The sequence below is a fragment of the Haliotis rufescens genome, unplaced genomic scaffold, assembly GCF_023055435.1.
Source record: "Haliotis rufescens isolate VD_foot unplaced genomic scaffold, xgHalRufe1.0.p SCAF_22, whole genome shotgun sequence".
Lineage (NCBI taxonomy): Eukaryota > Metazoa > Mollusca > Gastropoda > Lepetellida > Haliotidae > Haliotis > Haliotis rufescens.
This window is the reverse complement of record NW_025963913.1, coordinates 5,564,932-5,853,289: the sequence shown is the minus strand read 5'-3', so window position 1 is coordinate 5,853,289 and position 288,358 is coordinate 5,564,932. Positions and strand designations below refer to the sequence as shown.

Sequence of the window (288,358 nt, the reverse complement as noted above, 5' to 3'; positions counted from 1 at the left end):
TGTGTCTGTGGTGTGAGGCAGGAGGTCATGTTGATGTGTGTGTGTGTGTGTGTGTGTGTGTGTGGTGTGAGGCAGGAGGTCTTGTTGATGTGTGTGTGTGTCTGTGATGTGAGGCAGGAGGTCATGTTGATGTGTGTCTGTGGTGTGAGGCAGGAGGTCTTGTTGATGTGTGTCTTTGGTGTGAGGCAGGAGGTCATGTTGATGTGTGTCTGTGATGTGAGGCAGGAGGTCTTGTTGATGTGTGTCTATGGTGTGAGGCAGGAGGTCATGTTGGTGTGTTTCTATGGTGTGAGGCAGGAGGTCATGTTGATGTGTGTCTGTGGTGTGAGGCAGGAGGTCTTGTTGATGTGTGTCTATGGTGTGAGGCAGGAGGTCATGTTGATGTGTGTCTATGGTGTGAGGCAGGAGGTCATGTTGATGTGTGTCTGTGGTGTGAGGCAGGAGGTCTTGTTGATGTGTGTGTGTGTGTGTGTGTGTGTGTGTGTGTGTGTGTGTGTGTGTGTGTGTGTGTGTGTGTGTGTGTGTGTGTGATGTGAGGCAGGAGGTCATGTTGATGTGTGTCTGTGCTGTGAGAAAGGAGGTCTTGTTGATGTATGTGTGTGTGTGTGTGTGATGTGAGGCAGGAGGTCATGTTGATGTGTGTCTGTGGTGTGAGGCAGGAGGTCTTGTTGATGTGTGTCTATGGTGTGAGGCAGGAGATCATGTTGATGTGTGTCTGTGGTGTGAGGCAGGAGGTCTTGTTGATGTGTGACTGTGATGTGAGACATTTGTGATGTGTGTATGTGTGGGGCGTGATGTCACGTTGACTCTTCGTGTCATATGTGCGCTGCAGGAGGTCATGCGTGTTCCCCGTGTCGCCTGTTATTGGTTTCATGGAACGTGTTAATGGCCCACACTGCCCTGGGCATCCTTCTAGTACATTATGTACCACGTATGTATTGAACGCATTCACGTGGCATCAATATGGCGACTACCGACATTTAACGATGAAGGGCAGTTACTGCGAACAATACAAGACTAAACTGCGTTGTCGTATTCAGCCCACCAATTAATTGAGAGAATATTGAAAATCCAGATGAATCATAGTCACTTGGATAATCGGACAGTTGTTTCTTTTGTAACTTGGTTATCGTAATGGCCACAGTCAACAATTGCATGGTAGTGTTGATGGGCTGAATCGATATCCGTACATATAATCGACATATAATTAGCCTGCAATTCTAGAAAAACTCTTCTTGCTTAGTTCATTCCAAATAATGTGTCATTGTCATACAGTAATTTAGTGAATAGTAAATATTTCTATTCCTAGTTCGAAATGCATATACATGTATTACGCGCAATCGTGTCAATAACGCCCAGGCCAATATAATAGTTCACTGGCTGATCTGGAGGGGTAGGGGTGCAGAGGGTCGAGACGAGTAAGCCGGGACGAGTTTGAAATGCCGATATTTGACCTAAATGCCAATAAAGATTCGAAATACAGGGCTAATGAAGATTCCTGGTATCCGGATTAAGTCACTGTAACATTCCTTTTGCATCAATCTTCAAAGGAAGATACGGGGGCACGGGTGGTCCAGTCGTCTAAGGCGCCGCAATTCGCTGTGCAGAGTTGCGTCCCTTGGGCACGAAAGAAACCTATGATCGTGGGTTCGAATCCCGGTTCATCCCGAATATATTACTGGGTTTGTCAGTACCATACCCGAACTCGTGAATTCACCGAAGTGCTAACCGTCTGAGACCTATATCACTTCGGACTTTCCTAACACATTAATCTGGAATACTGTTCAGAGCGGCGTTAAACACAACTCCCACGCACCCACTCACTCACTCACTTATATACTGAACAGCATTGAAAACGCACCAGCAATAAATCTTGAAATATTACAAAAACAACTTGAGCAATGACCGATTTTGATTAGAACAGACATAGACGGATTATTAAGAAAGACGACAAAGGAAACAGGAATACCACACAGTAATTACAATTACGTCATCAGTGTAAGGAAGACACATAGGGTTAAAATGAAAAGTCAATATCTGGTATGTCCGCCATTGACAGCAACACAGGCCATGCAACGTCTTCTCATTGATCGAATAAGTCTGCGAATAGTGTTCTGGGGCATTCCACTCTTGACGTAGTGTATCTTCAAGTTCTCTCAGGTTCTGTACTTGCGGACGACGTGAGAGGCGTTGACCTAGGTAATCCCATAGATGTTCAATTGGCGATAGATCGGGTGACAGGGCTGGCCATGGAAGCAGAGGCACATTATTGTTCGCTAGGTACTGTGTTGAAAACACGTGCTGTGTGCGCTCTTGCATTATCTTGCTGGAAGGTGTGCATATCCTGGTGCTGATGAAAGAATGGGATGACGTGATTTGCCAATATGTTATTCCTGTAGTAAAGGGCTTTAACTCTTCCACGACAAACATGGAGCTCTGTTCGATGGATATGACGCCTACCCCCCCCCCCCCCCCCCCCCCCCCCAATCGATCTGTCTGTACAACGCAGTCACTGTGGTAACATTCTCCACGTCGACGCCACTCTCGCAGTCGACCGTCAGCATTCCGTAAATGAAAACGGGACTCGTCAGAGAACAGCACACCATGCCACTGCCGCAATCTCTAATGACGATGCATTTTGGCCCAACGCAGACGTTCATTTCGATGTCGATCAGTGAGTATGGGTCCAACTTATGGACGTCGAGCACGTAGCCCTGCTGAGCGGAGACGTCGACGTACGGTGTCAGCACTGGTCAATTCCGTCGGCCTTGTACGGTTGCTGCAGTCCTGGTAGCCGGAAGTGTACGATCACGAAGATGCCGACGAACAATATGGCGATCCTGACGTGGTGTAGTTACACGACTTTGACCCGGACGTGGTCGATCTCTGGTGGTTTTTGTCTGCTGGTATCTGTCAGTAGCCTGAGGACTGTTGAATGATGGCATTGAAACCGTTGTGCAACGACTCTACTTGACGTACCAACTTGAAGCATGCCCAAGGCACGTTCACGTTCCTCTGCTGTTAATCTTGGCATTTCTTGTGTCAGTACCCTTTACGTCTGCAGCAACAAGTGATGTGGCTTTTAAAAGTCTGTCTTTTATAGCCCTATTCTGCATGCTTCCCGTGAAACAAAACACGTTTTCCATGATGTGCACGCAATGTGTTTTGACGAGCTGTTCTTCTTCATGCTTCGTCCAGAACGTCGTATATTACTCATTCACTTGTATATTTTCATATGACTTAAGCCCGGCTAAAAATACATCCATTTTCATGGTGGTGCGTTTTCAATGCTGTTCAGTATATCATGAGGCAATGGAGCCTCTTTTATCTGATGTAATTATGTGTTTATTTCTAATCTTGGTATCAGGCCTTTTCGTAAATATTCACTAAAAATGTACACTTCTTCATCTTTTAAAATCCGGGTAAGAATTTATCTTTAGCAATCCATGCTTGTCGTAAGGGGTGACTAACGGGATGGTCAGACTCGGTGAGCTGGTTGATTCATGTCATCGTGTCCAAATTGCCAATCACTGGATTGTTTGGTCCAGACTCGATTATTTACAGACCGACGTCTTATAGCTGGAATATTGCAGAGTGTGGTGTTAAACAACAAACAAAAAACAAACAACAGACAACTTATCAGTTATATTTTCAACGGAAGGCACTGTGCTATAATATGTTTTCTCTCGCTCGTCACCCCCCTTTCGAACTGAACATACACAACACATTATGGATGTCCTTCGGTCAATCTTCAGGTGGTAAGACGTCAAGATTTTCTGGAAACCTGTTTTATTTCTAAGCACAGGAAAAGATCGTCAACATGGGCGTTCGCGCCAGCAGTCTGCTCCACCTGTCGACACAACGTCACCTTTGTCTTGTCTGCTGGATACTTCCCGCTTGTGAATTGTAATTACAGTGTGTAATCTGTTAGCTGTCAGCACCAACACAAGATAACAGACTGCAGTGACCTCGAGGTCACTTCCGCTGCGTTACGTTGTTGGATGTTGCTGTGGAGGCTCTGTGTTGTAGAAATGCTTGTCTTCCACAGTATACGATTTGGGAATTTGGAACAGCATAGTGATAGTTCCTGTTCGAAGATGGTCGAGTTCAAATATCGACTTAAATACCACGTTGAAAAGATTTCATGGTAGAATTGGTTGTTCTGTAATAGTATCCGAATATTAATTCTCTGACTTATGTCAGACGCATTACAATTCTTATTTACTGTCTTTGTAAGGCGGAATGACACCATACTTATGTGACATCATGCGTTCTTTCTGTCCCATGATCCGATTGTCTGATACAAAGACAGTACTCTGAGTGAGTGAGTGAGTGAGTGAGTGAGTGAGTGAGCGAGCGAGTGAGAGTATGGTTTTACGCTTTTAGCAATTTTCCGGCAATATCACGGCAGGAGACACCAAAAATGGGCTTCACACATTTTACCAATGTTGGGAATCGAACCCGGGTCTTCGGCGTGACGAGCGACTGCTTTAACCACAAGGCTACCCCACCGTCCCACTTTGAGGGAGACACTACGGTCTGGTACCTGGTACCTGTGGCCAGTCTGGATCTAGACGTTGTAATGTGCATTGTACTGTTGATCAGAACAAATATATAAATTATGAATTACATTGTTTCTGTGCAATTAGAGTGCTAGTTTATTGACATGCATTATTAAATCTGAGGAAGCTTACCGACTTTCTGAGATTGCCAATTTGCCCGAGCCTAGTATCGCTTTATGATGTGAGTGTCGTCACAATGGTTTTGCACATGTTTCTATATAAACAACAGCTGTATACATGTTTTTATATAAACAATAGCTAGAAGTATCACAACGTCATTTCGCCAGGTCAGTGCAGAACTTTCACAGAAGATCGCCAAATGACGTCACGATTCAAACTCTTGGTCTGTGGACAGTAAAATGCAAGCTGGTTTACATTGGTAGATTATGAAGATCTAAATTACAACATTTCACCAAGATCTTGTTTTACTTCAGATTGACACACTACATGAGCAATAACACCCATCGTACATCGGTGATACATGAGCTACTTAACGTAGTCAAACAGTGTGTACTGTTTCATGTAATTGAAGCGTAATGACGGACATTTTCCTACAAAGGCGACACGGAGGAGAACTGTGAACAATACACCAGGAGGCTATAAAGCACGGAAACAGACAGAGAAAATATCAAGACGTCAGGATCTACAACGATTCTGAAAACATCATGAACGACTAGTTCCGCATTAACTAATGAACATATGTGAGATGTACAATGTGTATCATAGACGGATATATGCTATAGTTAAACTGATTCTCACAGCGCGGCGATGTATTCTGTATGAGAAACTGTTTGACCACTTGTCATTAAAACAGTACCTAAAAATAGAAGGCTGTGATGACCATGAAATCCAGATTGTGTCATTGCATGGTGGTATTACACCTCTTGTGGACGGGATGTCGCTTCATACGTGGGCACAATTTATTAACATCGTGGCACAGGAAATCAGTTCATGACAGCTGCAATCTATTCTGTATCTTAAACACATCATCGTGTAAAAAGTGCATGTAAATACTGACGTGCAATTCTTTCCTTGTACTCTCCGAAAATAATGGAGGAAAAAAAGATTATTCACTTATTCATCATAAACAACAGTTGTATGAATGTTTCTATATAAACAACAGCTGTGTACATGTTTCCGTTAAAAAATATTAGCATTAATGCATCGTTTCAAACAATTAGGAAGAGAACCGAGCTTCGAGACAATGACTAATTGAACTGACGCCCATGACGGCTATTATTGCCAGCATGAGTGTACATTACCATCACAACAACACTGACACTTCCGCCCCAGCCTCGTTATGGTATCAGCAACACAGCTGTGCAACATCTACCGCGCTCCTCCCCACAGTCCAGTAACCAGCCCGCAATGTATTAACTCCACACACCGAGCAATCTGACCATTAATGAGCAAGGTTCGATGTCCATGCTATTGTAATCGATGAACACACAGACACACCTGTCCCATTTCTTATGTAAAAGCCTTATGTTTTACCTTGAAATGTACATGTGTCCATTTCGTCATTAGCGACGTTCGAACGGATCTATTTCGAAGCAAAACTAAACGGAATGAAATAAACCACTCACCACGAAAAGGGGACACGAGAGAGTTCGCTTAGTACATAAAGGATACAATAGCAATATAGTTAGCAGTAGGCTCTGGTAATAAACATGCACGTGTTCATTTCAAACTACCTAATGTGCATGTGTATGTATGTAGCTGTGTGTACCAACCAGTGATCACGGCTTGGCAGCCAATTAGCTCCGTCTCTTCCATACATACTGTGGCAAAGGCTATCGATCACCTGTCTCCCATGTGCACAGGTGCGAAGAGGAAGCAAGAGATCGGTTGTTTGTCATAAACTATCTGACAATGTTTAGGATAGTACCGTTCATTGTTCTCTCTGCCGTAAGGTAAGTGTAATCTTGATCAATGTTTCTAACAAAACAACAAATGTTTACATCCTTCGCAAAATGTAAACATAGACCTCAATCACAAAATTTGATCACAACTTGATAAATCTTAATTGCTGTGCGATTATCAATAACTGTTAATAAGCAATGTTTTGTATACAGTTTGAATGTAAAATATCTGAAAGATTCGTGATCACAAACAAAAGCATAAAATCTCAGTGGCACGATCAATGGCAGTCTCAACAAGACGCAGGTGGAGTCATACGTTCCGTATGAATTATATATGATAATATTCCTAGATATGCTATAATAAACGCTTGTAAAATTGGGATATTTCAGTAAGGAAACATGTGCTTGTGCCGCGTATATCTCGATCAGGGTTAACGTGTTTGGGAACACTTAAGCCAACCTTAGGTCTATTCATGCGTGATGTATAAAATACATAATTGGCGCCGGGTCGTCCTCTACTTTTATATAGACCCGCTATGTATGGCGTCTGTCACATTCGGGCGCCGAGTACAGGCATCGTATACAATGAGGGATCATACACGAAACCCATGTAACTATACCCACACTGGCAATAAACTGTAAATAGAAGGGCTTTCTTTCGCTATTCTTAGCTGTATGATCCCCGAGCAGCTCTCCCCCCAGTCCAACACGACCAACCACTGGGCTAATGCTAGCGTTCACTTTGTTTGTGTGTATCGTTTTTCAGCTGTTGCTATTCAATGACCCGGACAAATCAGAACATGTGATCTTCATTTGAAATGTTATTTGTATGTTTTTACAAAACTATGTTTGTTTGGTAATGGAAAATTGTATAGTAAGATTACATGTCTGTACGAGAAGTGTCTTGAACAGCAGCGTAAAAGTGCTAGCGTTGTCGTTGACTGCTTAATATATATTCATGTCTTTCAATTCTTAATATATATGTATGAAAGTGCAAAAAATATAAAAAAACGTTTCATGTTTGGTTATACAGAGGGACAGCATATTTCATTTACTGTGGTTCAAACTTTGTTCCATGTGAACTTGCAAAACATCGAAAAAGACATTTGAAAAGAAAAACAGTAAAACAGTAAAACATTGAAGCAATTGCCAATCAAATAATCCTGGGACTCGACAGATCCGACCGATCTAAGGACCTTCCGAAATAAGATAATATCCGCCGCTTATTCAAGGATTTATTTAAATGTTTGGATGTGACGTTGGGTATATATGATATAGATTCTGTATTCGAGAAAGGGGTTCTTCTGGTATTGTTTCAGTTCAGTTATGAAATTTTGAAATGCACACTCCAGAACACATGTTGACTGAACATATATTCTGTCGTTAGATATTGTAATCCCCAAACCGTTTAGCTTCAGCCGACCCCCGTTATCCACACATTGAAGGGCCAGCTTTCTTTGAACAAATTAATGACTGTAGTTCTTTGTCAAAGTTTCCAGTCATTATTATACTGAACGTCCTAAAAAGTAAGCTCACTGTACATGTGCTGCTTGGAATGGCATCTCGTGTCAGAGGGGAATGAAGATGACCTGTATAATCGGAGCATCTGTAGTTGATGACTCGCGTGGATTTGAAATATCTTTAATATTTATAGTTGGGCAGGCTGTTGTTTATCAATGGTCACAGGCATGCCGATTTGCCCACCAGAACATCTATATGATTATTTATATTTGTAAAGTTGCTACACTACCAGAGTTCTCAATCTCCCTACCCCTTCCCTTCCACGACCTCCCCCCCCCCCCCCCCCCCCCCCCCCACGGACAACACTCCCCACCCACCCCACCCCCCACCCCCCCACCTCCCTGAGAGTAAATTCGCACTGCGGATTAAATCTAAGTCTAATCCTAATAGAGAGGAAGCATTGATTTTATTGAATCCCTTTACCGCATATATACTTTGTGTGTGGTTACACACTGCACATGCCAGTTTCGCCGTGGGTTCATCTTCTCCTTCATCACCACGTAACATCCACACCGTGTACCACATTTCGCTTCACATGCAAGTTATTATCTGAAGCTAGATTTATAATTCATGCAAATGTAACTAACACAAGTAAAACAAGAATCAAACTCAACAGAACAATCCCAATTTGATTTCCCACGATCCTGGGTTATACAATGAAACTCCGATAGTACGGACCGCGTTTATCGGGACACCCTACTTTCCGGACAATTACACATAGGAAGGTTTATATGTATGTATGTATGTATGTGTGTGTGTGTGTGTGTGTGTGTGTGTGTGTGTGTGTGTGTGTGTGTGTGTGTGTGTGTGTGTGTGTGTGTGTGTGTGTGTGTGTGTGTGTGTGTGTGTGTGTGTGTGTGTGTGTGTATGTATGTATGTATGTATGTATTCAAAGAATATGACTCTTTTACAGTGTTTCGTTTATCCGACAGCTCGTTAATCCGTACGATTTCTGTCCGAAAGCCATCTTCCGGAGTAACGAGGTGCTTGTATATACAACGAAAATTAACACAATGTGAAGTCACCCTTTGTTTGACCCCACAGAGATAATCACTTAAATAGCAGTGATAACACATTCCACCACTCTGTGAAGTGGATGCACGTTAACACAAGCAGTATGTCAAGAAGAATGTATCAAAGACTGGTATAGATGGCATACATTTCATCAAGGGAGTGATGGGGACCCTGTTTGCATGTCTAAACAACAGGAAAACAGCTGTTCCAGGGCGGATTCGGATCGTCAAAAATGAACACTGATCGCTATATCTGTATCAACACGCTTAAACCAGTTAGACCCTGAACGTGAAAGCATAACCAATATGTTTACTGCCCTAAAATGTTGTTAAAAAATAACAATTTTTACATTTAATTTACAAAATTACGAATTATTACAAAAGAAATTTTAAAAAACGTTTGTTAGACGACGTTTAGGAGGACAATGGCATATGAAGAGCTTAATGGTGTATGTTTGGTAGTACAACATGTGTGACCCTTAACATAAATATGGTTACTAAACACATTGTTGCCCGGAGCTATAAACACTGCTTTGAAGACTATAAACAAACAAACAACTATACATTCGAAATCCCGTCGCAAAGTTACCGTAACACACCGTTTGACCTGCAGCCGTGATTAGACTGTACAGTGTTAACGTTACGGGTTCAGAGGAATTCATCCTTGAAATCAACATCTCCCACAGGGGTGTTGATTACATAAACCTCCAGCTATGATTAACTGGGTTATGCTTGTAATTGTGCTATTGACAAGTACTGGGACTGAATAGGTGTTGAACATGTGTGTTGATTACAAATTCGATAGCGGGAACAGGTCATTGGTCACATGAATGACAGTTAGTCTGTATGACAAGGGGAAGGGATCACAAAGGGGAGACTCGTGCTGGAACATGTGGAAGGTTGAAATAACATGGTTATCATTTCACAGAATGTTGAAGCATTCATTTTAATCCCTTCTTCAAAGGAAGGCCCATTTGTATTGCTCAAGTGGATAACCCAAGATCCCCATGTCACTTATGCATGGTACATGGTGTGGCTAGCTTGTATGAACAAGGAAACAGCGTGATCACTATCCCCCGCCATGGACACATCAGAATTTTGTTTGTTCAAATGATAGTGAACAATATGGAAGTTAATGTTAACTATAAATATTAAGGGTCCAATAAAGCATTAAGAAGAGATTGGCACAAAGGTCGCTTTATGTGATCCGATTTTTCTTATTAAATGTGAAATTAATACAGGCCCCTTCTCTAGAAACAATAATTAATGGCACCGATTTTCGAACTCGGTCTTGTTAAGTGTCTCTTAGATAAGCATGCAATGTTACGTAAAATAACACGAATGAAGGTCGGTAACTGTGTTTCAAAATATTTTACGACACCAATTTTCGAACCCAGTCTTGCCAACTTTCATTCATGTAACTTCAATAGTTTCTGAGAAAACTTTCCCTTTTTCATGCCGTATGCGCAAAGTTGAAAAGCATTCTGTAAAAACTAAATTTAAGACACCTATTTTCAAACTCATTTAAGATCATTAATGTTAGTGTGTAAAATTCCATTTCTCTATTGTTGAGAAAATCTGTCCAGTGTCAGTTATTACCCGGCAGCATTCCTATGGCTGTTGTATTTTTGTCTCTGTGTAGTTGGGCATACTATGACCTGGAAGATTGATATATTTGAGTCAACAGACAAAGTTGTGTTTGAATTCTTTTATTACTGAGAGAGTCCGAACACCTTTAAACCGACATGTCGTTGCTACAAGCATATCTCGGACAGAAATAAAGGTCAGTCCCGCATTGTCACGAGGCTCCTACCACAGATGAATGGGGAGACAGGAAGATTATCCCAGAAGTTTGCGGTGGGTTCATCTTCTCCTTCATCACCACGTAACATCCACACCGTGTACCACATTTCGCTTCACATGCAAGTTATTATCTGAAGCTAGATTTATAATTCATGCAAATGTAACTAACACAAGTAAAACAAGAATCAAACTCAACAGAACAATCCCAATTTGATTTCCCACGATCCTGGGTTATACAATGAAACTCCGATAGTACGGACCGCGTTTATCGGGACACCCTACTTTCCGGACAATTACACATAGGAAGGTTTATATGTATGTATGTATGTATGTATGTATGTGTGTGTGTGTGTGTGTGTGTGTGTGTGTGTGTGTGTGTGTGTGTGTGTGTGTGTGTGTGTGTGTGTGTGTGTGTGTGTGTGTGTGTGTGTGTGTGTGTGTGTGTGTGTGTGTGTGTGTGTGTGTGTGTGTGTGTGTGTGTGTGTGTGTGTGTATGTATGTATGTATGTATGTATTCAAAGAATATGACTCTTTTACAGTGTTTCGTTTATCCGACAGCTCGTTAATCCGTACGATTTCTGTCCGAAAGCCATCTTCCGGAGTAACGAGGTGCTTGTATATACAACGAAAATTAACACAATGTGAAGTCACCCTTTGTTTGACCCCACAGAGATAATCACTTAAATAGCAGTGATAACACATTCCACCACTCTGTGAAGTGGATGCACGTTAACACAAGCAGTATGTCAAGAAGAATGTATCAAAGACTGGTATAGATGGCATACATTTCATCAAGGGAGTGATGGGGACCCTGTTTGCATGTCTAAACAACAGGAAAACAGCTGTTCCAGGGCGGATTCGGATCGTCAAAAATGAACACTGATCGCTATATCTGTATCAACACGCTTAAACCAGTTAGACCCTGAACGTGAAAGCATAACCAATATGTTTACTGCCCTAAAATGTTGTTAAAAAATAACAATTTTTACATTTAATTTACAAAATTACGAATTATTACAAAAGAAATTTTAAAAAACGTTTGTTAGACGACGTTTAGGAGGACAATGGCATATGAAGAGCTTAATGGTGTATGTTTGGTAGTACAACATGTGTGACCCTTAACATAAATATGGTTACTAAACACATTGTTGCCCGGAGCTATAAACACTGCTTTGAAGACTATAAACAAACAAACAACTATACATTCGAAATCCCGTCGCAAAGTTACCGTAACACACCGTTTGACCTGCAGCCGTGATTAGACTGTACAGTGTTAACGTTACGGGTTCAGAGGAATTCATCCTTGAAATCAACATCTCCCACAGGGGTGTTGATTACATAAACCTCCAGCTATGATTAACTGGGTTATGCTTGTAATTGTGCTATTGACAAGTACTGGGACTGAATAGGTGTTGAACATGTGTGTTGATTACAAATTCGATAGCGGGAACAGGTCATTGGTCACATGAATGACAGTTAGTCTGTATGACAAGGGGAAGGGATCACAAAGGGGAGACTCGTGCTGGAACATGTGGAAGGTTGAAATAACATGGTTATCATTTCACAGAATGTTGAAGCATTCATTTTAATCCCTTCTTCAAAGGAAGGCCCATTTGTATTGCTCAAGTGGATAACCCAAGATCCCCATGTCACTTATGCATGGTACATGGTGTGGCTAGCTTGTATGAACAAGGAAACAGCGTGATCACTATCCCCCGCCATGGACACATCAGAATTTTGTTTGTTCAAATGATAGTGAACAATATGGAAGTTAATGTTAACTATAAATATTAAGGGTCCAATAAAGCATTAAGAAGAGATTGGCACAAAGGTCGCTTTATGTGATCCGATTTTTCTTATTAAATGTGAAATTAATACAGGCCCCTTCTCTAGAAACAATAATTAATGGCACCGATTTTCGAACTCGGTCTTGTTAAGTGTCTCTTAGATAAGCATGCAATGTTACGTAAAATAACACGAATGAAGGTCGGTAACTGTGTTTCAAAATATTTTACGACACCAATTTTCGAACCCAGTCTTGCCAACTTTCATTCATGTAACTTCAATAGTTTCTGAGAAAACTTTCCCTTTTTCATGCCGTATGCGCAAAGTTGAAAAGCATTCTGTAAAAACTAAATTTAAGACACCTATTTTCAAACTCATTTAAGATCATTAATGTTAGTGTGTAAAATTCCATTTCTCTATTGTTGAGAAAATCTGTCCAGTGTCAGTTATTACCCGGCAGCATTCCTATGGCTGTTGTATTTTTGTCTCTGTGTAGTTGGGCATACTATGACCTGGAAGATTGATATATTTGAGTCAACAGACAAAGTTGTGTTTGAATTCTTTTATTACTGAGAGAGTCCGAACACCTTTAAACCGACATGTCGTTGCTACAAGCATATCTCGGACAGAAATAAAGGTCAGTCCCGCATTGTCACGAGGCTCCTACCACAGATGAATGGGGAGACAGGAAGATTATCCCAGAAGTTTGCGGTGGGTTCATCTTCTCCTTCATCACCACGTAACATCCACACCGTGTACCACATTTCGCTTCACATGCAAGTTATTATCTGAAGCTAGATTTATAATTCATGCAAATGTAACTAACACAAGTAAAACAAGAATCAAACTCAACAGAACAATCCCAATTTGATTTCCCACGATCCTGGGTTATACAATGAAACTCCGATAGTACGGACCGCGTTTATCGGGACACCCTACTTTCCGGACAATTACACATAGGAAGGTTTATATGTATGTATGTATGTATGTATGTATGTGTGTGTGTGTGTGTGTGTGTGTGTGTGTGTGTGTGTGTGTGTGTGTGTGTGTGTGTGTGTGTGTGTGTGTGTGTGTGTGTGTGTGTGTGTGTGTGTGTGTGTGTGTATGTATGTATGTATGTATTCAAAGAATATGACTCTTTTACAGTGTTTCGTTTATCCGACAGCTCGTTAATCCGTACGATTTCTGTCCGAAAGCCATCTTCCGGAGTAACGAGGTGCTTGTATATACAACGAAAATTAACACAATGTGAAGTCACCCTTTGTTTGACCCCACAGAGATAATCACTTAAATAGCAGTGATAACACATTCCACCACTCTGTGAAGTGGATGCACGTTAACACAAGCAGTATGTCAAGAAGAATGTATCAAAGACTGGTATAGATGGCATACATTTCATCAAGGGAGTGATGGGGACCCTGTTTGCATGTCTAAACAACAGGAAAACAGCTGTTCCAGGGCGGATTCGGATCGTCAAAAATGAACACTGATCGCTATATCTGTATCAACACGCTTAAACCAGTTAGACCCCGAACGTGAAAGCATAACCAATATGTTTACTGCCCTAAAATGTTGTTAAAAAATAACAATTTTTACATTTAATTTACAAAATTACGAATTATTACAAAAGAAATTTTAAAAAACGTTTGTTAGACGACGTTTAGGAGGACAATGGCATATGAAGAGCTTAATGGTGTATGTTTGGTAGTACAACATGTGTGACCCTTAACATAAATATGGTTACTAAACACATTGTTGCCCGGAGCTATAAACACTGCTTTGAAGACTATAAACAAACAACTATACATTCGAAATCCCGTCGCAAAGTTACCGTAACACACCGTTTGACCTGCAGCCGTGATTAGACTGTACAGTGTTAACGTTACGGGTTCAGAGGAATTCATCCTTGAAATCAACATCTCCCACAGGGGTGTTGATTACATAAACCTCCAGCTATGATTAACTGGGTTATGCTTGTAATTGTGCTATTGACAAGTACTGGGACTGAATAGGTGTTGAACATGTGTGTTGATTACAAATTCGATAGCGGGAACAGGTCATTGGTCACATGAATGACAGTTAGTCTGTATGACAAGGGGAAGGGATCACAAAGGGGAGACTCGTGCTGGAACATGTGGAAGGTTGAAATAACATGGTTATCATTTCACAGAATGTTGAAGCATTCATTTTAATCCCTTCTTCAAAGGAAGGCCCATTTGTATTGCTCAAGTGGATAACCCAAGATCCCCATGTCACTTATGCATGGTACATGGTGTGGCTAGCTTGTATGAACAAGGAAACAGCGTGATCACTATCCCCCGCCATGGACACATCAGAATTTTGTTTGTTCAAATGATAGTGAACAATATGGAAGTTAATGTTAACTATAAATATTAAGGGTCCAATAAAGCATTAAGAAGAGATTGGCACAAAGGTCGCTTTATGTGATCCGATTTTTCTTATTAAATGTGAAATTAATACAGGCCCCTTCTCTAGAAACAATAATTAATGGCACCGATTTTCGAACTCGGTCTTGTTAAGTGTCTCTTAGATAAGCATGCAATGTTACGTAAAATAACACGAATGAAGGTCGGTAACTGTGTTTCAAAATATTTTACGACACCAATTTTCGAACCCAGTCTTGCCAACTTTCATTCATGTAACTTCAATAGTTTCTGAGAAAACTTTCCCTTTTTCATGCCGTATGCGCAAAGTTGAAAAGCATTCTGTAAAAACTAAATTTAAGACACCTATTTTCAAACTCATTTAAGATCATTAATGTTAGTGTGTAAAATTCCATTTCTCTATTGTTGAGAAAATCTGTCCCCATTGAGAAGCGGAGGGGCGGAAAGACGGACGGAAGGACAGACGATTGGTGCAAACTACGGTATATAGCAGATCATAGTGCTAGCCCCGTGCTCATGTGAACATCGTACACAGTCTTACTAAATAATCTTTAACAATTCTTTGATCATACTCAGTCAAAAACGTTTTGTTGACTGACTTCTTTAAACTTATTCGACCCTAAAACCAAGATACAGTAAATACGTTTATAACGAACAGGCTTATAACGATCTGACGGATATAACATACTTATATTTTGGTTTCGGCCATTTGCTGTATATAGGCTTATAACGAACTACGGTTATAACGAAATAAACCTATTCGTGATAACCGTAGTTTACTGTATAGTACACAGAGTTGGTAACAACAAGACTCGAAGTAACCGTTGTCTTATAAACCTGGATTAATCAATACAAAATACTGTTTCGTTCCGTTATCTTTTTGTGATATTTCTTATCAATATTCAACTCACTAAATAATAAAGAAATCCCTACTAAAAGCAGAATCGATCGTACGATTCCGACTATATCATGAGCATGTGTTTATGAGTCACTATCAAACAGGGATTATACGAGGTGTTCACGAAATGGTAAGCGTACCCTTATCCACCTGTGGCACCCGTCACAAACACATGAAAAGGCATTCAACTGTTCACCAGAAAAAACACGGACACCTAAAATACAAGTCAAAATAGCGATTGCATCGGACATCATGTTTGTCACTGATGAGTCAAGTTTGGAAATGTGCAAGCTTTACTGAGGCCTTGAATATTATAACCCTGCTCAAACAAGTCTCACGACGCTCTTTCACAGAAGGAGCGTGCTCGATTGAACCTCAAAATATGATTGTGTCTTATAATAAACATCAAGATAAACAATCGACATACAAAAACAATTTGTTTCCATAGAAACAATTAAATTCTAGTTCAAATATATACCCAAGAGAGCAGTGTCAACGTTAACAAGCGTTTTTTGCAATTACGTGCTAATTTCTACAAACAGGAGACTGGAGGTATGGGTGTATTGTTCGTATACATGAAGCTTATTAGGCACCCTTTGATCGATACGTGTTACAAGGTAGCATTTCGTTCACACATGTTAAAAAAGCATCCACACATATCGAACCAACACGTTTTACCACAAACTGACGTTTCGTTAAATTTGCGAATTATCGATAAACAAATATTTGGAGAATACAAAGAAAAGCCAACCTTCGTGTCTTTTGATATCAAATCTAAACTCAAAATCGATACAAGTTTAGAACTTCGGCCTTGAACTTTTATCAACGAGTGTTGATATATTTGTTATCAGAAGACACACGGGTGAGATTCTTTTTATCAGCCAACATCACTGTTCCCAGTTTTTCAGCTTGTAAACAGTAATAAGTATTTACTGTGGGTAAAAAGTACAGTTATACGGCTTCAGGGGCAGATAGATTGGTGATATCATTTCTTTGTGATCTCACCTCAGCGATAATACACGCGGAAGCCAGTTTATGATGATAAAAAGATTTTAGCATGCACAATTTCTTATCACATCGTATCAATTTCCAGTGATTTTATATAGCAATAATAATTATAGTCGGAACAAGACTTTTTATTAGGGTATTGAAGTCAAATGGAAAATACGAAATGAAAACAAAACTTCTTTGCGCTTAACAAAACACGTCATCAGAGAACAAAAATAATCAGCAACACTATTTAAAAGGTCGGTTTATTACAGTGGGGCGGGTAGTTTTTTTTCGCTTGTTACAGGGCTCAGGTCTATTAAACTAGTTTATCAGTAGAAAGTATTTGAGGTTTCAAACGAAGAACTAAATCGATGTATCATGCTGTCACATTAGTTTATCTGTCGCGCCGCGTAGGTCATCCAGGACAGGAATGGTTCCCAGCTTTTAAAGCGTGGTTTAAGAGTCAACTATAATACGTATTGTGTAATAAGTGAGTAGTGGTTAAACCTGGTGGTTGAAGCGGTTTCGATGCGTGAAGGCCATGTCTTAAGTCCCCCGCCGTGATATTGCTGGTATATCGCTGAACGAGGCGTGACACCCGACCCATTCATTGATGAGTGACCGGAAGTAGATGGATCCCGTTAACGTGGGTAGTCGCTCACAAGTCGCTTGTTTGTCCAGTGTCAGTTATTACCCGGCAGCATTCCTATGGCTGTTGTATTTTTGTCTCTGTGTAGTTGGGCATACTATGACCTGGAAGATTGATATATTTGAGTCAACAGACAAAGTTGTGTTTGAATTCTTTTATTACTGAGAGAGTCCGAACACCTTTAAACCGACATGTCGTTGCTACAAGCATATCTCGGACAGAAATAAAGGTCAGTCCCGCATTGTCACGAGGCTCCTACCACAGATGAATGGGGAGACAGGAAGATTATCCCAGAAGTTTGCGGTGTTTGTTTGTTTGTTTGTTTGTTTGTTTACGACAAGCATATTCGCCTTTTAAGGTAAGCATGGGTTGATGAAGACCTGTTCTAACCCGGATGTTACGGGTACGATGTAGTAGTGAGTGGCCAATTTGGCATATCGCCGCTTTGAACAGTATTTTACTGAACTTTGTATACGAAGTTTACAACTTTGGTGAAACCAACGAACACGGGTTGCTTATGGTTAATCTTCAAATAAAACCAGCGCGACCGGAAATTCGTACCCACGATCATGGGTTTCTGGCACAACTAAGAGGGACGCGTTTCTGCAGCAAGGTATCGCTACCCTTGCGATGTCGTACTGTCTACGGCAGTGACAAATAGTCCGTCCGACGGCAGCTGGGTAACCGGCGTCCAGATGGATGCCTAAACCTCGAACTCCGACCCACGTCTCCCGTACCGATACTACTGGCATCAGCGATACATCATACCATTTGACCTTTTGATGATCTGGCAGCTAGTTGCCATGGTAACTTGTCTCTTTCATCATACATCGGTTACGTTTTATGGCAGTACGCATCCGACACTGGGTAATTAAACGTGTTTTGACATTACTTGTGCTGATCAACAGACGTAAGTTCACATGATAACCTATTGATTCTCTGTAACTTCAAAAGCGGCCATTTGCTAGACATCTTCCCAGAAGATATGTCATTACACAGAATACAGTTGTCAGCGCAGTCTACATCTACCTCACTTAAGGGAGGCATTTAGTGGATGTCAAACGCTATGCATGTCCAAACAGTACCCAACAAGCTTAGGTATTACCAATAGACCAATATATACATGGTCTGTGTCATACAGACCCTGAAACAAATATATCCAAAACAGCCCATGCAAGTCTATAACATTTGGCTCGTCTAGATTACTGCAGTTTCATGTCTCTGGGCTCTATGTTATTATATTTTATTAAATTTATAACTGTTTGTTTCTGTAAAAATGGTTCATTTTTATCAGTATTCCAGTTATATCACGGCGTGACAGCTTAATGTGGGATGAAAGCCCGAAGTAATGCCGGTCCCGGGCGTTTACCACTTCGGTGAAATCCACGAGCACGGGCATGGTGCTGAGAAACCCAGAAATATAATCGGGGTGAACCGGGATTCGAACCCACAATCATAGGATTCTGGCGTGTCCAAGGGACGCAACTCTGCACAGCGAATCGCGGCACTTTAAACGACTGGGCAACCCGTGCTCCCCGGTTCATTAAAGAGACTAGATGTTAGTGTAATATATACCCAACACGCCAGAGTAAACATTGGCGCAACTGTAGGAGGTGAGGTGAGGTGAAATGGCGTTTAACGTCGCGACCAAGATTATTGAACCCATATAGCATGCACTTGTGTGAATGTGGCTGTTTGTACTAGTCCGGACTAATACCGATTTAATCATGCTAGTCCACTGAGATACCATGCCGCAGTTTAACATGAATACCCAACTCGGACACAGTATACTGATTCCGAGACGACCAGTCCTCATTTTAGTCCCTTAATGCCGAGCGCCAGGCAGGGTGACTGTAGTGATGGAGCAGGCAGATGTTGCCACAATACTGCCAGCTTGTATTTGTTGCATCAGCAATCATCGCCTACGTTAATGGCACTACATGAAACGCAAATGTTTTGACACCAATGCTTGTTAGTACAATCTTGCAATAGGGATAAAAAAAAACCGTGAGGGTCTTCCTGTACAATCTTGGAATATTCTCACAGTCCATGATTGTACAAACAATCTTAAGATGTTAACGTCACTATATATGCCTTTGTAGCTGACGGTTCACGGCCTTGTTTGCTGCATTTCGTAGCGAGGCTACTGCTGTTTGACGGTGGGTGTGATTCCCCTCTACCGCTGGTGTTGGCAGTGTTTCAGCTCCTTGTCTACCGGGTATCAGCGGGTGTAGGGTGTGGTGGTGGCAGGTGACCCAGTCTACAAGGGTTGCAGGGTTGCCTCCCTTGGGAGTGCCAGAAACCTGTGATCGTGGGCTGGAATCCCTGATAGTTCCTGGTTATATTTCAAGTTTTGTCTGTACCAGACATCGTGGGTTCCAACAGAGGTAAACGCCCAAGACCTGCATTATTTTGGACTTTCCTCACAAACCTATCTGACAGTCAATGATATGACTGAAATGCTGTTCATAGTGGAGTTAAAACACTCTCTCACCGAGGGACTCGTGAAGATCCGGGTTAGAAGGGGTCTTCAGCAACCTGTACTTGCCGTAAGAGGCGACTAACAAAATCGGGTCAGGCTCGCTGATTTGGTTGATGCATGTCACAGTATCCCAATTGCGTAGATCGTTGCTCATGATATCAATCACTTTTTTCTGGTCGAGACTGGATTATAGTCAGACCGCCGTCATATAGCTGGAATATTGCTGAGTGCGAGCTTAAACAAACAAACAAATAAACACTCACTGAAGAAAAGAACGCAAACACTTTGGATCAGATACAGATTAAACGTTTTGCCCGAATAATTGCACATGACAAAGACTTTGGGAAGCAAACACTCCCTAAACAATGGCAGTAAAGTGTTGTATTTGAAACACCATCTATAATTCACAACACGTATGCGCTTTGAGTTACCCCATTAACAGACATTAAATTTGGATGTGATTTCTGTCACAAACCAATACGACCATGTTTCTCCTTGGAGTTCTAGGCTAGTTTCTTGAAGCATGTGCGTTCATCTTACATAAGTTATGCATGAAACGGTTGATTGAAGGATAACAAGTCATAAAGTCAGGGTTTGTTCCTGGCATTGTGATATTCCAGTCAAAACAGTTCGGTGGAACTTCTTGAATTCGTCTTTGACTGGTTTAAGAATTTGTCGGGTGAAAAAGGGGTCATTACTATGTTGACATTTGGATGTGTTGGTATGGCATTTACTGGAAATATTAATCAATGTTTCAAAATCATTTTCACACATTTCTGTAACATTATTATCTTTCAAAACGGAATGTTCTCCACAAGAGTTGGAACTTCACGAATTCAAACCGTCTGACTCATAAATCTAACATTAATCTTACTTGAAAAAATAACACTTTAGATACAAGAGTGAGTGAGTAAGTTTGGTTTTGCGCCGCTTTTAGCAATATCACTGCGGGGGACCCCAGAAATTGGCTTCACACATTGTACCCATGTCGGTAATCGAACCAGGGTCTTCGGCGTGACGGGCGAACGCTTTAACCACTAGGCTACATGACCGCCCCTATGGATGCAAGAATACTGGTGAATATTATATTGAAGGATCGAATGACTCAACATAAACAGAAATGCTATATGCTTGGTATTGTTATATGTTGGTAAACCTCTTTGTATTGAGACGAAAAACGAGTGCAGTTGAAAATGGAATGAGTATAATAATCGTCTAAAATTGATGCAGATCTTATTTCTTCATCATTGCTCTATTTCTCCGTGGAAAATAAGTTTAAATATATAAATGAATGATTCTGATTTAAGTTCCGATACAAACTTCTAGACTGTGAGCATCTGTCAAGTTTAATTAATCAAATAAGTATGTTATGAAAGCTATTGTTTTTTTGCAAAGTGTGTTACATGAATACATTATGTACACAATATGTGTGAGTCTGAAACATGAATGCATTATGTACACAACATGTGTGAGTCTGAGACATGAATGCATTATGTACACTATGTGTGTGTGTTACATGAATACATGATGTCCACAATATGTGTGTGTGCCAGATGAATACATTATATACACAAAATGTGTGTTACATGAATACATTATATACACAAAGTGTGTGTTACATGAATACATTATATACACAAAGTGTGTCTTACATGATTGCATTATGTACACAATGTGTGTGTGTGTAACATGAATGCATTATATACACAATATGTGTGTGTAACACGAATGCATTATGTACACAATGTGTGTGTGTGTGTAACATGAATGCATTATGTACACAATATGTGTGTGTAACATGAATGCATTATGTACACATTGCATTATGTACACAGTGTGTGTAACATGAATGCATTATGTACACAGTGTGTGTGTGTAACATGAATGCATTATGTACACAATATGTGTGTGTGTAACATGAATGAATTATGTGAGTGAGTGAGTGAGTGAGTGGGTTTTACGCCGCTTTTAACAGTATTCCAGTTGCGGCGTGTCAGCTTAATGTGGATGGAAAGCCCGAAGTGATGCAGGTCTTAGACGTTTACCATTTAGGTGAAACCCACGAGCAAGGGTATGGTGCTGACAAACCTAGAAACATAATCGGGGCGAACCGGGATTCGAACCCACAATCATAGGTTTCTGGCGTGCCAAAGGGACGCAACTCTGCACAGCGAATTGCGGCGCCCTAGACGACTGGGCCACCCGTGCCCCCGAATGCATTATGTACTCAATGTGTGTGTAACATGAATGCATTATGTACTCAATATGTGTGTGTGTGTCTTACATGATTGCATTATGTACACAATGTGTGTGTGTGTAACATGAATGCATTATGTACACAATGTATGTGAGTCTCAGACATAAATACATTATGTACACAATGTGTGTGAGTCTCAGACATAAATACATTATGTACACAATGTGTGTGTGTGTTACATGATTGCATTATATACACAATGTGTGTGTGTAACATGAATGCATTATGCACACAATGTGTGTGAGTCTCAGACGTGAATGCATTATGCACACAATGTGTGTGAGTCTCAGACATGAATGCATTATGTACACAATGTGTGTGAGTCTCAGACATGAATACATTATGCACAAATTGTGTGTGAGTCTCAGACATGAATGCATTATGCACACATTGTGAGTGAGTCTCAGACATGTATGCATCATGTACACAATGTGTGTGAGTCTCAGACGTGAATACATTATGCACACATTGTGTGTGAGTCTCAGACATGAATGCATTATGTACACGATGTGTGTGAGTCTCAGACATGAATGCATTATGTACACAATGTGTGTGATTCTCAGACATAAATGCATTATGTACACAATGTGTGTGATTCTCAGACATGAATGCATTATGTACACAATGTGTGTGAGTCTCAGACATGAATGCATTATGTACACAATGTGTGTGAGTCTCAGCCGTTGGAGTTTATCCTCCAATGCGTTCTCGGCATATGTTATTTCATAAGCCATTCGTGACAATGATTGAGTTGGGACAAGGAGTTCAGTTATTTCACGTCGTGTCAGTTTCACAAGGAAAGAAAAGCCCAAAGTGATGCAAGTCTTAGACATTTACCACTTTGGTGGAATCCCGCGAACTCGGTCTAGAGTGACCGATACAAATGATAAAGCGCTGTGAATATATCTTGGACATGTCGGTCTCATGATTGTGTGTCTGAATGGTGTCAATACAACGTCGTTGGCAGATGTTAGGGTGCCATCACATATGCTACGAGGCTTCTATATGTCCTATGCATAATGGAAAACCTAATGTTTATATTTTTTCTTTAAAAATCCGTCTAATGGATAGGTGAGATTGAATGGGATTGCGTGTGGATGTGGCTGCTTTAACATACCCGACTATGACACAATACACGATCTCCGAGCTGACCTGGCCTTGGTTTATCTCTTATACATACTGAGGTTGGGACGTCCTCGGATCTTTGTTTAGCGATAGCGAAACCAAGGATCTGATTTTAATGAGATTGAATTAATCATGCTTTTACAGAAAGACCATGAGCCCATAGTATTCCATTTCAATTGCGGTGGTTGATGAGTTCGAATTCCAAACATTTCAGGGCTCACAAAGAAGTATTGATCGATATATGAACGACAGGTGCGTATGTGATACGTTCATTTCCTATGTTTCAGAGTAAGCTATGCAGGCAACGACACCTCCGTTCGGTATCTGCTGACTCGCCTGCTAGATGAATCTGTGTATGATCCAACCATCAGACCACAAGTGACCCCTGGTCAGTTGCAAGGCCAGTCATGCCCTTAATCGACTCTGTTTTTGTTTAACTTACTACATTATTATTATTATTATTATTATTATTATTATTATTATTATTATTATTATTATACGCTTGTGAGAAATTGTACTGACTTGAGCCACTCACACGGGATTCTTGGAAATATTATATTAACAGTAAACCAGACAAGATTACTTCTCTCAGTACGTATACCATATGTTATACATGTCCTTAAGGCCTGGACAAAAACAAAATATATTGTCGGTTTGGTGATCTTTAAGATGCAGTGATTGGGGCGTGAACTCTTTAGTTATGATAACCGTTAATCACAGATAATGAAAGCTGCTGAGTGCATTCTGTCTACGTTCCGATAAGGTCAGATCTAAATAAATAATGTACAGGACAATCGTAATGGTCTGTCTCTTCTTGACAATATTTGTATCGATTGCTGTGGTGTCCATTTCTGACACTGTGCTTTGTTCTTCCTGCTATGTCAAATGCCAATCTACAGTAACTTACAAACACGGATATCTTCACTGTCATGTTGGTGCACGTGCATCAGACCTGGACCTTCAAACAATGGTAGTTTATTTATAGATAACGGTTCGGAAATGGTTAAGAAATCATGTTAATGACATCTGCAAATATGCATACCATCAGATGACATATATAAGACAAATCAGTAGGTAGGTGGACAAAGACTGGCCAATGCTTTGTCCTTGCATTTGTCAAATCAAGATTCAACTATTACATGGCATTCAGCACATTCATCTGGGCATATGCGTGTACAGAATACAGCTGCCAGGCTCATCACATGGTGTCGAATGCGCGATCACATAACACCGGTCCTCAAAGAACTGCATTGGCGACCAGTGAGACAGAGAATCGCGTTCAAGAAACTGGTAAAATGTCTACAAATCATTCCATCGTCTGGCTCCATTGTACCTACAAGAACGTTTACCAACCTGAACGGACATTGCGATCTGCAGGCCAACAACAGATGGTGGAGCCATCAGCTCAGACAGAACACATTTTTATATTATCATTATTATTATTAATTACAGATAAAACTAAATACCACAAAGAGGGTTCGCGTGATTCTGCTGTTTAGGCTCAACATCTACCCATGTCCATTGTACCCTCTACAGCGCAGACAGCGAATGGGGCTTCTCCCAGGAAGCTCTGCCAGGATACCATTCCTTAGTTTAACATGGATACCTCAATAATAACATTTCGGAGAACGTGAACATTTTCCAAATCGTTAGCCTTCTGCATAACCGAGAGCGTGAGTCGGGCAGCAAACCCAAATACTCTCCCAATGTCAGTCAACAGATTGGGAGGTACCAAACCTGAGGCACCGAGAACTACGGGGAGTCGGACAACGTGATACTTGGGATGCAAACGTGACATTTCGTAAGCGAAGTCCACATATTTGCCATGTTTTTCCTGAATGTTTGAATCATGTCAGTCACATCATGTCAAAAGGGACAGAGAATTTGATGATATAAATGATTTCCTTGGATTTATAAAAAAAACAAGGTCAGGTAGTAGTAGTATTAAATAATAGAAGGGTTTTTTAACATGCTCCAAGGAGAGGTTCAACTAGTGATCTATAATGAAAGTACGGACCAAATTGTGTACAAACCTTGTGTAAAATGGTTTCTCTTTAACTTGTTTTAATCTTCCAGATCCAGACCACGATTAATTAAAATTTTATATATTCTGGTGAGTTAACTCGATATGAACTCGCTGCAAATTACACATTGATAGACAGTTATGCATCACAATTTCAAAGTGGTAAAACACTCAAGTCTCACTTTATCCCTTTGGGTATTTCAATGTCGAGTTAACGAACATCTAGCTTAATTCTGTGACAGTCAAACGACTGATATTTTCACTTAAGCAATTTAAAAAAACGCCAAAACATTTCAGTCATTGTACAATTATGCTCCCGTCAGAATGACTAAAACTTATTAAGAAGTTGAAAAGCATGCTAGGATTAGAAGACCGAAAATGAAAAAAATATTATACATTGACTTTCGTTTTCTTTCTATCCTATCATTTTCAGTCACTGGGTGATCAAATAATATACTAAATGGGAAAAATTAATGTAAAATGACGTTGGCGTTTTGTAAATTGCCCAAGTGACAGTTTCGGTCATTTTACACATTGGTTGTAACAATGTAACATCCCAACAACAGTGTGCCCCCATATGTCTCTGTGTTGTGACTGATATGTCAACCTGTCCCTTCATGGTGTTGTATTCTACTACTGTTCATATGTTTACAGGGTCACCGACAAAGGTGAACGTCGACGTGTTGATGACGTCCCTAGGCCCGCTGAATGACTCCGACATGGTAGGCATAGGGACTACTGCTTTGGGCAAAAAGGGGTAGGAGTCAAATAAATCAGCTTGGTCGCACAGCTGTTTAATGCTGACAGGCTATTACTGAAGATTCATATCAGGTTTTGTGTGCAGTGCTAGAACATATAATTAACACACTCAGCAGGTAGTAGATATAAAAATGTATTTGTTATATTCAATGAATTCAAAGGCTGTATTTGTCGTAGTGGGTCCTAAATTACCTTTAAATTTCATGAAGCATTTTGCTTGTATTTTCTCAACGCCATTCTTATAAATCTGAACAATAGAGACTCGAGAGCTATTTGAGCTTATTCAAATGGAACCGTTCTGTGTGGTTGTCTTTCTTATTGATTCCTTTTCTATCGAAATCAGATTGAAAACATAACAGACATGCGTTCTTGACAGAACACGCCGAGGCTGTTTAAAGCCTCTTCAGGGAAAGGATAGGTCCCAAGTACCCCTTGCTAAGAGAAGTATTTCTAGATTCTTTAAAAAGTGTACTTGTATTTGAACATGGTTTTGTCATCAGGAAGCCTTTTTAGCAATATATGATGACTGTTTATCGCAAAAGGTGAGGTGAAATTGGGTTTAACGTCGCGTCCAAGATTATTGCACTTATGTGTGTGTGTCGCTGCTTGTACTGGTCCGGACTGATGCCGATTTATAGTGCTAGCTTACTGAGATACCATGTCGCAGTTTAACATGAATACCCCACTCAGACACAGTATACTGACTCCGAGCCGACCAGTCATTGTTTTAGCCCCTTAATGCTGAGCGCATTACCAGCGCAAGTACCATCTTTTAACGTCTTTTGGTATGGCGCGGCCGGGGATCGAACCCCGGACCTTCCGCTCCCCGGGCGGACCCTCTACCGCAAGATCACGGAGGCGGTCGCCTTGAAACAGATTCCAAAAGGGGCGTGATGTTGATAATGCAGACTTTCCTGGTTTGTTCCAGGATTTCTACACCACGTTATTCCTGCGCCAAGAGTGGAGGGACCCGCGTCTTTCCTTTGACAGTTTCAACACCAGCATCGTTGTCAGCCACAAACGTCTGTCTCAGTTGTGGGTGCCAGATCTGTTCTTCCCACAAACCAAGGAGGAACGCAGTCACGATCTGACGACACCCAATGTCCTCATACGCCTGTCTCCTGACGGCAGTTTACTGTACAGCCTTAGGTACTGTCACACCAAGTAGCTTACAAGCACGCAGTTAGGCTTATACATGTAATATATGTGTGTGGAGTTATCTGCATTTCGAGACAATCGGAATGCCTACATCAGACTATTGACCCGATATGGATTACACAACAACAATTAAACATAGCCATCGAGTCACACTCAAAGGCTGGAAGACCTAAACGTAGCACGTGGCCTAAATACGTCACGGTAATTTCGCTTTCTGCAAACGTCAGTAGTACACATATTTTGAGTAAACGTATCTCGCAAAACAAACTATTACTCGAGTTCACGTTGTATAGACGTAAGTGTGTTTGTTGCACAAAGCTTGCACCGCTGCTGTTTATGAAGTGGTCGCTTTCTTGCTACCTTTAAGTTATGTGTTCTTTATTCAGGTAACTGAGTTCGAATTACAAATAGAGATTTGAAAGGAACATAGCATGAATAAGATATATACCGCTTTACGCAGTGACAATCACTGTATTTCTACCCCTGGGAATTTCGAGTACGTCCTCATGGCAGTAACAGCCGACTGGAATGTAGACTGGGTGATGACCCTCTGATGCTTGGCTGATTAGGTGTCACTGTTTTGTGTGTATGTTGTTTAACGCCGCACCCAGCAATATTCAAGCTATATGGCGGCTGGGTGTAAATAATCGAGGATGGACCAGACAATCCTGTGATCGATATAATGAGCAACGTACCACGTCGCTTGGGTACGATGGCACGCAATCACGCAAATCAGCGAGCCCGACCACCCAATTCATTATATATGTCGCCTCTCGCGACCAACATAGGTTACTAACCCGGCGTCGTGATGCATGTGCGTCATTGTATCCCGACGGTGTTGAGTAGTACTCATGCTATCAATCAGTGGTTTGCATTGTTCAAAGTTGATTTTTATAGGCCGCGGTCATAGTATTACCGTATGCAACGGAAAACAAATACCAACCAGTATATTTCTCACTGGTATTCTCAAACTTATTTTCCATGATGTCTTCAGCAAACACTTAGGCACGCGGTGCGCGATCCCATGGGATTGTTACGTTAAGTAGGAATAAATATAAATTATTACCATGACAACGTTCCGTTTACTGTGCATCGATAAGAGTTTTTAATGTTTTGTGGGGCTTAACGCTCTTCCATGTGATGGAGCAAAGATAGAGGTAAACTACATGTGTGTTGCACTGAACAATGTTTCAAGTTAATATTGCCTAAGGATGTTATAATACTTCACATAAACGTTATTCGGTAACAAAAGCGCACCAAGTGTGTTGCAACCCTTCTCCGACACCAACCGATGTTGAATTATAATCGATGTGCTAAATAGAAGAGAATACCTGTTAGTGGCATACATGTCGCAGTAAGTAGGACGCTGTTGTTACAAGTGCGAGGTCTTTAACGTGATGCTACTGCTGTAAGGCTGTTCACGCCCTGTCCCCAGACATTACAGGGTGTGGTGTATAGGGCATGCTTCATGGTCATGTTCGATATGGATGTAATTGCAGGCTCACCCTTCGACTTCGATGTTTAATGGCTCTGGAGAACTTCCCCCTCGACGTCCAGACGTGCAAGATACAGATCGAGAGTTGTGAGTTGTCCTACTGTCAGAATACAGTATCTGAGGTTACAAGGTCGTAATGACGGGGCTCTGTGGAGAGTTGCACCCCTTTGTAGTGCAAGGATTCCCTGATCGTAGGTTCTCCAAGTATGTAATGGGCCTTGGTATGTGATCGCCAGGCCCTTGCTCGTGGGTTTCACCAATTCGTGACGAGTGTCTCTGACCTGTCGCACTTCGGACTTTCTACCCTCATGAATACGCCGTTATATAACTGATATATGTTTAAAGCGACGAAAGACCAAACTTACGCACTCACTATAATTGGAGCTAGTCCGCATTCTTTAGGTGAAAGGTGGTGTCATATTTAACGTTTGGACGAAGAAGCAACAGGTGGGTGGGTCGAGTTTCACCCCGTTACTGGACAGTATTTCACCCAAATGAGAGTATGAACAAGAGATTTTAGCCCGACTTAAAATAGGTCGCAGACGTTTACCACGTTTGTTGAACGGAGTGCGGAAGGTTGGTGGTTGGATTCCCGGCCGCGTCATCCCAACAGACGTTGAAAGATGGTACTTGTTGTTACCCTGTCTGGCGCTCGGCATTAAGGGGCTAAATCAAGGACTGGTCAGAGTGGGGTATTCATGTTAAACTACGGCATGGTGTCTGAGTGGGCTGGCATTATAAAGCACGCACGCACACACAGACAGACACGCGCACACACACGTACATGCACGTCCCTATATAAGTAAATAATCTTGAACTCGATATTAAACCCCATTTAACCCCACCTCCATGTTTAGGCAGTGATTCTCATTGATGTATGTCTGAGATTCCAACCTCCAATCAGCGGATCCAGTCAGGAGACAAAGACAAGAGTCAAGGGAAATAGCGGCGCCTTGGTATGCTGGGCTGTCGTGGACCCATGAAATACGAATTTATTTTAATTGTTGAATGACAGTTACAATTCTGTCAAAATGTCTCGTACATTGTGGCGTATAGTGACGTATCGAGTTCCCATCTCAATAATTCAAGTTAGTAATTAATATTTATAGTTATAGTAATGTTTGTTAATTGTTTAATTTTCGCCACAACCAGCAATATTCCAGGTATATGGCGGCCTATAAATGAACAGGTAACCATATGCTACGATGAACCGAGCTGTTCAGAGTTTCGTCCCTTGGTCACACCAGAAACCTATGCTCGTGAGTTCGAATCCCGGTTTGCCAAAATTATGTTCCAAGGTTTTTCAGCAACATACCCGTGCTTGTGGGTTTCACTAAGTGGTAAACATCTGAGACCTGCATCACTTCGGGCTTTCCTCTCACATTAATTTGGTCTGCGTGATATAACTGGTGCACTGTTCAAAACGACGTGAAACCAAGTCACTCACTCACTCACGCACGCGGGGTCGAGTACGATGAGGAATGAGGAGCATTCAGCCATGTCACCGACCTACAGCTGTCCACCCAATCCACGAAGTCGCCAGGTTACATTTAGGGTGCTGGGAACGTATTCTAACCCTGAAACCCAACGAGGTTAAAGTACTAATGCAATTTGTACGATACCAAATCCATTTATTAGAAGCAAAAATTGAAAAACAACACGAGGGGAGTGTCATCGGGTTCTTGTTGTTTTCATAGTTGTAGCAAGTTATAATGCAAAGAAATGACAATCCGCCATCAGATTTCAACAAACTGACAAGGCAGAATTGATCCCCGCCTTATGCATTAATCGGAAGAGTTGAGACAACATTTGATGAAGTCATGATCAGTGCTTCAAGAGCATATCCATAAGTCGATATTCAAGTAATGGCTTCCTGTCTGTTAGATACGTTGACATGTATATTTCGTGATCGTATTATATCCACGTGGCTGTTGGTTGTATGTTCACTAGACGCGCGAAAACAGGGCATCAACAGCTGGGCACGACAAAGGTGCGCCTATTGAAGACAAATGACATCAATGTTAAATAATAAGAGCTCCTCGTATAATCATTTCCAGCATAAACGTCTTAGTCTATAATGGTTGTTGTACAACAATACCTTAAGCCAAGCGGGTACACATGTTGGAACGTGTATGTTGTGTTTCCATTGTCTCAGACGGACACACGCTGGAGGATTTACAGCTCGAGTGGTCCACGTCACGTCAGACGGTTGATGTACTTCCGGAAGCGTATCTCCCAGACTTCCAAGTTGTAGGGGTGAACACCACTTCCTGCAGCACGGGATACGCCACAGGTATTGTGACCATGCTTTAGTTGTTTGATCTGAGTTACACCATGAAAGGCCCCAGTAAAACTTTCCAAAGGTTTTATGGGAGATCTTGGCATGTGTAGGATTCCAAATTTGAAGAATCAGTGACATAATGGCCGATGCTATTCCCTTTTTTGACACATATAATATATTCCCGTGATTGTTCAGGTGAACAGGACTTGCCCTTGTATGTGTTTGTGACGGGTCCAAGCGGTGGGGAAGAACGCTTTCACCTTTTTGCCTGTAGTGGTGGTGGTGCTAGTAGTTCTAGATGTGGTGGTAGTAGTGGGGAAAGTCGTTTGTTTGTTTCTTTCTTTCTTTTCCTCAGTGAGTGTTTGTTTGTTTGTTGTTGTTTAACGCTACACTCAGCAATATTCCAGCTATAAGACGGCGGTCTGTGTAAATGATCGAGTCTCGACCAGACAATCCAGTGATTGATATCATGAGCATCGATCCACGTAATTGGGATTGATGTGAAAGTCGTAGAAGTGGTAGTAGCAGTAGTGGTAGTAATCGTAGTTGCAGCAACAGTAGTAATAGTAGTAGTAGTAGAAGTAGTAGTAGTAGTAGTAGTAGTAGTAGTAGTAGTAGTAGTAGTAGTAGTAGTAGTAGTCATCCTAAGCGGTTGTTCCCACTCTCCTTACTTGCTGAATGTATGCAATATCGGTGCTCTCATTTTGTGGATGACGTTTAATTGCTTATACTATTCTGATAAAAAAGCATGTATGCACACTGATAAAATATATTCCTACATAAATTAATGTTTCAGGTGCATTCCCGTGCATTTACGCGGAACTTGTTCTGAGAAGGGAGATCGGCTTTTACATGATCCAAACATACATTCCCACAATGCTTATCGTCATGTTGTCGTGGGCCTCGTTTTGGATTGACCATGAAGCAGTTCCGGCACGAATATCTGTCGGCCTACTCACTGTACTGACGATCACTACGCAGAGTTCCGGCGCCCTGTCACAGCTCCCTAAAGTTCCATACGTCAAGTCCATCGACGTATGGATGTCCACGTGCCTTGTGTTCGTGTTCGCCTCCTACATGGAGTACGCTGTGGCGGCTGTCCTCACACGGAGATACAAGAAGGCCATGATACTCTTGCAAAACCATAAATCCGTACGTAAACGTTTTTCATCACACATCCCTTTGTATGCATAACCGCTGTATCATTGCCTATCTATATTGTAATTAGCATATATTGCACCACCGCGGGACGCACCACAATGGCCATCGAACCTGGATCACTAGCTTCGCGAGTTATCGCTGTAACCAATAGGCTACTCTCAACTGTCATCCACTTTTAAGGCTCTGAAAGTCACGCTGTGTGATGGTCTTGAGCGTACTAAAATCCTATGACTGTGCGTTCCCAGGTTTCCCCACATGATGATATATATCAGCGATGACACCGCGAAAAGGATACGCATGTCCTGCCCTACCGGTAGTTTCACATTAAAGTAGCACAAAACACCCTTCACAGTACTGAATACCCTCTACAGTGTGTTTTATACTCTTTGTTTCAGTATTCAGTTGTGTCCCTAGACTCTATGGTCGTGGTTCGAATCCCAGAAAGTCCTCATTATTGGTTTGTCAGAGCCATATGCGTGATTCACCAAAGTAGTACACGTGTACAACTAGCATTACTTGTGAATTTCCTCCCACATTAGGCTGATAACGATTTCAAGAGCCTGTAGCATTGTTGGCGTAATATCGGATGCGTCGTTGCCTTTGTTGACTTAGTAAACAGATCGCTGTTGACTTCGTATATACATTATCTTTGACCTTACATGCGACAGCCAATTATTGTTGACGCCATATTGACACTGTTAACTTCTGTTAAACACACCTTATCCATAACTTTCATATTCAATAGTTAAATGCATGTTTACCTTGTGTACGAAGTCGTGTTTCTGAAAGTCATTTAATAAAATCATATATATAATAATCTATACACAGGGCGTATGTTATTGTATGTGATGCCCGTCAGATCAAATGTTGTTAAAGTGTAAATCAGCTAGTTATGGGTTGCTTACAAAGACTTTGTTGACATTATTAAAAGGTTTATCATCCATGGCTTGACAACGAGCATATACTTGTGGGAAGCCTCGCACATGTATTTGTTGAACAGCGATCAGGAAATGGAATGAAAATTGGCGGCACGCACTTTTCACGTTTTAGAACACTTCTAAGAAATATGAACCATGTTGGTTGACGATATGTAATATAGGCTTGCCGCGTGTGCCTACAGATGGGAGAGATATGTTATGTGTGGAAGCCAGCAATTCATGTGAACATCTAAGGAGAGAAATTGATTTTCCCCCTCCCCCCAAGAATACACGACTAGACGTTCGATAAAGCTATTCAGGACTCCTTTTGTGGTGTATTGATGATGGCAGAATTAATCACATGTGAATTGCGTGTTAACAACAACTGATTAGAAAGTTGTGATTGAAAATTACATTGATTTAATTTTAACATTGATAAATCTTACCACCATAACAGGACACAATATCATTTAATGAGATCAGTATAATTTGCAACAGTAAGGAAGCGAACATTGAGCATGGGCTTCTGAAAAAATGTATTTACATATAAATGATTAAATAACTACTTGCGGGAATATTAGATGCTCAGAAAAATGTGTTCATCAAAATTATTGTTGGGCTCCCGTGGCAAATTCTCTACACACGTATATACATAAAATAACGTCTTCCAGTGTTTGTTTCAGAGTGTGCAGAGAGTCAGTACAGTATCTAGCAGAACAAGGTCCTCTGAAGTGAAGGAAAATGGCGTCAGCAACAATAAGCCGGATGCTGACAAGGATTCGACCGATGATTCACCCACGTCTAAGGACAGTGTTAGGTTACCATACCTGTGTCGGCAGGATTATGGCCGGAGATTGGAGAAAATATCAAGATTCCTTTTTCCAGTGTCCTTCATCATTTTCAACATTGGCTATTGGACATCATACATCATCATGTCAATACGCTCATGAAATCGACATCTTGCTTCATACACCAGCATCTATGGCAAAAGTCCCTGTACAAAAATCCAGTTAACCAGTCAAATTACCATGACCAAGAACTAAGCGATCGTTCCTTTGAACGTCGTATTATTGACATTTTCTTTATTTATGCTAAAGAAATGTTGTAACAAATATGATATTGGTTACAACACATCTTTAGATATGAGAAGGAAGGTCGGCAAGCAAGAATCGTGGGGTTAACAAGGAAGCTCTGTAAAGACATTACAGACTCAGTACATAATGTATGTCTTTACTATGATAAATGTTTATATACTTCACCCTTTTTACTGTCAGAGAATGCATTTACCCTTTCTACTGCCAGAGAATAACAACAGAGATAATTTGTATACTGTTTGAAGATCGTGCCCCGATATTTTGAAGAAAATAATTAATGAATGTTTTGTTCCTGTCTGAAATGTGCAATAGTGCTTGGCCTATTTGTCTTCGATCTCCTTTTATCTTGGCATCAAAGATTCGTTCCAGCTTTCAACTTTCCCTATGGAACAGAATTACCTGTACGTGCTTAAAACGCACGCAAAGCGTGTTTTATTCTCATCATTTGTAAAAACATGTAGCTTTCCAGTTTAATGTTTGTGAATGATAAACACAAGACACATGTTCGATTGTTCTACATTAACTGTACAGTGTAAATATTACAATGTCGTCTACCGGGTGCCGACAGAGCCCTTGCATTAATGTGTTAGCTATGAGATGGGATTATACAACCACGCACAGGAGCATCAGCTATACCAGCGACCGTACACCGGAATATGTTCACTGACCTTGTGAAGCAATTGTGGAAGTGGATCGAGTGATAATGGGTTTATAACAGTGCAGTCATGTATAGCAACGGTGCAGCGTGACATGGAGAAGGCGGGACATGAAGAAGACGCCTTGACATGAAGACGGCGTAACATGAAGACGGCGTGACATGAAGACGGCGTGACATGAAGACATCGTGACATGAAGACGGCGTAACATGAAGACAGCGTCACATGAAGACGGCGTGACGTCAAGACGGCGTCACATGAAGACGGCGTCACATGAAGACGGCGTAACATGAAGAAGGCGTGACATGAAGACGGCGTGAAATGAAGACATCGTGACATGAAGACGGCCATTTTTAACGTCTTTCGGTATGACGCTGCCAGGGATCGAACCCACGACCCTCCGCCCTCCTGGAAGATGCTCTACCACAAGACCAGGGAGGCGGTTGATGTGGAAATATAACCTAATAGGTTGGGTGTGGCACCTTTTGTGAGTTAAGTTAGAATTATGTGTTTTTAGTGCAACATACATGCTACTCTTTCGAAGGTGTGGCAATCAAATAAAAAAGAAGTCGTTTGTATGCATTAATTACATGACATTCACGGTGCCTGAGTGTATGATAAGTGTCCAGTATACCTCTTGGTGCTTACCCCGCCTTCATTTTCATCAGTCTCCTCTTCGTCCATTTTATTGCATTGTATTTGATTTGAATTCGTCCATTTTTTATGTGATTAATTCATATGCATTGTATTTTGTTTAATAAAAATGTTTTTTTAATCAGAGAATTTTGTAACATACACACACTGTGCTAGCTCGTGAAATGACGAACATTGGGTTACACTCATCACGTGATCAATGACATAGATGTGTAACATAACAATAAGCAATCTTTCGTCTAATTTAACATCATTAATGCGCATGTGTGATTTTAAGTTCGGAATGGTAGATGTTTCATTCTGATACGGGCAGCATGGTGGCGTTCTCTCGTCACGCCTAAAGTCCGGGTTCGATTTTCTCTTTTCCTGGTGACCCGGGCCCCCTGTAATACTTCTGCCATTGTGTTGAAAGCGACGTAAAACCATACTCACTCACTCACTAACGCACATACGTAAAGTCATCGTGTCTGTTATATTCTGCAGACAGTATTGTCCCCGACTATTTATGTGAAAGGGGATTAAAAAATTCGGGCATAAATATCGACTACACATGTTATAAGGAGTCCACCTGACTCGATAACGTTAATAGCAGAAAGAAAATAGATGATGCCATCGTCATTTACTTGCAATACATTGGAATATTTGGATCATACATATTTCTCGAAGTTATATAATGGTCGTACGGAGGCGACAAACGTTATTCAACAATAGACAATATTTTAATGTTAAGTTTACATGTTATACAGTTTTCCATTGAACGCGAGGCGGAGGAACTGACGTTCATAAGCGACTGACCGACGCATTTTGACGTTTACACGTTTTGCACGAGAATGTTTTTATTTAATGAAATTACGTACACACTGACAGAGTACTTCCACATCCCTGGGGAAACCCCTGGGAATTCTTTAGCATGATACCATGGTCGCATATCCTCGCTATCCCCCACTTTCCCCCACTATCCCCCGCTATCCCCCACCCTTGTTAACAAAACGAAGAAATGCATACCCACACTGCCGACTCGATCATGCCCCGACTAACAGCCTACAGCAACGTATGAAATTACGTACCTCATTAGCTATTTGACACATCTTTATAATCACATCTAAATTATCTAATATTTCCTTTAAATAAACTTTAAAAAAGCAAATTGAGCTTGCATATACACTTGTCATCTCTCTCGTTGGGGAACTATTTTATTCCGCGTTACAACTGGCTGTTGTTACACGTTCTAAATGAAATTGTATAGATCTATACATACTTCGGGGTACATAAAATAGTGACATCATAAATTTTAAAAATTGACATTCACTTTGGTTGAGGTCATTGGAGTATGAACCATCATATAGAGTCATCGCAAGCTCCGAGTTTAGCCCTTACTCTGTGAAAATCGATATGTACTCCAATGAATTCACACAAGGTGAAACTACAAAATGTCAACGCCAGAGAAGAACCACTCTCGACTATCCACCGAAACGGATTCCATTGGGCAATAGAGCGGTGATGAACATCAATGATGACACCAGTATCATGCTGATTTTGCACCGGCCTTTACACTAAGTTTTCGCAAATAGTGTAAGCATGTACCCCGCCACTCACACAATTTGCATAAAAGTGTAAGTGTTGTTGCCCGGTTCCGCACAGCAGTACTCCTGCCATGTGACGGCGGTCTGTATACAAGCCATTACAATTCTGCCGTGTCGTTATGGACATTAGCCTGCAGATTTCTTTTCGTGTAATGAATTTCCTGTTTGGTTTAGCACCATCAGCATTAAGATGATTGGCTACAACATCAAAGTGCTTTGACTCCATGTCCCAACTCTATAATTGAGCATGATATTAGCTGCCTTATTAAAAAATCCATTTTGCAGGATTTCATTGATAGAGCAACGATGATAGTGACAGCGAGTGCAGCTAATTTAACGATAAACAAGAACGGATTTCTCTGTACATGTATTTATCAATCAGCGCAGATCAGCGCAGTGGCGGGGTGACGTGGCGATTCTTATTCCCAATCCGGTAATTAGTTGTCCAACATTTACAGTGGTATTCGAAAGGAAGCCATTGCCATCTGAAAATTACGCATGGGTTTGTAATCCATTCTTTCCAAAAACGCTGAACATAATAAAAGTCTGATGTTGAAAATCAACAGTGAAAGCCGTTAATTCGAACTCGTTAGTGTGGAGACCAACGTGCTGATGAGAACGTATACGCGCACAGGAAGGTTCGTCTGCCAATGGTTCGGCAGTCTGGGATTTGGTTCAGTCGGGTGATTTCACTTGGAACTTTCGGGATATATTAACTAAAAAACTAACATTACCCCTTGTCAAACTATAACTCACTAATGAATTGGTTTCCAATTGGTTTTACCCGGCTCTTGCGTACAGCATCTTGGTGCCCCGTGGTATGCTGGAATATTGCTAAAGCGGCGTAAAATCATACTCACTCGCCGATAACACGCCTTCGTTAACATTTCATGCCCTAAGGTGTCTCTCAAAGATACCACAGTGCTATGTATTCTCTATAGTATTACGTTTGGCCATACCTCTGTGAACATATACAGCCTACTTCACCCTTTTCCACATGGGTTTCTGGGAGCCGTCACGACGTGAGTCAGTGGTTTTACGCCTCTTTTAGCAATATTCAAGCAATATCAAGCCTGGAGATACTAGAAATGGGCTTTACACATTGTACCCAAGTAGGGAATCGGACCCGGGTCTTCAGCGTGACGAGCGAACGCTTTAACCACTAAGCTACCCGGCCGCCCAGTTTCGACAAGAAGCACATTAATACAGCCGATGACAGTCTCACTGATTAAATTGTCTAAACAGTCTTGACTAATGGGTTCTTGCCGGGACAAATATTATTCTGTCCCCGGCCCTCCCTGGGCTGTACACAAGGAGGATGGTAATGTCTACCCAGTTCGTCAGTGGTTGTGTAATGTCGCCAATATAGATGCACTCCATGTTAACATACTCATTCACCATTAAGTAGAACCACTATATAATCAGTGCACGGAACAGAGCTGCTCGGGAAACAGAAGAACATACGGTATTTACTGGCATACCTGCTACTTTACCTGAAGGTCATATTTCCATCAGTCTAAACATCGATCAATAGTACCATATATAATACACGGTAATGTAAGGTTACAGAGATAACTGCAACGCCAAGAGTTACTTCCCTTTATATTGACAAGGTTAATAATTTAAAGACGCAAAATCGCATCTCAAAGATGCATATAATAATCTTTTCATGTGTTTCTATTATATTTTCATATCGTAACATTTAACTAAATAACATGCGAGGGTAACGGTAAAAAGTGACTTGTACATTGCGTTTTATAGATGATAGATGATTCATAGCACGTGCTAATGCATACTCACTCACCGGTCGGTAGGTGTCTTGTACATCAGGCGATCACCTAGCCAGATGTTGACTACTTGTTATCGATCGCCGCTGATTATAACTGGTCATTCTACCAGAAGAATCGATCCCTTCCTACTTACACTGCAATGTGGTCGATGTATGACCGGCTTGTGTAAACAACCATATTACTGTGATATAATTTACACAACCCTAAACACGATGAAGAAATCACGTGGCCTTGCTCCTGTATATTATTTGTAAATATATGAACATTCGTGTAAATATTGACGAAAGTGTTAATCCCAGTGCTATTCGTGGTCTTGTGATCGACTCGTCGCACTTTGTGTGAAGAGTGGAGTCCCGTAAGTGTGCCAAGCCTTTGGTTCGAATTCCAGATTAACCCAGATGATAACACTTTGTCTGTTAGAAGATAAGTTCTTTCATGGTAAAACGGTAAACGTATGTGACTTGTTTTAACTTGAGCCTACCTCCCACATGAAGCTGACAGATCATGGTGTAACCGAAATAATGTTCAAGCGTCCTTGAGACTGGTGTGTGAGTTATCATAGTTTTACGTTATATCATCAATTTTGCAGCTATTCGCGACGACTGAAGCCAGATGCGTCACACATTCTTCAGCAACCATTGCTTGCGACTAACGGGATCGGGTGGTCAGATTCAGTGACTTTAGTTGATACGTGTCATCGTATCCAAATTGCGTGGATTCATGCTCATGATGTCAATTACTTAATTGTCTGGTCCAGAATTGTTTACAGACCGCCGTCAAACAACAAACGTCACACAGTGATTCATACTTGAACAAGCACGACATGCCGGCTAAGCGAAGAGTCTGTAAAATGTCTAAAGACGGCATTGTATAACCCACACAGCGCAGATGCAGCTGTATCGCCGTCAATAGTGAGTGAGTATGGTTTTATGCCGCTTTTAACAATATTCCAGCAATACCACGGCGGGGGTCACCAGAAATGAGTTTCACACATGTCGGGAATCGAATCCGGGTCTTCGGAGTGAAAAGCGAACGCTTTAACCACTAGGCTACCCAACCGCCACCGCCGTCAATAAGGTGGAGTGAGTGTTGGGGCGGGGTGGGGTGTATGTCTTTTGAAAAAATACATATGGACCCCAATATTATGAAAATAACTCCTTCGCATTAGTGAAATACATTTGTCTTACCACCGTGTCAGAATGTTGAGATATCATTGGTACAATACTATGTATCCCGCCTGGAAGGGAAATGCATTTCTGAGCGGGACAAAAAATCCCTTATACCCCGCCACGAAGAAAACAGGCTGCACGTGGATTTCTGAACTGGAGAATAAATCCTTATACTCCTTATGCTTCGAAGCAAAAAGCCGCACAAGACACAGCACAGGTTAACCTCAGCTCAATCGGAAAGCCTTTTTCCATCAATTTTCAATTTGTTTTAATTTTTTCACAATGGCCGATTGAAACATGCTGTAGCAGTATCACCCGGGGAGAGTAAGTGAGTTTGATTTTACGCCGCTTTTAGTAATATTCCAGCAATATCAGGGCGGGGGCACCAGAAATGGGCTTCACACATCATCTTTGTCTATTGATCAAAGCCTTCTGTCGTCACGTTAAAGACCCGTGTTCGATTCCCACCACGGTAACAATGTGTGAAGCTCATTTCTGGTGTCCCCCGCCGTGATATTACTAGAATATAAGAGCTAAAAGCGGTGTAAAACCATACTCACTCACTCTAAAGTTTGTCTTGTCATTTAGAGAACCTCCAACCCTCCACACTATTTAGAATAGTTAATATTACTGAGTGCGGCGTTAAACAACGAAGAAGCAAACAAACATAAAGTAAATACAGGAGGTGAAAGGGCAAAGACGTCATTGTTTCGTTATTTCATTCACTATTTGTCCAAGGAGAGACTTGATGTGCGCCTAGATGTTATAATGTACGCCGCAGCTGATTGTGTCATCCTTGTTCACGTCACCAACCACGGGGCTACTTCGTGACTGTAATTACGTGGTACTATCGCTGTGATACTGTGTGGATTCCAGCCTCAAATAGGCTGGAAATGAGAGCAGACCAGACAAATCTGGCTTGCAATATCCTGAGATAATGATATAAGAATTCAGCCCCACCCGAATGATTTCGGCTTTATTTTATCAAACAAATGTTCAGTGATTGCTAAAAATGAAACAAACGGAAATGGAGAATGAAGAATTGTAATGAGTATACTTCCTATTACCCACCAATTTACATTATAAAGTTTGAACATGGAACAGGCAAACCGATATATTCCAACCTAAACATATTTATCTTTCGTAGAATTTCGTTGTCAGTACCAAGACATTTAATTTATAGTATTGTAAGTATTACTGCGTGTGAGTTCCTGGGCAATGATAAACTTTACACCCAATATGAGATCAATAAATGAGTTATCAAATGTGACTGTCTTTTTTTTTATATAAAACACTTGATTACTATTTGCATAATTGTGTTTGAGTAAACAACGCACATGACCTGGATGTATACTTGATGTGAACATGCGTCAAATATAATGTAATAAACTGAGGGTCAAAAGAAAGTATACCGAGTTTTTGTTTTTTGTGTAATTAAAATCGAAAGAACTGTTGTTATATTTGATGTATGTCTATTCAGCCAACACTTATTCCTTTGTTATTTTGTGCAAAAATGAAATGGTTCAATGGAGACCTGGGCAAGAAATGAATCTGCATCCACATGACCCCTACCATTCATGAAATGTTGTAAATTTGTGCCCCAAAAGGTACATTTATTTCTTTTTAACGATAAGATGTTTGAGATTCCCATCAGCAGTTGTGCATGTTGCGAATTATTTGGCTTTTTAATTTTGAAAAGTTTTAAATCAAATTATATTATGTAAAATGAAACCATGGAGAAGGGTTCTTTGAGTGCTGACTAAGAACCAGCACAGTTCGTTGTTTGGATATGATATCGCTAACTCAAACATGTGATAAAATCAACTAAGAGGTAAAATTTCTTTTGCCAGTCAGTTTATGTAACCGACAGTTTCACTGTCCCAGTTGGTGTTTGTTTAGACAGACCCTACAATTCCGATAACGAGGTCTTCCCGGACGATGTGAAATCATTTACATCGAGTGAGTGAGTTGGATTTAACTCCGCTTTGAACAGTATTCCAGTTATATCAAGGCGTGTCAGCTTAATGTGGGAGGAAAGCCCGAAGTGAGGCGGGTCTCTGACGCTTATCACGAGCATGGGTATGGTACTAACAAACCTTGGAGCATAATCGGTGCAAACCGGTATTCAAACCCACAATCATACGTTTCAAGGGACGTAACTCTGCACAGGGAATTGCGGCGCCTTAGACGACATGGCCGCCAGTGTCCCCCTCATTAACAAACGACACGTGACAATGGCGCTTTTTTCTGTATCTACCCATAATTTCACACCTCTGGAAAGCGAATCAAGGGACCGGAATTTGGCGCTTTGATATTTGTAAGCGGAGGAGTATCAACTGACCGATGTGGGAATCGAACCCGGGTCCGTAGCGCAACGAGTGAACACATAATCACAAGGCTACCACAACCCCGCACTCAGCAATATTCCAGATATATGACGGCGGCCTGTAAACAATCGGCCAGACAATCCAGTGATTGACATCATGAGCATCGATCCACGCAATTTGGATACGATGACATGTATCAACCAAGTCAGCGAGTCTGACCACCCGATCCCGTTAGTCGCCTTTTATGGCAAGCATGAGTTGCTGAAGACCTATTCTACCCCGGATCTTCTCATGGCTGGTATGCAGATGATTGTGTTATCGTGTTCCAAACGTGCATTTGTTCAAATATTTAAATACTGTCATGTTTTGATGATCAGTGTGGTGGAAGCCTGACCATGAAGTGTTGCCCGGACCTTCTTAGCATCATCCCATGCTCCTACCTATTCATAACGAGTACCTTGTTACCGGTTGCTCTTTGGTCGAACCAAGGTTGACAGCCATCATTAAATATACATAGACCATCCGCGTGAGATCTATCTAAAGAAAGAACTGGGTTAATTAGTTATTGATTACATGGCGGAAGTACATTGAGGAGACAGGTCTTATTCACAAATCTCCATATATTTACTTCCTCACAATATTATGAAACCCTTGCGACCTTGTCACATGGCAACGTGTTTATTCCATTTTATTATTTAAAATATAAACTTTGACTGTATTCAGGAAAAATATATTCTCAGAAAATCCTCCTCCCTATATAACAGCACTCATCTTCCTTGTCCCTAGGAATGTCAGTAATGTAACAGTACATATCATTATGAGGTCATCACAATCAATAGAGGTACATGAGCGAAAGAGTGAGTGAGTATGGTCTTACGTCGCTATTAGCAATATTCCAGCAATATCACGGCGGGGGACACCAGAAATTGGCTTCACACATTGTACCCATATCGGGAATCGAACCCGGGTCTTCGGCGTGACGAGCGAACGCTTTAACCACTGGGCTGCCCGGCCGCCCCCATGAGCGAGAGAATTGCTTCCAGTACCCATGTAAGGATCCGCAGATTGCGGGTTCCAATCTGATGTACACCATTTGGCTCTCCAAAGGGAGTACTAGTATATCTTACATTGTGAATCAAAACTAATCTTCCAATTTTTAGTAATGACATTTGCCAGTTATATTTTGATAGCTCTTCCCAGTCAAATTAAAATTGTGCTAACATAATACCAAAGGGCACATATAATATTGTTGATTACGTCATAATTGTGTTAAAAAACAAGAGCGTATAAAAAATATAATTTTTAAGTAAACAAGTAGAAATCATTACTTTATGTTTCCAAAGATTAAGGGGCGGACGGGTAGCCCAGTGGTTAAAGCGTTCGCTCGTCACGCCGAAGACCCGGGTTCGATTCCCGATATGGCTACAATGTGTGAAACCCATTTCTGGTGTCCCCCGCCTTGATATTGCTGGAATATTGCTAAAAACGGCGTAATACCATGCTCATTCATTCATTCCAAAGATTAAACCAGTATGATTACGTCACGGCATTGGTACTGCAGTTGGATTGTGAGCCAGGAATTCACTCGTCATTCTGAACGTACATTTTAACAAGTAAAACTGAAGCAACCATAGGTCATTATGCCAGGTTGTAGAGAAGTTATGTGTCCTCCGGGTTTGTTGATTCTACTTCGGGAATATATAGATTCTCGCGGGTAGGGAATACCTATTTCTTTGTACGGTATTGGCTCTTTTAATTTGCCGTGAGTCGATATGTCACGTTACGAAGTAGCTGGTATTCATGCTATAGTGAATTTGCAAATACATTATACGTTTTCTGTGAAATGTCTCTTTTTCTTATGAATCCCTATCATTCGTTCCCCCGTTTTTTTATATCGAAACCGAGTGTACCATGCAGTAAGTTTGGGGAACAGTGGCCCAAAATTATCAAGAAACACCCGAGATGGTCCGTCTGACAAGTTGTACCAAGTTTATATGTTACAATAATATGAAATGCAGTCTTAGTTTATACACGCAAAAGCAGAAACTCGACAATAATATGGTTTAAGTCACTATCAGATTGATAAGTTAGAATGAATCTCGATGAAATATGAATTAATTTACACGATAATAATCTGTGATTGTGAAACGGGTGTAAATTTTACCTATGATCTGTGAAAAGGTGATCTGATTACCTGTGAACAGTTATTGGGCATAGGCATTTCCTTCCCCCATTCTCGTGATTTCTCCATTATTGAATCAGAGGTAAACCTGTCACATTCTTGGTTAAACATGTGTACACAAGATAGTCACTTTACGACCTTGCCTAACTGCAAATCTTGTAAGTCAGCCGACGTCATAGCTACAGATACAGGTGAATTCCATACACAGATATTGCTGTCTAGACGCTGAACAGAGTTACATCCCTTTGGTGTACCAGGCACCTGTGATCGAAGGTCCAAAACCCAGATTATCCCTCATTACGTTGTCAGCACCATACCCCTGCTCATATGTTTCACCGAAGTGGTAAACGTCTAAGGCCTGCATCAATCGGGCTTTCCTCCTACATCACACTGAAACGCCGTGAAATAACTGGAATACTGTCAACAGTGGCATTAACCCAAACTCACTCTCTCACTCACTATATTGGTAGCAGGTAGATATTACCTAACTTCAACATCGTTCATGTCAAACCTTGGATAGGCATCAGGTTACAACGCTACTGAAATTATTCTCCTTACTTCAAACCATATTCAACAATGTAACGTGCGTCTGTATTGAGCTAAGGTTATGACGAAACCTGATCTACCTCAAGTCTAAGTTATGCAAGATCCTCTATCAGATCGCCTGTTACATCTGCATACAAGGTCGTATTCTGTCACCACTACACTGTTGATACTGTAGTACACTGAAACCTCGCTAGTCGGAAACTCCGCATTCGTGTCCAAAATGCATATATTCGTTAATCCGGAAATTTGTTAACCCGGCCTAGTTCACTGTAAAGGTTTATCCGGAATAATAATAATAATAATAATTTCGTCCTTATCTGAGAACAACCACAATTGTTGTTTTGTTTTGTATTTCATACAAATAAAGACGACAAACCCTAAGAGCAAGTACTCAGTGTGTCGTGGCCTGAGGTCAAAATCCTTTTGTGTTAGTATTTAACCAAATTTAACCAGATCCGGAGCAAGGCAGGTCTCTATCCTCAGCCATTGACACACAATGACAATGTACCTCGGAATGCCGTTAAGCGATCCGTGACTCGCCCAAAACCACTGCAATACAAGGCCTGAGCCTGTGTGTGTAACATGACACGACCGTGTGTCCCCGGCTGACTATCACAGGTGGGTAGTCATAGCACAGCCCTGTAAACACAGCCTACACCAGACTCGTTCCCCCGTCATCGTTGTTATATCTAAACTTGTTACATTTAATTCCGTACTTTCAAAAGAATCTGAACCAAAAACATAATACGTATTAATATGCAAGGCCAAGTATTTCTTTTATTCTTGTTTTTAATTAATTTGAAATTAAACATTATATTTATGCCTATGTAATCTATCTTATTTACAACATTCTTGTTAGTCAGATGGAAACGTGAGTGGGACGCAACTCCGCATAGCGATTTTTTGTCGAATAAACTGTACTGTTGTGTGTGTTCTTTACCACTCTTCTGTGTTTTCTGCTACTTGAACATGAGATATAGATTATCAGGGACACTCTGAGAACCCCAGATCCCAGCTTCCTGGCACGCCTAATTAAGGTACCGAACTCTGCACAGTAAATCGCGGCGCATTGCCCAATGCAACCCTCCATGTATGTTTTGTTTGTTTGCTTGTCTGTTTGTTTAACATCGCACGCGGAAATATTCCAGCTGTATAACGGCGATCTATAAATAATCGATACTGGACCAGATCACCCAGTGACTGACATCTTGAGCATCGATTAACGCAAAGTCAGCGAGCCTGACCACCCGACCCCGTTAGTCGCCTCTTACGACAAGCACGGGTGACTGAAGACCAATTCTCTACCAGGATGTTCACGGGTCCCTCCGTGTATGAAGCCTGGAGACAGAAATATGACTGCTTGTGTGGATGGATGAAGAAGTCTTTATTTGTACTAAGGCCACTGGCCCATATACAATACATACATTTGAAATAGTGTGGTACATGAAAAATAGGTAATGTCAGGTACAATTTACAGATTTACCGGCTTTTCATAATTACGTCTTCTTTCACAGCTGCAATACAGGTATTTACATAGTTTTCCAAGTAATTGTTTACATGAAGATTGCAGCAGCGTTTTAAATTTATGCATATTTGGATTATGGCAAAAAGTTGTTGGTAAATACAGTTGTCTAATATCGTTGTAATATTCACATTCTAAAGTAAAATGATATTCATTCTCTATACTTGTTTCACATATGGGGCAGAGCCGTAAACGTAAATCAATATCAGCCCATCTACCTTCGTTTACTTTAAGTCTCAGTAGCCCGGCTCTAAGCCTTATCATAACATTTCGATACTTTATTTCAGTAATAATGGAAAGGTATTTTTCTGGTTCCAGGAGAATTTTAAACTCTTTGTACAGGATGTACCTAGAACTAGCCTTGGTAGTATTATTTCATGAATGGTAGAACATATTTATCAAAACGTTTTTAAAACTATTCATGAATGATGGTTTGTGAGTAAGATGCTCTAGCCTGGGTGCAATCTCTGAAATAATAGCACAACAGTTTTATTGCATTGACGTTTGGAAATACCTTTTATTTGACCTTTATTTTGACTTAATCGATATTGTAAGCTTTCTAATGCTAAAAAGAAAAAAGAAATTGTCATATAAAATACCGCCAGTTGTGAATTTAAGCTTGGCTCAATCTATAAATTGTTTTGTTTTGTTCATTTTAAAAAGTGAAACCAGTAAAAATCTAACATTATAACGGAGGTATGCAAAGAGCAACGTCTGACACGCAATATATGTTCTCCTGATTAAAACATAAATTATTCAAGGAGCGGTTGCTGGGAGATACTTGTTTTGGATTGGGTTACTCGGTGCGTCAAACCCCCTTCAACTCTCATCATAACAATGAGGTTTTAAGATAGGGTTTAACCTATTAAATTCCGTTTACATATGTCGTAATAATTAACTTATGAAGGTCGCCTTGAAGGACATATAGCATGGCGATGGTTTTGATGCGTATTTAATATATGTACATAATTATTCAAAGTTTCAACGTAGCAGGGCAATTCGTTATCATGCATATGCGGATCTGTATACTGGTATCCCTTGCGGTGAATCAGCAGAAGCTCACAAGAAACTCATATTAAAATTCAAAGAACTGTAGCGTGTGAAAACGGATCAGTTATGAAATGACAGCACGCCATTTATGAATGTCACCAATAAAATGTTTTCATTCCGATGTTCAGTCCACGAGCAGAAGAGAAAATACCGTTATAAACTTAGGGTAAAACAGGGTTTTCCAATTATTGAAATGTAATTTATAATTGAAAGAACTGTTCAATTTGATTATTATGTCTATTTCACCATCACTCATTCCTGCAACAGCTTGGAAAAAGTAGTCTGGCTGGGTACATTTATACCGTTAGGAGCAAATGTATTGATTTCCAAGGACGAGATGTTTAAAATACCAATCAGCAGTTGTGTATTATGCGATTACCTTTTAAATTAAATTATATTTTAAAATATAAAACTAGGTAGAAGTATTCTTTGAGTGCTGACTAAGCGCCAAGACTGTTTATGTTTTGTATATAATATCGCTAATTTGAGATTTTTTCAATTTAAAATCAACGATGATAAAATCAACTGAGATCATTTCTTTTGTCCCTTAGTTTATGTTCGAACTAATTGACATTTATGTATACAGTAGGTGTACCACAGACTCAAACGTAAAGTTGACCATTTCCTATACACTGTATCAAAGTCATAAGTCTTTGACAATGTGAACATCCCACATATACATGTTGTATTTCAACACAGGGAGACGCTACTACTATGGTTTTACAAGGCCAACCATTGTTAACATTCCATTGTCTTTAACATTATTCAAGCCTCCCCTGGCTAGTGGACACGCCATGTTTTCGTGTTGCTATGTTGCTACCAGGGTAGGTTCGTTACACCTTTTCTTAGATTAAGGATACTAATCTATCCAATCAAGGTTGTCAAGAAAACACCGTGCGGCTATTCACCTGCTACTCACGAACAAACTAGGTCAGCTGATTAAGGGATTGTGCGTTTCCAGATATATGTACAAGGATAGCACTTGGTGACAACAGGTGACACAACGTGGAGCTGCATGACAGGGGATTCACAGGTTACTGCAAATACATTCAATCATACCATTTGCATTAACTCGCAATGTCACGGAAAAAACTATTTCAACGATTTCTGCGTTTCACAACAACAATTAAACTGAATGTGATTTTTAATATATAGATACGTTTATATATTCAAACAAACACGCAATATGTGTTTATTCTATCACTGGTGACATTGGTAGAGTGAGCTGGCATGACGATCGTCGTACTCATTTTATACTGGGATAAAAGATAGTCTAGTGGTTAAAGCGTTCGCCCAAGTTCCGGTTTCGATTCCTCACATGGGTAAAACGTGTGAAGCCCATTTATCCCTCTCTGTGATATACCTGGAATGATGTTGTCAGAGTTGTGAAACACATTACATCACATTGTCGCAGGAACAATCAAACATTATTTTTCATGTGTTGATGTAAGTTTATCACTAAACTTAACAAACATTCTTTAAACTAATCTTTGTAGCTTCTCGTACACGTTAAATCGGAGGCGAAAAATCAAATTTGATATAAATGAAAGTTGATTTAATATCATTCTTTAGTTGGAACCATTCATGCCTTCTGCTGGGGCGCCATTTTGCATGTGGTCATGCACATACTACATGTATTGTTCAATCCTAATATTTGCAGGGTCAAATGTCCGTGTTGCGTGTTTCACGTTTACACTTTGGCAAAATCACCGTGATATGGGTCCAGGACAAGCACGTGACTGCTTCAAAAATGTGTTTACATCGTTGTCAATAGCAACACAGATAAACATATCTCACAACACACCTTAAGGTATTATTGTTTTGAAGCAAATATTCTGTTTCAAAGTTTACAAGTATTCCACGGCGGCATATCAGAGCGTGAAATCTCCTCCGTCCACCTTTGGTTAGGTTCAGTAGGTAACCTAATTAATGAATTGGTAATGTGATGAGCGATGAAATGGGGTTTAACGTCGCGTCCAAAAATATTGCCTATATATAGCAACGTCCATGCATGTGTGTGTGTGTGTGTGTGTGTGTGTGTGTGTGTGTGTGTGTGTGTGTGTTTGTGTGTGTGTGTGTGTGTGTGTGTGTGTGTGTGTGTGTGTGGCTGCTTGTCATAGTCCGAACTAATGCCGTGGGATACCATGCCGCAGTTTAACATGAGTACCCCACTCAGACACAGTATACTGACTCAGAGCCGACCACTCCTAGTTTAAGCCCCTTAATGACTAGCGCCAGGCAGGGTAACATCAAGTACCATCTTTTAACGTTTGTTAGTATGACGCGCCACCGGGGATCGAACACCGGACGGTCTTCTCTCCTGGCAGACGCTCTACCACAAGACCACGGAGGCTATGATTTGCAGGGTAAACTTATGTATTTATCAAAATATGTGATCGTTTTTTATCGTGGATTCGTTGAATTGTCATTAAAAAAAAAAAGATGGAAAGAAATAAAAAGCTAATTCGGCGCAACTGTTTAATGTGATTATTAGGATTCAAGTCGAACCTGGTTTGTTACAAACAATTGCACTCTCTTCACAAGATATTTTAAAGACTTGTATTGTATGTAGTTATGTATGTATACATGTATACACGTTACTGATGTAAATGCGTTTGGAAGTGTCACCAATTTTGAATATATCAAGTCCAGATGTGGCACACTGTGTCAATGGGATAAAACAGAGAAACTTCCCCCAAAGATCCAGGTTAAAATTGGTCTTCACTAACCCATGCTTGCAGTCAAACACATAAATATGTCCGTTAATGTTTGAAATTGGTTGTGCTTGTATGATTTTACCGTATTAGCACAATTGGGATACGATGATGTGCATCAACCAAGTCAGCGAGCCTGACCACCCGATCCCGTTAGTCGCCTCTTACGACAAGCATAGTCGGATCTTCACGGGTCTAGGGTACAAAAGCAGACTGAGTGTAGATGTCTTCCATGGCACCCAAATCAGCGTAAAAACACAACGACCATGCCAAGGCTATCGAAAGAGGAGAAAGAAAGGCTAATAGGTATGATGCAGAGGGGAGCTTCACATGACCACGTTTTCGGTTGTACCCGCACTACAATAACTGGGTTGATGATACGTGACAGGCACCCTGGCAATACCGTGGAGTGGTAGAGCATTCGTCACAACCCCCAACGAAGACCGGCATCTACGCGTCATACAGTCGAGGAACGCATTCGTCACAGTGACGTCATCGTCATCAACTGTCCTTGGACATCCCGTCAGTCGAAAAACGGTATTGCAGGAGACGACGGCAACATGGTATTTGTGTCTTCAGGCCGTACCGCGGAATAGCCTTGTCGCCTCAACATTGACGTCAAAGACTGAGGTGGCCACGGACCGTGAGCCAATGACAGAAAAGAAACCAGGAGAGGTATTTTTTTCTGACAAAAGTCGATTCCAGCTCTTCAGTTCTGATGGCAGAGCTCGTATTCACCGTCGACGGGTAGAAGGAACGGCACGTTGTTGCGCTCTATTTCTTAAACTAATTGTTGAACATTGTTGAACATTGTTGAACATAATTATTTATATTCATGCAAAATGATGTTTACATCCATTATTTCATATATATAATTATATATTAATGCGCACTTCCAGGAAAACCTGCAATGTTTAGGTATCAATTGGGAGAGGTGAGAATAGGATCTTTACCACCTCAAAACTCACTCGCGTGATAACTTGTATTTATTATTGATTTATAGGTAGTCCTTTCCACACATTCAATTTCCGCAATCGTTATTTCTTATTGATTACAGTACACATGCACTGTTTGAAATGTTTATATTATTGCGTTATAACAAGCCAGGTGACGTTGCACTATATCCTGTAACAATAAGTCGTCATGTCTCGTTATACCAGGCCATTTTAAGTAATACTGCTTAATGTGAATTTATACCGTCATATTATGAACTAAAACTACATCAAGTAACGTTATTTTGTCATAAAATGTTACACTGTATAGTGTAACGTTATACCATCATATGACGTCATGCGGCATCATGTTACATTGAACATTCACTCTAAAGTTTCACTCTAACGTGTAACTTTAAATCATCATATGACGGTATACTGTATCATGTAACTTTACACTACTATATGACGTTACAATGTTACATATGACGTTATACCGCCAAAGGAGTTACACTGTTTTGGCTAATGTTATACTGCCATATGACGTAATACTGTTACATCTTACATTGAACCTTAAATAAGTTTTAGTCCAACGTGTAACGTTATACCGCCAAATGACGTTACATTGTATCCTGTAACGTAATACCACCATATTACGTTCCGCTGTATCCTATAATATTATACCATCATATGACGTTACGCTGTATCCTGTAACGTAATACCATCATATGACGTTACACTGTATCATGTAACGTTGTACCACCATTATTCAAGTTATATCGCGGCGTGTAAGCTTAATGTTGGAGGAAAGCCCGCAGGTCTCAGATGAGACCCACGAGCACGGGTATTGTTCTGACAAACCTAGAAACATAATCGGGGTTATCATAGGTTTCTGGCGTACCCAAGGGACGCAAATCTGCACAGCGAATCGCGGCGCCTTAGACGACTGAGCCACCCTTCCCCCCTACCAACATATAATGTTGCACTGTATTATATATAACGTTGTACTGTCATATAACGCTGCACTGTATAATATAACGTTGTTTTGTCATATGACGTTACACTGTATCATATAACGTTGTACTGCCATATGGTGGTACACTGTATCATGTAACGTTGTACTGTCATATGGCGTTACACTGTATAATATAACGTTGTACTGTCATATGGCATTACACTGTATCATATAACGTTGTACTGTCATATGGCATTACACTGTATCATATAACGTTGTACTGTCATATGGCGTTACACTGTATAATATAACGTTGTACTGTCATATGACGTTACACTGTATCATGTAACGCTGTACTGTCATATGGCGTTACACTGTATAATATAACGCTGTACTGTCATATGGCGTTACACTGTCTTATATAACGTTGTTCTGTCATATGGCGTTACACTGTATAATATAACGTTGTACTGTCATATGGCGTTACACTGTATCATGTAACGCTGTACTGTCATATGGCGTTACACTGTATAATATAACGCTGTACTGTCATATGGCGTTACACTGTCTTATATAACGTTGTACTGTCATATGGCGTTACACTGTATAATATAACGTTGTACTGTCATATGACGTTACACTGTATCATGTAACGTTGTACAGTCATATGGCGTTACACTGTATCATGTAACGTTGTACTGTCATATGACGTTACACTGTATCATGTAACGTTGTACTGTCATATGGCGTTACACTGTATCATGTAACTTCATACTACCATATAATTAAGTTTTCGTTGTGATCATTGTAAATCCTGCCTTCTGATTAGCTGAATTGGTCACGTGTTATAACATTCATTTCCTAAATGATTGTAAAAAACTATGCCACGCCCACCGAAGTGGACTTATCTTATTACTACGTAATGTCGGGGAATCCCAATATTACAGTCTATAGAATTCCCTTTTTGCTCACGTGTATTGTCATGCACAAAACTTTTAGCGAAATTCATGCATATTGATTGTCCAAACTAGTGAGTGAGTATGGTTTTATGTCGCTTTTAGCAACAGTCCAGCAATATCACAGCGGGGGCTTCTTGCCTTAATTGTCTGAGAGGTCCTATGAACATTGTTTTGATCCTACTCTCCGTTGATTAGCTACTGACTCTGTGGACGTGTAAAGTTATGTGCCTAAATCACACGGATTCATACAGTTTACACATCGGTTTTTCAAATCATACCTCAATGAACCGAAACTAATCACAGTCAATCCTTAAATGACGTTACACTGTATCATGTAAAGTTATACTACCATATGACCTTACAACGTAACATTTAACGTTTTTATACCGCCATATGGAGTTACACAGTATTGGCTAATGTTATACTGCCATATGACGTAAAACTGTATCATGTTGCATTGAACCTTAAAAAAGTTTCAGTCCAAGGTGCATCGTTATACCGCCATATGACGTTACATTGTATCATCTAACATTATACAGTCACATGGATTTACAATGTATCATATAATATTGCACCGACAAAAGATTTTACATTGTATTATCTAACGTTATACAGCCATATTGCATTACAATGTATCATGTAATGTTACAACTCCATAAGACGTTACACTGTATCATGTAACGTTATACCGCCATATGACTTTACTTTGAATCATCTAATATTATACAGTCACATGGCGTTCAATGTATCATATAACGTCATACAGCCATATGGCGTTACAATTTATCGTGTAACGTTATAACACCAAATGGCGTTACAATGTGACGTTATACCGCCATATGCATCACGTAACATTACGACGTTGCACAGTATCATGTAACATTAAACCTTAATATAAAGTGTTACTCTATCTTGTAACGTTATATGTTACTGCATTGTATCAGGTCACACAAACACCATCATCTGTAGTTATACTGTGTCATGTAACGTTATTCTGTCATTTGAAAGTACACTGTATCGTGTGACTTGAAACCGTTCGATGAACTTATTTTGAATCAGGTGAAGTTTTACCGCCTTGTAAGGTTACACTGTGCGCCAAGCTGAGCACTACGGTTTCGTTACACTGTGCGCCACGCGGAGCACTGAAGTGTCGTTACATTGTGCGCCATGTTGAGCACAACAGTGTCGTCACACTGTGCGCCATGTTGAGCACAACAGTGTCGTTACACTGTGCGCCATGTTGAGCAAACCGGTGTCGTTACACTGTGCGCCATGTTGAGCACAACAGTGTCGTTACACTGTGCGCTCTGTTGAGAACAACAGTGTCGTTACACTGTGCGCCATGTTGAGCAAACCAGTGTCGTTACACTGTGCGCCATGTTGAGCAAACTGGTGTCGTCACACTGTGTGCCATGTTGAGCACTAAGGTGTCGTTACACTGTGCCCCATGGTGAGCACAACAGTGTCGTTACACCGTGCGCCCTGTTGAGCACAACAGTGTCGTTACACTGTGCGCCATTTTGAGGAAACCGGTGTTGTTACACTGTGCGCCATGTTGAGCACAACGGTGTCGTTACACTGTGCGCCATGTTGAGCACAACGGTGTCGTTACACTGTGCGCCATGTTGAGCAAACCGGTGTCGTTACACTTTGCGCCGTGTTGAGCAAACCGGTGTCGTTACACTGTGCGCCATGTTGAGCACTACGGCTTCGTTATGCTGTGTACCATGTTGAGAACTAAGGTGTAATTACACTGTTCGCCATTTTGAGCACAACGGTATCGTTACACTGTGCGCCATGTTGATCACTACGGTGTTGTTACACTATGCGCCATGTTGAGCACTACGGTGTCGTTACACTGTGCGCCACGCTGAGCACTAAGATGAAGTTACAATGTGCGCCATGTTGAGCATACGGTGTCGTTACACTGTGCGCCATGTTGAGCATACGGTGTCGTTATACTGTGTGCCATGTTGAGCACTAAGGTGTCGTTACACTGTGCGTCACGCCGAGCACTAAGGTGTCGTTACACTGTGCGCCACGCTGAGCACTAAGGTGTAGTTACACTGTGCGCCATGCTGAGCACTACGGTGTCGTTACACTGTGCGCCATGTTGATCACTACGGTGCCGTAAATTGTGCGCCATGCTGCGCACTACGGTGTCGTTAATCTGTGTGCCACGCTGATCACTAAGGTGTCGTTACTCTGTGCGTCATGCTGAGCACTAAGGTGTCGTAAAACTGTGTGCCATGTTGAGCACTAAGGTGTCGTTAAGCTGTGTGCCACGCTGAGCACTAAGGTGTCGTTACACTGTGCGCCATGTTGAGCACTACGGTGGCGTTACGCTGTGCGTCACGCTGAGCACTGAGGTGTCGTTACACGGTGAGCCACGCTGAGCATTAAGGTGTCGTTACACTGTGCGCTATGTTGAGAACTACGGCGTCGTTACGCTTTGCGCCATGTTGAGCACTACGGTGTCGTTACACTATGCGCCATGTTGAGCACTGAGGTGTCGTTACACGGTGAGCCACGCTGAGCACTAAGGTGTCGTTACACTGTGCGCTATGTTGAGAACTACGGCGTCGTTACACTGTGCGCCATGTTGAGCACTACGGTGGCGTTACGCTGTGCGTCACGCTGAGCACTGAGGTGTCGTTACACGGTGAGCCACGCTGAGCACTAAGGTGTCGTTACACTGTGCGCCATGTTGAGAACTACGGCGTCGTTACGCTTTGCGCCATGTTGAGCACTACGATGTCGTTACACTGTGCGCCATGTTGAGCACTACGGTGTCGTTAAACTTTGCGCCACGCGGAGCACTACGGTGACGTTACACTGTGCGCCATGTTGAGCACTACGGTGTTGTTAAGCTGTGCGCCATGTTGAGCACTACGGTGTTGTTAAGCTGTGCACCATGTTGAGCACTACGGTGTTGTTAAGCTGTGCGCCATGTTGAGAGCTACGGCGTCGTTACATTGTGTGCCATGTTAAGAACTAAGGTGTCACGGTACGAATGCCGGAGAACGTTTCAGTCGTAGAAGTAGTAGTAGTAGAAGTAGTAGTAGTAGTAGTAGTAGTAGTAGTAGTAGTAGTAGTAGTAGTAGTAGTAGTAGTAGTGGTAGAAGTGGAAGTCGTAGTCGTAGTCGTTGTAGTAGTAGTGTAGTATATGAAGAGTCAGCAGTCTCGCAGTTGAATATTTTATTGACCATTGATCGTATGTACAATTATCTTCGTTGCAAGCTTGATGTATACATGTGAGACAGATACTCCCAGCGGTTAACCCTTTTCCGTCATCTCCATAACAAAGTAAACACAGACGATAAAAGAGGAATTCAGATACAATATAATGTGTTAATATTCACAAAGTAATACTTGTAGAAGACTGGTCACTCTTGTTATGGGGTGTTTAGTGTCACTCACATTCGTGTTCAGTCCACACCGGTTTATAACTGTAACACTAATCCAAACATAAGAAGCGACAAATGTGTCGGTTGCTTCAAGTGTTTTTAACTCTGACGTTATTGAAGAACATGCCACCCGCCTCACAGATAGGAGCCAGACAACAGTTCACGCATGTTCCGAAGAACTTCTGGGCGCAGCCAAGGTTGATCATCCAGATCCTCAAGCAAGGAGTAATCTGCCACACATGTTGGAAAGTGATCTCGGCGAACTCACACCCCCAACACATGGCCAGGGGACAGCCATAGAGGACGGAGTACATGGCATAGCAGCAGTTCCTCCACCCAGTGAAACAACTGTAGGACAGACTCCACACACAGTTAATGCTGTGAGCACCTTCTGGCTCAGCAAGCACGTCTTCAAAACAAACCTGGAAAAGAGTCGCATTTTAAAAATTAAATTCCCGAGACCTGAGTCTTCCAGACTATAAATGTGTCAATGAACTTGCTTTATATGCAGTCATTGTGGCATTTTTTCCGAAAAAGGTGTGTGTACTTTCCTTTCGCATGTTATGAAATATCGTATGTAAAATTATGGATCGTTAAAATACATTTCGAAAGCATTTGAGGGACTGACCATTTAGTATTCAGGACAGTGCCTGAGCTTTTTGTTGGAGAAAGAATATGTTTTCAATCACCACTTCAAAACAAACAATTGTTTGGGTTTCTTTGAAGAAAGAGCAAAATATTTCTTGGTGGCCCCACAATAGGACAGTGAATATTTAGAGGGGAATACATGTCAGTGTATTAGTATGTCGATATGCATGTCAAAAAAGGAAAAAGATATCACGGGTTAGTAACAATGGCTCGTGTGTTCAAAGGGCAATCTGGTCTCTACACCTATACAACCACAACATCAATCAAAATCATTTCATGGTGCTTTCCCTTTATTAAAGACCAGCCGTGTAACTGCTCCGGTCATTTGATTAAGTACTATCGATGTCTTCAATTGAAGAACTGATATGAAGTCATTTGAATTGCAATAGGTAAGCGTATATTGTTCAGACAACATTCTAAGTTATATTCACTCGCGTGTTCCTAGAGTTCTCATAATTATACAAGATCAACGGACACATTCTTTGGAAAAAGTACCGTATAAATCAATTGTTATTGTTCGTGAATTAAGTTGGTATGTTTACCTTATGCTAAGCATAATTCCTGCTGCTTACACTTGTATGTTGATCCATTCAGGCCCTTCTTCTCTTGCAATGTGCAGTTCTTTAATGTGCACATTGTGACATGTCATAATAATATTGAAGAATTTCAAGATTTTATTCAGATATGATGTATTTATACAATGACCTGTCCACGTTTGCATAGTTTATTTGTACATGATATATGAAACGCGTTTTCCATTTGGATCCATAATTGTTTTGCTTGTTTTTTTCACAACTGTACCAACAATACGAAATTACAAAAATAACAATTTAACGAAAATATGCAGTATTCCGTGTATCATGGGTTAGATTGGCATATTATTCTAATCATTGTTGAGGATATTTTTACATCACACGAGGGTAGTGTACGAGTTCCGTGAGTGCATCTCTCTTCATGTAGCAGGGGATACAAGCCGATCTCCATCTTTACATAACACAATAGGAAAACAGGTAAAAGAAAATATATAAATATATTATATACACTGCAGATACAGTTATCACAGAATCCACGAAACCGTACAGTGTCGAGATCACAATGATGAGGAGAGTTTACGAAAGTCCATAGAGAACTGGAGACAGAAAGTTATTTTGAGTCGTTCTGCATCTCTTTAGCCATTTTTGACTTGGATGTTGCTGAAGAACATGCCACACGCCTCACAGATAGGAGCCAGACAACAGTTCACGCATGTTCCGAAGAACTTCTGGGCGCAGCCAAGGTTGATCATCCAGATCCTCAAGCAGGGAGTAATCTGCCACACATGTTGGAAAGTGATGACGGCGAACTCACATCCCCAACACATGGCCAGGGGACAGCCACAGAAGATGGAGAGGACATTGTAGCAACAGCCCTTCCACAGGTTGAAGCATGTGTAGGACAACTTCCAGACGCAGTCAATACTATGGGCGCCTTCAGGCTCGGCGATCACATCCTCAAACAACACCTGAAAGGTAGAATCATGGGATTAAATGACCTACTTAATACTTTGATGTCTTGGGGATTTCACATTCATGATGGTATGTAGAAGTAGAATGAAGTACCATGTGTTCGTGGAACACTGTGGCACGTGCAAGAATCCCAACTCCTGAACCACACGGAGCCATCGTCAACTCACCAGAGCTGATATGCATAAGAGCTTTACGTTTAAGATTCACATTATATTAAAGGATGACATAATAATAGGTAATATTATATTATTATACATATTTTTTATGGATATATAAAGTTTTGAAATGGATAATACTTACAATGTGATTTACCCATTCAATCATGAGGTATTGTCTTGTCCAAGGTATTTTCTTATGCCAGCACACGATGATGCGTAAACTATAGTAATCATGGTGGCATTATTCTACAAAAACTGCTGTCATGTCATCAGTACTCGTTATCTACAGGGGTCGTGGGGAGGCCTAGGGCATCAAGCGTTCGCTCTTAACGTAAAGACCAAGGTTCGACATAGTGTAAACCCCATTTCTGGTGTCCCCCGCCCAGATATTGCTGAAATATTGCTGAAAGCGGCATAAAACCTAACTCACTCACTAACTCATTACCCATGAAATGATTAGAAAAGGTTCAGTTTTCTTATTCAACAAGCAATGCGTATTCGTGATAATCATGCTGTCATAGTGGGTTAAGTTACAATATATACCTACGTCAATCAACGCTCAGGGTCATCTAGACTCACATTCTGCTTTGTTTATGGGCTTCTATGGGGACGTATAACAATACTATTCATTATTCAGCAAACTTACACGAAGTCTTACCCTATTATACTCCAGCACGCAAGAGGTGCAAGATCTACATGGTGATTCCACGTTTGTGTTTAGCAGAGGGACGTTACTAAGGCTTTCTCGACGCAAGCGACAAGATCCTAATCATTTATTCATTCCATGAAGGATTTTAACTTAATTACGGTTTGTTTTACATCCTGGTAACCACTGATTGAAAAACTCAAATATGTCAATGCATAGGAATCACATATTCGCTTGAAAACTCAATGCTATATTTTCTCTGATATGTTCGTATGGACATGTGGATTATTTTCTTATCTGTAGTGAACTATTTAATCCACTGTATAATAAGAACTATTATACACATAACCCATTAAGAAAGAATGACTTTATCTTGCAAATCTATTAATGTTAAGAGGCATTATTTGTTACTTGATGAGACAAAAGATGTTACCAACATTTCATCATTCTAATGAAATGGTAAATGTAAATACTTTCGCTCATATTCTTCTAATTTGTACGTGAACTTTTGAAAGCATTCAACTTTGAATTTGAAAATATGATAAGACATTAATCGTTTATCGGTAATGTATCATTAAGTAAAGTACACATGAGTAGAGTTGATTGTGTCTTCAGATTTATCATCACTTCAAATTTCAACACTTAATTCAACCATACATATTCGTGAACCCAAGTATGTTGCCCCTTGAAACGAGCGGCTGTTAACACACAACAGAGACATACATCAAAGCACACTGTTTGATTGGAATTCTGGAGGTTGGTGAGTAAAAAGTGGTTATCCATAAAGATGTATGTTTTCTTTTATACATAAAAGCATTTCTTACCTTGACATGGTCATTCAAGTTGTTAGGGTCACGGTTGTCCATGTCAAGGGAGTCAGCCATCTTGAAGCCTTGTCGTTGAGATATCTCGAACCAGATCCGAACTGTGCCAAAAGGTTTGCCGAATGGCAGGTTGTTTCAGCAGTACAAATTTATATATTTGTTGGTATCTAAGCTGCAGAGAAACAACTTTGCATGACACGCTACCTGATTGGATAGATAGGACACGCCGCCATGGCGACGACCTCGCGTGCTCATCTCGACAAGAACAAGCGCCAACTCATTCCAGCGGATAATAAATCATGTAAATTGTATTCACAATAACAATGCCGAAATAAGTGTTTGGGCAACATTTTAGAACGTATTTGGGTGTGTAGTTACTGTGTAAGGTACAATAAGCTTCATTTTCAAAAGAGTAGATCTCGAGATGATAAGATTACACAATGAAGCCTAATGTCGTTAACGACTTCCCCTGTTTGGTATGAGTAACTGCTGGAACCACGCAACATCAACACAAGAGCTAAAAATACACTCCACACAGCTTTTCTTCTTTAAGCGTAACAATATGGTCAATATCGATATAAAGTTAGTTAGTAGCCATTGGGCGTTAAAGTGTAAAATATGAAATTGCCTTTCTGATATAAGATTTTAAGTGTTAAGGGACACTTTTCAGGTCAATCTGTTAAACATAAATACAACCTAATTAATTTCGAAAAAATACATTTTTGAAATGTAATGTGATTTTAAAAAGAAATTGTCTGGTACTGTTTAGATTATGTTTTGCGGACAAGATTTACTGCATTAAACTATTTCATAAATGATAAAATCAGGGATGTTTTCAATTACAATAACAGTTTGTTGCCGTAGACAACCAAAGGTCGGTAAATCAGTCAGCGGCCGACCCTCTCAAAGTCCCTGGTCATTGTAGTTAATAGAAGACTCATGGTTCGTTCTTTGTGGTAACGTACAGTCTGTTGAGGAGTTTATCCTCTTAATCGAGCTGCCCTGAGATGTGCCAATGATAACGTTTTTCCACATGGCCAGATACTGTGAAGATTAATATTTCCATACACACACCTACGCTGATACTCGGTGGGTGGATATTACACACAAGTGTAACGTTACACTCATGAGCTTAGGTCGGCCCTGGTCTACTTTGTGACTGAACGAACTTTGATTTCTCATAAAATGTATTATTACCTACAAACACGGACGGCGAAACGTTTGTAACTTTGGACAAAGTGATAATGGACGCCAAATGTACTGGCTGCTTGTAATTACAGCATTCTCATAAAATGCCCTTGGAGTTTCTCTGAAAAATAATGCGTGTCTTTCAGAAGGTGTACATCATATTGATCAGTTATGTTGCAAACAAACTGTATATTATTGCGTGAAACCTCGCTAGTGCGGACTCCGTTAATCTGGACACCTCACCCGACTTCTGGACGATTACATCTGGAAATGCTGACATGTATACAAAGGGACATTACTCCGTCACCATGATTCGTTAATCCGGAAATTTGTTAATCCGCATGGGATCCGTTATAATGCAGGTGACTAATATGATTAATTCCATCATTTAGTCACTAGCATTGAACGAGTTTGGTGCCAGACATTTATTTTGAGTTTGGTGTTTAGTCTGAAAGTTACATCCTTACAGGCATACTGCGGCTCGAGCGAGATACTGACGAAGTTCTACCAACTTATCAAATAAAGATTCATTTCATTGAAACATTCATTTTTTGGCTACAGTGAAACTTTGACCACACGAAATGTCTCGAATTATCTCATTTAAGTCGATTAAACTTTATGGTCCCGGCTGAATTGGTATCGGTACTATGCTTTCATATTGGTACTCATATTGTCTCGAACAGCGGATAGCTCGTCAGATAATTGACGGGACTTCAGTTGATGGGTTTTCACTGTCTGTTCATGAAATAGAGTTAGCCCCTATTTACCCTTATTCTAATTCTATATCATATATTGGCAGAGTCCTTCTGAACTTCAAAGGGGACACGAGTGACACGAGTGGTGTTGTGCGGTGTTGTGTCCCTTAGCCGTGCCAGGATGCACGGATACCCTAAGAAGTATTTCTCATTACGTGTCTAATAACAACCCAAACACACTAAATTAAGTCTTTCCTTTGAGAAAATTTATTTCTGTTAATATTTGAATATGCAAACGATCATATGGTATAACCAGAAATTATTAAGAATTTTAAGGATATGTTTAAGTGCATATCTAGTATATAAAAAAACACTGACCAGCTATCAAGTGCTTGATTTCATTCAAGAGAGACAACTCAGTTAATCCCATTTCATTAGTTTGTCAAGAGTTATTCCCCTTTGTTTACTTGCTAGCAGACGTCATTTTCAGTGATCCTCAGTATGGATGATTTAGAGAAGAGGGGGTTGATTTTAGAGTATTATAACAAGGACATCAGATCAGCTGAAGTGATTTCAAGTAGAACAGGCATCCCTTTGTCCACTGTTTATCGTGTTTTGAAAAATATTGAAAGTGAAGATGGCATTGAGCAAAAGAGAGGCGCAGGTTGGCCAAGAATAGTGACAGTCGGTGACAGGAGGGGTCTCGGTATTCTTGTTTCTAAAAACAAACGAAGGAGATAGGAAAACTTAAGACTGGATATGATTGATAGAGGAACTGTGGCTGTCTGTAAGGAGACAATTAGAACTGAGCTGCATGCACTAGGTTGGGAGAAAAGTCGAGGAATTCCATCACCGATCATGAAACCAGAACAAAAGGAGCGAAGGTTGAACTGGTGCTTAGAGCATAACTTTTAACTTAAATTTTAACTGGGACAGTGTGATTTTCTCAGATGAAAGTTCTATGTGGCTGTTTCCTAATACACTAAAATTCTGGACCAAACAAACTGAAAAACCTTTGTATCAGCGCCCAAAGTACAGTCCAAAATTCCACTGTGTGGTGGCATATCTGTGTTAGAGCAACGCCCCTGAGTGTATTTGAAGGGAATATGAACAGTGAGCGGTACACAGATATTCTCGAGGGACATTTTCTTCCATCTGCTCAAGTATTCTTGGATTTTCCAGCCAGACAACGACCCAAAACATCGTTCAAAGCATTCTCAGGCCTGGTTTCGGACCCAAAATATGACATTATTAGATTGGCCAAGCTACAGCCCTGACCTAAATCCAATAGAAAATGTTTGGGGGCTTATGAAGGAAAGTGTCAATTAAAAAAATCTGACAAATATTGCTGAAATGAAAGAAGAGTTGGTCCGATATTGGGACAGCATGAACCACGACTTTCTAACTACTTGGATCAGTAGTATGCCCCACCACCTTGAAGCCTGCATTGCTGCCCATGGTGACTTGACAAAATACTAAGTGTTCACCTGTCTTTGAAGCTGGAGTTATGTTGTACTAATATTCACATTTAATACGTGAGTAATGAGTGAATTTATTTTTTTTAAATTACAATCTTTTAATTCTCAATAATTTCTGGTCATTTTGTATCTTGTTAATTTTATAGCGATAATGCCTCGCCGAGCGGGACGAGTCAATCAGACGCCATCTTGTTACTGTCACGTGATTTCGAGCCCCTCCATTACAGTCAAGTTAAAAATAGATGCAGAACATGATCAGTCACAAGACATTTTAGACAGGAAGTTTACAACAGCCACAGGGGCTTGTAACGCGAAAAATAGCAGCTACAAGATCTGTGGTCACATCCAGTGTAAGTATACTATATACATGGAAAGGGGTGTAACGAGGTCAACTCACAAAGTTCGTTCGAGCACGAATTCAACAATGTCCACTGTAAATACACCTTTAAAATTTACACTCATTTCAAGCCAATACATTTAGCTACACAAAGAGGCATAGATGAAGAAAATCGAAGCCGTACGTTTGGAGTGAGTGAGTTGGGTTTAACGCGTGTCAGCTTAATGCGGGAGGAAAGCCCGAAGTGATGCAGGTCTTAGACGTTTACTACTTCGCTGAAACCCATGAGCACGGGTATGGTGCTGACAAACCTAGAAACATAATCCGGGCGAACCGGGATTCGAACCCACAATCATAGGTTTCTGGCGTGCCCAAGGGACGCAACTCTGCACAGCGAATCGGGTCGCCATAGACGACTGGGCCACCCTTGCCCACTCCGTACGTTTGGAGCTAGCGTCTTCAGAAGCTGAAAATATCGTGATTTTTCCCTGTTCAGAATTTGTACCGCTAACATACCTTTTTCTTGTTTATTGGATCGTGTACAGAAATACCACGGGCCAAAACATGTTCAATCGATAGCACCTGCCAGCCCGCCCATCGTCATTCTTTGCGCGACACATAAACCTGATGGTATAATGAGTTTACGTACATTTATTCGTCTAAACAAGCCTCTTGCCGTGCCCTGTCAACCATAGACGACATTGGCCTTAACATACCCCGCATTGAACAAAAGCCAGCGATCTGATTGGCTATAAATATTTTTTTCCTCTACATCGTCTGCTAAAATGAATGGTGCGACGTTTTTCAGTTTGTTTGATTGTTTACCAGCTTGAGAGGAATACCCGGGGTGATGCAGGTCTCAGAAGTTCACTTCTGTGAGGAAACCCAGGATGATGCTGACTAAACTATAATCAGAAAAAATTGAGATTTGAACCCATGGTCCTAGGATTCTGGCACACCCAAGGGACGTAAATCTACATAGTGAATATTTTGTAGTATAGACACTGTACTCTTGTGTGTGTTCTTTACCACTCTTCTGTGTATTCTGCTACTTCAACGTGAGATATAGATTATCAGGGTCACTCTGGGAAGCCAAGCCAGATTCCTGGCACGCCCACGGTACCGAACTTTGCACAGTGAAATGTGGCGCCTTAGACAACTGTGCCTACTGCAACTCTCCGAGTATGATTTGTTTGTTTGTTTGTCTGTTTGTTTAACGTCGCACATAGCAATATTCCAGCTATATGACGGCGGTCTGTAAATAATTGAAACAGTACAGTGATTGACATCATGAGCATCGATCTACGCATTTAGGATGCGATGACATCAACCAAGTCAGCAAGCCTGGCCACCCGATCCCGTTAGTCGCCTCTTACGATAAGTATGGTTGCTGAAGACCTATTCTAACCCGGATCGTCTAGGGTCTGGTTCATATGATGGAGTGGAGAGGTGGGGGGTACCTTGTGGTGAAAGGGTTCGCTTGTCACGCAGAGGGTTCCATTCCCAACATATTTACAATGCGTGAAGTCCACTTCTGGTTTCCGATGTCATCCGCAACAATATAACTTGAATATGGCTAAAAGTGGTTTAAAACCCAACTCATTCAATTTTATTCAATATGACGGACTATTTGCAACAAAGTCGTGCAGCTTTAGAAACAATAGGTTGCAGAGCCACACCTGCTAAATTCCATATTTCTTAATCAGCAACGATATGATCTCTTTTCCCTGTAATCAATAGACCAATTGCATAATATATACACAGACAATTAGAAGGCACGGCGGGCACTGCTGTATGGGATAAGGGCGGTAGACAACGCGAAGTACGTCGCGTGTCTTACTCTGGGGAAACAGCCAGATCAGCATACATCAGACAGGAGACTGTGGTCCAACTGTACATCCGTATTACCTGGGTAGGGACATGCCCTGGCGGCACCACGATAAGGTTTGGTTACATGTGAATGGCGTGTTGCTATCTATAGCAACGATATGTTATATTTATGAAGGACTTTTGATTCTATAGATGGCCTAAGGTATCTGCCATGGCATTAACCTTTTGTCAGATCTATTCTGTGAAATGCTGTCTTGTTGTATGGACTTCCAGGTTTGAGAAAATCTAAATCAACTCACGACATTCGTGAAGCCTGCGACGGATTTCAATCAAATGTTTCTTTACGAGAGTAATTAATGAACAAACATGCATATCAGAATAACTATTAGTATATTCATCTCTACATGTCTGTAGTTTCATCCAGTGTGATATACGGTCTTCTGTACAATCGGCACATTAAAACGTTTCTGTAACACAATTCACACTACAAGTAGTACATGTAGACGATTGTTTTGTGGTAACACAGGGAAATTAGGGAAACGATACTATATATAGCACGAGTTAACATAAGTCCCATGTGTAGGACGATATTTGTTTAGATGGCTTTAAGATACCAACATATGGTTCTGTTTGTTCACGACTGTGCAATTGAATATATAATTCAAGTACAAGTAACATAAAACAATATATTTATAGACTCTAGACTCAATGTTTTATACCTAACGGTAATGTACTTCATGTATAGACACATTTTGTTTAAAGATTATAATTAATGTTCATATAATGTATATTAATCAATACTTTTCTGAACCACCGGAATTAATAATGTAGAAAAAGAATTCCCGAACATTTCCGTCGCGTATTTAGGCATTATAACCTCGGATAATATCACCATGGAACGGCTGAGTAATGACGAATAAAACAGACAAGCGCACTGTGTGTGCACGCTAATCCCTTTTCAACAAAGAAAATCGAGATTAAGAACAAAATGACGATAAGTTATATTAACGTAAATTTGTTTGGTTTGTAACAGAGTTGAGGGTCCATTTGACCTGATTATATGGTGCTAGAGAGACCAACCAATACCCAACAAAAAACCTTACCAATATCCAACGAAATTTCTACGTTGTTTCATTATTGATGTTGATTCAACGTGGACATTTTGACATCATTTCAACATTCAAAAATCAATGCAATTTCAAAGACATTTATTCAACACTGATTTAACATTGTGCTGCTGGGATGCTGACAGGTTCCAACATTGATGTGACTGCTGGGATGCTGACAGGTTTCAACATTGATGTGACTGCTGGGATGCTGACAGCTTTCCACATTGATGTGGGATGCTGACAGGTTTCAACATTGATGTGAGATCCTGACAGGTTTCAATATTGATGTGGCCTGTTGGGATGCTGACATGTTTCAACATTGATGTGGGATGCTGACAGGTTTCAACATTGATGTGACTGCTGGGATGCTGACAGGTTTCAACATTGATGTGACTGCTGGGATGCTGACAGGTTTCAACATTGTTGTGACTACTGGGATGCTGACATGATTCAACATTGATGTGACTGCTGGGATGCTGACAGGTTTCAACATATGTGACTGCTGGGATGCTGACAGGTTTCAACATTGTTGTGACTGCTGGGATGTTGACATGATTCAACATTGATGTGACTACTGGGATGCTGGCATGATTCAACATTGATGTGGGATGCTGACAGGTTTGAACATTGATGTGACATGCTGACAGGTTTCAACATTGATGTGACTGCTGGGATGCTGACAGGTTTCAACATTGATGTGACTGCTGGGATGCTGACAGCTTTCCACATTGATGTGGGATGCTGACAGGTTTCAACATTGATGTGAGATCCTGACAGGTTTCAACATTGTTGTGCCTGCTGGTATGTTGACAGGTTTCAACATTGGTGTGCCTGCTGGGATGCTGACAGGTTTCAACATTGTTGTGCCTGCTGGGTGCTGACAGGTTTCAAATTGGTGTCCCTGCTGGGATATTGACAGGTTTCAACATTGATGTGACTACTGGGATGCTGACAGGTTTCAACACTGGTGTGACTACTGGGATGCTGACAGGTTTCAACATTGTTGTGCCTGCTGGGATGCTGACAGGTTTCAACATTGATGTGCCTGCTGGGTGCTGTGAAGTTTCAACATTGGTGTGACTACTGGGATGCTGACAGGTTTCAACATTGTTGTGCCTGCTGGGGTGCTGACAGGTTTCAACATTTATGTGACTGCTGGGATGCTGACATGTTTCAACATTGATGTGACTACTGGGATGCTGACAGGTTTCAACATTGTTGTGCCTGCTGGGATGCTGACAGGTTTCAACATTGTTGTGCCTGCTGGGGTGCTGACAGGTTTCAACATTTATGTGACTGCTGGGATGCTGACAGGTTTCAACATTGATGTGACTGCTGGGATGCTGACAGGTTTCAACATTGATGTGCCTGCTGGGATGCTGACAGGTTTCAACATTGATGTGCCTGCTGGGATGCTGACAGGTTTCAACATTGTTGCGCCTGCTCGGGTGCTGACAGGTTTCAATATTGATGTGCCTGCTGGGATGCTGACAGGTTTCATCGTTGATGTGCCTGCTGGGATGCTGACAGGTTTCAACATTGATGTGGGATGCTGACAGGTTTCAACATTGATGTTCCTGCTGGGTGCTGACAGGTTTCAACAAAGTGATACACGTCTGAGACCTGCATCACTTCGGGGGGTTTTCCACATTCACTTGACACGCCGTGATATAACTTTTATTACAGTTTTTCAAAGCGGCATTAAACCAAACTTGCTCACTCACGCATTCACTTTCTCGATATCTTCCTTATTTTTTATATGTAATTACATGAGATTTAATTATTGTATGAAGACAATTTATTAAGCTATGGTGACCTATTTGTATCCTGTTGCCATGACAATGGCATATTTTCCATTAATATAACCTGCTTTCCAGGGAATTTCTGCAGAATACCTGTTTCCTATACAAGCTGCAGCTAATGTCATCGTTTGTCTTCTGCTGTTCTAAAATCGATCAGCACTGGGGGCTACGATTATACTGACGCCGCTCATCTTTTGTCTGTTCAAGGACAGAGGAGAGATGGTGGAATTAGCAGCAGCTAAAGGAGGGGCCCGTACAGAAAAGGGGAAAAGAGAACAGTCTTCAATGGCCTCTGGTTTATACTGGTCAGAATGACGGACTTTGCTGTCCACTCTTAATGCACAACAATACTTTAGGTACAAATTATCATCAAGGTAAATATAATACGGATGGAAAAAATAAGGGAACTCATATTTCATGATGTCATGAATATAGGAACATCCCCACTATCGACGGCTAATTGCAAACACACCACTGCAGTTAGTGCGACCAAAGGCACAAGGAGACTCACATGCGCGTGTAAATCATGTGTCAACGACGTGGTACATAGAAAAACTGCACATGTGCATCGTCAACATCAGACATGGTGACCGCACGGTCCGAGATCGACTGAAATCGGCGGGCCTCAAGAGTCGTCGTCAAGCGGTCGGCATCAGAATGGCCAATGCGCACAGACGTTTACGTTTAGAGAGGGTATGGCGGTGTGGCGTCCGAGAATTACGTCATTGGCATCGTGCCATGTTCAGCAAGAGTACAGCTAGGTTCCTTCTGGACCATTCAGATGGTCGGCTCGCGTTTGTCGATGGGTCCATGAATGACACATGTCATCAAACCAGTTGGTGTGGGGTGTGTGATGCTGTTGGGATCAACAACAGGACTGACTCCATTCGCCTTGACGGTATGGTCACTGGTATCCGTTACCGTGACGAGGTGTTTGAGTGACTCCGTTTTCCAAGAGCTATCTTCAGAAGCCGAGACGTATCTAGCCAGTTGTGAAGAGTCTTGGGGATCACACGTTACCAACATTCAGTATTGTGACACCTCAGTTTCACTGTGTTTGTTTGTTGTTTAAACCCGCACTCAGCAATATTCCAGCGTTATGACTGCGGTCTGTAAATAATCTGGAGTCTGGACCAGACAATCTAGTGATCATGAGCATATATTGTGATTGACATTTCAGCTTTCCGTATTTGGCATTTCAATAATGATATTTCACTTATGGGGTGCGATACCGGATTTAAGATCCGGGGTAGAACATGTCTTCAGCAACCCATGCTTGCCGTAAAAGCCAACTATGCTTGTCGTAAGAGGCGACTTACGGGATCGGGTGGTCACGCTCGCTGACTTCGTTGATGCATGTTATCGAATCCCAATTGCGTGGAAAGATGCTCATGGTGTCAATCACTGGATTTTCTGGTCCAGACTCGATTATTTACAGACAGCCGCACTCAGATGGACTATTGCTGAGTGCGACGTTAAACAACAAACAAACAAGAAACAAATCAAAAGAATTCACTGCTGCACGGAATTTGAAAGCTATGTTAGAAACGATCATTTTACATGCGCTTCCCCAAACACCTATCAGAAGGCAGAAACAACGAGAAATTGTGTATGTGGCAGTGCATTTTGCATTTGTTATTATCTTCAATATGCATTGTTATTCAAAAACCGATTTATTGATTTTCAAAAACTTTTTAAAAAAGTCATGCCTTTCAAGCAAGACATCTGTGGACATAAAGTGTGGATGGTTGTGATTCCCGCGAAGAGTGGATTTTTGGTAGCACAAATTGTGCGGTGTGTCTCATTATGTGAAGAAAGAACGGGAACACACAGTTTACATTGTTTGTGGGTACTGGGGACAGTTGGGTAACCTGAGGCGTAATGTTTGGTAGTGATGTCAAACGTGGATGAAAGTATAATTGTTAATCATGATCTATTATGGCATAATAACAAACAAAGATATTAACGAAACATTTTGTGATAACATTTTGGTCAGCACAAGAACCTCATGAAACACGATTTGTAAGCAAACCAAGTTGTCACACATACTGTTTCTTTTCACTAACTGAACAAAGAATAAGCTGTATTCCAAGTTTATTATATTCCTAAATGTTTCTTAATAGTACCCGATACTGCATAATATTGAACTACTGAGTCGGGTGTGAATAACATATATCAACAAATATATGACTAATTTAAAAAAAGGATTTAAGAAACAATTTCTCTCGGAAAATACTGATAAAGCCTTTTGTCGAGGGATTACAAGAAAACAATTGTTTAATAAACATGCTGGAAACAAATTGTCGTGCCCCTAGTATTCAGTCTTTAATAAGAGTTCCAGGCCCCGGAATAATAAAGTGCCTTCCCCTAAGGATACACACGGACATGAAAACCAACACAGCGTTGACAGATGTCGAAGTTTATTGCACTAGTTCTCAGGTCTATCTCACAAAATGTCCAAGCGATGTCCGAAGTCACACCATTTGGGTCAGGAAACAACACATGACAACGATAGTAGCGATGGGGTGTCTTATTCATTGCCAGTGATGATATTCTGTTTCCGGGTCATAATTGGTCTCCAGCAACCCATGCTTGTCGTAAGAGGCGACTAACGGGATCGGGTGGTCAAACTCGCTAACATGGTTGATACATGTCATCGTATCATGTATTTACATCATTTAGATTATTTATAGACCGCAGTCATAAAGCTGGATTTTGTTGAGTGCAGGGTTAAACAACAAACACGAACAACCAAAACATATTGTGTTTAGTCTAAGTAAGAATGGTACTGCTATAAACTGTATGGTTGTATTAAGATGAGAGACCGATTGTTCAAGTCTTTTTTTAATAAAACCAATCTGTTTGCCTTTCTGTCTGCTAATAACCAGTGACGTGATCGGCATTCATCACCAATAATAGTTCAGACCTTGTTCCAAAACAATAGTAGTTTCAGAAGTTACCACAAAATAATTCCTGACAACAATTACTATTCAAAACTCGCTTATGGCGGAATATTGTTTTTTTCATATTTGGTCATCTCCCCGAGACAAGGGAGTTAACTGACTGTAAAAATCCCGTTTCCACTCTTGCCGAACTAGGCAGTAATTATATAGGTATATTTTGGCTGGACTAACGAGTCTCTGCAAAGCCCAATCAAAATCGCGATAAGAAATCAACATCCGGTTCGTAAACTGCCGTGCAGATTTCGGGACATTCAGACTTAGTTAGGCAAACGTGTAAATTATACTTATACAGTCAGCTAACTCCCCTGCCTCGGAAAGATGACATTTGGTTGGGTAAACTAAACATACATATAGAAAAACATGGTAGCAATCAGATAACAATAAAAAATATTGATAAGAAAATATGTATGTAGGGTAAAAGTGTAAATCCCAGTGAACTGTGCTATGTCCTTTATATGTGTTGCATTGCTGTAGTCCAAGATGACATGGTGTGATCAACATATTGCTAATATCAGAGTGACAATGTCGAGAAATGCCATTTCATAACCGTATTCAAATATCAGAGACGATGGTGTATGCAGGATGTCGTTGTTTTCGAGGTTGCCACTATGGTCTATTGTTTCCGAAATGCGTGGAATATCATGCCACAACCCTCACAACAGGGGTCCAAGACACAGTGGACGCACATCCCGTAGAATTTCTTGATACAGCCACAGTTTAGTTCCAGGAACTTGAACATTGGCGTGACGATCCAGACGTGTGCGAATGCGACGACGGCAAATTCACAACCCCATCGAGCAGCTATGCAGATTCCATAGAAAAACGCGAGAAGGTTGTAGATGCAACTCTTCCAGCAGTTGAAACACCTGAAGGAGTTGACCCACACACAGTCCAAGCTGTGGATGCCCTCTGGCTCAGCCAATATATCCTCGAAGGCGACCTGAAAAAGCACGGTGAAAGTGAATATCTTGGAATCAGGTAGGGTTGAATGTGTGTAGAAGTATTTATCAAATCGCACTCTATGAATATTTTCCCACACATTTAAGGATCATATTCTTCACCTTAATCAATGTTTTCTGAAATGGCATTTTTATACGTCTCTTATTCATAATATGTTTTGGTAATATATATGATAAAGACGTACATAAAGTGTATACGTCTGGGATCATTGCTTTTGTTTGGATTGCCACCAGTGGGGAGGATAAGCTCCCCTTTCCGCGAACACCTGGTATATTCACTGTTTGATAGTGATTCATAAACACATGCTTATGATATAGTCTGAATCCTACATTTTCTTATGATTAAGTTTTTTCGCTACTTTTTTAACAAAGTGTTCCAGAAAATGTATGAAAACGTATTTTGACACAGGCTTTCCCAAAAATGCTTTGAAGAAAACAAAGGGGGAAAAAATGTTCGGCACTTCCAGAGGAAAAGTCTTGATGCAGTGATTTAAAGAATATCATTTCTGTAACAATATTCCCATTATCCAGTATCATTAAATTTGTGTTTAGTTTTTAATTTCAAAAGCTTATCTCAAAATAAAAGGGTGCATCAAGGTGCAAGAAAATGTCGACGTGCACTTTGTTAATTCGACTGCAACTTTAATGATCTAGCCATTTAATATACGTGTGTGAGTCCTTTATGAGATCTCTTCCAACGTACATGTATAATGCAATAGCGTGTGGTCATAAATGATAAAACACCGAATCGAAGAAAAGGTCTATTTCTTGTCCAAAATACAACTTAATGACGTCATATTGTAGTATTGCATTACTATGACGTCATATAGCTACAACGCTAGATCACACGCTTACTCCTGTTCCCGGTTGCCAAAGGGTTTGATGTTTTGACTGTACATTCAGTGAAATTATTTATGAATGTTTTCAAAAGGGTTTGATTTAGGCACTGACACCTCATGCTAACACGTATGCCAGTCAGTGATCAGGAAGCACTCAGACAACCAATTCAAATTTAGACATGAAGGCTCTAACTGGAAAGAGCAAATATATCTTTTTTGTGTATATAGATAATCGCATTTGCAGTAAGAGTAGTGATGGCATTTCATGGTGACGTCAAGGGAAAAATCAATGAGACACCATGCCGCTGTATAAAAATACGCCACTCGGACACAGTATACTGATTCCGAGCCCACCAGTTCTTGTTTTACCCCATCAATGCCGAGTACCGGGCGAGGTAACACAAAGTGCCATCCTTTAACGTCTTTAACTTGATCTAGCCATGGGATAAAACAACCGACCTCGCTTTCTCCTGGCAAACGCCCTATCCACTACCCCCACACAGGCGGTTAACATTTGATAGTAAGTCAATTTGCATATTATCATGAGATGTTATACCAGAATGCCTTACCGTGATGTGATTATTAATTCCATTGGGGTCACGATCTTCCAGGTCTAATATATCGTCCATATCGTTTGTTCGAAAGTTCTGGTAATAGCCAATGCACTGAGATATCCATTAACTGGTCATTGTTGTGTTCGGACCTATTTATCAACAGCCTCCATGGCTACCACAAACAAAAACTCCGTCTCTTAGTGATTAACTTCTTGTGGAGTTGGTTAAGGGTATTTGGGATTAGCCCTTACGTAACAAGCCGGTTGTTTTCTATGCTAACGAAGTGGCACAAATGAATTCAGGATTATACAAAGGGACTGGTTTCACACTAATTGTCAGGTTTTAACATGTACGTGTTTGTCGACATAAACACCTCACACTTTCACGATATCCATATGGTCAGCTATTTATCCGTTGAATTTTCACAAATTTTCACTAATTTTCCATTCATATTATTTTCAGCACTTTTGTGCAGTCTGTTTCGGCAAATACTGTTTATTCTCTGTCTTTGACGTTATAAGTTAATTAGCATTAGTATAGCTGGTTAACGTTCTGTGAGGGGCGGCAGGGTAGCCGTAGTGTTGAAGCTTTGTCTTATCACGCCCGAAAGAGTTTCCATGGGTATAATTTGTGAAGCCTATGGATATTGATCTTGTTGGTCTACTGCCGAAGTCGGCGTAAAAATCTACTGTTTCCCTGATGTGGAGGCGTCCTAAATACTATCTGAATGCAATCCCTCAGACAGACGGGTTGTGGCAGTCTTCAATTGAATTTTATATGGTCCGTGACAAATCCTCATTGATAAGAAAGATCAAAGTTGTATGCTATAGAACTGTTCACGGGATTTTCATCCCAAATGGCCGCATTATGCTGCAGTGAGGGTGAATGGTGTTTAACGCCACGGACATCATTGGTCAGCCTATATCACGGCGGCCCGAAACAGTCGAATGTGGACTCGAGAAACCCGTGGTTGATATCGTGAACAACGATCCACGGGGGTAACGATCATTTAGGAGTTATATTACCAGGCGATGTTTGTTATGCCTAAATTTACATCTTTCAACACAGTAATCATGGTTCCATAGCTATAATAGTTACTGTAGGTGTACAATGTAATTTAATAAATTGAATTAAAATTAGGAAATATTCTTTAATGTGTTTATTCACGTGTTTAAAGTTTACTCCGCACTATCATCATGGAACTAACAGCACTTAAGGACAACTTTTGCGAGGAGGGCAAACTCGATATTTCGCAGAACAATCCTTCACATGGGTACATAGTATGTTTGTTTGGCACAGTTGTCTCCCGCGGTTGAAGACTATGCTACTTATATTTTAGGGAAACAATATTCTTTCTTAAACATTTGGAATATAAATCACAGACTTCACATCAGGTGTCTAAGCAACACCCTTCGCTGTACACCCTCTTCACGCAGCCACGGTACCACATCCACCACACCAGGAACATTGATACGTGACATCTTCAAGAGGCATGTAAGTAGATACAGATAAAGATTAAATGAACTTTGACAGCAATGTTTGAGACTGTGGTACATGTACATGTATATATTATCACATTTCGTGTTATGTACCCAACTCGTCATGTGAGTTTGGTTTAACCCAGCTCTCTCTCTCTCTCTCTCTCTCTCTCTCTCTCTCTCTCTCTCTCTCTCTCTCTCTCTCTCTCTCTGATGAAGGAGATGCCTGCTTTATTTCACGATAAATCATTGTTCAATCATGACGTCATTTCCTAAGATTCAAATATGCGCTCGCAACTTGATGACGTCATATATTGGATGACGGTTTTTTTTTAGAGGGAAGTGTCCACTACGTTGTTCCGCATAGATGTAGCTGGGCTACGCAGATAAACGCAGTGGCTGAATGATCGCATACAAACGTGGGAGACATATGACAATCGATTGTGAGAACACCTGTTCGTAAAAGGGACTTGTCCGAGTGTGTGAGTGAGTGAGTGAGTATGGTTTTACGCCGCTTTTAGCAATATTCCAGCAATATCACGGCGGGGGACACCAGAAATGGGCTTCACACAGTGTACCCATGTCGGGAATCGAACCCGGGTCTTCGGCGTGACGAGCGAACGCTTTAACCACAAGGCTACCCGACCGTCCCGGACTTGCCCGACATTTCCGAGGTCGGATTCTATTCAGGGAGTCATCATTTTTTACATTTGGGTAAATATTTTTAAAGCTTGTACATTTTATCAACCTCCTTAAAGAGGCTGTACATAATGTTGATATCACATACAAAAAATAAACGATAAAACAATGCTGCGCCCCTCATGGTTTATTGTCCCTACGGTGTTTTATTGTACGATAAACAACTCCCACTCGTCGTTTCTTAAATAATAGTTAAAAAAGAACTTATTACACCGTTTAGTAAAAACAGTGTGACACACAAGCTCGTATGATAATTTCTAAATGTAGCAACACACAAATAGAGCATTTGCTGTATGTGAGTACGTCTTTGACTAGGCTTTATACCGGTTTTTGTGACCAGACCCGCGAAAATCCGAAGTGGAAAAGGTCTTCAGCAACCCATGCTGGTCGTGAAAGGCGACTATGCTTGTCGAAATAGGCGACGAACGGGATCGGGATGTCAGGCTCGAAGACTTGGTTGAAGCATGTCATCTTATCCCAGTTGCGTGGATCGATGGTCATGATGTCAATCACTTGATTGTCTGGTTCAGACTCGATTATTTACAGACCGACGTCATAAAGCTGGAATATTGCTGAGTGCGGCTTTAAACAACAAACAAACAGCACATAAATGTCACAATAAGGGGATATCAACTATGGCTTCACGTGTTAAACGATCCCGGATCTTCGGCGTGATGAGCCAGTGCTTTTACCACCAGGCTACCCTACCACCCACTGTATCATGCATAATTCTGTGAATAGTAATTGCGAATTGAATTCTGTGTTGTTGGTATTGCATGAACATAAACCACCATTATCTAAATTTCGCTTAATGACTGGCAAAACAAGGTTGTCCTGCTAAACAGTCGTTGTGTGTATCAGGCACAAATGGCCACCAAGCAAGCTTCCAGGCACTGGTTACTGAGACCTGCGTCACGTTGGATCGGAGTGATAAAAGTGAAATAATGTTCAACGCAGATCTAAACTCACTCACTCACTCACTCACTCACATAATTGAAATAATGTTCAACGCAGATCTAATCCACCTCACTCACTTACTTAAACTTTAACCTTTGTTATTGCGCTATTGGGAAATCACCATCTTCGAGAAATGTTTTATATAAAAAACAAATACAGCAGAAAAAAGCATTCATTTTTTTAGAATTTATTTTCATATTTTATTCTTCCAGGTACCATGTCATCAGATAGCTTTATGTATATAGATTTGTTTAGATTTGTAAATACAGATATTATGATTACTAATTTTATTCAGTAATCAAAATTTTCTTTTAAATCTTCAGCTGTTTACATGCATGAATGGTATGCCACAGCCTTCACAGCAGAAACTAAAGTGTTTTTATGTGTACTTAATGTAAGGGAAAACATAGGGATATTCCAAATGGCAATACGACCATGTCGAAAATACCAGCTCAGAACCATTTTCAAATATCAGAGATGGTCGTTTATGTACGTTATTGTTGTTTTCAAGGTTGCCACTATGGTCTATTGTTTCTGAAATGCATGGAATATCATGCCACAACCCTCACAGCATGGGTCCAAGACACAGTGGACGCACATTCCGTAGAACTTCTTGATACAGCCACAGTTTAGTTCCATGTACTTGAACATTGGCGTGACGATCCAGACGTGTGCGAATGCGACGACGGCAAATTCACAACCCCATCGAGCAGCTATGCAGATTCCATAGAAAAACGCGAGAAGGTTGTAGATGCAACTCTTCCAGCAGTTGAAACACCTGAAGGAGTTGACCCACACACAGTCCAAGCTGTGGATGCCCTCTGGCTCAGCCAATATATCCTCGAAGGTGACCTGTAGTGAGAAATGTAATAATATTTACCAAAAATTAAATCTCTGATTTCTTTTTGCTTTGGTGTAAAATTACATTCCAGATCAATTATACAACAATATTTTTAAACGATCATTGCCAATCAGTTGCATATATATTCATATTAAATATGAAATATTATATTCGAAACAAATCTGTTTAATCAAACTTGCTCTTGACGCAAGCAACCAGTAAAGTGTAAATAAATAAATCAATGATGAATATTCATCTCTTATGCCTGATCTTCTTGAATGTAAGTGTTTGGTAATGAAACCCATTCTCATTAACCGGGTAAGGATAATGTCTTTTATTGCAAACTGTATACAGTAAACTACGTTTATACCGAACATGCTTATAACGCACTGGCGCATATAACGAACTTTGGGTCCCGCCTACATGCTGTATATATGCTGTATATATGCTAAAAACGAACTTCGGTTATAAGGAACAGAATTAGTTGTCCTTTAGCGTTCGTTATAACCGTATTTTACTGTATTCAGGTATGCGCCTCATTGTCTAATACATCATGTACTTACATATATATGCAATTCAAATATCAGTTCAATTGTGGTTACAATAAGTTGTGAAGCGTATATGTCATTATGATATACTATTATAATTATGTTGAAGTGTGCTTGACCGTGAGTTGTCACCAATAAAACCAAATCGCACAGATCAGTAAATGCGTGTTTTCATTGATGATAATGCTCTAGCTTTCCTATTACCAGTGGTAATAGTCATACCTCCAAGAAAGTGCTATTTTTCTTACAAGTTAAGTTTGTATGTCGTACACCTGATTACTCAAACCATTTCTATATTCATTGCTTACTGCATTCTACGTATTAAACCTCTTCGTAAGGTTACAGGTAGTCTTACAGTTCATTACCTGGATATGGTCGTTGATGTTGTTGGGATCCCTGTTTGTCAAATCAATGTCCATGGCTGAGCTAGGTATGTGGTCAACTCCGAGGTATGTGATCAGCTGATGACCTTATTTTGTGACCAAAGACTTTATATTCATCCATGTTAGCAACTGTATCCAAGGACGCAAATCTAATCCCTGCATAGTTACAAATGAGCACCTTGTAAACATTCAGAGGATCATTACATAACAGATAAACTGAGTATTGTGCTCGCGACGGGGCGCTTAATGCCCAGTTACAAGCAGGTTATTTCACATACGGACCCCTGAAGATCCAGGTAGAGAATAGGTCTTCATCAATCCATGCTTGCCGTCAGAGACGACATTGCTTGTCGTAAGAGGCGATTAACGGGATCGGGAGGTCAGGCTCGCTGACTTGGTTGAAACATGTCATCGTATCCCAAGTGTGTCGATCGATGCGCATGATGTCAATCACTGGTGCAGACACGATTATTTACAGACCGTCGTCATATATCTGGAATATTGCTGAGTGCGGCGTTGAACATGAAACAAACAAACAAACAAACAAACAGATTTCACTTACTGTAGTTATGTGTTTGTTGAATGTGTCACCAAAATACAAAATTAATCGATCTAGGAATTTGTTCAAATACAACACAATAGGCCAAGCATTAGAATCCGCTATCTGGTTGTGTCAGATTTTTGTATAATGTAAATTTATGGAAGTAATAAATTCGCAGAGGTTGTCCAGTAAAAGTGCATATGTTGTATCAGAAACAGAAACAGAGTATTCTCTCCAGACCACCGGCAGTGGTACAAAAGAATAAGCATGTACACACAAAAATATTAATATGTGACAAGATGACAGTATGTGATGGGTGGATATAGTTTCTTTTCCATTTGTGTTGTTCAAATATTTCATCGATAAATCTCGACAGGTTTTTAAGATCAATAGCTTTTTGACAGGACAATAACCTCTTAAATGTATACAAATTAGACCATTTACTCTGGTAAGCAATAAGTTAGTATACACGTCTATGTTTTAACAGAGCCTCGCATCTAAACAGATAATGAAATTAGTCTGCAACTGAAGGAGAGTTGCACAGTTCACATACACGATTTTCTTCTTTACATTATTCCAACGGCCGGTTTCAATTGATAAGTTATGGTTATATGTTCTGGATTTTAGGATTGGAATATACATATCTGTTGTCATTTAGATGTATCTATCAAATGTTGTGTTTTCTGTCAGATACCGATAAATGTAACCTTTACTGCTCAATGCCATGATGCATCTCCTTTCTTGTACGAACTGACCCTGTAATAGCTCGCCTACCTCAGCCACCAGCCATGTAGTATTACAGGTGATAGGGTTGTAGAATACGTGTGTAAGTCCACAGTTATTTAATATAGGTTTGATCCATACTAGCGAGGTATTACTCATATCAAGATTCCGTTTAACAAAGTGATAAATCATTTGTGAAAGTTTCTTGTCACACGTAGGTGTTGCGAGGTTATGCCAGACGTTTTGTTTGTTTGTTGTTTCACGCCGCACTCAGCAGCAGTATTCCAGCTATATGACGGCGGTCTGTAAATAATCGAGTCTGGACCAGACAATCCAGTGATTGACATCATGAACATCCATCCACGCAATCGATGGCATGCATCAACCAAGTCAGCGAGCCTGACCACCCGATTCCGTTAATCGCCTCTTACGGCAAGCAGAGTCGCTTTTTACGGCAAGCGCCGGTTGCTGGGGACCTATTCTACCCCGGATCTTCACGGGTCTCCAGAAGTTAATTACACTTTTTCAGATAGTTATGTGTAGAGGTTACCTGCATTATTCCCCATTAACCATAAAATTTGGAGTTGGTGCTCTTAATCTAGTAGCACATTTTAGAAATTTTAAATGAAAACGCTCAATAATTTGTAACTTTTCGTATCCCCATATTTCTGAACCATGTACAAAGATAGATGATATCATAGAATCAAAAGCCGAGATAAGGTAATCGAGAGGTTAATTAATATTTCTTGCAGAAGACAGAACACAGCTTTCTTGTCATTAAAGGTAATAGATTTGATTGCGCTTGTCATCCTTCGATTTCTATGGAATGTTATGCCCACATCGTTATCTACTATCTCGAGATGTTTTCCAACAAACAAGAACTGGAGTTTACTTCGTTTAGCAGGACCACTGCCAAATATAATTATAATTTCCGTTCACATTTTCGTGAAAAGTTCACATCTAATTTCCATTTCGTGCAGTATATTCTAAACGAGTCAAGAGTTTTCTGTATGTCAGCGGGGCATCGACTAAATAAGACTGCATCAGCATACAGTAAAATTTTAAATTGTAATAATAAGGTTGCACCATAACCAAGCTTGCAATCAACATTTACATCAAGACAGTTATGTTCTAATAGCGATTGCTCGAGGTTATTAATAGACAATTAAAATAGTAATTGGGGAAAACGTTCTCCTTGTCTTACTCGGGAAAGACTTTGGAAAAATCTGATGTTTCCTTTTGTTACTACAACACATGATTTATTACCGCTGTACAATTTGTTAATTAGAATGATACATTTACCTCTGACGCCACTTTTCAAATTTTCAAAGACCTATTCTCCACACTTTGTCAAAAGCCTTGGTGAAATCTATAAAAGCACAATACAACTTTTGTTTAATATGCCTAAGGCTCTGCATTAACATATTGATGATAGACATGGTGTCTACTGTTGAGAAGTGTTTCCTAAATCCAGTTTTTGCGGGAGACAGGATGTTATTGTTATCAGTGAAAAATGACAATCGTGTATGAAGTGTACTGGGAAACAATTTCCCTTATCAACTCAAAATTGTGATAGGTCTGTAAGAGATCTAGTGCTCATAAAATGTCTCCATATCGGGCTCAATATTATTCCCCTCTCTCTTATTCTTGTTGAGAGCGTTCCAAATTTCACTTGGACTATGGCTGTAAATAAATTGCATAAATCGTTCTATGTTTCTTTATATGTTTGTCTTCGTATTTCCGCCTCGGGGCGGTCGGGTAGCCTAGTGGTTAAAGCGTTCGCTCGTCACGCCGAAGTCCCAGGTTCGATTCCCGACATGGGTAGAATGTGTGAAGCCCATTTCTGGTGTCCCCCGCTGTGATATTGCTGGAATATTGTTAAAAGCGGCGTAAAACCATACTCACTCACTCTTATATGCCTCAGACTGCTCTCGGAAAAGCATTCTAGTTTCAATTGTGTTAGTTTTCTTAAATTTCTTTTTTAGCCTCACGGAAGTAATTCCCTTATTTTTTGTTTACATTCGTGACCGAACCAAGGTCCTGCTTTCTCTTAGTGAGAGCCTCCGCATCACACTGGTAACAAGGTCTCATCCCGAATGATGCACGTGGAGCGTCGACAAGCACATGTGCGATTTCGCTTGTTATTTCATTCACGGCGCTTGTGTCAGCGACTCCCAAACACGATGACCTTGCTAGTTTGACAAGACAACACGGGTTCTATCGATATTATCAAAATATATCGGGCTTTTAGTATTCTCAAATCTTTTGGGCTCAAGTTCACTTACCGAGTTATTTTTGCCCGTTTCTGTATTGAGGTTTTGATTTTCAGGACATTTTGATTGATCTAGAGGAACCTTATTGGGCGGTGTACATCTGAAAACAATGAGCAGTAACGTTTGATTTCAAAACCTTTAAATAGATGATGAAACATTGTCGATGAGATTACATAATCGATCACACTCTTGTCCAGACATGTAAATCTTTCCTATTATTTTATCTTGTCCCATACGTCCATTGTATAAATAACCTCTCATTCTGGCATATGTTTATCAATTTTGCTTCTGAATTATTAACCCGTGATATATCTTTTGACGACCTAACGCTTGAAAAAGAAAGGTCATCGAGTTCTGCTTTAGGTTGGAGTTCAGATCTCTAATCATCTATATCCATAGCCAACTCCAGTACAATAGTCACACAGGTTACTCGTTTTAGCGTTGAAATCAATACAACATAATCACTCAAGGGGAAAGTGTGTAATACGGATTGTTTAAGTTCATAGTAGTCACCCGAGTTTTCGGGTTGAATATATACTACTCATGAATACATATATTACTCTTTTGAAATATTAACCCAGAGAATATATTCTTACATTTCCCCAATGAGGTGGGCATAGTTAGCATATGTTTCTTTTATTGCAAAACTGTTATCTCCCTGACTGCTCCTACGTTGGTGATAAACATGAAAACTGTCAATTTGGACATCATTCAATACATCAATTTGAGTTTCTTGGAGGCCTAGTATATCATTGTTATCAAGTGGATCCATGATAAGGGGTGTTCTAATCGTTTGCTTATCCCACACACATTCAAATTTAAAAAGTACAAAGATGGTGGGAGATTGTCAGAAGCTTTCATATTATCCTTAGCTATGCTTAGTGGTGCTACATATCTATTTAAATTATTATGGTGTATGTTGGGCAGTTTAGGAGTCCCATCGTTGGACTAAAAACGTGTTGAAACTAAAAACCATTATATTCTTATCGACATTTTGACGAATAAACGGGGAACCTGATAACCCGCTGAGATGGGAATTCTAATGAACAAAATATACTGGCTTCTTTTAATGGCTTACAGATGTGTTTCATCAGTATTTTAACTAGGAGTCATCATATCCTTTTTCCGTGGATAGATGCTCAAGATGTCAGTCACTGGATTTTCTTGTTTAGGCTCGATTATTTACAGACCGCCGTCAAAAAACTTGAATATTGCTGAGTGCGGCGTTAAACAACAGAGAAACAAAAATAACTAACTAAGGATGTGAATGTCACTGTCCATTCAGACATTAACATGTTGGTAGACTTTACTAATCAGTAAGTATTCTTTTTACTAGGTGGCATATTGTCATTAACTAATAAAGGTGAACTGGTAATCAGATACACTTTTATTGTCAGCTTCCTGTAGGAGAGAAATACTGTTAGTGCATACAGCGTCAACTCATTGATGAACACAAAGAATTTTTAACCTCAGTGGGATCCGAACCTGCAGCCTCTTAATTTGCAGTCCTTCACGTTACCACCTGTGCTACGTCATACGTGTTAATTTTCCGAGTCATCATTAGTTTGCTTTATTTGTACTTTTTTATGTTAATATTATGCCAAGTGGTATATGTGTCATGCAAGTGCACGTGAATCTGATTTGCACATCTAATTTCAAAACATGTTATATATCTCATCCATATTTGACTTATTGCCTGATCAAGAAGTCAGCATATTCTCCGAAACGTTGTGTTCCACATAATAATGAAGTTGACATCCACATATTTATCTCTCTTATAGCCTGATGATATGCACTTTATTAATCATGTTAAAATTCTAAAAATGTTAAAATGTGTTTGAATTGTAAACATGTGTGAAGGTGTTTACATTCTTAACACATATTTACAGTGTGGTTAAAGTGGTGTATAATACGATTTTAATAAGCCATATTTACTAATCTTACTAAACCGAAGACCCTGGTTGTGAATATTAATATTGAATTCTGTGTTGTTGGTATTGCATGAATATAAACCATCCTTATCTAAAGTTCGTTTAATGGCTGGCGTATCAAGGTTGCCATGATAATCTGTCGTTGTGGGTACCAGGCAGTAAAGTGTCCGCCCAAGGAAGCCAACTATCATGGACTGGTTATTGAAACCTGCGTCACTTTGGGTCTAAGTCATTCAAACAGTTGACATGCCGTGAAATAATTGAAATAATAACTTTAACCTCTGTTATTGCGCTATTGGGAAATTTTCGATAAATATATATTTTAAAAAATATAACAGTGAAAAAGCATACGTTTTTAGGATTTATTTTCATATGTTGGTATTCCGGGTATCATGACAACTATAATGAGAATATGATGATTGTCTCTGCAGTTTATTTCAGTCTTCAGTTCTTTTCAAATTCACGGAAGAGCATACCTCAACCCTCACTGCAGAAAACTATCGTGTTTCTGTGTGTACTGAATGTATTCGAAAACACTGGAATTATTCCAAATGTCAATGCGACCATGTCGAAAAATACCAGCTCATAACCATTTTCAAATATCAGAGACGACCGTGTATGCAGGATTTCTTTGCTTTCGACGTTGCCACTATGTTCTATTGTTTCTGAAATGCATGGAATATCATGCCACAACCCTCACAGCATGGGTCCAAGACACAGTGGACGCACATTCCGTAGAACTTCTTGATACAGCCACAGTTAAGTTCCATGAACTTGAACATTGGCGTGACGATCCAGACGTGTGCGAATGCGACGACGGCAAATTCACAACCCCATCGAGCAGCTATGCAGATTCCATAGAAAAACGCGAGAAGGTTGTAGATGCAACTCTTCCAGCAGTTGAAACACCTGAAGGAGTTGACCCACACACAGTCCAAGCTGTGGATGCCCTCCGGCTCAGCCAATATATCCTCGAAGGTGACCTGGTGTCAGAAAGAAAATGATGTGTAAAAAATGTATTGTCCCTTGTGACTTTATGATTTACACAATTATCTGATAACAATTTTTTTGCTATCACAGAACAACTTGGTGTAGGTTGATAGAATACGTGGCAAGACATTCTCACTTTCATCGATTGTTTGATACAATATGGTTGGACATTGTTAGTGCCATAATTTATTACTGGATCAAAACCTTTTACTCTACCTGGGGCCCAAACAGTTCTTCCTTAGGGTCTGCTATTTGTTCATCTTCGTATGTCAGTGTCAGGAGCGGGACTATACTTATATATTGGTAGGTGTCATATGTGTGCAACGTGTTTGTTTGTTTATTTGTTTGTGGTTTAAAGCCGCACTCAGCAATATTCCAGCTATATGACGGCGATATGTAAATATTCCAGTCTGAACCAGACAATCCAGTGATTGATTATTTTAACCATAAACCATACTTCTACTTGAGACTTACCGCTCAAAGGTTAAGATGTTTACTCCTGTCCAAAGGCGCTAATATCTCGCTTCATGTAAACTGGATCATCGTATCCCGCATAGCTATATGTTATATGGGGGAAAATGTTGGATACAGCTTGACTGGTACCCTGCCCTTCACATCTAAGCGGCTCAGGCGAGAAACGTAAGCGCTCTGGTGCATGTTAACCAGTCTAGGACGGGGCGTGTATCCCTGTTATGACTGTTGCCGAATAACATAAAAATATTTAGTGAAATAATTTACAGTTAGGAATGTTTTAAAAATTATTTGCATACTTACTTATGTATTTCGTATGAACGCATATCATTATACATATTTTAGACAAAGATTAAGTTTCCTTTAAAACTATTACTCATCCACCATGTAACTTTGTAATAAGCGTTTAATCCTGCTTAAAGAAGCGGATAAATAAAGTTTCTGTCCAGCTGGCAGATGAAGATGAGAAGTCGGTAATGACGGTTTCAATAAGTTAGCGAAAAAGTACCTGGATATGGTCGTTGATGTTGTTGGGATCCCTGTTTGTCAAATCAATGTCCATGGCTGAGCTAGGTGTGTGGTCAAATCCGACGGTGTGTGGTCAGCTGGTGTTCCTCCTTTGTGACCACAGACCTTTATATGTCCTCGTTAGTAACTGTATCCACGAAAACAACTGTAATCCCTGCCTAGTGACCGCCATGTAAGCATACAGAGGTCCGGGATTATTACATAACTATAACCATGTATTTCTGTCTTGACGGTAGTCGCGCACTCTATGACGACAACAACATTGAATGTATTTGTTTTGCCGGTTTGAAACGGTTCAGTTATTGTTCTTCCATTTTAAATGTTAGTTTGCAGCAGGAAGTTTCAGCTATCTAGTTATATTATCGCGGTAGTTAATCCATAATGGATCGTAATGGTGTACGCTTACTAACATATTAAATACATGTATAAGAGATTTATGGAGCCCGCGATAATATAGAGTCATACTATATGTTGTCAATTTTCGGGATTACAAGTCAAAACATCAGCCATGTATCTGTCTCCTTTCATACAGGACGAGTGTATTTTGATAAGGAGGGGTGTGAGGTTAACATCGTTGTAATGAGGATATACTAACGTAACCATCGGACATCTAACGACTGTTAAACCTCAGACCTCAGAAACAAGTGTTGTGATTGGTTTCATCAAAACCAGCACATTTTCTGTGTATACACACATTGTGTTAGCGCCGGTATCTTTGAGGATACTGAGATGTATGTCTGAGGAATAAACTACAAGGGTGACCAGATAAAGAAAACACAACACTGTTCAAAACGCATTTATTTTTCAATTGTGAAAAAACAACAGAAAATAAAGCAGTATTTTACTAACAAAAAAAGGGACTTGTTACCAAAACACTGACAATGTCTTTAAATCACCAGTGTTGGTATATAAGTATTTGAAAGTCCCATCACTCAGAGAGCTTCAGCCCATCTCACAGAAAGGATCACAACAAAATAATCATACTTGTTTCCATTTATATAGACCTCTATTATTTAAGGTGTTATCAATTGCATGGTTCAGTATTCAGTGTCCATTACGACTGGAACATCTTGGCAGCCATGCCTCCGTTTGTCACAAACAAAAACTGTTAAATAAATGCAAAGTTTCATAAAGCTCAAATCTAACAATACACTATTCTGCATCTTGAGACTTCTTTCACGGCCTTTAACCTAACCGCAAATTATTAACCTGCTTTGAAGAAGTAAAGTTATCAGGTTTAAACATGTTCCCTGCATTCAGGTCATTATGTGTCATATGTGACATACTTCGTTACAATAAGATCAATTTGTGTATCATCACTGATGAAAAATGTTTAAAAACAGTACACTAGCAACAGAAAGATAACAATCACATGTCCCCCTACTTGTTACCCCCAAGCAAATAATTGAGTACATACCTGTCATGAATGACATATGTAAAGGCACATATCAAGACATTTGTAACAATAATGTCATAATCAGATCACCCAGATACACTGTGTATCATACATACATGAGCCATTGAAACAGACTGTGTACTAATGTCTAATGGCAGTCTGGAAAACGTTTATCTTCACAAGCAACATTAATATAGAGTCAGTTATGAAAGAAAGTTCTTAACATTACCATATCTATTATCCAATTAACTAAATTGTCTTCTAAGGACATGTAACAAAACTGATATCCCTGCTACTTGAGAGGGTAGGACAAAAAAACACATTTACATTATGATGCTGTCAGTACACCCTGAACATTGACCTATCAATTTCCACACTTCTGCCATATTAATGTCAGATAGAGTTGAGTCTGTCACATCTTACTATTACTATATTTGAACTATATTTAATGGCGTTATCTCTTTATGTGAAGATACAATTATAAGATACTGAATTCACAACTACAGCAGATTGGTTGTGTCACATGACCTCATGTTGTGACTACAACTATTCTCCCTGGGAATTCTTTTAGAATTCTCCAACATTTCGAGCCTATTCTGCTTCAGCATGACTTGCCTCAAGGCCTTCTGACCTCTATGGGACGTAGGCCGGAAAAACCATGATGTTGCATTATCATTTAATTTTTCAAAGCCTTGTTGAGAGAATTTACATAAACTACCATGTAGCCTGATCATCTCACTAGCATGAAAAGCCAGAATGTGCATATAAGGTGTGAGGTCCTTACTCTGATACACCTGTCCAAAACATTGTACCCAACCCTTGAATCTTTTGTCAAGGATGATATACTCAGAAGGTTCAAACCTTTCTTTACCAAGGACAGTGCATATATTGGATAATTCACCCCACAAATGAATGATCTTTTCACGTTTTGGGTGATTTGGAATAAACTCTGAAAGATTAATTATTTCAGAAATTATTTTGTGTTCAGGTCCTGTGAAACCTCAGAAGAGAAATCTACCAGACTCCTTGTCATTTCTAAAGTGGAAGTCAATTCCACAGCTGCGAACAAATGTTTCACACTTGAAAACATTTTTACACTTCTCTTTGTCATACCTGCTTGTACATCTGTCAATATTATCAAGAACTCTGAGGCATGAGATCAAATGTTTGACAAGCTGATCCGACAGCCTCAGACGCAAGCGCAATATGTCCGGTACTATTCTTACAAGTGGAATGAAGTCAAATAACGGAGGTTTAACACAGTTGTACCCCTTACCCTTTCTGTTAGCCATAGCTGAAATGTCTTCCACAGTCCTTGCCCCCTGACTTACATCAGTAACTGACCAGCTCTTTTCCATATCATACCTGTCTGCAGCAGGGCCTTTACACCAAACACAGGAGAATGTTGAAGCACAAGAGGCTATACCAGAGACCATATTCAAAAACTTCAGATCTCCACCCAAGTAGTATGTGACGTGAATCCTAACATCTTGTACATAAATGTACTCTAATGCCTTGGCCTCAGTGATGACATCTTCAAGAGCCTTTTGTACATTTTCATAACTTTCATTTGCTGAAAACGTTGCAAGTAAGTAATTCCCCTTCACTTAGACACACTGCTCTTCATCTAGTATAGTGAAGCCAAAATTGGCAAGTTTCTTGCGCCTACCAAGATCAGTGCCATCACCTGTGAGTTTCACATTGACATTTTCGGTATCCAAGATTAAGCTACCTTTCCCTGATGTGATTAATTGAGAGATACGACTTGTAAGTCTATCTTTCAGGGACTGCTGTACTCCTAACACAACATTGGGGGTACTGACTATGTTTATGTTGGCATTGTGCACTTTCATTCTCTTTGTTACTGTGTGTGATCTTGGTAAAGTGGGTACAATCATAGACAACTCATGATAGGCCTTGTTAGAAATATTCTCAGAACCCTTTACAAATATTAACCCATCCAAATCAACAATGGGACCATCTTCCTTTGGAGTACTATCTTTTAAAGACAAAGACATCTGACTGTCATCCGACTTTTTAACTTGAACGGACAATGCTTCCATCTCATACCTACCCATGAATTCTAACGATTGTTTACACTCAGTTAACAACATTTTGTTTCTTTCATACAGCTGTGACCTTGACACACAAGAATTGGAGGACAGCACTCTAAATGGCCGGACTGACTTATTTGTTTGTCTTTCCAAGAGAATTGCATTCAATTGATTGATTTTTTTCTTCAAAACCATTTTCTGCGACTGGAAATGTTTTGCCTTTTTGATTGCAGATTTATATCTGCACATCAAAGATTTTCTTATGCTTTTCTCATTTTTTAACTTTATGCATGTCTGACAGTTACAAAAATCTTAACATAATAATGTTCACTGTCCCAAACTTCCAGTAGACGTTGATATTGTTTACCTCCCTTTCTTTTAGTTTTATCATGATTGGAAATAAGCTTCTTGAGATATGACTTCTATGTGGGTAACACCTTCTCAATAACAACAAAATGGAATTCAATGTGATGCTTGTCACAGATTGACTCCAAAATCAATGTGCACACGTCTGTTGAAAATGTATTAACTTACATGCACGCCGAACATATTTGGATATGAAAACGATATATTTTTTATTTGACAACTCCGTAGGTGCAAATATGTTTGCTGTAGCACGTTGTAGAGAGACGGGGTACCCAATATCAAGCAATGATTCTATGTTTTGTCAAGCGAGATTGAAATTATTCTTCATTCTCAAATGTGAAACCTCACATATTTATGCAAAATTAGTGAATTCAATTCCTTGATTTCTCTCACTTCCTTTCTTGTGTATTCGTCAAGCTAGTTTCTAATTTTGAATTCATCGGTCAAAACCATTATATGACTGTTATTCTTGCTTAGGGAACGACCATTTCTAAATGTGACATTCGGGGGGGGAGCTGGGATTTTATCGAAAAAAGAAGATTGTCCCAGAAAAAGCTTGAAAATAATGATTATGCTTATAATAATAAAAAATAATTATGAAAATAATAGTTAGTTTATTAAACCTAACTATTATCATGTATAAGTTTTTGCAGCTGTAGCTGAAACAATATCTAGTCTCCATACAAAATCACAGACACCCCACTCCCCTACCCCAGAATAGCAAATGGTCTGTCCCTTATGAGAATGATTGTTGTGGTAGTGGTAGAAGTACAACATACAAATAATACGTGTTTCCAGAAGAAGAAAAGAAATAAGCTTAGATATCACAGTTTAAGTATAAAACAAAAATCTCAAAATCGAAACACATCATTTACCATGGAAGATATCTTATCAATTAAGCCCAGGCCAGATACCACCTTACTGGGGACCGTGGGAACTTACAGTACCTCTGCTTCCTGCAGGACTCCCCAGTAGGATGTATGCGATCACTCAGGGCACCAGTGCAAACCACCAAATCACTAAACCACCAAATCACTAAACCATCAAATCACTAAACAGCCAAATCGCTAAAAACACTAGTCGATATAATGTACATTAATCATAATTCAGAAGTTAAGCTAATTTAACAAGTAACATGTGAAATGTAAACACTTGACTTCTATGCACTCTAATCACTAATTCAGATAGTAACCCCTTTTTAATAGGAATTACACTACCCATTGAAACAGCTGTTTAAATGATCCCTTGGCGGCCAGTCTTTACAGGATTAAGAGGATTAATAAACAGACCATGTAATTACCAGTAGCTTGTACTCGACATTTCGGGGAGTCAATCCAACGATTCACTGATGTATGGTCACATATATGCCCGCTTGTGAATCATGTGGACGACGTGACCGTGATGAAATTTAGTCTTATTGATGAGTGCGGCGTTAAACAGCAAAGAAACAAAAGATTTATCCCATACAATAGATACTCGATGAGGAAGACAGAAGTTAGAAGGAAAGTAACAAAATATGTGATTCAAAATAATTGGTTGGGTTAAATAAGATTGATTTGGTTTAAGTAGTTCCATACGCTTCTTCATCAAATTTGACTTTTCGTAATTACGAAAATTGATGAACAGAGCAAATGTGAAGGAACATTCCTTATAAATTTTAATTCTTTTCCATGTTATGAGAAATTATTAATAACAAAGTACAAACACTAAACGAATATGCAAAGACAGGCCCTGCAAAGTTATAATGAACAGAAATAGTTATGTGTTACATGCAGTTTAACGACTTTCCCTATTCAATTCAATAACTCAGTAATATGCATAGGAGGTATCGGATGTTTCCGAGTGGCACGCTTCTCAATATCACATTATGATATCTGGTTAGTTCTGTGGACAAAGAATTTACTAGTCCATTTTATGGTCAATCACATTATGCCTGTCATTATGCATGGAAAATAAAAAAGTCAGTTTGACATGTTCGAGAATAATTTATTATTATGATTAAATAACAAAGCCATGTGTACAATTGTGGTGTTAAACTTATTCAGTCCGACTAAAATCAATGTCAATGAATATGAAACATACAATCTAAAATTTAATTATTTTTACAGTATAAGATAAAAGACAAGTGGGAGTGTTTCCCAGAAAAAAAAGTTGTTTCTGATATATGTTATAAATTATAAAAAATCAATTATAAAAAAATTCGACCATAACAGTTTGGATAAATAATACAACAGATTTATTGAACGCTGTGATATAAATGAAATACAGTTCAAAACAGCGATAAAACAGTTTCACTCACTGATTTATCTGCATCTAACGAAGAATAGACTGTTTTTCCGTTAATGCAGATGAACGCAATAGAGAGATATGGTAGACACGGGAGCAGCTGCGGAGACAGAGACCAATCCCTTAGTCAGGACACCATGTCTTGACTCTAGACCGCCTTCCACATACATCATACTGCTTCCGTTTCTTCTGAGGCAGAACACCTGGAAAATGACAGGGGATCGGGCTCTCGTCCAAGTTTTCGGACATAAACATGGAAAGAAATGACGATTATTTGACATGTCTTGAAATAGTTATATTCACCATATTGCACATAATATACACATATACATTTTAGTGACTCAATGTGTGACATGTCATGGAACGTATCCCATTAAAACAAACGTTTATTCAGTATATAAATTGTTTTACTTTAATCGTTTGACTGCAGCGATGCATACAATATTTACGAAGTACCTGCAGCTGTGAGGAGGACTTGTAAGAGAGCCTTCCGTCAATGATTGGAGGCACGGAGCCTTCGATCGTAGAGCTTAATGAATTGATCACCAAGATCAACCCTTCCCATGGGTTTACACGTTTACCACAGAAGGAAGGGGTCACATTATGTTTTGTATGTTTGTTTGTTGTTTAACGTTTGTTGTTTGAACTCAACAATGTTCTAGCTATATGATGGTCGTCTGTAAATTATGAGTCTGGACCAGATAATCCAGTGATTGAAATCATGTGCAAGGGTCTCACGCAATTGGGATACGATGACATGCATCAACCAAGTCGGCGAGTCTGACCACCCGATCCTTTCAGTCGCCTCTAACGACAAGCACAGTCGGCTTTTACGGCAAGCATGGGTTGCTGAAGACCTGTTCTCACCCGGATGTTCACGTTTCGACCATATCATGACTCAAATCAGATTCTACATTGAAAATTGTAAAACCCGCGAAATCGGTAAGGAAGGCGTCTGTATATGTTTAAACATAATAAAGATAATCACTTCTAGTGAAATATATAACATGCTGGATACAAACAAAGGACTATAAAGATTATTTTATTATATTAAATTAGGGTACATTTTACACACGCACACACACACGCACACGCACACACAAAATTTACATAAGAATGCCAGCACACATGGTATCCATCAGCTGCAAAGCTAAACAAAAAAGAAAAAGTATTCATAAGTCTATGAGGGAAACGGTTGCTTTGTCAATAGCTGTGACGTAACACATGCAAAAATGATCCAGGCACAATATTGTTATAAACGGCGCAGAGTTTGAATATGTGCATAAATGTGAACTGATATGAATATTCATGCACAGAATCGTGAAGTTTAATACATCACGTGTGTTATATAATAATATTCTATGGACATTATTGAGTGTACGAAAGTGGTAGCCATGCAAAGCAATTTGATAGATACATTTTGATGTACAGCAATGATTGGCTGAGTGAGTTAGGTTTTACGCCGCTTTTAGCAATATTCCAGCGACATCACGGCGGGGGACACCAGAAAAGGGTTCACACATTGTACCCATGTGGGGAATCGAAACCGTGTCTCGGCGTAACGAGCAAACACTTTAACCACGAGGCTACCCCACCGCCCCTGCACAGCAATGATGTTAACGTGCAGTCGTGGTGTTAGTGCTATAACTCGGGGAGCATAAATAATACCACATTGGTATTCACTATTAAAACCTTCTTTCCATATGTTTGCTTTTCATATTTTCATTTAATGAGCGCCATAAATATAATGGAAATACACACAGTTGTTCTCTCATGTGTGTACCAACCATTCCGCCATTACCGATAGTCGATAGAAATATGCAAAACGTGTAACTAAAAATGTTCGTAACGAGGTGAACTTACATATTTTTACATATATATGACTACTTTGATCAGAAAATTTCTTAAGATTTTATCTGAAAGTATTTACGTGTATGTGACATGGGTGCATAATCCAAAATCGCCATCATTCACTTGAAGTTCAAATAAGGGAGATAAAGATCGGTTACCACTTTACCAATCTCACCATTGTGTGCAATCAGCAGCACTGTATAATATGAATGATGCAATGTTAAAGCTGAGATGATTGGGGTGATATATAGATATATATAGATATCGTCCCGTGGCATTAAGAGGACTAATGCTGCTTCTAATAGGGGTTTTTTCCAGGTATATCACGGGGTGTTGGCCTAGGCCACTAACCACATATTGCGTTAATGTGAAATTACTATTTTCGAGAAATGCTTTATGCACAAGACAAATACAACAGAGAAAAATCATAGGATTTTGTAGGAATTTTTTTTCTAATTTAGTGTTCCAAATATCATGTCAGTTTTACAAAATAGCTGCATTGCATATACGTATGTATAAAAAGTAAATACAGAAAATATTATGTTTCCTGAAGAGGTTCAGTAATCAGAATAGTCTTCGCAATTTCACGTCGTCGGTACTTTTTAAATGTATGCAAAGGCATGCCACAGCTCCCACAGCAGAAAACCATAATGTTGCTGAATGTATTCGAAAACATTGGAATTATTCCAAATGTCAGCGCAACAATGTCGAAAATACCAGCTCATAACCATTTTCAAATATCAGAGACGATCGTGTATGCAGGATTTCTTCGCTTTCGACGTTGCCACTATGTTCTATTGTTTCTGAAATGCATGGAATAGCATGCCACAACCTTCACAGCATGGGTCCAAGACACAGTGGACGCACATCCCGTAGAACTTCTTGATACAGCCACAGTTTAGTTCCATGAACTTGAACATTGGCGTGACGATCCAGACGTGTGCGAATGCGACGACGGCAAATTCACAACCCCATCGAGCAGCTATGCAGATTCCATAGAAAAACGCGAGAAGGTTGTAGATGCAACTCTTCCAGCAGTTGAAACACCTGAAGGAGTTGACCCACACACAGTCCAAGCTGTGGATGCCCTCCGGCTCAGCCAATATATCCTCGAAGGTGACCTGGTGTCAGAAAGAAAATATACCACATAAAATATATTGTAGCTTGTGCTTCCTTTTGCTTATATGTACACAATTATCTGATAACAATGTTTTTGCTGTCACAGAACAGCCTTGTGTAGGTTGATAAAAGAACGTTGCTAGATATTCTCGCTTTCATCGATTGTTTTATACAATATGGTTGGACAGTGTTAGTGTCAAGGCGTCTCTATGGTTCAATACGTTTAACTACTTCGGGTCAAAATATTTCTTCGTTAGAGTCACGACAATTTCTTTATCTTCGTATCTCAATGTTAGGAGAGAGACTACGCTTGTATATTGGTAAGCGGATATCCGTAATAAGGCCCCATTCGTTCTCTTTAGATATGAAATATGCTTGCGAGCTGTGCCAAATGTAAATGTTGGTCCGAGATAACTTCTTAAACAGTGTAACTTAAATATACAATAATATTATTCATTCTTATTTATTTCTGGCACTAATAGGTATCGAGTCAGTACGCTAGGTATATTATGGCTATTATCACCAGTACAGGTCTAGAAGTGAGTAAACTGATTTATTTTTTGTTTTAGGATAATGATTAATACCCAACGGGTAAATTTGTATGATGATTATTCAGTCATAGCTCAAATTACCAGGAGAATCGTCTTTCTGTCCGACTGGCAAATGGGGACGAGATGTCATTTTTAAAAGGATAACGAAATAGTACCTGGATATGGTCGTTGATGTTGTTTGGATCCCTGTTTGTCAAATCAATGTCCATGGCTGAGCTAGGTGTGTGGTCAACTCCGACGGTGTGTGGTCAGCTGGTGTCCCTCCTTTGTGACCACAGACCTTTATATGTCCTCGTTAGTAACTGTATCCACGAAAACAACTGTAATCCCTGCCTAGTGACCGCCATGTAAGCATACAGAGGTCCGGGATTATTACATAACTATAACCATGTATTTCTGTCTCAACGGTAGTCGCGCACTCTATGACGACAACAACATTCAATGTATTTGTTTTGCCGGTTTGAAGTGGTTCAGTTATTGTTCTTCCATTTTACCATGTTTGTTTGCAGCAGGAAGTTTCAGCTATGTATTGCTATGTATGGGATTGAATTTTCCAAGAAAATGCTGGAAAAATATATTGGTGTTTCTGATTGTTGAAAAAAGAGATACAATTGTTACCAGTGGAGGGAATTCCTGTACGTGTCAATACCACCTAGACGAAGAGAAACATTTGTCACATTTAACACAAACACATCGGTTCATTCAGTTCATACTGAATCATTTCATTCCCGCATAATTTACCATTAGCAGCAACTTTCATAACTTAATCATATATTTGGTGTTGCCCACAACAAGAATATTCGCACGTGAGCTCGTGCACAACTTACGTGCATCATGCTGGTCATGAAATGGGGATCGGATGGTCAAATGGCTTTTGATCAGGAATGATACATAAGTGTTTTTGTTTGTTTGTTGTTTAACGCCGCATTCATCAATATTCCAGCTATATTACGGCAGTCTGTAACTAACGGAGTCTCGATCAGACAACCCATTGATTGGCATCATGAGCATCGATCTATGCAATTGGGATACGATGACATTCATCAACCAAGTAAGCGAACCTGACCACCCGATCCTGCTAGTCGCTTCTTACGACAAGCATAGTTTGCTCATAGGGCAAGTATGGGTTGCTAAAGACCTATACTCTATTCGGTTTTTCACGTGTAAGTATACCCCCTTCAAGAGCTTATACTTTGTTCAATATTATATCGGTAAAGCCAAACCATTGTCCACTTGTTGTAAAATGTCAAGTCATTTTATATGAGTGGGTTTCATATCACAGGAATATGTAAATCTGATTACAATAATGAAATCGTGTGCCTATTTACAATCAAACAACCCTATATATGTAAACAAGAGGAGTGAAATGCGATAGTACGCTTGTTACCACGTCATGTAACCCTCGGGCTTTAGTGTCATAAACATACATAGGATGAACGGAGTGGACACATGGTTCCTTCTCGACACTGCTGTAAATATTGGAGACACTGTTTCCAAAGCAGTTTATGCAGTGTATCGACGAAAACGAGTATTTAATTTGTGAGCTTGCTCTATTGATTTTACGAAACTTCGACTATATAAACCTTCGAAAAACTACATCGCACTCTATTGTTTTGATCATTGTATTATAGTATAACCTTTATGTGTTCACATTTCATACCTTGTTGTATGAAAGCACATTCCTGAGATGATGTTGAAGATGGCCAGCGGTGGAATAACCTTGTCTCCTTCCTCATCTGGGCGACGGATAGAGCCAGGGCATCCAACACTTTCTGACTGAGACGGTCGCTCATTCATTCATTCATGGGTGAGTGAGTGAGTGAGTGAGTGAGTGAGTGAGTGAGTGAGTGAGTAGCACATATTTGGATGAAGCCAATTGTACAGTACTAATAACAATTAGCACACGGGTATTGAAAGCAGATATACAGCGAGGATAAGGATTAAAAGGGATATACAGTTATGACAAGCCTATTGGGTCCTAATTAAAATTAACTTAACTAGATCTTCATAGGCAGACGCATGTAATACCCTTGATCTCTGTTGTTCAAAGGTTTGTGACGGCGGGTTCCTCAGAAGCGATATGTGCTTGTTATCTGTTACCGTTGTTGTCTATGTGAATCTGCTGCTTATCACAACATGTCATGCATATATATGTGTCGGAGTGTCGGATTAACGAGACTTGACTGTATACCTCTCATCACTTGGTTGTTGTCACTCCAGCTTGATAACGGCATAAGAATCTACATCGAAACGCTATATGCAATAAACCAGAAGTTGGTATCAATAAACTTGTACGTTTTACTTACCCTTTTCATACTTACCAATGAAGAGAAAGAAAAGACATATGCTCAACGCTTTAGTGGCTATTTTCCTCTACAACTTCCACGTGGTGCTATATGATCCATGAGCAATGTCCTTGCAACATTGTGTTAAACTGGCGGCTGCAATATACAAAAAACCTCACCTAGTGTGTACTCAGACTGTTAGGTAGACCCGGAAGCAGTCTAATGTCCGTATCCGCCTCTGTTCTCACAGTCAGCGATACACATGTTTCGACACTGACCAGGGTTATCAGCAGACCTACATTCCGACCTCCTGATCACCGTAACAAATATCAGATATGGAAACTCCCGCTATCGTCAGGGTCATCATTCATCGCCAAACCAGAGGGACCATATAAAAACCGAAAACATGAATATAGTGCATGAGTACAAGGCGACCGTACGCCTGTTTGTACGCCCAGAAAACCTCCGTTACCGGCCCACTTTACGAACATCGAGATAACATTTCTAAACATGGTCCAAATAGTATGGAAACGCTGAAGGGTCACATTTTCACTCAACGGCCATTACTATATTGTCGTCGCGTTAAGGACTGTCTGCCAACCGTCACCTTGCCATGTATGTGCTCGCTTTCATACAGTACTACAATACCTCGTTGCTGGTCCGGATCTCTAACAAATATCTAATAACAAATTCGAGAAGAGCATAACTTCAACAATACGTACAAGCCCCTGTTTAACTACATATATAATAATGATAGTAGTAGAAAGGAGGTTAATTTACACCCCATTTTTCTACTTCCATGTCATCTTTATTGATAGCTATATTCTTCATGTCTTTATGTTGTACCAGATTATCTCTTTGGTTCAGCAGGTTGGATCAGTTTCATGGTTAAACTGTAAGGGTAATGCGGGACACAGGGTAATGCGGGACACAGGGTAATGCGGGACACAGGGTAATGCGGGACACAGGGTAATACGGGACACAGGGTAATACGGGACACAGGGTAATACGGGACACAGGGTAATACGCGACACAGGGTAATACGCGACACAGGGTAATGCGGGACACAGGGTAATACGGGACACAGGGTAATACGGGACACAGGGTAATACGCGACACAGGGTAATACGGGACACAGGGTAATACGCGACACAGGGTAATACGCGACACAGGGTAATACGGGACACAGGGTAATACGTGACACAAGGTAATACGCGACACAGGGTAATACGGGACACAGGGTAATACGGGACACAGGGTAATACGGGACACAGGGTAATACGCGACACAGGGTAATACGCGACACAGGGTAATACGCGACACAGGGTAATACGGGACACAGGGTAATACGGGACACAGGGTAATACGGGACACAGGGTAATACGCGACACAGGGTAATACGGGACACAGGGTAATACGGGACACAGGGTAATACGCGACACAGGGTAATACGGGACACAGGGTAATACGGGACACAGGGTAATACGCGACACAGGGTAATACGCGACACAGGGTAATACGGGACACAGGGTAATACGGGACACAGGGTAATACGTGACACAGGGTAATACGCGACACAGGGTAATACTGGACACAGGGTAATACGCGACACAGGGTAATACGCGACACAGGGTAATACGGGACACAGGGTAATACGGGACACAGGGTAATACGCGACACAGGGTGATACGGGACACAGGGTAATACGCGACACAGGGTAATACGCGACACAGGGTAATACGCGACACAGGGTAATACGGGACACAGGGTAATACGCGACACAGGGTAATACGCGACACAGGGTAATACGGGACACAGGGTAATACGCGACACAGGGTATTACGGGACACAGGGTAATACGCGACACAGGGTAATACGCGACACAGGGTAATACGGGACACAGGGTAATACGCGACACAGGGTAATACGCGACACAGGGTAATACGTGACACAGGGTAATACGCGACACAGGGTAATACGGGACACAGGGTAATACGCGACACAGGGTAATACGGGACACAGGGTAATACGCGACACAGGGTAATACGCGACACAGGGTAATACGGGACACAGGGTAATACGCGACACAGGGTAATACGGGACACAGGGTAATACGTGACAGGGTAATGCGGAACACAGGGTAATACGGGACATAGGGTAATACGGAACACAGGGTAATACGCGACACAGGGTAATACGCGACACAGGGTAATACGGGACACAGGGTAATACGCGACACAGGGTAATACGGGACACAGGGTAATACGGGACACAGGGTTATGCGGAACACAGGGTAATACGGGACACAGGGTAATACGCGACACAGGGTAATACGGGACACAGGGTAATACGGGACACAGGGTAATGCGGAACACAGGGTAATACGGGACACAGGGTAATACGGGACACAGGGTAATACGCGACACAGGGTAATACGCGACACAGGGTAATACGCGACACAGGGTAATGCGGAACACAGGGTAATACGCGACACAGGGTAATACGGGACACAGGGTAATACGGGACACAGGGTAATGCGGGACACAGGATAATACGGGACACAGGGTAATACGGGACACAGGGTAATACGGGACACAGGGTAATACGCGACACAGGGTAATACGGGACACAGGGTAATACGCGACACAGGGTAATGCGGAACACAGGGTAATACGGGACACAAGGTAATATGACACAGCAGTTACCACGCAAACGTTCCTATGACATGACTTTGTTGTTGCAAATGCCACATCATCATAGCAATGTTGTCCGATGATTTATGTACTGGTTTTACGTCGTTAGTTTTGTAAAACGTCATTATAAAAAAACAATATTAATTAGATCAATGTCAGAAGATTAGAACTGCGTTGACAAAAAGACAATACTATATTCGAATACACCGCAAAGACACAAATAAAGAACAAATTATACATGCACATCCCCTATGGAGACTGTTTTTCACTATTCATATTCTTATTTCATACCACATCATTAGAGTACTTGAAACTTTAAAATGACTTCAAATGTTAAGTACAAAAGATTGAACGAGAACAAAAAATAAATTACACATAAATGATTCAATAATTGTCTCTTTTATCAGCCGCTACGTTTGTATTGATTGCATTTTACAAAGAAGGATTTTGTCTGTCATCGTGCAGATTTAGACTTACAATGTGTCCATTCGAAATAGGAACGAGGATAATTGATTATGTATCAATATATATATTATGCACTTAAAAGTGTGGACACACATTCCGCCGATTACAGCATACACGTAGGCTCTGTGTGTTCAAGCAGGAATATACAGGAAATGCTATGTAACAAACATCTGTGTACTAATTACATGTTTGAATGTTATCAGTTATGCGTTCTGAGATAGAGTGATGTAAGTATCTTCCACAATTAACAATTTATGTAGACAGAGACCATATCGGTATATGGTCTCTGATGTAGATGATAAAGTAAAAAAAACCTCTCTGCTGGAATGTATATGGTGCCAATTATTCGATATTGTAAGATTCGTAAAATGTATGAGCAGACGAATCAACTATTCACACTATTCAAAGCTGTCAATAAACTGCCAATCATATTAATAGGCGACAACCAGTTTTAATAATCAAGTGGTAACCAATAGAATATCAACTACAATTTGCTGCATAAAGCTCTCAATAAAAGGACAATTATATCAACAAGAGGCAACCAGTTTTAGTAATCAAGTTGTGTGTGTGTGTTTGTGTGTGTGTGTGTGTGTCTGTCTGTCTGTCTGTCTGTCTGTCTGTCTGTTTAAAGCCTCTTCAGGGAAAGGATAGGTCCCAAGTACCCCTTGCTAAGAGAAGTATTTCTAGATTCTTTAAAAAGTGTACTTGTATTAGAACATGGTTTTGTAATCAGGAAGCCTTTTTAGCAATATATGGTGACTGTTTATCGCAAAATTTAACTTTACAGCGGCGAAGAACTGTGAGCCTTGAAACAGGTGAGGTGAGGTGAGGTGAAATGGGTTTAACGTCGCGTCCAAGATTATTGCACTTATATGTGTGTGTGGCTGTCCGGAATGATGCCGATTTTATAGTGCCAGTCCACTGAGATACCATGTCGCAGTTTAACATGAATATCCCACTCAGACACAGTATATTGACTCCCAGCCGATCAGTCCTTGTTTTAGCCCCTTCAATGCTGAGCGCCAGGCCGGGAAACAACAAGTACCAATTTCTAACGGTTTTTTTTGGTACCTTCCGCTCTCCGGGTGGACGCTCTTCCACTAGACCATGGAGGCGGTCACTACAAGTTAAGAATAGTTCATAAATAATGAATACCCATTAACAAGATATATAAATACATACACAAAACCAAGATAAATAAAATATAAAAATAAATATAGTATCATATACAGACAGACACTAAACAGGATACATACATACATACATACATACATACATACATACATACATACATACATACATACATACATACATACATACATACATACATACATACATACATACATACATACATACATTGTTAACTCATAACTGTTAAATGCATTGCCTAATAGATACATGTACATTAATACACCTACACATATAACCACTGGAGCATGTACCTACATATGCCACACACCCGATATAAACATATATAATCGTATCAAGATACACGTGCACATGTTCCTTGTTCACAATGGGTTAGGTGACTGAACACCTTTCAATTTCAAATTGCGCAGGTATCTGTTACATGCGTCTGTGTCAGACATACATGGAGGGGACACTTTGCTCCTGCCCCCATAACTACATGCGTCTGTGTCAGACATACATGGAGGGGACACTTTGCTCCTGCCCCCATAACTAGATGCGTCTGTGTCAGACATACATGGAGGGGACACTTTGCTCCTGCCCCCATAACTACATGCATATCTTGTATTCACAATACGTAAATACCGAAGGTCAGAACAATCAAACCTGGTTATTTAATTATGATAAACAAACAATATTTGCTCACACATTTAACTTTTACCGCACAGGGCAAAATATGGAAAATCTTTAAAAAATTATTTGCACATGCAAAACGTATCAAGAAGGTAAGTCATCAGTTATAACAAACATTGTTTGTTGGCGCACGTGACCAAACATATAGTGAAACGGTATGTCAAGGTGTAGGAAACTACTTGGATGCACTGACGACAATTGATGTGCGGTACATAACACATTAATTACAAACTAATGCAAGATAATTAGCTGTCTTACTGACCGTCTGTCTGATTGTAATACCGTACAGTGCGTGTATAACGTGCTTGAATGTACAAGGTCTACTGTTATATCACAATGACATTTTAATTTGAATAACATGGGAATTGAAGTATATGTGTCTAATGCAACTGCATATATAACGATCAGTTTTGTAGGAGCACATGCAATGTACTTTATATTAATATTATATCAACGTTAACTGTGTGGCCACACTAATCAGGACTTCCCTCCTTGTATGTACATTGTAGGTGTTTTTTACCAAGTAAATGTACATATACACACATCAACTATACTAAAACAAATGTCAAAGTACTACATTAGTATATGCTAGTCCATGAATGTATACATGTAGTAGATTTGTACAAATGAGAGACACACTGCAAGTTGATCATTAATCAAATATTTATGTTAAATAATATTTAATGATAGCATTATTATAGCAGCAATATTTTACAAACTGGTGTTTACATGTATTTATCAAATGTACCTGCAATCCATTCGCAGCATAGTATCACAGAATAATTTGTATGGAGAGTGTTGCCATGGCCCGCCCCGCGTTGACGGCGTGAAAGTCCCCTAAAACTCCTAATTAGTGCCCTAAAACAATAAAATAGTTTTCGCAGAAATTCGCGGATATCCGCGGATTATTCGGGATTTTGCGAATTATTCGCGAGTTATTCAACTTATCCGCGGAATATCCGATAACAAACTTTTGCGTTGTAGCGTAGAATCCTTTCTACATCCAACCTTCTTGAGAAATAGACCCGAATTTACAACACTATTCCGATTGTTTCTACTACGTTGAATTTACAATCAGATAAGGGTACATGTGGAATTATACATTGCCAGAAGAAATGTCCGTTAAGTATGTCTGTTTCTGTAAAACTATACTGAAACACGACTTCAAACTGATCAAAAGAGAGAAGGGAAGTAACTCTTGTAGTTGCTATTGAAATATATTTTCTTAGCCCTTCTGTCAGTTTATCAAAAGAGTTTCGTAACCTTAGTAATTCAACAACAGGCCTAAAATCATAACATCTCATTACCAGCAGGGGCAGAGGGGGGGCCTCGTGGTTGAAGCGTTCGCTCGTCGATCCACATGGGTACAATGTGTGAAGCCCATTGCTGGTGTCCCCCGCCGTTATAGTGCTGCAATATTGCAAAAAGCGGGGTCACTCACTCACTCACTCACCCACTCACCCACTCGCTCACTCGCTCACTCACTCACTCACTCACTCACTCACAGCTGAAGACATATGTACACCCAACGTAGTACTCGCCGTGTTCAAGGTTCTTATATAACACGCAACAATACCATGCGTTTATTGTGAGATGTGTGTATGAATGAAATCTACACTTTCTATTGCCTGTTGCAGGTCATCTACGATTCTACTTTTATTGGAATAACACTGTGTATCAGATCAACCATAAAACATAAACTGCAACTGACAGGTTACCCCCCATTTATAAGTGTTAGTTATAAAATATTGACGAGCCATCATAAAGATAGGTAGGATAATAAATAATGGTGAAAAGCCTTTGAGGAGATCGTGACATTCGCCTGTACACAAGATGCCACTCCCGGGCAGGTTCAAGATGTGTCCATTTGTCGATGAGAGTAAAATCTTCTGTTGCCGCACACAACGCCCGACCACACTTCTCACCATGTAACATTCTTTGGAAACTCCCCACTTGCAACTCAACCGAAGGCTCCTATAAAGAATCATTTACAAAACCGTAAGAAAGTTAATCTTTGTACATCTTCAGAATGGACGATATTCTAGACCGGGACCCAAACAACATCAACGAACATGTCAAGGTAAGAGACAGAGGTGTCAAAGTTTAACTGAACACACACAGAACAGGTAAAATCATGTCAAACATATGACCTCACTTGTGAGGTGTATCTTTAAATAATTACCAGGAGAAAATTCCTGGTTAACTTCAACGTACCTTACGTAAAACAAATTAAACATCTTGACGTTTGTAAAACGTGATAAATTCAATAAATTCAATAAATTCAAGTATTAAATGCACCCGTTGGGTGAGGACAACGACCTGTTGTAAGTGAAGCCACAACAGTATCTAAGTTTATGTTCATGCATAAAAGATTTATTTACCTGACTTTCTTAATAGGCCAGTGGCGGTCGGGTAGCCTAGTGGTTTAAGCGTTCGCTCGTCACGTCGAAGACCCGGGTTCGATTCCCGACATGGGTACAATGTGTGAAGCCCATTTCTGGTGTCCCCCGCCGTGATAGTGCTAGAATATTGCTAAAAGCGGCGTAAAATCATACTCATTCACTCACTTAATAGGCCATGATATACAATTTATATAAAAAAATGTTGTTTTTTAAACTGTCTTTGTGGTACGCCACAGGAAACGTTACAAACCAGAAATACAAGAGGGCCGCCATTTTATTAAAATGGTCGATAAATTACGTCTAAGATTTGTGAAGATTTTGACAGTTTACAGTAGTGTATGCATTTATGCTTGCTAATTTGTTTCATACCATTGTACTCAGGTATCATTCGAGGACGTCCTAGCAGAGCCCGATGGTTCTCACAGCTACTCCTGTGTGTGGAGCTTCTCCTACCTGTGTTTTGACTGCGGTAAAGGGTGCCTATACAAGCTCCTAACACTGCTTTGTGGTATATGTATTGCCATGGGTTGGGGCTGTGAGTTCGCCTGGGTGACTTTTACCCACATCTGGTTTATAACCCCCTGCTTCAAGGTACTGGAGCTCAACTGTGGCTGCCTACAGAAGATATACGGAGTGTGTGTGCACTGTGCAGTGGGTCCCTGCTGTGAAGCATTTGGCCTTCTCTTCCATGCATTCAGAAAGTGATGGAGCCAGAATTGCCTTTCAAGACTTTTATATGAAGACACTGGGAGTTTCTCGTGGTCTCGATATTAATATGCAGCTGACAATGTACCATTTTGTAAAAATAAAAACGTTTGGGCCTTTCGGCATAAACTCATAGTGCCTCTGTAGATGTTGTTGCTGAAGACCCAATTTGGCAAGTTTCCAAAAAGCCCTTGTTACAAATATAACATTGTTTTCATGCAATTGTTGGGATTTTTTAGATTTAGTCCTCCCAATGAATACCGCCTCTGTGGTCTAGTGGCAGAGCGGAAAGACCGGGGTTCGATCCCCGGTCGCGTCATACCAAAGACGTTAAAAGACGGCACTTGTTGTTACCCTGCCTGGCGCTCGACATTAAGGGGGTAAAACAAGGACTGGGCGTCTCGGAGTCAGTATACAGTATCTGAGTGGGGTATTCATGTTAAACTACGGCATGGTATCTCAGTCGGCTAGCACTATAAAATCACCATTTGCCTTGGCAAGTAGAATCAGAAAAACAGACACGCGCGCATGCATGTCGCTATACAAGTGTCATAATCTTCAACGCGACGTTAAAGCCCATTTCAGCTCACCTCACCTCCCGGTGTTTTGAACACAATAACCTTTCGACATGTGCATACGATTTATCCTGTCATTTAACCATTAATAGCTCCCTTATCTCTCCAACACGATGGTCTATAAACTGGCGGTAAAGTTACGAGCTTGTACACTAGGAACCACTCGAAAAGTATTTGAAACGAAGCCAAATAGATTTAGCATCTACGTGTGTTCAAGTTTCGACATGGTGCGACACTGTTGTTCTATTGCTAAGCTACAGCAAGTACTCGATGCTTCAGCATAGCTTATTGTGTAACTGATTCCTCCAGCAAAGGGCTACAAGCTTCTACCTGAGGGCCACGATGGTTGACGTCCTGAACCGCGATCCCAACAACATCAACGACCATGTTAAGGTAAGCATGCCGGTCGTGTCATGTTTATATGCTGTATATATGCTTATAAGAAATTACGGTTATAACGAAGTATATAACGAAGTATATAAGTTCGTTATAACAGTAGTTAACTGTATTGAAACATGAGATCATGTTGAAGACTTGAAACCTATATGTATTATGTCTCTGTACATCTTTGATACATGGAACCAGTTATTAAAACAGATATCTTTAAAGTCAGTATAAGAATGCTCGATTTTTTGTGAAATGAGTTCATGTGTCCGCATAAAGGTTTCTAAATTTATATTAATTGTCTTTAAACATAAACGCTACCACTTACTTGAAACTTTTTGGTAGCATGTTTGATAATTATTTGTTTGTTTGTTGTTTAACGCCGCACTCAGCAATATTCCAGCTATATGCCGGCGGTCTGTAAATAATCGAGTCTGGACCAGACCATCCACTGATTTACATTATGAGCTTCGATCAATGCAATCGGGATACAATGACATGCATCAACCAAGTCAGCGAGCCTGACCACCCGGTCCCGTTAGTCGCCGCATTTAACAGTTTAACAAGGTCACCCGAACTCAGAAACACTATACTGACTCTAAGCTGACCTGTCGTAGTTTTCTACCCTTAGTGCCAAACGCCAGACAATGATACAAGCACCGTACCGTAATCACATAATCAACCCCCATTTTCAATTTTTGAAACTCCAAAGTACCTTTCAAATACACTTTTACTAGTAATGACATGTTTAAATGTCTAAGTATATATATATATTAGGAAGTGGGCGACCAATTATTCTACTTGGAAAATCGGTAATCTTAGAACATGTATTGTTTATCGTTTTTTATTAGGTTGAGTTCGAAGACATCCTTGCTGAGCCAGACGGAGCTCATAGCTTCGATTGTGTATGGACTGCCTCCAGTCTCTGCTTCAACTGCTGTAAAGGATTCCTGTACAAGCTCCTGACACTGTTGTGTGGCATCTGTATTGCTATGCAGTGGGGCTGTGAGTTTGCCGTCATCGCCTTCAATCACATCTGGATCATCACGCCCTGCTTCAAGGTACTGGAGCTCAACTGTGGCTGCCTGAAGAAGCTATACGGCATGTGTGTGCACTGTGCTCTGGACCCCTGGTGCGAGTCTTGCGGCCTTTTCTTCACGGCTTTTAGGAAATAAGACCAGAAATATTCACCAGTGTTGCTATTCATGCTGTTAATGAAGACATATTTGATAGGACATAATTGATAACGAATTGTGCCTTGTGATATATCTCAGAGGGAAGTCGTATTGTGAGACGTTTACACATTATAGATAAAGCTAAACTCATATAGCATATGTAAATTTATGCTTTTAAATCGTCCTTATTTTTCTTTACTTCGACTGATGTACATTTACATTTAATTGTATTTTTTAAATAAAGATTACGTTGGAATATATACATACTGTCATTTTAGCGTTTTTAAAGTCTTCCGTCACCATGCCGAAGGCCTGGGTTCGATTCATCACAAAGTATGAAAACCCAATTCTGGTGTCCCCAGCCATGACTGAAGTATTGTGCCCGTGAAGATCCGGGTTAGAATAGCTCTTCAGCCATTACATAACAGATTCACTGAGGGTTGTGCTCGCAGCGGGGCGCTTAATGCGCAGTTACAAGCAAGTTATTTCACGAAGGGACCCGTGAAGATCCGGGTTAGAATAGCTCTTCAGCCATTACATAACAGATTCACTGAGGGTTGTGCTCGCAGCGGGGCGCTTAATGCGCAGTTACAAGCAAGTTATTTCACGAAGGGACCCGTGAAGATCCGGGTTAGAATAGCTCTTCAGCCATTACATAACAGATTAACTGAGGGTTGTGCTCGCAGCGGGGCGCTTAATGCGCAGTTACAAGCAAGTTATTTCACGAAGGGACCCGTGAAAATCCGGGTAGAAATGGGTCTTCAGCAAACAATTCTTGCCGTAAAAGGCGACTATGCTTGTCTTAAGAGGTGACTAACGGGATCGGGTGTCCCAGTTGCGTAGATCGATGCTGCAAGGCCTGGATGCCGGTCAAGAAGAAATTGTCTTCAGCCACCCTAAAAAGTCATTCACAGCGGAAATGACGTCATCATTACTAGGAACAAAGGCGACCCGCTAGTTCCTTTTTCATTTTGGAAAACAGGTGGAAGTCTGACGGGGCCCAGTCGGGTGAATAAGGGGGATCGTCAATGAGTTCGAAGCCACAATCATTGATCGCTGACATGGCAACCACCGATTTGTGAACAGGAGTATTGTCTTGGTGGAACAGGACTCCTTTAGCGAGCATTCCCCGTCGCTAAGCTTTGATAGCTTCACGCAACTGTTTCAGTAGGTCAGCATAATATCTTCCATTGATAGTCTGGCCTTTTTCAAGATATTCAATCAGCAGAATACCCTTGGAATCCCAAAAGACTGAAGCCATCACCTTTCCAGCAGAAGTAACCGACTTGGCTTTTGGGGGGCCTGGTGATTCCGGATGCTTCCATTGTTAAGACTGAATTTTGGTTTCTGGTTGAAAGTGATGAATCCAGGTCTCATCCATGGTTACAAATCGGGCCAAAACATCATCGGGATCTGCTTCAAAACGGCATTTGTCACAGGTCGTCAGGAATCTGACACGTTTCTGATCCGCTGTCAAGAGCTTTGGCACCCTTCTTGTAGAAACTTTTGTCATCCCCAACTCGTTGGTGATAATGTGCTCAACCCTCTCATGAGAGATGCCCACAACACTGGCAATATGTCGAGTGGTCAATCGTCGATCAGCCATCACCATGTCATGCACCCGGCCGGGTAATGTTTTCCGAAATGGTTACTGTTGAAGGCCTTCCTGGACGCGGGTCATCGTCAAGGCTCTCTCTGCCACGCTTGAATTCCGCAGCCCACTTCTTTACAGTGGAAAAGGAAGGGGCAGCATCCCCTAAAGTGGAGACCATGTCAGCATGTATCTGTGTTGGAGTTAGCCCTTTCAGTTGCAGGTACTTGATGACTGCCCTATTGCCAGTTTTGTCCATTTCTGGTGATTTCAATGGGTAGGTTCACAAGATGGTCTGGTACAAAGGCAATAATAACACTACAGTTATAGTTCTTATGTCTGTGATTCATTAAATGATTGTACTTGTTGGTGGCAAATGTTTGTATCAATCCGATTGAGATATCCCACTTAGGCTTAGAAATTTTCAGCCAGCCCTTGTAATATCCTCATAAACTATCTCAGTTTTTTTTTCTGGCAATTGTAATATTTTCTCCAGTGGTTTTAAATTGCCGCATATCATTAATGTCTTTGTTTCTTGCAACGAATAACACTGTGGTTATCTGGAGTTAACTGACTCGCTAACAGGACATAAGCTATTAATTAATTTATTATTATATTGAAAAAAGTAATAGTTTACAGTCAGTTGTATTTTGTGTAAGTCAAACGTAGTTTTTCTTAATTTGTTTATACGTTTTTGTCATGTTTGTCAAAGTAAGTATGAGTATGGCCACTCCACTATATTGTACAGAGAGCTTTATAGCACTACTCTAGACGACTTTCATTCCTAATTGTCATCGGTGCCAAAATGTCGATTATCTTGATCATATGGTTAGACATTCATATACGAAGCACCGGTGTAATTTGATTAATTCTATGAAAATAAACTAGCTGTTGACATAAACAAAGTCAGTTATATCGAAAGAAAGATTTTTTAAAACAGATTTTTCATCAAGTCGAAGATATACCTACATTTATTTATTTTAAATATTAAAAGAAGTTATAATTATTCATTGCCTATAATCAGAAACAATATGATTGTAAGTTTTGATATCATGTGATTTGTGTTATATAAAGTTAAACTATTTGAAAACGTGATGTCAAATTCTGTCAATATGTAATACATTGAGCACTGATATTTGTCGAGCAGTTTTCAGGCAACACGCTGCATTTATATAAACAAGTGATTTCGTCAGGTGTATAAGTATTAAATATACAAAAAAAGTCCAGATATTCGTGCTTGTCAAAACTCCTTTATCCACACAAGATCTTTCGTCGTAATGAAAACTTTAACTTACATTGTACGCGACGCACAACAGTTGTATTTGTGGCGTCATAATGCCTTTGACGTAACGGTGACAATGGAGGGAGAAGTAAAACGTAGTTCTAGGCTATATATATGCATAGCGACTGCTGTCAAATCGTTGTTTTCTACTATAGGGAAAGCAGTAGTGTGTACGAGAACAAAGCTACGATGTCGCAGCTAATTAGATCTCATTTATCGGAAAATACTCGGTGGCTACAATTATGTACGTACTCAGACCAATTGCACTTAGGTTTTTGTTTTTGTCGTAAATATAATTACACAGATGATAAACAAATGTTACTATACCTTTCATGATCGTTCATGCTTTGTATACAGCAGGCATTCGCTAACTTCTCGGCAGTCGATAAAACGTTCGCCGTCAGCATAGAAAGTAGGCTACAGGTGTACTCATTGTAACATCTCTTTCAGCAATCCTCGGTAGTATAGTGGTCAGTATCCCCGCCTGTCACGCGGGAGACCCGGGTTCAATTCCCGGCCGGGGAGAACATCTTTTTAAGCTTAGATTTTTCAAGAACTATCCATCTGCCCCTTTCTTCAGATTGTTGTTCGTCAATGACACCAATGCCTGCTTTTATAATGGTTTTCTTGGTAATGGTTTACTCTCCATTTCTGGTGGGATTATGGAAATGTTAACAGTTAGGATGAAACAGTGGCAGCTCTGTAATACAATCAAGATTTTGTCTGACAAAGAAAGTCCAATGATTTGTCATTTGTACGTGACACGTGCAACCGTACACACGTAGCTGTCCCGTATTTCACGCACGTGAAGCACGTGCTTAACGTTCTAGCTATCCGTTTTACAGTAATGATAACTGAGAAATTACAATTTTGAATCCGACTATTGTAATAACAATGTTCAAGAGATGAAACATTTAAGTTATAACATACTTTAAATATGTTACTGTTTGTCAATATGACGAAACGTTAGACAGGGGGGAAAGATGGACGTTACTGCTAGCAACCATCACCAGCAACCCACAAATGTAAACAAACAATTGGAGTGTGCAGCACAGAACATGGTTTATACTACTCAAAGTTCGCTAAGGATCTCCACATTTAAAGGTAATACGTCAAATTGTGTGCATCTTTAGAAATAGCCAAAGACTACAGATGTAGTTCTCATGACCTTCGAATAGAAAAAGGTAGACATTGAGCAATATCAAGGGAAAACAGATTGTGTAAATATTGTACTTGCCAAGAGATAGAAGATGAATACCATTTTTTGCTAGCCCATTGCATGCAAATATCAGAAAAGAATACATTCATACATATTTTTATAAGAATCCTAGAATAGACAAATTTTATATCCTCATGTCATCTCAAAATGAAATAGTCACAAAATATCTTTCAATGTATATATACCATGCAATGAACATCAGATCCTCTGCATTATAGATGTGATATTTAGTTACGATATATGTAATTCCTATTGCACCCATTGCTACTGTATGTGTATATGTACTATAGGCCTATGGCCTTTTCACTACTTGAAATAAAGATTGATATATCCACAATATAGCATGAAGACATGTTTAATGAACAAAAGTCCGTTGTCGTGTACCACACAATGCCAACAAACAACATGTGACTAATAATCAGTCAGATCATCCGTCACAATGAAAGTATCTGACAAAAACTGAAACGTTAAAAAATCAAGAAAATGAAATACATTGTCCAAAAAAACAACTCACAGAAGCGCGTATGTGATCCACGAGATGCGATCACAGCCTGGCTCCGTCGTCTCATGCTCCCAATAAGTGTCTGCATAGTTGCAGGGGCGGTGGGGTAGCCTTGTGGTTAAAGCATTCGCTCGTCACGCAGAAGACACGTGTTCGATTTCGCTCATGGGTACAATGTGCGAAGCCCATTTCTGGTGTGATGTTGTTGGAATATTGTTAAATGCGGCGTAAAACAATACTCACTCACTCTGGATCGTTGCCAAGAGAAGATTGTTCCACTCTTCAGTAACAACATTGCCGATTTCCTGTAGATGAAAACTTGATCCTTAGAAAACTTTGAGTAGAATTATATTAACGCCGTGTTGTAGACACAGGCAAGTGCTTTAGGTTGAACCCTGCTTTGAACTGTATTTAAGTAATTACAAAGTTAGATTTGTTTAAATTGATTTTATGACTTAAGTGTTGCAACATCAATGGCAACACACACAAACGCAGTGACACGAGTACACTGCTGACCCGGGATTTGTTTAAGTTGTTTTTTATGACTTGAATGTTGCAACATGGATGGAAACTCACGCTGACAACATAGTGTTGTCAAATATCCTGTCCAATTTGTTATCTGTCCTTGGCAGTGGTTATCGCAGTGTATGTATATGTTAATCTATTTTACTTGATCGCCACTGCCGTGTGTGTTGTACGTATGTGTACTCGATATCTCGCGGGTCCGCGAGATCAAGCGTTACTACCCTGAGTTTAGGGGCATCACCATAGCTAACCAGCTATCCAATCATTTGTTATATGTTTGCTTTGAAGTGTATTAAAGGTGTAGGACTTTTACATTTTGTTCGTGCGATTTAAATTTCATACAAAGAAACATATTTCAGAATGCAGGTAAATTTAAGAAAAATCGCAAGTTTAACCTCCGCTGACGTAAACGTTCAATCTAAACGGATCGTGACGAAAACCCGTGCCCACGTCATAAATGTGACGCAGCGCATATACTGCCCAAACGTGTCCTAAAATGCACCCTTCAAATATAGTCCACTGGCTTAAAAGAATCTGAAAGAATTTATTTTACATTATATATTTATCAATTAGAATGTACGTGTGAGTGAGTGGGTGAGTGATTGGTTGAACAGTTTTCCAATTATATCACGGCAAGTCAGCCTGGATACGGGAGGAAAGCCCAAAGTGATGTAGAGCCCTTCAAAACATAATCACGGCGCACCGTATCAAAGGTCAAAGGTTTGACGCGCAAGGGACGCAACTCTGCTCAGCGAATTGCGGCGACATAAGAGTGAGTTAGTGAGTGAGTTGGGTTTAACGCCGCTTTTAACAGTATTCCAGTTATATCGCGGCGTGTCAGCTTAATGTGGGAGGAAAGCCCAAAGTGATGCAGGTCTTAGACGTTAACCACTTCAGTGAAACCCACGAGCACGGGTGTGGTGCTGACAAACATAATCGGGGCGAACCGGGATTCGAACCCACAATCATAGGTTTCTGGCGTGCCCAAGGGGCGCAACTCTGCATAGCGAATTGCGGCGACATAAGAAGGAGAAGGGAAAGGAGAAGAAGTAGTCAACTTATAATGTGTGAAATTCCACTCAGTGCATACTCATAGCTATATTGTATTATTACTCCGGATAATGGATCGAGTTTCATTCTCAAGTCTCAAGAAGGTATAGGCACTTGGACGACTTGGCCAAGAATCTGAGAATAAGTCCTGAGTAACTTACCTTTAATGTGGTCTTGTGGTAGAGCGTCCGTCCGGAGAGCGGAAGGTCCGGGGTTTTGTCATACCAAAAGACGTTAAAAGATGGTACTTGTTGTTACCCTGTCTGGCGCTCGGCATTAAGGATCCAAACAAGGACATGCACGTCGCTATAAAAGTGCAATCATCTTGGACGCGACATTTAACCCCATTTCACTTCACCTATAGATCCATCACGTGCTATTCATGCATGATGTGAATTTGCATTGATATAAGAGGATGCGTTCGAATTCAACATCACGGTATTGTAAACGTGCACCTCAACGATAGCTACATTCTAGGAAGTATATATTTAGGGGCGTGGAGACGTTAAGAAACATGTTTTAACAATATATAAGTGCAATAATCTTGGGCGCTACGTTAAACCCAATTTCACCTCACCTCACCTCACCTCACCTCTACCTTTAATGTTTCCAGCTCATGATCGAACTTCTTGATTGATGTGTAACTTATTCTGTCCACAATGCTACCCATGTGGATTACTTTGTCGCAAATAAATCGTTAATATTGATATCGTTCCGCCTTATCGCTCTACTTGTCAGAACTCGTTTAGCCAGACATGGCATAATATGTGTGAAAAGTGTTGAAATACCAGTACATATAACTTCGAGAAGTGAATCTATTCATTTATGACGGGAAGTAGTAACGAAAACTTCAGCCATGGATCTAGTGAACAGAGACCCAAATAACATCAACGACCATTTAAAGGTAACTGATAGTATGTCTGTCGGCAAAATATTGTGTACACTTAATCTTAGCTAAAGGATGTAATTAATATGTAAGAGCAGGTCCTCCGCACGTTCCTTAATGGTTTAAAGATTTAAAAAAGACTTGATATGTGTATTTAAATGAATATTAAACATAATATTACTCAAGTATATACTGAATCGTAGAAGAAACAATGTCGCACTTTCTCCTACGTCGCACGTTCGCGTATTATAGTCACAGTCTCAATAAATATCATCTAATAGATTATACTTCCATCTACATAGATCACACTACTGACTTTGAAGTAGACGATACTTCCATCGACGTATATGATATTATAATCTTCATAGAAGAAAGTATCATCTACTCTCTAATTAGCGTACTTTTGAAACAATATTTTCTCGAGTAACCGACACTAGTTCCGGGTATCTATAACCTCTTGCTTAATTAATAATGATAATAATTTGTTTGACTTTCTACCTTGACATGTATTTATTGAGGTACTATCTAAAGAATAAATAATGTCAACCTTCATTTCCATGTATCGAAGTTACTGAAGAATGACACGCCGCACCCTCTTACAACCGTAGGGGTGGTCGGGTAGCCTAGTGGTTATGGCGTTCGCTCGTCACGTAGAAGACCCCGGTCTGATTTACGACATGGGTACAATGTGTGAAGCCCCCGCCGTGATATTGCTGGAACATTGCTAAAAGCGGCGTAAAACCATTCTAACTCTTGCAACCGTAACAAAGAGAGGAGAGCACGAAATGTTCTCCAAACTACAAACAAACAAACACTCTGCAGGTCATCATTCAATCTTTTTGCGAAATTATGTATCAACCACAACATATTCGCTACAAAATGTTGATTCTCATGATTTCTCAATTACGGAAATTAGGTTTAAGAGGTGAAAGATTAATATGAAGGGGCTGGATCACTCAGACTATAAAAAAAACTATATCAAACCAATTCTCGTCATCACCCTATGAAGGAATTATGCAGTTTGTGTTTTTATTTTAACGCTGATAGTTTTGCAGTTTGAAATGATCTCAGTATGTTATAAAAATATGAAAATAAATGACCAACATGCCTCAAAACATTTAATTAAATTATCAGTAATTAAATAATTACCTTAATTTTAAATATACATGTTTGTATTTACTAGCATACAATATATCCACTTCACAAGACAATATCACTGTCTGAGTAACGATACGTACGTTAAAAATATCACAAACGTAGATGAAAGTATATATGTTAATTGTTTTCAGACTGTGGCGCTAATACGCTTCCATAGATGGTAGATCATACTTACGTAGATTGTAATAATATATACGTATATGCATGTATCTTCTACCTTATATGTGAGTAGTATCATCTCTGTAGAGTAAACTATCATTATACGTAGATGTAAGAATCATCTACGAAGATTACATCTTGTTTAGATGGTGGCACTAAAACGCTTCCATAAAAAAATAAGAGTTGTTACTCATTTCAGACATGCCTTTTCACCCTTTCAACGACACCAGGGGCTGTAGTTTCAGACATTCTAAAGTATGTTCTAAATTACGTCATGCGCTTTCCCCATGCATATAGTCGATGAACGTATAGAAGAGGTTGTTGTAGTATTTTTAGTTCAGTAGTGGGATTTCACCAAGTTCTTTTTACTCATTACCTACCATTTCATAGAAAAGTGTTTTGTGTCGGTAGTAAATTGTAACAATCCATTTACACTTGGAGTTTCGTTTTTTAATGTAATATGAAACAGGAAGAATGGAAAAAGTACTTTGAATACAATAATGAATATAATGGTCCCGGTCTTTGAATTAAAACATCATACGTATCCTTCAGGTGGAGTTTGAAGATGTCTTGGCCGAGCCAGAGGGAGCTCATAGCATCAACTGTGTATGGAGCGCATCCTACACATGCTTCAACTTCTGTGAAGGCTGTCTGTACAAGGTCCTCACACTGTTGTGTGGCATCTGTATTGCTATGCACTGGGGCTGTGAGTTTGCCATGATCTCTTTCAATCACATCTGGATCATCACGCCCTGCTTCAAGGTACTGGAGCTCAACTGTGGCTGCCTGAAGAAGCTATACGGCATGTGTGTGCACTGCGCCCTGGACCCATGTTGTGAGGCATGTGGGATGCTGTTCCATGCATTCGGGAAGAAATGAAACGGTTTCCTTGGCAACTATAGTTAAAGGAGAGACATGCACCATGAGTTACATCCGAGTTGTTGAAAATTAATTCCAGATAATTGCCACTTTGCTACATTGCGAAAACAATATACTTGTCCCTTCAACTGTTTACTAGTCTCGGACCAGCGGCCTAGTGGCGCTGTCACTTCTATAGCTAATGAGACAAGAATTGGTTAAACGGACATAATTATACTTCCAATGTTTGTTTTGTCTAATGAAACTGCTAATCATGTTTGTATTTTTATTGATAATCACATTTTGTGGCCTGGTTGTGTTTCCATACACAATATCCTGTAAATGTCGAGAGTCTTTAAACCGATGTCGTTCACATTTTAATCAACTGTTTGTGTATCATATTCTTGTATGCAGTTATTTATAATGTGGAGCTGATGTTTGACGTTTGCATAACGTGTCGAATAAAACGTGTATCGTTTAGTAAGCAAAAATATATGATTTTTAAATGAAAAGGATGAAGTGGTACCAACTTTCCCACACAGTGATGTGATGTTGCTGTTGTGATATACCATGTGCCTAAAAGGCTTTCAGTGAAACTATATCGTCGTGAACCTATATCGGGTTTAACGTCGCGTTCAAGATTGTTTCACATTATCTGCGACGTGAAAGCTCGCGTGTGCTGGGCTGTTTGTTCTAATCCGAACTTTTGTCGATTTTCTAGCCCACTCAGATACCATGCCGAAAGTTAAGACGGATAACTCACTCAGACACAGCATACTTACTCCGCGTAAATAATTATTCTTATAATGCCGGACCGCCTCCGTGGTCTAGAGATAGAGCGTCCGCCCGGAAAGACGTTTACCCTGTCTGGTGCGCTGCATTAAGGGACACACACACACACACACACACACACACACACACACACACACACACACACACACACACACACACACACACACACACACACACACACACACACACGTGCATGCATGTCGCTATATAAGTGCAATAATCTTGGACGCGACGTTAAACCCAATTTCACCTCAAATCTTATAATGCCGTGCGCCAGGCAGGGTAACAGCAAGTATCATCATATTTCGTTTTTAGGTATGACTGGGCAACGACCTTCCGCTGACCGAGGTGGCACTTTATCGTGCAAGTAAAAGTGAAGGCGAAACGGGAAGTTTTTTTATGAGACTATGTGGGCGGGTTGAGTATAACAGTGCTTTGAACAGTATCGTGAATACATCACGAGGGGGGGGGGCTGTTTAATTTAGGGAGCAAATCCCGAGTTGCTGCAGCTGGTCGTGGACGCGTACCACACGAGGACCACAATCAGGACGAATCTCAGAACCGTATCTGTGACCAGCGGATCCTGACGCGAGATGTACAAAGCGAATCCTGACGCGATATGTACACGGCGAATCCGACGCGATATGTACCTAGCGCATCCTGACGCGATATGAACCTAGCGCATCCTGACGCGATATGAACCTAGCGCATTCTGACGCGAGATGAACCTAGCGCATCCAGACGCGATATGTACACAGCGGATACGACGCGAGTTGTACGCGAATGACACTCCAAGAATCTATCTTAATGAGAAGGATTTGGCTCCACGAACGAATGATGTTGATCTGATTGTGGTCTACACCAAGCGAACTGCGACAGCTTAGGACACTAATCAAGCGAATTCCAACAACTTAGAAATCACAAGAATCTTAAACTACCATAAATCAACAAAGTTGACTTTCGTCAGTTTCTCTCTTTAAAACAAATGCTCTACCAAATCGTTTCCAGAAAATATTTCTGCTGAAAATGACTCCCTAAAGGTTTGTGAAATGACGTCCTAACTTAAGCTGATAATACGCTCGTGCCCCACTCTAAGTCTCAGAGGTCTAGTTCGTGAGGTGAGTTAGGGGACAGGGACTACTCTGAGAAAGTGACAACGTCGGAGAGACTTACGATCAAGGTCGTCGGTGCCATGCAACTGTTAAACTGTTAACGTGGTACGAGCGTTGAGACACGTGCTGTTGTAGCAACGCAACACGATATGTTTGTATGGATACATCCCCTCCAAGTGATAGATAAAGTAAGACGTTTTCAGTATACGTAACGATTTTTTATTGATTTTTAACGCCGCCCTGAGTAATATTCCAGCTCAACGATTCGAACCTATAAATAATTCTGGACACCAGACATTCCAGTAATCGATATTTGACAGCAACGAGCCACGTCGTCGGGGTACGATGGCATGCAGTGAACAAGCCACAGAACCTAGCCACCTGACACATTTGCCCGCCGCTTTCAACCAGCATAGCTTGCCAAAGGTCCGTGGTTCTTTCCATACCCAGGCGCGTTGTTTTTGTTGTTGTTTTTTTGGCCTGGTCAAGTCTCGATTATGTCTGTACTCAAGTAAAGACATGTAGCTGAATTCAACATTAATTTATATGCTGGATATAAAATACAACAGCTTTGGTATAGTTGGCATTTCACTGAAGAAATTGTGCTGGAATAACACAGTCACTTACAGGTTAAATAAATCAGAATATATGTACGTCACCCATTTAGTTTGTTAAAACTCCTGATATTTATCACATTAATTTTCCATTAAAATATCTGTAATTAATGTTGACATTTATTCGCTTCCTTTTTATGGACATCTATCGGACATGTGTCGAATTAAATCGTTTGAACATCTTTGCGTGTATGATTTGTGGTACACCAATCGTCATAATTACTTATAAGCGATTCATTAACATGTGTGGTATATTTTAAAAATGTTATTAATTTACCCATGCGTCGGCTTTAATATATATACCTGAAGATCCGTTGAACGGCGAAAGATATTGTGTGGATAAGGGAGTTTTGACAAGCACGACAAGACACCCGACGAAATCACTTGTTTATATATTAAACCTGGCGTATCCTGAAAGATTCCATAAATGAAAAACGCACTTCGTACCATATGTATTGTTCTATGTGGACTTTAAACAGCATTTTTATAACTCAAATGCCAGTTCGTGCTTGACAGGTGCTGCCCGTGCAAAACTGAGCAGGGCGGGTCGAGATAGGAATCACGTACTTCAATCGTATCGTATTATTTCAAAGCCTTGAATTACTCTTTTTCTTAAACTTAAGACGTAAGACTTCCAGTCCCACCCCTACCCCAAACTCCAATATATATATATACAATTAAAAGGATTGAGAGGCCTTGCATTCATGTAAACGTTTTGGGGGGCTGATTCGGATTTTCCGAAAGGTAAAGAGACTGTAAAATCATGCCCTTATTCCATACTTGCTCATATTCTATTTACAGTCACAACCGTACTTGACCTGCGCGTCAGTCGAGATTTTAAACACGCTGGTGCACAGCTATTTGTGGCCGGGTTCACTGACGAGTACGGGGTCGTTGGCATTATAAACATGCAGAACACAAGCATATTGTAACCGCGTGACGGCAATTTGTTGCTGCTATGTTTAGCGTTATAAGCCCCTGTGGACAACATCGCACATCTGTCAGCCCACCTGCATCCAGTCTTAAAGCTACACATACTGAGGATCTATGCAAACGTATATCAAAATATATGTTAAATTTCTTGGACGTTGATTGCAGTGATACTAAAATGAAGTTAAAACTGGCATACACCCCCACAAATGTGTTATGTCATACCCGTCATCCCCTGAACGTACTTGGACTTAACTGCTCATGCATCTATCGGGCTCAACAGTCAAATAGGTTATGGTTTGCTTTTTATTTCGTCGTTTATCCGGAATTTTCTATGCACAATCAAACAGGTGTCTGATCAATGAGTGGGGTCATTGTTGCGATTACTTAGTATTTGGATATTTCTAGTAAAATAAGGTGATAATATATCATGAAGTAGCAGAGCAACAACCTCCGTCTGTTTTGATACATATAAATATAAATATGATATTCGCATTGCGAACATGAGATGAGAACATGAAATTCATTTTACACCTCTTTGATTAAAAAAAATCTTTACCTGAACAAATAAGGATATGCACGTATTAGCGTGATGCCTGGGGCTTTTTTCTTAAAGCTTTAGTAACACTGAATATACTTGCGTATTTTCCATGTACAGCTACAAAAACAGATATATTTCAATTTAAAACTATGCTGGCTGTGAGGACCTGGGGTGCCGAGGAGTGCTGGCTGTGAGGGCCTGGGGTGGTGATCAGTGATGGTTGTGAGGGCCTGGGGTGGTGATGAGTGCCGGTTGTGGGGACCTGGGGTGGTGATCAGTGCTGGTTGTGAGGACCTTGGGTGGTGATGAGTGCTGGTTGCAAGGACCTGGGGTGGTGATCAGTGCTGGTTGTGAGGACCTGGGCTGGTGATCAGTGCTGGTTGTGAGGGCCTGGGGTGCCGAGGAATGATGGTTGTGGGGACCTGGGGTGGTGATGAGTGCTGGTTGTGAGGACCTGGGTTGGTGATCAGTGCTGGTTGTGAGGACCTGGGTTGGTGATCAGTGCTGGTTGTGAGGACCTGGGGTGGTGATCAGTGCTGGTTGTGAGGACCTGGGGTGGTGATCAGTGCTGGTTGTGAGGACCTGGGTTGGTGCGGAGTGCTGGTTGCAAGGACCTGGGGTGGTGAGGAGTGCTGGTTGTTAGGACCTAGGGTGGTGCGGAGTGCTGGATGTCGGGACCTGGGCTGGTGAGGAGTGCTGGTTGTGAGGACCTGGGGTGCCGAGGAATGATGGTTGTGGGGACCTGGGGTGGTGATGACTGCTGGTTGTGAGGACCTGGGGTGGTGATGACTGCTGGTTGTGAGGACCTGGGCTGGTGTTCAGTGCTGGTTGTGAGGACCTGGGGTGGTGATGACTGCTGGTTGTGAGGACCTGGGCTGGTGTTCAGTGCTGGTTGTGAGGACCTGGGGTGGTGATCAGTGCTGGTTGTGGGGACCTGGGCTGGTGCGGAGTGCTGGTTGTGAGGACCTGGGGTGGTGATCGGTTTTGGTTGTGGGGACCTGGGCTGGTGAGGAGTGCTGGTTGTGAGGACCTGGGGTGCCGAGGAATGATGGTTGTGGGGACCTGGGGTGGTGATGAGTGCTGGTTGTGAGGACCTGGGGTGCCGAGGAATGATGGTTGTTGGGACCTGGGGTGGTGATGAGTGCTGGTTGTGAGGACCAGGGTTGGTGATCAGTGCTGGTTGTGAGGACCTGGGTTGGTGATCAGTGCTGGTTGTGAGGACCTGGGCTGGTGATCAGTGCTGGTTGTGAGGGCCTGGGGTGGCGATCAGTGCTGGTTGTGAGGACCTGGGCTGGTGATCAGTGCTGGTTGTGAGGGCCTGGGGTGGTGTTCAGTGCTGGTTGTGAGGACCTGGGGAGGTGATCAGTGCTGGTCGCGAGGGCCTGGGGTGGTGTTCAGTGCTGGTTGTGAGGACCTGGGGTGGTGATCAGTGCTGGTTGTGAGGGCCTGGGGTGGTGATCAGTGCTGGTTGTGAGGACCTGGGGTGGTGATCAGTGCTGGTTGTGAGGGCCTGGGGTGGTGATCAGTGCTGGTTGTGAGGACCTGGGGTGGTGATCAGTGCTGGTTGTGAGGACCTGGGGTGGTGATCAGTGCTGGTTGTGAGGACCTAGGGTGGTGATCAGTGCTGGTTGTGGGGACCTGGGGTGGTGATCAGTGCTGATTGTGAGGACCTGGGGTGGTGATCAGTGCTGGTTGTGAGGGCCTGGGGTGGTGTTCAGTGCTGGTTGTGAGGACCTGGGGAGGTGATCAGTGCTGGTCGCGAGGGCCTGGGGTGGTGTTCAGTGCTGGTTGTGAGGACCTGGGGTGGTGATCAGTGCTGGTTGTGAGGGCCTGGGGTGGTGATCAGTGCTGGTTGTGAGGACCTGGGGTGGTGATCAGTGCTGGTTGTGAGGGCCTGGGGTGGTGATCAGTGCTGGTTGTGAGGACCTGGGGTGGTGATCAGTGCTGGTTGTGAGGACCTGGGGTGGTGATCAGTGCTGGTTGTGAGGACCTAGGGTGGTGATCAGTGCTGGTTGTGGGGACCTGGGGTGGTGATCAGTGCTGATTGTGAGGACCTGGGGTGGTGATCAGTGCTGGTTGTGAGGACCTGGGGTGGTGATCAGTGCTGGTTGTGGGGACCTGGGTTGGTGCCGAGTGCTGGTTGCAATGACCTGGGCTGGTGAGGAGTGCTGGTTGTGAGGACCTGGGGTGGTGATCAGTGCTGGTTGTGGGGACCTGGGTTGGTGTGGAGTGCTGGTTGTGAGGACCTGGGTTGGTGCGGAGTGCTGGTTGCAATGACCTGGGTTGGTGAGGAGTGCTGGTTGTGAGGACCTGGGGTGGTGATCAGTGCTGGTTGTGAGGACCTAGGGTGGTGATCAGTGCTGGTTGTGGGGACCTGGGTTGTTGCCGAGTGCTAGTTGCAATGACCTGGGCTGGTGAGGAGTGCTGGTTGTGAGGACCTGGGTTGGTGCGGAGTGCTGGCTGCAATGACCTGGGGTGGTGAGGAGTGCTGGTTGTGAGGACCTGGGGTGGTGAGGAGTGCTGGTTGTGAGGACCTGGGTTGGTGAGGAGTGCTGGTTGTGGGGACCTGGGCTGGTGAGGAGTGCTGGTTGTGAGGACCTGGGGTGGTGATCAGTGCTGGTTGTGGGGACCTGGGTTGGTGTGGAGTGCTGGTTGTGAGGACCTGGGTTGGTGCGGAGTGCTGGTTGCAATGACCTGGGTTGGTGAGGAGTGCTGGTTGTGAGGACCTGGGGTGGTGATCAGTGCTGGTTGTGAGGACCTAGGGTGGTGATCAGTGCTGGTTGTGGGGACCTGGGTTGTTGCCGAGTGCTGGTTGCAATGACCTGGGCTGGTGAGGAGTGCTGGTTGTGAGGACCTGGGTTGGTGCGGAGTGCTGGCTGCAATGACCTGGGGTGGTGAGGAGTGCTGGTTGTGAGGACCTGGGGTGGTGAGGAGTGCTGGTTGTGAGGACCTGGGTTGGTGAGGAGTGCTGGTTGTGGGGACCTGGGCTGGTGAGGAGTGCTGGTTGTGAGGACCTGGGGTGGTGATCAGTGCTGGTTGTGAGGGCCTAGGGGGGTGAGGAGTGTTGGTTGTGAGGACCTGGGCTGGTGAGGAGTGCTGGTTGTAAGGACTTTGGGTCGTGAGGAGTGCTGGTTGTAGGGACCTGGGGTTGTGAAATATGGCGTATCTCTCATCTCGTGACTCGGAAGACAAAGATATTTTCACGAGTGACGCATGAAAGATCATATATTTATTATATAACAGTTAACTGTTAACAGTGAGTTTTTTAACAAATACTCCCTACCATACACATTCCTGCACGAAAACAAGAGATATTGCCAATGTAGAAAAATAATAATAATAATAATAATAATAATAATAAACTTTACAAAATACTTGAATTAATTTTATTTCATTTACCTCCTGCTGAGACTGTATTTCACACCTGAATTAATTAATTCAGGGAGGCGCGATCGCTTAGCAATGCATTTGAAGCATTGCTGTTAAAAAAAGGACGAGTTTCAAACAAATTGCCGGAAGAAGAATCTTTAACTGAATGTAAATCATGTTCATTGTCAACAAAGACATGTAAGCGTTCCGAAGACCGGCTACTGCTGCTTGATACAGGCGCACTGGCGTGTAACTTCCTTACCGCTAGTTGCGGCAAAGTGTTATTTTCAGTGAACATATCACTTTTCTGTCACTGCTGTGAAAATATCACTTTTCTGAACCTTACAAATCTCAGTCTTTCACACTAAAGTATAAAACAAAACAGTGATATTTTCATATCATTTCATTTTCAAACGATGTGATATTGATTTCTTGTCGATAGCCTAGTTTCAAATGCTTAGGTTTATGTCTTTTGTGTCCTCGATGGCGGCAGGTGTTACAACTATCATTTGCCCTACATATCTATACACCTGATTTCAGCATACTTTGAATGTCATCAGTGTAGAGCAAGATCCTGGGATTTGAAAAAAGAATGGTTCCAGAATATCCTGGACATATATTATTTGAAAAAAACATTAGGCATTCCGGGTATTCAATGTCCAGTACAAATGGTTGCTAAATAGGGGCTGAATTGGTCGGGTGACCTTACTGACTCTAACCGTTGCTGTGCCTGACCAAGACTCAAAGGTGAGGTGAGGTGAAATTGGGTTTAACGTCGCGTCCAAGATTATTGCACTTATATAGCGACGTGGATGTACGTGTGTGTGTTTGTGTGGCTGCTTGTACTAGTCCGGACTGATGCCGATTTATAGTGCTAGCCCACTGAGATACCATGCCGCAGTTAAACACGAATTCCCCACTCAGACACAGTATACTTACTCCGAGCCGACCAGTCCTTGTTTTAGCCTCTAAATGCCGAGCGCCAGACAGGGTAACAACAAGTACCATCTTTTAACGTCTTTTGGTATGACGCGGCCGGGGATCGAACCCCGGACCTTCCGCTCTCCGGGCGGACGCTCTACCACTAGAGGCGGTCCCCAAGACTCAAATATCAATACGTTGCCTTAATATGGGCTTGATATTAAACAACATTCACCATACCGAGTAAACAGTATCCCTCTAGCACCTGAACGAATAACACAGGGGCGGTCGGGTAGCCTAATGGTTTAAGCGTTCGCTCGTCACGCCGAAGACCCGGGTTCCCGACATGGGTACAATGTGTGAAGCCCATTTCTGGTGTCCCCCGCTGTGATATTGCTGGAATATTGCTAAAAGCGGCGTAAAATCAAACTCACTCACTCACTGAACGAATAACAACATCTAAATACTGTGGTGTTGGACCCAGTCACAAACAAACTTCGTGTTGAATATTAATGCTTTATTTTATGCATATGATTTTTTTCTGTTCTTGAACTCAGCACAGTGTGTCCTACCTTTAAGACTTCAGTAAGTGTATCACGTGATGTTTTACGAAATACAAACGGGTAGACGGCATGCAGAAACTTGCATGGTAGGTTGACAAACGAGTTGGAGATCTTCCTGACGTAGCTGGCAACAAGAAAGTTGTCCGAATGACAGTCATCAGTCACATTCCCGTAAAATTCTTTGAGTATGAATTCCATATTACGTGGAACTGGTAGAGACAACTGTTCAAAAGGTCTCCATTGCAATGGGAAGACGTCACTTTTCTTATACAGAAACAAAGGCATTGCTGAAGGATTTACTGACCATATATGGGACACGTCTTTTCTAAAGAAGGAAATATCCAAATATGGAAATGGATCTGGATGGTTAGCTTGATATTCCTTGGAATAAAATTTCCACGGTTTGTTCCCAATCACGTCAGTGCTGAAATGAGGCAAGACCATCAGAGAAGAACGTAATTTCAACCAATCAGATTCGTGTACACAAACATGAGAACTTCCTGTCCATGGAACGAATCCCTGGTGCCGATACAAACCAAGCAAGGTGTCGCCAAACAGGAAGTGACGTATGCCGTTCCTAAGACACACGTCGGCAAACACTTCTAGAGTCTGTATCAGTCTTTTCCTATTCTCGGCGTTCAAAACTGGTTTGTAGAAATTGAAATCTTTGAGATAGTTAAAGAAAATGCCTCTGCTTTGATTGTCAGCGAAATGCATGTTTCCTTTGACAAGAACGGGTGATTTGTCCTCATGAAACACAAGCTCATCAATTCGCCATGGTGTAGAAAATCTGGACACATTCGTCAAAGAAATGCTTTCAAAATTCTCCTCGTTTTGAGGGACGGTTCCGGAGACTTGGTGAAGGTTGAAATTAAGGTGATCAAATCGTGCTCGAATTGCATGGTAGATGTCTTGATTTCTCAATGTTTTATTAACCATGTCTTCTAGTTTCTTGTGTACAGATAGCAATGTTGTGATTGTCACAGAAAACAAAATCAGAATGACTGTTTTCCTCCCAAATAATTTCGTATGAACCTCTGCATTGACGTCAATCTCCCCCATGGTGTCAGCCAGTATAACACCGACTACTTTAACAACCGGACCAGAGCAGCATATCACTGAAATGAAATGAATGCAAAATTCAATTTGAATACACTAAAGAGACCAGCGGTGTCGATGTATCGATACATCGGGAATTTACACCTGACGTTACGATACCTGATACGCCTACCCGCTGTATCAATTCATGGCTTGATTCTGTATCGATTTTCAAAATGTAATATTTACCACTTATGTTTGCAATAACCTGCCTTGTGACCACTGGATCAGCGTCACGGCCTCTCGCGGAACAAGCTGCTAAATCTGATTGCATACCAGCGAGTTCTACAGCATCCTCGTGTTAGCCACACCACGTGGTACAATGGATTTCACGCACAAACAGCGCAAATTAAGTATCGCGACACGTCTCGTCACTCAAGTATTTCTATACGTATTGATACGTGAACTATGGGATGACACCGTACAATGCGCAATATACAGCAGTCACAAATACACTAAGAATGAGATATATTGCTGAACAACTTTAACGAATTTTAAAATATTGTATTGTTAACACTTAAGCATGTCAGTTGTTATCATGAGTTACAAGTTACAATTCTCTGTTTCACATGTAATGCCTGATTTTGCAGAGAGTTACGAATGCATCCATGATTTACAATATTGTTTAATTTATTCCATGCATGCCTGTTGCTAAGGTGACATGTTAGACAAACTAATGTTGTATTATGTTCACGTATTCTCGTAAACTTCGGCTACCGAAACGTGAAAGGAATGTGCCGAGTATGATTCTAATTCTTAAACCTGACACAGGGACGGTAGCTACACGTTGTTTGGGTTCCCAAAACGGAAACGGAAACCTTACGATCCAGCCCAACCGAGTTGGACATCAATTATTGAACATAAATACTCATAAACAGCCATTGAAACTATCTCTAATGATGCTTTCCGGGCTAATGTACTGTTCTCTGCACACAGATAAGGTATATGTAGGTTTGTAGCACTAAATACTACAAATTAATGAATGCATGTGATAAATCGATAATTTTGTTTCATCTGGATTTATATACTTTTGCTTCTTTATAGGAAAACATTAAAATTAAAATGTTCTGTTTTGATTCAGAATTAAATATACAGTAGATTTCTAAGTCAGACTGAGCTGTAAATCTTAACATAGAACGGAAACATCAATGATAAAGAACGGTAGTGAAAGTCGGACATAACAAATAAATTTCAAACGTTCCTTGAAATTTTTCTGTAGCTTACAAAAAGCTAATGCCAGCAAAACAATTTTTAATAAGAAGCGCATTCTCACAGGTCATTGCTATTTGGACTGACAATTCAAGATAAAAACTGAATCACTTCAATTCTGAACATAAGAAATAAACAAATTGTGCTTCTACTCCCTGACATGCGTTCCATTACATACCCAGTGCTAGCAGCACGACGTGTTGGGCATTGAACTCAATGCCATGACGGACTCGCTTTGACAACATTTATGCATATTGTCTCATATTTCCACATATTCGATACTCCCCTATGTATTCTGAATATTCTCATGGATTTTCAATTGTTGCGTAGCAGCGAAACCAGACGGGACTGTACACCGCCTTTGTTACATTGCATTGTGCGTGTGCGCCATTTGTGTAGAAGATGACGAGGATGAAACAGATGTTGGAGTTGATGAGGTGAAATGGGTTTGACGTCGCGTCTAAGATCATTGCACTTATATTACGACGTGCATGCACGCGTGTGTGTGTGGGTGCTTGCACCAGTCCGGACTGATGCCGATTATATACAGAAATAAAGTGCCGCAGTTTAAAATTAATAGCCCACTCAGACACAGTATACTGACTCCAAGCCTACCAGTCCTTGTTTTAGCCCCTTAATGCCGAGCGGCGGGCAGGGTAACAACAAGCATCAATTTTAACTTCTTTTGGTATGACGCTGCCGGGGATCGAACCTCGGACCTTCCCCTCTCACGGAGGTGGTCTGGAGTTGGTGAAGCAATGGACGGGGTTTTAGTTACGTGTTATTGCCTGATATGTTAAGGATTGGCTAATGATTATACTGAGATATGAATCGAAAGAGCGACATGCAAACTGTATGAATCCGAATAATTCCGAGAATTTAGAATGAAAATAATGAAATCTCAGTATCTTTCGCGCCTTCTGTTTTAATTGAACCTTTCTTCCGTTGTTTGTTTGTTGTTTAACGTCGTACTCGGCAATAGGGGCAGCTATATGACGGCGGTCTGTAAATAATCGAGTCTGGACTAGACAATCCAGTGATTGACATCAGGAGCGTCGATCTACACATTAAGAATACCAAGTCAGCGAGCCTGACCACCCGATCTCGTTAGGCGCCACTAACAAGCCTGGGCAGCTGAAGACCAATTCTAAACCGTATATATTAACAGGTTTCTTGTGTTATAATTAAGATAGTATTCTGCAACGGACCACAAATTCGGAGTGGTGTTGTATGTTTGATGTTTTAATATTTTATGAAAGCAAATCGTGTAATTTACAGCTTGCCTCTCGGCATTACATCTACAAATATCTCTGAAAGCTTTACTTTAATGTATATAATTACTTAAGATTAAATAATTGTATTTAATTATCTAATTATAACTATTAAAATAGTTTTATTATCTACATATTCATAACCGTTCAGCATTAATTACATTTTAACTTTCTCGTTCACTATGTCCTACATATTATTTTAGAATAAATATTCACAAAGACAGTGAGAACACCTCATGTGTAAAACCAGGTACCCGGGGGATCCAAGCAGAGGAGAGAGGAACCAGTTGACAGGAACCTTGTGCTTCACAAGCCTGAAGTCAGGTGAGCTACTGTATCGATGCATCCGGGAATGTATCAACTTTAATCCATATGGTAGCAACAATGTCACTGTGTAGATTCATAAAATACGCAAGTCAATAATATATCATATTTATTCAGACTCTCTCTCTCTCTCTCTCTCTCTCTCTCTCTCTCTCTCTCTCTCTCTCTCTCTCTCTCTCTCAAGCGACAGCTTGAATCCAAGTCAGTATCACACCACATGTCCTCATTGTAGACACGCGTTGAATCGATATGTCACATATGACTTCTAGATCTAGATCTCTCTCCCCCTCTCTCTCTCTCTCCCTCTCTCTCTCTCTCTCTCCCCTCTCTCTCTATCTCTCTCTCTCTATATATATATATATATCTCCCTCTCTCTCTCTCTCTCTCTCTCTCTCTCTCTCTCTCTCTCTCTCTCTCTATCTATCTATCTACGCGACAGATTGAATCCAAGTCAGTATCACACCACATGTCCTCATTGTAGACACGCGTTGAATCGATATGTCACATATGACTTCGGACTTCGGGCTTCGGGCTTCGGGCTTTTCAGAAGATTCTTGCAAACACCTAAACAAATTTCCTACATTTGTGTCCTACATTGTAACCATTTCCTACTAATTTGTCTTACATTGTAACCATCCGATACTCATCAGTCGATTCGGACAAGCATAGAATACTCTCGATAACTTTGTCGACGCTACTTGACGAGTCAAATAATACATTAAGGGGATATGCCTGTCATGTTTAGAGATTGTCCGGACGGACTCCCACTCACCTTCGCTGAGAGTAGGGTATCACCCGGAGGACGTTCTCTCACCCTGGCCCTCTCTCACATGACACCACCACGCGGCAGGGCGACAGTGCCTTTGCGTGTCAGTGATGTACTGTAAGGTCGTTGTCTCCTATTGACAATAATGAATTGAATTCTTAAAAATCATTAGATTTCTTCCGGCTCCGTACCCAACACCAGCCTCTCACCATGTTATTGTCCACAAGTACCAACATACACACGAAGAAAGTAACTGTTCCCTTCTTTCTTTACACATAAATACACTTACCAAACAGTCACGCTTCATGTGAATCACATCTGTCGACGTTTGATTTTTAAAGTTTGTTTCAAACATAAAAATATCAATGATTAAAAGACCCGACTCACATCAGTTTTTAATTTGGATGAAAATCTCTTAATTTATTGTAGCAATGTACAACATATCACATTTTGCATGGGTTGCACGTGCATGGCGTCTGCGGTATATTTATGAATGTACGAGACGCGAATAAATGACGATGAGTGAGTATAACATTCATAAACGCCCATAGGGGCAAGACGATTTGGAAACTAAATTGTTTATTTTTTTTCCTTTCTGGCCATTTGCTGCTAAGGAGGTACACGTTTTGGACTTATTCTGATTGGATAAAAATCTGGATTGTTGCGTTCCTGTGCGGTGCGTCCGATCACAAGGTGTGCATGTCATGGTCATGGTCATGCTTGTTTCTGCCTAATACTGCCTTCATATTAACAGTTGCAACAACTTGTATGTGTTTGGACATTGGGTGCTGTTTGTCTACGGAATCTATTAAAGTCTTATCTCTTCAATGTACAGTGATGACACGGTTAAAAGATGCAAGAGCACCAGTGTCCCAGTCATCTAGGGAACCATAATTCGCTGTGAAGGTCCTATGCTCGTGGGTTCGAATCCCGGTTTGCCCTGATTATGTTTCCAGGTCTGTCATCATTATACCCCTGCACGTGGGTTTCACCAATCAATTAAACGTCAAAGACCTTCATGGCTTTGGGTTTTCCACCCACAACTGACATTAGTATAGTTGTAAATTTTCATATTTCTTAATTGTTTGGTGCTGTTGTCGGAAAATAGTCTTGTCAATTTATTGGTATTGGGCAAGTTACAATAATATTCAAGGGTGTATTGAGATCTATAGAGAGCAAAAAAATCACCGATCAATAAAAGACCCCTTCTCTTAATTGACACTGTCAATCAAGCAACAACTTAAACCGATATGTTTATTTTTCGATCTTTCATTGGTCAAGAGAAAAACTGTTGCGTATCTTATTACAAGCCGGGATGCTGACCCTGCTCTCCTCGTTAATGATAAACCGTCATAAGTCAAATGTACCCAACAAATAAGCAAGCCAATATATAACTGAAGCTGAAATATATTAAAGCAGAACAACTTGCCGGCTATCACAACTTGATCCTTCTAAATTTGTCATATTAAACCGAACTCTTGTTACCTTTCTAAAGGTATGATAAGTAGGGTGTGTTAGGATACTAGTATATGGATGGATGACACACTCTATTTATCATCACATGAGAAAGGTAACAAGAGTTCGGTTTCATATGACAAATTTAGCGGGATACATTTTATATTATAGTCATCTAAACACCCAAGTCCACAGCTGTTATCTAGCACTGGAGTAAGCCTGTGATGGATCTCGGATGCTGTACTGTCAAATAACAGTGTATTGCTTTCATAGTTAGTAAAAGTTAATGCTTAAATATTAGTGAGGACGAAGACAATATCGCAAATGAATGTTAATACCGTAGACAAGCACGTCTGTATATTCAATTTTGAGCATTATTTTTCAGTAAAGAATATCATTAATATTTAATTCCTGGTAGCATGCACCATGTATCCTTTATAGGATACTATGCTTCCACGTGTAGGTGGATGGGACCAGGCAAGGCGGCCATACAGACCCTGAAATATAACGATGAAAACAATGCTCGTGCAAGTCTATGATAGAAAAGTCTAGACACCTTCTATCATATTTAAAAGATATTTCGTTGTTCATTTACATTTCAAAGACTCGAGTCTTAATAACCAGCCAAATAGGCCTGACCCAATAACTATGGCCAGTGTAACTGTCGCTCTCATTTTGCCAGTACTTGACTTACTGAAACACTCTAAATCTAGAAAGAGTTAACAGAGTAGTTGCACGTGTTTGACACTTTATGTTTCAAAGTTATAAATCGTATTTTTTGTATTTAAAGGCAGTGATTGCATGATCTGCAATTTGTTTATGTTTGCTGCTATGCCAGTCAATAATGTTTAAGTTGATTCAGTCTCATAAAATCGAGCAGCTATAGAGTTTAATATATAATGTAAAAATAACAACTTCTCATGCGAGATTACAATGAAAATATTATCGTTCTTACTTTTGAGAAATGGCAGTTTGACACTGTTGGCAATAATCATCCCAAATACGAGTACACTAATATCAGCAGACCAGCTTGTAGCCTACCTATGCGTTGTTTCGCTAACTGCTTTATGTGAGTTTTATGTTTGTGTAGGTTGTTTTAGTGTAAATATATCTGTGGTGGTTGTCAGTGGCATAAAAATATGAAAATGCTTGTTGAAACTATGTGTTGTTTGGCCGGCTTCGAACCGCAACAACAGGAAGCTTTCCTTTGATCTACTTGCCAAGTGCGGTTACCTTTTTGGAAATACCAAAGTTGAGCTTCCACCACTTCGAGAATCAAAAACTGATGCCTCTTTCGAGACAATCAAGTCGTCAAGTGCATTTACATGATTTCGTATTTGACCCATGTTATTGCCTTGTATGGTGGCCGAGAGGGGACATCGCTCTATCGCTTTCTCGCTTTATCGCTCTATCGCTTTCTCGCGGTTAAGCAATATCCCCTCTTGACCCCTACAGGAGCTGCATGTGATATCTGCTGCAATTGGGAGGTAATGTTGAACTTTTCTCACTATTTACTTAAAACATAATTTAACTGTACAGACGTAGGTGATTTTAAAACAATCCACCGATTTTTGCGTAAAATGTAATTGATTTAATTATGGTCCTATTCAGTTGTATGTGACCATCACGCCGAAAGCGCGTGGCAGATCATGGCATTACGCTCTAAATAAATCAGGTTAAAATCTAAATATATACTTTTCAAAAGAAGTTAAGAAGACTATGGTTAATTAGTCATGGCTGATTGTTTTGCAAAAATACAATCTTATAATTGTGGGTGTTCTATAACTTGTTTTCGGTAGTATATGATGTTACAGTGTGTCATAAGGTTGTCCGTAAATGTTCTTTTTGACATTTGATGTATGTTTAACTTGAATTGTGTTTCTTGTCTTGTGCAAATCTACAAATATATGTACTTGCATATAGTAATTTAGTAACCACCGCTGTGAGTGTGTGAGTGAGTGAGTGAGAATGGTTTCACGTCGCTTTTTTAACAATAATCCAGTAATATCACGGGTAACACCAGAAATGGTCTTCACACATTGTACCCATGTGGGGAATCGAACTCTGTGTGTGTGTGTGTGTGTGTGTGTGTGTGTGTGTGTGTGTGTGTGTGTGTGTGTGTGTGTGTGTGTGTGTGTGTGTGTCCGACTCATTGTCTGTGTAAAAAGGTAGTAGATAACAACACAACTCACATCAGAACGCACAATTGTTAACCATACAGTTTAAATGGATAGAGAATTGCTACATAAATATGTATATTCCTGCCTGAGCCTATACTATAATTAGATATCTAGTCTCTCCTGGCGGGAAAGTTAAACTTTATTTTACAAGCACTTTAGCATTAAATTTAATTCCCGAAGACAGTTTGATCGAAAGTCATTATAAGAAACGAGTTGTTTTTAAAAAATATTTACAATGCATTTCATTTCTATTATCCAACGAATGGGGTAACGGGTTATTGACGCTCTCGAAAAGTCCTATATGTGACTTAAGGTAGAGACATATATCTAATTCATCTGTATTTTGTAAGGGAAACATAACTGTGTATATGTATGCATAATGTACATGCAACTTAATGAACATAATTGTGATCCCGAAATCGGACGAGTACATATTCGGCTTCAATTCCAAATCTAATTACCAACAAAAATAATTCTTTCGACGTTGAAAACCATACAATCTGGCTAATTAAACTGACATATATGATCTCCTTTTTATCAGTTTTAAGTTTGATTGAGGAATGGGGGGGGGATACTATGAACAAAATGAAAATATGAACAGTGACTATCTGTATTCTTTGAATCTTGTTTATTTATTACACTACAAGAAAATATGCAAGCTAAACGAGAAACGTGTGTATTTTGTTACATATTTATCTACTACGAGATGTTTAAAAAATCTAATCATAAGAGGCAAAATAGCGGTGAGAATTACAGGATCACTAAATATCAGCAAAAACCGTTTTAATGTACGGCATTATGGGAAATATCGCTTTCTCGCTCTATCGCTATCTCGCTTTCTCGCTTTCTCGCTCTGTCGCTTTCTCGCTTTCTCGATTTATCGCTTCCTCTAATGACTAACCATAGTCATATGAAGGAATCGGGTGTTCCTTAACTTCTTTTGAATAGTATGTACTATAAATCTTGAAATTAACGTTCGAGTTAATTATAAATGCAAAAAAAATAAGCGTAGACTTAATTACCGTATTCGACGTAATAAGCGCCCAGGGCGATCTCAAAATTAGAATATTATTTTGGTGAAAAAAAGTTGAGTTGAAAGATTAATTTCGTGGTTTATGCTGACAGTCTGAAATGTTTATGTACGACAGATATATTTTTCCCGAATTTAATTGCCCATAATTAAGTGTGCATATAACGAGTGCGTATTATACGCGAATAAATAAGCCTTGTGTACATTAATCAATCGGAAGGGGTGCTAATTGGGATTGTTCATTAGCCAATATATTAGCAAATATCGCCGTGGCCGTTTATTAGAGCGGTGCGCTTATTACGTCGAATACGGTAATTATACTTTGCATTTATGTCTCAGAAATGACTGAACACGTTGAATAGCGGAACTACCAACTTGAATATAAAACCATTAAACTATCTATTTCCACATTAAGGTTACTGAGAACAATATGTCATCCAAAAACTAGAAATTACATAATGGACATCCGGTAGTATTACCATTGCTTGGGTGAGGACTTCCACTTTGATGACATCTACTCCGCAAACAGAATCAACATTGATATAAGCGTTGTTTTTAGGAAAACACTATTGCTTTTTAGGAAGTATGTACTACTCAGCGCTATTGAGCGGTGTGATTTGCTATTTGTCTTGATAACTTGGCCTGGGGGCGGGGGATCCAATAGCTGAATAGGGCCATAAATCAATCAAACTCTTTTTTACGCAGAAATCGCAGAAATACGTGGATTGTTATAAAAACACATATGTCTGTACTGTTAGATTATGATTGACCCCCCCCCCCCCCCTCTGTAGGTACTTGTTCTGGAAGTACCTGTGTTCTGGAAGTACCTGTTCTGGAAGTACTTGTTCTGGAGGTACTTGTTCTGTAGGTCTGTAGGTACTTGTTCTGGAGGTACTTGTTCTGGAGGTACTTGTTCTTGAGGTACTTGTTCTGGAGGTACCTGTTCTGTAGGTACTTGTTCTGGAGGCACTTGTTCTGTAGGTACTTGTTCTGTAGGTACTTGTTCTGGAGGTACTTGTTCTTGAGGTACTTGTTCTGGAAGTACCTGTTCTGTAGGTACTTGTTCTGAAGGTACTTGTTCTGGAAGTACTTGTTCTGTAGGTACTTGTTCTGGAGGTACTTGTTCTGGAAGTACCTGTTCTGGAAGTACTTGTTCTGGAAGTACTTGTTCTGTAGGTACTTGTTCTGTAGGTACTTGTTCTGGAAGTACCTGTTCTGGAGGTACTTGTTCTGGAAGTACTTGTTCTGGAGGTACTTGTTCTTAAGGTACTTGTTCTGGAGGTACTTGTTCTGTAGGTACTTGTTCTGGAAGTACTTGTTCTGGCAGTACCTGTTCTGGAGGTACTTGTTCTGGAAGTACTTGTTCTGGAGGTACTTGTTCTGGAGGTACTTGTTCTGGAAGTACTTGAGCTGGAAGTACTTGTTCTGGAGGTACTTGTTCTGGAGGTACTTGTTCTGGCAGTACCTGTTCTGGAGGTACTTGTTCTGGAAGTACCTGTTCTGGAAGTACCTGTTCTGGAGGTACTTGTTCTGTAGGTACTTGTTCTGTAGGTACTTGTTCTGTAGGTACTTGTTCTGGAAGTACTTGTTCTTGAGGTACTTGTTCTGGAGGTACTTGTTCTGGAAGTACTTGTTCTGGAAGTACTTGTTCTGAAGGTACTTGTTCTGGAGGTACTTGTTCTGGAAGTACTTGTTCACAGCTTATGTTTTTATGTGCTACATTTTAAATCGTGAGGATCTCTATATGGTCTCTACGCCGAAGACCCGGGTTTGATTCCCGACATGGGTACAATGTGTGAAGCCCATTTCTGGTGTCCCCCGCTGTGATATTGCTGGAATATTGCTAAAAGCAACTCACTCACTATATGGCCTTTGAGGTTTTTCCCAATACGTTAAACTTCAACGCTGCAAATTGTTCTTGAATAGTTTAATCAGTAGCGATTAGCATGAGTGTAATGATCTTTCTTTTCATTCCATAAAAACCAGATTCCACAAATCACACTGTAGTTTAGTATGTCGCTGACTCTTAAAGAATACATTATTTATAGAATAATATCAATTAAGATGAGCATTGACATTGCCATACAAGTAAGTGAGTAAATGTTTCACGCCCCCTTAGCTGTATGTTATCTCATGGTGGCCTGAAAATAACTCTATCGAGATGAGACAAACAATCCAATGAAGATCGCAACCATTAAGAGGCGACTAACGGGATCGGGTGGTCAGGCTCGCTGACTTAGTTGAGGCATGTCATCGGATACCAATTGCGTAGATCGATGCTCATGATGTCAATCACTTGATTGTCGGGACCAGGCTGAATTATTTACAGACAATCGTCATATAGCTAGAATATTGCAGATTGCGGCGTTAAACAACAAACAAACTTGTTGATCAACGCTGTTGAATAACGATTGTCTGTGGATATCCCAGCTACAAAATAGGCTCTCAGTGCCCGTTAGAATCGATAACGGTATCGGCACCATTCGGAATCGGCATCGGTATCTTTCGGTATCGGTATCGATATCGGTATGATTTGGTATTGGTATCGATATCGGTATGATTTGGTATCGGTATCGGCATCGTTATCATTCGGTATTGATATCGATATCGGTATCATTCAGTATCGGTATCGGTATCGGGTGGTCAGGCACTGCCATGACTGATCGTGTGCCGAAGTGTCCCGGTGTCGTGGGTAGTTGCTCATGGTGTTTGAGGGCGCGGTAGGATAGCCTGGTGGTTAAAGCGTTCGCTCGTCAGGCCGAAGACCCAGGTTCGATTCCCGACATGGGTACAATGTGTGAAGCCCATTTCCGGTGTCCCTCGCCGTGATATTGCTGGAATATTGCTAAAAGCGGCGTAAAACCATACTCACTCATTCATGGTGTTTCCAGTTCGCGATGTTGTGGCTCGAATGCAGCTGACTATATTCCCTGGTTTAGACTCGACGCATAATAGTCAGTCTGCAGGCTGCAGTTTGGAAGTGTGTGAGTTTGGTTCTATGCCTATTATTCCAGACATATTATATTAATTGTCCCGAATTGGGGATTCGAACTTGGCATTTCGAGCCAATGCTATAATCACTAAACTACGCCCACACTCCTGGAGAATGTATTTGTTATTGCCCCCATGTTGCAATGGCTCTTCGACGTGTCTAAATCAAAACGTTTATTGTGATTATTACCCATGGGTATAGAAATAAGTAGACCGCCTCCGTGGTCGAGTGGATAGGGTGTCTGCCCGGAGGGCGGAAGGTCTTGGGTTTGATCCCTGACCGCGTCATACCAAAGGACGTTAAAAGATGGTACTTGTTGTTACCCAACCTGGCGCTCGGCATTTTTAGAAGATAAAACTCGGAATCAGTGTCTGAGTGGGGTATTCAGGTTAAACATGCGGCATGGTATCTCAGTGGGCTAACACTTTAAAACCGCCATTAGTCCGGACTAGAACAAGCAGCCACACACACGAGCATGCACGTCGCTATAAACGTGCAATAATCGTGACGTTAACCCCATTTCACCTCACCACATAACAACAATAGAGTTCATAATAATAGTATGTGCCCTAATGCAAATATCACTTCACGCTCATCGGCCTTTTGTTGATGTCATTCCAATCATATTTTGCAGTCAGGCATCTTATTACTGCAACCAACCATTCCTCATATATCTGCAATCAATCATGAAATTGATCATATTCACAATGTGTGAAGCCCCTGTCGACAGCCATATAATCCAAGAGTACTGCTAAAAGCGACGTAAAACCATAATCACGACCACTCACTCACTCAGCCACTGCCATGATCTCCAAGTATATTACAACAAGGGTATGATAAACACTTCATTGTATAAAAGACGGTTTATTGATCACAGAAACGCGGAGAATACGAATATGTACAACGTAATACTTTGTTGTTCTAATGCAGTGTGTCGAGATCAAGTCCCTTTTTCACGAACACAGGAACAGGAACACACGAGTTGTGTCCCTTGTTTCCTTGACAGGAGAAATATTTACAGATTCCTCGACTTCCAAGACGACATGGATGCAAACCCGGGTTGAGAAGGTAAAGATCAAGACGAAAAAACTGACAGAATTCTTTTGACTAGGGTATACCCAATTGCACTGTAAAAACTGTAAATACGCGTGCTTAATGCCCAAAAAGTCAACGAGCAGACGTTGTGATTGTTCTGGAGGGCAGACTAGAACACAACATTTTCCAAAGTTGGGGTAAAGTTCTGTAGGAATATCAGGAGGGTTATAGGTTGTCGCTGAGTTACTGTTTGACTTGTATCCTGCTGAAGAAGGCACCGCAGGACTCGCAGAATGGCGTCAGGCAGCAGTTGAGGCAGATGCTGTATATTTTCCTGAACATGATGCAATTGATTTCGCAAGCTCTGATCTGTGGCGTGTACTGCCAAATGTGAGAACAAGCAAGCATGGCGTACTGCCAACCATAGCAGAGACCGTAGATAGGTCCACACAGGGTCATCAACATGTAGCAGCATTTGAAGGCGCAGTTGAAGCACGTGTTGGTAAACTTCCAGCAGCAGTCAATGCTGTGTGCACCCGCGGGCTCTGCCAAGATGTCTTCGAACTGGACCTGTAACGAATAAAGAGCGTCATGTTAAAAATACCACATAGCCTTAGGATTTATTTCATGTTCATATATTCAGACTTTACGGACATAATTGACCGTAACAAATCACCAGGTATTCTTTTACACATTTCACTACAAGTCTTTGGTGAGTGAACACAATCACGAGGAACATCGGAAGATGTTGACGCATGAATAGCAAGGACATCTGCTTTCAAATTGTTCATTGAAACCTTCGCATGACAAATCTTAGCAGAGATATTCCACAAACCTTCGCATGACAAATCTTAGCAGAGATATTCCAGAAACCTTTCCAATGACAAATCTCGGCAGCTATATTCCAGAAACCTTCGCACGACAAATCGTAGCAGTTTTACACCATAAACCTTCGTACGATAAATCTTCTTAGAAGTTTACTTCCCGGTACGTGTTTATATTTATGGGAACGACAACACTGTATATTTCAGATCATCCAACAAGTCCAGTCTCCAGTGATTTTATATTTGGGGGTGAAACCTGAGAGCTAATTATTTTGTCCAAGAATTTTTGAGGACAGCAAAAGGCTCACCCCCATACCATATTGTTATACATGTACATTGTGTTGTACAGACTATGGTCTGTATGTGATTATCCGATACGAAAACTATCACTAATTCGTGAACAGTCTAAGTGAATAGAATTGTACCAAAAGAGTTTCATACTTTAAGAAATAAACGGCGAGTGGGAGTTGTTACCTTATATAATACACTGAAGGTAGAATACATCCCATCAGTGTTTTGTACGATAAAAACGACCATTATTGCTCATATGAGATATCAACATTATGTACAGCCTCTGTAAATATGTTGACAAAATGCTTATGCTGAACTCGTCGTTTATTTCTTAATAATTGTTCACCCCGGATCAGTTCTGAAAACCACCAATCATAATCATGATGAAAAGGGATCAGAATCCACGGGATTTGAACTGAACGAAGGATGCCACTGTGTGCACCCCCAGGTGAAAAATAATCGTTTTTATTATGTTCCTCGGGGATGACGCTGAGAATCGGAAATGCTTCAGGTCACAAATGACATCTAAGCCTACATATTTTGATTAATGACATTTTCTAAAAGAAGGTTTGCAGCAGAACATTAAATTGGTAATATAGACGCTTTGTTTCTCTTTAATTGGTGTGTCATATTACTAGCTGAGGACATTTATGTCTATCACGTCGTTTTTTCTAAAACAAGCTAGTAGAATAAAACAACCAAAACCTTCACCCTTAATCAATCAATCTACAAATCAATATAGACTAGATTTTTTATAAGTCATTAATATGCACTCTTTGCTTCATTGTATGAACGCATTATTATGATAGAAATGTGTTTGTAACATTTAATTATCTCTCAGGGGTAGCTGAAACGTTGATTTCCTATAACGAATGAAACATTTTTTGCCAAAGCCTACGGTTGTTTAGTTTATGACCACAAGAACAATGTGTGTGACTGTCGGTTGCTTGGTGATTGTTGTCATGCATCAAGAATCGCGTCGTCAATTGCAAACATATCATAACAGCAACACCTCCAGATGTTCTGTCGGATGTTGGAACCGTGAATGATCGATAATGTTTCTGTCTTCAAGAGAAGATAAAGATAAAGAGTTGTTGTCTTTTTAAATATATTTTAATTCAACAATTGCACTTACTTGGCTTTTTGTCGGTTACAAATGTACTTTTCATTTATTTAAAAATTAGAATCATAAATATTTTCTCTGTACTTTGATGCACCTGAAACAACTTTCTTTGACGTGTTCTTAAAATTTTAAATCATCGTACGTTTCTCACATCTGAATTTTTCTTCTTCCAATATTGGATCTGGTCAGGATTTTTTCACTTTGCCAGTATAACCCGATTATAAAGTCAACATTTTAAATGTCCTAACTGAAGATAACAGGTTATTTTCTTACCTTTAAATGGTCGTTGATGTTGTTGGGATCTCGGTTCTCCATATCAATTTCGTCCATTTTTGCTAAGGTACCAGGCGAACTTGGCGCAACGAGTTATGATGCTGGGCAAGATGCTCTTTCAGACAAAGTGGCAGTTGGCCTCTCTGTTCTTTATTAAGTATATGTTTACATAGTAACAGGGTTGTTTTCCCGCTTGGCTATGCTATTTCACAGCGGAAACCCGTCATACGGTTATAATTCCATCGACCGTTAAGATACCAATCGGTGCACGTGCGCACACAACGAAACCGTTTTCTATTGGTCGGATCGGGCCATGTAATTAATTTTAGCAAAAACGTCAGATTCACAGAGTAAGACTAGCATGCACAAGTGGCTCCACTGTGTCGCCGTCCTTTTGGAGTACTATGTTTGTTAGCGTACCCTTGACGACCATTTAACGATTTCCTACTCCAGCGAAAATCATTCACTGTCACCACTGTGGTGCTGTTTCGGTGAATAGCAGATAGTGACTCTACGGGTGCGTCTATTGTAATCTAAGCCGTTAGTTTCGATACTCACTTGAATTCCTTTTCTACTAATACACACATGTGTTTAAGAAAAGAGTTGGCTGTTTTTCAACTGGAGGTGAAAAGAGAGAATGTAATTTGATTTCTCTGAATGTTCACCTGGGTGGGTATCAGAAGTAAGGTCAGTCATAAAGATCGCACAATGGAGTCAGTTCAGCTGGCGCTTAATGTACTGGATGTTAGGGTAAGCCCAAAGCGTCAAATAAAGGTATGCATGTCTCACCAAATTGTGCATGACAAGTAAGTAAGTAGACCAAGCCAGGTTCCGGTATTGGTGTGTGTAGAGTGTGTGCGATGCTTTGCTTACCTCACATAGCAACAGTGTTTACCATTCTAAATATAAGGCTGCTACCCTCCTTTCTAACCAGCATTTCGCTTCTTTCATACATATGTGGATTTTATGTCTAATATATACTGCAGGTATCTGAGCCAGATTTAGATAATTACTGTTTTAAATACGAGAATAAAGCCTAAATATCTTTGAAATTAGTTATGGAAATGACACTATTTGGACAGGCACACTTAAAAAAAGTTTAATCCGGGCAGTTTTAAGTTGATTGTCCTGATTAACAAATTATGGTTTAGAATATTGTCCGTTGTAATATATATCCCTTATATATTGGTCGGAAGGAATGGTTTCCGAACTCACAGGATCCAGTCTAACGAGGTCTCACTGTAGACGATACATTTGACCAACGGTATGTTTTCCTACCATAGTTTTAATCGTAGTATACGTCTTGATTTTAATTGTGTAGCCTCACTTTCAAGCAACCTTCAGTATGGTGTAAATTCTGGTGGGGTACAATGTAGGTAGCAAAGGTACCTCAAGTCCCCAGGTCTGAGGATGGTGGCCTATCTGAGGTTGCTGGTGATCTCTAGCCAGATTATTTTTTAACCTTTGCTAATAGTCTCCAACTAGTTTTAAGTTCATCTGTGATATATGACAAGTGATCACACTGATGACAGAATATTTTTTTAAATGATATTCACTTAAACGTAACTCATTCACACTCATTAGACCAAATGCATGGGCATGACTACTGGTCGAGTTGAGGTCTGTTTTTGAATTTATGTTTATATCTACTGGTGTTACTACGGACGAATATGCTAAACGTTCATCACTGAGGGTTGTTAAAATGTGCTGCGTCGTCATATATCGTTCATCATGCTATAAAACAATGGTTTGTCTGGTTAAGGCAATAATAACAAATGATGGTTATATAGATGACTGCGACATAATTCAACATTTAATTTGTTGTGATCTAAAACACAATTCCTTTTAATGAAGTTGTCGGTGTCGATATTGTGATTATTATGACAACGATGTATTAGAACTGTACATCTTGTTTATTCTCTTTATAACATACAACGTTTGTTGTAAATACTGTTTATTGATCACAGCCATGTGTTAGTTGAGTGTTTATGTGCAGGTTTATGTCCAGGTCTTATATTAAGACAGTATCTTGACACAGACGAACAAAGCGAAATTTGTGTCACCTGATTTTTCCATAGAAAATATTAATATAATCGCGACCCCCAAAATGGAATTATGGATAAATATTTAGTCAAACAGCTCCATAGGTTAATGCTTCTGCAAAGTGGCTGCATCCCGTGGTAGTTATTACTTTTGCCCTGACGTGTGAAGTAACACGCGTGAGTGCTTTTTTAAAGTCTTTTTACAAATCAATGGAAAAATCCGAATATACTGTAACAGTATTCCAAAACTTGTGCCAGCAGATCAGGCAGTTGCAGACATTATTGTTACTGTTTGACTTGTATCCTGCTGAAGAAGGCACCACAGGACTCGCAGAATGGCGTCAGGCAGCAGTTGAGGCAGATGGTGTATATTTTCCTGAACATGATGCAGTCGATCTCGCAAGCTCTGATCTGTGGTGTGTACTGCCAAATATGAGCACAGGCAAGCATGGCGTACTGCCAACCATAGCAGAGACCGTAGATAGGTCCACACAGGGTCATCAACATGTAGCAGCATTTGAAGGCGCAGTTGAAGCATGTGTTGGTAAACTTCCAGCAGCAGTCAATGCTGTGTGCACCTTCGGGCTCTGCCAAGACATCCTCAAACTGGACCTGTGGAATGTAATGCATGTGATGTATCAAGCAAGTCAGGAAATGGATGTAGCTGAGCTTAGAGCTCTGGAAGAGTTCGCCTTTTGTGTTCGGAATATCACTTCATCGTAACTATCAACTATTACTATATAGATCCAAATGCACAGTTAAGATAGTCACATGTTCGTATGTCTATATTGCGTACTTCTGTTTTGAAATCTACATAAAGAATGATAGTTGAGACAGAAGACTTGCTCATTGATAAGATTACTTAATACACTCGTCAGGAGTTTTAATTAAACAAGCGCGGAATGGTGATGATGATTTCATATTTGGGACTTTACACAGAATTTTGTCAGTTATGAAGTCTCAAAAGTAACAATAAATTGGACTGCATATCAGAACCATAACTACAGTATAGCATAGAAGGTCATATCTGTATAAAGGATATAAAATAGTATTCAAATAAATATATAAATATATAAATGTTTTGAACTATGCAAGGCCTATACTTGCCTAAAAAATGCCTATATTACTTGACCCATGCTTGCCGTAAAGCGTTGAACATATGTATAGCTTAAATAGCGACGTGCATGCACGTGCGTCTGTGTCTGCTTGTACTAGTCCGGACTAATGCCGGTTATTTAGTGATTGCCCACTGAGATACCCTGCCGCAATACCCTACTAAGACACAGTATACTGACTCCAAGCCGACCAGTCATTGTTTTAGCCCTTTAATTCCGAGCGCCAGGCAAGGTAACAACAAGTACCGCATTTTAACGTCTTTGGTACATGTATGACGCGGCCGGGGATTGAACACAGGACCTTTCGCTCTCCGGGTGGACACTCTACCACTAGATCACGGAGTCTCACAGCAGCAGCCTGATGTATAATAATACTATACGTGTACATCCAAATATTTGGACCTAAATATCTGTAGGTATTGGGATGGTTCAGTGTTGACATCATATAATTTTTGTTGTGTTTTAAATGAGCGGAGTATGAAACCTACGACTTAATTGGTTGTATTGGTGTGTGTATGGTAACCATATCAACAGCATTGTGTTGCATTCGTAACCATCAAGCGTGATGAGTAAATTGTACACAATGACAGTCAGCCTTTATACAAAGACGGTTCACGTTGCACGCTTCAATTGTTGTCAAATTTACAAATTGATCGTATTGATTTAATGCCATCAGTCTCAGTTCTTGGCAATGCCACAGTCGATGGAAACCACTTCGGGTACACGTAGTGCTCTATTGGACAGTATTAACATGGGATGAGGTTCCCTTCTCTTATTTCATCTACGATTATAATGTCAAAAGAAAACATTTGTGTTATTATTTTATAGCCATTCACATTCTACATTGTGCTTGCCTACCTGATGTTAAGATATCATACTTGTCTATTACAAGATAATCACATGTTCACATATGTGACAGCTTACTACCAAGGTTGTAGGAATTTTATAATTTCATATTCACATTTATGTTTTAATATATAATAGAACTTGAAACAGCTTACCTTCAAATGGTCGTTGATGTTGTTGGGATCTCGGTTCTGCATATCAACTTCAGCCATTTTCACAGCTGAAAATGAAACGTTACGGTCGATACTCCGGAGCAAGTGCTTCTGACACCCTCCAACACGCTGCCACAGATCAACCTCCGCAGCGTCTGTATTGTTTATGAGTTACTAAGTCGAGGACTTCCCTGGAAACAAGACTTTTATTTGATAGGTCTCACATGCGTCTTTTCTATTGGTTGGTCAGGAGCAGTCACGTAACACACGAGCCTCTGTGGATGATATACATATACATACATACATACATATAAATATATATATATATATATATATATATTTGCAGTCGTAATGTCAAGAGAGTTGCTGTATCGTCTGTAATTTGACAGTTCACTTAACTAGCCTCAGCCTTTGAATAGAACTAATCGCTTTATGTTGATCAGGAATACCTCCATTAAGGCCAGCTACTGATAGGTGACGTAGACACGTTGAATAATTCGAGAGCTGCTATGCATAGTGAATTCTTTGCTGTTTGTGGACATGGCACAGGAATGTTGAATACATATGACACTTTCGTCTGTTGATATATTATGATAAATCAACTATTTGTATATTAATAAGCACGGGAATTACACCACAGAGTGAAACCTGTATTTGTTTGTATTGTAGTGTTTTTAAGAATTAAGTTTGAAGTGCGCTTGTAGAAGAATGGATCTCATCATTGATGTACACGCTTCGAAACAAGAAACGCAGAGGTAGATTTTTAGTAAATTTATTGTACCTAATAAAGTCGATCTATTTTATTTTAATATCATAGATACAAATATGAAATGTTGGAGATCGATAGTCACATGTTGTCGTTGTACGAAGGCATTGTAAACTGTTCATTGTCATGTCTCATAAGGCCTCAAGGTGGCGCTGAGCTGAGTATCTCGTGTGACCGCCCCGGGCAGCAATCACGGATCTGCATCTCCTCGGAACTAACTGGATAAGTGTACGAATTCTGTCCTGCGAAATTCCGCGCCATTCTGCTTGTAACGCGTTGACAATTGTGGGAGTGTCTGCGGCAAGTTCAAACCTTGACGTACACGTCGATCGAGTTCATCCCAGAGGTGTTCGATTGGGTTGAGATCTGGAAATCTGGACGGCCAGGGCAAGACGTTGATATGGCATTATGGAGGTAGTCTACCGTGACACGAGCTGTGTGCGGTGGTGCGTTGTCCTGTTGAAACGGCTCCCTCTGGCAGTCAATGATTGGAAGAATGTGAGGTTGAAGAATTGCTGTCAAATTTCCCTGAACCACAACCAAGTCAGATCTTGTGGTGTAGGATGATGTGGTGCGTTTTGACGCACCGCTTGTAGAATATCAGGCCACCAACATTTTCCAATAACATATAAGACTCACGTGAAATCACCAATGGGGGTCAAGTTTGTACTTTGTTTAAGGGTACCACTTTTGCAGCACAGACTGCAAAAGATACGGCTACAATGCAGCATGGTTGTTGATGTGTATTATGGAGTATATGAGTAAATCATTAATCAATCTTATTAAACTTAGGTCATAGTGCTCGCTACCGCTACACAGAGATCTGAGGACTTTCCATAACAGGTCCTGTCAGAACGGTCTTTTATCCCACAAATCAGAGCGGTAATCGAAGTAAAAGTCCGACTGTGTATTCTAATTAGGTCAGCATCTGGCATTCAGAACGACAGTTACGGACTGTACGACCGATTCCAATTGCTAGACGTTGTTTATCTTTCGTTTCAATGGGACAAACATTTGAAATACAAGATACCTTCCACAGCATACTGCCATACAATCCCACCCATCCATTAGACATTACTGACTTTTCTTTTGTTCAGTTTTCAAATTTTGAATCGGCATTTTGTCAACACATATTTCAAAGTGTATCTGGAATGGAAGTCGCCATTTGAAACTAGTGTCGTGAAGCTCGAGATACAAGACAGACATATTCTGGTTACGGGTCAGTTACATTCAGGCACATTCTGGGTACACGTCAGACATACTATGGATACGAGTCAGACAAGTCAGAAGCATCCCGGATACGAGTCAGGCACATCATGGATACAATACAGACATATTCTGGGTTCGTGTCAGACACATCATGGATACAAGACAGACATATTCGTATCAGACACATTCAGACACTTTCTGGGTACGAGTAAGACACAATTCTGAAACATTCTGGATAAAAGACAGATATATTCTTGATACAAGACAAACATATTTTGGGTTCGTGTCAGACACATTCTTTATACAAAACAGACATATTCTGGATACAAGACAGACATATACCCAGACACTCTGGGTACGAGTTAGACACAAGACAAGCATTTTTCTAGAACGAGTCAGACACCTTATGGATTCACGAGTTAGACACATTCTGACATATTCTAGTCACGAATCATACACATATGGCCCGGGGTCAAACATGTTCTATATACACCCGGCGCAATAACAACCGTGTAACATTCTAGGGTATGAGTCAGATGCATTTATTTACCTATTGTACTAGGAGAGAGGTGCGTTTTGGAATCGAGTCCAATGCATTCTTGATAACTAACTTTGATGCATGTTTAACCTGGTCAAACTAAGTGGGGCATGAAAATTAATTTTGATAAAATGGATTTTCGGGCTTTCCGTAATAATTAAGAAAACGGAATTGAGGTTTTAAAAAAAATTCAACCAATTACAGTTTCTTGGGTATTATTTCTACAAATAGACTTGTATGCTCAAAGTCAAGGCTTGTTTATGTCAAGTCAGAAAAGGCACTTCCTCCCATGTGAGAGTTGCGGTAGAAACTGAAATATCGTGCACCACGATTTTTTGCCGAATGTCTTTCTGCTGAAATTCTGCCAAATAGAACCCATTCTATTACACTGCTCTGAGATATAGGGTTAGCATAAATGGGATGTTTTGGAACATTTCCATAAAAGAAATTTAAAATATGTTCTTGGTATTGGAAAGACACTTGTAAATGCTGCTGTTTTAAATGAATGTCTTCCTTGCTATAATTTGTGTATTACGAATTTTTTATCAGATGTTTAAAATATTGGTATATATTATATTAAGGGTAGGTTTCACGGCAGGATAAAGCCAACGGATGAATACGGTATCCTTTGGGGTCATATACGGATAAAAATACGATATCCCTTTGGGTCATATACGGATAAATGCGGTATCCATTTGGGCCATGTACGGATAAATGCGGTATCCCTTGGGGTCCTGGACAGATAAATGCGGTATCCGCAGGGGGCGTGTACGGATGAATACGGTATCCGTTGGGGGCATGTACGGATGAATACGGTATCCGTAGGGGGCATGTACGGATGAATACGGTATCCGTAGGGGGCATGTACGGATGAATACGGTATCCGTTGGGGGCATGTACGGATGAATACGGTATCCGTAGGGGGCATGTACGGATGAATACGGTATCCGTAGGGGGCGTGTACGGATAAATACGATATCCGTTGAGGGCATGTACGGATGAATACGGTATCCGTTGAGGGCATGTACGGATGAATACGATATCCGTTGGGGGCATGTACGGATGAATACGGTATCCGTAGGGGGCATGTACGGATGAATACGGTATCCGTAGGGGGCATGTACGGATGAATACGGTATCCGTAGGGGGCGTGTACGGATGAATACGATATCCGTAGGGGGCGTGTACAGATGAATACGGTATCCGTTTGGGGCATATACGGATAAATACGGTATCCGAAGGGGGCGTGTACAGATGAATACGGTATCCGTTGGGGGCATGTACGGATGAATACGGTATCCGTTGGAGGCATATACGGAGTGTGTGAGTGAGTGCTTGGGTAGATTTGGGTGGGCGAGTGATTGAGTGTTAAATGTATATTTGAACTGGTTTTGTAATTATAGTATGGTGTACCAGCATATTGTTAGAGAACGGCCCAAAGAGGCCTACGAAGATGGGTATGGTGCTGAGATGCCAACGATCATTATCGGGAATTCGAACGCACCAACAACAAAAGACACAATGCTGACAAATCTGTAATTATAATCAGGGAGAATCTGGATTCGAGTAAAAAAAACCAGGGTTCTGACACGCACAAGGGAAACAACTTACAAGGCAATCTGCGGCGCCTTGCCTCACAGGGCTACCCATGCCCCAACACTCATCAAAGATCATCCCCTGTGATCCCATTTACAACCTTTCTTATCTTATGTGGTCATATAGTTTCGTTTGCTTGTTGGTGTGATTAAATAAGTGCACAGTGCACAGCGCACAGAGCACTAATCAGGTGAAGTTAAGCAACGTCGGTCTCGGACAGTAGTTGGATGGGTGACCACGTTGAGCTTGACTCCTGGGTTTTTCTAGGACTTCGGTCCTGCCCCACACTGAAGCACATGTACCACATGTGCAGTCTCCTTAGGCAAGTGACTTTGTTCGAAATGTGCCCAGCAGTGAGTGGGTACCCGGTAGGATGTGAGGGTAATGTGGCTGTTAATCTTCTAGCGCCCCACAGGCAGCTTCGGTTGTATACTCCCCAGGGAGCTGAGAATGAAAATCGAGTGCTCACAGGTCCATTGACCGGGGTAATAATAATGTAGCGCTATGAGCATCCACTTGGTGAATGGAATCTGGCGCATTATAAATGCACTTATTATTATTATTACTTTATACTTTCACCCCAGATATGACCTACCCTTCCTCATATTGCATAATTTTATTGTTATAAGTATCAACTGTTTCTGTTATTGATCTGTATCAAACATCATCATCATGATGATTTCCAAGCGCGAGATACCGACTCCCTGGTGTTAGAGCGTCTGCCCGGAGAGCGGAAGGTCGGGGTTCGATTCCCGGGCGCGTCAAACCAAAAGACGTAAAAAGATGGTACTTGTTGTTACCCTGCCTGGCGCTCGACATTAAGAGGTTAAAGCAAGGACTGGTCGGCAAGGAGTAGGTTTACTGTTCATGAGTAGGGTATTCATGTTAAACTGCAGCATGGTATTTCAGTGTGCTAGCACTATAAAAACCGACAATAGTCCGGACTCGTACAAGCAGACATAGACGCACGTGCATACACCTCGCTATTAAAGCTATATATGTCTTCAACGCGACGTTATAGTTGTAGAAAAGCGTTGCTCCGAATTCTAACATATTCACTTAACTTACACTCACGTTGAAACGATTATCTGATGATCATGTGCTGACTTATAGCCAAACATATGACAGGTCACACACACACACACACACACACACACACACACACACACACACACACACACACACACACACACACACACGCACGCACGCACGCACGCACGCACGCACGCACGCACGCACGCACGCACGCGCGCGCATACACCTCGCTATATAAGTGCAATAATCATGAACGCGACGTTAAACCCCATTTCCCTCACCTCACCTTCAAATTATAACAAATAAATTGGTATATAACAGACAAGTTTATTATCACAGAAGTGCAAAGAATATAGATATGTACAGTTCACGATGTCGTTGCCCTAGTAACGGAATAATGTCGAAATCAAGTTCCTTGTACACAAAGAACAAAGGGAGCATGTGAACGTCGACATGCGAAAGTCCTTAACAGTCCTTAGTGTCCAAGACGAAAGTAAGAATATAGCCCAAGTAGAAAATCTATAAGACAACTGACCAGGCCTCGTCCAGTAACTACATAAATCACATTGTGGACTACGTCATGGAAGACACCATGGGTGTGCTGATGTTAACTGCTGATGTCAAAAACGTGTGAGGTTCGGGTCGGGAAGTCCAGCTAACGCAATTTCTGTCAGAACCGTCCCGCTCATTCTTGCATTACTTCTTAACTTGTATCCTACTAAAGATAGCGCCACAGGACTCGCAGCATGGCGTCAGGCAGCAGTTGAGGCAGATGGTGTATATTTTCCGCATCATGATGCAGTTGATCTCACAAGCTCTGATCTGTGGTGTGTACTGCCACACGTGAGCACAGGCAAGCATGGCGTAACTCCAACCGTAGTAGAGGCCGTAGAGAGGTCCACACAGGGTCATCAACATGTAGCAGCATTTGAAGGCGCAGTTGAAGCATGTGTTGGTAAACTTCCAGCAACAGTCAATGCTGTGGGCACCTTCGGGCTCAGCCAAGACATCCTCAAACTGGACCTGTTGGATTGCGATAGCAGAACGTTAGTTAGGACACATTTGATTCACACCTCATACTTCACTCATGCCTAGATTAATGACAATATAATATCGACACTATTTCAAAAGGTATAGTGCACATGATTGGCACGTTTATTGTAACCAAGAAATTTGAATATCCCCTAATCAGGTACAAACGTACTTAAACATGTTTTGTCTGTAAAAACGATAACCTAACGTGCAAAAACAAAGTCCGTGATAAAGTATGCTGAGGCTAAAGCTGTGAGTACGTGTTTAATCTTTTAATTTGAATATCTTACAAATCTATGTTCTTTTTTCCTTTATCGGGCACGGATAGCGCGTCGCGCGGCATTCGCTGAGTTGGTTGTTTCCCTTCCATGTGCAAGAATCCTATGATCGTGGCTTGACAGTACCAAACCCGTTCTCATGGGTACAAATTCTGCATCATTTACCTCTTACCCCATAAGACTGTTATAACTCACTTACTAACCCCCTCTTTTCATTCGTTTCCTAATATACAAAGGTAGTTAATCCATGAAGATGTATATTTTCCGAAGGGGAACATTAATGAAACATTCTGAAAAAGTAACATCATTTAATATTTTCTCACAGCTCGATCAGGTCACGCTCTGTTTGTTTAGGCACTTCAATCAAATGCCACATACTCAAGAATACAAAAATAAACACAAGAATAACAAGAGTTTGCCACTATCGTGGCTATATCCCCCGCCCCTGTTGCAGAATTTATGACATAAATAAATCTAAACAAACCCTAACCTTTTTTAACCGAGGTGGAATTTGTCATGGAAATTGTAAATAAAAGAAGAGTTTGGAACCTAAGTCCATCTTGTTGACATGGAAACGTAAAAAATAAAAATTTCAAAAAAATTTAAATAGCAAAAGGGCACCAGTTCGGCATGTACCTGACAAACCCGCAAAGTTTGATGAAAAAATATTGAACGGTTTATGAGTAATGCTCCGGAAACGAACCTTTACCTCACAGAACCAAAGTCCATCTTGTTGCCATGGAAACGTAAAAAATAAAAATTTCAAAAAAATTTAAATAGCAAAAGGCACCAGTTCAATATGTACCTGACAGACCTGCAAAGTTTGATGAAAAAATATTGAACGGTTTCTAAGTTATGCTCCGGAAACGAAACGAGACGGACGGACGGACGGAGCCCGTTTCTATATCCCCCGCCAACTTTGTTTGGCGGGGGATAAAAACCAATAACTAATGGAAACTTTAAATCACGCTTTTATAACTTTATGCCCAAAAGTTTACCTTCAAATGGTCGTTGATATTGTTAGGATCACGGTTCTCCAAATCAATTTCAGCCATTTTGACTGCGGAAGGCTTTGGGGCAGCAGATCTTTTTGCCAAAGCTGTTAGAAGCAGAGTGTCGCAAAAACTGTCATGACGTCCATTATGTATATGTTTACATAGTAACAGGGCCTTACACTGCCCTAACTTCAGATTCAGTAAATAAGGCTCTCTGACATTGGTCTAAAGGTGACACGTGGTTCACTGCAGTGAAAACGTCATGAGATCCCTACAGCAGAACGCATTGAAATCTTTATGTCTGTGCCCATAGTGACGACGGAGCACAGTTTGTAGATACTATTAATAACCATTCACTTTACTATGGGAATTGTTATTTCATTGAAGATCCCAGCATGGACTTTTGAATAAATCTGATAGATTCTTTTGTGCTTTTCCGAATAGTGCTTACAATTTCTGTCAGTGAGACTTTGTAAGGCACAGGCCTATCTACCACCCAGCTCAGCTAAAACTGTATAGCATTAGCTAAAACAAGCATGGGACGTTACGCTGCAAGCGTACTCATACAGTAACATATTCGACAAATAATGTCTGAAGATAACAAAGTGACAGTTTGCACTCGCTGCTGTCGAGCCATTCACCAACCTGTTCAAGGTGTTTGAATTTGTTGTGTAATTTGGGCATGCTTAAAAGCTGAGAACTAATTTTAAAAATACTGTGACATTGAATTTGGGTCACTAGATTTGAAAAGAAACCCCAAGTTATAACATTATTAAGAGACATAAGACCACAAAGACCTCAGAGTTATGCGACTTGAAAAGACTGTTTAGGGTTCTAAGGCCGCTCATTTAATATTCGGGGATGTGTGTTGCATTTGCTTTATTGCTGTTGTTGTTGTTGTTGTTGTTCTTGTTCTTGTTGTTTTTCTTGTTCTTGTTCTTGTTCTTGTTTTGGTGTGAGTGTGGGTGTGTGTATGAATGTGTGTGCGTGGTGTTGGTGGTGTGAGTGTATGATGGTCGTGTGTGTGCGTGCGTGTGTGTGTGTGCGTACGTCCGTGCGTGCGTGTGTCTGTGTGTCTGTGTGTGAGCATTTCAAAACATACATATAGTTTCAGTCCAGTCAACATTTCTATTTCAGAACAGAAGGTACTATTCGCTTTTTAGAAAATCCCCAACCTCATTCTACATCGTTAAAAATATACTCAATATTTGAGTTATATTCAATATTCGTACAAAATATGGGTTAAAGATACATGAAAAATACATCATTTATTTATTCAAATAAATAAATTACATCTAATGTAGTTCACTCCTCTTGCACTAAATGTCGTTTTCCATTGTACCTGTGGTATGTGTATGTGTGTCTGTGTATGTCTCTGTGTGTGTGTCTCTGTGTGTATGTGTGTGTCTGTGTATGTATGTGTGCGTGTGTGTGTCTGTCTGTGTGTTTGCGTGTTTATGTGTGTATGTTTGTGAATGTTTGTGTGTTTGTGTTCGGGGGTGTGGGTGTATGTGTTTGTGCGTGTGCGCTGTGTGTGTGTGTGTGTGTGTGTTTGCTTGTGCCTGTGTGCTTATGTATGATTTGTGTGTGTTTGAGTGCGTGACCTCATATCTTGCATATCTTGTAAGAAATAGAAATAGTGTAGAAACTACCAGTTCAAGTCATCTAAAAAACAATAAAAACACTACCGACATAAAAGAAGAGAACTAATGAAATGATAGTGAAGATGTAATGACGATAAATATCTAAATCTTCGGCGTGCAAATCAATATCTTGATGCGTCAATCATGTCGGGCGATATATGCACAAAACCTTGATGACATACTGTTGGTCAACTTGCATATGGTTGCCTTTGGTATTGCCCGCCATTCCGCAAGAAGACCAACCCTAGCCAGGCCACACTGGCGGGTGCTGGGTCTCTGGCGTACGTCCTCTGTCCGAGAACATCCTGCTGATGCTGTATTGGGGACATGTCAAGGGGTTAGCGGACCAGTCCAATGTTCGTATTCCTTCTCATCGGAGATAATCGGTGACAATCTGGATAAGATGTGGTCACGTATAGTCATCATACAGTTCAAAATTTCAGCCGATAATTCTAGCGAGGGGAAGAACGACAGGACGCAAACTTTCGTCAACATATCGCTGACCAGTCAAATATCCATTCGCAATAATTGAATCAGTACGCCTGTCATGTGATCGGAGTTAGTGTACTGTATTTGAGTGGGGTAATCATGTTAAATTGTGGTATTTTATCTCAGTGGGCTAGAACTATTAAAGGGGCACTGATCTAACGCAATTCCCCGGGACTGGTTGTTGCCTTTGTTATTGTTTTTTCCCAGTGAGTACCCGGATGTATAGCAGAAATCTAGACTAGTTCGCGACCTCTGCTGCGCCATTCGTAAACGCATTAGTCACTTTTATGGGTAGTAATAAGGGCGTACGGTCACATTGATCAACAAAATGAAATACAGTTTTCGAGATAATAAGGAAATGTAGGTATCTTTGTGGGTAGCATCGGTAATGGTGACGAAGTTTTGATAAGTCACTTGCTTTGTAATTTTCGCGATTTTCGTTTACACTATTTTGACTTGCAACACAAAGTAAATATTTCACCTGAGTATTGCTTTTTTTTATAGTGTTTATATTTTTTTACTGTCAAATGTGTAACAAATTTATTAAACGTCTAAATATTCAGTTATTGTACAAAGTGACTGAAAAACATTTCCATCTGTATTATTATGATAACGAATTCCAAACATTTTGATGTTTAATGTCATCACCAAGAGACTGAAAATGTTACGTTGAAAAGTACACTTCTATGTTGTTTGGCTTCTAATCCTACATGGTAATCTGTTGTGATGTTTGTAGGCCCTTTTGATCGTCTTAATCAATCTGGACAGATTTTTTAGTCAAAATGACTGAAATATTTACACATTTTATAAATTGCCTGAGTGAATCACACTTTACAAATTGACGGTAATATATACACGCTTACAAAGGAAAAGACCTGTGAAAACAACCTCTATCGCGCATTGAAGAATTTCCCAACCAAGACGTAGAGAAATAAGAACGAATCGGTTCAAATGAAGGAAAACAAAATGCAAATATCATAATTACAACCTACCAAATTTATGTGTATAAATTTTAGGCAGCTTCCTTGTTCAAGGAATGTATCCGTGAATATCCACACAAAGGAACAATATCCCACTCGTCTGCAGCTGTACAAAGAAACTTATTCGATGTCACGTGTCTCAGTAACAATCAAATATTTTAAAAGATATATATCGTTTCGGGATATTATAACCCGTGTTCGTTTCTCAACTGATCACTTGGATTGTTTCAGGTGTTTTACATAGGTGCCAAGTCTCAATGGTCGGCTGAGAAAGCCCACGTGACAACTATTTTCATAACGTCCACGGTTCCTAAAAAATCCATTGAGTGATAGATAACAATGATCAATCAATCAACGTATTATCAGTTAACCCTTTGAACAAAGTATGTTGTTTTTACATCGGCACTTCACGCCATGGTATGAGTGTATTCCCTTTGTTTTAGTAAACCTAGACATGTAAACACTCACTCTTGACATATCCACTGTGCTAGGTAACAGTGATTAATCAATCAACGTATTTTCTGTTAATCCTTTGATGACTAGGAACGATCCGTTGATTTACAACAACAACAAAATCAACTGATCATTCATCTCTTGCTGGGCTGCCACGTGCATATTACATAACACTCATTTCACCTCACTTCAAACCTGGATATAGATTGAATAATTACCCCAGACACAATAAATGCCAAATGGGAACCTTTGTCAGGTAATCTAAGTGGTGCTACCACTAATTGTACCTGTAATAAATTCATTAACTGAGCATCAAGTGAATGACGACAAATACACAAGTGTAGGGTTATAGGAGAAAACGTGGATGACAACAAGGGAGTAGTAATCGTATTATCGACGCAAGCCGAAATACGAAAATGCTTTCACTGCATGGATACTTTTTTTAGTATTAAACTATAACCATCTTGGGTATTTCCAAATGACGACATCCGATGAGCTCCGCTGTTCTTTTTGTCTGTTTGTTTAGGCTGAAGAAATTAATTAACATGCGCCCTTTGTCGAAATCTTTATAGATCACAGTTAACCAATCAGTGTTTATGCAAAAATGCGTAAAACAAATATTGCCTCCAGCCTCCAAGTTTATTTAGCTGTCCTTGCAGACGGTAGCCCAGTCTCTGGTCACGCTCAGTTGCGTTGCGTATCATCCGGGTACTCACGGGGAAAAAAACAATAACAAAGGCAACAACCAGTCCGGGGAATTGCGTTAGATCAGTGCCCCTTTAAATCGGCATTAGTCCGGACTAGTACACACACACACACACACACACACACACACACACACACACACACACACACACACACACACACACACACACACACACACACTAACACTAACACACTAACACACTAACACTAACACACTAACACACACACTAACACATACACTAACACTAACACTAACACACTAACACTAACACACAAACTCGTGCATGCATTTGGCTATACAAGTGAAATCATCTTGGGCGCGTCATTAAACCCCATTTCACCTCACCTATAGGTCCATCACGTGCTATTCATGCATGATGTGAAATTGCATCGTGAACAGATGTTGCATTCAGATGCAACACCACGGTATTGTAAACGTACACCTCAACGATATCTACATTCTAGGAAGTATATATTTTGGGGTAGGAGACGTTAAGAAACATATTTTAACAAACGAAGATGTGTGTAATAGATAATTTATTGTAGCACAATAAAGTGATGATTCTGTTTTCCCCTAGTACATACAGTATATTGAGATCAAACTCCTGCACAAAAACGAAGAAATGAGAGCACATTATGTGTGTTCTTTCCTTCTTCGATGGGCGAAACAAACACAGGATCCTTAATCTCCATGCAGAAAATGCGACAGAAATACTAACATAGAAATGTTTAGATAACTGGCCGATTGGAATTCGAGCGATGCAAATGGAAATTTCACTTAACACTGTGCCTAACATGAAACATATTCGCACTTGGTACTTTATATCCAATACATCTCAAGAAAAGACAATGTGTTGACCTTGAAATAAAGTTTCAGATTCATCAAGAGTACTCTACAATATTGATTTACTTTGTAAAAGAAGATACGGAGAGATCAAGCTTGTCTCTGTGTTACTGTTTGACTTGTATCCTACTGAAGAAGGCACCACAAGACTCGCAGAATGGCGTCAGGCAGCAGTTGAGGCAGATGGTGTATATTTTCCTCATCATGATGCAGTTGATCTCACAGGCTTTGATCTGTGGTGTGTACTGCCAAATGTGATCACAGGCAAGCATGGCGTAACTCCAACCGTAGTAGAGACCGTAGAGAGGTCCACACAGGGTCATCAACATGTAGCAGCATTTGAAGGAGCAGTTGAAGCAAGTGTTGGTAAACTTCCAGCAGCAGTCAATGCTGTGTGCACCTTCGGGCTCAGCCAAGACATCCTCAAACTGGACCTAATGATATTAAGTTGAAACATTTGACACTTTAACAGTTGTCAACATTATTGCAAAATATATTACCGTTTATTACTTACGCATTAAGATATTTGAAACACACGTATTTGTAACGAAAACCTATTGAACATCAATAATGGCACGTTTGCGAAATGTTTTGTAATTGAAAGAGACACACTTTGAACATGGCGAGCGACCACTTTAACCCATGGGCTACCAATCCCACTGAAAAGGATATTCACCTAGGTGTAAATTATATCATCAACTGCTTATTCCTACCCTAGTACTGTCACACGAAGAGACACCATTCTACAAAATGGAAGTCACACAACCTTCAACTAAGCCATAACGATCATGATCACACAAGGTGACTGACAAACGACTGAACATGCCCTTTCCTCGTAGCATACCACTGGTCGCGAGTGGAAAAAGAATTCACTAGAAGTTTTGCCCAATCCAGTAACAGAAAACGTAATTAAAACCCACACAATTATTCAAGTGAGACCAGTATTGATGCTTATGCATTTCTAATTTAGGACATCGTCAAGCACATATTACATGGATTAAACTTACTCCGTAAATATTATCATAACTTTGGGAAGGGAAAAGATGACAACATTATTCCATAAACCGCTTACACAATACAAATAGAGTCACTCGGGCACACATCTATCTGTTCGATAGAAATAAATGCTTTAACAGATTCTTTCATTGAAGATTATATTTGGGGTATAAAGATCCGATGCAGAGTATTCCTTGACATACATCAGTCCATTAATGTCAAATGTACGGTTTGTTTTCCATCGACTTCATATTCCTTTCTCTATTGATGACGGAGAAACCCTGATTCATTTAAATACACTAGCATGAATGTATGGAAATATATAAGCTTACCTTTAAGTGGTCATTGATGTTGTTAGGATCTCGGTTTTCCAGATCAAGTTCGGCCATTTTTCAAAAGTACGCTTTTTGAAACAGTGAATTGCAGTAACGGATTCTACTACTTTCCTGGTACGGTTCCAACCATACAGTTGTGCAAGGGGTGTTACAACACTTGTGTATATGTTTACGTAACTACGGGATTGTCTACATAAGTACATGGCCATACTTGGTAATTAATCTTTCAGAATATTTTCAATGACGTCCGCCTTCTGTTGGTTCAAGTTAGTCACGTGGTTCTTTGCAGTGTCTCGTCTTTACACACCTTTACAGACATTGGAATCCTTACAATTGTGCCTATAGTAAGAAGGTGGGTATTCAGAGCCTCCTTTACATTTGTACTCGCACTTTTCATTGATCTGCATGTTTTCTGACGACTCGTGTGTGAGCCATTGTGTTGCATAACCTTTAAAATTTAGTCATTCAGTTTGCGTTCATGTCGATCTACCCCCGTATATGAAGTGTTTATCATTATGACATTGCCGATATTCTCCTTGTATCAGCTAGGTGCCTGCAAAACTAAATACACCGGAGTCCAATAATAGCTGTTCCCTTATATGTTACCCTTAGTCTCATAGTGTGTAGATATTTATACATAATATTAGTTGATGGAAAGATCAATTTCAGAGACTTGATGGCTATGAATATCCTCTAGCGTAACTGTTATACGAACAGTATATTTCATGTGATAAGGGCTCGCCTGTTGTGTATTACCTACCACCACCATTTCCCTCCACATTCTGAAGAACATGGATGGACCTGCTGAGTTTTGGAATCGTAATGCTTGACTCCAATACACGTGGGGACACATTTGGTCCAGGGAATTAAGGCGCCACACTTCTTTTTACAAAGTTGTGCCTCTTTTCTGTGTCAGGATGCGCTAATCCAGTGTTGGTATCACAGACTGATTTAGTTATTAACCTTGGTCCTTGTGTTGTGACCACCTTTTTTTCTAGAGGAGAAGGTAGCATGTGTATTTAGCTCCTTCTGGTAACATACACCAGTCATCGCACCTGTCTGTTGATTACAAGACTGGTTTCGAATGCTAACCTGAATGTCACCCAACACCATAAACATGCCACCTCCAGAAGTATAATGTATGGGAATGGTCCAGTTAGATTACATACAGTCCTTGTCTTTTGTGCAGTCTATACAATAAGTGGACTCATCTGTGAAGAGGACATTTCACTGTTGATGGTGTACACACAATGGAATGTATTGTACCGACACTGGGGCCTCACCTAGTCTGCATGGGGATCAGTAAACCGTTTGGGTTTTTTAAAATCATTTTACCTTCTCCATGTGGAGGTGTCAATGGAGATATATGTTGCCGGGGTGAACACGTTTCTCTAGATCTGGGTGATGACAGTCATGTAACGAACCTCTGTGGAAGATGTCATTCTTTGTACATGGTCTTTCCGTGGGCAATCAGTTTGGTGTTATGTGTTATCGTCGACGAACATTGTATTGTGTCATGTAATTGTCTGCAAGTAGTAATGAAGTGACCCATAAAGATCAGGGTTAGATCCGGTCTTACCAAGCCATGCCTGCCCTAAAAGGTGACTATGCTTGTCGTAAGAGGCGATTAACGGCACCAGGTGGCCAGGCTCGCTGTTCAGTTAAAGGTTCAGTTCATTTCAGTTCAGTCACACATGTTTGGGTCAAAGTAACCTAATAGCAGTAAAAGGGAAAAGCGTAAAAAATAATATGATCCGAAAATAATTTTGTTCTCAGGTTATACAAATACGATCGTTCACCCGGCATTGTGGTTAATCTGAAAAAATAATGCGGTGTGCGTACCCAGTGAAAAACAAGGTGTATGTCTTGCAGGGCACACTGTAAACAGATTGTGTCCATACATGAACATGTATCTCATGTTTAAACAATTTTGTATCAGATTCACACAGACATCACATAAAGCTTTTCACCAGTATATGCTCTCGATAAAGTGAATAGATAGTAACTTGACAGTGACGTGTAATTGTTATGTATCATGGTGTCACTTCCAAATATTTTGTCATGTCTCCTCACAAATAAAGTCATAATTCCATAACACACAAAAATGTAACAAGCATATGAAGGGCGTTTTATTGATCAGAGGATTGTGGTTATATGAATTTGTTCAATTTAACACACATTTTGTTTACGTCAAATTCTTGTAATTATAAGGACGCGGCGGTGTCTTTTCATTATAACAGTTGAAATATAATGACAGAGTTTCCCCTCTTTGGTTGGACAACTGAGCGGATGTATTTGTCTTCCTACTTTATGTAACATATGTAGGTTGAAATGGGCGCCAGAACATTTCAGCATCTTACACATTTCGCGTATAGACGACATGTAAAATGTGTATTAGGTTCCCCCATATCATTTTTACGTTAATGCTTTATATAGTACAAGCGCGCCTGGGAGGCCAAGATTGTGTCAGTCAAGATTGTGTCAGTGTGTGCTTGAGTCATCCAGATCAGTCTTACGCTGAGGTTTTACTTGGTGTAAGAACACCAGGATACTTCCAGATTGTGTCTTTTTTATTGTTTGACTTGTATCCTGCTGAAGACGGCACCGCAGGACTCGCAGCATGGCGTCAGGCAGCAGTTGAGGCAGATGGTGTATATTTTCCGCATCATGATGCAGTTGATCTCACATGCTTTGATCTGTGGTGTGTACTGCCAAATGTGAGAACAGGCAAGCATGGCGTAACTGCAGCCGTAGTAGAGGCCGTAGAGAGGTCCACACAGGGTCATCAACATGTAGCAGCATTTGAAGGAGCAGTTGAAGCAAGTGTTGGTAAACTTCCAGCAGCAGTCAATGCTGTGTGCACCTTCGGGCTCAGCCAAGACATCCTCAAACTGGACCTAATGATATTAAGTTGAAACATTTGACACTTCGACAGTTGTCAACATTCATGCAAAATATATCACCGTTTATTGCTTATTTTCATTGTATGTGAAGACAAATTAGTATTTATATTTCCCCATGTCCTGTGAAAACACATTTAGATATTTGAAACACACTTATTTGTAACGAAGACTCGATGATATTCAATACTGACATATTTACAAACTGTTTGGTCATTGAAGGAGACACATATTGGACAATGAGGGCGACAACTTGAACCCAGTCGCCACCTTCAGCCTCAGCCAAAACATCCTCAATCGATTGATATCAAGTAGACAACGTTTTACAAAAACAATGTTAAAACCATTATTGCAAATGACATGATTTTATCTATAATACATTATTTTTATGTAAAGAATCATTCAAGCTTATATTCGCTGATGCATAATGGAAGACACTTAATTATTACACGTTATTGGTATGAATACACTAGCTGATCAATAGTGACACCTTTTCAAAATTATTTATAATTAAAAGAGCCACAGACGGGATGTGAGGAGCAAACATTTGAACTTATCGCCACTTATCGGATATCAACGCCTACCCACGCACGGAGGCCACTTCAACCCGATCTTTTGCTGACAAGTCTATGTTAAAACATCCGAGCCTCAGACATATTCCTACCAGTATCTCTGTCACATGACAAGAAACACCTTAAACAATGATTGCAGCTACACATTCACAGACACCTACACTTTCAAATCATTGAATAATGCAATGATTATGCGAGGTGTTTAACAAACGGGGGAGCATGTCCTTTCCTTTCCCTACCACCCGCCTTGACACTGAAAATGTTCAACGACCATCACGATACTGGAGTTCTATTTCTAATCCAGTATTTATACAAGCAATCTTAGCAAAGAATGGGGTTTGCGTACCCCCAAAAAACAATGGGAAAGAGAAGCGTTAAATATATTTCATACAAGATATGTCGAATTTAAAATTGTCAGTTATTCTATAATGTACCTGCTTTTGAAAGAAAGGACCTAATTAACAATTAAGCAATGAATGTGACAGACGCAGTTCCACTGTTCAGTCTCTGTTAACTGCAGCGAGTTTAGTGCGGATTCTGTTTTCTTTTACTATATTCTCTTCTATTCTTCAAAAATATTCAAGAAAGCATTTTTCACTTAAACTTACTTATGCTTATAACAAGATTACCTTCAGATGGTCGTTGATGTTGTTAGGATCTCGGTTTTCCAAATCAAGTTCGGCCATTTTTTCAACAGGATACAACCGGCACAGTCACAAAAGTAAAGTGTCATAGGTGTGTTAAAACGTACATTTTGTATATGTGTACATAACGACAGGTTCGTTTACTTAACAACATCACCAGACACTGTCATTATATCAGCGAGTGTCAGTCATGTTTTCTATTGGCCAAGATTAGTCACGTGGTGACAAAAAAACATCAATTGTCTCCAAAGGTAAATCCTTTATGACTGTAGATATAACAAAGACGGGGCTATTCTTAACCTGTGCATAAAGACATTTATTCCGCGCATTCAACTGCTGATCACTCTTGCGTGAGCCATTGTGTTTTCAACTTTTTAATATCTTTTCAGGAAGCATGTGTTGCCCAGTCGTCTAAGGCGCCATAATTCGCTGTGCAGTTACATCTCTTAGGCTACCAGAAAAATATGGTCGTGGGTTCGAACCCTAGTATGCGCATGCTAGTGGGTTTCACAAAAGTGCTAACCGACCAGCATCACTTGGGTTTAGCCCCACTATTCCCTGACACGCCATGATGTGAGTGAACTATTGTTTAAAGTGGAGCTCACCCACAAAGTCATAACATTTCAGGCTTACACCTGCCGCTCAACCACAACTGCATTGACGGAATACATTATGTGAACTCTTTACAACTTTGGCAAATTATGTGTCATCTGTGTCCAGTAGAAATGGGTCATGTTAACAAACTACGAATAAAGTGTTATAGTCTGGAGTGCCAAATATCGGGTTGCATCCACAAATTGTTTCTTTAGACATAAAGTAGGTAATGGGTGTTCCCTCTGTATTCTGCACATAGTTTGTTGAGTGCCGGACATTACACACACCATCTCGATGGCAGCTTGCTAGCAGCTGGCTAGCAGCCCCATTGCAGATGGATATCGCCCAGATAAAAAGGACGTAAGAGCCTGATAGCAGCCAGATTGCAGTCAGGTAATAGCCGGATGAAAACACTGAAAACTGAGCTAATGATGCCATGAACCTTACTTAAAGTCAGAACAAATGTAAACACAAAATTCAGTTCAAAATCAGGCAAGTTGTTTTGGAGAGGCCAAAATGCCGAGCAAGTTTGCAAGTGAGAGACAAACTCAGACTAGGTTTTCGAAAAAAGAAAGAGCTGTCTCAGTAGCATGTAACAGTGATCGATGTTGCAACTTTCAAGTAAAAGTCAATTTGAGCATCCCCACAAATAAAGCAGAAATCCACGACAAACAAGGAATTGCATTAAGTTAATAAAAACGGTTTATTGATTACAGAAACAACTGAGAACATAGATATGTACAATATTATATTGTGCACTGATTGTTTTGATCCTGATCATGGCACAAATGGAAACATTTAGGCACTAAAAATTTGTCCTTTCTTTCTTCAACAGGAGAAATATAAACTCAGGGTCCTTAATCTCCAAGCCGAAACAAATACCGAAATACTTTGTAGTTAGACAACTAAACGGATGTTCTTCGAGTTTCAGTTCCTAATTTACAGCCACACATGAAGGTTGTGCTCCATATCAGAACATGACAATGCACGATATTTGAAATGTGTGTGAGATGCTTTGCATTGTTGAAGAGCGCCATGGGATTATCTGAGAGTTATTGCTTGACTTGTATCCTGCTGAAGAAGGCACCGCAGGACTCGCAGAAAGGCGTCAGGCAGCAGTTGAGGCAGATGGTGTACACTTTCCTCATCATGGTGCAGTTGATTTCGCAAGCTTTGATCTGTGGTGTGTACTGCCAAATGTGAGCACAGGCAAGCATGGCGTAACTCCAACCGTAGTAGAGACCGTAGAGAGGTCCACACAGGGTCATCAACATGTAGCAGCATTTGAAGGCGCAGTTGAAGCAAGTGTTGGTAAACTTCCAGCAGCAGTCAATGCTGTGTGCACCTTCGGGCTCAGCCAAAACATCCTCAAACTGGACCTGTGGGTTGTAAAATAGGAAACGTCAGTTAGAACGCATTAGGTTATGTGAACTTTTTACATTTGTAAATTATATTTTACAGTTTATTTTAGTCAAAGGAAACGTTTTTAGTTTCTTATTGATAAATTATATAGGTTTAAGCAATGATTCGACACCATTTATCGTAACAAATATTATTGCTATGTACATCCGCTTCATAGTAATATCGGGGGCCACGGAGGATCCAGTCGTCTAATGCGATGCAGTTTGCTGCACAGAGTTGGGTCCCACAAATCTGTGATTATGAGTTCGAATCCCGGTTTGCCCCGATTATGTTATTAGGTTTGTAAGCACCATGCCCGTACTAACGTGGTAAACGTCTGAACCTGCATCATGAAACGCAGGGATGTAACTGGAGTACTCCTCAAAGCGGCGTTAAACCAAACTCACCCGCTTTCTCTCTGTGAGTGAGTGAGTGAGTGACACCCATATCGGAGAGCAACCATGTTCCTTGACATGACAAGTGAATGATTCACACACACACACAACCCACCACCCTTACCCCCGAATAACACCCGGACTCCAACATTGTTCCTTCAACGTTTAAATTTTCTCGCAAGCAGATTATGTACACAGCAGTCGTAAATGAAATTGACATATTGACGACTGAAATTTTTGTTTTTTTCATTGCTTGCCTCTGAAAGTTGAAGTACAACAATTTTTACCTTTTCTCCCCTAAAGCTCAATACTGATAGTATTAAACACTGAATAAGTTCAGTTAACGCTCTTTAATGAAACTGAGGAAAAATATAATATAAATGTATATAATATATAAGGTTTGTTTTAAAAAAAAAGGAATTCCAGCTTCCCAATATCAACTTGCCGGCCCCTAGTGTAAATGTATGCTCAGATTGGCTGTGCTTGGCTTTTAAAGAAAAGGCCTAATTAAAAAAATAATTCAGAGTAAATTTAATGTGACAAATGAACTTTCTTAAAACAGTATTCTAAGGAGATGTACGATCAGCAAAAGCTTGCGACAAATTTTCATAAACTCTTGTACTTTCTTTTGATGAAAGAGATTCGAATAAGAGAAACCTGGATTGAATACGCAAATATCATGGATTAGTATAAATATTGTTACCTTCAAATGGTCGTTGATGTTGTTTGGATCTCGGTTTTCCAAATCAATTCCTGCCATTTTGTAATAGTAGCCTTTCTTAACAGACAGTAATTCCTGCGGTTGCTGCTACGGGCCAAACGGTACCGTCACTAAACCCAAGTGTGACAACCTGTGCTGCGATAAACACCATATACTACCTACCTAACTACAGGGTCAAACACTGTCATACCTGAATACCACACGTGTTTAGGCAAACTTTTTTCCAGCCATTGGAATTGAATTGAATACGATCTATAGTGAAACCGAAAGTAATTCTTAGCTTCGTATACAGAGCCGTTCACTGGTTATGTTGTGTTCTCAGTTCAGTCAGACTTCGTTTATTTCAGGGTACAACTACAAAAACCTACAGTTCTTTCCAATATTACCCATGAAAACCGGCTTTGCTTGTACATTTAAACAATTACACACACGTATATATACTGAACAGCAAAAAAAAAACGTCACCCTAAGTAACATTGCATAAAATGTTGTCATTTAAATATCTGGGTATTTTTTGTCAAAGTTTCTCAAAATTTAACATTACCTTGTCCGGAAAAATGAAATTTTATAAAAACAAAACAAAGCAGATGACAATAAAACCGATCGCCCAAACGCATCACGGCAACGGCCATGGTAACCGATGCACGTGAGTTGAAATGCACATGCGTTCCCCCATTTTTTGTCCTATAAAAATCCACCCAGATCGGATAACATTCATTCGTTATTGAATTGCTACCACATGCCAAAATTGGCAAGAAATCAGCAACACCAAGCCCTTGGACGATTGCAAGCTGGACAAACCGCCCGGCAAGTAGCCAATGCATTTCAAGTCCACGTAAGGACCATATACATGCTCCAGAAACGGTGCCAGACCACCAAACCTACAGATGACCGACCACGTAGTGGAAGACCAAGGGTCACCACCCGAAGTCAGGATCGTCAGATTGTGCGACTGCATCTTCAAGATCGCTTTGTTACTGCTGCGGAAACTTCTCGACAGACCATGGGGACACACCAGCGGCTCATTAGTGCGGACACCGTGCGTCGACGATTGACACCTCGACTGTCACAGGCCACACCGAGGACCCATTCTGACACCACGTCATCGACGGGACCGTCTTCAGTGGACAACACAGCACCAGCATTGGCGCCACCAGCAGTGGAGAAGAGTCCTCTTCTCAGACGAGAGCCGGTACTGTATCTCAACAGCAGATGGCAGAGAGAGAGAGGGTCTGGCGACGCTGTGGGGAACGTTATTCGGATGCTTGTGTTGTTGAGAGAGACTAGTGGGGTGGAATTGGTCTTGCACAAAGGGTCGGCTCTGTGGTCTTCCAGAACATCGGTCCAGGGAGAGGCAATGGTGTCACAGCAGCTCGGTACATTGATCAAGTCTTGAGACCACACGTCATACCTCATTTGGCACGTCATCGCAATCACGAGTTTTCTCATGATAACGCCCGTGTCCACACTGCGAGAGCAACAAGAGGCTTCCTCCAGCAGAATGGCATCAGAACCATGCAGTGGCCTGCCCTCAGTCCCGATTTAAATCCCATAGAACACCTGTGGGACGAGATTCAAAGACGGCTGAATGACGTCCGACCAAGGCCGACAACTGCAGCTGAACTGCGTCAGGCGTTCTTCAGAGTGTTGGCTCAGGTGCCTATGGCCTTCTTCAACCGCCTCATCCATTCCATGTATCGATGTTACACGTCAGTCATCAATGCACATGGCGGACACATGAGATACTGACTTGTGATGCCATTTTCTCAGAGACTAGTGTTGTGTTTCACTTTAAGAACATTTGACACTTTAATTTCAACTTTGATGATCAGTTTTGCCAAGTTTAATCTTTTTAATATGTCTCAAAGTATGTTTACAGTATTTGGACAAATAAGGTTTCTCATATATGTATCCATGGTGATGTTTCTTTTGCGGATCAGTATATAAATAATATATGGATATCATTGTATATATAATGTATAATACGTCCATACCTCCTTGGTGTGTATGTAGAAAAAAAACTCACTTTTGGATATATGTATGTATGTGTGTGTGTGTGTGTGCGTGCGTGCGTGCGTGCGTGCGTGCGTGCGTTCGTGCGTGCGTGCGTGCGTGCGTGCGTGCGTGCGTGCGTGTGTGTGTGTGTGTGTGTGTGTGTGTGTGTGTGTGTGTGTGTGTGTGTGTGTACATGTATGTGTATGTGTATATACTAAGTAAGTAAATATATCATTCCCAAAACTGACGAATGTGGTCTTTTGTCACAGACAAAAGGAACAAATACAGTGACTACAAGTTTGGTTGTCCTCGGGTTTTTGCAGTATTCCAGTCATTTCATAGATATGGTTGAACCTTTGTTGCAATGACCATAATATATTTTCTAAAATCGAGACTAATACTTGATCTGTTATTGCTTTGTTCAATACTAAAAATCTGGAAAGGTTTGTGAGATGAAATAACTGCGAGTGGAAAGTCTTGTATTGTACGCTTCAACATACCTGAGAGCGAGTTAAAGTACAGTAGACTACGGTTATAACGAACTCGATGGGGACCACTAATTTTAGTTCGGAATAACCGTAGTTCGTTATATGCATACATACAGCATATATACAACAAATGATCGGGACTAAAAATAAGTTCGTTATATCCCTCAGTTCGTTATAAGCGTGTTCGTTATTAACGTAGTTCACTCTTTTGAGACAAATGAAAAATAGGATAACAATACTCTTTTCTTGATCATGGCTTTATTTGGGGAAAAGTTGTAAGTTGTTTCATTAAGCCGTCTTTAATTTGTGGACATGTAATATCATGACACGGTCAACACATCGGCTCGAAGAACAAATGCGTGCATCATGCAGTGGGGTGGATGGGTTGGTGTGGAGGATGGAGTGTAAGATGGGGCTCACAGTGTTCATTTATAGAGCCAACTAATTTTATCTATTATATGGACAGATACCAGCACTTGGACCTTGATGTCTGATCATATTGAAATGGATATTTAACATCCTTTTTGCGTTTAGACACCATCCTCGTGCAGCAACCTATAGATATATCACAGTATTAGCACAAACTTCAAATTCATATTTAGCGAACGGGATCGGTATATGATAAGAATAAATTTATTACTTTATCAATATTATTATTTTTGGATATTCTTTTACCATGTCGTTTTTTTATATCCTTTAAAATATTTCTGTACAGTAAAAGTGACAAACACCTGAAAGCAGAGACGATTGTACGATTCCGACTATATCATGAGCATGTGTATATAACTCACTATCAAACAGGGATTATACCAGGTGTTCATGAAAAGGTGAGTTTATCTTGCCCGACAACTTTTCAAAACTTTTCCCAACCGAGTAAGCTCTTTCATACGTCTCTTGTCCAACTTTGTGGACATGTGGAGGACATTTCACCCAAGTCAAAAAATCCTTATTTTGACTTATACCATATATATGTTCCCGTGATTTTCAGGTGGTCAACTGACTTGTTATTGCTAGTGTTTCTGACGGGTGCTACCTGGTATCATCACTATTTGATAGTGATTCATAAACATATTCCTACGCCATAGTCGGAAGCGTACAATGAACTTTTGGCAGAGATTTCTAATAATTTGGGAAATGGTTTGTATAGCTTTTAGATACAGCGCCACGGTTGTTCGTTTTTCTGACAAAAATGTGTCAAAGCTGTTTGTTGTGATGTGTCGTCGTCCATTCAAATCATGTTATGAAGTGAGTGCGCGAGTGCGGTTTTACGCCGCCTTTAGCAATATTACATCAATTTCACGGCGGGGGACACCAGAAATGGGTTCACACATTGTACCCTTGTCGGGAATCGAACCCGGGACTTCGGCGTGACGAGCGAACGCTTTAACCACTAGGCTACCCGATCGCCCCTCATGTTATGAAATACCTGCATTGTGCCTCTTATTGGAGTGAGTGTAAGCAGCGTACTGAAAATGATGGCCATGACGATTGTGTCATCATACATCACTCATCACATTCACTACAATAAACTATATTTTGTCCTTGTTGAATGGGACAAACAAAAGGTCTAAGAAACAGATAACATACCGTATAAAAGATGGTTTATTTATCACAGCAATGCGAACATGCATATATACAATATAATACTGGGATCAAGTTCTTCTTTATCAAACAAAGAAACCAGACCACGAGGATATGTCCCTTGTTTCTTCCACAGGCGAAATATAAACATAAGGCGCTGAATATCCGAGACGAAAGTTAAAAAGAAGATAACCCGAAGAGAGGGGGTTAGACAGTTTAATGGGGGTCTCTCCTCCCGGAACACGCGTACGTTTTTGTGGCGAAATATGTGCGCACATAGTGTTTCTTCACGTAACGTTTCCAGAATAGACAGTTTAACATGTTCCCATTAAAGGCAATGTGTGTTTGAATCATCCAGATCAGTCTTTCTTTGATGTTTAACTTTGTGTAAGAACGCCAGGATACTTCCATATTGTGTCTGTGTTATTGTTTGACTTGTATCCTGCTGAAGACGGCACCACAAGACTCGCAGCATGGCGTCAGGCAGCAGTTGAGGCAGATGGTGTATATTTTCCTGAACATGATGCAATTAATTTCGCAAGCTCTGATCTGTGGTGTGTACTGCCACACGTGAGCACAGGCAAGCATGGCGTAACTCCAACCGTAGTAGAGGCCGTAGAGAGGCCCACAAAGGGTCATCAACATGTAGCAGCATTTGAAGGCGCAGTTGAAGCATGTGTTGGTAAACTTCCAGCAACAGTCAATGCTGTGTGCACCTTCGGGCTCAGCCAAAACATCCTCAAACTGGACCTGTGGGTTGTAAAATAGGAATCGTCAGTTAGAACGCATTAGGTAATGTGATATCTGAATTGTACTGTACGGTATATTTTAGTCAAAGGAGTATTTAGTGATACAGATGGATAGATTGCTTCTTATTTTATTGAACTAAACTGTTAGTACATTGGTACTTGTCATCAGCTTTTTCCAGTCGTTTAAGGCTCCGCAAATTTCAGTGTAGAGTTGCATGCCTTGGGCACGTCAGAAACCTATGATCGTGAGTTCGAATCCCGGTTAGCTCCTATTAAGTTTTTTAGGTTCTTCAGCACCATACCCGTGCTCGTGGATTTCACAAAGTTGGCAAACGCCTGAGACCTGCATCACTTAGTTGCGACCCCAGCTGGATACTAGTTTAAACAAACATTAATATTTCAAATAAAGGTGTTTTCTTAGTTACTGTTAATTAAATTAAATGTTAGGGAGCATGAGATCATTCAAAATGTCAATCAAACACTAAAATAAAAGTGTTTCATTGTTTCATGGGATGATGATGAGTATTGGTTTGATATAGGTTATAAGTTTTCATTGTTTGAGTGATTATGACTCCTTCATATTCAAGTTTAACCTCTAAACCCAATTTCCGTTATGGAGAAATCATATTCGAGTAGAGATTTCTTCGTCTTTAACCATGTTATGGTTGATATATTACCTCGCTAAAATTTTGAATAATAACCTATTGTTCTTTGCTTGTAGTTTGGACAACATTTCGTGCTCTCCTCTCTTTATTACGGCTGTAAGAGAGTGTGTGTCATTCTCAAGTAACTTCAACACATTGAAAGATTTACTTTATGCAATGTTTAGAAAGGTAGAAAGTCAAACGAATCGTCTCCGAAAACACCATCTTCGTAGATTATAGTACCATCTACGTAAAGGTAAGTAACATCGATACGTAGATGAAAGTATTATGTACGTAGATGTTAGTGTTAGACTGTGGCAATAATACGCTTCCATAAATTCCGTATCTTTTCTAACGATGTATGTAATTTGGGGAACATACATCTCAAACAATGATAGGGTACATTTTTACATGTATGAAACACCATTGTCGTGTTTGCATATGTTCACGAGAAATGATATGAAATGAAATATATGAGGTATAAAGATATTAAAGTATTAATATTCAATTAATTTTAAATTAACAGATAAATTTTCACATAATGTGGTGCATACACATAAGCATAGATTCAGTTACCTTCAAATGGTCGTTGATGTTGTTAGGATCTCGGTTCTCCAAATCGATAGTAGATTGTTCTGCCATTGTGAAACAAGATGACTTTCCTGAAGGGCGATACTTTGGAGCAAACGGTTCCTGCTACTCTCTAGCGCACTTCAAGGCAAAGTGTCTCAAACTCACTTCGACCTCCTTATGTATATGTTCACATAGTTACAGGATCATACACTGGCACTGAGTTGATTGGTCCAAAGTAGTCATGTGGTTGACTGCTACAGAGAAGTCTCCCTTATTTTCGGGTATTGAAATCTCAGCGTTTGTTTCTTTATTGATGACGGTGGTTACTGCGTTGCCTCGTAAATAGAGTCACTCTCCACGCGGAATTGCTATTTTATTGAACACCCTGGTATAGGCCTTTGAATAAATCTGACAGATCCTATTGTGCCTATACATTTGGGGTGTCACCTGAATCCGTCAAACTGTGCTTATGTGTTCAAGTAAATCAATGTTACATATTGCTTAGTGATTTCTCTTTTCATAACAATCGAACATTAAAACTAATTGAGAAGAAAGTGTTAAAAGAGGTTTATCTCCAAAGGTTTCACTACGAATTTGATATATTCTGTGCAATGAAGTTGGGGATGTTTTGTATTGAGGTGAAACTACAGGAAAACACATTAATGTCTAGCAATGAAAGTAAGTAATTTATGTGGAAAGAACTTCTTCTTTTTTAAAACAAGATACCAAACAAAACATTGTGACAGTCATGACGCCTCGGACGTGGCGTTGAACAGCAAACCAACCGACCAACCAAGATTACTGTGCTTTTATTTGACTTGACATATTCCCATTAAAGACAATGTGTGCTAGAGTCACCGAGACCCATTTTGCACTGATGTTTCACCATTTGGAATGCCAGGCTTGTTCGAGATTGCGTTGTTGTTTGACTTGGACTTGCCAATGCTGTGGACACCTTCGGGCTCCTCAAAGTCATCCTCAAACAGGCGCTGAGGGTTTTAAAGGAGGAAAAGTTAGTTAGAGCGCACAAGTTATCTAATATGTTCATAACTATTTTATGCAGTATATTTTAGTCAAAGGAAACGAATTGTGTCGTATTATAGTTGTCGTTTTATATAATATGGTGTGCTTTTAATCAATATTGGTTGTCATGATTACACCACAACAAAGGCCATGTCCCAAATTAAGTAAGTGAGTCTTTGGCGTGACCAGCGAACGCTTTAACCACCACCGCCCCTAAAAATACGAAAAACTCTATCGTTTAGGATTATTTCTTAATGTTTTCGTACAAATCATTCGAAACACACTGGATGGAAAAAATAGAATTACCTATCTTTTCAAACGAAGCATATACTTTTCCATCCTGGCGTACACACATCTCGAACAATGATGGGATGCAATATCATATTTACATGTATGATTCAACCATTGTCGTGTGTGTATGTGTTCATGTGTTCATGAGCTTCTCACAAGAAAATGTTCCTATACCAGGTATGAAGATATTAAAGAATACTGCCGGCAAAACTTTAGGGAACTGATGAAATGACAGTGAAGATGTCTCTAAACCTAATTTCGAGCTTGAAGATCAATATCTGGTGTGTCCAGCATGTTGGGAGATACATGCACGACACCTTGTTGGTATAGTGTTGATAGTATTGGTATTGCCCGCCATTGAAGAGCTACCCCAATCTGTGCCACGTTGGCGTGTGCTGGGTCTTCTAGTGAACACACTCCGCATAGAAATACCCCTCAGATGCTCTTTTGGGGATAAGTCAGGCGACTTAGCGGGCCAGTCCAAAGTCCGAATGGCTCCACGTCTGTGATAATCGTTGACGACCTGGCCACGATGTGGTCAGACATTGTCATTTGCAGTTACAAATTTCGGCCGATAACTCTAGCGAACGAAACTTGTGTCACCTTATTTCTGGTTAGTCAACTGTCCATTCAGAAAAACAAGATTGTCATGTGTGATACCACCACACACCAAGAAACTACCGCTTTCAAGATTTTTTGCCCTGGTATAACGTTCGCCGCTACGTCGCCAACAATGTCTTCTGCCATCTGTGAATCGAGGGCAAAACCTTGATTGAACTCTGTACATTGTGTAACGCCATTGGCGCACAGCTGGTCTCTGGTGTTGCCTAGCCCAGCCCAAGCTGTTTAGTGTCACACCTTTCACAGAACGCCAAGATTTCAATCTATTGCGTGGGGCAATTAATGTAATGAGACGACATTGTTTAGGTGTCGTTTTTTTAGGCCTGCCACGCCCAGGTCTAATTGCAGCCTCAACCGTTTGACGATACATGTCCCACCTCCATTTTGTCTGTTCATTGAGATACTGTCTCGGAGGTATTTTTAAGCATGTGCTCAGCTCATTGCATTAGTGATTGCATGCTGTGATTGAGTATGGTTTTTCGCCGCTTTTAGCAATATTCCAGCAATTACACGGCGGAGGACACCGGAAATGGGCTTCACACATTGTACCCATGTGGAGAATCGAACCCAGGCCTTTGGTGTGACGAGGGAACGCTTTAACCACTAGGCTACCCCACTGCCCCTAATCTCGTCTGTTGGCGTATACACTTTGGCTTCTGCATGAACGTGCATACATGATGTGAAATCTCATTGTGATTAGAGAGGCGTTCAGATGCAACGCCATGGTATTTTACATGTCCACCCCAACGATAGCTACATTCAAAACATTAGTTCCCTTAACATTTGTTGGTTTATTTATAATCAATTAATTGCGTTGTTAATTTACAGGTTATCTTTATTCTATTGTAAATATGAGCATATATTCATTTACCTTCACATGGTCGTTGATGTTGTCAGGATCTCGGTTCAACAAATCGATAATAGGTTGTTCTGCCATTTTGAGATTTACCTTCAAGACAAAGTGTCTCAAACTTATTACGACCTGCTTATGTATATGTTTACAAAGTAACAGGATCACAAAATAACACTGAGTTCATTGGTCCAAAGTAGTCATGTGGTTTACTGCTATAAACAAGAGTGTGTGAGTGAATTGGGTTTAACGCCGCTTTTAACAGTATTACAGTTATATCGCGGCGTGTCAGCTTAATGTGGGAGGAAAGCCCGAAGTGATGCAGATCTCAGAAGTTTACCACTTCGGTGAAACCCATGAGCACGGGTATGGTCCTGACAAACCTAGAAACATAATCGAGGTGAACTGGGATTCGAACCCACAATCATAGGTTTCTGTCGTGCCCAAGGGACGCAACTCTGCACAGCGAATCGCACAGACGACTGGGCCACCAGTGCCCCCACATGTCCCAAGAAGTCACTCTTATTTTCGGGCATTGAAATCTCAGTATTAGTCCCTTTGTTGATGACGGTGGTTACTGCGTTGCCTCCTAAATACTTTTAGTCATTCACCTTCCGAACGGAATTGCTTTTTTATTGAAGACCTAAGAATGGGCCTTTGAATAAATCTGACTGATTCTATTATGCCTTTCGAAAAAGGTTTCAAATTCTTCCGTTAAATTGTGTTTAAGTGAGCCGTACGTTCGAGCTCAAGTTAATCAAGGTTACATATCCTTTCGTGAGTTCTACCCATTTCTTAACAATCAAACTTTAAAAAATAAATGATTTTCTTATACAGATTGAAAATGAAATTTGATATTTGAGAAAAACGTTCATAAATAAATAAAGTATAAATTGTTATCGAAAACAACAGTCTTCAGCATCACCACATCACCAGTGGGTCCAGGTTTTTAATCAACTTACTTCAAAAGAAATGTTGCTTTTTTTATTTATTATTTTCTGAAGTAAAGTTTACATACAAAGGTTTCATTCGATTTTAAAAGCGTTAGGATTTAACAAGTACATATGCTTGTGAGTGAGTGAGTGGGTTGGTGAATGGTTTGCGTTTTACGCCTCTTTGAATAATTGCATTGCAGAAATATCAAGCTTGCTACTTGACTCTTTTTACTTTAATTGGCGACACTCACGCTCATGGGGCTAGTGTTATTATTCCACGGATCGAATTAGGTCTGTTATTTGAACCCACAATTGACACAGCAGATGTCGACGTCTCAGACCACTGTGCCTCACACACCCCTATGTGACCAGAAAAAAGGCTCCATTAGGATTGATTGCTTCTATTTTCATTAATGTTGTAACTATATTTATCCTCAGCTTATCCAATTGTACAAGGCTCTGGACATTCGCTGTGCAGAGTCGCGTCCCTTGGCCAGAACAGAAACCTATGATCGTCGGTTTGAATCCCTGTTCACCCTGTTTATGTTTATGTTTCTCAGAACAATATCCATGCTCGTGGGTTTAATCAATGTCGTCAACGTCTGTGACCTGCATCACTTCCGGATTTCCTCTCACCTTAGCTGACACGCCGTGATGGAACTGGAGTATGGTTCAAAGCGGCGTTAAACTCAACTCACTCATGTAAGTTACGTTCTCTGGGCAAACGAGGGTCCGCCTAGAACCACGTAGACATGCATCTCCTTGAGAATTCCTCCCCATTTTAATATCACACACCAAGAAATTCTTCTAAAACAGCTTGACCACGAATTATAATTTTCGTTCCCCTTCACGTTTTCCATGAAACGAATTTAGTGTTGCATCCGGGAAATTAAGTTCTACACAAACGCAGAAAGTGTTATGCTTATCAATGAAGTCATTAAATACTAATTATTATCAACATAATTGTTTATCATAAGATTGTTTGTGCGACACATGTTTACTTGTACGTGTGCCCATACAATAAAAAGATGCCTTTATCAAATGAATTAAAAGTCAAACTAAACAAAGAATTGTATGACAAAAGAAGATTTATTTGTCGCAGAAATACCAGAAGAAATATGTACAATATTATTCGATGTTGTACCACTTGATGAATATTTTTGTTAATAACACACACTTTTGACCTTCTTTGTACCTCGAAAGGCGAAATATACAGCAAGGTTCTTGTATAAACATAACACTTTACATATTTATTTTAATAAGAGAAAGTACTTTTATATGCATACTTTGTGCTCCTAGAATATAGATTACTCTAAGTCAAATTTCTTGTACACAACTGAAGATACCAAACAGGTTAAATATTACACAAGATCCTTAAAATACACAGGAATTGTTCAGAAAACGGAACAGGCATGTTTCCTAGAACAAAGATTACGTTAAGTCAAGTTTCTTGAATACAGCTGAACATATAAGCCCCGTGAAATGCTACACAGTATCCTTAATATACACAGGAATTGTTAAAAAACGGAAGAGGTATGTTTCAAGTTTCACTTCCACAAATGTCACTGCAGCAGATGAAGGTTGTTCTCGATGGCAGAACAAGTTATTGGTTTTAGTATAACATATTCCCATTGAAGCCAGTGTGTCCAAGAGACATCCAGGCCAATCGTATACTGTGTTTTACTCAGTACAAGAACGCCAGGATACTTCCATATTGAGTTATTGTTTGACTTGAATTCTGCTGAAGACGGCTCCGCAGGACTCGCAGCATGGCGTCAGGCAGCAGTTGAGGCAGATGGTGTATATTTTCCTCATCATGACGCAGTTGATCTCGCAAGCTTTGATCTGTGGTGTGTACTGCCACACGTGAGCACAGGCAAGCATGGCGTAACTCCAACCGTAGTAGAGGCCGTAGAGAGGTCCACAAAGGGTCATCAACATGTAGCAGCATTTGAAGGCGCAGTTGAAGCATGTGTTGGTAAACTTCCAGCAGCAATCAATGCTGTGGGCACCTTCGGGCTCCGCCAAAACATCCTCAAACTGGACCTGTGGGTTGTAAAACATGAAACGTCAGTTAGAACGCATTAGGTTATCTGATATGTGAATTCACATCATCTGAAAAAAATGCATGATCATATCATACAGTATATTTAAGTCAAAGGAATTGAATTCTTTCCTATTATAAGTGTCATATTACAAATCACTCGAAACACACTGGGTGGAAAAAATAGAATTACCTATCTTTTCAAGCGAAGTACGTAATTTTCAATCTGGCGTACACATCTCAAACAATGATAGGACACATGCTTACATGAATGATTCAACCATTGTCGTGTTTGCATGTGTTCATGTGTTCATGAGCTTCTCACAAGGAAATGCCCCCATACCAGGCATGAAGATATCAAAGTATACTACCGACAAAAACTAAGTGAAATGATGGAATGACAGTGAAGGTCTAAGAACTGAATGTCCTAAACCTCATTTTGAACTTGAAGATCAATATGGACCTTGATGGCGTAGTGTTGATCAACATGCGTATGATTGCACTTGGTATTGCCCGTCATTCTACATTAAGAGCTACCCCAATCCGTGCCACGTTGGCGGGTGCTGGGTCTCTGGCGTACACGCCCCGCCCGAGAACATCCCCGGATGCTCATTTGGGGACATGTCAGGGGGCTTAGCGGACCAGAACAATGTCCGTATGCCTTCTCGTCTGTGATAATCGGTGACGACCTAGGCACGATGTGGTCAGGCATTGTTATTTTGCAGTTACAAATTTCTGCCGATAACTCTAGCGAATGGAAGAATGGAACATCAACATATCGATGGCCAGTCAATTGTCCATTCACACAAAAAAGTAGTTCGCCTGTCATGTTAAGTAAACCCCTAACCATGACACAACCCCGCTCCCATACCGATCATCGTCAAGAATTGTTGTCCTGCCAATACCGCTCGCGGCTACGTCGCCAACAACGTTTTCTGCATGGTGTGACACCAAACCCCTGTTGCCTAGTCCATCCAAATCCTTGCCGCCCATGGTTAGCTGTTAGGGTCACACCCTTCACAGGACGTCTTATTTTGAGGCGGGCTGCATAGAGCCGGTTTTTTACGGTAGATGTTGAAATTAGCCTTCCTGTTATTGGACGGAAATCTTTAGTGATTGTGAGTAACCCTGAAGGCGGACACACTTTGACTTCTGTGTGAACGTTCATGCATGATGTAAAATTTCATTGTGATAAAACAGTTATTGTAAATATTTAGCTCAACTATATCTCCCTTATTTTTTTGTCGGTATATTGATATACAATTACCTGCTTTTAATTTACAGGTATATATTCACATAATGTGGGCATGAATATGTGCTTAGATTCATTTACCTTCAAATGATCGTTGATGTTGTTAGGATCTCGGTTCTCCAAATCGATAGTAGATTGTTCTGCCATTGTAAAACAAGGTAATTTTGTTAAGGGGCGAACGGTTCCTGCTTCCCTCTCACGCACTTCAAGACAAATTGTCTCAAACTTATTATGACTCCTTATGTATATGTTTACATAGTTACAGAGTCATACATTGGCACTGAGTTCATTGGTCCAAAGTAGTCATGTGGCTTACGGCTTTCAACACGACATGTCCCTGGAAGTCACCTTCATTTTCGGGCATTGAAATCTCAGCGTTTTATTAATTACGGTGGTTACTGCGTTGCCTCGTAAATTGAGTCATTCACCCTCCACGCGGAATTGCTATTTTATTGAACACCCTGGTATAGGCCTTTGAATAAATCTGACAGATCATATTGTTCCTGCCCGAATGGGGTTTCAACTGTATCGGTCAGATTGTGCTTATGTGTTAAAATAAATCAATGTTACATATTGCTCTGTGAGTCTCCCTCTTTCATAACAATCGAACGTCAAAACTAATTGATTTTCTTATATTTATTGAAAATGAAAATTGGATATATGAGAAAAAGTAAATATGCATAAACAAATAAGTTTCAATAACTGTCGGCATCATCACATCTCCAACATGCTTCAAACGTAGTTTTATTTCTGATCAGTTTCTATTTTCACAAGAAAGTGTCAAAAGAGGTTTGTACGCAAAAGTTTCACTACGAATTTGACATATGCTATGCTTAAAAGTAGGGGATATTTTGTATTGAGGTGAAACAAGAGGAAAAACACACTAATGTCTAGCAGTGAAAGTAAGTGATTTATGTGGAGGGACTATTTCCGAAAAAAATCAAGTTACCAAACACAACATTGTGACAGTCATGAAGCACGTGTCCTGGGGCAGCACGTGCAAGGGGTGGTATGCTAGATATATCATTGTCACTCAGATTCGGTTGTGAGCAGGTGCATATTGTTTTCTTCAATCAAACGCTCAAAGACACTTTATTGAACATATTTAATCATTAAGGAAGCAACAACATTGATCATGCGACGCTTGTACGTGCTAAACGTTTACGTGCCACAGGCATGTTGAGGTGGGCACATGCCAGATTATTGTTACCCAAACGTTGACTGTTTTTCAATCTGTCATCAGCAGATTGTGGGTCCGATACCAACAAACACATAACGTCGATGATAGACGCCACTCTGGACGCCCAAGGACAACAACTCCGGCCCAGGACAGATTAGTCTGAACGTTGTCACTAAGAAATCGGTTGCAAACTGCCACTCAGATAAGGGACCGGTTGCAACAGGCAACTGGGGTAAGAGTACATGCCCAGACGGTGCGAAATCGTCTGCACAGATGGCATTTGCGTGCACGACGTCTACGTGTCATCCCACAACTTACTGCAATTCATTTGAATCAGAGGCGACAGTGGTGTAGGGAACGTCAACAATGGGATAATGTCAGGTTTTCTCACAAATGGAGGTTCAATCTCGACCTCCATGGCTGTAGGAATCGGGTTTGGAGACCTCCTAATGAGAGTTGTATGGACGTTAATGTCGTACAGCATGATCGTTTTAGAGATGGGTCCATAATGGTATGGGGAAGTATCATAATGACCTAATGGCCTAACTGCGCTCAATCGTGCCAGGATTGTGACCAACTTCCTCCAACTGCAAAACATCCATGTCATGCCACGGCCAGCACTTAGTCCTGACCTTTTCCCCACTGAACTCCACTGGGACGATGAACACCATAGGCAGACGTGTAGGTCAACGTAAACATCCACCCACTACTGTTGCTCTCACTTATGACTGGAACATCTGAGTCAAGCTGACAATGATTGACTCATCAGAAGCATGCCTCTACGAATCTGTTCATGTCTGACCAACAGAAGTGTTATTACTGATATTAGTGATGTTGGCTGCCAAATGAAAATATTGAATATGACCCGCGACCTCTTTAAAGACCAAATGCCCACCATCTCATCGCTCAAATTATTAGAACCCTTCAGATCTGATCGCCTCACTCACTCACTCACTCACTCACTCACTCACTCACACTTAGTTTTTAGCATAAACCAGGATGTTTTATCACAAATACTCAAGAGGCTCGTTCTGCTTTTATCACGCTCACACGTGTTGCTGTAACTGAATTACTGTTCAAAGCAGCATAAAAGCAGTTGCTATGGAGATTGAGTTGAGGTTAACGCTGCTTTGAACGGTATAGTTATGGCAAACTGAGGATCATAATCAGGACGACCTCAGAATTCGAACCAATGATCCTGTACATAACTCTTCTCAGAAATTGTTGCGCATAACATCTCGAGGTAATCCTTGCCCCCCACTAACTTTGAAAAGTGTTCTTGGGGGGCTCATCTGATTTGACTTCACATCACAAGACATTATTTTCACTGGCGCTAGAATTTGAAAAATCTTGCGTATGGGTTCTCTCTCAAATCGACTAGTGTCTAAACAATATGGTTACCCTGGCTTATATGAAACATGTTGCCAATGACAGTAATAATTCTACATCCAATTTTCATATTATTGTTATTCATAATTCATCTAGGTTGTTTACCCTAAATATCAGTTCATAACAGAATTTATGCTTTGAAATCTGGGCCTGTGCTGTAGATACGAGATAAGGCAAAAAAACTTTGCTCTTCGTATTTATAATTACAGGGCTGGGATTTAGCGTTTCGAATTCTGAATAGCACAAATCGGTGTTTGTCAAGATCACATTGTATATAGTTGTCTCAAGTTGGTTTGACTGTATGTAAGCTGTGAGCTTCAAAGATGTTATGTAAGATTGCTTGGGTCAGGAGTGAAAACATCTATTGTTGTATGAGCTGTGTGATTGAATTCAGTTCAGTCCATACAAATTCCGATCATGGTTGGACGGTTTTGGTTTAGGTGTATCTCCAATCTTGTGGCGTAAGTTACATTCTGTTTAAATATATATATATATATATGTGTGTGTGTGCGTTTGCTTGTGCGTGTGTGTGTGTGTGCGCGCGTGTGTGTGTGTGTGTGTGTGTGTGTATGGGTGGGGGGATGTGCGTGTGTGTGTGTGGTAATAGAATAGTAAACTAGGAACGGAAAGACCTCTCCCAGTATCCCCCCTCCAAAGTTATATATGTATGCATTGCCGCTCAATCCTTTTAATCATATATATATTTGAGGGGGGGATACGGACGGAAGTCTGATCTTGCACATGCTTCATGTATGTTGAATAACCGTGTGTCGTTATTCTGAGGTATTCTGAATAACTATGGGTGTACCATTTTGAGTATATAATACTGAATGTTAGGTGAATGGTTACTAGTTTATAAACTGACGTGTATACGTTTGTTGTACAGTGTCAGGGAACACAGAGGGGCACATGAGGAGGCAGGGACATTCATTTTATGTCCTTGCCTCCTCGACGACACGAGGCCAAGTATATGAGAATGCTAATCTTGACTGGGTAAGACCTGTGTTAGGCTCATAGACGGTGTACAGTGTACAGGATGATGTGGCAGGAGGCGTGAGGAACATGACTTTGTGCATATTATGTACATAATAATGTGTAATGTGAGATAATTGATTGTTGACATGCATGGGTCGATGTAGTGAAGTATTGATGCATTAATGTATTGATGTTGTGCTGTATTCATGTTCTGATGGTGATTCAATGATGTATTGATGAAGGGATTTAGGAGATGGAGTGTTAGTATAATATGAGTGTACTTGTTAGTGTGGTTGAGTAACCTTAAGTGTTTGTTAGAGTGACAGAGTGTATGTGTGAAGTTTGTAAAGTGTATAATTTATTTAATAAATGTATTCTTAGTCCATATTTGGGTTGTATTATAACTGCGTGTTGTGAGAGTCGATTATTTTTCTTGGTTTGTCAGCACTTTACACGTGCTCGTTGGTTTTTTTTATCAAATTGGTAAACGACTGACACCTGTATCACTTCAGGCTTTCCGCCCACATTAAGCTGACACGTCGTGATGTATCACGCAGTTACTCACTCACTGGATAACTGTTCAAAGCGGCGTTAAACTCAACTCACTCACATAAGTTACGTTCTCTGGGCATACAAGGGTCCGCTCAGAACCACGTAGATTTCTACATGTATCTCCTTGGGAATTCCTCCCCATTTTAATATCACACACCAAGAAATTCTTCTAAAAACAGCTTGACCACGAATCATAATTTTCGTTCCCCTTTACGTTTTCCATGAAACGAATTTAGTGTTGCATCCGGGAAATTAAGTTCTACAAAAACGTAGGAAGTGTTATGCTTATTAAGAAGTCATTAATTACTTAATACATCAAGAAAATGCCTTCATTAACTGAATCAAAATAAACAAAGAATTGTAAAACAAAAGAAGATTTATTGGCCGCAGTAATGCCAGTAGAAATATGTACAATATTATTCGATGTTGTTCTCCTTGATGTAGTAGTTAAATCATAAAAAAACAGAACACTTTTGTCTTTCTTTGTATCTCGAAAGGCGAAATATACAGAAAGGTTCCTTTATAGATATAGCACTTTACATAATCTTCTTTAATAAGAGAAAGTACATTTATTTGCATACTTTGTGCTCCTAGAACATAGATTACGTTAAGTCAAGTTTCTTGTACACAACTGAAGATACAAGACACAAGATCCTTAATATAGACAGGAATTGTTCAGAAAACGGAACAGGCATGTTTCAAGTTTCACATCCAGAAATGTCACTGCAGCAGATGAAGGTTGTTCTCGATGGCAGAACATGTTATTGGTTTTAGTATAACATATTCCCATTGAAGCCAGTGTGTCCAAGAGACAGGTCCATCCAGATCAATCTTATACCGTGTTTTACTCAGTACAAGAACGCCAGGATACTTCAAGATTGTGTCTGTGTTATTGTTTGACTTGAATCTTGCTGAAGAAGGCACCACAAGACTCGCAGCATGGCGTCAGGCAGCAGTTGAGGCAGATGGTGTATATTTTCCTCAGCATGATGCAGTTGATCTCACAAGCTCTGATCTGTGGTGTGTACTGCCACACGTGAGCACAGGCAAGCATGGCGTAACTCCAACCGTAGTAGAGACCGTAGAGAGGTCCACAAAGGGTCATCAACATGTAGCAGCATTTGAAGGCGCAGTTGAAGCATGTGTTGGTACACTTCCAGCAGCAGTCAATGCTGTGGGCACCTTCGGGCTCCGCCAAAACATCCTCAAACTGGACCTGTGGGTTGTAAAATAGGAAACGTTAGCGGGAACGCATTAGATTATCTGATATGTGAATTCACATCATCTAGAAATTTGCAATATTATGTTTTACAGTATATTTGAGTCAAAGGAAACACATTCTGTCGTGTTATAAGTGTCGTATTACATTATAAAAGATAGCTACGCGATACATCGCAAAGAACAATGAAGAACAAAGCATGGTTTATTTCACAACTTTTTTCTATCATGGCGTCATTGCTGGATATTCGAAGGCGGAGGAGATATGACAATCGGAATTGGGAAAAAAGGCACGGGTAATCGACGTGAAGATAGTGGGAATATGCGGGAAATACCCACCTGTAAATAACATTGACTTGTCCGACATTGCCAGTATTAGATTTTATTGAGGGAGTCGGGTAAATGTTTTTAAAGCTTGTACAATTTAACATTATCCTTAAAGAGGCTGTACATAATGTGGATATCTCATATACGAAATAAACGCTCGTAGTCGTTGAATATCGTACAATAAAACACTGCATGGAGAATAAACCACTCGGGAGTGTTTTATTGTACGATAAACAACGACCACAAGTCGTTTATTTCTTAAACATAGTATGCTTTTTCAACATCGGTTGTGATCATAACACCACAACAAAGGCTATATCCGAGAGAAAGTGAGTGAGTGAGTTTAGAAATATTTCAGCAGTATCCCAAGAAATGGGATTCACACATTGTTTCCCTACAGGCGCGCACACTTTGACTTCTGTGTGAACGTGCATGCATGATGTGAAATTTCATTGTGATCAGACAATTATTGTACATGTTTAACTCAACTATAGCTCCCTTATTATTTTGTCGGTATATTTAATATCAATTAATTCCTTTTTAATTTACAGGTTAATATTCAAATGATGATATGTATAAATATGAGCATAGATTCATTTACCTTCAAATGGTCGTTGATGTTGTTAGGATCTCGGTTCTCCAAATCTATAGTCGATTGTTCTGCCATTTTGAAACAAGATTACTTTGCTGAGGGGCAATACTTTGGAGCAAACGATTCCTGCTACCCTCTCACGCACTTCAAGACAAAGTGTCTCAAACTTATTATGACTCCTTATGTATATGTTTACATAGTTACAGCATCATACATTGGCACTTATTTCATTGGTCCAAAGTAGTCATGTGGCTTACGGCTTTCAACACGACATGTCCCTAGAAGTCGCCCTTATTTTCGGGCATTGAAATCTTAGTGCTTGTCCCTTTGTTGATGACGGTGGTTACTGCGTTGCCTCGTAAATAGTCATTCACTTTCCACACGGAATTACTATCTTATTGAAAACCCTAGTGTGGGCCTTTGAATAAATCTGATATATCCTTTTATGCCTATCCGTATGAGGGTTCAACTCCATTCGTCAGATGGTGTTTATCTGAGCTGTACGTAGAGCTCACGTAAATCAATGTTACATATTTCTTAGCGAGTTCTCCCCATTTCAACAATTCACTTTTAATCAAATATTCTTTTCCTTCCATTTGGCAGACTCCGCTTAATCAGGCATGTTCTTTAATTTGAGATTTGCATGCAAAGGGATTGATGCCTTAAATTTAAGCATCATTCTAAGACAAACATCAGTTTCTCAAAATGTGCCACAATATTTCAAATTTCAGGAACCACTAACAATTTCATTTACCTATAGGAACACCATTTCATCCATGTTGTTCAATTATAGGAATGTGTTGCAGAACGGGGTTTTGGCAGTTCACTATGTACATGTAGATTCGACTATTTGTGGCTGCCAAGACTCGGCATACTGCTTCGAACCTGTAGGTCATATAATCACAGGTGGCTTCTCTATTGTTGAGAATAGCAACTTTCGTCAGCTATTCAAATATGTACCAAAATATCGTGAGGTGCCTCCTTCCAATTGAGATCACAACTTTAAAATAATTATGGATGCTGTCGAAGCATTTGCCAATAAATGTGCCAAAAGAGAAGAGGAACCTGTTGAATGTCTTTCAGAGTGGGATAAGTCAGTGCGTGATGTCGTCATTGTTAGGGTAACAAAGTGAAAAAGAGGAATCAGAATTGGAATCAACCCATTCTGAACCAGGCAGTTGTCATCCAAAGTCTGGCTTCCCTACAAGGAAGGTTGGTAGTTGTTCCCCCTGACAAGACCTCAAATAACAAAACCATTATATGTTAGCCTCACTACATTAATAGTTTGATCAAAGAACTTGGCAGAAGTGACATATCAAATAATACCACATGTAAGGCCAGTATGTTAACTGAGGAAGAATCTGCCAAATGTCGTCCCGATTGTGTTGTTAGATTTGTGAGAACCATACCCGTGCTCATCGTGTCGAACGTCTGAGGCTTGCATCACTTCGGAGTTTCCTTAAACATTTAGCTGACACGATGTGTTATAACTGGAATATTGTTCAAACTAAACTCACTCACTCAATCACCATAGTTACGTCCTCAGGGCATACCGATTCCCCTCAAAACCACGTCCGTTCACGTAGATTTCTTTTGGGAATTCCACCGCATTTTAATATCACACACCAAGATATCAATGAAATCTGCTAAAAGCAGACTGAACACGAATACATGTGCCCATACATAAATAATATACCTTCATTAAATGAATCAAAAGTCACAATAAACAAAGAATTTATAACAAAAGAAAATTTATTGGTCGCAGAAATGCTAGTAGAAGTATGTACAATATTATTCGTTGTTGTAATACTGTATACATCATGCTTGGATCAAGCTCTTTTTGTAAAAATATAAAAAACACAAAACTTGTCCATTTTAACATCGAAAGGCAATATATACAAAAAAGGTCCTGTATAAACATGACGCTTTACATAATGTTTTTTTTTATAAGCGAAAGTACTATTAATTGCATACTTTGTGCTCCCAGACCCTTAAGTCAAGTTTCTTGTACAAACTGAAGTGACAAGACAGGTTGAATATTACACAAGATCCTTAATATACACAGGAATTGTTTAGAAAACAGAACAGATGGGTTTCAAGTTTCACATCCAGAAATGTCACTGCAGCAGATGAAGGTTGTTCTCGATGGCAGAACAAGTTATTGGTTTTAGCATAACATATTCCCATTGAAGCCAGTGTGTCCAAGAGACATCCAGGCCAATCGTATACTGTGTTTTACTCAGTGCAAGAACGCTAGGATAGTTCCCGATTGAGTCTGTGTTATTGTTTGACTTGAATCCTGCTGAAGACAGCACCACAGGACTCGCAGCATGGCGTCAGGCAGCAGTTGAGGCAGATGGTGTACACTTTCCTCATCATGACGCAGTTGATCTCGCAAGCTTTGATCTGTGGTGTGTACTGCCAAATGTGAGCACAGGCAAGCATAGCGTAACTCCAACCGTAGTAGAGGCCGTAGAGAGGTCCACAAAGGGTCATCAACATGTAGCAGCATTTGAAGGCGCAGTTGAAGCAAGTGTTGGTAAACTTCCAGCAGCAATCAATGCTGTGGGCACCTTCGGGCTCCGCCAAAACATCCTCAAACTGGACCTGTGGGTTGTAAAGTAGGAAATATTAGCTTGGACACGTTAGGTTATCTGATGTGTGAACTGCACATTATCTGGAAACTACACTTATGATCCAAATATTGAAAATATGCATATTACATTATGTTATGTATTTCAGTCAGAGAAATCATGTATGAATGTGATGTATGTACCGCACTCATGCTTCTTTACATTGTGTATACTTTCATAATCATCGACCATCTATCCCAATCATTGTATTTTATTTGACAGGCGCACATTGAAATATATCATACCCTTGGTGTGTTTTTATATATTATTTGTATTTACGTGAGTTGAACATTTTTTAAATAGTAATTGATAAGCTGTAGACGTGTCATAATAAATTCAAAACGTTAACGCCAGAGAATAAGCAATCTCCATGAGGTGTAAAACACAAAATAATGATGACAATTATTTGAATGGATCACTGCTGAAAATCAGTGATGACACCAGGTGTTCGCGAAAAGGGTAAGCATGTCCTTCTCTACCGGTAGTCCCCGCCACTCAAACGCATTTTCAGAAGAAAATGTTAATTAGATGCCAAAGGCCGCACCCAGCAATACTGCAATACTGCAAACAATTGAGGGTGGACCAGACAACCCAGCCATCATCATCATCATCATCATCATCATCATGCGCAATGATCCACGTCTTAGGAGTTCGACGCCACGCTGTCAACCATGTCAAGCATGACCACAGTAAATGATCCATTAAAGTCAGTGCCAGTGAGTAAAGAGAAGTTAAAACTCATCGTTAAAGTCAAAGTACGGGATATCATCACGCATCATGTAGACAAGAAACGTGTCATTATTGACATTCATCTGAAACCTTGATTAAAAAGCTTGACTGTAACAAAAATGTGTCTTATGTGAATTATGAATAGACATTATGTTATTTAAAGGATTTGGTTTTAAGACAATGCCAAAATGCATCCTCAATTATTACAAAAGACACATTCGTTATTACCAAATCTATGGAGACACATTATGGAAGGGTAGGATTTAACTGTCACTTGAAAGCCATACAATGACAATTAAATTGTTTTACGCTGCAGTTAGCGAAATTAAATTAAGCTAGCATAATTGTACCTATGTGGGAATTGAACCCGGCGAGTTTGACAAATGCTTTATCAACTTATTTAATTCATCGCCATCAGAGCAATGCTAAAGACAACGCCTACTCTTGCCAAAGTATTATTTCATTTGTATCATTAAAACATTTTCATTGGTGTTAATATTTATCTGCTAATAAAAAAATCATTTTGTCTTCTATCACCGATCCCAGGCATAACGACATCAACGTGCTACAGAATATAGGATTTCAAATCAATCAGTTAAAGTCGCATTTTATGAACTTCGATGTTTTTACCTTCAAGTGGTCGTTGATGTTGTTGGGATCTCGGTTTTCCAAATCGATGGATGATTCAACAGCAGCTTGTTTAGGCATCTTGGAATTGGAGGACTTTGTTTTCGGGCGTTAACTTGGAGGAAACGGTTCTGCTGCTTATCAACGCTCAAAGTGTAGATACGCTTGTCAGGACTTCAATCTTGTACATGTTTGCGTAGAAACAGGGTCATTCGTTACTCTAACTTCAGAATCAGATATGGTCATTCATTGGTCCAAAGTAGTCATGTGGTGTACCAATAAATAAATATCATAGTATCATAGTGATCCTAGTTTGTTTCGGTTATTGAAGTATCTATGGTTTGTACAAGTCGGTGGTTTCGTTCTCTCATTCACCAGGCTATTCACTTTCCTCGTGGATAGCTATTATATTGAAAACCCTATTTGAATACACCTTACAGATCCTATTGTGCTCGTCTGACCTGGTCTATCCAGATATAATTTAACACTAAGGACCAGTGCTAAACAGAGGTGTTTGAGGTGGTTGCTGGGGTGATTTGCTGAGTTGAATGTATAAAAAAGATCGTGCAAATAATGAAATAATAGCATAACTATATATTAATCATTTAAACAATCTTTATTCTAGGTACTGATGAGGCCAAAGGACTGTAGTACATAGTCGGGGGTGGGGGTGGGGTGGGGTGGGGGGGTGGGGGGGGGGGGGGGTGGGGGGGGTGCTGCATCTTATAATAGTCTCTGCCCACTAATTTCTCTCCACCGTGAACATTTAAGTAAAGCAAGGCATATGTTACTCGGTTTTGCGGTGGTCATGTAACCCGGGAAATAGATTTTTTTTAAAAAGAACTTTTTTTCACTGAACTTGTAGTTACAGTGTACTCAGCATTTTGGTTTAACCGGGTTATCTACGCCCTACCATTTTACTTGTAGAAAGACAAGGACACAATTCGGGTTTATTTTTATATATACTATGCATAAAAAGTAGGGGATAGTGGGAATAATCAAGACGTATCTTCTAATCTATATGGTATTGGCAAATGGAAATGATATTATCATATCTGTTTGGGAACAGGTGGGTGTGTTGAGATGGTGCTCTAGGTCTCTAAAGAGGTCAGAGGTCCAAATTTTTCATTTTGCAGCCGACGTCACTAAGATCGTGTAAAGCCACCTCTTGCCTGACATGCAAGAATTTTTTGAGACATGCTTCTGGTAAGCGTGGCTCATGTTGTTCCAGTCATCAGTGAGAGCAACAGCGAGTTCATTGAGAGTGGTGGCCACGGTATTACATGGCTCTTTTGCTGTTGGATGTATAAGGTCACAATCCTTGCACGATGAGCACGTGCATTATCATCTTGATAGGTGAAATGTTACCCAACACATTGTGCAAATGGCACCACGAGTGGGGCAATGATGTTGTTCCGATAGTATTGACCTGTTACTCTGTCATGGACACTATGGAGCGCAGTTAGGCCAGGCATTGTGATACCAACCCATACTATTATGAACCCACCACCGGAACGATCATGCTGTACGACGTTTACGTCCATAAAACGCTCATTAAGATGTCTCCAAACTCGATTCCTTCGGCCATGAAAGTCGAGAGTGCTCCTCGAGTCGTCAGGAATCATGACATTACGTCCTAACGGCGATTGTCCCAGTGCTGACGTTACTGACACCACTGGCGCTTCTGATTCAAATGAGGTGCAGTTAGTTGTAGGATGACACGTAGACGTCGTGCACGCAAATACCATCTGTGCAGACGATGTCGCACCGTCCGGGCATGTTGCAACCGTCCCTTATTTAAGTGGCAGTTTGCAGCCGATTTCTTTATGTCAACGTTCTGACTAATCTTATCTGTCCTGGATTGGCGTTGTTGCCGTCCTCGATCATCGACGTTATATGTTTGTTAGTATCAGGCTCAAAATCTGCTGATGACAGATAGAGAAACATGCAGTGTTTGGGTAACAATATACTGATGTGTCCACCTGCAAAATGTTTATGATACGTGAACGTTCAGTACGTTGCAAACGTCGCATGATCAATGCTCTTGCTTCCTTAATGATAAAATATGTTTAAAAAGTGTATTTGAAAGACTGGTTCCAAGAAAATATTCATCTGCTCGCAACCGAGTCTGAGCGACAATGGTTAATCTGGCATACCACCCCTTTGTACATGCTGTCCGAGGTCACGTATGAGTGCCACAGTGTTGTTAGTGGGAGCTTCATTTCTTCGGAAATGTTCAAGCCACATAAATCACTTACTTCCCTTGCCAGATATTGGTGTTTTCCCCTGTAGCTTCACCTCAAAACAACATACCCCTACCTTTTTTGTTTAGCATTACCTTAGTACTTTAGCCTAAGAACAACACAAACTGCTGTGGGTTTTAATGCGGGTCATGATACGTGAAGAAAAGTCCTGGTAATGCTGGTTTCTTCTTTCGGCGAGGTTAAGTTAGTGAGTGAGAATACCACTCTTGTTCAAAAGTTGTTTGATCAAGGTTACAGCATTCAAGGCCTCAGTTAAGCTTTCAAAAACTTGCATGGTTGACATGTAGTGGACATTTCCAAACATGACGCATCAGTGACAAAAATGATGTCCGACGTAACTCCCTTTTTTCCCCATGTTTTTCCATGTGAACAATTGACTTAAAGTTTCGTGTGTTTGTGACGTGTGCAGGAATAAGCTCGCCTTTTCAAGAACACCTGTATCATCACTATTTCACAGTGATTCATAAACACATGCTCGTGATAAAGTCGGAATCGTACAATAGAGTCTGCCTTCAGCAGAGATTTCTTACGAATATTTAAAGGGTTTTGTGGCTTTTATTTACGCCACTTCTATTAATATTCCAAGAATGGCGCCGGATATCAATAATAAGCTTCACATATCGGCCTGACGAACGAACACTTTATCCACTCGGCTAACCTTACGTCCCCGAGGTTAAGGACAAATTGCTTAAGGTTTTCTGATACAATTCTCCAAATATATTGAGTTCAATTTCATTTAGACTTATTGAGTTCTGAATATGATAAGGTTAGTCTTGTTGGGGGGTTTTAACATGTCCGCATTCTTCCTCATTCAACATCTGCATTGCACTTGTTGTTCATAAACATTAAGCGAGTAACACCAGTCTATAGTTACATTCCTTCTATCAGGGGTCCATTCATAAAACTTGCACAGCTATTTTGACCTTCACCCCAAATTAATCTGTTTTGGCAGATAATGAAGACTGGATACCCACTTGCATTGAAAATAAATCTTTAGCCATGTAAGAAACCACTGGCCGCGGGTTCAGATCGGCAGCTTACCCATCAACACCAGCGAAATCCGTTCCTAACTGCAAGTGAAAGTGCTCGACAGACCATAGGAACACATAATCGACACATTAGCCGGGACACTGTGATCCGACGTCTCCAACAACCTCAGATGTCGCCGACCAGCACGTCGTCCTGTTCTCCAACTACGGGATCGACAAGCACGACTTCAGTGGGCACAGGGTCATCACAATTGGTGTCATCGTGAGTGGAGGCGTGTCATCATCTCTGATGAAAGTCGCTTTTGTGTCTCCCATGCAGACGGAAGAGTCAGAATTTGGCGGCGTCGAGGTGATCGTTTCGCTGACAGAAACGTTGTGGAAAGGGATCCATGGGGTGGACCTAGCGTCATGATTTGACTTAATGCGAGACTTGGACCCATGTGCTTTCTGAATGTTGGTCAAGGTCGGGGACACTGCGTCACTGCTCAGCGGTATATCGACCAAGTGATCAGACCCCACGTTGTTCCATTTTTTGCACAACATCAACAACTCATTTTCCAGCAGGACAACGCTCTTCCCCATGTTGCCAGAGCTACCATGGCCTTTCTGCAACAACACAACATCCGTGGCCATCCCTCAGCCCTGATCTGAACCCCTTCGAACACTTGTGGGATGAGGTTCAAAGGCGTCTGCACAATGTGCGCCCAGTCCCTACAACTGCTCTGGATGTGTGCAGGAGGATCCCTAGGGCCTTCACAAATCGTCTGATCCACTCAGTGTACAGGAGATGTGTGGCAGTGATCAATGCTAATGGTGGTCACACCAGGCATTGACTGACGTTTTGGGTATTGACCCGAAACTGTGTAAGCCCTTAACATTTGAAAAAACAATTATGTCATCTGCCTTTTAATCCATTAAACTGTCTTCAGTCAAATTTTTGTCATTCTTGACCTACTAGTATTTCTTGTCTTTACTGTTGAAAATAATTAACATGTATACTGCATACTCGACTTGCCTTTCTTATGCGTGTGAGTACATATATATATATATATATATATATATATATATATATATATATATATATATATATATATATATATATATATATATATATATATATATATATATATATATTTCTGTACGCAGCGATGGAGGCGTCATATTCATTAATGAAGTCGCCTTCAAGTAACCCATGCTTGTCATAAGAAGCGACGAACGGGATCGGGTGGTCAGCCTCTCGCTGACTTGGTTGATGCTAGTCATCATATCCCAATTGCGTAGATTGATGCTCATGATGTCGATCACTGGATTGTCTCGTCCAGGTTCGATTATTTACAGACCGCCCTCATATAGTTGTAATATTGCTGAGTGCGGCGTTAAACAACAAAAGGTTTTACTTTCAAACAAAGTAAAAGATCTTCATTAAATAAATCAGTTAGTAAAAACAAACAAAGTATTTTATAAGACGGTTTATTGATCCACGAAATGTGGATACAAATATGTACACTATAATACATGTCCAGGGTACACAAACGAAAATGCAGAACATGGCAATTCTGTTCAGTGTTTCTTCATCAAGTGAAATATATGTATAAACACGCGACTTTGTATGGGAATAACTTTTTCATAATGGTTTAGACAGTTGAATAAATGTTGTTCACGTTTCTAAGAAATACATCACTGTAAGGCTTGAAGACTTCATGTGAAAACATCAGTGTTTAGCATTCCTTCCTGATCCACCAACAGGGCCAATAGTTGACTGTGCTCCGAATACTTATTGCATGGTGAGCTAAAACCATCCGGATTAGACTTACATAATACTTTACTTTGTGTAAGAATGGCATGACAGTTCAATATAGTTTCTGTGTTACTGTTTGACTTGAATCCTGCTGAAGAAGCCACCGCATGATTCGCAGAATGGCGTCAGGCAGCAGCTGAGGCAGATGGTGTATATTTTCCTCAGCATGACACAGTTGATTTCGCAAGCTCTGATCTGTGGTGTGTACTGCCAAATGTGCGAACAAGCAAGCATCGCGTACTGCCAACCATAGCAGAGACCGTAGATAGGTCCACACAGGGTCATCAACATGTAGCAGCATTTGAAGGCGCAGTTGAAGCAAGTGTTGGTAAACTTCCAGCAGCAGTCAATGCTGTGGGCACCTTCGGGCTCCGCCAAGACATCCTCAAACTGGACCTGTGGGTTGTAAAGTAGGAAACATTAGCTTGGACACATTAGGTTGTCTGATGTGTGAACGTCATATTATCTGTGAACTACACTCTTTGATACTGTGAAATACTCTCAGTAAATCATAATTGTCCAGATGAACATATTTGTTAATTTGTCGATATCGTTACGTTATCATGAGTGGGTAAATTTAGTTAGCCCGAGATAAATAATGTACCATAGTGTTACCAAATATCCATTTGTATTGTATTGTATTTTGAATGATGCCTAAAATCGTATAGTTTTGGCATAATGTTTTGAAGGGAGTAGAAGAGGTCACATCAACAAATGAGGAAGATAGAGGTTTCAGGGCGTTTATTTTCATTGTGTTATTATCGAAGTTCTCTTTTGGATAGTTATGATATTATTTTCGTAATGAAAAAGACTTCATGACAATGTTTCGCCCGAAAGAGAAACAACTACTTCATATTGTCTACTGATGCTTGTGTACACCATTTGTACATTCATTTGCGTAATAATTAATTTATCAGTTCTAATTCAAACATTGTCATGTGCACATATTCATTTCTCACAAGGAAATGTTAACGAGTCTTTGCATTAGGACAACATGTTATACAAAGCTTGTCCGATTTCTGTATCCAATTAATTGATCTAACAATCAGTTCGGCAATATCCAAAGGCAGCATGCAGTGATACGTAAACATAAGGATACATAAATAATATACCTTCAAATGGTCGTTGATGTTGTTGGGATCTCGGTTGTCCAAATCGATGGTTGACTGTTCACCCATTTCGAAATCAGGTGACTTTGTTAACGTGCGATGCTGTAGAACAACCACACCAGCTACTCGCCAAGACTGTTAAAGGCACATTGTATCCACGCCTGTCACGGGGATCATTATATACGCGTTTACATGGTTACGGGGAAACATGGTGCATTAATGTCTGTGTCTGGCCTCCACTGGTCAAAAGAAATCACGTGCCTCACTGATGTTATCGTCGGGTATTCCTTGCAGTTCATTTCAACAATTGAAATCTTTATGATTGTACCTGGAGAGACGACGAGAGATATTTCTGAAGCTTCGTATATACATCCAATCAGTCACTTCACAAAATAGCTATTTTATTGAAGCCTATGTGTGCGGATCTGATGAATAGGGAAACGTATTGTTCTGGTTCGTTTAGCGCTATCAACCTCGGACAAGAAGGCTTTATCTTCTCCAGACCTTTAGTTATTACATCGAAAATGATTTGGTGACACGGGTAATTTAAATAGTAATTACTTAGCATATAGTGTTTGAGGATAGATCTAATATAAATAACAACGAAACTATGTTCCTGTCAGTGAGTGAGTGACATCAAAGTGACATGGGCACTGTTTAACCGATAATTAGTGTTTTAATCAGGGGTAACCTATACCAAATGCTTTATTGTGTAACTTTCGTAAATCTGCGAATATGCACATGAGGAAATTTCGTATTTAAACCAAAGTATTAACTGCGTATGAATCTTGACTTCTTTACCCCGAAGAACATGGAGTTTAAATTTAGCGACTATTAACTTGTTTGTTCGAGTCATTTTGAGAATTTTCAATATCATCTTAAAAATAGAGTGAATGGGTGAATGTTTTAGTAATATTACTGACATATCAAGATGTGACTCTGAACCAGACAAGCCAGTGATTGATATCATGATGACACAAATCCTCAAAATAAACAGTAACTGTTATCACCCGATCTCAATTCAGATGTTTCTACCATGCCGAATACTCGATCACATACTCAAGTTCTAGACATCAAATGCTCAGTTACATCAGCGTATTTAAAGATTGCATTTCACCGTATTCCCGCCCTTGAATCTCTCTGTGCCGGGAGATCCTGTTCATATTTAACATATAGCAAGTGATTGGTGAAGTCCTTGTCCTAAACTAAGGGTTAACTTAAAAGCAATGTGTGAAATGCGTGAGCCTACTCGTACCACCAAATCCAAGAGAGACGAAATCAGTATTAATTTAGTCCAAATTTCACATTAAAGGGGTACTGAATATGAACTATTTTATGATAGCTATTTAAGGATTTTTTTAAACTGACAATCGGTACAATGTGTAGGCATTGCCAAACCTACCTTCTGAACGCGTTCCTAGGCAGTAGGTTGTGGTCACGACCTGTAAACAATATGTCAATTGGTTGCACGTTCCCGTTTTCTCGGAAAGAACGCAACTAAATCATATAGTCTTAGTTTACAATGGTCTGCAATGCGTTCTGTGTTGTGAATGGACAAATGTGTTTCATCTCGGTGTCATCTTTTTTGTATAAGCGCAGCAATCGTATTTTAAATGAAAGAACCATTATAAGTTTGAAAACGAATCGCACATCTTATTTCACTCAAAATACACTGTCTGGGGTACGCAAATGATAAGCTGCTTTCACATGTGGATACTATTATGAGATTGGACATTTATGAATGTATTTAAGACTGCTTAAATTGTATAAAGGTTATTCTCATTCTTGAAGCTTGTACATTTCGGGACAATGTGCAATTCAACTTTCTCATTCAGCTGGACGAGAGACTGTGAAAACATGTGACATTGTCTCTATATAATTAGGGTAACTAATCATTGCTGGACATATGCGGTTGATAAAACGTGAATTAACAGAGAAGCAAATGTTTGCATGGCCTGGTTCACACTTGGCATGTACACCCTTTATAGGTGCAGGAAAGGTGGAAAATGTTTCTCATATAAGAAATAGTTTATATGGGAACAGATATAAAGAATATATTAAATGGTGGTTGTTTATCTCATCGCGTGACGTGGTTAATTTATTTTCTCGTGACAACGTATTTGACAACCATTGCAAAAACAGTTTAATACATAAATCAAGCCAATCCTGCTCAGAAGTTGTTTGATCAAGATTACACCATCAAAGGCCTCAGTAAAACTTTCAAAAAGTTTTATGGTAGACATGTTGAGGACATTTTCAAATTTAACGCATCAGTGACAAGAATGACGTTCGATGCAATTCCCTACTTTGACTTGTACCACATGTTCCCGTGTTGTTGTTTTTCAGGTGAACGATTGACTTGCCTTTGCATGTGTTTTTGACGAGTAGGTGGGGCAGGATACGCTCATCTTTTCGCAAACACCTGGTATCATCACTGTTTAATAGCGATTCATCAACACATGCTCTTGATGCAGTCGGAATCCTACAATCGACTTTCGACAATCGAGATTTCTTACGAATATGGAAAGGGTTTTGTCACATTTATTCACTTCTGACACTAAGTGATCGAACCCTCACCCGTCAGGGACCTAGCCACTTCAACCCTGGGTATCATACGAAATAGAAACGGCGAACCTAACCTGAGACACAAAAGAATATCTGATGCAACCAAACTGAAGAGGAATATATTTTTAACATGCTTGAATGGTATTTAATGCATAAGAACATCGAACTATTTAAAATGTACGACGGTCAACGAATAGGAATATTCGTATTGAAATGAAAACAGACGCCACTTACAAGGAGCTGATCAGATCTGATCAGCCGTTCGTAAACGCTCAGCGTGTGTTATCAATAGAAAAAAAACTAAATGAAGAATAACACTTGGCAGACATTGTTTAGGAACATATAAACAGGTTAGACATCGGTCACGTGTTCATAACAATTGTCAAGGTGACATTTCCAGTCGTGATGTTGCAACAGCTCCTCACCGCGATTTGTGGAGCTCTCTGTCGCGGCCACCAATAGTTCCTCACCGCCATTTGCGGAGCTCTCTGTCGCGGCCACCAATAGTTCCTCACCGCGATTTGCGGAGCTCTCTATCGCGGCCACCAATAGTTCCTCACCGCCATTTGTGGAGCTCTCTATCGCGGCCACCAATAGTTCCTCACCGCGATTTGCGGAGCTCTCTATCGCGGCCACCAATAGTTCCTCACCGCCATTTGTGGAGCTCTCTATCGCGGCCACCAATAGTTCCTCACCGCCATTTGCGGAGCTCTCTATCGCGGCCACCAATAGTTCCTCACCGCGATTTGTGGAGCTCTCTATCGCGGCCACCAATAGTTCCTCACCGCGATTTGCGGAGCTCTCTATCGCGGCCACGAACAGTTCCTCACCGCCATTTGTGGAGCTCTCTATCGCGGCCACCAATAGTTCCTCACCGCGATTTGCGGAGCTCTCTATCGCGGCCACGAACAGCTCCTCAACGCGATTTGCGGAGCTCTCTATCGCGGCCACGAACAGCTCCTCACCGCGATTTGCGGAGGTCTCTATCGCGGCCACCAACAGCTCCTCACCGCGATTTGTGGAGCTCTCTATCGCGGCCACCAACAGCTCCTCACCGCGATTTGCGGAGGTCTCTATCGCGGCCACCAACAGCTCCTCACCGCGATTTGCGGAGCTCTCTATCGCGGCCACCAATAGTTCCTCACCGCGATTTGCGGAGCTCTCTATCGCGGCCACCAACAGCTCCCCGCTTTGGTAGGCGGCCTGCACCCATGCATGGAGTAGAACCGACTGACCGTTATGTCTACAAGTGATGACTAGCGTAAGGCCGAATAGTCTTCTCTCAGCTAAATTGTTACGTTTCTGTGCCAATGTGAATATTTCTATTTCATTTCAACTATTATGTAATTACACTCTCCAGAGAAATGTAGGGCATCAATTTGCTGATTTTCTTTATCCACAGTAACACACGTGTAAGCTGCTTTACTGCAGTATTTGTTATCAGATTGGGAATGCCTCGTCAAAGTGATGAAAGCATAAGGGCTATTGGCTTGCTGCAAACTGGTAGAAGTCAGCGAGAGGTTGCCAGTATGTACAATGTGTCTGTGATTTGCAGACTTTGGAACAGGTTTCTGCACACACAAAATGTTCATGACAGGCCCCGCACATGGCGCTGTAGGTCAACAACAAAGGTGCAGGATCGCTTAATCTAAAATCAGGCTTCACGAAATCCAGCCCAAAGAGCTTATCAAATCGCTGTTCACTTGCGCCAGGCCATCGGAGTTCAAACTACTGACCAGACCAGACATCGTCTGTATGCAGTACATCAGCATACTCGGCAACCACGTGTTGTACCGCCGTTAACAAATCGATAGATTCTAGAAAGATGCCAATTGTGTTTAGAGCGTAGAAACTTTAGGGTCCGCTGATGGCCTCGTGCAAGGTTTTCAAATGAGTCCAGATTCACACCGGCTTCTTGAGTTCCTAACGACAGTCATGCGAACGTCAACGTAAGGCAACATAACCGATTTGGGGAATGGTCTGTAATGATATGGGGCGGGATCACTATGACTTCCAGAACACCACTGCATCTTGCCCATGGAAAGGTCGCTGGACAGTGCTACCTAGTCAACATACTGGCGCCAATAGTTGTGCCGTTTGCGGTCCACCTTTTGTCTTTCAAGACAACGTCCGTGTTCACTGTGCACCAGACTGCAAGGGCCAGCCATGAATCTTGGCCTCTTCTACGCAGAGCACGTCTGGGACATGATCTGGAGACGTGTATGCCGACGTCAAAGGCCACCGCTTCGTGAGCCCAACTGTGACAGGCACTGCAAGAGGAGTGGACAAGACTCCCTCAAACTGCCATTGGAGGAGTGATTCGGACCATGCCATGCCGTTTAAACGAATGTTTGACCGATCGTGAGGGCATGACCTGTTATTGGTCCAGTTATCTCAAACGTCAATTGTTATTTAATTCAACCCTTTGCCGTCTGTCTTGGTTGTCTGACCCTGGCAATAAATACACCGCCAACATGTTCTGATGATTGTCATGTTACATCTAGTCCTACCTTTTCCTTATCCATCCATTACAATCACTCGATACCTCATTGTATTTCTGTAATCATACGTTATTTTCGAATTTCCCCCTTTCTTTGGCGTGTACATGATGTAATGAGAACATGGGCGCTTCTTCGTTCAACAGTTTCCTGTTTCTGTTTATATCCCTAAAACATCATCTGGTAGATCTACTAGACAAAACCCATGTATAAGTATTTATTTGTGAACGACAATTTGTTTGACAACAATTGTGTGTAAAGATTTATTTGGATTGTACAGACAATAATCTATGTACAATATGATTCAAATTTGATTGTCAAAGCAAACAACAGAAAGGAAATAAACAAGATAGGTACATATACACGTGTATATGGAACACAACAGTTATATATATATACACAATGGATATCAAAGGGTACAGGAAAGATATCACAGTTTCTGGGGGGAAGACAGATTTCTCAGCCGGCGAGACAGAACTTCAAGAAATAGAGTCGATGTCCCTTCCATCCTCACGATCAATTCTCGTCCAATTGGAACCTGAGCATTTTGATGCAACATCGCTAATGAGGAGGAAGGTTATTTGTTGGCGACGGCGATTTTACTGAAGCACAGGCCACATGCTTCGCAGATGGGAGCCAAACAACAGTTGATGAGGGAGCCGAAGAATTTCTGGTAGCATCCAAGCGTGGTACTGCATATCCTGAGGCAGGGTGTGAACTGCCAGATGTGTTGGAAGGACAAACAGGCGAACTCGCATCCCCAGCAGAGAGACAAGGGAATAGCACAGATGAAGGTGAGGAAGGTGTAACAGCAGCTCTTGCCACAGGTGAAGCATTTGTAGGAGTTACGCCATACACAATCTGCACTGTGGGCTCCTTCGGGCTCCCCGATAACATCCTCGAACATCACCTGCAAACAAGGGAAATAATATTTAGGATTTTGTGACTCGTTTTATTTACAGGTTTCAACACACACCGCCATCGTTGAGAATAAAATGACAATAATAACAAAAAGAATGAAAACGTCCTAGATGATCTGTCCATCCTGCTTGTTCCAACTCCCTTCCTGGTTCAATATACTTTACTTTAATGGCCCTGGAGTCGGTTAATTCTAGATGTCTGCAGAACAAAAACAACGCGTCCGACTACCGAAACATATTTACAAGGTTTTTTTCGGGGACACGTTTGATTGTCGCAAATCGAAGTGTGCAGATTACGTGTCACTTTTAATACATACTATCTAAATGTATATAGATATGTCTCAAAATACGTGATTTGATGTTATGATGAACATTAGATATTGTTTATTTGGTTGTGGCAACGAACGCTTAGGGCGCAAGCATTTTATTTGCGGCGTGGAGGTGGCGGGATTTTGAGAGCGGCATTTTCTTTAAATGTGTTAGGAACTCAATTATATTTTACAACATAAAAATGTGCTGAAGAAATATTTTTGCAATGAAATATCACGAACTGTATTCTTTGAACACTTTAATAAACTCTGCAAAGAAAAGGAGCATTATTTTTTCCCGACAATACGAGGTATATGTAAAAAAGAAATTCAGTAAAACAGGTCTTCGTTACGTTTTAGCACACACTCCACCTTTGAAAATCCAATGGTTGCTCCCCTAGAATGGACGTATTTCAGCAAATAAAAGTCTTATAATTATTTGCTCATACCAACAGTCAAACAGTCAAACACCGAACTTATAGCTTGGTCCCTGCGTATTCCTTATTTATTCCTCATTTTCGGTTGTGTCGAACCTCGGATTACGCGATGCATTATGTAGGGCCCAGTACAACAGTGTTTGACTGTTTATCAGTCAACCAATTGAAAAACAGCCATAAACTGTTTGGTATGAAGCAAAGATTGAGGACTTTATAAAGACTCACATAATGTGTCTGATGGACTCACCCACGTGTTAAATAACCTATTGCAATATGTTAGAATCATGAAAGTTAAACATTAACTCTTTTCACAAACATAATATCTGGTGAATGTCGAATAAAATTCATTTGGGAATTCTCATCTTATAATAAGTATACCTCACCGAAATAGCCAAACATTATATACGTGGGGCAACCACTGAAGGGTCACCCACTTATGGGGGACTGGCAACATATTTCCAAAAGCATTAAGGAGTCTAAAGAAAAAAGAATTGATCAATGCCAACTTTTTCATTATGAGAAAACACAACGTTTCGGAGTATATACTTACTCCTTCATCAGGTGACTTAATGTTATAAAGCAGAGAGCATATAAATGTATTAAGTTTTAAATCCTGTCTTCCAGTCCATCGCTATCAATTATCAACGCTAATTAACTGTTCAATGGGGACTAGGCTCATGAGGGTGTTGTAGAGTCAGTATATTGAGTAACCTCCCCTGTTACTGATCGTATTGGTGCACTTTGACCTCAGATTCTACCCCTGTTCTTAATAAGCCTGGGGCGTTCGACTCTCGGGTGAAAACTCTTTGCCGAGTCCCAAGATCATGTGGCATCGGCGCCCAAGTTTGTCCGAAATATGTTCAATTAGCACACCACTCCAATCCGCGGATGTCTGGTTACAGAATAAGGACAGTATTCATCTTGTTCGCATATTCTTTTCATTAATAATGTCAAAAATGTTCATCACTATGTGCTCTTAGACGATTGGAGCTATTTCATTCCAATTCTATTTCTGTACAGGATTTCTTCAACTCTAATATTCGTATCAATACTTGCATTGAGTATACGTGGTTCCAGGACACAGCCTATTGCCACGTTCCTGTACTGCTAATTTCAATAAAGACTTCGTTGATTGCCTAGGCCCGGGCGCGTATGTATTCAGAATCTTTGGTTGGCTGGTGATTAATGTCAGAGTGCCGTGTGGAGTTGTGGGAAATTATGATCGAGATTAAATAAAAAAAAGTACCATTAAACCATGAGTTCAGTTATGGCATTCGTTGCATCTAATTGTCCATATCTCTTGGATTAATGTGGACGGATAAGAAGATTGATTTGACATAGTATTGCATTAACGTCTGACTTTGGTGGATATCATATATATCTTAGACCTTTAAGTAAGAAAAATATTTCCTATACATGACCTCATATTTTAAACCTTTGAGCAGAAAATAGTATTAATTGGATCAAAAGTACACATTAACATACTAACACAGTGATTAAACATATCAATACTTTCACTTTATTCGTTTCGTATAAACTTGATACGGTTACTTTATATATCCTTCAAATTTTATTTGCACTTTGATACATGTCTTCAAATCATTGTTTTTATTTGATACGTACCTTCAAGTGGTCGTTGAGGTCGTTGGGATCCCTGTTCATCATGTCAAGTTCTGCCATTTTGGTTGAGATCGGTGATTAACAAGTAAAATAAATCCTTGCCACGAGGTGTTGAAGGGAGTCTGTCCAGCTGAAACTAAGGCTGTTTACCTCAACACTGGCTCTTAAATATCACCAACAAAAAATGTTTTCCTCGATTGCCAAGTAGCAACGTGTCCGAGTGTAGGAATAACTCGAAAATGGAGCACATCCCACACAAAGTCACTTAACCGGTTCAATCTGAATTTACTTAGCTTAAAGTTGAAAGCATTATCATTCAAGGATTATGTAAATATACACATCGGAACACGTGAGTGCGTTTCGTGAAATTCATAATGACATTGTGCAATATATGCATGATGACTGTCCATACATGAAAAGTTTAAACAATATGGCAGGTTGCCCCCATACGTTAGTGTGCTATGGTTACCCTTCAGTTCCTTGATAGTGACAGATATGCAAATACGGTCTCCCATCAGTACAGGTCAAGAACACGGAGATGACTGTGTTAAGGTACTTCAGTTTAACGTGTGGAAACAATCCAGATCCCGTTGGAAGTATTTCTAGCTGTATATAATTTGCACGTATGAAACGTATGTCGACACTTTTTTATTGTTCAATCGTTTATAAAACAGTATATGTTTTACTTAGGGCATATGGCCTGGTCACTGGTATGACCAAATACATCGACTCAAGAGGGACGGGGCCAAAACTTTTCCAGCTAAACAACTTGAAATATAAAACGTCAACGAAGAGGAAAACTAATCTCGGTTTAGGCCAGATTCCATTTGGCCAAAAGGCAAATTGGCGTTGTAATTATATGAATTGATCCCTGAAAACCACTTCAAAGTGTTTCCTTCCTTTCTTAACGTTTAGGTTAAAACCATATACAAAATGCTATCTTAATATATCAGTGTGTTAAGTAATGATCATCACTATCATCATCTTGATTCCGGGACAGCTGTGGTAGTACACTGACCGCGAAATACAAACAGAGGTTGTACACAATCTGAAATTTAATCAAACACCTTGAATTATCTTTTGCATTACAGAGTTGATTTCTACCACTGAACAATTGTTGCATTTTAAAGAGGTTGGACTGGTGCATGTATGTGGAAACCTATTTCTTGCAGCACTACAACATGGTAACGATTACCCATGGAGTAGTAGGTACACTATGTACATAATCCTTCCGTGGTTCAAGCGACGTGACATCTAAGTTGCAAGGTAGGAAACTCTACTACTAAGGTACTAACTCTCTCACTTACTGTCGTATATGCACATCAGCTGGGACGTTGGGACGTGTGCGTGTGCGTGTGTGTGTGTGTGTGTGGGGGGGGGGGGGGGGGGGGGGGTAACATTTGTTTCAAAGGCGACTGAAATGGATTAGGGTGGTATGGTTAGGTTATCTGGTTGATTGTGTGCCATCGTACCCCGACTGCGTGGGACGTTGCTCGTAATATCAAGCACTGGTTTGGATTATTTACAGGCTGTCGTGAAATGACTTGAACGTTGCTGGCGGTCGGGTGAAAAAAACATTCACATGTTTTACGGACGGAAAGTATACTCTTGTATTTTGAAGCACAGTCTGGGTGGCACTTCCTCTCAGCGATCCGACCCCAGTGTATCTACATCTACAATGCCATCGTCCTCGTTCCATAATCTTCTTAACCAAACGGCTTTGATTTCGAGTGGAAATTCGTATATGTTACAAACTCCTTACTGATGAAATTTTGAAAAATGATTATATCCTTGATTACCATGGAGCTGGGGCTAGGACATGTGTATATGCACATGCATATAAAACAGGCATATGGGCAGTGATTTGTTATAACGAGTGGTGTGACGTCCTCAGCTGTCGACCTGACAGTGCACACTTCCTGCCTGCCAACATTTGGCTCATGTAAAGTACTGAGCACCCGTCAGGACAGTCCGCAGTCATTTAGAGTTTGGTTGCCGCGTCATGATGAAGAGGCAGAGACAAATAATGTGAACACTCTAAATTCACAACATTCCGATTTTGTAAATAGGTTTTGGTTACATTTTGAATTTTAATGCTGCAAGAATTATGTTGAAAACTGTACGACAAACATGGGCTGTTCATTCATGAAAGCCCTCAGACTGACATTTAGACCCAGAACTAAAGATTTCTCATTTAAATAATATATATCTCCAAAATAAAATAACTAAAATCCAAACAGAACCCAGAGCAATCCTTAATTTCAAAGCTGAGGCAATCTAGACTTGCCGAACCATTATAGACCTGACTGAAGTACCAAACCAATCAGGTGTGCGGAAACAGGTGACGGCACTCGAGTGCAGCTGAACTTCACCCCTTTTGTTGTGGAATCTTTTTTCTTTAGGAATATAGCTGAATTATATTGCCAAAGACATCAGCTAGCGCTACAAACAATAATTAAGTTTTGACTCAATCATGCATCAACATATTAGCAACATCGTGTTAACTGTTGGAAAATAGGATACGCGAGGATAATACGTGGTGCCTCAGTGAGTGCGTTAATCACTCAGGTTTGACTCGCACTGAAAACGTGTGAAATGCTGGACTTTTTTATTTCATAGAAAAATAACGACTGTAAGTATCTGTCGGGGTGAGTTCGTTCTGTCGTGTTTTCCGATCGCAGCGTTACCTGTGAGGGGATCTGCCTGTCGAAGAAACACTGTCAAGAGAGACTTGTCATGACCATTACTGAGTTTTATGAAGTGTCTTTATTTCTTTGGAAACATCCATCTGTTTGCATATTTCTGCAAACATGTTTGCGCTGTCTATATATGTTCTGTTATTTAATATTTACTTTTACTGTTTACGTGTTTATCCCCAAAACACCATCTACCAGATAACACTTGTGAGTAAAGATTTATTTGGATTGTACAGACAATAATCTATGTACAATATGATTCAAATTTGATTGTCAAAGCAAACAACAGAAAGGAAATAAACAAGATAGGTACATATACACGTGTATATGGAACACAACAGTTATATATATATATACACAATGGATATCAAAGGGTAAAGGAAAGATATCACAGTTTCTGGGGTTAAGACAGTTTTCTCAACCGGCGAGACAGAACTTCAAGAAATAGTCAGAGTCAAGAGTCGATGTCCCTTCCATCCTCACGATCAATTCTCGTCCAATAGGAACCTGAGCATTTTGATGCAGCGTTGTTAATGAGATTTTGGGTTATTTGTTGGCGACGGCGATTTTACTGAAGCACAGGCCACATGCTTCGCAGATGGGAGCCAAACAACAGTTGATGAGGGAGCCGAAGAATTTCTGGTAGCATCCAAGATAGCTGCTGCACATCCTGAGGCAGGGTGTGAACTGCCAGATGTGTTGGAAGGACATCATGGCGAACTCGCATCCCCAGCAGAGAGACAAGGGAATAGCACAGATGAAGGTGAGGAAGGTGTAACAGCAGCTCTTGCCACAGGTGAAGCATTTGTAGGAGTTACGCCATACACAATCTGCACTGTGGGCTCCTTCGGGCTCCCCGATAACATCCTCGAACATCACCTGCAAACAAGGGAAATAGGTTGTGTGTGAGCTCTAGATATCAACGTCACGAAATAAGATAGATGTGGTTGTGGACAACAATTTGTATTACGCCTAAGTATAATGGGATGAATTCTAGGGTTTTTTTTCGATTTGGGAAGTACAACATAATGACATCGTGGACAATGCAGAAGCATGGTTCATAAAAGACAAGAAAACGGCAAGGATATAATAAAATAATCAGTCCATCCTTCTTACCAAGATCTGTTTTGTAGTTCTAGCAAAATTTAAACGTAATACCCTAAGGAAATTCTGACGCCAGATTAAAGATGAACTAATAAACTGTGTCATTTTTGTGTTGCAAGTTATGTGTAAATGTCGTTTTTGTACGCTATGACTGCCTTCCTAAGTGGGGACTACCAACAGCATGGGCTAGAGTGTGTGGTTGGGTGCATGAGGGAGGTTACACCGTTTTGAACATTTCACGTCTATCACGACATGCCGTCTTAACGCAGGCGGCAAAGCCGAGGGCATCACAAGCACAGTTCGGAATCATAATACGCAGTTTGGACAACTGAACGCTGTGCTGCATGATATGGTAAATTGTCTTTTTACCCTTGTGGCAGCAGAGCATTCACTCGTCAAACTGAAGACACAGGTTCGATTCCCAACATGGTACACTGTGTGCAGCCATTTTTAGCAATATTATTTGAAGAGTGTGAGAACACACTCTCTTGCTCATTCCTGCTTATTACCAAGTTGATCAACCCAGTAAGTGAAGATATCTGACAATCAACAACTCCATTTACCTTGGGTCAAGCTTATCATGGTCGAACAGTTCAACATCGGCCAGAGAGGGAGACACGAAGGAAGACAATTCAGCAGCATGAAGTATTCCACTGGCTTCTCGGTTCAAAATGCTTTACTATTGCTTCTATATATCAAAAGCAGTTTTTATTCTCGCAAATCGCAAATGCGTAGATTGTATGTAAACACATAAATATGTGCACAGTTAACACATAAATACGTGCACAGTTAACACATAAATATGTGCACAGTTAACACATACATACGTTCACAGTTAACACGTAAATGCATGTACAGTTAACACATAAATACGTGCACAGTTAACACATAAATACGTGCACAGTTAACACATAAATACGTGCACAGTTAACACATAAATATGTGCACAGTTAACACATACATACGTGCACAGTTAACACATAAATATGTGCACAGTTAACACATAAATATGTGCACAGTTAACACGTAAATGCGTGTACAGTTAACACATTACTATGCGGACAGCTAACACATAAATACGTGCATATAGATAGGTCTCCAATACGTGATTTGGGGTTCATATTAACACCAGATATTGTCCAGGTCTTTTCATAAGAAACACTTATAAGTCGGAGGACTTTTCCCCATAGGGGCGACGTACTATAGTTATGATTACACACATAGTTCGTCTACATAGACACAAGACCGGGCACTTCCCCAGTGGGGGACAAAAGCTTTTATTGACAAACCCATCATAACACATACATTTCACTATTCCCCTGCGGTCCCTACGTGCCGATCACTGTGTTGTCATTGGCAACAGGGCCCTAGCAACGTAACAACGATATACAAACGATCCAAACTTTGAATATATTAGAAAAATATATATATATATATGGCATGATATATCGAAAATCTATTGTAAGTCTTCAGTAACAGATATGAGTAAATTGAAGGTAAAACAATTTTACAGAAAACAGTACATACTATGTCATTTGAGAGACGTGCTCAAGTGTAAGCAACTAATTACGATATGCCAGAATCGGGAATTGTTAATGTTGCTCCGAAACCTGATAAATAGTTCCATAATCTCTCCAGTAACTTGTTGTATTTCTTTGACTGTTGATCCATATTTTTCGGTAGCTTTCAGCATACAAATATGCGTGGCCATACGTTACTGAAATACCTACACATTATACACGATCCTAGAACACAACCCGTAACCCAGTTCTTGTACTGCTACTTTCAATAAGGTTTCATTGATTCGTATGCCTGGGTGCGTCTGCATTCACCCAGAACCATTCACTCGACACTTGGCACGATCGATCACGTATCTATAGCGTTGATGATTTATGTCAAAGTGTGGCGTGGAGGGAAATTTGATATAGGCAAACCCACAGAGTCACATTAAACCATCACGTTTAGTTACCGAGATGTAATGATTGACATGCCCCCGTGACACGATGCTGGCTGATAAGAGAATTGAACATATTATTGATTAAAAGTCTGACTTTTGTGGACATCATATATATCGTTGAGCAGTATATGTGTGTCATTAAAATGATACAGTCTTTTACAATACATGACGGAGAAACCTTCATATATTGCACTTTTAAATAAAAATATCTTTTTAAGACGAATAAAAAATCCATCCAAATAAACAATATATTGAGCAAACCAGCAATTTTATCCTATCCGTTTTTCGTATGGAAAATCTAGTTTCTTTTTTAGTTTCTTTAACATTTTTATTTCCCATTTTTGTATACAGCGAGTAATTAGGGGAATATAAGCAGTACATGTACGTTCAAAACTTAATTTGCACTTTGATGCATGTTTTCAAATCATTGTTATTATTAAATACGTACCTTCAAGTGGTCATTGAGACTGTTGGGATCCCTGTTCATCATGTCAAGTTCTGCCATTTTGAGATTTGGTGATTATCAAGTAAATTAACCCTTGACACCGAGTTGTTGCACGGAGACTGTCAAGCTGAAACTAAGGCCGTTTGCCTTGACACTGGCCCTTAAATGTCCCCAACAAAAATTGTTATCCCCGATTGCTAAGCAGCAACGTGTCCAAGTTTACGAATAGCTCGAAAATGGAGCACACCACACCCCTTTGGATGGACGTTACAGCAGACGACAGGTCACGTGACCTGTCTCAAATTTCAATGTCCCTGAATTCACTTGTTAGCTTGATGGTTATTCAAAACTCTCTGCTATGGTTACCCCCCAGTGGGAGTTGATTGAGAGTTTTAAGTGATTTGGTAAACATTCCCTACTCCGGTCTCTGATAAGCAAAGGGACAAGATCAGGTATATATTTGCGTTAAGGTACATTATAAGGAGTTGTAGTTGTTGGAGCAATCCAGATCCCGAGGTGACTTTGGCCTGAGCATATTTTCAGGCACGATACACATTTTTCATGCTGTTCAATCCTTTAGAACATATCATATTTAATTTTTACATTGAGGGACATATGGTATCTACGACATGAGGTCATCAACTCAACACAATCGACTCAAGAGGGGCTGAACCAACTTTCCAACTTTTTGTAGTTACATCTGGTTAAAACCATTTTCAGTGCAAGTAAGCATCATCATCATCATCATCATCATCATCATCATCATCAGAGAGAGAGAGAGAGAGAGAGAGAGAGAGAGAGAGGTGGGATGGCTGCAAAAGGGCAGAGGTTGGTTGGTTGGTTGAAGAGTTGAGAATAAGCGGAGGTCGAAATTATTCTCTCAACGCAACGACCCCGAGGTCTTTCCACAACGCCATGACATTTTACAAACCTACTACCCATGAAATGATGTAATTATCCTATCCTTGCTTTCCATGACAACCGCGAGTAAATGTCGGCCCCTCAATGAGTTAGAATTTAACATCGTCTCGGAAATGTGTCTGCCAGACAACAAAGAGCCGGCGCTTTAATTCACGAACATCCAGAAATACGTTGTGAGAAATTTGCTATATTTTTGTCTTGGATGTGTTCTTATCGAGTCTTTCGAGAAATCGAGGTATTTCTGTCGTGGAAGTTCTATCGTAGAAAGTTACTCGTTCTTTATGTCATTAAAAGACCTGTGATGCGATATTTGTGTTGTAGAAATACCTGTCACGCGCATTATCTGTCGTAGAAAGGCTCGATAGCCCCCCCCCACACACACACACACACACAAACCCCACCCCACCCCACCCCCACCCCCACCCCCACCCCCACCCCCACCCCAAACCCCACCCCCCACCCACCCCACACACACACACCCCTGTCATAGAAAGACCTCTTACACGATCTCACTGTCGTAAAAAGACCTGTCACGGATAACTATATCGTAGAAAGACCTCTTACGCGATCTCTCTGTGGTAGAAAGACCTCTTACGCGATCTCTCTGTCGTAGAAAGACCTCTTACGCGATCTCTCTGTGGAAGAAAGGCCTATTGCGCGATCTCCCTGTCGTAGAAAAACCTGTTACGGGTCTCACCTGTTACTCGATGGATGTGTTTGTCCTGCAAATGTCTAAGTAAAATTTGATAAATAAATACAAAAAAGAAACGTTTAAAATCAACTGAGATGCCAGTATAATGTATGGGTGTAAAAACTATATGACAACATCATGGTAAGTTTTAAGTATATGCAAAGCAAACTAAGTATATACGCAGGTCGCTATAGGTACTATTAGTTACTGAAATATACATGTACAATGCACTACGTACACTTGATATTACAGTGACCCAAGGCCATATAGGTGTCAGTTTCCAATGAGATATGCCAGGATAACTGGTGTGATACAAATTGAAATAAGACTCCCCGTAACGTGCACTCTTGTAAAACGTCAAAATACACAAGGAACGAATATGATCAATCAACACAAGCATATTTGTGGCGTTGTACACGAAACAAGGCACTATCTTGTTTCTTAAAGACACCACCACATGTAATGATTTGAAATCCTGAAGTCAAGGTGGCTGCCATCCATTTCATTTTGAAACACTCTACATTTGAAGTTACGTTCGACCCGTGAAGACCCGGGTGAGAATTGGTCTTCAGCAACTAAAAGGAGGCGACTAACGGGATCGGGTGGTCAGGCGCGCTGACATGGTTGGTGCATGTCATCGTATCCCAATTGCGTAAATCGATGCTCATGAATTCAATTACTGGATTGTCTGGTCCAGACACGATAGTTTACAGACCGCCGTCATATAGCTGGACAATTGCTGAGCGAGGCGTTAAACAACAAATAAACAAACAAATCTACATTTGTCAATAAAGTTTCAACACTGTACGCGCTACTATAACATTGTTTAAAGCATGTCTCCATTCTCCGTGTATTGATTAACTGAATTGTCAGTTAAACACCACTGACAATGACAGAACTTCTTTTTTCCATATCATGTCTGGTTTGTCTGACCATTTCAACGATTAAACTCGTGCTATAACTTTTACATATGCTACTTCAGCTCTGTATATGCTAATTTAACCTTGTGTATTCAACTTGTAGTAACTCTAGTAACTGTAGTCCCTGATTCTTTATTGCCATCAGATGACTGGTCACATACTCAGTGTGATTAGTTTTTCTATCTAAATCCTATATGAAATGGCGAATAACTCTATTACGTAGGTGTTTATTTGTACTAGATCCTTGAGATGTGCTTATTTAATCGAGAAAGCAATATAGTACTGGCAGTAATTGTCGTCAACGCCCGGATATGTGCTGTTTGTGCCTCGTGTGGAAAACCAAACCAGATCAAAGCTTAAGAGAGGCTTTAATTGACTTCCATGGTACCCGACCCATATAGATGATATCGCAGTAATAGACATCAGATTGACTCGACTCGACATCGCGGTGATGAGATCAATACGTTATGATCAGGTCGCCGGCTGTCCCACTCTGGCAGTGAATTCTGAACTTTGTCACAGCAGTCGCTAACTGCAACCATGTGGTTGAAAGTATCATCACCGCCACGTCACTCAGAGACGACACAGAAGCAACCAGTTCCCCAGTTGTGACTGTCCTGGTAACCGTCATAACAACATCACCGCCACGTCACCCAGAGGAGACACACAACCAACCAGTTCCCCAGTTGTGACTGTCCTGGTAACCGTCATAACAACATCACCGCCACGTCACCCAGAGGAGGCACACGACCAACCAGTTCCCCAGTTGTGACTGTCCAGGCAACCGTCATAACAACATCACCGCCACGTCACCCAGAGGAGACACACAACCAACCAGTTCCCCAGTTGTGACTGTCCTGGTAACCGTCATTACAACATCACCGCCACGTCACCCAGAGGAGACACACAACCAACCAGTTCCCCAGTTGTGACTGTCCTGGTAACCGTCATAACAACATCACCGCCACGTCACCCAGAGGAGACACACAACCAACCAGTTCCCCAGTTGTGACTGTCCTGGTAACCGTCATAACAAAATCACCGCCACGACACCCAGAGGAGACACACAACCTACCAGTTCCCCAGTTGTGACTGTCCTGGTAACCGTCATAACAACATCACCGCCACGTCACCCAGAGGAGACACACAACCAACCAGTTCCCCAGTTGTGACTGTCCAGGCAACCGTCATAACATCATCACCGCAACGTCACCCAGAGGAGACACACAACCAACCAGTTCACCCAGTTGTGACTGTCCTGGTAACCGTCATAACAACATCACCGCCACGTCACCCAGAGGAGGCACACGACCAACCAGTTCCCCAGTTGTGACTGTCCTGGTAACCGTCATAACAACATCACCGCCACGTCACCCAGAGGAGACACACAACCAACCAGTTCCCCAGTTGTGACTGTCCTGGTAACCGTCATAACAACATCACCGCCACGTCACCCAGAGGAGACACACAACCAACCAGTTCCCCAGTTGTGACTGTCCTGGTAACCATCATAACAACATCACCGCCACGTCACCCAGAGGAGGCACACGACCAACCAGTTCCCCAGTTGTGACTGTCCTGGTAACCGTCATAACAACATCACCGCCACGTCACCCAGAGGAGACACACAACCAACCAGTTCCCCAGTTGTGACTGTCCTGGTAACCGTCATAACAACATCACCGCCACGTCACCCAGAGGAGACACACAACCAACCAGTTCCCCAGTTGTGACTGTCCAGGCAACCGTCATAACAACATCACCGCCACGTCACCCAGAGGAGACACACAACCAACCAGTTCCCCAGTTGTGACTGTCCTGGCAACTGCCATAACAACATCACCACCATGTCAATACAAGAGCAACAGCCATTATAACAACAGCCGGTATAAAATCAACAACAGTCAGCCGAAACAGTCATTACAACAGCAATAGTCATTACACCACTACAGTAATACAACAACAGTCATTACAACAGCTACAGTCAATACAACAACAGTCATTACAACAGCAACAGTCAATACAACAACAGACATTACAACAGCAACAGTCAATACAACAACAGACATTACAAAAGCAACAGTCAATACAACAACAGTCATTACAACAGCTACAGTCAATACAACAACAGTCATTACAACAGCAACAGTCAATACAACAACAGTCATTACAACAGCTACAGTAATACAACAACAGTCATTACAACAGCTACAGTAATACAACAACAGTCATGACAACAGCTACAGTCATTACAACAGCAACAGTCAATAAAACAACAACAATCATTACAACAACAACAGTCAATACAACAACAACAATCGATACAACAGCAAAAGTGAATACAACAGCTACAGTCATTACAACAGCAACAGTCATTACAATGACTACAGTCATTACAACAGCAACAGTCATTACAACAGCAACAGTCATTACAACAGCTACAGTCATTACAACAGCAACAGTCATTACAACAGCAACAGTCATTACAACAGCTACAGTCAGTACAACAGCTACAGTTAATACAACAGCTACAGTCAGTACAACAGCTACAGTCAGTACAACAGCAACAACCCCTATATCATCAAAAGAACCAGTCACTACAACAGCAACAGCAACGACCTGTTACAAACTCAACAGCTACGGTCATTATAAAATCAAACAGCACCAACAACATTTACAAAAACAATTTTAACAGTCATTACAACATCAACAGTCCTTTCAGGTGTGTGTGTGTGTGTGTGTGTGTGTGTGTGTGTGTGTGTGTGTGTGTGTGTGTGTGTGTGTGTGTGTGTGTGTGTGTGTGTGTGTGTGTGTGTGCGTGTGCGTTTGCGTTTGCGAGGAAGCGGTTCACTTCATTGAACTATGAGTACTTACAATATATATACATAGTGTAATATACAATATAACAGTAGTTTCTGTCCCCGTAAATAACAACCACGGGTGTCCCCTACTGCAGACAGAAGCACATGGCAGACATGGTGTCAGGTTCTCATTGAATGAATCTTCTCAAATAAAGCCACAGCGGTATTTTTTATTCTTGTATCAGGATGGCCCAGTAGTCGAAGGCGAAACAATTCGGTGTACATAGTTGCGTCCCTTGGGGGTGCCAGGAACCTATGACCATAGGTTCGAATTTTACAGTCGTGTTCGTTCGTTTTCCCGATGCGCTAACCATCTTATAATTCGACCAACAATACTGCGGGTTTCCCCCCACATCAGAGCGGCGTTGAACAACATCACTCACTACTCTATACTCACCAATACTTAATGGCGTAGGTGATCAATTCTTACTACTGATAACTATTGCCGGACACTTTTAATCGAAGACTTCTCATTGCCGTTCCATAAATACCTGACTACCCATGACCCGCTGACAACACTCATCGTTCATAGAAACGTCAATAAATAAGGACTGAAATTCTCGCATGTGGGAAATTCACAGAGTACCATATGTATATGTGATCTCCTTACAAAGATCTGTTAATGCGAAGGGACCAAAATATCTGCTTGGCATTATGTTGTGGATTGACACATTTCTACGGAAGCCTTTTAGAGCCATTTGCTTTTCTATCTTTTTTCTTACAATATCAAGATACCAAGTTCAAATTTCAAGATACGTTAGTTCAAATTTCAAGATAATGATCTTGAATTTTTCAGATAATAAGTTGAAATTTTGAAACCATTACTATACTTGTCCACCAGTACTAGATACATGTATTCCGAGGTAGTTTCTTATCTTGAAATTTCAAATTATCTATCTTGAATTTTCAAATTAGTAACTTGAAATTTCAAGGCAAACAAAAACAATTTAAAAGCAGATGGCCCTAAAAGGCTTCCGTACATTTAGTTTCTCTCAATGCAGTGAAGCCAATGTTTGGAAGGCAGTCAAGTCCGATCCATCCTCGTTATCATATTCAGTTTATGCGAACAACAGGGAAAACAGAACATGTGTATCCCTCATGTAGTGGACTGAACGGTTGGTTGCGCAGTGATCGGGTTTATATATGGTGCTAACTGTGGTGTGGAACATTATTTCAGTCGTTCACTTGGCAAACGCACTGGTGGCTGGGATACCTCACATATGAGGGTCAGGTCCTAATGCGTAAAGCGTCCAAAATTATGTCTGTGCTTGTCGAAATATATCATGTGTCAATATGTGATTCCTTCGTAATGAAACAAATAATGAGTGAGTGAGTGAGTTGGGTTTAGCGCCGCTTTTAACATTATTCAAGTTATATCACGGCGTGTCAGCTTAATGTGGGAGGAAAGCCCGAAGTGATACAGGTCTCAGACCGCTTCGGTGAAACCCACGAGCACGGGTATGGTGCTGACAAACCTAGAAACCTAATCGGGGCGAACCGGGATTCGAACCCACAATGATCGGTTTCTTGCGAAACCAGAATCGCGGCGCCTTAGACGACTGGGCCAACCGTGCCCCCGAAACAAATAATGTTTATGATTCACTACATTAAATACATTGCAAACTGCGTGCATTGTTCAAATTAAAATGAAAGACAGTTTATTTTTATCTGATAATGTTGTCCCTTGTGTTTTGTTAGACTTGGAGATTATTCCTAATTTTTAGGTAACACAGTAGATAGTATGAATAAGTGAGTATTGTTTTAGTCCGCTTTAAGAAATATTCCAGCAATATTTCGGCGGGGCACACGAGGCCCTCGGTATACACTGTGCGTCGTGCATATAAGAACGACGTTTATTTTTTGTTTTGTTTTTTGTTGTTGTTTAACGCCGCACTCAGCAATATTCCAACTATATGACGGCGGTCTGTAAAGAATCGAGTCTGGACCAGACAACCCAGTGATTGATATCATGAGCATCGATCCACGCAATTGGGATACGATGACATGCATCAACCAAGTCGCCTCTTACGACAGGCATAGTCGCCTTTTACGGCAATCATGGGTTGCTGGGGACCTATTCTACCCCGGATCTTCACGGATCAGTACGACACTTAAACAGACGTTCTATAGTGACGGTTGACTACATTTTTGTTACTAATTTGTTTTGTTTGTAGGTCCTAGATTAAGAAGTTATAGACACCATTGAAATCCAGGTTGATCTCTAAGAGTATATGTTTATACGTTTGACTTTGGTCTCTCAACCCTCCCTCGCCCCAACACCTCCCGCCTCCCTTACAACGACCTTGTGGTGCGGCTCGGTGTTGGTGCGGGTCACAGCCACGGGGAGCGGGGGAATGCGGGGGACGGGACATACATGGAGATGTGTAGTAAACTGTGTCAGAGAATAAACAACCACGGTTGTGTCAACCTCCAAACTTGTGGATCGGCAGCCATGGTTGCGGAGTTGTTGTTGTGCGTCCCTAGCAACCATTGTGTCCGCCATTCCCGTATAGCACGTCGCCATTGACCGAGCACACGCGCTGGCCGACTTTTAGGTGTACTTTTGAGGCGCACATTAATGCAGTAATATAATCATTGCGTTGCAGTTGAAATGAGTGAGGGAAATCTTTAAATAAATAAAATAATGTTAATATAGCACACATATAGTTTCTAAATCTGTGTAAGATTGTTTTGTAAAGACAGATTCTACAATATACAAGAGACATATAATAATCACATGTGTTCATTCTGTATAGAGTAGGATTATGATGAAATAATGATCTAAAATCATTTGCATGCAAAACTCTCTGTTGTATAAATTTCATACCAAAACAAGCAGTCATTCCTAAACACGAGTAAAGTTCCTGAGTGGTAGAGCGTCCGGCCGGGAGAAAGGAAGGTTGGTGGTTCGATCCCCGGCCGCGTCAAACCAAAAGACGTTAAAATATGGTACTTGTTACCCTGTCTGGCGCTCGGCATTGAGGGGCTAAAACAAGGACTGGTCGGCTCGGAGTCACACACACACACACGCAGACACACACACGCGCGCTATATATGTAAGTGCAATAATCTTGAACGCGACGTTAAATCCTATTTCACTTCAATGATAACACGTTACACATATGAAACTTCCGGTTACTTATGGCCTGTATTTGTGTCCACATTTCGTTGTCTGTTGCTAATACATGCTTAATTAGGTTATCTACAAGGGAATATGTAAACATAACGTCCTTAATTGGGTGACAGAAACCCATATTACACACTGATATATTCATGGCGTAATGTCATACAGTAATTGTTGTTAAATGTTTCGATAAATTCTAATCATATCTAATTTGGAAGCTGACATTGCCTGATGCAAATACAGAAATCAATTAACTAGATCCGGCTCGCTATGAGCTGGCTTCATACAGAAAGGTCAGTCGGTTTAACACAATCCCTACAATAGATGACAAAAATAACTAATTTGATTCAATAATCGGTGACGTTGGACGAAATCAAAAGACGAATGCAGTATTGAGGGAATCTATTCTTCAGCGCGTGAGGTAAGGGTGTATAATACGATATCTCCAGGGCTGCCATCGAGGCATGCGTACTTCATATGCACTTGCTATTCATACTTGTCAAGTTCACGGACAAGACGCGACATGCCGCGTTGCTAAGTCAGTGTGTATGTCAACTATACTTTGCCTTACTCGGGATCGTGTGTGAATAATGAATACTAGCCTACGTTTGCTCACAAGTGATAGTGATTTACTGGTGTGAAAAAAAGATCCAGACCACATCTTGATTAGCTGCATTAAATTACATGATATGATTAGTGTGTGTTTTTCACATCACCACCTCAGTATTCTGTGCGGAACAGACAACAGCAAGTACATCCATGGTGCGTGTCAGGGGCTGAACTTCGTGCAGCGACGTCACCGCCAGGTGATAGGTATATGAAATCTACACTACACGTTTAGGGAAGTGTTTGCTACAGTCAATGATACGTTAGCACCACACGTTGCTCACCCACACCCTCCCTCCCCATCCTCACCACCCCCCATTCCACCACCCACCCCCACACACTCTCTTGCTCGTCTTCAACTCAGATCATACCGAGAATGACACATAAATCAGTTTTAAAATTCTGCAAGTTTAATAAATACTTTAAACCCATTGTGTTAATTTCTTTATAATATCATCTTCATATGTTTAGTGTGTGTAAGACTACCCACAGAGACAGTCACCCTCATATCAAATAAACCCGCTATTGCATGGACTTTCGAAAGTGGCCGATACGTCCCGCATTTCTGAACTCCGCGATATCATGGTGCAATATGTACCGTCTTGTCTGCATATCAGCACACGGTGTGACTTGAGGTCGATATTCAGTATTCAGGGTCACCAACAAGCTGTTGACATACCATTCTCCCCGACCTCTACAGGGTTCATGTTTGGCAAAATCACCATGCTCACAGAACAACACTAGTCCTTTCAATTTACTTTCCTACGCTCTGCTGGATTCTAAACAAAGCAAACTGACTAACCTTTACTGTAAGCCAGTGCGTCCACACGTAATACACAGTCAAAGCACACATATTTGACCGTTGCGAAATATACAATTTTTTAGATAGTGTATCTGAATTCAATTGGGAGATATGCCACAATGAAAACAATGAGCCCTTTATGAAAACTTAAGCGTCGCAGTTAACGATTGACAAACCTGTTTACCTCCTTTCACTTTGATTGTTCCTGTGTAGTGTTAACGCCCATGTAACTGCAATAGGCCGCTCTAAATGTTACACACACATATAATATATACCAAGGCTTATACATACAGTGTGTTTGTATGTATATGTTAAATTAACATGTCATACATTCCGTGCAAATGATATATATAATTCTGTTTGGCCCCGACCATTTGATATGAGGCGGAGAGCTGGGATTGTCTATCGAGACTAGCTATTTGTTCAGCTACAGCTGCAAAACCAGATGTTATTTTATTTAAAACAACGAGTCTGATTTTATTTTTAGAAAAACGCCTTGCAACAATGTAATTTTTGTGTAAGGCAATTCCTTTCTTTCTTTTTCAACAGTCATGTTTTTATAAAGAACTTTCGGGGACAATTTATGTTTTGATAACGCATATTTCTTAATAATAGCAACATAATAGACTCGCAGCTATTGTGTGCCTTCTTAAAGTGTTATTAGGTTGACTAAACTAAACTAGGTGACAAACCAAAACTGTCCTTGTAAAGAAAGATTTGTTATTATCGATAATGAAACATGCATTGCTTGTATTTCTGTTCAATAACCGGTTTGCCTTAGATTAAATTGTGTAAAAGTAACGATGTGGCTTCAAATACGAATAAATGACTCCGAGTACTTAGTCATTCAGATATATTATTGGGTATATGAATAAATGATAATCATCCACATCCGACCACGCTGATCTGTGTTGTGCCGCCCAATCCGCCATGGTAACTACAGTTTGCCTATAAGTCTTCATCTCCAGGATTCTTTGTGGAGCAAATCGAATAGTCTTGTTCGCAGTGACGCTATCGGTCCTTGAAAACTCAAAAGCCCATGGCTGACAAACAAATATTGTATTGACAGGAAGTACATCCATGCCAAAGAGAAACAATGTGAGCTCAGCCTCAAATCAATGGGGCCGTGTCCGTGGTCTAGTGGTCGAGCGTCCGCAAGGAGAGCGGGAGGCCCGGAGGTCGATCCCCGGCCGCGTCTTACAAAAAGAAGATATTACTTGTTGTTGCCCTGCCTGGCGCTCGGTATTTTGAGGCTAAAATACTGTCAGTATAGTGTGTCTCAGTGGGGAATTGACATGAAACTGCGGCATGGTATCTCAGTGGACTAGCACTATAATATCGGGATATCGACTAGTACAAGCAGCCACACACATACACGTGGATGCACATCGCCACCCCACTTCCCCACCTCAAATCACTGGCAGAAACGACACATGTGTAAAATGTTATATATTCATCCCGTGGGAAAACATCTAATGGATAATTCGGTAATGTGTAAGCAGTGCCAATTTAAGTAATCATTGTTTTCTTACGATTATGTTATAACAGTTGTTAAATATTGCACTGATTATTACGTTAACTTACTAATTCGGGTGGATTTCTACTCAACATACTGACGAGTAATTTGAAAATTAAAATATGATGTCAAAGATCCGGCCTGGATGTGATCGTTAGCCTGTGACCTCCATGCCCGTGACCTCCACGCCTGTGACCTCCACGCCTATGACCTCCATGCCCGTGACCTCCACGCCTGTGACCTCCATGCCCGTGACCTCCATGCCCGTGACCTCCACGCCTGTGACCTCCATGCCCGTGACCTCCACGCCTGTGACCTCCACGCCTATGACCTCCATGCCTGTGACCTCCGGGCCTGTTACCTCCATGCCTGTGACCTCCATGCCCGTGACCTCCATGCCCGTGACCTCCACGCCTGTGACCTCCATGCCCGTGACCTCCACGCCTGTGACCTCCACGCCTATGACCTCCATGCCTGTGACCTCCACGCCTGTTACCTCCACGCCTGTGACCTCCATGCCCGTGACCTCCATGCCCGTGACCTCCACGCCTGTGACCTCCATGCCCGTGACCTCCACGCCTATGACCTCCATGCCTGTGACCTCCACGCCTGTTACCTCCATGCCTGTGACCTCCACGCCTATGACCTCCATGCCTGTTACCTCCATGCCTGTGACCTCCACGCCTGTGACCCCCACGCCTGTGACCCCCGCGCCTGTGACCCCCGCGCCTGTGACCCCCACGCCTGTGACCCCCACGCCTGTGACCCCCACGCCTGTGACCTCCATGCCTGTGACCCCCACGCCTGTGACCCCCGCGCCTGTGACCCCCACGCCTGTGACCTCCATGCCTGTGACCCCCACGCCTGTGACCCCCACGCCTGTGACCCCCGCGCCTGTGACCCCCACGCCTGTGACCTCCATGCCTGTGACCTCCACGCCTGTGACCTCCACGTCTGTGTTTGTGTGTTCCAGCAAAATAGCCCGACCTGGGTCACATTGGCCTCCGTCAAACACTAAGGGCACAAGTTGTTATTTAGTTGCAATACTATTCACAGTGACATTAAACATAACTCACTCACAATAATATTCCCGTGAAGATTACGGGTTAGAATTGGTCTTCAGCAACCCATGCTTTTCGAGTGAGTTAAAATTTAACGTCGCATCGGCATTATTTCAGCCATATAGCGTCCCATGCTTTTCGAAAGAGGCAACTGACGGGATCGGGTGACCAGACTCGCCGACTTGGTTGGTGCATGTCATCGTATCATAATTACGTAGATTGATACTCATGATGTCAATCACTGGATTGTCTGGTCCAGACTTGTTTTTGTACAGACCATCAACATACAGCCGGGATATTGCTGAGTGTGGCGTTAAAAAAACAAAAACAGACAAACTAGCCCTAATATGAGAGAAGGATAGGTAGGACAGCATGGTACCGCGGCTATAACACTAGAAACATATCCGCAGTATCTCCAAATAAAGAGGATTTCCGGATATACTGTCCAGCAAGTGAAGCGTCCAGTGTACCTAGTGTGGTATAAAGAGGTTCCACTGTAGAAGGGTTGAGTTTATCCCAGGCGAGTGGTCCTTCAGCAAGCGGCCTCCAGCTGATCGGATATCATCACGCATGTGTGTACTCTGGTGTACGTCATGGTGTACTCTGGTGTACGTCATGGTGTACTCTGGTGTACGTCATGGTGTACTCTGGTGTACGTCATGGTGTACTCTGGTGTAAATGGTCAGGTTGTTTCAAGAAAAGACAAGTATATTAACATTGTTTTCATTTTTTATGACCCTATCCTGATTGTGTTTTAATTCAGGGTGTGGTATCCTTTCATTCTACCCGGACCCAAGCCAAAGACAAAAACGCTTTACTTATATCTATATGATATTACTTATCGTGAAATGAATTATATTATTCATTTTACAAAATAAAATAAAACCCTTTGATATCAATTTTGAACCAAAAGTGTGTCCTAAATTACGATTAAATTACTAGATTCTGTTAAGAGACATATACTCAATGCGCTCTTCGTTGGTAACAACCATTCACCAACACAGATCCAGCCGAGCGCATTTCCCAGCTGAATCGATTTCGATTGATTGACGTGTTGTTGTGATATTGACAAGCATTCAGCTCCTTGGTGACAGGAAAACTGTGCCGGTTGAATTACCATGAAAAAGGTAGACCGTCGCGTGGGGTAGCACCAGATTTGAAGGCAGTGTACGCTTCGCAATGAAATCAATGAACAGGATAGTCAGTCCGGACTATAGCACAGTTTAACACAAGTTATGTGATATGTGTTCTCTGCACTGGGCACGTTTAAGACATATCAAATTGTTAGCCCTCTATATATAGTATGTGTATTTGGCTGTACTGTGCATCACGTATGGTTAAATTAGAGTTGACATTTAGTAGATCAATGCAATCAACAGACAATACAACAAAATGCGAACCATTCCATAAATAAAGAGTTGTATTGTCTTGGCAACACAAAAGGTGTTGGGTTTTTTTGTAGAAAAAGCGAAACCCATTGAACTGTATCAATGAAGTCGACAAATTGCTTTAGACGCTGTAACGTCAAGGCCCCGAAAGAAATCTTAATGTATCATTTGTATATCCGTTCAAGTCAGTATAACGGATAAGTCAAAGGTTTGTAACGGCCCGAAACGTCATTATACAAGATAGGTTTGCCACATTCTGTCGTAGTATCCATTTTCTCGATTGACTTAAGGTGTATATTTCCGCCCATCACAGCTCTGGTTAGTTCTCATTATGTCGACAAATTAGCCGTGTAAACAACGATAACAACTGAAACTCGAGGCACGCATCTCGTCACGCAGGTCGAATTACCACCGAGTCTTGTAAACAATATCATTACAGTTCTATCTATCTATCTATCTATCTATCTATCTATCTATCTATCTATCCTGAATAATCTTTCAAACAGCGACTCTCGCTGCGGTCGACAAGCGAAGCTTGTGTGGTGTGTTACCTTACTGATTCAACTCCACGTATATATAACTAGAGGTTCAGTTTAAAAACATGTCTGAATAGATAAGTAATTGTGTCTTATCTCCTTCATTCGTTAGACCCGTGAAGATCCGGGCTAGAATAGGTCTTCTGCAACCCATGCTTGCCAGACCCGTGAAGATCCGGGTTAGAAGAAGTCTTCAGCAACCCATGCTTGCCGTAAAAGGTGACTGTGCTTGTCGTAAGAGGCGACTTAAGGGATCGGGTGGTCAGGCTCGCTGATTTGTTTGATGCATGTCATCGTATCCCAATTGCGTAGATCGATGCTCACGATATCAATCACTGGATTGTCTGGTCCGGACTCGATTATTTACAGACCGCCGTCATATAGCATGAATAAGGGTGAGTGCGGCGTTAAACAACAAATAAACATTCATTCATTGGATAATGTTTTTACCAAACTCTCTCCAGTCGTGTATGTGATACAATGTCACGCCCTGTATGTGATACCATGTCACACCATATGTATGTGATACCATGTCACACCCTATATGCGATACTATGTCACAAGGTGTATATGATACTATGTCACATTGTGTATGTGATACCATGTCACACCATATATGTGATACCATGTCACGCGGTGTATGTGATACCATGTCACGAGGTGTATGTAATACCATGTGACGCGGTGTATGTGATACCACATTACCGTAGTATGATATACCATGTCACACCATGTATGTGATACCACATCGCACCATGTATGTGATACCATGTGACGCGGTGTATGTGATACCACATTACCGTAGTATGTTATACCATGTCACACCATGTATGTGATACCATGTCACACTGTGTATGTGATACCATGTCACGCGGTGTATGTTATACCATGTGACGCGATGTATGTGATACCATGTCACACCATGTATGTGATACCATGTCACGCGGTGTATGTGATACCATGTCACACCATGTATGTGATACCATGTCACGCGGTGTATGTGATACCATGTCATGCGGTGTATGTGATACCATGTCATGTGGTGTATGTGATACCATGTCACACCATGTATGTGATACCACATCACACCATGTATGTCATACCATGTCACAAGGTGTATGTGATATCATGTCACAAGGTGTATGTGATACCACTTCACACCATGTATGTGATATCATGTCACAAGGTGTATGTGATACCATGTCACACCATATATGTAATACCACATAACACCATGTATGTGATACCATGTCACACCATGTATGTGATACCACATTACACCATGTATGTGATACCATGTCACAAGGTGTATGAGATACCATGTCACATCGTGTTTGTGATACCATGTCACGAGATGTATGTGTTACAATGTCACATTGTGTATGTTATACCATGTCACACCATGTATGTGATACCATGTCACGAGGTGTATGTGATACCATGTCACATTGCTAATGTTATACCATGTCTCACCATGTATTTCATACCATGTCACACCATGTATGTTATAACATGTCACACTGTGTATGTGAAACCACATCAGACCATGTATGTGATACCATGTCACGAGGTGTATGTGATACCACATCACACCATGTATGTGATACCATGTCACGCGGTGTATGTGATACCATGTCACAAGGTGTATGTGATACAATGTCACATTGTGTATGTGATACCACATCACACCCTGTATGTGATACTACATCACACCCTGTATGTGATACCATGTCACATTGTGTATGTGATACCACATTACACCCTGTATGTGATACCATGTCACGCGGTGTATATGGTACCATGTCACGCTGTGTATGTGATACCATGTCATGGGGTGTATGTGATACCATGTCACGCTGTGTATGTGATACCATGTCAAGGGGTGTATGTGATACCATGTCACGCCATGTTTGTGATACTATGTCACATGGTGTATGTGATACCACATCACACCCTGTATGTGATACCATGTCACACTGTGTATGTGATACCACATCACACCATGAATGTAATACCATATCACGTCGTGTATGTGGTACCATGTCACATTGTGTATGTGATACCATGTCACGCAGTGTATGTGATACCACATCACACCCTGTATGTGATACCATGTCACACCATGTATGTGATACCATGTCGTAAGGTGTATGTGATACCACATCACACCATGAATGTAATACCATGTGACAAGGTGTATGTGATACCATGTCATGCCATGTATGTGATACCATGTCACGCGGTGTATGTGATACCATGTCACGCAGTGTATGTGATACCATGTCACACGGTGTATGTGATACCATGTCACGCGAGTATGTGATACCATGTCACGCGGTGTATGTGATACCATGTCACGTTGTGTATGTGATACCACATCACACCATGTACGTAATACCATGTCACGTGGTGTATGTCATACCATGTGACGTGGTGTATTTGATACTACATCACACCATGTATGTGATACCATGTCACGCGCTGTATGTGATACTACATCACACCATGTATGTGATACCATGTCACACCATGTATGTGATACCATGTCACGTGGTGTATGTGATACCACATCACACCATGTATGTAATACCATGTCACGTGGTGTATGTGATACCACATCACACCATGTATGTAATACCATGTCACGTGGTGTATGTCATACCGAGTGACGCAGTGTATGTTATACCACATCACACCATGTATGTGATACCATGTCACGTTGTGTATGTGATACCATGTCACACCATGTATGTGTTACCACATCACACCATGAATGTGATACCATGTCACGCGGTGTATGTGATACCATGTCACGCCATGTATGTGATACCACATCACACCATGTATGTGATACCATGTCACGCGGTTCATTCGATACCACATCACACCATGTATGTGATACCATGTCACGTGGTGTATGTGATACCATGTCACGCGGTGTATGTGATACCATGTCACACCATATATGTGATACCATGTCATGTGGTGTATGTGATACCTTGTCACACCGTGTATGTGATACCATGTCACGCTGTGTATGTGATACCATGTCAGACCATATCTGTGATACCATGTCATGCGGTGTATGTGATACCTTGTCACACCGTGTATGTGATACCATGTCACGCAGTATATGTGATACCTTGTCACACCGTGTATGTGATACCATGTCATGCATTGTATGTGATACCTTGTCACACCGTGTATGTGATACCATGTCACTCAGTGTATGTGATACCTTGTCACACCGTGTATGTGATACAATGTCACGCGGAGGGGCGGTCGGGTAGCCTAGTGGTTAAAACGTTCGCTCGTCACGCCGAAGATCCGGGTTTGATTCCCGACATGGGTACAATGTGTGAAGCCCATTTCTGGTGTCCCCCGCCGTGATATTGCTGGAATATTGCTAAAGGCGGCGTAAAACCATACTCACTCACCATGTCACGCGGTGTATGTGATACCATGTCACACAGTGTATGTGATACCATGTCACGTGGCATATGTGATACCATGTCACACCGTGTATGTGATACCATGCCACACCGTGTATGTGATTCCATGTCACGCGGTGTATGTGATACCATGTCACACCATATATGTGATACCATGCCACACCATGTATGTGATACCATGTCACGCGGTGTATGTGATACCATGTCACACCATATATGTGATACCACGTCACGTGGTGTATGTGATACCATGTCACACCACATATGTGATACCATGTCACGCGGTGTACGTGATACCATGTCACGCGGTTCATGTGATACCACATCACACCATGTATGTGATATCATGTCACACGGTGTATGTGATACCATGTCACACCATATATGTGATACCATGCCACACCGTGTATGTGATACCATGTCACGCGGTTCATGTGATACCACATCACACCATGTATGTGATACCATGTCACACGGTGTATGTGATACCATGTCACACCATATATGGGATACCATGCCACACCGTGTATGTGATACCATGTCACGCGGTTCATGTGATACCACATCACACCATGTATGTGATACCATGTCACACGGTGTATGTGATACCATGTCACACCATATATGGGATACCATGCCACACCGTGTATGTGATACCATGTCACGTGGCGTATGTGATACCATGTCACACCGTGTATGTGATACCATGTCACGCGGTGTATGTGATACCATGTCACACCATATATGTGATACCATGCCACACCATGTATGTGATACCATGTCACACGGTGTATGTGATACCATGTCACACCATATATGTGATACCACGTCACGTGGTGTATGTGATACCATGCCACACCGTGTATGTGATACCATGTCACGCGGCGTATGTGATACCATGTCACACCATATATGTGATACCATGCCACACCGTGTATGCGATTCCATGTCACGCGGTTCAGGTGATACCACATCACACCCTGTATGTGATACCATGTCACACGGTGTATGTGATACCATGTCACACCATATATGGGATACCATGCCACACTGTGTATGTGATACCATGTCACGTGGCGTATGTGATACCATGTCACACCGTGTATGTGATACCATGCTACGCGGTGTATGTGATACCATGTCACACCATATATGTGATACCATGCCACACCATGTATGTGATACCATGTCACGCGGTGTATGTGATACCATGTCACACCATATATGTGATACCACGTCACGTGGTGTATGTGATACCATGCCACACCGTGTATGTGATACCATGTCACGCGGCGTATGTGATACCATGTCACACCATATATGTGATACCATGCCACACCGTGTATGCGATTCCATGTCACGCGGTGTATGTGATACCATGTCACACACATTCCCGTCGCGTTCCCTTCCATATGCCAGTGTCGGAACTGATATATCTTTATGTCAGCACTCGGAAGGTGAGAGTTAAGCTGTTATAAGCAAACTCTTATTTTATGTAACATTTTAACCAAAACACGTATAAAAAGCATCAATCTAAAACACTAAAACAATCAAAGAAATTGTTCACAGGTCGACGTTCACAAAATATGTCCACAAACACAATAAGTATATTATACGTCCTCTTCGTTGAATTTTATCTGAAGGGAATTCCACCGGAAGGGATTTCCCAAAATATGAAAACGAGGCTGGGGATTCCCTTACAGATGTCGCTGTGAACAAGCGTTTCAATGCATAATTATTTTGTGTAGAAAAACAGCGATTTCACTGATAGAACTTAGGTCGGCGCTAGCCTGTCAATCGTGACATGTTTCAATGTGTGTTATCAAGGATTGTAACACAAAGATGTGCGTATTTCCAACATGGAATAACCTGCCGAACGTTTCAAGCTGACGAAATGATAACAAAATTATTCCAACAAGCCTCACAATCTCATCGAAAAATTCACCGATCTGCAATGATGCTGGTTGCAATGACTCGTAAGCACAAACCCGTTGTTTCAAAGAGAGTTTTAGCAAAAAATCTTACTTTGACAACTGGCGAATTGTCCGTTGCAAGCAGATTAATAGAAAAATGGATTTACGAAGTGGACCCTTTCGGTAAACTTGACATTAATGTCCCGTTTGACGTTGAAATCTCAACTCTAAATCCACAGGAATATCCGGAAATGAACAAGGCGTTAATAACAATACTCACCAAGGAAGATGGTCAGAATGACAAAGCCAGATCATTCGCAGACATTTACAACTTAAAGATAGATTTATGTGGTGATAAGAAGAACCTAACAGTGACGACCGCCATGGCAGACGGGATAGTCCTACCTGTGATATGCAGCATTAAACTGCCGCTGAAGTTTGGTAAATATCACGTTTTTATTCAACCAAGATTCCCCATCAAATCATAATGTTTTATTAGGCATGTACCATAATCATCAATTAACAGTCGACCCATATTAATTTCAGTAATCATTAGGTAGTCTGTGATTCAGTTCCTAAAACAAGTCCAGCCCATGCAGGTCTATAATAGTTGGCAAGCCTAGATTACGACAGTTTCAGTTTTGAAAATGAAGAAAGTCTCTGGGCTCTTTTTTATCATATTGGCCTACCTTTAGAATACAGTACCACAAAATTGTCAAACACGCAATAATACCCTATGACTTTATCTGTGATATTTTGTTGCCAGATATTTCGGTGAACTTTTCTGTAAAAATATCATTTCAAAGACTGGATGTTAGTCTACACATTTGGCAGTCCAAGCAAATTAGATTCCAGCCATAATAAACCCACTTTGTTTGTCTGTAAACTCAAATTGTGTGATGTACAGTGTAAACTGCATTGTAAATTATTCAAGTTCCTTCTTAAATATGGGCTGCAATATTTTCCAAAATTTGAATAGAACCAGATAAATATCTGTCAGTTAGTAGAAAACTTAAAAAATACACTTAAAACATGCAGACATTTATTACGGAGATGTTCATTTACGTTAGTAGGAATCAGCAATGAGCTAGATCATTGTAGATAGTAAAGGGTTGCACTGTATGTAGTTCAGAGCTCCAGATCCCTTCGTGTTTGCATAAAATACATAAATATGATAAATAAATCATGACCTGTGACGACCCACAATAAAACACAATATATTAACTCAGATGCACACCTGTGTTTCATATCTGATTGAATGCAGGCATCACGCATGCATGAACTCTAATGCAGTATATTAATGCATGGAAGTTCTGTGCTGATTGATGGAGTGGAGATAAATGTCAGACTGTTGTGTGTCAGTGTGACATGGGACACACTTAGGGGCTGTATGATCACATGATGCACAATTGCAAATTAGATGTCACCTGAAACAGCATTTGAAGGAGAGCTAGTTTTGTTTAAGTACTTAAATATGCAGACTGTTAAATGAGGTGCTTTAAACACTCAAATGAATGTACCGGTAATCAAATGTGAAATGACAAAATAGTTCAAAATGACATTTGAGAACATATTTACCAAGAGTCTTCATAATATATCAGATTGTGCAGCTGTCAAAATGCAATAAAACAATAAATCGTGACAAACAAACATGTACCATGGAGGATGCCATTTTGAAGGGAAAACATATAGGAGGTCTTTTGTGGAATGTTAATAACCTCAGACATTTTTTGGGTCTAAATATTGGGTGGGGGGGCGTCAGAATAAATATAACCCATGCTTGCCATATAAGGCGACTATGCTAGTTGTTAGAGATGACTAACGGGATTGGGTGGTCAGGCTCGCTGACTTGGTTGATGCATGTCATTGTATCCCAATTGTGTAGATTGATGCTCATGATGTCATTCAGTGGATTGTCTGGTCCAGACTTGATTATTTACAGACCGCCGTCATATAGCTGGAATAATGCTGAGTGGAGTAAGTGCAGAGTAAAACAACAAACAAACAAAACTAATTGTATGCAGCTTCGGCAATACTTTTTGTGTGATCTGCCAGTGACAGGAACTGAAAAGAGGAACAAATATCACGCTTTAAGTCCATGAAAATGCAGGACCAAAGAGACTGGCATGACAAACACGGCATCTCAACTGTTTTTAGAAAATATTTGTATGACAAAACAAAAATTCTTGCATGTTTACGACATAAAAGGGGGTATTTCTTCAATCTAGCCCTGGATCGCTCGATCACTCACTCTTTGTTATTTAGATGTGAGAGTGAGAAATACACAGCCATGTGATGTGTCCATCAAGAAGACGGAGTGTGCTGATATTGATGTGGTGCTCACAAAGGGAGACTGCCTGTTGAAGAGTGTGAAGGTACTGTCTTTCTCACATGACTGACATTTGTCTGGTGTTCCACTGTTCTGAATACACTATTTAGGAAGACATTATTTAAGTCATTATGGGGACCAGGGCGTATGTTGCGATTTTTCCTGAATGAGTATATAGAAAAACAAATATAATTGTACATTGATTCCATTTTTGGGGAAAACACTACCAACATGTTGTTATTCCCAGCCCTCCCAGAGGATACCAGTTTGTCAAAATCAAATTACATCAGGAAAATATGAAAAATATGTTCAATACTTATCATGTTTATCAATTAAATAACTCTCTCTGCCCATGCCCCAAACTGTGAATCATTTCAGCCCACCTCCCAAACCCCCCACCCCAATTTTTTTACCATATTATATCCCCAGGCTAGGCCACTTTGTTGATTCTGTTTCAAATCTATCTGTTACTTTTTTGCACATTTTAAAAAAAGATAATATAATCTGTAATGGGCGTTAAACCAACTACTGAAAGATTATCAACCAGTAAACAAATCATAAGATGTCTTCCTCCTTTCAGAGTGGCCGGGTGGCAGTGGAATGTAGTAATGGGAATATCACAAGTGACTCTCTGCTGCAGGGCAACATCAAACTCAGAGCCGCAGGAAAAGGGGTAAATTGATGTCTCCATGGCAACAAACTTTTCATGTTGTGTCATTTCAGTGCTTTGAGTAATAATTAATATTTGATAAAGTCTCTACTGTATTCTTATTTCAAATCAATTTTTTCAAAACACAAATGGGGTATCTGGCATGTCTGGCTCATTGAGCTTCATCTTCAGCTTCAGGGCCACTGGTCATGGGGTCAAATCCCAGGTTTGATACATGGACCTATGTCCACACTCTCTTTTTTTTACTTTAAAATTTAGAGTTATGACAAGAATCCCTTGACTTAAGTTAGTTTGGTGGCAACACTGTGCCAGGTTCCAGAGTTTAGCCTCCATTACTGTTGGCTCTCTTTCCACATTAAACTGACAGAACTGAAATAATGTTCAAGGCCGCATCTAAGAACTTGTCCAACATCAAGGCTACATCAAACATACCCACCTTGTCCACCATCAAATGGTAAATCTGTTAGTGCAACATGTTTAATGCTTTTACGATAATATATATATGTATTAATGTTGCAGAGAAGAACTTATATTGTGTTCCTAGTAGCTGAGAATGTGTCATTCATGATTTAAAAAGCTCACAATTAGGTTTTAGTGGCTGACTTTTTTTGTTGTCTTCCATCAAAGATTGAGTGGTCAGCTAAATAAAAAATAAATTGAAACTATTTCTGTTTTCTGATTGTGTTTTTTCGTTTGTTCGAATCTGTAAACTTAATAAGAGTTTCTCACTCACTGAACACTCTTCCTTTCAGTATATCAAGGGGAAACGCTTCCAGGGTTCAACTGTAGAGTGTATCACAGATGCGGGAGACTTACATATAGGGGCCATCTATGCAGACAAGAGTCACTTCTTCAGTTGCCATGGTGATGTACATCTTGGTTCTTGCCATGGAAATACTGATGTAAAAATTGACACTGGGAGCCTCACTGTAGGTGTGTACTGGTACATCTTAAACCTACTCTGAACCTTGCAGCTCCACCCTGTGATAGGACGTCCTAGGACAACACAGACCACACAGACCCATCCAGCAGAACAGTGATGACTGTTGTATGGTCTGAGTTATCTCCCTTGAGTTTCAAAATCAGCTGAAGAAAATGCAGTCTGTTTGAAGTAGTAGATCCAGTATGACTTTGGGAAGCTGACCTGAAACCAGTCACTATTAATACATACATATATGTGTGTAATATATAAACTGCAATGAGTAATATGTTGGTTTATTGCATATAATCATTGAAATGTCCACATTTTGGTCATAAGGATGTCAACTGGAACTGGAACTGTTGTGTATTTAAGCTGCATAATTGAAATCAATCTATTGCCAATTTGAAACAATGACATCAAGAATTGTTGATTAAAAGTCACATGGAGAGAGAGAGAGAGATTTTAATATCCACATCTGGTTATAATATTCCAAAAATTAATTCTTATTATACATTCGTGTATTTAAAATATGTGAAACTAGGATCGCGATGAATGATTTTCGCTACATGTATATAATAAAGTGTGAGTTTGACATGGTAGTGAACAAGTGTGCCTGACACAATCCTAACAATAGAATGCATGCTAACCCCATTCTCTTTTTTTCATTTGGACAGTTACATTATTTGATAAAGATTTTAGAAATACATAGTGGAAAAAAGTTAATACACATTGTGGACATCCTTAAGAATTTTAATATTGATGAATTCTATTATCATAAAACATGTTTTCTGACATCCTTTAAAACATTGCCTTCAGATACTTTAAATGGAGATTTGACTGCTGCAATTGACAATGGCAATATTGATGTCTTCATAGAGCGACACGACAAAGTAGATGTGTCTTGTGGTGCAGGTGAGTCTTCAGTGGCTGGGCATCGTCTGTAGCGGCATCACAGTGGTGTCACGCTACAGAGACGTGAACCATGCAAACTAGTGGTTGATAGTGTGAGCATTTATATAAACAGGATGACACCGGTCACAGCTGAACAAACAAAACACATTAACCAATGGTTACTGATCCAAGTTAGCTATATTCATTCTCAGCTGCCATTCTGGCCACACAATACCAATTTTGGTCATCTCCCATTATTACCAGTACTTAAGGGACTGGTCTGACAATGTGAATACCCTACCCCAGTTGTCTACCTCATACATTACACAGTGTTTAATCTCTCAACATCGCTGGGCTTATTCAATGACATTGACAATGACAATGTGTGGGGTTGATAAGATCACTGGGAGGAGCTTATGAACACACAATGACCCCCACAACCCTGTTGCTCGGCTGAGGTCACAGGGCATTACTTCGCCAATGTATCTTGCAACAACATTTTTGCATATCATGTCCTATGACATTGTGACATGTTTATAAACGTTTTGGTGCCGAGTTCTAAAGTATGGCAGTTGTATGGTATTAAAGTTATATGTGTCAGCTTTTAATGTATTTGATCTGTATTATTCTGTTAAACTCAGTTGGATTGTGTTGTGGATCACATCGATGTCTGCTTATTTACACTTGACAGTGAAATGTTGTATTCATATCTTTGACCTAGTTTATAATGGGAATTCCCATAGTTTGATCAAATGACATTTTGAAAAGTTATAAACAGCAGGTAATAATTAAAATACTAAACAAGCTCCCTTGTGATACCAGTTTCATGAAACGAGTGAATAGGTATTACAAGGGAGCTCATTTAGCAATGTTTAGTATTCTCTGTACATGTGTTGTGTGTATTTGCAGGTGACATCAGTCTGAAATGCAGAAAAGACCTAGAATCCGAAATGAGAGTCATAGCTGATTCCATGGCTGTTGATGATGACATCAAGTTTGACCACACGACATCATCTCACGAAGGTCAAACCAAACATGAAGGTCAGCAGGAAGATGTGTTGTATCTGTACATCAGATAATGGTTGTATATTTGTGCAAACATGACCCTCATCAAACTCTCAGGTCCTTGGGTATGATTGTATGTTAAAGCATTTGCAGCCAACACCATGAGCTTGTCATTGTCTTGACTGTGTTTCTTTGTAAAGTGAAAAGTAAGTTGAGCAGAAAAAACCAACTGAGCAAAAAAAAAATAGTTCAAGTCAGAACAAACATTTTATTTCAGCCTAATTTCAGCTTAACCTTCATACCATATTTAATGATTTAATGTGTGAGAGGATGAGTGACTTTTAAAGCACAGTAATGAGGATAACAGGGCGAGGCCTGTCACTTTTCATCCTAAAAGTGTACAATTACGAGTCCTGGATCTGTCTTTGAGCACAGCCAAACAGTGATGTTATGTGTGTGCATTTTAAGATCCATGCAGTTTGAATGGTTGTTGTGTAAAGGGTATTGTAGGACAACATTGTTGGGATATACTTGTATTACAGATGGACCCAGTGACGAACTCCATCAGACAAGAGCCTCTCTGAGATCTTCGTTTGTAATAACTGAAACAATTTCTGTTTCAGGTTTTCTCACCAGCCAAGGGGGAGGGGAGATATGTGCACACACAAGGAAAGGAGCAGTCAGGATCACTTGTCACAACTGGTTATCTTCCCTTGGTCTCAAGTTTGACTGATCCACGTCTGCTACAGCTAGAATATCACTACTGGCGGTTCATGGCACAACTGGTTATCTTCCCTTGGTCTCAAGTTTGACTGATCCACGTCTTCTACAGCTAGAATATCACTACTGGCGGTTCATGGCACAACTGGTTATCTTCCCTTGGACTCAAGTTTGACTAATCCACGTCTGCTACAGCTAGAATATCACTACTGACAGTTAATGGCACATCTGGTTATCTTCCCTTGGACTCAAGTTTGACTGATCCACGTCTGCTACAGCTAGAATATCACTACTGGCGGTTCATGGCACATCTGGTTATCTTCCCTTGTTCTCCAGTTGGACTTATCCACGTCTGCTACAGCTAGAATATCACTACTGAAAATAATGGCACAACTGGTTATCTTTCCTTGGTCTCCAGTTTGACTGATCCACGTCTGCTACAGCTAGAATATTACTACTGACAGTTAATGGCACATCTTCCCTTGGTCTCCAGTTTGACTGATCCACATCTGCTACAGCTAGAATATCACTACTGACAGTTAATGGCACGTCTTCCCTTGGTCTCCAGTTTGACTGATCAACGTCTGCTACACCTAGAATATCACTACTGACAGCTAATGGCACATCTTCCCTTGGTCTCCAGTTTGACTGATCAACGTCTGGTACAGCTAGATTATCACTACTGACAGTCATGGCACAACTGTGACTATATCATCCTCAACATCTCCAGGGCTCGCAATTCAGCAAGCCTATACTAAGCCCTGGATCCATTCCATGTTCTCGCAATCTCAATTTACCCTCCTTCATTTTCATTAACATTTTACCGACCAATCAAATGTGGAGATAAGGAATAAGGAAATAGGCAGATTGCAGGGAATGCTTGGAAGCAAAGGGACTTGCCACCATCAGTGTTAATAGACATGAAGAGATCCTTTCCATCAAAAACATTATTTAGGGCTTTCTTTCTCATGTCAGTCAGCTTTTCAATGTTGGATTTCTTGCATGCTCTATCATAATCAGTGGTACTGGTCGCCATGTTGTTGATATTGCTGATCCAAATTTTGAGGCTGTTTTGTAACTCGCATTCTGATTGGTCCGTTAGACTGAGTAGCACAGTAAATCAAAGTGATTTATGGAAATCAGGGGCGGTTAATTTGAGATTGCAAGAACCACGTGAACGGATCCATTTGGCTTTACGCTACTTTTATCAACTTTCAAGCAATATCACGGCAGGTACTTTTATCATTAAACAAAGAACATGTCTTCACTAGAATGGGTCCCTTCTTTGAAAAACTTTCAGCCAAGATTAGTCACAGGTCAAGGTTACTCTTTTTCATCCTCATTCCGAGGCACATTTACCTCTACAGCCCTGATGACTTATATATAAATATATATATATATATATATATATATGAATCCCTCATCAAATGTCAGTCATCTTTGAGGTCATTGTGGAGTGGTTGTGTCATTCATTGCCAGTCACTGTTGCACCTTAGTTGATGTTAGATGATGTCATACTGGTATTTGTTCCTTTCACAATACATGCTACACTAACCATGTTGCCAAATTCAGATGTGACATCGCCAGATTATAAAGCATATGTCTTTCTTATAAAGCACTGAGCATTCTGTACTGTACTAGGCCTCCTGAAGTATTCACATTACATCATAAGTTTATTTGGGTTTCTTATTAGCCTAGTTGGGCGTTTGGTTGGTTTGTTGTTGAACGCTGCACTCAGCAATGTTCCAGCTATATGACAGCAGTCTGTAAAGAATCAAGTCTAGACCAGACAATCCAATGATTGACATCATGAACATCACTCAACACAATTGGGATACCAGGACAACCAAGGATCCACCTGGTCCATTTAGTTATCTCTCATGACAAGCATGGGGACCTATATTCCAGCCCAGAATCCCCATGGGGTGGACAAGCATAAATTGCAGGGGATCCCTATTCAAACCCAGAATCCCCAGTTCCCTATCCATAGACATGGTACTTTCAAGTTTAAGCTTTTTCTGTAGTTAGCATGTGTTTGCCCAACTGGAAGTTATAAGTTAAGACTGAAGGCTACTTCTGATTGTGAAAGTACTTGCAAACACCACTAGTTGCAGTTTATTACGTTGGCACATGGAGGTTTCAGCCAAGTACATATACAAGTCAGCATGGTAAACACTATCACTGAATAACAGACTTCTGAGTCAGGAATTACATATTTGACTGACTGGAGTGAAAAGGTAATAAAATTAGCATCATTTTTTTGGTATTTATCTGTCCATAAGCATTTTTATTTTCTCACAACACCGACCAAAAATGAAATAAATTATGCCCAAAATGATATGAACAAAACTTGATCTACACATATATATTTTGACTGACACAAGCTATTATGTTTGCAAGCCCGAAGTGATGCAGGTCTCAGACGTTTACCACTTTGGTGAAACCCACGAGCACGGGTATGGTGCTGACAAAACCTAGAAACATGATCGGGGCGTACCGAGATTCGAACCCACAATCATAGGTTTCTGGCGTGCCCAAGGGCCGCAACTCTGCACAGTGAATCGCGGCGCCTTAGACGACTGGGCCCACCAAGCCAAGGAGATTTAAACTTTTATCAATGATTGTTGATATGTTTGATATCAAAAGACACTCTGGTGAGATTCTATTTTTTCATCCAAAATCATTCTTCAAACTTTTTTAGTTTGTAGACAGTTAAAAGCATGTCTGAAGTGTAAAATGTACTGCTAACCAGCTTCAGTAGCAGAGCCATTAGTGATGTCATTTGATAGTGATGTCATGGTAACCGATGATGTCACAATGGTAAGCACTGTGAAGCAATGTCAGTGCAGCAGTACCTCCTGTTGGAGCCAGCTTTGGATGATAAATGGCGTTCTCTATGGCATGTGTTTTGCATGGAAAATATTGTTAAAATATATCAAAGTCTTAGTCAATGTTCACATGTGTATCGCATCAATTACATGCAACAGGGCCAGCATGTCACTTCCAATTTCTCTCCTTTCCAATGGTACTTGCAATCAGTTTGTGTGGGTGCGCTATCAGGTCACTGTATAATGTAACGAAATAAAAGTGTTCCACAACTGCAGTATAAATGTTGGTCTTTTGCATGTGTTGAGTGTCTATTACAGTGTGTCACTGTGTAGTTTTCAAAGACCCGTTCTTTTGATGGTGAGACCAGACTAGGGTACTTAACATGTGAAATGAGCTTGTTGAAATTAATAGTTAACAGTTTGTGTTCAAAGCAGTTACTTTCAATCACAAGTCGCAGATATGTGTATCCACGACAACCTTAGCCATCTACCCATCACAGCACAAGTGACAACATCCAGGGCAAGCATTTCGGTAAACCTACACTAACCCCTGGATCCATTTCCGTGGTTCTCGCGATTTCAAGAGCCCTGCAGATATAGAGCATGACACGACAAATGTACACATCAAATTTGGAATAGAATGTAGGTACAATATGTGTCCATGACGTCCATATTTGCTTTCCGACTGCATCCTCGTTGTAACTAACCTTGCTGGGAGCGTGTGATGCAATCTAAATGGGAGTGGAACACAGAAACCAGGACTTTTTACTGAATATAAGTATCTTTATCTTCGCCTTCACAAATTAAAAAAATTAAGCATTTGGCTCCAAATTTCCAGGCATCATATACTCAATAACACCTACAAATCTGAACAGAAATTACCTCCTAATTATCAAATCTTTAGTAGTCATACACAAGAATTAAGTTGTCCTTTAATCTTACATTAAATATCCTCAGCGTCGGCATCAGAAATATGTCAGCTATTCAAGGTGTTTGATATCCTTTGACCCCCATTTGAAGAGCAGAGCTGGTAAATCAAATCTGACAGTCCCTCCACCTGAATGATCTGGCAAATGATATTGTCCACTTTATAGTTTATGATGATGTGTTTTATTGTCATGAATAGTATATATACAATGTGTCTATTTCACAATACTCCGTCTCATTTCTAAACCATGGATCTGTAAATATGCCCAAGTTCATTCCATGTTTTGAGTTTGAGAGTACTCTTGAAGTATCTTGGGTGAAAATCGTATCTCTGTATAAACAGTTAAACAGGCCTGATAAACAATGATACACACCACAGTGGCTTATTTCAACAACAGGCCTGATAAACAATGGCTCACTTCACCACAGGCCTGATAAACAATGGCTCACTTCACCACAGGCCTGATAAACAATGGTGTCCTTCACCTCAGGCCTGATAAACAATGGCTCACTTCAACACAGGCCTGATAAACAATGGCTCACTTCAACACAGGCCTGATAAACAATGGATCACTTCACCACATGCCTGAAAAACAATGGCTCACTTCAACACAAACCTGATAAACAATGGCTCGCTTCAACACAGGCCTGATCCATCAGGGTAGGATGGTCAGGGTGAGATCCATCGGGGCAGGAGTATCATGGTGAGTTCCATATGGGCAGGGTGAGTTCCATCAGGGCAGAAGGCTCAGGCTGAGTTCTTTCAGGGCAGAAGGGTCAGGCTGAGTTCTTTCAGGGCAGAAGGGTCAGGCTGAGTTCTTTCAGGGCAGAAGGGTCAGGCTGAGTTCTTTCAGGGCAGAAGGGTCAGGCTGAGTTCTTTCGGGGCAGGAGGGTCAGGTTGAGTTTTTTCGGGGCAGAAGGATCAGGGTGAGTTCCATCAGGGCAGGAGGGTGACTTTGCATCAGGGCAGGAGGGTGACTTCTATCAGGTTCCATCAGGCTAGGGGATCAGAGGTTAGGCCAAGGATGATGTGCTCCATCAGCACTGTCAGCATCCCACCCCTCATCTCACTGTGTGCTCCATCAGGCCTGGGGGTCACGGTATTCCACATCAGGTTTATCACTGATCAGCTGTACCTCTCTCAAGCCCTTAAAATGAACACTTAAGATTGTCAACAGTATGAACTGAATAATTTTAAAGCTATCGCAAAGCTACCCTAGCAAGAGGTGATCATAACTCCGATACTTTAACATAGATTTTACGATAGTCGAGATCGCTTTGTGTAATGGGGTCCTAAACCCAGATTAGGCCTTATATTTCTACTTGTTGGTTTACAAAACTCAATGAAACCAGCTGATACTTAAAGTTAATTTGGAACTTAAATTTTAGATCAAGCATTTCATAAACCAACAATACAAAAAGATCTGTGAAGATCCAGGTTAGATTAGGTCAGCAGCAACCCATGCTTGCCGTAAAAGGTGACTATGCTTGTAATAAGAGGCGACTAATGGGATTCGGTGGTCAGGCTCGCTGACTTGGTTGATGCATTTCATCGTATCCCAAATGCGTAGATCGATGCTCATGATGTCAGTCACTGAATTGTCTGGTCATTATTTACAGCCATCATATAACTGGAATATTTCTGAGTGTGGCGTTAAACAACAAACAAACAAAGTAAAACAAAAAAGAAGGCTTTGTGGCCACTTGACACTGGCTAACACCCAAGTATTGTTGCCAACTTGTGGCTGATTGATGTAACATCTGTGTTGATTAACGCCACACTCACCAATATTCCAGCCATATGGAAATAACTTGGATCAGATAAGCCAGTGATTGACATTTTGACCAATGCTATCTGAGACCAATGACACACATACCAGCAAGTCACTGAGCCTGACCGTCTATATCGTCACCTCATACAACAAACTAAGCTTGCTGGGCACCTGCTCTAACCAGGAAATGCCAAAAGGATATCAGTAGTAGTGGACACTGGTATTAATTAATGTATATCAGAAACCTAGGCTGTCTCTTCCTTTTAGCCTAAAGTCATTTAAAACAAGAAAACAAAGCCACTGGGCACATTAGAACTTTGTTTGTTCATTCAGGAGTGAATAATATGGAGTTTAATGTTAACTTTAACTAAAAAGAGTCCCAATAAAACTTAAAGAATTGATATGCACAAGGGTGGCTTTTATGTCAAGAAAAATCTGATTAAATGTAAAAATAATACACACAAGAAGCCCCTGATAAAAATATTTTATGGCTCCAAATTTCCGAACTCAGTCTTGATAAGTATCTCTTAGATGTGCTTGCCAAGTTTCATTAATATAACTTACGTAGTTTCTGAGAAAACCTGTCCCCATTGCAAACACTACGCACAAAGTAAATTAATATGGATCAAGGGCTGTAACTGTGAATGGACAAATTCTAAGAACATGTAGCAAGGGATGCAACTCTGGGAAAAAATAATTTATGGCACCAATTTTCAAACTCAGCCTTGAGAAGTATCTTTTAGATAGGCAAGCAAACTTTTATTCATGTAATTTTAGTAGTGTCTGAGAAAACTTGTCCCCACTTCACACAGTATGCACTGAGCTGAAAGGCTTGGAGCAAGGTCCTTAACTCTACAAAACTGAATTTAACACACAATTTTCGAACTAATTTTGAAATCGTGACGAGTAAAATGCGTGTAAAAATTCATTGCTCTAACTTCAAAAGATTTTGAGAAAATTTGTCCTTATTGAGAAGCGGATGGACGGAGGATGGGCAGACAAACTCTGTTCCTATACCCCCTGCCCCATATTATATCACAAGCTTGGATACTTCAGGACTGGTGTGATCTACTTATTTCAAGATGAGAAATATAACAATTACTATGTATCAACAAACAATGTAAGAACTGTGCCAAGTGGCCATGATAGTGGGCATCTGTCCAACCCACCTCCAGAACTAGCCTGATGTGAGCTTTGACCTTAGCTGCATCTTTAGACAGTTGATCAGTTTTGTCTGTCAGGGCAGCAGTCTTCTTATCAATAAACTTGAGAGCCTCGTCCAGGCTGAACTCCAGGAAGAAGCCAAATCCTACAGCTACACATATCCTGGCGGTATCGGGTCTGCAAACACACACAGGAAATACAGTCACACTACATCTTCTCGAGGCCAGGGAGTTAAATGACTGTACAAGTCCAGTTTCCATCCTTGCCAAACTACGCTGGAATTTCTGGGCTTGATCGAAGCACCACTAGTTGCTATTACAATATCACATCTATGTCCCTGTTATTGACCAATCAGATTCCACCTCTCATATCACTTGTGATATGCATCAAATCACATGAGCACCTTCATTAAAAACATGAAAAGATTAAGAAAATATCTGCTGATGCCGAGTTGGTGGTACACATGCTTTACAAATCCTGCAATCGACAGAAATCTGCGCAGCTATTTATGAACCTTATGTCGATTTTGTTATGCGATTTTGATTGGACTATTCATAGACTTGTTAGTTCAGCTAAAATATGACTCCATAACTCCAGACTAGTTCAGCAAGGGTGGAAACTGGACTTTTACATTTAGTTAAGAAGATGGTCACACTATTGTTCAAATGTCAGAGAGTGATTAGTGTCTGTAATATCACAGGTACACAACTGCCTGCAAAGACATTCGGCCCAAAACAGTAAGTGAAGCTGTCAACAGAAAAAGCATTTATATGTAGTCATCTGTACCTGCCAAAATCACTGATACAGTGGGAGTGAGTGAGTTGGGTGAGATGTGGGAGGAAAGCCTGTATTGATGAAGATCTCTGACTGTTTCTGTTCTGCCCTAGGGATGAGACTTGCAGAGCCACCATAGATGACTGGGCCACCTGCCCCCCATCCACCTCACCCGCCCCCAACCCCATTATAATGAACCCTGGTCTGCGTGCATAAATAGCCTCAGCTGTAGATTATTTGAACCTGTGGTAAAATTTTATTAATTCTAGTGCAGCAATTTACAAAAATAAAAAAGATTAACACATGAAGCAAGTTAATATTTTGATGTTTCCTAATTCCTACAAATTTCACTTTTTGAATTTTTCTGTATTTCAACTGTCCAACAATTTGTTTACAAACACACTTAACAAACATGTTTCTAAAGTTTCAAATTAATTTTTATTTTATCCCAAGACTTGACAGGTTTTGCAAATAATTATGTTATGTAACCAAGTTAAAAGTAGAGGTCAAACATTGAAAAACAATAGTTGTAGCACAGAAATCATTTTTTTTAAATGTTCCTTGGGCCCATATTTGTCTGCCCACAATCACAGTGAACACATTTTTACTTACACTTTGCCTTGAACATAAAAGTTACAGCCCAGATCTACCTGTGTCTTCAGTTCTCCGCCATCAGCATCCTGGAGATGAGAAAATATTATAAACTTGATAAAAGCTGAAACACAATACTATACTATAGTATTAGTTGTCAACCAGTCTTGAGGGGTAAATCGGGTGATGTACCCTGAGAGTGTGTCTATGTACCAGCGAGGACTACATAGCCTCTCACACAGGGTACATCACATTGTATAACCCCATGGACCGGTTGACAGAAAGCTTTATCTTACCGGCATAATTTTTCCTTGTTTATCTCAAATGTTTTCTTCAGTATGGTAGCAAACCATTTCACAGACATCTTGACAGATACCAGACAACCTATGCACACACATTCAGTGTTGTCACCCTTGCATTACACCAGGATATGCATGGTCAAGTTCGCTAAACTGCATTTGACAGGTGTTCAGTTATGTGATATATAGCAATATTATTGTATGAATTTGTGTTGACAGACTTAAAATGAATATTTTCAAGCCATGCAATCTGTTAAAGACTAAACTGTCACCTTTGTTTTTTCAATGACTGTCTTCAGTTGGAGGTATTCTGCAATCTGACTGTACACTTTGTCTCTTTCATCAAGTATTTTCCTGTGCACAAGATATTTGAAAACAATCATATCATGATCACTGGATAATACATACATGCATGGTGTTTACATGTGACAAGTAAACACAAGAAAAGGGCTTTACACCCTAGCCTCATAACAACCTCACAGCTGTAGGAATTTTTGTTTGTTTGCTGCTTAACGCTGCACTCAGGAATATTCCAGCTTCTCTGATGGCAGTCTGTAAATAATTGAGGCTGGATGAGACAATCCAGTGATTGATATTATAGGCATCAATCCACACAATTGGGATACGATAACATGCATCAACCAGTCAGCAAGTCTGACCACCTGATCCTGTTAGTCGCTTCTTGCGATCTCATGACAAGCACAGTCACCTTTAATGGCAAGCATGGGTTGCTGAAGACCTATTCTATGAGGGGCAGTAAACCTGTGGTTCATAGTTTGAGGTGAGGTGAAATTGGGTTTAACGTCGCGTCCAAGATTATTGCACTTATATAGCGACGTGCATGCACGTGTATGTGTGTGTGTGGCTGCTTGTACTAGTCCGGACTGATGCCGATTTATAGTGCTAGCTCACTGAGATACCATGCCGCAGTTTAACATGAATACCCCACTCAGACACAGTATACTGACTCCGAGCCGACCAGTCCTTGTTTTAGCCCCTTAATGCCGAGCGCCAGACAGGGTAACAACAAGTACAATCTTTTAACGTCTTTTTGTATGACGCGGCCCGGGATCGAACCCCGGACCTTCCGCTCTCCGGGCGGACGCTCTACCACAAGACCACGGAGGCGGTCTCATAGTTTGAGAATTGATCTACCTTGATGCATGATCTACAGTAGGGCACTAGCCGGGTACGCGACCACCCTATTATCCAACCCTACCCACATGGTCAGAAGGAAATGTGAACATTAGCGACTTGAGCGTAACCATGGAGTTTTATGTTATTGTCACCGACCAAAGATGTATATATATTAAATTAAGGCTGGGACGAGTCCAAATTTACTACCCGGATACCCGACCCCCTTATTACCCGACCCTAGCCGGGTACCCACTGCAGGTCTCAAGAGTTGGGAACAAAATGTCTGATTGGGAATTGTTTTACCGCAGCCCTGGCAAAATTATTTAGATACACATGTATCAGTCGATTAGATCATGTGTACACTGAAGTTGACTGAAGCTTTATCTTTACTCAAACATATACATGTCAAAAGTAATGTGTGCATCGTCAGAAAGAAAGAAAGAGTTATATGTGACTAACCACGGGTCAGGGTAGTCCTGTGGGTACCCGGATCCTGCTCAGGACCAACCAGACCCGAGTTAGCTGTCCCAGCCCTTGTATATATGTCTTTGCACCAACTAAACCTGTACATATACCTGTACCTGCCCTAATCTACAGTAACATCATCAGTGTAGGTACGTTTTTATTTATTATCTGATTATGTGTAGCAGGATCATCAACATGTTCCAATCTATAACTTTAGCAAGTCTGAATAGGAGAGTCATATAAGGAAACATTTTATAAGGAGCTGATAACCTTTCAAAAACAAACATGATCTTATACAAAAATATTAGATCAATACTCAGTGATAATTGAACTATGTTTAACTAAGATACCTTAAATCCTCTCTTAACGTTTCATTAAGGAACTTTTCATATTCGACTACTTTGGATTTTCTTTCTGCCATGATTGCATGAAACCTCAATGCATATCACATTTCTTGATATCTTGCTTTGACCATGCCTCAGTGACTAGGACAATCAGTAAAAAGTAGTCAACCCGCAGGTGCTCGTTGCCGAGGGACGGGTTGTTTCTTTATATATTTTTATTCGTTCATTATGATTAACAATGACCATGTAAGTATCTACCCGCCTTATGATATCATATACAGTATTTGTCTTAATTAATAGTGTGAAAAAATGTATCTTTGATAATCAACTTATTAATATTCTATTATGCTAATGTATTTTAATTCATAGAAATGAACAGTCCCTGATACCCGACGTCACTTCCTCTGAAAATCAACATGGCGGAGCTGCTGCTTGATTCCAACATTAGAGTTTGGGTTTTCTTACCTATAGTTTTAATCACATTTCTGATTGGCATAATTAGACATTATGTGACAATTTTGATATCCTCAGAAAAGAAGTCCGAATTACAGCAAGTATCTGACAGGTATGTCGGAATGGATATAGCTAATTTGTTTCGCCGGTTTACGGACGTGCAGCTACAGCTCATATTTGCGAATATAAATTTTGGCATCGGTACAAAAGTTCAGACTTTCAGACGAAAATTCAATTTTTTTGGCAATACTGCAGGGTTACTGGGTAAGACTGCAGATTACCGGGCGCAGCTTAAAGCGCTAATTGGCGACTTGATTAGACTCCTCTCTGTGGCACGCGTGCCTCGTTGATCCTGCCTTAGGGTTAGGCACAGGATCATTTAACTAATAATAATAAACAAATTCGCAAAAAACTCGTAGACGAGGCACATGGTCCTGTGGGTTAGGGTATACTACACCCAGCCATAGGACCACATCACTACAATTCTATAATTGTTATTATAGAATTGTATATGGGTAGTACTGTGCCCCAACTCTACTCTTAGACCTTGGATTCCTTTTCTGACCCAGTTCCCTTGGCGATCTTTAGGGTTAGGTATTCCAATAAAACACACCTTCACGGTCCTTAGGGTTGAGTTCCCCTTGCCAAATAAAACAACCCTTTACGACCCTTCAGTTTAGGCGTTAGCTAGTTCACCGCTGTCAACACGTTAATCCAATATAATTTAGTGTAACAATACTAACATGCATTATGTGTGATTGTGCACAAGCCCCCCGTTGCTTTTAAATCCGAAAAAATGCACTTGGTAAAGTGCAGTACTCCCTAGGGTTTATTCATCCTATGACAACAACAACAATCTAAAATCAGTTTATATTCATGTCAAACATGTTTAATTTATGCGAAGCTAGTTACCGTTTTGTTTGGTGCTGTTTATGCTATAGCCCTATGATCCAAGGATTTGTATGTAGGAAACCTTTTTGCCAACTTCATGATCATAGTCATGATTTTATAAGCTTTATGCATACACAGTGCTTTATTAATTGTTTGCTTTCTTACAGCCATGCACTCATCAGAAGCAGAATACTGAGAGAAAATGGAAAATATATACCAAAACAGGTAACTTATGTTGTTGCAGAAAACTTATTCTATTATTTCACTTCCCAACTTGAACATTGTTGAAAATGATGAAGTAATAAATTTCATAATTATATGCATAATTATTGTTCTGTTTTCCAGTCATTCTTGGTTCGTAAGAATTTCTTCAACAATGCTGAAAAGGGATTCTTCAAAACAGAAAAAAGGGAAGCCCAGGTCAAGAATCCTATGACAGGTAAACTTGGTCATGTCGTGCTAGAGCTCTGTGTTATACATGTAGTGTAGGAAGACATTGACATGTAAAAGCATTGGGGGGGTAAATGAAAAGAATCTCTTTAAGTATTCACTTATTATCTTGATTTAATCCTGTAAAGTAATAAACACAATTATTATTAAATTGATCCTGAAACATCATTTAATCATATCACATTGTACATGACTCAAGTGTGAAATACATGAAACTGAAGCTTCATCATGTTAATCATACCTTTATCAGACCCGACAATGATGACAGACATGATGAAAGGCAACATCACCAATGTTCTTCCTATGATTGTCATCGGGGGCTGGATCAACTGGGCTTTTTCAGGATTCTTGACCAGTAAGTAGACTAGACCCTTTTTGATGACCAAACAGTCTCTCCATATACAATGTATAATCATTGAAAATAAATCTTATCTTTATCACATTCCGAGTAGAACTGGTACAAGGGTTATTAACGAGGGAGTATGGGTTTACACCACTTTTAGAAACATTCCCTTCATGTCATATCAGAGGAACATCAGAAATGGTCTGTACACATTGTCCCCCTTCTCAGGAATCAAACCAAGCACATGACATGACAAGTCATGGCTTTTCCCCTTGTGCCACCACTCAGGGTTATTAGTAATCTGGTACTACTGTAATGCATTTTTCAGCTATAGATATTATATAATAGTTTCGATCAATTCCCTTATAAGTTATATTTTATATGAAGTTTGTTTACTTTTAAAATTTGTTTGAATTGGTAGCATATTTTTCTATCTTAGTATCTATTACATTTTAGTGTTTATTGTTAAAGTGATAGGTATAGGTATATTTTCAGTAACGTAGCTATTTATATATAGGGGTTAATAATAAGCATGAAAAGCAGACAAGAGAATATTTTGTTCAACTTAATTTACTTTTTGAAGAGGGGGTGGTCAGGTAGCCTAGTGGTTAAAGCAATCACTCGTCACGCTGAAGACCCGGGTTCGTTTCCCGACATGGGTACAATGTGTGAAGCCCATTTCTGGTGTCCCCCGTCTGATATTGCTGTAATATTGCTCACTCACTTACTTTTTGAAGAAGACATGAAATAAACAGAAGAAAATGCCTGTTCAGTATCTTGTGCTTGTGTTTTATTTTTAACATTTATACATGAACACGAATGTTGACTATTGTTGACAGTGGTTGATGCATTGAAATTTAACCAAGTGTCATCTGCTTACAGCAAAGGTTCCCTTCCCTCTAACGCTGAGATTTAAGCCAATGTTGCAGCGAGGAGTAGAGCTGGCCTCTCTCGACGCTTCATGGTAAGTGAGGATTCTGTGCCCTGTGTTCATGGTGTAAGAAGATCTCAAATGTAATTTATTTTAGTGCTCCCCTTTTCTTGCAAGATGAACCTGATGACATTAATGTGGTTTTCAGATTTAACTTTAGCAGTGTACAACATTTAGCTTGAAAGTAATAGGGCCCTTGTCATAACCCTTATTTTTTAAATGAAACTTGAGGGGCCTCTAGATGCTGATACAATAGCAGCAAACCTCAAGGACTCCCAAGGTGAGGTGAAATGTTGCATCCAAGATTATTGCACTTATAGCGACGTGTGTGCGTGTGCGTGTGAGTGTGCGTGCTTGTACTAGTTCGGACTGATGCCGATTTATAGTGCTAGGCCACCGAGATACCATGAAGCAGTTTAACATGAATAACCCACTCAGACATGGTATACTGACTTCGAGCTAACCAGTCCTTGTTTTAGCCCCTTAATGCTGAGCGCCAGACAGGGTAACAACAAGTACCATCTTTTAGTGTCTTTTGGTATGACACAGCCGGGATTAAAATCCGGACCTTCCGCTCTCCGGGCGGACACTCTACCACCAGAACATAGAGGCAGTCCAAGGACTCCCAAGACCATGTTAATATTGAATAGTGTATAGGATAGTGAAATGAAGACTTGGGATGCACTCATATAGATCCTGATAAATGTTAGTACCTTTTAATAATTTCCTGCTGCTATATTGGACCTGATTTAAGTAACACTAGTGATGTGCTGTTGATGTGTTGCAGGGTGAGCTCTGCCTCATGGTATTTCCTCAATGTGTTTGGGTTGAGGAGTATGTACACCCTTATACTTGGTCAAGACAATGGTAACTATGATCTTTATTGTTATTTGTTTCTTCACTACATGTTGTATGTATTCAGGGATGGAAATGAACCAAGAATGTCTGCTAGTGATAACATATAGCAATACCCCCCAAATGTTTGAATTTCTACTAATGCTTAGGATGCCTTTAATATTAACAAAACTGGTCCAGGCTAGCAGGCTAGTGCTAATTTGCATCCCTGAACATGAACGGCTTGGGTTGTCCAGAAACTATTTTGAACACTGCACTATATGTTGCCATATTTTTTACCAGGATCTAGACTGTGTAAATAACTATGTGTGAAACTGGGACACTGTGTCAGTATAAATTTTCAGGTAATCATAGACACGTGGGTTGATGTCCTCATCGTGGAACAATAAGAATGGGATAAAATGGTGATTCAGGGATTCTTTTTAAATCTGTGAGGACTGCATAATAGCCAAAAGCCTAGTTGCCGATACTCCCCCAAAAGCCATGGAATGTTTTTGAAAAATGTTGATTACCATTTACCTATTGCCTGTTGCCAGCTGCTGACCAGACAAGAGTTATGCAGGAGCAGATGTCAGGGTCGGCCATGATGGCACCTCCGGACCCCATGAAGGCCTTCAAGGCCGAGTGGGAGGCCCTGGAGGTGTGTACTCATGACTGGATGCTGGAGGCGGTGGAGGAGGAGCTCACAGGGGGCATCATCCAGCCAGAAACTATATACATCAAAAACAAATTTGCATAATCATTATCATTGAGCTATGTATTGATGTAAGTCATAAATTTTGTTCGTAAAAACAATTCATTTCTGATATTCTGACACTATACTAAGGATATCTTTGTACCATTTGTTGTTTAGTGTATAGAGGAATAAGATAAAAATACAGACTTGATGTCAATATTGATATACTTGTGTCATTTATATGCTGTTACTGTGTATTTATCTCGAGTTTCCTTGTCATCCTACACTCCTCGTAGTTGTGCTCGGAAACAGGTGCCCCAGTCACCTAAGTCGTTGATTATTTACAAGTCGCTATGATATAATTGGAATATTGCTGACTGTGGCATCAAATAAGCATAAATAGCATATAAAGATTCACCATACATCATGCATGTTATAACATAGTTTACTGTATCAGTTGTTTGGGATGGTGGCACAGTAGCCAAGTCATCTAAGGCTCTGCAGTTTGCTGTGCAGAGTTACATCCCTTGGGTGCCAGAAACCTGCGATGCTGGGTTTGAATCTCTGTACGCCCTGATTATCTGTCTAGGTTTGTAGAAGTATACCCATGCTTGTGGATTGCACCAAAGTGGTTAATGTCTAAGACCTGCATCACTTTGAGTTTTTCTCTCTCATCAAGCTGACATGCAGTGATATGACTGATACAGTTTAAAGTGGCGTTGAACTCAACTCACTCATAGTTCTGCTGCATGTATTGGTGTGAATGTTCAGAGCAGCTGCTCTCAAATCTCTGTGTACCATCCTCATCCATGATAAACAAACCTTTCAGTTCTTCACACTAGAAGAATGAAAATAATATTTGTTTGGGAGAAGGAATGCTTGCACTGGTGTTTCACTTATGTGTGTCTGGGAAACCAATGTTTGTTTACATCATGCATTGTTATTTCTGAGGATGGGGAGTGATGTTTGTAGTCCTTGTTTGTATCATTATTCAGACTTGAGGAATGTAAAGAAAAGTGTGACTGTCAAGGAATGAGCAGTACTTCTTTTTTCCCTTTGTGTAATAAAAGTTCTCAAACAGGTTTCAGTGTTGAGTTATATGTGAAGCATGTTCTGTTATGGATTGCTTTGTTTTTAGGGTTGATGATACAAATATTACTATGACCTTACATTGTTTAGGACAATATAACTGTTTCTAACGTTTGGGCCACAACTTACTAATTATTTGTTTCTTGGAATTGATGCATCCATGCTTCAATTTCTATCTGTCTCATTGTCTTCCTTATCTGATAGGTTTGCAACACAGGTGTAGGACTTAAATAGAAACTCTGAAAGCTGAACAAACAGATTGAATAATAGCTTATCCTTGATATCCCACCAGTCCATGAGATGCTGACGTCTGACACCATGACAGTTATAGACATATGGGTCATGAAATCTTGGAGAAGCCATGGAATTGTAGTTTTGAGTTTCCAAATCTAGGATTAGTTTTGGAAAATATTCTTTTATTAAATCGTAAAAGAGTCATGAAGAGTATGGGTCATGAAATCTTGGAGAAGCCATGGAATTGTAGTTTTGAGTTTCCAAATCTAGGATTAGTTTTGGAAAATATTCTTTTATTAAATCGTAAAAGAGTCATGGCAAAATATAATAATTAATAATACATATTTTGACCAAAGTAAGAAGTTTGAATTAAGTGAGTTAAGTTGGTTATTTTGTCTGGATTTTCATTGATATAATATAATTGAAAACTGGCATCATACCTTGGAAAAGTCATGAACATTTGTCAGACTTGTAGTGATGAATGAACCCTGACAACCCTATCTTCCAAACCAGTAAACTAAGGACAGTAAACAAAATTGTCACTTTCTTGACCTCCACAAAATATGTTGGTATAGGAAACAGTGGAGGGTTTGCCCCAGGCAACCAGGAAGGTTGAATTTCTGTTGGCCCCGCCCCTCCAATGTTACTTCGTGGGGACAGTGTAAACATAGTTACCTGACAATCAATGAGAAAGGCTGTCGAAGGGCGATTATTTTATCCGCTATATAGCCAATATTTGCTCAAACCAACACATAAACATCCATACACCCACACACAGGATTCACCCACTTATAAGTCTGATAGTGGTAGACACGACCTCATGCGTATATAAATAGATTTCTATTACTTCCACTCGGAGAGGTTGAGTCCTTCCCCCTGTCCTATAATACTGCAACAAGCGAGGTGAAACAATCTTCACTTCTCTGCTGTTATCTTACTGTGTGTCATGTCTACCACTGGTTAGACTAGATTATCGCGATAACAGCTGGAATATTGCGGACTGGCGTCAATTAACATTCACTCATGTTCGTCCACACGCAAGAGGTGATGTCACATTATAAGACATACTTAAAAGCTATATTTAATCAAACCAACCACAATTTTTTCATTTTTCATGAAGATCCGGTTTAGAATAGGTCTTCAACGACCCATGCTTGCCGTAAAAGGCGACTATGTTTGTAAGAGGCGACGAATTGGATCGGGTGGTCAGGTTCGCTGACTTGGTTGATGCGCGTCATCGTATCCCAATTGCGTGGGTCGATGCTCAGGATGTCAATCACTGGATTGTCTGGTCCAGACTCGATTATTTACAGACCGCCACATGTAGCTGGAATATTGTGCTGAGTGCGGCGTTTTATTGCACGATAAACAATTCCCTCTCGTCGTTTATTTCTTAAATATATGAGTAAACATCACAACACAACAAACACTGGTCTGTGCTGCGTTTTTCAACAAACAAACAAATTAAATGAAATGATACAACTGGACGGCTCGGAGTCAGTATGAAGTGTCTGAGTGGATTACGGACTGGTACAAGCAGCCACACAGACACGTGCACATCGTTACATGAGTGTAATCATCTTCGAAGTGACGTTTACCGCAATTTCACCAAGTCACCATTGTGTTACAATGGATACCCTAAACCCATTCGTCATCATAACTTCGTTTCGTAGAAAGTCAACACAGAAATTCTCTCGTCCGTGACGGTTGTTTTTAGCGTCGTGGCATTAATGTCGGTCTCAAGACGAAGCTGTCCGACATGGTACACTGGATAATCGACGGTGGTGTTTCTCTGACTAAATTAGCTACTTTGGCCAGTTGATTGACTAACATCACAGATGAACAGATATGATGAGACTGCATCGCACAGAATGATGTTATATATTATTATTTTGTAAACCGTTTGTTCGTTACATCTCTTTTTAAAGATCATACAACTGAAACCAGCAGAGAGATTTTCATTTTGATTTAAAACAAACTACAAGCTACCCCTACCCCTTATTTTTAAAAGACAGTACGAGTACAGATAATTACACTCATGTAGCGATGTGCACGTGTCTGTGTGGCTGCTTGTACCAGTCCGGAACCCACTCAGACACTTCATACTTCAAACTACAAGCTATCCCTACCCCTAATTTTTAAAAGACAGTACAAGTATAGCTTGTGAGTTCACATAATTTAGGGCATTTTATGAAATGTAAAAACATAACGTATCCGTGTTGTCTGTGTCACGTGTTGAGTTGTGGCTGATTGTAAAGAGCATCTTCAAATTGTGATTATGTGTAATGATAAAGATGCAACCTTTTATTGGGGTCCTATTTCCCACTTTCGTTGGTAACGTGTCAGTTCTGCAAACTGGAGACATGCACCTAGCTTTGTTCTTGAAACGTAATGAGTTTGAGACAAGAAAACCGATATGTGCGTAACTTCTCTTCATGTTCAAACCAACATTTGGGATTCCGTTAAAGATGCAAGTATCTATTTATTAGAAGTTCTCATGAAGTATAGAAAATAAACCTAGATCTATCTCATTTTAGATATAATTTAAAGACATTCAGTTGGCGTACTGAAGCTCTAGTGTTACCAAATCATATGTTGTGACAAAAATATATGCCTAAGGGGTGAGTTGAGTACTCATTGGCTCCATTGTAACTAACGGTATAAACAGATGACTGGAGCATGAAATTAGTTCAATTTACACACTAAGTCTTAGTGGAGAATGAACCAAAATCGACGTAAAACCCAAACTCACTCACTCACTCACTAACTCACTCACTAACTCACACAATCATACATACCAATTTTAATTATCATATTTACATTCATTCATTCATTCATAATTTACACTGTATAATCGTTATCGGCGAACATACAATATAAACGGTGAGTTATAAAATGGAAACAATTTGGGTGGGTGTCGATGCGTCACCTATATCTTTGTGTTGATGTAATAAGTTCGTAAACTCTTAACATGATATTTTCATAGGCGCTTCATCGTGTCTTCACACACTGGTTCGCGGTATGGAGCTTTCATCCCGGAAGCGAAAGCCAGTCCTGACCTTTACCTTGATCAGTACTACTGTGATGGCACTCTGTCTACAAGGCTAAATTAGAGGGGAAATACTCGACTGTATCGTTGGCAGATTTCGGTCGGAGTGGATAATGATGAGACCAGAAAAGAAATAACGTTACCAGGAGGTGTTACAGCCGTAATCAATGTGAGTGGATTCAGGACAACTTGTTCACCGTCCATAACGGGAGTCGTGCTTGTCCATCAGTGAGACAAGATATTATGTCATTGCTTACCAAAGTTGTCTTTCATTATCAGATTCATGTATGTTTTGATCTTTATAATGATAGTATCAAATGATCACATTTTTTTTTTATTATTCAAGTAAACATGACATGTTCACATATGATGTCGAAATACATTGATTACATTATTTCCTTTTGAGGTGTATCGGCCCCAGTGGTCTTGTGCCAGTGTTCAGTGTAGGACTAGATGTAGCGTGCGCCATGCAATTTACATATAGAGAAAACAGTGCCTTATTACCCAAATATGTATCTAATGTGTATGTGTATTTACTATATTTAGCACCAGGGAATATTTAACTGTGTCCCTATGGGTTTTACAAGCTATGGTAAAACAACTTGTATACACCATGTACACCAGCGTAAGTGAAAGATTGATCAAAGTTTTACTGTAAAAGTGTAACAAAAATCACAATGAAATGCTGCTCACTCCTACATACAAAATGTAAGACAGTGTTTGCATTAAAACGAATGATTTGAAACAAACAAAAGTTGTTTGAAGAATAAATGTTATTTCAAAACTCAAACACATTAATTTTACTGAAGGAATTATTACTGCCTGCAGACTAAAGGCCGTAAGAGGCCGTAAGAGGCCCTACTGAGTAAAATTACTACCCCCAGTAAAAGTGGTTGCTTGTGGGGTTATTGTCTTCAATATTGCTCCCTTCCCAGAAGCCAGTTTGCTTGTTGTAACGGTTGATGGCCATGCTTGGTGACTTGCTGATTGCTATCGATCCCTGATGGCATGGATCACTGCTTGGGGCTGAAAACTGGTCTCTGAGCAGGTCTATATAAATTACTGATGTGTGATAACGGAATCCACCTTTTAAGCAGAGTGTGGAAAAAAGTTGTTTTGATGAATATTGATCAAACTTAATATTTGATTAGTGTGGTATCCATTTTGCCAAGTCACATTGCCCATTTATTCCAAATATATGATTGAGGGATAAAAATGATGCAAAGAGAAGTATTTTTAAGTATTCATAAGTCACATATATTTCTGGATCCAATCCTACTTAACCTATGTTTTTCTATCAATCAGATTGTAGTGGTACACTTTAGAAATACTTCTGGGCTAGAAAAGCTAGGTCCCAGCCCTTGCTTGTCTTATGAGATGACTTAGCAGAGTGGGCACTAAGACTTAGTGACTAAGTTAATAGGGTCTGATATGGGACGTTGCTCATAATATCAATCACTGGTTTGTCTTGTTCAGACTCCATTATTTGAAGGCTGTCATGATAAGGCTGGAACGTTGCTAACTATGGTATTAGACAACAAAGAAAGAACTATTATTTGACATGATAATTCATGAGCCACATTCCTACCATGTCTGTCACTATCTTTCCTTCAAATCTCAGTTATAATATTGCTGTAATCATGGTAATATTGGGCTCAATTCACTCTCCTTTAGATCCATTTGACATGTCTTCAATATCATTATATCAATGCTACTAGATGACATCCTCATCATCATCATCATCGTCGTCCTCTGTCCTGCGGGGGTCCAACAACTTCGTATGGGACCTGAGCCGACCGCTGGGTCAGGGGGCCACCAGCATGGTCTACAGTGGCAGGAACAAGGTAAATACTGTCTGTTGGGCTATGGCCATCATGCTTACCCCTGGTGAAAACAGGGATTTATGAACATAGAAGTCAGACTTGGTTGTTGCATGTCATCGTTTCCCAATTGCGTAGATTGTCCAGACTCAATATTTACATGCTGTCATAGATGGAATATTGTTCAGCGTTAAACAAACAAACAGACTAACGAACAAACCATTCTTAAGTATCTAGTGTATTACCCAGTATATTTTGATAAATTCCCTAGGCCAATTCACACTATAGCTGCATTCTTAGAATCTTAAGTCCAGTTCAAATGACAGGATGCTAGGAATAGCCATCCAATCAAATTAACCTATTTTTTCATGATTGACACATCACCTGTACCTGTCTCCTCTTGTTGGATATCGCCTCCAGGACACCTAGGATTGGCTGAGAGTATAAGGACTTACCTGCCTCAGTCTTAATACTCAGGGAAACCGTATTCCAGTGCAAACATCATGATATTTCTGATTTGATGAAGCTTGCGGAGGACTCGCTCACACAGTTTTGGAATCTATCTGAACTGTTCAGAAGAGTTCATTTGTTGATTTCAAGCTTTCGGACAAGAGACAACAAAATTGGAAGAGATGGTATCGTCACTTCTTTAAAACTGTTTGCTCTTCACACTGAAGAACCAGGTTGGATTCCCCACATGGGTACAATGTGTGAAGCCCATTTCTGGTGTCCCCCAACAGGATATTGCTGGAATATTGCTTAAGGCAGCGTAAAACCATACCCACTCCCTCACTCACTCAAATGGGTCATGGGTATTTATGATAATAGAATGTAGAAATAATATGCTGGACAAGCTAGGATACTTGAATTCCAGCGTGAAGTCATGTTACATATTGTAATAGTGCCATGTACTGTTTCTCCTGTCATCATCAGATTGATCACGTTGAAGATACGCTCACCTGGCTCACCTGGCTTACCTGACAATAATTGTGACTTGGGCCACAATTTGATATTAATTCAACTGCATCCAAATGTTAATAAAACATCAGACAGGGTTTTTTATTAGAATATATATATTTTTTATCTTAAACTTTTCAAGGCTTCTGTACACATTAACTGTCAACAGGTGTGATTGTATAGAGCATGAGTATTCAGTAGGACTGTGTACCGTAAATCTTGACATAAATGCGCCTCTAAATTAATGCAACTGCTGCATCCTAGCCAAAAATGCAACTCAATATCAATGCAAAGTCTCTCCCCCCTCCTTCCAACCCAAGCAGATTTTTAGAAAGAGATACTGACTTTTGTCCACCCGGGGCTTGATCCCCGGCTGCGTCATACCAAAAGATGTTAAAAGATGGTACATGTTGTTACCCTGCCTGGCACCTGGCACTCGACATTATGGGGCTAAAACTAGGACTGGTCGGCTAAGATTCAGTATACTGTGTCTGAGTGGGGTATTCATGTTAAACTGCGGCATTCTATCTCAGTTGGCTGGCACTAGTACAAGTAGCCACACACACTTACACATGCATGCACATCGCTATAGAAGTGCAGTAATCTTGGACACAACCTAAGCCCCATTTCTCCTCACCTCACCTATTGATGACTTGAAATAGGGCTGTGACAAGTCCAAATTTACTACCCGGGTACCCAGTGTAGGTCTCAAGGGTTGGTAACAAACAAAAATGTCTGATTGGGAATTGTTTTACCGCAGGCCTGGCCAAAACTATTTAAATACATGTATGAAACAATCAGATCATGCATATACTGATGTAGACTTAAGCTTTATCTTTACTCAGAAATGCAAACGTAAGCGTCATGTAGTTTGTTTGTTTGTTTGTTTGTTTGTGGTTTAACACCACACTCAGCAATATTCCACCTATATGACAGTGGTCTGTAAATAATCGAGTCTGGACCAGACAATCAAGTGATTGATAACATGAGCATCGATCCACACAATTGGGACGCGATGACATGCATATCAACTTGTATTGTAACCACTGAGCTATAGTGAGTTTTTGTCTTTAAACAATATATCACATGACTAACCATGGGTCTGGGTAGTCCTGTGGGTACCCGGGTCCTACTCAGTACCCACCCGACCCAAGTACCCAAGTTACCTGTCCCAGCCCAACCTTGAAACAGTTGACAGAGAATGTATCATAAATGCCAAGCTTTTCATCGTATGATGGAGGGGCAATGGGGCAGCCTAAGGATGGCCATCCATTAATTCATTCATTTATTATGGCATTACATATAAACTATGACTTAAATCTAAGTAAGTAACTTACATATGGTTAGCATGGTTAGAAGATTTGAAACTAATGTGTATGATTGTCCAGGGATTCAGATATGGTGGAAGAATGTGTGCAGTTTTCTGCTGTCAAGATAATGTATCTTATCAGGTTATAGAGAAAGGGGAATGATTGTATCCTTATGTGGTCAAGAGGCCAATCTGAGTGACAAAAGCTGTACTGTTTGAAGGAGTGACAAATGTATGATCTTCAACTATATTTTGCCATGTACAACAGTTGTTGAAACTGATTATAGCTTGACAATAATTGCCTGTATTGTCATGGTTACAGAGGACGGGGGATGCTGTGGCTGTGAAAGTGTTCAACGCCTCAAGTTACCAGCGTCCTGCACAGGTCCAGTTCAGGGAATATGAGGTCATGAAGAAACTAAATCACGAAAACATTGTCAAGTTCCTGGCAGTGGAAGAGGAGGTAGGGATGATCTCACAGAACATAATGGAAACTGACTCCGTTCCTACCTTCTGATTGACTGTGTACCTGTATCTGATTGACTGTGTACCTGTATCTGATTGACTGTGTACCTGTATCTGATTGACTGTGTACCTGTATCTGATTGACTGTGTACCTGCATCAGATTGACTGTGTACCTGCATCTGATTGACTGTGTACCTGCATCTGATTGACTGTGTACCTGTATCTGATTGACTGTGTACCTGTATCTGATTGACTGTGTACCTGTATCTGATTGACTGTGTACCTGCATCTGATTGACTGTGTACCTGCATCTGATTGACTGTGTACCTGTATATGATTGACTGTGTACCTGTATCTGATTGACTGTGTACCTGTATCTGATTGACTGTGTACCTGTATCTGATTGACTGTGTACCTGTATCTGATTGACTGTGTACCTGTATCTGATTGACTGTGTACCTGTATTTGATTGACTGTGTACCTGCATCTGATTGACTGTGTACCTGTATATGATTGACTGTACCTGCATCTGATTGACTGTGTACCTGTATCTGACTGACTGTGTACCTGTATCTGATTGACTGTGTACCTGTATCTGACTGACTGTGAACCTGTATCTGATTGACTGTGTATCTGTATCTGATTGACTGTGTACCTGCATCTGATTGACTGTGTACCTGTATCTGATTGACTGTGTACCTGTATCTGATTGACTGTGTACCTGAATCTGACTGTTTGTGTACCTGTATCTGACTGACTGTGTACCTGTATCTGATGGACTGTGTACCTGCCCTGTATTGACTGTTTACCTGTATCTGACTGACTGTGTACCTTTATCTGACTGACCGTGTACCTGTATCTGATTGACTGTGTCCCTGTATATGATTGACTGTGTACCTGTATCTGACTGACTGTGTACCTGTATCTGATTGACTGTGTCCCTGTATCTGATTGACTGTGTACCTGTATCTGACTGACTGTGTACCTGCATCTAATTGACTGTGTCCCTGTATCTCGTGGACTGTGTACCTGTATCTGATTGACTGTGTACCTGTATCTGACTGACTGTGAACCTGTATCTGACTGACTGTGTACCTGTATATGATTGACTGTGTACCTGTATATGATTGACTGTGTACCTGTATCTGATTGACTGTGTCCCTGTATATGATTGACTGTGTACCTGTATCTGATTGACTGTGTACCTGTATATGATTGCCTGTGTACCTGTATCTGATTGACTGTGTCCCTGTATATGATTGACTGTGTACCTGTATATGATTGACTGTGTACCTGTATCTGATTGCCTGTGTCCCTGTATATGATTGACTGTGTACCTGTATCTGACTGACTGTGTACCTGTATATGATTGACTGTGTCCCTGTATATGATTGACTGTGTACCTGTATATGATTGACTGTGTACCTGTATCTGACTGACTGTGTACCTGTATCTGATTGACTGTGTCCCTGTATATGATTGACTGTGTACCTGTATCTGATTGACTGTGTACCTGTATCTGATTGACTGTGTACCTGCATCTGATTGACTGTGTACCTGCATCTGATTGACTGTGTTACAATATATGATTGACTGTGTACCTGTATATGATTGACTGTGTACCTGTATCTGATTGACTGTGTACCTGTATCTGATTGACTGTGTACCTGCACTGTATTGACGGTGTACCTGCACTGTATTGATTATGTACCTGTATCTGATTGACTGGGTACCTGCCCTGTATTGACCGTGTACCTGTATCTGATTGACTGTGTACCTGTACTGTATTGACTGTGTACCTGTATCTGATTGAGTGTGTACCTGCACTTTATTGACTGTGTACCTGCATCTGATTGACTGTGTACCTGCATCTGATTGACTGTGTACCTGCATCTGATTGACTGTGTACCTGCACTGTATTGACTGTTTACCTGTATCTGATTGACTGTGTAACTGCATCTGATTGACTGTGTACCTGCATCTGATTGACTGTGTACCTGCCCTGTATTGACTGTGTACCTGCACTGTATTGACTGTGTACCTGCCCTGTATTGACTGTTTACCTGTATCTGATTGACTGTGTACCTGTATCTGATTGACTGTGTACCTGTATCTGATTGACTGTGTACCTGTATCTGATTGACTGTGTACCTGCACTGTATTGACCATGTACCTGCACTGTATTGACTGTTTACCTGCACTGTATTGACTGTTTACCTGTATCTGATTGACTGTGTACCTGCACTGTATTGAGTGTGTACCTGCCCTGTATTGACTGTGTACCTGCACTGTATTGACCGTGTACCTGCACTGTATTGACTGTGTACCTGCACTGTATTGACTGTGTACCTGCACTGTATTGACTGTTTACCTGTATCTGATTGACTGTGTACCTGCACTGTATTGACTGTGTACCTGCACTGTATTGACTGTGTACCTGCACTGTATTGAGTACACCTGTGTTCCAGCAAACCTCCTACCAGAAGGTGCTAGTGATGGAGCTCTGCCCACATGGGAGTCTCTTCACGCTGCTGGAGGAACCAGATAATGGCTTTGGGCTTTCAGAAGAGGAATTCCTGCTGGTGCTGATGCATGTCTGTGAGTCAACTTCCTAGACCACAATCTAACCCAGCATAGACAGGGTGCTGAAACATGTCTATTTCAGATTCTCACCCATCATAGACTTGGAGCTGAAACAGGCTAATAAGTCAGAATCTCACCCAGCATAGACTTGGAGCTGAAACAGGCTAATAAGTCAGAATCTCATCCATCATAGACTTGGAGCTGAAACAGGCCAATAAGTCAGATCTCATCCATCATAGACTTGGAGCTGAAACAGGCCAATAAGTCAGAATCTCACCCAGCATAGACTCGGAGCTGAAACAGGCCAATAAGTCAGATCTCATCCATCATAGACTTGGAGCTGAAACAGGCCAATAAGTCAGAATCTAATCCAGCATAGACTTGGAGCTGAAACAGGCCAATAAGTCAGAATCTCACCCGGCATTGACTCGGAGCTGAAACAGGCCAATAAGTCAGAATCTCACCCAGCATAGACAGGGTCCTGAAACATGACTGTAACTCAGAATCTCACCCAGCATAGACAGGGTGCTGAAACATGTCTGTAGGTCACCTTGTGAGAGCAAGGACAGGGTCCTGAAACATGTCTGTAGGTCACCTTGTGAGAGCATGGACAGGGTCCTGAAACATGTCTGTAGGTCACCTTGTGAGAGCATGGACAGAGTGCTGAAACATGTCTGTAGGTCACCTTGTGAGAGCATGGACAGGGTCCTGAAACATGTCTGTAGGTCACCTTGTGAGAGCATGGACAGGGTCCTGAAACATGTCTGTAGGTCACCTTGTGAGAGCATGGATAGGGTCCTGAAACATGTCTGTAGGTCACCTTGTGAGAGCATGGACAGGGTCCTGAAACATGTCTGTAGGTCACCTTGTGAGAGCATGGACAAGGTGCTGAAACATGTCTGTAGGTCGCCTTGTGAGAGCAAGGACAGGGTGCTGAAACATGTCTGTAGGTCACCTTGTGAGAGCATGGACAGAGTGCTGAAACATGTCTGTAGGTCACCTTGTGAGAGCATGGACAAGGTGCTGAAACATGTCTGTAGGTCGCCTTGTGAGAGCAAGGACAGGGTGCTGAAACATGTCTGTAGGTCGCCTTGTGAGAGCATGGACATCACTAATGTTGGACAGGGTGACAATGGACTGGTTTCAGATATCCGTCAGTCAATAAGAGTACACAAGGCATGAAACTAATGATTACTGTGTCTCTCCCAACACTTGCATACTTTTGTCACAAGTAGATTTTGCAAATTGTTCTATTTGTAAGTGTTATTTATAAAAAGAAATTATGCAAAACATTTACCAGCATGCAATGTCTTCTTTCCTTCAGACTGAGTGCACTGTAGAATTGTCAATAAGATGTTGGTTTACCATGTGTGTGTGTGTCAGTAGCAGGGAGTGATGGTTGTGGTGTAATTCTGCAGCTCTGGGCATGAAGCACCTGCGGGACCTGGATGTGGTGCACAGAGACATAAAACCAGGGAACATCCTCAGGCACATCGGAGAAGACGGCAGGTGAGACCCCAGGCTGTAGTGGGTGTCACCACTGTCTGACACCCCTACACAGTTAGCTCTACACTCTCAGTCACCATGGCTACTGGACCATGTGGACTGTGATCTCATCTGGATAGTCTTAGAGTAATGCCTACCCAATGTTGTCAAATAACTGGATAACAACACTGTTTGTATTCATATTATGCACTGAACAAAAGAAATGTACTGTTCAGAATGTCCACTCTTAGCAACATATGTCTCGCAAGACAGTTTTTGTATCGATGTCATGACGATACATCAGTGCCTAGCCATGTTATCAGGTCTGTGTTGCTATGGTGCAAAAAGGAAATGAAAAATAAAGGATCAGGATGTCGACTAGTAGTGGTGCATCGGTGGAACACAATTTTGTACTTCTCGATACAAGTATTGATCACAATCACACACGAAGCAAAAAGTTCTTCCCTTAAATGTATTCTTTAATAAATGTTACACCAAACACTAATTACCAGTTCAAATGAGTAGTGAAAACATAAATATTTTCATCCATTGCTCCATACTTAACACCGCCAACTGTAAATCGTTAGTGTGCCAGGTATTTGGCCATCCTGTATATGAAAAAGATGGCTTATGCACCACAGATGGGGCACACATAAGTATCGTGATACGTTTTGGATCGTTAGTAAGGTATTGTGATACATATTCAATCACACATTTGATGCCCACTTTAATGTGGACAGTTCTTGGTGCTTTTGTCTCATGCAAGTAATACTTTCTGAATGTGACGTCAAACCTTTACGATTCAATTCCCAAACCAAAACATTAGGGCTTCGGCCATGTTTTTATTGGATGACTTTCAAAATACTACTTGCCAGCTTGATTGTGTATTAAAGCCTACATTATAATAGAAATGCCTCGGTCGGATGAAGCCAGAAACAAGGCAGTGGTACTTCCCGGACAGTAGCTCTTCCCGACCTGCTAGTGATCCTACTCCCATGTTGTGGTCACTGGAGCAGAAACCTCTCTCGCGGAATAAGATAAGCTTGAGATTTACCGGCTATTGTTTGCAAACATCGGCCTGGTGCTTTAAGAATGTTTGGCAAATAGAAAGTCAATTATGTATAATTTGTGTAAGTCAGTTAGGAGGTTAGCTTGTGCTCTGTCACATGACCAATCCATATTGTAGTAAGCTTATGTTCGGATCTAGTTTGAAAGCAGCCTTCAGTGTTAGTGCTCAGTGTAGGAAGAGTCACATCAAGGTGCCTATATTAGCATACAGGGTTTTACCTTGACTTACTAAAGTTTGGGTCCAGGGGACCAGTAATAATTAATTTTAAGGGTCCTTGCAGGCAACATGAGTGTCCTGTAAAGTAATGAAATGGTGTAGTGTTCTGTACATTTACTGTACAGTATATTTTTTTCTGCGTCCATTCTTTACATTTGGGCATGCTGGATGCACATTTGTGCATTGCGTAAAGGACTTAGCATTGGACACTGGTTTCTTGACACCATCTTTGACAGATATTGATGATTACGAGGTCTTTAAAGGAATCTTTTGTGAAGGAAAATCTTGTTTTATTATTTCAATGTTTGTAGTTTTCGGGGTTGTAATGTTAACAGTGTTTGCCGGCAGATCCATTTACAAGCTGACGGACTTCGGTGCAGCACGAGAACTTCACGATGAGGAGCGGTTCACTTCACTGTATGGGACAGAGGAATACCTGGTACAGTGAGGCACACATACTGCAGCATCATCAACAGTGATGCAGTTGTAGTGGCACTTTCCTTTAAGAGTCGGGCCGTTCGGGTAGCCTATTAGTTAAAGCGTTCGCTCACCACGCTGAAGACCTGGGTTCGATTCCCGACATGGGTACAATGTGTGAAGCTCATTTCTTGTGTCCCCCGCCGTGACATAAACCCATACTCACTCACTCTTTTTAAGAGTCAAATTCGAGCGCATAACTAGTACAGACATGTGGAAATTACGATGTTCTAAGATGAAGAACTTTATGTGTATGGCAAATGTATTTAAAACACTTTTTCAATACTATTAAGGATATCTTTTGGTAGGTGCAAATTGTTTTGTATCAGGAGTCTTTTACTTATTTGTTTTTAGTCAATCTGTCTGCAATAAGAAGCAGCATTCCTACAGAGTTAGATATCCAACAAAAGTTAATTAACACTAATGAATGTGACTTGCTTCCTGTTGTCTAGCACCCGGATATGTACGAGAGAGCAGTGCTGAGACGAGGATCTGGACAGAAGTTCTTTAGCACTGTTGACCTGTGGAGCCTGGGAGTGACCCTGTACCACACGGCCACCGGCAGCCTCCCCTTCAGGCCCTTCGGGGGACGTCGCAACAGGGAGACAATGTAATCTTCTGACTTAATCTGGGGCACAGGTTCAATTCCCCACATGGGTACAATATGTGATGCCGATTTCTGGTGTCCCTCACCGTGATATTGCTGAAAGTAGCAGAAAACAATACTCACTCTCTACAGGCTGCTGTGGTATTGCTGACCACAGCATAAGATGAACACAACATGTTGACTGTGAATCCTGGTTTGTACCTCTCATGATGTTGTTGCATCTACTCTGTGTCCTTTACTGAAGAAATTGATATTTTTTGTGGCTCATATTTATGCCTTCAATTCATGTAGAGACACGTTCACACAGATGGCCATGGTTGAGTAGACAAGGAACTGGTGCTCCATTCCTGTGTTCTGTCCCCAGGTACCAGATTACTACGAAGAAGGAATATGGTGTGATATCTGGGGTACAGCGGTGTGAGGGCGGACCGATCGACTGGAACCGAGAACTCCCACAGACGTCACGACTTACAAAGTGAGTCATGATCATATACTAGGGACAATAAGAAACTTTGCATACGAATAAGTAAAATATTAAAGGAAATCTGTCCAAAAACATTGATAGTCATTGCCACATATACAAACAATGAATAATCAGTAAATAATCACTTGTTTCAGCTTGGATAGAAAGGTTTAAAGTGTTTGAGAAGTTTGGCTGGTAAAATGCTTTGAAAAATATTAATTATTTTTATCAAAGCCGTGTCTGTTTTCCAGATATTCATGATGAACTCAGTGTGGGTTGTCATCTGTGTGTACCAGGGGTCCGGAAAATTTATAATCCCAATCGGACATTTGCATTTAGGCCACGCCCCCTTCAAATAGCGTATTTTAGTACGACTTTTCACACACATTACAAGTTTACGTATTCATAATAGGATGAATTATGAATTGTTTCAATTTAAATTGTTTAATTCACCGGACAATTAATAACAAATAATATCATTTTAGATTTACATGGAAAACATACGTTTGTTTCTGTTATAATAACGATCTGTTAACGTAGTGAACGGTCTAATTAATATTCATGAGTTATATTCATGAGTCTGCTCAAGTGTACGCGTTGTAACATTTGGATCGAGACTATTATCCCATATTTGGTTATCACGTGACCTCACGGGATATTTCTTTTTTTATACTAAAGATTTTTTTAAAAACAAGACAGATAATTTAATCACAAATACTAAAATATCGTTGATAGCAATAGTTATTTGAATACTTTTTTCATCTGTACTTATTTATTGACCATAAAAAAAATTGGATATCGATCGTCCGAGAAAGCAAAATGGCGGTCAATCAAGATTCAATTTACGACTAGCTACTGAAAACAATAAAATCTGCAAATCCTCATTGTATGTCAACCAAGTGAAAGTCGTTAGCCACGACTTACAAAATGATCGTCCAGACTTTGAGGGTTTGGCAGATCCGCTCGACTGATCTGCATCGGTTGACTGGCTGTCGTCACGCTTTCGCTTCTTGTCTGAGGTTACGTATCGTAGCATTGTGAGGATAATGAGGTACATCGATGATGCAAGGTATTAATGTACAGTTGTAAACACCTTTCACTCAAATTAACAAGATGTTCTCAGTAATTAATCCTCGATTAATCAGTGTCAACTCAGTTTATTGTCTATTACAGTGATTGACCGATTGGACTATCATGTAGGTACGATGTATTTACAGCAATCAAAACAAACAAAGCTTGTCAGTGTAGTTAATCTTCATTGTGTTGCAACTGCAGACAGAAACTGCTCAGTCCTAACTGTTGATCATGTCCGGTCAAAATTTAAGAATGTCCGGACAATACTTTTTAAAATGTCCGGTAAGCAATATTTTAAAACGTTTCGAGATTCCCAATCGGACATGTCCGGCGCATATGACGGTTTCCGGACCCCTGGTGTGTACATGTACCTCTGGGATTGGGACTTATCTGGGTAGCAGACATGTCAGCTGTGGTTGTCTTAACCAGTTAGTTGATATTGCAGTATTAAGATGGTTAACGACCCTATGGCAGAAGTATTATGAGTAAATTTCTTATGGTGCACATGTCCTGCCATTAATCACCTCGTCCACCTGGTCATTTTTATTTCACATGAAAATTCCATGATTTGTATCGAACCTGCAACCTCACATATCATGTTAAGTTTTGTCACCCACTGTTTTCCCACTGAGCCATCAGGGCAGCTGATGAAAGTTTGTTCAATTTTACATATCATGACTAAAGTTGTGTTCATGCTGCATGTGGTTTTTCTCTCGCATGCTTTGATAGAATTCCTTTATACCGCCACACACTGTATTGTTTCACTGTAAGGTATCTATATTATTTTACTTATTTTCTTTCTTGTATTTCTTGCATTTAGATAGTTCATTAGTTGGATATTCATCCCTCTGGGCTTTTCCCTCACTTTCGGGGGCACGGGTGGCCCAGTCGTCTTAGGCGCAGCGATTCGCTGTGCAGTGTTGCGTCCCTTGGACACACCAGAAACCTATGATTGTGGGTTTGAATCCCGTTTTGCCCCAATTATGTTTCTAGGTTTGTCAGCACCATACCCGTGCTCGTGGGTTTCACCGAAGTGGTAAACGTCTGAAACCTGCATCACTTCGGGCTTACCTCTCAAGCTGACACACCGTGATATAACTGGAATACTGTTAAAAGCGGCGTTAAGCCCAACTCACTCCCTCACTCCCTCACTTTTGGATTTACATTTTCAACCAAAACCTCAGTGTTGTGTTTTATCCGTAACTTAATAGATTGCCAGGTAGAAGTATAGGTGTTCAGGATATATGCACATATCACTTCATACATGGTTCTCTTTAATACAAACCATTGGTAAAGAGCTTTCTAGTGTATCAGTACTACTTCATTTATCATGTATTTAATTCTATTGATCTGTCAATATTCAAACATAGTGGCCGAGTGCAAGCTTGACTCCTGAGAGTTTCTAGGGCTTCGGCCCTGCCCCAACCTGAAGCACATGTAACACATAGGGTGTCTCTAGGGGCAAGTGACTTTGTTCAAACTATATCTCTGTTCACCCAGCAGCAAGTGGGTACCTTGTAAGATGTGATGGTAATTTGACTGTTAATGTTCTAGTGCCTCATAGTGCAATGCATACTCCCCAGGGAGCTGAGAATGACAATCAAGTGCACACTGATCCATTGACTGGGGTAATACTGGTGTCATGCACTTGTGTATAGAATGTAGTGCATTGTAAGTACTCGTCATTATTACTGTTAGGGAAGACTTGATTATTATTGTTATTATTATTATTTATCTATTGAGGTCATGCTGTGATCAACTGCAATGACTGTGTAGTTTGACCAGTGATTACATGACTCCTGGTTTCAGTGGTCTGAAGCTGTTGATGACACCGGTTCTAGCGGCTCTGCTGGAGCGGAACCCCGAGAGAACCATGCTGTTTGAGAAGTTCTTCCATGAGTCTGCAACGATATCCTCCAAGCTGAGCACGGACATCTTCTGTCCTGCCCTGTGTGCCAGCATCCGGGTGTTCCTGGACAGATCTGATGTGTGAGTTGTCCATCATCCAGGGGTAGTCCTTGGTTCACTGCCAGCGTATGAATGCAATAGGTTGTTAGTTGTTTAACACCCAACTCACCAATATTCCAGTATGTGATGGCATCCTGAAAATAATCGAAACTGGACCAGACAATCCAGTGATTGATAAATGAACAATGATGCATGCTATCAACGAAGTCACTGAACCTGACCACCCGATCTTCCGACCAACATTAGTTCCTGGGGACCAATGTTAACCCGAAATTACCCACTGGGGCCTCTCTAGTGGGTGGGTAGAGCTCCTGGTATAGATTGTTGCTACTGGTGAGTTGCACAGCTTAATGAGTTCTTCGTATAATTAGGAAAACCTCAATAATGCTCCTTTTATCATGTATTCCACCGCATTGAATTATAGAACATTGCGAGTGAACAATTTCGACACAACCCCTGTTCAGAAGAAATGTTGGTATTATTTCCATTACTAGAATAACATATGGTTTCTATCTAATTTCACATTTCTATTTTCAAATCAACTCCAGATGACATATCTATTGTATTAAACAGAATGTGATCAGATGCTCGCAGACCAGACAATCCAGTGATTGATAATGTGAACAAAGATCCACACTGTTGTGGTACGATGACACGCTATCAACCATTTCACTGAGCCTGACCACCTGATCCATTTGGTCGCGTCTTATGACCAGCATTAATTGCTGGAAACCAATTTTAACCCGGAATATCCAAAGGGTATAGTGTTGAAAATAGTATCTGTAAACATGATATTTAGATAAGAGACCTAACGCTGGGGAAACATGTGATACCCTGTTGTCATTGGCTACTCAGTACAAATTGGACATCACAAAATACAAATGTCATTGAAAGTTTTCATACGTATGTATATGTTCCTTTAAAGTTATTCAAAGCTCCAAGAGAAGATTGCAGAGCAGACGGACATTCCGGCGAGTGACCAGCTGATCCTGTATGATGGCCAGGAGTTGACCTCTCTAGTTGACCACATTGCCCCGGTCCACACATACCCCCTTGACATCTCCCCAAGTCACCCCCTCATCGTCTACAACAAGTCAGATGACCATCTCTGTTACTGCAAGCCAGCTAAGGGTAAATATCATATACCTATCAATGATGTGAGGCATTTTGCATGTGTGATAAAGCCAACATGGAGCCAACTCGTATTACATCCCCTGCCGGGTTGATATTGCTTATCAATACATATTGATCAATATCAGCCCGGGTGGTAAGAAATGGGAGTTAAGACCTGCACAGCTAGCTTTCCCATGACAATGACTTTAAAACAAGGTCAAAATGTTTTCCATTTACTTGCAAATAGATACATTTTACAATTTGATGTCATGGTATATGATAAAAAGAGTATTATATGGCAGTTTTCATATCATACCCCTTATCAAACCTTGTCCCCCATGTCAGGTCTTCTGACTGATAAAATCAAGGGATGGCTGCTAGAAATGTGTATGCTGCACTCTCATTCTTGATTAGTAGTTGATTTCAAGGTCATGAGCGAGAGAAACACCGCGTCAAGTTAGGGATGAAGGTGATGACATCACTATTGAAATAAGGTGTTTTCTGGCGAATGGGTCCTGGGTATTTATGAACATAATCTGGAGATATAATCTACTGGATACTCAAGGTTGTGCTGTTCTGAGACATCAGAAGTAGGTTGTCCTTAGAGGCTGTCTTACCAACAAACTGGAAGACATCAGGTATAGAAATTAGCACTAGTTGCCAAACTGCCCTATAGTAAATTGACTGTTTGCAATTTTTAAGGGCTTTGCTATATGTTATCATCATAAGGACTAGTGGACTAAAGATGTTGTTTCTACTGCTGAGACATGCAAGCATGCATCCATCCATCCAACCAACCATACATACGTACGTACGCACGCACGCACGCACGCACGCACGCACGCACGCACGCACGCACGCACACACACACACACGCAGAGATGCACGCACTGTATTAGCTGCCATTTGCTATGTTGCAGGCTCCTTCCCCAACCTCCAGAGCACAGGTTACCTGGATGTAGATGCCAGCATGGCCAAGAAATGCAGCATTGTGGTGTGTTCTAAAACCCGCGCTGTTGAGACGCTGCTGTCACGGAGCTGCCAGATGCACGTCGCTGTCAGACAGTATAGGTGAGGATTCCAGCCGTCTTTCATCTGTGGCCTCAGTACTCAGTGGTCACCAGAGTTGTTGGGTTTGAATATCACTTCTCTAGGGAAGTGGATCCTGCTGCCCTGATGGTGTGGAGCAAGGATCCGGAATAATTTTGGTCACGCCCACCTCATTTTTCTCAGTTACTGTTGGACGTTCATGTATGAATAAAAATTATAACAAAAATAAAATCATGGGTCACTTTCATAACATTAACCATATTTTCTTGAGTATAGTGCACACTTTTTTCCATTAAACACACCACAATGAGTTTTCCCTGACGCAAACTAAAGACATTACCATGAGCACCCAACACTGGAAATACCATGTCATCAAATCCATACTGAATTAACCAATTTAATCCTGTTATTACACTATCTGGTTATAAAAAGTGTTCATTGTATATATGGACTTACATTTGTAACCTATTTCATGAAATTTTTCAAACTGTTTGCATTCAATATTGTTTTACATTAATTTGGGTGAAACTGTGTGTGTTTCCTTATCCTAGTTGGAGTATTTGTCCTACTATTGACCTCTGGTCCAGGCTTGATCTCTTGCAGGCCACAGTCATTGATGGGTTCTGGTCAATTCATGTTCCCGAGGCCAAGGAGTTAACTGACTGTAAGAGTTGATTTTCGTGGCTCGATCGCAGTGTCACCAGTGGCTATTACGAGTGAAGTTATTGCCATGTCCCTCCTATTGACCACTTGCATTTGCTTCAAACAAAATGATGGCTCCCATTCAATACGATCGATAATCAAGGTCTATATTGTAATAAAACAGGTCTTACCTCACATAGTGCATCAAGTTACTAGAACGCCTTGATTTAAAATATGAAAAGATTTGGAAAATATCTGTCGACACCAGGTTGACAGGATACATGCTTTGCAAATCCTGCAGTCGACTGAAATCTGCATGTTGAAATCCATGTTGTCTACAAACCAGATGTCTAGTTCTTCAGGGGGCATGGGTGGCCCAGTCATCTAAACTAGCTGTGATGCGCTGTGCAGAGTTTTGTCCCTTGGGCACGCCAGAAACCTATGATTGTGGGTTCGAATCCCGGTTCGCCACGATTATGTTTCTAGGTTTGTCAGCACCATACCCGTGCTTGTGGGTTTCTCCGAAGAGGTAAACATCTGAGACCTGCATCACTTTGGGCTTCCCACTTCCCACATTAAGCTGACATGCCGTGATATAACTGTAATACTGTTAAAAGCGGCATTAAACCCAACTCACTCAGTCACTCTAGTTCTTTATGCGATTTTGATTGGCCTATGCATAGACTTGTTAGTCCCGCCAGACCAACTTCGGCAAGGGTGGTAACTTTTTAGTCAGTTAACTCCCTTGCCTCGGGAAGATGTGTCAGTATGACTTTTAAAAGCTCTTGAAGTTACGTTGTCTTGGTTGTTTGTTTCCAGACAGTCTTTGTACAACCGAATTAACACAGTGACCAACATCATGAACAAACTGCTCCCCTTCTGCCTAGCCACACAACAGTGGCATGAGAACTTCTTACGGCTACAGAACCAACAACTGCGTGTGCTGCAGCTACTCCTCAACACCAGTGTGGGTGGCAGCAACATCCAGACTCTACTGAGTCAGGTGCAGGAGACACTCCGGACCTCACAGGCCAAATGTCAGTCTGGGGCTCTCAAGGTGAGGCTAAATGTCAGTCTGGGGCTCTCAAGGTGAGGCTAAATATCAGCCTGGGGCTCTCAAAGTGAGGGTAAATGTCAGTCTGGGGCTCTCAAGGTGAGGCTAAATGTCAGTCTGGGGCTCTCAAGGTGAGGCTAAATATCAGCCTGGGGCTCTCAAAGTGAGGGTAAATGTCAGTCTGGGGCTCTCAAGGTGAGGCTAAATGTCAGTCTGGGGCTCTCAAGGTGAGGCTAAATATCAGCCTGGGGCTCTCAAAGTGAGGGTAAATGTCAGTCTGGGGCTCTCAAGGTGAGGCTAAATGTCAGTCTGGGGCTCTCAAGGTGAGGCTAAATATCAGCCTGGGGCTCTCAAAGTGAGGGTAAATATCAGTCTGGGGCTCTCAATGTGAGCGTGAATGTCAGACTGGGGCTCTCAAGGTGAGCGTGAATGTCAGACTGGGGCTCTCAAGGTGAGCGTGAATGTCAGACTGGTGCTCTCAAGGTGAGGGGTAAATGTCAGTCTGGTGCTCTGAGGGTAAATGTCAGTCTGGGGCTCTCTAGGTGAGGGTAAATGTCAGTCTGGGGCTCTCAAGGTGAGGGTAAATGTCTGTCTGGTGCTCTGAGGGTAAATGTCAGTCTGGGGCTCTCAGGGTGAGGGTAAATGTCAGTCTGGGGCTCTCAGGGTAAATGTCAGTCTGGGGCTCTCAAGGTGAGGGTAAATGTCAGTCTGGTGCTCTGAGGGTAAATGTCAGTCTGGGGCTCTCAAGGTGAGGGTAAATGTCAGTCTAGGGCTCTCAAGGTGAGGGTAAATGTCAGTCTGGTGCTCTCAAGGTGAGGGTAAATGTCAGTCTGGGGCTCTCAAGGTGAGGGTAAATGTCAGTCTGGTGCTCTGAGGGTAAATGTCAGTCTGGGGCTCTCAAGGTGAGGGTAAATGTCAGTCTGGGGCTCTCAAGGTGAGGGTAAATGTCAGTCTGGTGCTCTGAGGGTAAATGTCAGTCTGGTGCCCTGAGGGTAAATGTCAGTCTGGGGCTTTCAAGGTGAGGGTAAATGTCAGTCTGGTGCTCTGAGGGTAAATGTCAGTCTGGGGCTCTCAAGGTGAGGGTAAATGTCAGTCTGGGGCTCTCAAGGTGAGGGTAAATGTCAGTCTGGTGCTCTCAAGGTGAGGGTAAATGTCAGTCTGGGGCTCTCAAGGTGAGGGTAAATGTCAGTCTGGTGCTCTGAGGGTAAATGTCAGTCTGGGGCTCTCAAGGTGAGGGTAAATGTCAGTCTGGGGCTCTCAAGGTGAGGGTAAATGTCAGTCTGGTGCTCTGAGGGTAAATGTCAGTCTGGTGCCCTGAGGGTAAATGTCAGTCTAGGGCTTTCAAGGTGAGGGTAAATGTCAGTCTGGGGCTCTTAAGGTGAGGGTAAATGTCAGTCTGGTGCTCTGAGGGTAAATGTCAGTCTGGGGCTCTCAAGGTGAGGGTAAATGTCAGTCTGGTGCTCTGAGGGTAAATGTCAGTCTGGTGCTCTGAGGGTAAATGTCAGTCTAGGGCTTTCAAGGTGAGGGTAAATGTCAGTCTGGGGCTCTTAAGGTGAGGGTAAATGTCAGTCTGGTGCTCTCAAGGTGAGGGTAAATGTCAGTCTGGGGCTCTCAAGGTGAGGGTAAATGTCAGTCTGGTGCTCTGAGGGTAAATGTCAGTCTGGGGCTCTCAAGGTGAGGGTAAATGTCAGTCTGGTGCTCTGAGGGTATATGTCAGTCTGGTGCTCTCAGGGTGAGTAATAAGTAACTTGGTCATCCTGGTACACTCACTTGCGGTATCGACTGTATGAACTGTGATGGATATCTGAATTTAGTTACCAGGTGTGTCCAAGGAATAGTTTCCTAAATAGCATTGAAAAATTGTTTTGAGTAACTGAAAAACACCTTCCAGGTGCAGCAGACGCTGGACCAGGCCAAGAAGGGACTTGGCTCCGTGGAGGAGCTGCACCAGAAAGTGAAGAGCTGGAAACAGGATGAGAAGACCTTGAAGGAGGAGAGATGGTAGGTGGACAGTAATGGTAGTAATGGTAGATAGGTGTATGTGCGAGAAGGTTTAGATGAGTAGGTGACAAATGAGGAAAGGGACGAGGAGGAATAGATAAGTGAGGAGATGGTTGATGAGGAAAGGGAAGAGGAGGAATAGATAAGTGAGGAGATGGTTGATGAGGAAAGGGAAGAGGAGGAATAGATAAGTGAGGAGATGGTTGATGAGGAAAGGGAAGAGGAGAAATAGATAAGTGAGGAGATGGTTGATGAGGAAAGGGAAGAGGAGGAATAGATACGTGAGGAGATGGCTGATGAGGAGATGGTTGATGAGGAAAGGGAAGAGGAGGAATAGATAAGTGAGGAGATGGTTGATGAGGAAAGGGAAGAGGAGGAATAGATACGTGAGGAGATGGCTGATGAGGAGATGGTTGATGAGGAAAGGGAAGAGGAGGAATAGATACGTGAGGAGATGGTTGATGAGGAAAGGGAAGAGAAGGAATAGATAAGTGAGGAGATGTTGATGAGGAAAGGGAAGAGGAGGAATAGATACATGAGGAGATGGTTGATGAGGAAAGGGAAGAGGAGGAATAGATACGTGAGGAGATGGTTGATGAGGTAAGGGAAGAGGAGGAATAGATACGTGAGGATATTGTTGATGAGGAAAGGGAAGAGAAGGAATAGAAACGTGAGGAGACGGTTGATGAGGTAACGGAAGTGGAAGAATAGGTACATGAGGAGATGGTTGATGAGGAATAGGAAGAGGAGGAATAGATAGGTGAGGAGATGGTTGATGAGGTGATTGGAAAACAGCTAAAAACAATCATTTTTAACAGTCATGTAATTTGTTTAAATACAAAGAGGGTTTGATCAGATTAGGCGGCAAATTTTTTTTATGTAGTTCTCTGTGAAACTTATTGATTTCAAGCTTATGAGTAAGAGACATTCTCTGTCCCTCCTATTGACCAATCCACTTCACATATTACTTGTATTTCCTTCAAATATAATGGCATCACCCTGTGAAGACGATCTTATAGATAATGAAGAGATCTATGTTGTGTAGGTCTTCAGCAACCCATGCTTGCCGTAAAAGGCGACTATGCTTGTCGTAAGAGGCGAAGAACGTGATCTGGCGGTCAGACTTGCTGACTTGGTTGATGTATGTCATCAATCCAAATTGCGTGGATTGATGCTCATGATGTCAGTCACTGGATTGTCTGGTCCAGACTTGATTATTTACAGACCGCCGTCATGTAGCTGGAATATTGCTGAAAGTGCCGTTAAACAACAACCAACTATGTTGTAATAAACCTGGGCTTCGCGAAGTGTGTCTAATCAACTGAGCACCTTGATTTAAAACATAAAAAGATTTGGAAAATATCTGTTGACTCTAAGTTGTCAGTACACATGCTTTGCAAATGAACCAATATTTGCACGAGAGTTTACGGACCCGATGTTGATTTTGTTATGTGATTTTGATTGGACTATGTATAAACTTGTTAGTCCAGCCAAAATATAACTTTATAGTTCGGCAAGGGTGGAAACTAGACTTTTACAGTCAGTTAGCTCCCTTGCCTCAGGAAGATGAATTCTCACTACACCCACAAATCTGGAGGTGCATGTTTACCCCATGGTGTGTGTTGTGCAGGTTGGCCAGGATCCAGGTGGTCAGCAGCAAGACCAAGGCCATCCTGTACAAGTTCAAGGAGGACAAGGCCAAGAGAGTCCTCAACTTCAACGAGGAACAGATCCACCATTTTGAAAGGTGGGAAGCACATATTTCTTCTTTTATGTTCACTAACCATACTAGCAGAGTCAGAGTGATTGCTGCTCTTTGCCAGTTAGCGACAGCATTTATATATTTAAAATTACACCTTTCTCCCTGTCGTATTTCCAGATCCAGCCTGCATGAGATGTGCTCTAAAGCCAAGTCTATATTTGAAACTGTGGATGAGAGAGTAAAATTACAGGCGGGGGCGTACAAGCAGTGGTACAGGTACGGCAATAATGGCTTTATAAATATTTCTGACCTAACCGAAACAATTTTGCATCAATTCATTTTCAACAAGACAATTATAGCATAAATAATGAATAAGAGACAATAAAGATGTGATTACTGATGGTAAAAATGATTGTTTGTGAAGAAGCTCATAAAAAATAATCCAGCAGCAAAACATGGGTACCCGGCAGGAGGTGAAGCTTCTGTGATTGTTAACTCTTAACATTATGCATTTGATCTGCAGAAGTTGTATTTTTCCAAGGGGGAATAAATCTCTTACCCTGCCACAAGCAATGGTAGAGCGTCTGCCCGGAGAGCGGAAGGTCCGGGGTTCGATCCCTGACCACGTCATACCAAAAGACGTTAAAAGATGGTACTTGTTGTTACCCTGTCTGGCGCTCGGCATTATGGGGCTCAAACAAGGACTGGTTGGCTCGGAGTCAGTATACTGTGTCAGAGTGGGGTATTCATGTTAAACTGCGGCATGGTATCTCAGTGAGCTAGCACTATAAATCGGCATCAGTCCGGACTAGTACAAGCAGCCACACACACACGTGCATGCACGTCGCTATATAAGTGCAATAATCTTGGACGCGACGTTGAACCCCATTTCACCTCACCTAGTGCTGCAGCATGTTGTTATTGTTGCAGCTTGGCCTAGTGCTACAGCATGTTGTTATTGTTGCAGCTTGGCCTAGTGCTACAGCATGTTGTTATTGTTGCTGCTAGGTCTAGTGCTACAGCATGTTGTTATTGTTGCAGCTTGGCCTAGTGCTACAGCATGTTGTTATTGTTGCTGCTAGGTCTAGTGCTGCAGCATGTTGTTATTGTTGCAGCTTGGTCTAGTGCTGCAGCATGTTGTTATTGTTGCTGCTAGGTCTAGTGCTGCAGCATGTTGTTATTGTTGCAGCTTGGCCTAGTGCTGCAGCATGTTATTGTTGCTGCTAGGTCTAGTGCTGCAGCATGTTGTTATTGTTGCAGCTTGGTCTAGTGCTGCAGCATGTTGTTATTGTTGCAGCTTGGTCTTGTGCTGCAGCATGTTGTTATTGTTGCAGCTTGGTTTAATGCTGCAGTGTGTTGTTACTGTTGCTGCTAGGTCTAATGCTGCAGCATGTTGTTATTGTTACAGCTTGGTCTAATGCTGCAGCATGTTGTTATTTTTGCAGCTTGGTCTAATGCTGCAGCATGTTGTTATTGTTGCTGCTAGGGCTAATGCTGCAGCATGTTGTTATTGTTGCAGCTTGGTCTAATGCTGCAGCATGTTGTTATTGTTGCAGCTTGGTCTAATGCTGCAGCATGTTGTTATTGTTGCTGCTAGGGCTAATGCTGCAGCATGTGGTTATTGTTACAGCTTGGTCTAATGCTGCAGTGTTTTGTTACTGTTGCAGCTAGGTCTAGATCTGCAGCATGTTGTTATTGTTGCAGCTTGGTCTAATGCTGCAGCATGTTGTTATTGTTGCAGCTTGGTCTAATGCTGCAGCATGTTGTTATTGTTGCAGCTTGGTCTAATGCTGCAGCATCTGTTTATTGTTACAGCTTGGTCTAATGCTGCAGTGTGTTGTAACTGTGGCAGCTTGGTCTAGTGCTGCAGCATGATGTTATTGTTGCAGGTTGGTCTAATGCTGCAGCATGTTGTTATTGTTACAGCTTGGTCTAATGCTGCAGCATGTTGTTACTGTTGCAGCTTGGTCTAATGCTGCAGCATGTTGTTACTGTTGCTGCTTGGTCTAGTGCTGCAGCATGTGGTTATTGTTGCAGCTTGGTCTAGTGCTGCAGCATGTTGTTATTGTTGCAGCTTGGTCTAATGCTGCAGCATGTGGTTATTGTTGCAGCTTGGTCTAATGCTGCAGCATGTTGTTATTGTTGCAGCTTCGTCTAGTGCTGCAGCATGTGGTTATTGTTGCAGCTTGGTCTAATGCTGCAACATGTGGTTATTGTTGCAGCTTGGTCTAATGCTGCAGCATGTGGTTATTGTTGCAGCTTGGTCTAATGCTGCAGCATGTTGTTATTGTTGCAGCTTGGTCTAGTGCTGCAGTATGTTATTGTTGCAGCTTGGTCTAATTCTGCAGCGTGTTGTTACTGTTGCAGCTGTGCCTGTGAGTGTTGGCGGCAGTGTCAGGTGCTGGAGATAAGGCTGAAGAACCTGTTTGATCAGCAGTCTCACTTTGTGGAGAGTCTCAGCTTGGTGAGTTCACTTGATTGCAATATTACTGATATGTTCTCATGTCATAATGACGTCACCCGTTGTGTAGACAGCTAGACACTGCTTATCATCAGATGACTGATCCTGAATTCACAAATTATTAGACCATTGACCATGAATTCACTCATTCTGATCACTAATGAAGAAATTCTAGCTGGTCATTTAGTTACCTTATAGTTCCCTAAACATGAGATGTTCATCTGTGGATGACTAAGAAGTTGAAACAAGATATCTAGAAACACCATTAGGGAACTTTAAGAATGTAAACTGACAAAAAATGACAGAGATTTTAATTAGAATACTGATCACTTAATTCTGAAATTGCTAAGTTGCCATGTTGATGTCCACACAAATGCCTTCTCTCCAGTTCTGTCACAAGTACCAGCAGATTGTGGAGGACCGTCTGAAGCGCATCGAGCAGGACTCAGGTGTGGCGGACCTCAGCCTGGCAGAGTACGACAATATTGTCAAAGTGGACGACCTCACAGTGGAGGTCACCAAGGAGACCCCATCCAGGAAGGAGGTGACCGGAGACTTCCTGGAAATGTGAGTACCATGGTGGAATGTCAACTGTCACTTTGAAACTGCTTTAGTTGTCAGATTTACTAACCAGTGAACTGAATTTTTACAAAAATTAAAATATAAATATAAATTCACACTTTATTAGCATGTTTGTTTGTTTGTTTGTTGTTGAACTCAATTATTATCCGTAATGTAAATAACATAATAACATAATAAATGTTATCAATTAAAGTTGAAATATTAGTGTTTTGTTTCAGGATAAAAACCTCCAGGTCTTCATTAGAAGAAGTGATGTTGCTCGTGCATGAAAACACAAGTCTTCTCCATAGGTGGGTAGTCTCTGTAGTGGCATGTTTAGTGGTGGTGTTTTCGTATCAAATAAAATTCCTATGATTTTCTTTTAGGCTTTAAAAAATAAAAGAATTGGTTCTCAGGCAATAACTTTTGAAAATATAGAGCGGACAGTGTATTTTTTTGTTGTTGTTTCTTTTTGTTGCTTGTTCAAACTACATAGTATGTATCCGAAGAAACAGTTGTGTACCATCAACCTGGGAAAGGGCATGCCTATATTAACAAGCATACAAACTCCATTGCCACCATGACCAGAACACAAGATGCTCAGTAAAGCAGTGTGCATGTAAAGGGACTGCATTCTTTATTGGATCGCTTTTTTTTAAAGTGTATTGATTATTTATTTTTTGGGGGGGTGGGGATGGAAATAAAAACGAAATGTGCGGCAGACTTTATGATGATGCGAACGGTGCTTGAGAACCAAGACTATTATTATTTTTAGCCTTAAGTTGCTATTTATGTGCAGTGTTTCATCTCACATACTTTCATTGTATCTTGAATTGGTTGATTCAAAGTTTAGAACCAAGTTGTATACCTGCTATAATATTTAATAGAATATAAAAAGTAGAACTTTTGCCTTGTGACAATGTACAGTTTAAGATGTATCCTCAAATAAGACTTTCCACTCACTTTAACACTGAGTTGTGCAGACATACACCAGCCAGTCTATACTGTTAGATAAACAACCTTCCTTGTCAGCTACAGCCATACATGCATCTATACTTTATAAAACACTGAGTTGTGCAGACATACACCAGCCAGTCTATACTGTTAGATAAACAACCTTCCTTGTCAGCTACAGCCATACATGCATCTATACTTTATAAAACACTGAGTTGTGCAGACATACACCAGCCAGTCTATACTGTTAGATAAACAACCTTCCTTGTCAGCTACAGCCATACATGCATCTATACTTTATAAAACACTGAGTTGTGCAGACATACACCAGCCAGTCTATACTGTTAGATAAACAACCTTCCTTGTCAGCTACAGCCATACATGCATCTATACTTTATAAAACACTGAGTTACCCTTTCATGGAGCTTCCTACTTATGAACAACAATATGTCGGATGTAGCTTTGCTCTTTGGTAATCTCATCAACAGGGTGTCGCAAAGACGTTGAGACACAGTTCAAGCTAGCTAGTATTAGCAACTCGCAGTAATTTCATGGTGCCAAATTGTCCAGATTTACAGTACATGGTACATGTTTGTTTGTTTGTTTGTTGTTTAACACCGCACTCAGCAATATTCCAGCTGTATGACTGCAGCCTGTGTTAATAATCGAGTCTGGACCAGACAATCCAGTGATTGATATCATGACCATCAATCCACACAATTGGGATCAATGACATACATCAACCAAATCAGCGAGCCTGACCACCCGATCCCGTTAGTCGCCTCTTACGACAAGCATAGTCGCCTTTTACGACAAGAATGGGTTTCTGAAGACCTATTCTACCCCGATCTTCACGGGTCACATGGTACATCTGGTGTCTTGTTAGGCCAGTGGCTTTATATGATATATGCCTGTTCACCCAGTAGAATGTGATTGGAGTGAAGTGACATTTTTCATCTACTCTAGCTAACGTTCAACTACTTTTTCCTTGACAGCTTCAACGGCCTTGGCGTGGACACAGCCTGGCAGCAGCCAGACGTCACATGACCTACTGACCAGTACCTAGCTGTTGTATATCTCCCCACTAGATGTCCCCGATATATGTCCTACCTTAGTGTCAAAGCAAGGGGCTGTACCTACACTCCATACGTTTGTGTTTTAACTCAGCAAGGCAATAGTCAGTCTGCCCTACATGAACCTAACTTTGTAGTAACAGGATCACGTGAGTTGATTCAACAGTATGAATGAATATCTGCATGAAGGATAATATCAAGTTTTGGTGTACGAATCTGAAAGATATACTGTTGGTGTGATATGTCATACATGATACTGGTACATGGTCTCTGATTTGTCTGATCATTATCTGATTTGGTCTATACTTGAAATACCGGTATTTATGACTAAAGTTATGATTAAAGAGGGGAAATTGACTTATCTGAGAAGAAACTTTGGAACCATTGCCTCTCACAGGACATTTAGTTCAAGACAACCATGAGTTTCACAAATCAATGTTCGCCACAACGTCGACACAATGTTCAACACAACGGTACTAAACTGTAGTGTATTCTGAATCCTTTGGCACATTAATTAGAAATGACAAGATATTGCCTGTAGGGAGGTATACCGTGTACAGAATATATTGTGTTAACTCTGACCTGTAGATATGTGGAGGTGACTGGCGTCGGTCTGGCGTCATGTGTGTGAATACATGGAGTTGTACATATACTGTTCCTCATAAACTTGAAAATGTTTCTGCCACCAGTGCCATTATATGGAGATGTTTGTGTGACCTAACAGGGATGTTGTTTAGTAGGAGAGTTATCTCCCCGCCTTGAAGAGGATTGTTTCCTTCTGTATATCGTGTAGTGTTTGATTGAACCTCATCTTCCCGAGGCAAGGGAGTTAACTGATTATAAAAGTCCTGTTTCCTTGTTGAAGTTATATTTGGTTGGACTATGCATGTAAGGCCCAAATATTGTATCATGGAGTCATATTTTGGTTGGACTAATGAGTCCATGCATGTAAGACCCGTTTTATTCCAAAATAGATATTGATCATCAATCAGATTGTCTTCACTGAGCGACACCATCTTATTTGAAGCAAATGCAAGGTGGATTGGTCAATAGAATAGTCATAGAAGGGACATAACTCGTAATAGTCACTGGTGGCGCTACGATCAATCCCAGAAAATCTAGGCTAGGGTGGAAACTGGAATTTTGCAGTCAGTTAACTCCCTTACCTCAGGAAGATGATTGAACCTAAATGTAGTACAGGACCGGAGGCACAAACCTCATGGCACATGTTTGAGTCTTGTTCTGATGTTTTTAGTTGATGTGTTTTTATTCATTCAAGCATGATGCTAATTACGGGCTTTCCCTATTAATGGATATTTTATTTCATCATGCAATCAGTTGGCAGGGTTTTACCTAGACTTTGAAAAGTGGGGTCAAGGAGACCTCCAATAATAAATCTTTCGGGTCCTTGCAGGCAATATGAGGTTCCTGTAAAGTAATGAAATGGTGTGGTTTACTGTATGTTTTGATAATTACTTCAGTGCCAGGAATGAATCCATAATGATGTGGAAAGTGGTCATGGTTGATGAACGCCCATAACTGCACTTGATGCACTGTAGGTAGTCTGTCATACAGACCTTGAAACAAAAATATTTAATGCAGCCCATGCAAGTCTATCATAGTGGGTTGTGTCAGTTTCTGAAAATGAAGACAGTCGCTGGGCTCCATTGAATTATACCTTATTAAGATAATTTAACAACGTTTTTTTTTTATATAAAATATTCTTTTTCTGCACCCATTCTCAACAATTGTGTGTACTGGTCGCATAATTGTGCGTCACATAAATCCCTGATTTGTCATTCCCCTACATTTAGTAGTACTTGTTCTCATGAATCATTTTGGTTAAGAGGCCTTTCAGGCTATGAAGCCAGTTTCTGATCCAAATAAGAAATGTTATAGCGACCATCAGCGATCATTACACACAAAGATGTGGGTATATTGGCCGATACACTGAAGAGAGGGTTAGGTACCTAGATTTTACCCCTCTGGAGGCAAGTCAACATTTTTATACCTTTTATGTGTAAACCCAACATCTATAACAGTCTGTGCCTAAACTTCAACTAGCCTGACATTGTCACTTGTATCAGTTTTCTGTAGATTTTAGTGTTAATATGTAGACTATTATAAGCTTTGTGTATTTGGCCAAGCACAATTTTGGACTTGGCTTCAGATAGTGGTTGAAGTTGCAAACTGCTATAATTGAAAAGAAAGAAAGGAGTGTCGGCCACCTACAGATTAAGGAAATGAAATAGATAGTGAGATAGGACTGGTGTGGATACGAAACTACCCCTTGAATACGAAACTGCCCTCTCTGCGTTGGGAATGCCTTTACAGCAGCCATCTTGGTTTGCTTTAGGAAGGCAGTTGAGTGACAACCTGTTTGAGTGCAGTAAGTTTCTTGTGTTGACTGAATACAAGTGTACATAGGAAGAGTCTCTGACTGTCTATTTTAACATCTGGTGTATACAAACTTCTGTTCCTGACTGTGCCATGTGTTTGGACTTCAACCTACACCAACCTTGTCAGCTGGCTGATGAGCTGGGCTTGGCCATATGGGCAAGGTGTTCTCCAGAGGTAGTCCCTGGTTTGGATCCCAGTCTGGAAATGAATACATTGTGATATTAACCTTCCTGCCACAATGATATTTTTCTCTTTGAAAGAAGTTAATGATATGGTGCGCTAAAGTTCTCGTGATTTTGTTGGTAGTGATAATGATGTTTGTGAACTTAAGTACAGTACTCAGTTTGTGAGACCTGCATGTTTTGTTTTGGTTATTTTGTTTGTTGTTTAACATGGCACTCAGCAATATTCCAGCTATATGACGGTGGTCTGTAAATAATCGAGTCTGGACCAGACAACCCAGTGATTGACATCATGAGCATCAATCCACGCATTTGGGATACGATGACATGCATCAACCAAGTCAGCGAGTCTGACCCATCTGATCCCGTTAGTCGCCTCTTTCGACAATCATCGGTTGCTGGAGACCTATTCTACCCCAGATCTTCATGGGTCCAGAGAGACCTGTATGTGCATGTGCACACTGTAGTGGGTGGGTTGTTTTGAAGTGCCTCCAAATAATTATTGTGAATTGTATACTGGAGGAAGGATGTAAGGGAACCAATAGAAATATTTTGAAATTCTGTACTATTTCTTTTGTTAACAGTAAAGGTTTGACAGAGTATAACGTCAGTGTTGATGGTGAGTTTGATGCATTGCCAGTGAACTCCGGCCATCTTCAGTGCATGCAATACCCCATGCTCATCACATCTGTCCTTTATGGTGTTCCCTAATTTTGTTCCATCAGTATATCCTGACATCCTGAGTGTCTTGCTGTTGGCTGTTACTACAGTGTGTCTTCCCAGGGTGGAATACATTGATGTTGCTTGACTGGAGTTTGATGACATGAACACTCCAGTATCATAACAACTGTCTTACAATTACATGTGTCTTGTTACTTGGTTTTCAGATCTGCAGACCAAAAATGTAACACATTTAGAATAATAATCAATTTTTCATAACAGACATTTTTCTTTCCAACTCATTGAAATGACAATCAATTTTTTATCTTATTTTTTTTTCATTTTGACCTCTATTTTGTTTGGGAAATAAAATGTGTGAAGCATGTCATGTAAACATTGTAGGTCAGGGCCTTCTATATTATGGTAGATGACTAATGTACATGATTGTATAGTTATATCCACAAAATGTACTCGACCAATAAACTTTATACAACAGTACCGC

The 288,358-nt window shown here is 40.8% G+C and overlaps 28 protein-coding genes and 1 non-coding gene across 30 annotated transcripts; 8 read left to right on the top strand and 21 right to left on the bottom strand.

Moving 5' to 3' along the window:
- Positions 1-6,190: 6,190 nt before the first annotated feature.
- LOC124136267 (glycine receptor subunit alpha-2-like) lies at positions 6,191-35,674 on the top strand. Its single transcript, XM_046502137.2, has 8 exons — positions 6,191-6,475; positions 23,640-23,740; positions 26,030-26,097; positions 27,063-27,283; positions 28,792-28,874; positions 30,943-31,080; positions 31,865-32,220; positions 33,830-35,674. Exons 1-8 carry the CDS (start codon positions 6,435-6,437, stop codon positions 34,094-34,096), a joined length of 1,275 nt encoding a protein of 424 aa, XP_046358093.2. The 5' UTR covers positions 6,191-6,434; the 3' UTR covers positions 34,097-35,674.
- A 20,788-nt stretch (positions 35,675-56,462) lies between these two features.
- LOC124136269 (caveolin-1-like) lies at positions 56,463-60,619 on the bottom strand. 2 transcript variants are annotated; one of them, XM_046502139.2, is made up of 2 exons: positions 60,468-60,607; positions 56,463-57,108 (listed from the first exon to the last, which is right to left on the bottom strand). In XM_046502139.2, the coding sequence occupies exons 1-2, from the start codon at positions 60,525-60,527 to the stop codon at positions 56,776-56,778; spliced, it is 393 nt and encodes a 130-aa protein (XP_046358095.1). In that variant the 5' UTR covers positions 60,528-60,607; the 3' UTR covers positions 56,463-56,775. The 2 variants fall into 2 exon arrangements, with proteins under 2 accessions (XP_046358095.1, XP_046358094.1); XM_046502138.1 differs by lacking the exon at positions 56,463-57,108 and adding an exon at positions 57,996-58,835 and having other exon boundaries at positions 60,468-60,619.
- Positions 60,620-71,309: 10,690 nt separating this feature from the next.
- On the bottom strand, positions 71,310-74,373 carry LOC124136387 (caveolin-1-like). The gene is made up of 2 exons (XM_046502315.2): positions 74,237-74,373; positions 71,310-72,809 (listed from the first exon to the last, which is right to left on the bottom strand). Exons 1-2 carry the CDS (start codon positions 74,294-74,296, stop codon positions 72,483-72,485), a joined length of 387 nt encoding a protein of 128 aa, XP_046358271.2. The 5' UTR covers positions 74,297-74,373; the 3' UTR covers positions 71,310-72,482.
- A 3,153-nt stretch (positions 74,374-77,526) lies between these two features.
- On the bottom strand, positions 77,527-79,255 carry LOC124136388 (caveolin-1-like). The gene is made up of 2 exons (XM_046502316.2): positions 79,110-79,255; positions 77,527-78,207 (listed from the first exon to the last, which is right to left on the bottom strand). The coding sequence occupies exons 1-2, from the start codon at positions 79,161-79,163 to the stop codon at positions 77,881-77,883; spliced, it is 381 nt and encodes a 126-aa protein (XP_046358272.1). The 5' UTR covers positions 79,164-79,255; the 3' UTR covers positions 77,527-77,880.
- Positions 79,256-84,933: 5,678 nt separating this feature from the next.
- On the bottom strand, positions 84,934-86,696 carry LOC124136389 (caveolin-1-like). Its single transcript, XM_046502318.2, has 2 exons — positions 86,565-86,696; positions 84,934-85,578 (listed from the first exon to the last, which is right to left on the bottom strand). The coding sequence occupies exons 1-2, from the start codon at positions 86,616-86,618 to the stop codon at positions 85,252-85,254; spliced, it is 381 nt and encodes a 126-aa protein (XP_046358274.1). The 5' UTR covers positions 86,619-86,696; the 3' UTR covers positions 84,934-85,251.
- Positions 86,697-94,967: 8,271 nt separating this feature from the next.
- LOC124136270 (caveolin-1-like) lies at positions 94,968-96,508 on the bottom strand. The gene is made up of 2 exons (XM_046502140.2): positions 96,363-96,508; positions 94,968-95,658 (listed from the first exon to the last, which is right to left on the bottom strand). The coding sequence occupies exons 1-2, from the start codon at positions 96,414-96,416 to the stop codon at positions 95,332-95,334; spliced, it is 381 nt and encodes a 126-aa protein (XP_046358096.2). The 5' UTR covers positions 96,417-96,508; the 3' UTR covers positions 94,968-95,331.
- An 8,781-nt stretch (positions 96,509-105,289) lies between these two features.
- LOC124136390 (caveolin-1-like) lies at positions 105,290-106,871 on the top strand. Its single transcript, XM_046502319.2, has 2 exons — positions 105,290-105,551; positions 106,255-106,871. Exons 1-2 carry the CDS (start codon positions 105,501-105,503, stop codon positions 106,576-106,578), a joined length of 375 nt encoding a protein of 124 aa, XP_046358275.1. The 5' UTR covers positions 105,290-105,500; the 3' UTR covers positions 106,579-106,871.
- Positions 106,872-107,335: 464 nt separating this feature from the next.
- LOC124136391 (caveolin-1-like) lies at positions 107,336-108,972 on the top strand. The gene is made up of 2 exons (XM_046502320.2): positions 107,336-107,546; positions 108,389-108,972. Exons 1-2 carry the CDS (start codon positions 107,496-107,498, stop codon positions 108,710-108,712), a joined length of 375 nt encoding a protein of 124 aa, XP_046358276.2. The 5' UTR covers positions 107,336-107,495; the 3' UTR covers positions 108,713-108,972.
- Positions 108,973-112,038: 3,066 nt separating this feature from the next.
- Trnad-guc lies at positions 112,039-112,110 on the top strand. Its single transcript has one exon. It is a non-coding gene; the product is annotated as a tRNA-Asp (tRNA).
- Positions 112,111-115,602: 3,492 nt separating this feature from the next.
- On the top strand, positions 115,603-118,837 carry LOC124136392 (caveolin-1-like). Its single transcript, XM_046502321.2, has 2 exons — positions 115,603-115,785; positions 117,637-118,837. The coding sequence occupies exons 1-2, from the start codon at positions 115,738-115,740 to the stop codon at positions 117,961-117,963; spliced, it is 375 nt and encodes a 124-aa protein (XP_046358277.1). The 5' UTR covers positions 115,603-115,737; the 3' UTR covers positions 117,964-118,837.
- A 3,740-nt stretch (positions 118,838-122,577) lies between these two features.
- LOC124136364 (mucin-2-like) lies at positions 122,578-125,156 on the bottom strand. The gene is made up of 4 exons (XM_048401565.1): positions 124,626-125,156; positions 124,338-124,529; positions 124,082-124,241; positions 122,578-123,158 (listed from the first exon to the last, which is right to left on the bottom strand). Exons 1-4 carry the CDS (start codon positions 125,154-125,156, stop codon positions 122,578-122,580), a joined length of 1,464 nt encoding a protein of 487 aa, XP_048257522.1.
- Positions 125,157-126,730: 1,574 nt separating this feature from the next.
- LOC124136365 (protein Ycf2-like) lies at positions 126,731-139,245 on the bottom strand. The gene is made up of 3 exons (XM_048401564.1): positions 139,213-139,245; positions 136,945-137,797; positions 126,731-127,902 (listed from the first exon to the last, which is right to left on the bottom strand). Exons 1-3 carry the CDS (start codon positions 139,243-139,245, stop codon positions 126,731-126,733), a joined length of 2,058 nt encoding a protein of 685 aa, XP_048257521.1.
- A 712-nt stretch (positions 139,246-139,957) lies between these two features.
- On the bottom strand, positions 139,958-142,890 carry LOC124136271 (caveolin-3-like). Its single transcript, XM_046502141.2, has 2 exons — positions 142,656-142,890; positions 139,958-140,714 (listed from the first exon to the last, which is right to left on the bottom strand). Exons 1-2 carry the CDS (start codon positions 142,710-142,712, stop codon positions 140,388-140,390), a joined length of 384 nt encoding a protein of 127 aa, XP_046358097.1. The 5' UTR covers positions 142,713-142,890; the 3' UTR covers positions 139,958-140,387.
- A 1,659-nt stretch (positions 142,891-144,549) lies between these two features.
- LOC124136272 (caveolin-1-like) lies at positions 144,550-146,992 on the bottom strand. Its single transcript, XM_046502143.2, has 2 exons — positions 146,814-146,992; positions 144,550-145,309 (listed from the first exon to the last, which is right to left on the bottom strand). Exons 1-2 carry the CDS (start codon positions 146,868-146,870, stop codon positions 144,983-144,985), a joined length of 384 nt encoding a protein of 127 aa, XP_046358099.1. The 5' UTR covers positions 146,871-146,992; the 3' UTR covers positions 144,550-144,982.
- Positions 146,993-152,267: 5,275 nt separating this feature from the next.
- Positions 152,268-154,409, bottom strand: LOC124136393 (caveolin-3-like). The gene is made up of 2 exons (XM_046502322.2): positions 154,263-154,409; positions 152,268-152,977 (listed from the first exon to the last, which is right to left on the bottom strand). The coding sequence occupies exons 1-2, from the start codon at positions 154,317-154,319 to the stop codon at positions 152,651-152,653; spliced, it is 384 nt and encodes a 127-aa protein (XP_046358278.1). The 5' UTR covers positions 154,320-154,409; the 3' UTR covers positions 152,268-152,650.
- Positions 154,410-159,051: 4,642 nt separating this feature from the next.
- On the bottom strand, positions 159,052-160,897 carry LOC124136274 (caveolin-3-like). Its single transcript, XM_046502145.2, has 2 exons — positions 160,702-160,897; positions 159,052-159,807 (listed from the first exon to the last, which is right to left on the bottom strand). The coding sequence occupies exons 1-2, from the start codon at positions 160,756-160,758 to the stop codon at positions 159,481-159,483; spliced, it is 384 nt and encodes a 127-aa protein (XP_046358101.1). The 5' UTR covers positions 160,759-160,897; the 3' UTR covers positions 159,052-159,480.
- Positions 160,898-162,811: 1,914 nt separating this feature from the next.
- On the bottom strand, positions 162,812-164,973 carry LOC124136273 (caveolin-3-like). Its single transcript, XM_046502144.2, has 2 exons — positions 164,806-164,973; positions 162,812-163,601 (listed from the first exon to the last, which is right to left on the bottom strand). The coding sequence occupies exons 1-2, from the start codon at positions 164,860-164,862 to the stop codon at positions 163,275-163,277; spliced, it is 384 nt and encodes a 127-aa protein (XP_046358100.1). The 5' UTR covers positions 164,863-164,973; the 3' UTR covers positions 162,812-163,274.
- Positions 164,974-166,098: 1,125 nt separating this feature from the next.
- LOC124136276 (caveolin-3-like) lies at positions 166,099-168,067 on the bottom strand. The gene is made up of 2 exons (XM_046502147.2): positions 167,914-168,067; positions 166,099-166,793 (listed from the first exon to the last, which is right to left on the bottom strand). Exons 1-2 carry the CDS (start codon positions 167,968-167,970, stop codon positions 166,467-166,469), a joined length of 384 nt encoding a protein of 127 aa, XP_046358103.1. The 5' UTR covers positions 167,971-168,067; the 3' UTR covers positions 166,099-166,466.
- A 3,931-nt stretch (positions 168,068-171,998) lies between these two features.
- Positions 171,999-174,124, bottom strand: LOC124136275 (caveolin-1-like). The gene is made up of 2 exons (XM_046502146.2): positions 173,965-174,124; positions 171,999-172,745 (listed from the first exon to the last, which is right to left on the bottom strand). Exons 1-2 carry the CDS (start codon positions 174,028-174,030, stop codon positions 172,419-172,421), a joined length of 393 nt encoding a protein of 130 aa, XP_046358102.1. The 5' UTR covers positions 174,031-174,124; the 3' UTR covers positions 171,999-172,418.
- Positions 174,125-178,751: 4,627 nt separating this feature from the next.
- Positions 178,752-181,211, bottom strand: LOC124136394 (caveolin-3-like). The gene is made up of 2 exons (XM_046502323.2): positions 181,059-181,211; positions 178,752-179,727 (listed from the first exon to the last, which is right to left on the bottom strand). Exons 1-2 carry the CDS (start codon positions 181,122-181,124, stop codon positions 179,401-179,403), a joined length of 393 nt encoding a protein of 130 aa, XP_046358279.1. The 5' UTR covers positions 181,125-181,211; the 3' UTR covers positions 178,752-179,400.
- Positions 181,212-185,431: 4,220 nt separating this feature from the next.
- On the bottom strand, positions 185,432-187,378 carry LOC124136395 (caveolin-1-like). The gene is made up of 2 exons (XM_046502325.2): positions 187,220-187,378; positions 185,432-186,289 (listed from the first exon to the last, which is right to left on the bottom strand). The coding sequence occupies exons 1-2, from the start codon at positions 187,283-187,285 to the stop codon at positions 185,963-185,965; spliced, it is 393 nt and encodes a 130-aa protein (XP_046358281.1). The 5' UTR covers positions 187,286-187,378; the 3' UTR covers positions 185,432-185,962.
- Positions 187,379-188,944: 1,566 nt separating this feature from the next.
- Positions 188,945-191,404, bottom strand: LOC124136396 (caveolin-3-like). The gene is made up of 2 exons (XM_046502326.2): positions 191,203-191,404; positions 188,945-189,817 (listed from the first exon to the last, which is right to left on the bottom strand). Exons 1-2 carry the CDS (start codon positions 191,278-191,280, stop codon positions 189,491-189,493), a joined length of 405 nt encoding a protein of 134 aa, XP_046358282.1. The 5' UTR covers positions 191,281-191,404; the 3' UTR covers positions 188,945-189,490.
- A 4,618-nt stretch (positions 191,405-196,022) lies between these two features.
- Positions 196,023-197,518, bottom strand: LOC124136397 (caveolin-1-like). Its single transcript, XM_046502327.2, has 2 exons — positions 197,363-197,518; positions 196,023-196,646 (listed from the first exon to the last, which is right to left on the bottom strand). The coding sequence occupies exons 1-2, from the start codon at positions 197,426-197,428 to the stop codon at positions 196,320-196,322; spliced, it is 393 nt and encodes a 130-aa protein (XP_046358283.1). The 5' UTR covers positions 197,429-197,518; the 3' UTR covers positions 196,023-196,319.
- A 5,153-nt stretch (positions 197,519-202,671) lies between these two features.
- Positions 202,672-205,894, bottom strand: LOC124136398 (caveolin-1-like). The gene is made up of 2 exons (XM_046502328.2): positions 205,711-205,894; positions 202,672-203,332 (listed from the first exon to the last, which is right to left on the bottom strand). Exons 1-2 carry the CDS (start codon positions 205,765-205,767, stop codon positions 203,000-203,002), a joined length of 390 nt encoding a protein of 129 aa, XP_046358284.2. The 5' UTR covers positions 205,768-205,894; the 3' UTR covers positions 202,672-202,999.
- A 2,714-nt stretch (positions 205,895-208,608) lies between these two features.
- On the bottom strand, positions 208,609-212,096 carry LOC124136277 (caveolin-1-like). Its single transcript, XM_046502148.2, has 2 exons — positions 211,913-212,096; positions 208,609-209,282 (listed from the first exon to the last, which is right to left on the bottom strand). Exons 1-2 carry the CDS (start codon positions 211,967-211,969, stop codon positions 208,950-208,952), a joined length of 390 nt encoding a protein of 129 aa, XP_046358104.1. The 5' UTR covers positions 211,970-212,096; the 3' UTR covers positions 208,609-208,949.
- Positions 212,097-231,399: 19,303 nt separating this feature from the next.
- LOC124136278 (protein FAM185A-like) lies at positions 231,400-241,340 on the top strand. Its single transcript, XM_046502150.2, has 7 exons — positions 231,400-232,141; positions 233,966-234,075; positions 234,610-234,702; positions 235,452-235,632; positions 236,438-236,533; positions 237,422-237,553; positions 238,141-241,340. Exons 1-7 carry the CDS (start codon positions 231,592-231,594, stop codon positions 238,248-238,250), a joined length of 1,272 nt encoding a protein of 423 aa, XP_046358106.1. The 5' UTR covers positions 231,400-231,591; the 3' UTR covers positions 238,251-241,340.
- A 544-nt stretch (positions 241,341-241,884) lies between these two features.
- LOC124136279 (protein UXT-like) lies at positions 241,885-248,729 on the bottom strand. Its single transcript, XM_046502152.2, has 5 exons — positions 248,545-248,729; positions 246,865-246,946; positions 246,315-246,382; positions 244,934-245,105; positions 241,885-243,140 (listed from the first exon to the last, which is right to left on the bottom strand). The coding sequence occupies exons 1-5, from the start codon at positions 248,613-248,615 to the stop codon at positions 243,075-243,077; spliced, it is 459 nt and encodes a 152-aa protein (XP_046358108.2). The 5' UTR covers positions 248,616-248,729; the 3' UTR covers positions 241,885-243,074.
- Positions 248,730-248,932: 203 nt separating this feature from the next.
- LOC124136280 (ER membrane protein complex subunit 3-like) lies at positions 248,933-254,219 on the top strand. Its single transcript, XM_046502153.2, has 7 exons — positions 248,933-249,103; positions 250,050-250,107; positions 250,228-250,321; positions 250,583-250,687; positions 251,558-251,639; positions 252,394-252,473; positions 252,998-254,219. The coding sequence occupies exons 1-7, from the start codon at positions 248,955-248,957 to the stop codon at positions 253,198-253,200; spliced, it is 771 nt and encodes a 256-aa protein (XP_046358109.1). The 5' UTR covers positions 248,933-248,954; the 3' UTR covers positions 253,201-254,219.
- Positions 254,220-257,507: 3,288 nt separating this feature from the next.
- Positions 257,508-286,058, top strand: LOC124136281 (serine/threonine-protein kinase TBK1-like). Its single transcript, XM_046502154.2, has 19 exons — positions 257,508-257,678; positions 259,228-259,353; positions 261,918-262,058; positions 264,530-264,659; positions 266,063-266,153; positions 267,763-267,853; positions 268,344-268,501; positions 268,863-268,973; positions 271,845-272,024; positions 272,929-273,134; positions 274,037-274,187; positions 275,628-275,865; positions 277,754-277,863; positions 279,494-279,610; positions 279,743-279,841; positions 281,933-282,029; positions 282,415-282,593; positions 282,827-282,898; positions 284,537-286,058. The coding sequence occupies exons 2-19, from the start codon at positions 259,228-259,230 to the stop codon at positions 284,586-284,588; spliced, it is 2,349 nt and encodes a 782-aa protein (XP_046358110.1). The 5' UTR covers positions 257,508-257,678; the 3' UTR covers positions 284,589-286,058.
- The last annotated feature ends 2,300 nt before the right edge of the window (positions 286,059-288,358 follow it).

Excerpts from the sequence above, each read along its gene's own strand:
- LOC124136267 (XM_046502137.2), top strand. The coding sequence starts at position 6,435 with ATGTTTAGGATAGTACCGTTCATTGTTCTCTCTGCCGTAAG. Across the intron at positions 26,098-27,062 it reads CGCTGAATGACTCCGACATG|GATTTCTACACCACGTTATT; the intron begins GTAGGCATAGGG and ends GGTTTGTTCCAG. Across the intron at positions 27,284-28,791 it reads AGTTTACTGTACAGCCTTAG|GCTCACCCTTCGACTTCGAT; the intron begins GTACTGTCACAC and ends ATGTAATTGCAG.
- LOC124136269 (XM_046502138.1), bottom strand. The coding sequence starts at position 60,527 with ATGGCTGACTCCCTTGACATGGACAACCGTGACCCTAACAACTTGAAT. Across the intron at positions 58,836-60,467 it reads ACTTGAATGACCATGTCAAG|GTGTTGTTTGAGGATGTGAT; the intron begins GTAAGAAATGCT and ends TCTACCTTTCAG.
- LOC124136387 (XM_046502315.2), bottom strand. The coding sequence starts at position 74,296 with ATGGACGATATATTAGACCTGGAAGATCGTGACCCCAATGGAATTAAT. Across the intron at positions 72,810-74,236 it reads GAATTAATAATCACATCACG|GTCGCCTTCGAGGATATATT; the intron begins GTAAGGCATTCT and ends GTGCTTTTTCAG.
- LOC124136388 (XM_046502316.2), bottom strand. The coding sequence starts at position 79,163 with ATGGACATTGATTTGACAAACAGGGATCCCAACAACATCAACGACCAT. Across the intron at positions 78,208-79,109 it reads ACATCAACGACCATATCCAG|GTCACCTTCGAGGATATATT; the intron begins GTAATGAACTGT and ends TTCTCACTACAG.
- LOC124136389 (XM_046502318.2), bottom strand. The coding sequence starts at position 86,618 with ATGGACATTGATTTGACAAACAGGGATCCCAACAACATCAACGACCAT. Across the intron at positions 85,579-86,564 it reads ACATCAACGACCATATCCAG|GTCACCTTCGAGGATATATT; the intron begins GTACTTTTTCGC and ends TTCTGACACCAG.
- LOC124136270 (XM_046502140.2), bottom strand. The coding sequence starts at position 96,416 with ATGGACATTGATTTGACAAACAGGGATCCAAACAACATCAACGACCAT. Across the intron at positions 95,659-96,362 it reads ACATCAACGACCATATCCAG|GTCACCTTCGAGGATATATT; the intron begins GTACTATTTCGT and ends TTCTGACACCAG.
- LOC124136390 (XM_046502319.2), top strand. The coding sequence starts at position 105,501 with ATGGACGATATTCTAGACCGGGACCCAAACAACATCAACGAACATGTC. Across the intron at positions 105,552-106,254 it reads ACATCAACGAACATGTCAAG|GTATCATTCGAGGACGTCCT; the intron begins GTAAGAGACAGA and ends CATTGTACTCAG.
- LOC124136391 (XM_046502320.2), top strand. The coding sequence starts at position 107,496 with ATGGTTGACGTCCTGAACCGCGATCCCAACAACATCAACGACCATGTT. Across the intron at positions 107,547-108,388 it reads ACATCAACGACCATGTTAAG|GTTGAGTTCGAAGACATCCT; the intron begins GTAAGCATGCCG and ends GTTTTTTATTAG.
- LOC124136392 (XM_046502321.2), top strand. The coding sequence starts at position 115,738 with ATGGATCTAGTGAACAGAGACCCAAATAACATCAACGACCATTTAAAG. Across the intron at positions 115,786-117,636 it reads ACATCAACGACCATTTAAAG|GTGGAGTTTGAAGATGTCTT; the intron begins GTAACTGATAGT and ends CGTATCCTTCAG.
- LOC124136364 (XM_048401565.1), bottom strand. The coding sequence starts at position 125,156 with ATGATCTTTCATGCGTCACTCGTGAAAATATCTTTGTCTTCCGAGTCA. Across the intron at positions 124,530-124,625 it reads AGCACTCCTCACCAACCCAG|GTCCTCACAACCAGCACTCC; the intron begins GTCATTGCAACC and ends TCACCACCCCAG. Across the intron at positions 124,242-124,337 it reads AGCACTCCTCACCAGCCCAG|GTCCTCACAACCAGCACTCC; the intron begins GTCATTGCAACT and ends TCACCACCCCAG.
- LOC124136365 (XM_048401564.1), bottom strand. The coding sequence starts at position 139,245 with ATGGGGGCAATAACAAATACATTCTCCAGGAGT. Across the intron at positions 137,798-139,212 it reads CAAATACATTCTCCAGGAGT|AACAAGTACCTCCAGAACAA; the intron begins GTGGGCGTAGTT and ends AAGTACTTCCAG. Across the intron at positions 127,903-136,944 it reads AACAAGTACTTCCAGAACAG|TGATATGCTGCTCTGGTCCG; the intron begins GTACTTCCAGAA and ends ATTTCATTTCAG.
- LOC124136271 (XM_046502141.2), bottom strand. The coding sequence starts at position 142,712 with ATGGACGAAATTGATATGGAGAACCGAGATCCCAACAACATCAACGAC. Across the intron at positions 140,715-142,655 it reads ACATCAACGACCATTTAAAG|GTCCAGTTCGAAGACATCTT; the intron begins GTAAGAAAATAA and ends TATTCGTTACAG.
- LOC124136272 (XM_046502143.2), bottom strand. The coding sequence starts at position 146,870 with ATGGCTGAAGTTGATATGCAGAACCGAGATCCCAACAACATCAACGAC. Across the intron at positions 145,310-146,813 it reads ACATCAACGACCATTTGAAG|GTCCAGTTTGAGGATGTCTT; the intron begins GTAAGCTGTTTC and ends TACATTCCACAG.
- LOC124136393 (XM_046502322.2), bottom strand. The coding sequence starts at position 154,319 with ATGGCTGAAATTGATTTGGAGAACCGTGATCCTAACAATATCAACGAC. Across the intron at positions 152,978-154,262 it reads ATATCAACGACCATTTGAAG|GTCCAGTTTGAGGATGTCTT; the intron begins GTAAACTTTTGG and ends GCAATCCAACAG.
- LOC124136274 (XM_046502145.2), bottom strand. The coding sequence starts at position 160,758 with ATGGCCGAACTTGATCTGGAAAACCGAGATCCTAACAACATCAATGAC. Across the intron at positions 159,808-160,701 it reads ACATCAATGACCACTTAAAG|GTCCAGTTTGAGGATGTCTT; the intron begins GTAAGCTTATAT and ends TAATATCATTAG.
- LOC124136273 (XM_046502144.2), bottom strand. The coding sequence starts at position 164,862 with ATGGCCGAACTTGATTTGGAAAACCGAGATCCTAACAACATCAACGAC. Across the intron at positions 163,602-164,805 it reads ACATCAACGACCATCTGAAG|GTCCAGTTTGAGGATGTCTT; the intron begins GTAATCTTGTTA and ends TAATATCATTAG.
- LOC124136276 (XM_046502147.2), bottom strand. The coding sequence starts at position 167,970 with ATGGCAGGAATTGATTTGGAAAACCGAGATCCAAACAACATCAACGAC. Across the intron at positions 166,794-167,913 it reads ACATCAACGACCATTTGAAG|GTCCAGTTTGAGGATGTTTT; the intron begins GTAACAATATTT and ends TACAACCCACAG.
- LOC124136275 (XM_046502146.2), bottom strand. The coding sequence starts at position 174,030 with ATGGCAGAACAATCTACTATCGATTTGGAGAACCGAGATCCTAACAAC. Across the intron at positions 172,746-173,964 it reads ACATCAACGACCATTTGAAG|GTCCAGTTTGAGGATGTTTT; the intron begins GTAACTGAATCT and ends TACAACCCACAG.
- LOC124136394 (XM_046502323.2), bottom strand. The coding sequence starts at position 181,124 with ATGGCAGAACAATCTACTATCGATTTGGAGAACCGAGATCCTAACAAC. Across the intron at positions 179,728-181,058 it reads ACATCAACGATCATTTGAAG|GTCCAGTTTGAGGATGTTTT; the intron begins GTAAATGAATCT and ends TACAACCCACAG.
- LOC124136395 (XM_046502325.2), bottom strand. The coding sequence starts at position 187,285 with ATGGCAGAACAATCGACTATAGATTTGGAGAACCGAGATCCTAACAAC. Across the intron at positions 186,290-187,219 it reads ACATCAACGACCATTTGAAG|GTCCAGTTTGAGGATGTTTT; the intron begins GTAAATGAATCT and ends TACAACCCACAG.
- LOC124136396 (XM_046502326.2), bottom strand. The coding sequence starts at position 191,280 with ATGCCTAAACAAGCTGCTGTTGAATCATCCATCGATTTGGAAAACCGA. Across the intron at positions 189,818-191,202 it reads ACATCAACGACCACTTGAAG|GTCCAGTTTGAGGATGTTTT; the intron begins GTAAAAACATCG and ends TACAACCCACAG.
- LOC124136397 (XM_046502327.2), bottom strand. The coding sequence starts at position 197,428 with ATGGGTGAACAGTCAACCATCGATTTGGACAACCGAGATCCCAACAAC. Across the intron at positions 196,647-197,362 it reads ACATCAACGACCATTTGAAG|GTCCAGTTTGAGGATGTCTT; the intron begins GTATATTATTTA and ends TACAACCCACAG.
- LOC124136398 (XM_046502328.2), bottom strand. The coding sequence starts at position 205,767 with ATGGCAGAACTTGACATGATGAACAGGGATCCCAACGACCTCAACGAC. Across the intron at positions 203,333-205,710 it reads ACCTCAACGACCACTTGAAG|GTGATGTTCGAGGATGTTAT; the intron begins GTACGTATCAAA and ends CCTTGTTTGCAG.
- LOC124136277 (XM_046502148.2), bottom strand. The coding sequence starts at position 211,969 with ATGGCAGAACTTGACATGATGAACAGGGATCCCAACAGTCTCAATGAC. Across the intron at positions 209,283-211,912 it reads GTCTCAATGACCACTTGAAG|GTGATGTTCGAGGATGTTAT; the intron begins GTACGTATTTAA and ends CCTTGTTTGCAG.
- LOC124136278 (XM_046502150.2), top strand. The coding sequence starts at position 231,592 with ATGTTTCAATGTGTGTTATCAAGGATTGTAACACAAAGATGTGCGTAT. Across the intron at positions 234,076-234,609 it reads GCCTGTTGAAGAGTGTGAAG|AGTGGCCGGGTGGCAGTGGA; the intron begins GTACTGTCTTTC and ends TCCTCCTTTCAG. Across the intron at positions 234,703-235,451 it reads TCAGAGCCGCAGGAAAAGGG|TATATCAAGGGGAAACGCTT; the intron begins GTAAATTGATGT and ends TCTTCCTTTCAG.
- LOC124136279 (XM_046502152.2), bottom strand. The coding sequence starts at position 248,615 with ATGGCAGAAAGAAAATCCAAAGTAGTCGAATATGAAAAGTTCCTTAAT. Across the intron at positions 246,383-246,864 it reads CAGTCATTGAAAAAACAAAG|GATGCTGATGGCGGAGAACT; the intron begins GTGACAGTTTAG and ends TCTCATCTCCAG. Across the intron at positions 245,106-246,314 it reads TTTTATGTTCAAGGCAAAGT|ACCCGATACCGCCAGGATAT; the intron begins GTAAGTAAAAAT and ends GTGTGTTTGCAG.
- LOC124136280 (XM_046502153.2), top strand. The coding sequence starts at position 248,955 with ATGGCGGAGCTGCTGCTTGATTCCAACATTAGAGTTTGGGTTTTCTTA. Across the intron at positions 249,104-250,049 it reads TTACAGCAAGTATCTGACAG|CCATGCACTCATCAGAAGCA; the intron begins GTATGTCGGAAT and ends GCTTTCTTACAG. Across the intron at positions 252,474-252,997 it reads TATACTTGGTCAAGACAATG|CTGCTGACCAGACAAGAGTT; the intron begins GTAACTATGATC and ends GCCTGTTGCCAG.
- LOC124136281 (XM_046502154.2), top strand. The coding sequence starts at position 259,228 with ATGACATCCTCATCATCATCATCATCGTCGTCCTCTGTCCTGCGGGGG. Across the intron at positions 266,154-267,762 it reads CACATCGGAGAAGACGGCAG|ATCCATTTACAAGCTGACGG; the intron begins GTGAGACCCCAG and ends GTTTGCCGGCAG. Across the intron at positions 282,030-282,414 it reads TTGTGGAGAGTCTCAGCTTG|TTCTGTCACAAGTACCAGCA; the intron begins GTGAGTTCACTT and ends CCTTCTCTCCAG.